We start from the raw sequence: 205,864 nt of genomic DNA, 5'->3' as shown, positions 1-205,864 counted from the left end.
AGAAAAGTGTATGCAGTTTGAATTGACATTCATCAGATCCTGTTTACAGACCTACAGGCCTTCAGTCTAATACAGACCTACATGGTCTTCAGTCTAATACAGACCTACATGGCCTTCAGTCTAATACAGACGGACAGGCCTTCAGTCTTATACAGACCTACAGGCCTTCAGTCTAATACAGACGGACAGGCCTTCAGTCTAATGCAGACCTACAGGCCTTCAGTCTTATACAGACCTACATGGCCTTCAGTCTAATACAGACGGACAGGCCTTCAGTCTAATGCAGACCTACAGGCCTTCAGTCTAATACAGACGGACAGGCCTTCAGTCTTATACAGACCTACATGGCCTTCAGTCTAATACAGACGGACAGGCCTTCAGTCTAATGCAGACCTACAGGCCTTCAGTCTAATACAGACGGACAGGCCTTCAGTCTTATACAGACGGACAGGCCTTCAGTCTAATACAGACGGACAGGCCTTCAGTCTAATGCAGACCTACAGGCCTTCAGTCTTATACAGACCTACATGGCCTTCAGTCTAATACAGACGGACAGGCCTTCAGTCTAATGTAGACCTACAGGCCTTCAGTCTAATACAGACGGACAGGCCTTCAGTCTTATACAGACCTACATGGCCTTCAGTCTAATACAGACGGACAGGCCTTCAGTCTAATGCAGACGGACAGGCCTTCAGTCTAATACAGACGGACAGGCATTCAGTCTAATACAGACGGACAGGCCTTCAGTCTAATACAGACCTACAGGCCTTCAGTCTAATACAGACAGACAGGCCTTCAGTCTAATACAGACGGACAGGCCTTCAGTCTAATACAGACGGACAGGCCTTCAGTCTAATACAGACCTACATGGCCTTCAGTCTAATACAGACCTACAGGCCTTCAGTCTAATACAGACGGACAGGCCTTCAGTCTAATACAGACGGACAGGCATTCAGTCTAATACAGACGGACAGGCCTTCAGTCTAATACAGACCTACAGGCCTTCAGTCTAATACAGACGGACAGACCTTCAGTCTAATACAGACGGACAGGCCTTCAGTCTTATACAGACGGACAGGCCTTCAGTCTAATACAGACCTACATGATCTTCAGTCTAATACAGACGGACAGGCCTTCAGTCTAATACAGACGGACAGGCCTTCAGTCTTATACAGACGGACAGGCCTTCAGTCTAATACAGACGGACAGGCCTTCAGTCTAATACAGACGGACAGGCCTTCAGTCTAATACAGACCTACAGGCCTTCAGTCTAATACAGACAGACAGGCCTTCAGTCTAATACAGACGGACAGGCCTTCAGTCTAATACAGACCTACAGGCCTTCAGTCTAATACAGACCTACATGATCTTCAGTCTAATACAGACGGACAGGCCTTCAGTCTAATACAGACGGACAGGCCTTCAGTCTAATACAGACGGACAGGCCTTCAGTCTAATACAGACCTACATGGCCTTCAGTCTAATACAGACCTACAGGCCTTCAGTCTAATACAGACGGACAGGCCTTCAGTCTAATACAGACGGACAGGCATTCAGTCTAATACAGACGGACAGGCCTTCAGTCTAATACAGACCTACAGGCCTTCAGTCTAATACAGACGGACAGACCTTCAGTCTAATACAGACGGACAGGCCTTCAGTCTTATACAGACGGACAGGCCTTCAGTCTAATACAGACCTACATGATCTTCAGTCTTATACAGACGGACAGGCCTTCAGTCTAATACAGACGGACAGGCCTTCAGTCTTATACAGACGGACAGGCCTTCAGTCTAATACAGACGGACAGGCCTTCAGTCTAATACAGACGGACAGGCCTTCAGTCTAATACAGACCTACAGGCCTTCAGTCTAATACAGACGGACAGGCCTTCAGTCTAATACAGACGGACAGGCCTTCAGTCTAATACAGACCTACAGGCCTTCAGTCTAATACAGACAGACAGGCCTTCAGTCTAATACAGACGGACAGGCCTTCCGTCTAATACAGACCTACATGATCTTCAGTCTAATACAGACGGACAGGCCTTCAGTCTAATACAGACGGACAGGCCTTCAGTCTAATACAGACGGACAGGCCTTCAGTCTAATACAGACGGACAGGCCTTCAGTCTTATACAGACGGACAGGCCTTCAGTCTTATACAGACGGACAGGCCTTCAGTCTAATACAGACGGACAGGCCTTCAGTCTAATACAGACGGACAGGCCTTCAGTCTTATACAGACGGACAGGCCTTCAGTCTAATACAGACGGACAGGCCTTCAGTCTTATACAGACAGACAGGCCTTCAGTCTAATACAGACGGACAGGCCTTCAGTCTAATACAGACCTACAGGCCTTCAGTCTAATACAGACGGACAGGCCTTCAGTCTAATACAGACGGACAGGCATTCAGTCTAATACAGACGGACAGGCCTTCAGTCTTATACAGACGGACAGGCCTTCAGTCTAATACAGACGGACAGGCCTTCAGTCTAATACAGACCTACAGGCCTTCAGTCTAATACAGACCTACAGGCCTTCAGTCTAATACAGACGGACAGGCCTTCAGTCTAATACAGACGGACAGGCCTTCAGTCTAATACAGACGGACAGGCCTTCAGTCTAATACAGACGGACAGGGCCTTCAGTCTAATACAGACCTACAGGCCTTCAGTCTAATACAGACGGACAGGCCTTCAGTCTTATACAGACGGACAGGCCTTCAGTCTTATACAGACGGACAGGCTTTCAGTCTAATACAGACCTACAGGCCTTCAGTCTAATACAGACGGACAGGCCTTCAGTCTTATACAGACGGACAGGCCTTCAGTCTAAATGTTTTGTTGTTGGTGAATTATTGAATAGTTTCCATAATTTCCATAGGCCTGTCAATGTATATATAGGAATATTTCAGTAAGTAATCTCTAATGTTAAATGCTCAGTTGATAACATTGCTGTTCAGCGATGTTTTCACTTTATCTGTCGGAGATTCTGGTGTCTGTTTACTGTCAGGTAGATATTGTTTTTGTAGTTGACAACAATGGCAGTATATGAAGCCATTTAACAAACGGTGATCTAGCTACACATTGAATGCTATTAAACATCACCACATGACTGCAGCTTTATTGGTTTAATTGTTAGCTCACCTACCAGAAGGGAAAGTGAGCTTATGTCATGGAGTGGCGTCTGATCTCAATAACCATGAGGCAGAGATCTGGTATTGGTCCTGTGGCATGCTGGGGTGAAAGGCTACCAAGTTTTGTTCAAATCAATGACCTTGACCTATATTAAAGGTCACAGGTGTCATATAGGCTAAAACAACTTCTCGATAATTGTGAGGCCCAGACACCTGATGTTGGGCCTGCAGCATGCTGGGTTTAGGGCTACCAAATTTGTTCAAATGAATGCCCTTGATCTACATTCAAGGTCACACTTGCAGTCAGTGAAGTGCCAAACATTGTTACGGTTGGTAAGCTGAGGCCATTAACTGACCCATGCCTTACACATATGCCTATAGCTAACCCAGCAAGCGTTACCTGTCATAGGCCAAAGTGAAACTAACAAGATACATAGGGGATCCATAGGTGTTATCAGATAGGTCTCCCAAATATTAGGAGATTATCCTATATTTGACCATCGTGAGTGGGAGATGGGACAGGGAGTTTGAAAACAGGAGATTTCCGACGGATACACAAAGTTAGCAATAATGCCTGGGGCTAGAGGGGCGGGGCCCAATGAACGAAATTGAATGGATTTTGATGAAATTCTGTCTGGAGCTTAATTGGACAAATGATATTCAATGATACATATATATATATAAATGTAGGGTGCTGCTCCCCTCTAGTTGGAGGGGCTGGGCCCGATAGGGGAAATTAGGGGAAATTCTTCAAATTATTACTACCGGTAGTTCTGAACGACTAAATGGAGTTTGCATGAATTTTGTCTGGAGCATAATTTGGTAAAGCAGATCTTATGTTCTGTAAATGGAGGGTGTGCCTCCTTGTTAGGCTGGAGGGACAGGATCAAATAGGGGAAGTGATATAATTCATTTAAATCGCCACTTCTGATGAATGATTCAGAATGGATTTTAATGAATTTCGGTCTGGAACAATATTTGGAAAAGGGAGAGGCAGCTCAAATAAAGGAAAGTATTTGTTACATAATTTTCACAAGAGCATTTCGCCATGATTACAGAAATATCAAAGTAAGCAACGCAAGCCCTCATGGCTTGTGCATGCCCCATTGTGCATGTTGGTTGTGCATGCCCCATTTTAAACATCGAAATTTATACTGATATTCATCAGTAATATGGCTACCTAACTAAATGTAACTTTATTAACTTACCGCTTAATGCCGTGGTGCTGTGTTTGTCGTCCTGCCGACATCAACTTCTAAAATATTTAAACAAATTTTGAAAATATAATCAGTCACATAATGGCACAAACAAGGTTGTCGATGTTAACATTTTTAAACATTAAGCATTAGAAACTTCATTAAGATTTCAGGTTAAAAGTTTTTTTTTTTTTTAAATTGCATAGGTTTTGACCTTCAGGTGAGTAAAGGTTAATATTTGCCATTATGTACGTTATGTGAACCGATCATATTTTTTTACACTTAAGGTTCAAAGACTTGACCTTAACGCAAAATAAGATATTTCATATTTCATATGAAAATTCAGAGACTTGTATATGTGCTATACAAGTCTCTGGTAAATTGTAGTTTTCAATAACAGCAGGTACACTGAAAAAGTGTGACAATCCGCTACGCTGAAAAAGTGTGACAGTCCGGTACACTGAAAAAGTGTGACAGTCCGGTACACTGAAAAAAGTGTGACAGTCCGGTACACTGAAAAAGTGTGACAATCCGGTATGCTGAAAAAGTGTGACAGTCCGGTACACTGAAAAAGTGTGACAGTCCGGTACACTGAAAAAGTGTGACAGTCCGGTACGCTGAAAAAGTGTGACAGTCCGGTACGCTGAAAAAGTATGACAGTCCTGTACACTGAAAAAGTATGACAGTCCGGTACACTGAAAAAGTGTGACAGTCCGGTACACTGAAAAAGTGTGACAGTCCGGTACGCTGAAAAAGTATGACAGTCCGGTACGCTGAAAAAGTGTCACAGTCCGGTACGCTGAAAAAGTGTGACAGTCCGGTACACTGAAAAAAGTATGACAGTCCGGTACGCTGAAAAAGTGTGACAGTCCGGTACGCTGAAAAAGTGTGGCAGTCCGGTACGCTGAAAAAGTATGACAGTCCGGTACGCTTAAAAAGTGTGACAGTCCGGTACGCTCAAAAAGTGTGACATTCCGGTACGCTGAAAAAGTATGACAGTCCGGTACGCTGAAAAAGTATGACAGTCCGGTACGCTGAAAAAGTATGACAGTCCGGTACGCTGAAAAAGTGTGACAGTTCGGTACACTGAAAAAAGTATAACAGTCCGGTACACTGAAAAAGTATGACAGTCCGGTACACTGAAAAAGTGTGACAGTCCGGTACACTGAAAAAGTGTGCCAGTCCGGTACACTGAAAAAGTATGACAGTCCGGTACACTGAAAAAGTGTGACAGTCCGGTACGCTGAAAAAGTGTGGCAGTCCGGTACGCTTAAAAAGTATGACAGTCCGGTACGCTGAAAAAGTGTGACATTCCGGTACGCTGAAAAAGATTGACAGTCCGGTACACTGAAAAAGTGTGACAGTCCGGTACGCTGAAAAAGTGTGACAGTTCGGTACACTGAAAAAAGTATAACAGTCCGGTACACTGAAAAAGTATGACAGTCCGGTACACTGAAAAAGTGTGACAGTCCAGTACGCTGAAAAAGTGTGACATTCCGGTACGCTGAAAAAGTGTGACAGTCCGGTACGCTGAAAAAGTGTGACAGTTCGGTACACTGAAAAAGTGTGACAGTCCGGTACGCTGAAAAAGTGTGACAGTCCGGTACACTGAAAAAGTGTGACAGTCCGGTACACTGAAAAAGTGTGACAGTCCGGTACGCTGAAAAAGTGTGACAGTCCGGTACGCTGAAAAAGTGTGACAGTCCGGTACGCTGAAAAAGTGTGACAGTCCGGTACGCTGAAAAAGTATGACAGTTCGGTACACTGAAAAAGTGTGACAGTCCGGTACGCTTAAAAAGTGTGACAGTCCGGTACGCTAAAAAAGTATGACAGTCCGGTACGCTGAAAAAGTGTGACAGTCCGGTACGCTGAAAAAAGTGTGATAGTCCGGTGTAACGTTGAAAATGGAACCGGGATGCCGTGGAAAACTGACCCTCCTGTTGAAAATGGACCCCATCAGGTCTCTCTTTTCCACGTGTAGCCTGTTGAAAACGGAACCCGTTGAAAAGTGAGCCACATGTACATGTTTCTCTGAATAATAGCACTGTTATAAGATACAAGTCTGTATACAATTAAACAAGCATACAATTTTGATCGATATTGATTAACAATTCGATCTTTGGTGACCCATATAATGACCTTTGGTATATCTTCAAACTGTTGTATAATATGCATATAAAATGTATACAATATTGATCAATATCGGTAAAACATTTGACCTTTGACCTTTGGTGACCCATATTATGACCTTTGGTATAACTTATCACTGTTATCAGATATGCATATGACATGTAAACGATATCGATCGACATTGGTTGAAAACTTGACCTTTGACCTTTGGTGACCCATATAATGACCTTTGGTATATCTTCAAACTGTAATAGGATATGCATATAAAATGTACAAAATATTGATCAACATTTCACCTATGACCTTTGGTGACCCATATACTGACCTTTGGTATAACTTATCACTGTTATCAGATATGCATATGACATGCAAACGATATTGATCGACATTGGTTGATAATTTGACCTTTGACCTTTGGTGACCCATATAATAACCTTTGGTATATCTTCAAACGGTAATAGGATATGCATACAAAATGTATACAATATTGATCAACATTGATTAACAATTTGACATGTGACCTTTGGTGACCGGTATAATGACCTTTGCTATAAATTATGACTTATATAAGTTATGCATATATGTAACATGTACAAGATATTGATCGACATTGATTGACGATGTGACCTGTGACCTTTGATAACCTATATCATAGCCTTTGGTTTATCTTACAACTGTAATAAGATATGCATATAAAATGTATACGATATTGATCGATATTTACCATTGACCTTGGTTGACCCATATAATGACCTTTCGTATAAATTCAAACAATAATAAGATAATCATGTATATTATATTCATCGACATGAATAAACACTTTCTCCTATTAAGCGTTCGTTTTTTTTGTTTGTTCGTTGTTTTGTTTTGTTTAGTTTTTTTTTTGGGGGGGGGGGGGGGGGGGGGGTCGTAAACCGAGATCCGCTGTAACATTTGAATATGGAACCGGGGTCATTTTCAGCAAATGATGTGGAAATGGGTCAGTATGTTGTGGGGTCCATTTCCAACGTTAAATATGGAACTGGGGTCATTTAAAAAAATGATATGGAAATGGGTCAGTATGTCGTGGTTCAATTTCCCTTCGGGCAGGTGAGCTAAAAACATTTAATACAATGGAAATATTGAAACATACTATCGATAGTATTTAGGTTTAAACGTTTAGGTGTGAATCAACATTGCATATAAAACAAAACACAAATAAGAAAGAAAGACTATCATCAGGTTATATAAAATTAAACATTGTATTTAATCACATCATTGACATCACTCTATATTTTTCTATATTAAGTCTTTCCTAATCAGAAAAAAATAATGTTAACTTTAAAAACTTTTAATTCAAACGGAGTACATTTAAATGGTAAAAGACTCTTAGAAGGTGTGAACTTTAAATTACTCCCTCTGTTCCAATAGTGTGGGGACTGATAATCCATCAACTTCGCTAGCCAAGGGTGTTCAATACGATACTCTCCTTTTCAGTGAAAAGGAGAGTATCGTATTGAACACCCTTGGCTAGCGAAGTTGATAATCCATATGCCGTCAAGAACAATATGATAATGATTGAATACAGTAAAACCCCACTTACTCGAACCCGGTTTACTCGAATACCCTCATTCGTCGAACATTTCCTTTCGTCTCGACAGAGTTCATACGTATTAAATATACCTCGAATTACTCGAATACTATGTATCCCCGAACCTCGATCAGGTCCACACGAATTCGAGTAAGTGGGGGTTTACTGTATATGAATGTGCATTATAGATACACTTTGCAACGGAAGCTTTCATAAACTTTTGCATCAAATAAATTTAAACTGTCATTATTGCTCAATAAGAAATAACCATTTCTCTTCTTTTTTTAGTCCAAGCACCAAAAACCATAAGAAATATATAATGGGCAATATCATAGATTTAGAATATGAGACAATGCGTCAGCAGTGGCGTCATTGATAACTACAGTATACATTGTATACATATCTGGTTAATACGATATGAAGTCATCGTTACATTCATTAAGTATGGAAAATGATATCATAGGTAATTATATATATACATTGTATAACATGGGACATATCAACATCGAATACTGTGTAGCATAATTATGCTATGTTAAATCACCAGGAAACAACAATGCTCAAGAACTGGCATTGTCATCTATGAAGATATGGCGACGGTTATCAGTAATTATGCACAATTTGAGACCTGATGTCATTGGTTACTACAAAGCATGCGAGACATGGTGTCAAAAGTAATAGAAATAAACTGTGCAGGAGTTCTGATAGATATACCCCATACCCCCACAAAGTGGTCTAGAGTGATATGTGGTCCTAAAATGGACCCCACAACATACTGACCCCTTTCCATATTATTTTTGAAAAGTAACCCCGGTTCCATATTCAACGTTGAAAATGGACCCTACAACAAACTGACAAATTTCCATATTTTTTTTTAAATTGACCCTGGTTCCATATTCAACGTTGAAAATGGACCCAGCGACATACTAACCCATTTCCATATCATTTGCTGAAAATGACCCCGGTTCCATATTCAACGTTGAAAATGGACCCCACGACATACTGACAAATTTCCATATTATTTACTGAAAATGACCCCGGTTCCATATTCAACGTTGAAAATGGACCCCACGACATACTGACAAATTTCCATATCATTTGCTGAAAATGACCCCGGTTACATATTCAACGTTGAAAATGGACCCCACGACATACTGACAAATTTCCATATTATTTACTGAAAATGACCCCGGTTCCATATTCAACGTTGAAAATGGACCCCACGACATACTGACCCATTTCCATATTATTTACTGAAAATGACCCCGGTTCCATATTCAACGTTGAAAATGGACCCCACAATATACTGACCCATTTCCATATCATAAGTTTAAAATTACCCCGGTTCCATATTCAACGTTGAAAATGGACCCCACGACATACTGACCAACTTCCATATTATTCACTGAAAATGACCCCGGTTCCATATTCAACGTTGAAAATGGACCCCACAATATACTGACTCATTTCCATATTATTTACTGAAAATGACCCCGGTTCCATATTCAACGTTGAAAATGGACCCCACGACATACTGACCCATTTCAAGATATTTTTTTTAATGGCGCAGTTCCATATTCAACGTTGAAAATGGACCCCACAATATACTGACTCATGTCCATATTATTTACTGGAAATGACACCGGTTCCATGTTCAACGTTGAATATGGACCCCACGACTTACTGACCCATTTCAATATTTTTTTTTAAATGACCCCGGTTCCATATTCAACGTTGAAAATGGACCCCACAACATACTGACCAATTTCCATATTATTTACTGAAAATTACCCCGGTTACATATTCAACGTTGAAAATGGACCCCACGACATACTGACCCATTTCAATAATTTTTTTAATGACCCCGGTTCCATATTCAACGTTGAAAATGGACCCCACAGCATACTGACCAATTTCCATATTATTTACTGAAAATGACCCCGGTTCCATATTCAACGTTGAAAATGGACCCCACAATATACTGACCCATTTCCATATCATTAGTTTAAAATGACCCCGGTTCCATATTCAACGTTTAAAATGGACCCCACGACATACTGACCCCTTTCCATATTATTTTTAAAAAGTAACCCCGGTTCCATATTCAACGTTGAAAATGGACACTACAACAAACTGACAAATTTCCATATTTTTTTTTTAAATTGACCCTGGTTCCATATTCAACGTTGAAAATGGACCCCACGACATACTGACAAATTTCCATATCATTTGCTGAAAATGACCCCGGTTACATATTCAACGTTGAAAATGGACCCCACGACATACTGACAAATTTCCATATTATTTACTGAAAATGACCCCGGTTCCATATTCAACGTTGAAAATGGACCCCACGACATACTGACCCATTTCCATATTATTTACTGAAAATGACCCCGGTTCCATATTCAACGTTGAAAATGGACCCCACAATATACTGACCCATTTCCATATCATAAGTTTAAAATTACCCCGGTTCCATATTCAACGTTGAAAATGGACCCCACGACATACTGACCAACTTCCATATTATTCACTGAAAATGACCCCGGTTCCATATTCAACGTTGAAAATGGACCCCACAATATACTGACTCATTTCCATATTATTTACTGAAAATGACCCCGGTTCCATATTCAACGTTGAAAATGGACCCCACGACATACTGACCCATTTCAAGATATTTTTTTTAATGGCGCAGTTCCATATTCAACGTTGAAAATGGACCCCACAATATACTGACTCATGTCCATATTATTTACTGGAAATGACACCGGTTCCATGTTCAACGTTGAATATGGACTCCACGACTTACTGACCCATTTCAATATTTTTTTTTAAATGACCCCGGTTCCATATTCAACGTTGAAAATGGACCCCACAACATACTGACCAATTTCCATATTATTTACTGAAAATGACCCCGGTTACATATTCAACGTTGAAAATGGACCCCACGACATACTGACCAATTTCCATATTATTTACTGAAAATGACCCCGGTTACATATTCAACGTTGAAAATGGACCCCACGACATACTGACCCATTTCCATATTATTTACTGAAAATGACCCCGGTTCCATATTCAACGTTGAAAATGGACCCCACAATATACTGACCCATTTCCATATCATAAGTTTAAAATTACCCCGGTTCCATATTCAACGTTGAAAATGGACCCCACGACATACTGACCCATTTCAATATTTTTTTTTAAATGACGCAGGTTCCATATTCAACGTTGAAAATGGACCCCACAATATACTGACTCATGTCCATATTATTTACTGGAAATGACCCCGGTTCCATATTCAACGTTGAAAATGGACCCCACGACATACTGACCCATTTCAGATATTTTTTTTAATGAGCGCAGTTCCATATTCAACGTTGAAAATGGACCCCACAATATACTGACTCATGTCCATATTATTTACTGAAATGACACCGGTTCCATGTTCAACGTTGAAAATGGACCCCACGACATTACTGACCCATTTCAATATTTTTTTTAAATGACCCCGGTTCCATATTCAACGTTGAAAATGGACCCCACGACATACTGACCAATTTCCATATTATTTACTGAAAATGACCCCAGTTCCATATTCAACGTTGAAAATGGACCCCACGACATACTGACTCATTTCCATATTATTTACTGAAAATGACCCCGGTTCCATATTCAACGTTGAAAATGGACCCCACGACATTACTGACCCATTTCAATATATTTTTTTTAATGACCCGAGTTCCATATTCAACGTTGAAAATGGACCCCACAATATACTGACTCATTTCCATATTATTTACTGAAAATGACCCCGGTTCCATATTCAACGTTGAAAATGGACCCCACGACATACTGACCCATTTCCAATATATTTTTTTAAATGACCCCGGTTCCATATTCAACGTTGAAAATGGACCCCACAGCATACTGACCAATTTCCATATTATTTACTGAAAATGACCCCGGTTCCATATTCAACGTTGAAAATGGACCCCACGACATACTGACCCATTTCAATATATTTTTTTTAAATGACCCCGGTTCCATATTCAACGTTGAAAATGGACCCCACAATATACTGACTCAATTTCCATATTATTTACTGAAAATGACCCCGGTTCCATATTCAACGTTGAAAATGGACCCCACGACATACTGACCCATTTCAATATTTTTTTTAAATGACCCCGGTTCCATATTCAACGTTGAAAATGGACCCCACAACATACTGACCCATTTCCATATTATTTACTGAAAATGACCCCGGTTCCATATTCAACGTTGAAAATGGACCCCACAATATACTGACCCATTTCCATATCATAAGTTTAAAATTACCCCGGTTCCATATTCAACGTTGAAAATGGACCCCACGACATACTGACCAACTTCCATATTATTCACTGAAAATGACCCCGGTTCCATATTCAACGTTGAAAATGGACCCCACGACATACTGACTCATTTCCATATTATTTACTGAAAATGACCCCGGTTCCATATTCAACGTTGAAAATGGACCCCACGACATACTGACCCATTTCAAGATATTTTTTTTAATGGCGCAGTTCCATATTCAACGTTGAAAATGGACCCCACAATATACTGACTCATGTCCATATTATTTACTGGAAATGACACCGGTTCCATGTTCAACGTTGAAAATGGACCCCACGACTTACTGACCCATTTCAATATTTTTTTTTAAATGACCCCGGTTCCATATTCAACGTTGAAAATGGACCCCACAACATACTGACCAATTTCCATATTATTTACTGAAAATGACCCCGGTTACATATTCAACGTTGAAAATGGACCCCACGACATACTGACCCATTTCCATATTATTTACTGAAATGACCCCGGTTCCATATTCAACGTTGAAAATGGACCCCACGACATACTGACCCATTTCCATATTATTTACTGAAAATGACCCCGGTTCCATATTCAACGTTGAAAATGGACCCCACAATATACTGACCCATTTCCATATCATAAGTTTAAAATTACCCCGGTTCCATATTCAACGTTGAAAATGGACCCCACGACATACTGACCAACTTCCATATTATTCACTGAAAATGACCCCGGTTCCATATTCAACGTTGAAAATGGACCCCACAATATACTGACTCATTTCCATATTATTTACTGAAAATGACCCCGGTTCCATATTCAACGTTGAAAATGGACCCCACGACATACTGACCCATTTCAAGATATTTTTTTAATGGCACAGTTCCATATTCAACGTTGAAAATGGACCCCACAATATACTGACTCATGTCCATATTATTTACTGGAAATGACACCGGTTCCATGTTCAACGTTGAAAATGGACCCCACGACTTACTGACCCATTTCAATATTTTTTTTAAATGACCCCGGTTCCATATTCAACGTTGAAAATGGACCCCACGACATACTGACCCATTTCCATATTATTTACTGAAAATGACCCCGGTTCCATATTCAACGTTGAAAATGGACCCCACAATATACTGACCCATTTCCATATCATAAGTTCAAAATTACCCCGGTTCCATATTCAACGTTGAAAATGGACCCCACGACATACTGACCAATTTCCATATTATTTACTGAAAATGACCCCGGTTCCATATTCAACGTTGAAAATGGACCCCACGACATACTGACCCATTTCCATATTATTTACTGAAAATGACCCCGGTTCCATATTCAACGTTGAAAATGGACCCCACGACATACTGACCCATTTCAAGATATTTTTTTTAATAGCGCAGTTCCATATTCAACGTTGAAAATGGACCCCACAATATACTGACTCATTTCCATATTATTTACTGAAATGACCCCGGTTCCATATTCAACGTTGAAAATGGACCCCACGACATACTGACCCATTTCAAGATATTTTTTTTAATAGCGCAGTTCCATATTCAACGTTGAAAATGGACCCCACAATATACTGACTCATTTCCATATTATTTACTGAAAATGACCCCGGTTCCATATTCAACGTTGAAAATGGACCCCACGACATACTGACCCATTTCAATATATTTTTTTAAATGACCCGGTTCCATTTTCAACGTTGAAAATGGACCCCACGACATACTGACCCATTTCCATATTATTTACTGAAATGACCCCGGTTCCATATTCAACGTTGAAAATGGACCCCACGACATACTGACCAATTTCCATATTATTTACTGAAAATGACCCCGGTTCCATATTCAACGTTGAAAATGGACCCCACGACATACTGACCCATTTCAAGATATTTTTTTTAATGGCGCAGTTCCATATTCAACGTTGAAAATGGACCCCACAATATACTGACTCATGTCCATATCATTTACTGGAAATGACACCGGTTCCATGTTCAACGTTGAAAATGGACCCCACGACTTACTGACCCATTTCAATATTTTTTTTTAAATGACCCCGGTTCCATATTCAACGTTTGAAAATGGACCCCACAACATACTGACCAATTTCCATATTATTTACTGAAAATGACCCCGGTTACATATTCAACGTTGAAAATGGACCCCACGACATACTGACCCATTTCAATATATTTTTTTTAAATAACGAAGTTCCATATTCAACGTTGAAAATGAACCCCACAATATACTGACCCATTTCCATATTATTTACTGAAAATGACCCCGGTTCCATATTCAACGTTGAAAATGGACCCCACAATATACTGACCCATTTCCATATTATTACTGTAAAATGACCCCGGTTCCATATTCAACGTTGAAAATGGACCCCACGACATACTGACCCATTTCAAGATTTTTTTTTTAATGGCGCAGTTCCATATTCAACGTTGAAAATGGACCCCACAATATACTGACTCATGTCCATATTATTTACTGGAAATGACACCGGTTCCATGTTCAACGTTGAAAATGGACCCCAGGACTTACTGACCCATTTCAATATTTTTTCTTAAATGACCCCGGTTCCATATTCAACGTTTGAAAATGGACCCCACAACATACTGACCAATTTCCATATTATTTACTGAAAATGACCCCGGTTACATATTCAACGTTGAAAATGGACCCCACAATATACTGACCCATTTCCATATCATAAGTTTAAAATTACCCCGGTTCCATATTCAATGTTGAAAATGGACCCCACGACATACTGACCAACTTCCATATTATTCACTGAAAATGACCCCGGTTCCATATTCAACGTTGAAAATGGACCCCACGACATACTGACAAATTTCCATATTATTTACTGAAAATGACCCCGGTTCCATATTCAACGTTGAAAATGGACCCCACGACATACTGACCCATTTCAAGATATTTTTTTTAATGGCGCAGTTCCATATTCAACGTTGAAAATGGACCCCACAATATACTGACTCATGTCCATATCATTTACTGGAAATGACACCGGTTCCATGTTCAACGTTGAAAATGGACCCCACGACTTACTGACCCATTTCAATATTTTTTTTTAAATGACCCCGGTTCCATATTCAACGTTTGAAAATGGACCCCACAACATACTGACCAATTTCCATATTATTTACTGAAAATGACCCCGGTTACATATTCAACGTTGAAAATGGACCCCACGACATACTGACCCATTTCAATATATTTTTTTTAAATAACGAAGTTCCATATTCAACGTTGAAAATGAACCCCACAATATACTGACCCATTTCCATATTATTTACTGAAAATGACCCCGGTTCCATATTCAACGTTGAAAATGGACCCCACAATATACTGACCCATTTCCATATCATAAGTTTAAAATTACCCCGGTTCCATATTCAACGTTGAAAATGGACCCCACGACATACTGACCAACTTCCATATTATTCACTGAAAATGACCCCGGTTCCATATTCAACGTTGAAAATGGACCCCACAATATACTGACTCATTTCCATATTATTTACTGAAAATGACCCCGGTTCCATATTCAACGTTGAAAATGGACCCCACGACATACTGACCCATTTCAAGATATTTTTTTTAATTACCCCGGTTCCATATTCAACGTTGAAAATGGACCCCACGACATACTGACCAACTTCCATATTATTTACTGAAAATGACCCCGGTTCCATATTCAACGTTGAAAATGGACCCCACAATATACTGACTCATTTCCATATTATTTACTGAAAATGACCCAGGTTCCATATTCAACGTTGAAAATGGACCCCACGACTTACTGACCCATTTCAATATTTTTTTTTTAAAGACCCCGGTTCCATATTCAACGTTTGAAAATGGACCCCACAACATACTGACCAATTTCCATATTATTTACTGAAAATGACCCCGGTTACATATTCAACGTTGAAAATGGACCCCACAACATACTGACCAATTTCCATATCGTAAGTTTAAAATTACCCCGGTTCCATATTCAACGTTGAAAATGGACCCCACGACATACTGACCAACTTCCATATTATTTACTGAAAATGACCCCGGTTCCATATTCAACGTTGAAAATGGACCCCACAATATACTGACTCATTTCCATATTATTTACTGAAAATGACCCCGGTTCCATATTCAACGTTGAAAATGGACCCCACGACATACTGACCCATTTCAAGATTTTTTTTTTAATGGCGCAGTTCCATATTCAACGTTGAAAATGGACCCCACAATATACTGACCAATTTCCATATCATTTACTGAAAATGACCCCGGTTACATATTCAACGTTGAAAATGGACCCCACAATATACTGACCCATTTCCATATCATAAGTTTAAAATTACCCCGGTTCCATATTCAATGTTGAAAATGGACCCCACGACATACTGACCAACTTCCATATTATTTACTGAAAATGATCCCGGTTCCATATTCAACGTTGAAAATGGACCCCACGACATACTGACCCATTTCAAGATATATTTTTTTAATGGCGCAGTTCCATATTCAACGTTGAAAATGGACCCCACAATATACTGACCCATTTCCATATCATAAGTTTAAAATTACCCCGGTTCCATATTCAACGTTGAAAATGGACCCCACGACATACTGACCAACTTCCATATTATTCACTGAAAATGACCCCGGTTCCATATTCAACGTTGAAAATGGACCCCACAATATACTGACTCATTTCCATATTATTTACTGAAAATGACCCCGGTTCCATGTTCAACGTTGAAAATGGGCCCCACGACTTACTGACCCATTTCAATAATTTTTTTTAATGACCCCGGTTCCATATTCAACGTTGAAAATGGACCCCACAGCATACTGACCAATTTCCATATTATTTACTGAAAATGACCCCGGTTCCATATTCAACGTTGAAAATGGACCCCACAATATACTGACCCATTTCCATATCATTAGTTTAAAATGACCCCGGTTGCATATTCAACGTTTAAAATGGACCCCACGACATACTGACCAATTTCCATATTATTTACTGAAAATGACCCCGGTTACATATTCAACGTTGAAAATGGACCCCACGACATACTGACCAATTTTCATATTATTTACTGAAAATGACCCCGGTTACATATTCAACGTTGAATATGGACCCCACGACATACTGACCCATTTCAATATATATATTTTTTTAATGACGAAGTTCCATATTCAACGTTGAAAATGAACCCCACAATATACTGACCCATTTCCATATTATTTACTGAAAATGACCCCGGTTCCATATTCAACGTTGAAAATGGACCCCACAATATACTGACCCATTTCCATATCATAAGTTTAAAATTACCCCGGTTCCATATTCAACGTTGAAAATGGACCCCACGACATACTGACCAACTTCCATATTAGTCACTGAAAATGACCCCGGTTCAATATTCAACGTTGAAAATGGACCCCACAATATACTGACTCATTTCCATATTATTTACTGAAAATGACCCCGGTTCCATGTTCAACGTTGAAAATGGGCCCACGACTTACTGACCCATTTCAATAATTTTTTTAATGACCCCGGTTCCATATTCAACGTTGAAAATGGACCCCACAGCATACTGACCAATTTCCATGTTATTTACTGAAAATGACCCCGGTTCCATATTCAACGTTTAAAATGGACCCCACGACATACTGACCAACTTCAATATTATGTACTGAAAATGACCCCGTGTCCATATTCAACGTTGAAAATGGAACCCACGATATACTGACCCATTTCCATATCATTTGCTGAAAATTACCCCGGTTATTAGATTTTCAAAGTGACACCAGTTCCATATTCAAACGTTATAGTGGATCTTGGTTAATTAATAAATTACCAAAAACATAATTGGACAAATCTATGTCGATCAATATCGTATACATGTTTTATGTAGCTTATGACAGTTAATATTTATACAATATGTCATTATATGTGTCACCAAACTTCAAAGGTCAATGTCGATTAACATCGTATACGTAAGAGTATGCATATCAAATAACAGTTTGAAGTTTATACCAAAGGTCATTAAAATTGACACCAAAGGTCACAAGTCAGATTTTTTCAAAAATATGGACCAACGTCGTGAACATGCCATATGCGTTTATAGTTGAAAGTTACACAAAAGGTCATTATATGGGTCACCAAAGATCATAGGTAAAAATGTTTATCAATGTCGATCTATATCGTTTTCATGCTATGTGAATAATATATAGCAGTGATAAGTTATACTAAAGGTCAAATTGTGTTTCAATGTTGATCAATATCATATACATTTCATATATATAACCTATTACCGATTGAATATATACCAAAGGTCATTATATGGCTCACCAAAGGTCAAAGGTTGAATTGTGTACCAATGTCGATCAATATCGTGAACATGTTAAGTGAATATCTTATAACAGTAATGAGTTATAGCAAAGGTCATTATATGGGTCACAATAGGTCACAGTTCCAATTGTTAATCAATGTCGATCAAAATCGTGTTCATGTTACATGAATATCTTGTACCAGTGTTAAGTTATTTCAAAGGTCATTTTATGGGTCACCAAAGGTCACAGGTCAAATTATTAATTAATGTGGACCAATGTCGTATACATTTCATATGCATAACTTACAACGGTGATGAGTTATACGAAAGGTCATTATCTGGGTCACCAAAGGTCAAAGGTTGAATTTAGTACTAATGGCGATCAATATCGTGTACATGTTAAATGGATATCTTATAAAAGTAATGAGTTATAGCAAAGGTCATTATATGGGTCACAAGAGGTCACAGGTCAAATTGTTAATCAATGTCGATCAAAATCGTGTTCATGTTACATGAATATCTTGTAACAGCGTTAAGTTATTTCAAAGATCATTTTATGGGTCACCAAGGGTCAAAGGTCAAATTATTAATCAATGTCGATCAATATCGTATACCTCCCATATACATATTATATTTCAGTTTGAATATATACCAAAGGTCATTATATGGGTCACCAAAGGTCACAGGTCAAATTATTAATTTATGTGGACCAATGTCGTATACATTTCATATGCATAATCTATAACGGTGATGTGTTATACGAAAGGTCATTATCTGGGTCACCAAAGGTCAAAGGTTCAATTGTGTACCAATGGCGATCAATATCGTGTACATGTTAAATGAATATCTTATAACAGCGATGAGTTATAGCAAAGGTCATTATATGGGTCACAAGAGGTCAAAGATCAAATTGTTAATCAATGTCGATCAATATCGTATACATTCACTATGCATATCATAATTTAGTTTGAATATATACCAAAGGTCATTATATGGGTCACCAAAGGTCACAGGTCAAATTCTTAATTAATGTGGACCAATGTCGTATACATTTCATATGCATATCTTATAACGGTGATAAGTTATACGAAAGGTCATTATCTGGGTCACCAAAGGTCAAAGGTTAAATTGTTTATCAATGACGATCAATATCGTGTACGTGCCATATGAATATCTAAGAACAGTGATAAGTTTTACCAAAGGTCAGTATATGGGTCACCAAAGGTCACAGGTAAAATTGCTAACTAATGTCGATCAATGTCGTATACATTTTATATGCATATTTTAAAACAGTGTAAAGTTATACGAAAGGTCATTACCAGGTTCAATTAAGGTCACGGGTCAAATTATCAATCAATGTCGATAAATGGTATACATGTATAGGGACATCTTATTTAAAGTAATGCTAATGGTCATTATCTGGGTCACCAGATGTCACGAGTTAAAGTGTTAATCAATGTACATAATTATTATATACATTTTATATACACTTCTCATAACAGCCTAATGTGATATCAAAGGTCACCTAAGGTCACGGGCCATTTTATTTTACCATTGCCCTTCAATATCGTTTATACATTGTAGCATGTAAGCATATCTTATCGCAACGTCCATGACAATATAAACTAGTACCGAGATCCAATACTTTTATGTGGTTCTATATTCAACGAGGTCCATTTTCAACGGGTATGTAAAGAAAATTTAATATTTGGTTCCGTTTTCCACGGCATCCCGGTTCCATTTTCAACGTTGAAAATGGACCCGGGTTCCATTTTCCACGGGGGTCCATTTTCAACGTTACACCGGTACACTGAAAAAGTATGACAGTCCGGTACGCTGAAAAAGTGTGACAGTCCGGTACGCTAAAAAAGTATGACAGTCCGGTACGCTGAAAAAGTATGACAGTCCGGTACGCTGAAAAAGTGTGACAGTCCGGTACGCTGAAAAAAGTGTGATAGTCCGGTACACTGAAAAAAGTGTGACAGTCCGGTACACTGAAAAAGTGTGACAGTCCGGTACACTGAAAAAGTATGACAGTCCGGTACGCTGAAAAAGTATGACAGTCCGGTACGCTGAAAAGGTGTGACAGTCCGGTACACTGAAAAAGTGTGACAGTCCGGTACACTGAAAAAGTGTGACAGTCCGGTACGCTGCCGAAAGATTTAATACGGGGATAGTCAGAACCAAATATGTATTTCTCTGTTTTAGAAGTGTGAGTAGTAATTGTAGAAAGTTTACGTTGGTGACAAGGATGAGTAAAAAGTGAGTAAAATTAGTAGACGGGCCGTCTGGTCATTGCAATACTTATTCTGGTTATAAATTTAGTACAGGCGTAGACTATATCCGACATTCCTTCTGTCTTTTCTGGATGTAAAAAGACATTTGTAAATGTACAGACTGACACATATATGTATATATATGTCACTTATTCCCTCTCCATTTGCCCCCATTGTTACCTATACCCTAGGAGTTGGAGAACAACAGGTGGGCGTTAGAATAACTGTCGGTGTTTTCCCCTCTACAGGTATGGTTTTGGTAACAAGGCATTTCGGGACACATGTGTCGGGATTTTGACAAGATGTTCCGTGACACAGGGCGTTTAGGTAACTTACATCAAGAGATCCGTTGAAGGAATATTTGCGCCCACCATCGAGTTTTTTTATTATTCTTTATTGGTTCTATGCATGACTGATCTTTTCTCTACTTCTTTACTGATTTGATAACAAGGAGAACTTACATATGAATTGCGAGAGATCTAAGAAGAACTTTCTATGATTTAGTATTATATTAATAGCCAAGCTAAATTCAGCAGTCTGCAATTTTCTATTCTGTATTAGACTCTAAAATCAAATGAGCACAACTACGGACAAATGTGAACCTACATATAAATTCTGCGAAAAATCCTTCCAGTACCTTTCAGGAATAGTGATAACAAACTTCAAATTTCAAATTCAAAGATGGCCCCCATTGTGGCCAGTTTGTCTTCTGGATCAGACTCAAAGTTAAATGGGCCCATCTAAAACTAGAACTAGGGCTTATGTTGCTTGTAACAAATAAACAAGGGTACCACAGGGCGGAACAATATACGCCTGCCGAATATCATACATTGTTACAGACTATCTTGTATTAAAATATAATTTGCATCCTATCGATATCACTTTTCACTAAAACAATCAATATTTAGTTTTCTGACAATTTGAGGAAGTACTCAAGTCTGCCTCCTTTGACACTGACAATAACTTATTGAAAAAACATCAGAGTTTCATCAAGGAGACATAACTTTATATCATGCCTCAAATGATGATTATAAAGCCGATAAAGTTTCAAGAGATAGGTTGGAAAATGCAGATCTCAGGACAAAACAGGAATGATTACTGAAATAAACAAAGGCCAATCACTTTTGCGAAATCAGTCGAATCAGAAATATTTTCAAAGAGACACATTTTGATATCAGGATCAAAATGTATTCTACGTTTCAAAGAGATCGGTTGAAAAACGTAGGAGATTGTCGGATGGACGCCATACTAAAATACTCCCGTCAAAGAAGTATGGTCGTTTCCCGCTGATCCTGACCTGAGCCTCGCAAAAGTACGTACATATATATATATATGCAAATGAGTAGTGTATTTTGTACTGTATGGACAGATATAAGTCTGTTGGTTAATGTTTTACAATTTATTTTCAAATGGAAGCAACAATTATGCAAATGAGCTTTCAAGCAGGTTTTCAGTAATTCCCTACCAGAATAGCACTGAAGGGAGGATGATGGGTAAGGACAGACATCAGGACAATATTTTAGACATTACTGTGCTCAAGATTAACATAAAATTGAAATACGCCATCGAAAATCAGACACCTGGTATATATATTATATTTAAATCTGTACATTTCAAAATAGGATTTCTGTCTATCTGCGTTTAGAAAGTTTTGTTTCCTTATGTTTAATGCCATTCCTTAGCACACACCTTGGGTGTTTTTGTTGTGTATAACTATCATAATAGAACGAGTTAGGATATGATTTTATCGTGTATTATTTCTGGTATTATATACCTATGCCGAAAAAATAGTTTAATGTTGAAACCCACCTGTCTGTATTTGATACATATGTCAATAGCATTTTAAGTTATGGTTGTGAAATATGGGGATTTCATTCAGGCCCGGATGTAGAGAAAGTACATATTCATTTTTGTAAAATATTGCTTGATGTACGTAAAAGTGAACTAGGCAGGTATCCATTAAGAGTGATACGAAAAATTAGAATTATGAAATATTGGATGAAATTCAGAAACTCGAATTTGTATATTCGGTCTTTTTGTTATGACGACATGGTAGAAAATAATAATAGATGGATGTTGAATATCAAAGAAGAATTATATAGAATAGGTTTAGGATATATATGGGAATCGCACAATGTTGACATTTATGATATTAAAATTATAAAGCAAAGACTTTATATATTTATAATATATATGCAAATGAGTAGTGTATTTTGTACTGTATGGACAGATATAAGTCTGTTGGTTAATGTTTTACAATTTATTTTCAAATGGAAGCAACAATTATGCAAATGAGCTTTCAAGCAGGTTTTCAGTAATTCCCTACCAGAATAGCACTGAAGGGAGGATGATGGGTAAGGACAGACATCAGGACAATATTTTAGACATTACTGTGCTCAAGATTAACATAAAATTGAAATACGCCATCGAAAATCAGACACCTGGTATATATATTATATTTAAATCTGTACATTTCAAAATAGGATTTCTGTCTATCTGCGTTTAGAAAGTTTTGTTTCCTTATGTTTAATGCCATTCCTTAGCACACACCTTGGGTGTTTTTGTTGTGTATAACTATCATAATAGAACGAGTTAGGATATGATTTTATCGTGTATTATTTCTGGTATTATATACCTATGCCGAAAAAATAGTTTAATGTTGAAACCCACCTGTCTGTATTTGATACATATGTCAATAGCATTTTAAGTTATGGTTGTGAAATATGGGGATTTCATTCAGGCCCGGATGTAGAGAAAGTACATATTCATTTTTGTAAAATATTGCTTGATGTACGTAAAAGTGAACTAGGCAGGTATCCATTAAGAGTGATACGAAAAATTAGAATTATGAAATATTGGATGAAATTCAGAAACTCGAATTTGTATATTCGGTCTTTTTGTTATGACGACATGGTAGAAAATAATAATAGATGGATGTTGAATATCAAAGAAGAATTATATAGAATAGGTTTAGGATATATATGGGAATCGCACAATGTTGACATTTATGATATTAAAATTATAAAGCAAAGACTTTATATATTTATAATATATATGCAAATGAGTAGTGTATTTTGTACTGTATGGACAGATATAAGTCTGTTGGTTAATGTTTTACAATTTATTTTCAAATGGAAGCAACAATTATGCAAATGAGCTTTCAAGCAGGTTTTCAGTAATTCCCTACCAGAATAGCACTGAAGGGAGGATGATGGGTAAGGACAGACATCAGGACAATATTTTAGACATTACTGTGCTCAAGATTAACATAAAATTGAAATACGCCATCGAAAATCAGACACCTGGTATATATATTATATTTAAATCTGTACATTTCAAAATAGGATTTCTGTCTATCTGCGTTTAGAAAGTTTTGTTTCCTTATGTTTAATGCCATTCCTTAGCACACACCTTGGGTGTTTTTGTTGTGTATAACTATCATAATAGAACGAGTTAGGATATGATTTTATCGTGTATTATTTCTGGTATTATATACCTATGCCGAAAAAATAGTTTAATGTTGAAACCCACCTGTCTGTATTTGATACATATGTCAATAGCATTTTAAGTTATGGTTGTGAAATATGGGGATTTCATTCAGGCCCGGATGTAGAGAAAGTACATATTCATTTTTGTAAAATATTGCTTGATGTACGTAAAAGTGAACTAGGCAGGTATCCATTAAGAGTGATACGAAAAATTAGAATTATGAAATATTGGATGAAATTCAGAAACTCGAATTTGTATATTCGGTCTTTTTGTTATGACGACATGGTAGAAAATAATAATAGATGGATGTTGAATATCAAAGAAGAATTATATAGAATAGGTTTAGGATATATATGGGAATCGCACAATGTTGACATTTATGATATTAAAATTATAAAGCAAAGACTTTATATATTTATAATATATATGCAAGAGTGTATAGAAAAAAAATCGATTGTCCTGTAAAGTAATTTTTTAACAATATATGTTCAACAGTTATAGTTTACATAATCATCTGGAAAAGCCCATATTATTCGAATACTTGAGAGAAATAGCTAAAATTCGACTATCGTCACACACTCTAAATATTGAAAAGGGTAGATATCATAACATTGAGCGACACCAAACAGTTTGTCATTTATGTGACATGAATGATATTGAAGACGAGTTCCATTTTGTATTAGTGTGGCCTTGTTTTGTAAATTTAAGAAATACATTCTTGAAACGGTATTGTAACAAATTAATGGAATTACTCTCTACAAATAGCCCTAAAGAATTGACAAGTTTGGGTAAATATATAAAGGTTGCTAATAAGAAAAGGTTAGAATTATTACCTCAATGAAATGTGTAATGTGTACACATACTTTTTAATACACCGTATGTAATTACATAATTATAAAAACATGAAACTTTGATGTAACGAATGTATCAATACATCCTCCATGCATTGTTGTTTATCAGCCGTTCCAAGGCTGAACCTGTATTTGTTTATATATGATTTTGTGAATTATAACATAGTAACACAAATAACGAAGGAAGACAACTTTTTGACTCGTGCCCTGACCGGGCCTCGAACTCACGATCTACGGTACCTTATAATAATGTGTCTGTACTCTAAACTGATGAGCTTATTGGCTTAAAGTAATAAAGAACCTGAACTCATACCTCAACTCATACCTCAGATGGTATTTACTTGAGACATGTTTTAAATGAGCTATCTGTATAATAAAAGGGAATGGTAGGAGGGATAAATAGGATAGCGGGCGTTGGGAGTTTAGAGAGAGTGCTATACAATAAAGCCTATGTACAATTTAAATTCGTCATCTGACGATGTCCAGGTTGTCCTGTTTCAAACTTGCACAGAATTTACAATACTTGTTTGTGTTGTGATTTTACCTCATTTTTCGTAATTGAAACACGTCAACATAATGTCAATATGTTCTCAACGGACATAGCAATACGTTAGCTGTGGAGTAACGGAAATAACTGGCTGTTCTAGTCACAACTCTTGACGATAAACCTCAGATCTACACTGTATTGCGACAAGGGGCCATATTTTAATGACGGCATGTCGAGACAATTTATTCATATCTATATATCGTTTGAAACCGAATTACATTTGTTACTATGAAAGTGCTTCTAAATTTGAACAGAATGGTTATTTCAGCTCGACATGTGTTATTGAGCTTAGGCAAAAGTCGAGTAATCGCAGGGCCCATCCTGGCCTAATTATCATCACTGTATTCATAGAGGGGAGTTCATGTGCTTATCTATTAGGGAGCTTTGTTTATGTGACAACTCAGGGTAGCCAGGAAAGTCACACTTGGCCTCGTCTGGAAAAATATCCTCACCAATTTCTACCCGTCTTTATATATAACGCAAAAGTTTCGTTGTGACGGTGGTGTTGCAATTACATGTATTAAAAAAATACATTGATTTACACATTCCATCGTAAATCAGACACCTGTCACATATATGATATTGAAATCTGTACATTTCACAAATAGATTTCTGTGTCTATCTGCGTTTAGAAAGTTTTGTTTCGTTATATTCAATACCATTCCTAAGCACACGAATAGTAACGTTCGCCTTACGTAAAAATTGAAAGGAAGCAATTTCCTTTAAAAATATTAATTGATTTCGGCATCTTACCAAATGTCAGAAAGTGAGGACAACTCCAGTAGTGTTCTTTGTATCGATGCTGATAATTAACTTCAGACCTATTCTTTTGGTTAATAGAAACAAATATGCAAATGAGCTCTAATCGCACTTATGGTTGTAAATTCCTTATCAGAATGGCACTGAAGGGTGGATGCATGGTGGGCTATAACAGGCACGAGAACAATGCTTAAACGTTACTCTGCTCAGATTTTACATCATATTTAAATGAGCAATTTAAATATGTTAATTAGACATTATCACCATTTTTAAATATTTGCTCATTCACTACATGTACTTTTAACAGTAGATAATTGAGGCGATTACTTACATTGAGAAAGTGTCAGATTCAATTTGATTCAATTTGTGCCACGTGAAATACGCATTAATAAAAGGTGTTTTTGTTGTTGTATATTGTAAAAATAGAATAAGTTAAGGTCTGATTTTATGATGTATTGTGTTGTGGCATGTTATCATGATAATACATCTTATGAGATAATACATCTTTTAAAGGATAGTAGTTCTTGCAAAGCTATATAGTTTCAATTCACCACGAATATGAGTAAATTGAGACATGTTTTAAATGAGCTATCTGTATAATAAAAGGGGAATGGTAGGAGGGATAAATAGGATAGCGAGCGTTGGGAGTTTAGAGAGAGTGCTATACAATAAAGCCTATGCACAATTTAAGTTCGTCATCTGACGATGTCCAGGTAGTTAAGTTGTCCTGTTTCAAAATTGCACAGAGTTGAGATTTTGCCTCCGTTTTCGTGCCTAAAACACGTTGACTTAAATAATATCAATATATGCTAAAAATAAACACGTGTACATGCAACATGGTCCGTCGGCCATATCAATACGTTACCTGTGGAGTAACGGTAAACTGCATTGCGATAAGGGGTGATATTTTGATGACGGCATGTCGAGATAATTTATTTATACCCATTTATCGCTAGAATAAAATTACATTTGTTACTAAAAAAAAGTGCTACTTAAGTTGACTAGAATGATGATTTTAACTCGACATGTGTTGTTGAGCTTAAGCAAAATCGGGTTACCACGCCCTGGCCTAATCATGATCACAGTAATCACAGGGGTTCAGAGTTATATATATATATATGTTTATAACCTGTCGCGTGCTAGGGAATGATCCCGGGGTGTTTAATATAATCTATTTATCAACATAATATGCCTAGGTTTTTATCCTTTTCTCGGGTGTTTTACCTTGATTACGTTAGCAGTTGAAGCGTGTATCATCAAGGAAATACTGTGTAGCTTCTCTATATGACACCCAAAACTTCACGCCTCAATGGCGAATGATATTAAATAAGGTCACGGACCGGAGCCCTGGTTTATCACAAGCCGCGCGCTGATATCTATTAAAAAATGACAATATATAATCTTATTTTCTAAAATAGACTCCAAAATGAATAAGCTGACAGATATAATTCGATGAATTATATTACAGAAACTTTGTATATATTATTTCTTTGATCAAAAAGTTCCGAACGTTTTAACATTATTTGTAATACTAGTACCCTAGTAGTAATGCATCTAAACGATCGCCCGTCATGTACACCATACAATCGCACATTTATTATATCATGTCCACATCGTTCAAGTTTAGGTTTTATTACATCCAAATGCCACACAGCATATAGGTAACAAATATACAGGATTAAATAATCGTTAATTATATGTTCTTAAAAGACCATCAACACTATAAAGATCATTAGGGCCCAAGAATGGCGAGTTAAAATATGAGAAAAATTGGCAAAAGACGAAACGACACCAAACAGACAAAACATGTAAAAATGTAAATATATATATTGGTACACTCACGATAAGTCTGAAATATACAAGATGGCAGAGGACAATTCCATAAATTAATACATTGTATATATATATCATCAAGACTCCAGGAACGTGCAGGACCAATATCCTTTGTACAAATAGAAATGGAGGTATAACGTTATGAGTATATTTGTGACGTTACTATAAACGTGACGCCATGATATGATGGCAGCGTATTAGAAAGGCTACTAAAACTGAAAAGGGCCAAACTCAAAGAATAAAATTAATGCTACGATTAGATATCAACTACACGTACATATATATTACATTTTTACCAGTGAAATATCAAAAATTATTCATTCTATAAAAGTGATATTTTTCACTAGTGAAAAATATCACTTTTACTGATTTGACCAATCAAATTAATGATTAGAAAATACCACAATAATTGACCAATCAGAAAGCCCGACATATATGTCAGCACCTGGACAGGGGGAACTACTTTTTTGTATGCAAACTTTCGCTGTAGGCCTAGTTAGCATACGGGGTAGGTTTTTCGCTGATAAAAAATGTAATAAACAGAATATCTAACAGTGTCTTCAGTAATACCAAATATATTTCACGAGTGGGGCTAATATTTTGATATTTTTCACTCGTGCTGCGCACTCGTGAAAAATATCAAAATATTAGCCCCACTCGTGAAATATATTTGGTATTACTGAAGACACTGTTAGATATCCTCTATTTATTCAAAAATAATATTCAATAAAATATTCAGCGAGTTGTTTTTTTTCTTTTATATCGTGCAACGAATATTTACCAAATCTAGTTTTAACACTTTTATATGAAAACAATGCTGTTAGTTTGTAGACACTCGAATGTCGATAATAATACTGTTTAATGTGTATACTAATTCAGAATATACAGGAGAAGTATCACAAACTGAACCTCGTCCTCGACACCATTTTTATCACAAACTGTACACATAAAAATGATTTTCATTTAGTACATGATGAAGCCAATTAACTTAACAATTAGGTTTTCTGATATTCAATGCGACTAATGCATTGCAACAAGATTTTAAAACACAGATACTAGTATTTAAAATGTCCAACCAATATCTCATGGTGGCTAGTTTACGTTGCACATACTTCACACAGTTGGAAAGTAGACCATATAACTTTTCTGAACATTTACTAAATCTTGAAAGGAAATGATATCTTTTTTTTTTAATTTGAGTCAATACATTATATCCCCAAACTTCACTCCCATAATTAAATATGCATGTAACATTTGTATAAAATAAAGGCATCTTAGTTTCGGTGTTAAGGGCGAAATCTTTCATTTTTTTCTTTTTTAATTTATAGTTAAAAATTAGCCCAAGGAAACAAAACTTATCAACAATCTCGATAGAGTTATCATTGAAAGTGTAATTTCAGAAGGCAACATTCTTTTTATTTTTATTAAAAGCATCTTTAATTTTAGTTTTATCTGTGTGAACGTTTAAATTCTATGTTTTCATTGTTCACGATCTGGCATTATGATGAAGATCGGTAGCATTTTTCTGAGAATAAAACGGTGTCATCCGCATACCTCAATACAAAGAGGTTTATCAACTAAAATAACAGACTATCAACACTATCAAGGTCATTAGAACTAAGGAATGATGAGTAAAATTATGAGAAAATGGGCAAAAGACGAAACGACACCAAACAAACGAAAGGTACACTCACGACTAGTTTCCATATTGTTAACAAATAATGAAAGCATGAGAGATAACGATTGTCTGTCATAAACCGACATGTACATCAAACAAAGCGGATAACTTACTACTTATTTGCACAATTGAACGTACATTATCATGCCCTGTACCCCTGATATCATCCCCCAAAGTTTTAACCATAAATTCAGGTGTCGCACTATCAGGAGCTTTTCTACAATCAATAAAAAGCAATGAAGTCTTTTGTTGTAACGAATTGATAATTAGACTTTGTAATACGAAATATCGTCCCAAAACCTGGCTTAAAACCAAACTGAACATATGAGAATTTATCACATTTTTACCAGTGAAATATCAAAAATTATTCATTCTATAAAAGTGATATTTTTCACTAGTGAAGAATATCATATTTTTCACTAGTGAAAAATATCACTTTTGCTGATTTGACCAATCAAATTAATGATTAGAAAATACCACAATAATTGAAAGCCCGACATATATGTCAGCACCTGGACAGGGGAAACTACTTTTTTTGTTTTCAAATTATCGCTGTAGTCCTAGTTAGCATACGGGGTAGGGTTTTCGTTGATAAAAAATGTAAAAAACAGAATATCTAACAGTGTCTTCAGTAAAACCAAATATATTTCACTCATGTGGCTAATATTTTGATATTTTTCACTCGTGCTGCGCACTCGTGAAAAATATCAAAATATTAGCCCCACTCGTGACATATATTTGGTATTACTGAAGACAGTTAGATATCCTCTATATATTTCACCGTGTACTCCATTTTGACAGACATTAATTTAAATGGGTTATTGTTGTAATTCCATAGTAATTACTAACATTATCCCTATCACCCCTTTTTTAGGCAAAGGAATAATAACACCCTGATCGATGAGTCTATGACTCTGAAAAATATCTTGTTAGTAACATAAGCTTTGAATAACTTTAAAAACCTGTGAAAATATATCTTTCTGTTCGATAAAATACTCATTAAGCATCATATCAACACCAACAGATTTACCACTAGGCAGACCTTTATTTACATCTAATAGTTCATTTGTGTTAAAATCTACATCTAGTTCAGGATCATGATGTCATTGTCATTCGTTTCACCTGCCAGATCTTTAAAATAATCGAAAATGTCAGTTATTTGTAACGATTTACCACCAGTTTAGCATGATTTACAATTCGAAAAGTAACGAAAGCGATCTTTAGATTATTATTACATCTTGACAAAACTAGCATGATTCCTTCCATTCTTGAATATTCTGGCTTCAATTTCCTCCAATAAACTTCACACCTTTTTAGCCTGTATGAGACATAATTTGTTAGCCAATAACCGCTCATCATTAAACACTGATAACTAAATCTTATATCTTTTTATACAACGATGTACAATATTGTTATCAATCCAGGTAAGCTCCGTCTTCGCTAGCCAAGGTTTCTGATTACGTTACGCTCCAAGGACCTGGAGGCGAGTGTAACGTAATGAGAAACCTCGGCTAGCTAAGATGGGGCGTACCTGATCCCCTGGTTACTAAATACCGGAATGCAAAATTTATCAAACAAAGGACGCGAAGATCTACATTTCACAAAAAAAGAAAGTTAAACAAGTATCAAGAATCTCGCTTTGTGAATGCCATACGTTACCTTGCTACTAGCTTCATCTAACCACACAAAGCTAGTTACTGTAGCATACGTACTAGCTTCATCTGACCACACAAAGCTAGTTACTGTAGCATACTTACTAGCGTCATCTAACCACACTACACTAGTTACTGTAGCATACTTACTAGCTTCATCTGACCACACTACACTAGTTACTGTAGCATACTTACTAGCTTCATCTGACCACACAAAGCTAGTTACTGTAGCATACTTACTAGCTTCATCTGACCACACTACACTAGTTACTGTAGCATACTTACTAGCGTCATCTAACCACACTACACTAGTTACTGTAGCATACTTATTAGCTTCATCTGACCACACTACACTAGTTACTGTAGCATACTTACTAGCTTCATCTGACCATACTACACTAGTTACTGTAGCATACTTACTAGCTTATCTGACCACACAAAGCTAGTTACTGTAGCATACTTACTAGCGTCATCTAACCACACTACACTAGTTACTGTAGCATACTTACTAGCGTCATCTAACCACACTACACTAGTTACTGTAGCATACTTACTAGCGTCATCTAACCACACTACACTAGTTACTGTAGCATACTTACTAGCGTCATCTAACCACACTACACTAGTTACTGTAGCATACTTACTAGCGTCATCTAACCACACTACACTAGTTACTGTAGCATACTTACTAGCGTCATCTAACCACACTACACTAGTTACTGTAGCATACTTACTAGCTTCGTCTGACCACACTACACTAGTTACTGTAGCATACTTACTAGCTTCGTCTGACCACACTACACTAGTTACTGTAGCATACTTACTAGCTTCGTCTGACCACACTACACTAGTTACTGTAGCATACTTACTAGCTTCGTCTGACCACACTACACTAGTTACTGTAGCATACTTACTAGCGTCATCTGACCACACAAAGCTAGTTACTGTAGCATACTTACTAGCTTAATCTGACCACACTACACTAGTTACTGTAGCATACTTACTAGCTTCGTCTGACCACACAACACTAGTTACTGTAGCATACTTACTAGCTTCGTCTGACCACACTACACTAGTTACTGTAGCATACTTACTAGCTTCGTCTGACCACACTACACTAGTTACTGTAGCAAACTTACTAGCTTCGTCTGACCACACTACACTAGTTACTGTAGCATACTTACTAGCTTATCTGACCACACTACACTAGTTACTGTAGCATACTTACTAGCTTCATCTGACCACACTACACTAGTTACTGTAGCATACTTACTAGCTTAATCTGACCACACTACACTAGTTACTGTAGCATACTTACTAGCGTCATCTGACCACACAAAGCTAGTTACTGTAGCATACTTACTAGCTTAATCTGACCACACTACACTAGTTACTGTAGCATACTTACTAGCTTCGTCTGACCACACTACACTAGTTACTGTAGCATACTTACTAGCTTCATCTGACCACACGAAGCTAGTTACTGTAGCATACTTACTAGCGTCATCTGACCACACTACACTAGTTACTGTAGCATACTTACTAGCTTATCTGACCACACAAAGCTAGTTACTGTAGCATACTTACTAGCTTCGTCTGACCACACTACACTAGTTACTGTAGCATACGTACTAGCTTAATCTCACCACACAAAGGTAGTTACTGTAGCATACTTACTAGCTTCGTCTGACCACACTACACTAGTTACTGTAGCATACTTACTAGCTTCATCTGACCACACTACACTAGTTACTGTAGCATACTTACTAGCGTCATCTGAGCACACAAAGCTAGTTACTGTAGCATACTTACTAGCTTAATCTGACCACAATACACTAGTTACTGTAGCATACTTACTAGCGTCATCTGACCACACAAAGCTAGTTACTGTAGCATACTTATTAGCTTAATCTGACCACACTACACTAGTTACTGTAGCATACTTACTAGCGTCATCTGACCACACAAAGCTAGTTACTGTAGCATACTTATTAGCTTAATCTGACCACACAAAGCTAGTTACTGTAGCATACTTACTAGCTTCATCTGACCACACTACACTAGTTACTGTAGCATACTTACTAGCTTCGTCTGACCACACTACACTAGTTACTGTAGCATACTTACTAGCGTCATCTGACCACACAAAGCTAGTTACTGTAGCATACTTACTAGCTTAATCTGACCACACTACACTAGTTACTGTAACATACGTACTAGCTTCATCTGACCACACAAAGCTAGTTACTGTAGCATACTTGCTAGCTTCGTCTGACCACACTACACTAGTTACTGTAGCATACTTACTAGCTTCATCTGACCACACAAAGCTAGTTACTGTAGCATACTTACTAGCTTCATCTGACCACACTACACTAGTTACTGTAGCATACTTACTAGCTTCGTCTGACCACACTACACTAGTTACTGTAGCATACTTACTAGCGTCATCTGACCATACGAAGCTAGTTACTGTAGCATACTTACTAGCTTAATCTGACCACACAAAGCTAGTTACTGTAGCATACTTACTAGCTTCATCTGACCACACGAAGCTAGTTACTGTAGCATACTTATTAGCTTAATCTGACCACACGAACATTTTGAATTTTATTAGCCAAAACAGCAATGAATACGTTGCAAAACAGCAATGAATACGTTGCAAATACACTTGAAGATACCGTTATTTGTGATTTTTGGATAATTGTCCGAAATTGATAAAACGTGTCCATGAAAGATTAGTAACTCCCAGACAAGATTCAAAGAGTAAATTTTCAACATCATGGGTATATGAATGAGGTAACTTAGGTTAATTATTCTGTAGACAAACCTTTGAGATACGATTTTTTTTCGCTTGTAAGGAAAACGAAACTCACTGAATTCCAAAAATAATGTGTTTGATTTCAACAACTTGAAAATGTATTCCCTATAGTATAAACGCAATTCTTAATACAATTCAAGCTCAATTTACGTACAACCTATAAAAGCATATCTTCGGAACTTTTTTGAAATGCATAGAAACCAAACGCGTGAACTCACAAGCAGTTATCGGCTTGTGCCGATTAGAACACCAGAAATCACTATTGAGAGAGAGGTCTCTATTCAATTCAATTCATTTTATTACTTTTGGCTTGACAGCCAATCAGTGGTGTACAAAACATATTACATAATATTACATAATATTACATATTGTACAGAATACAAAGGATAACATATGAAGATGAACATTAACATTATGATATACATATTACATAAGGTACATTATAATATTTACGATTAATCTATATATACAGTAATCAATACATTTGCAACATAATTAAACACATATTACATCATTCTCTGTTTATTTGCGTGTATAATGAATTTACCTAATCTGTGTAGTTCCTTTATTTTATTTGAGTTCAGTAAATTTAAAACTTTAAAGACAGAAGGTTTATACCAGTAATATTTTTTGATAAATTTCTTCCTTATCTCTGAATATTTAGGACATATAAGTAAAAAGTGAAATTCATCCTAAACCTCGTTTTGAGTACAGTTTATACAAAGTCTATTTTTCCTGTCACTATTAGCAGTCAGGCACACTATTGTGTGCGACAAGAGGTCAACAAAAATTACAACGGCATAATACAATATATAATATTCTGTACAGAATAGTGAAACACATACATGTACATTGAGACAAAGTTTGTAGTATACACAGCATAAAACGCTCGTTCAATACAGGATAGTATATTTAACCATAAAATAGTACTTATTATAACATTATGTTTTAAAACATATCATTTAAATATTTGAAATTCACATATTATTTTTTAGATGTCCTTATAGTAATTGGATGAACATGAATAGATTTGATAATACTCTAATATTGCATAATGATAATAATCCTTTCATTTTATGAATAGATGAGTTACATGTATAATAACTAGGTATATACTTTCTACGAATTTGATTTACATACATATTAGAACATAAAAATAAGTAATGGTACTCGCATCCAACACCAGTAAAACATAGCGGACAAATTCAGATTCAGATTATTTTATTTCCTTGTGTTACAAGACACATTGGAGAGTAGACATATACATATACAATAATACAATAGTACAGATAGTGATGGACAATCATATCATTATATCAATCAACAATATATATATCTTGATATAGAAGAACACATTACATGGTATATCATTAAAAAATAGCACAATGCATTACATTTACTTAAATTCATATTAAATGATAATCACAGTGTTTATGCACTGATATTTTAACATTCATTACGTTGACCACAAAATTTACACTAAGCTAGTTACTGTAGCATACGTGCAAGCTTCATCTAACCACACAAAGCTAGTTACTGTAGCATACTTATCATTAACAGAACAACAACAATAACACTTAGAGTTGTCCGTCTGTACAAGTTCTATATTAGATACATCAGCGCATGATCAGTTTTGGTTTGTTTTTGTTTAACGTCCTATTAACAGCCAGGGTCATTTAAGGACGTGCCAGGTTTTGGAGGTGGAGGAAAGCCGGAGTACCCGGAGAAAAACCACCGGCCTACGGTCAGTACCTGGCAACTGCCCCACGTAGGTTTCGAACTCGCAACCCAGTGGTGGAGGGCTAGTGATAAAGTGTCGGTACACCTTAACCACTCGGCCACCGCGGCCCCGCGCATGATCAGAATGTTCATTGAAGCAACCTACTCGAGAACATTCAACAGATGATATTGACATTCCATTAGTTAATGCGAAGTCTGTGACACTAGTACCATTGAAATTACCAAATGTTTTATTAACCCTAAGGTCACCTGTTGTCCGATCAATAAGAATTTGAACACCCGATGCCTTACATAGTTGTAGCAGTTTACGGCTATATATATTAACCATCGAGTTAGCCGTTATATCATATACCTCTTGGGGATAGCAAGTAAACTCATCAAGCTGCAGACATCGTCCTTTTGTTGTTACTGTTATTACAGTAACGTCTCTAACCTTCCGTGCAGCCCAGGGAAGCCTACGCCTGCTTTATCTCGCCGTATTTCGTAAGAGGCGACTTATTGTGACTGAGGATGTGGTTTCTCATCTGTCTTCTGTTCTTATGACATAAGAAGACCCAAGAACAAAGCTCGCTATATACTAATGCATGTTGATTGCTGAAGGCGACTAAATATGGACCCCCGAAGATTCGGAAAATTTTCTTCCGTCTGGTCCAATTTCAACTCTTGTAATTATAAATATTTTCCTTTCTTTCCTCAATGCTCTGTCTTTCTCTGCCTTGTCTTTATATGATCCTGATTATTCCGAGGACATCAATAAACAAAGCAGAAAAAACTCTATCCTTCATTTAAAATGTTAATTTGGACATATAGTCACACAAAATCCGGTAAATCTGTACCAGAACGGGTGACAGTAGCAACTCACTCGACTGTTAAGGTCGACTGAAATCGACGAATAGTCCCATTGGCCAACGCCCCGGAGAGGAAGGCGTATGTCTGAATGGAACCCTGAAAACACGAAAAACCAGTTTGCAACGACATTGACATTCACTTAACAATGTGGCTTTATTTAGCGGTCAGTGCTATCCGCTGAGTGCTCATTGTCGGTGGGTGGACGTACCGTACGGGTGGGTAGTATTTGGTCACTCTTCATTTCGATACTGGAATTTTGACTCCGTTAAAAATTTCAGGTAAGTTTAATCAATAATTTATTTCTGTACTTCATATAGTTTTGTTTAAATAGTGACAAATAATGCTTTTGACATCCGCACTCTCACAGATGTTGTCTATTTCATACATGTATCGAGATTTGGGATATTCTCGCCACAAGGAAATTACGTCGAAACTGACTTACTTACTTCAAGATAATTGTTGTCGGAACACTGATTGTGTTTAACTAATACAGAGAAATGACACCTGCAGTATAGTTAACTCGTTATAGACTACCAACAAAGGTAATTATAACTTGGGTAGATTTTTCAGGCTAGTCATATCAACCAGGCGTTTATAACTGCTATCGATTACGTTCCGGCTTGAAATCAATATTAGACCTTACCGAAACAACCTTGCAGTCCTTTTCATGTCAATTGAACTGTTTATTCCATGACGAATGATAGTAGAAGTGATCCATAAACACTGGACCGGCTCCCGGCATTCGTAAATGTACAGCTAAAATAGTGATGTCCTACGATTGTCCATTATTAGAGCCATATTAAACATCGTACCCGTACCTACTTTGTACCTGCTTAGTGCAATCACATGCACACGTTACGGGGTATGAAGGGGTTTCTTATAAACCTATAGAGAAAGGGCGCTCGGGACATATTCCGTACACCCTAACATGTGTCTTGCGCAATCGTGAATATTTATTTAACAAACGCACGTGTTTATTACATTTCCTACGGTAAATAGTCGATAGAGCTAATGCTACTTTAGCTTATTACAATTTATCCTTCAAATAACAGCAGGGTAGGTGCAGCTCCAACAGACCGCAACAAAGCCGTTTGGGCGCGTCCAAATATAAGAAACTTAAATATGGAAAGCGTATGGGCGTGACCCGGGTAGAGCTATCAATAGCACTGCTTTCAATGCTCCTACGCATCGACGAATTTCTAGATAAACGGGACTTTTTCGAGCTATGTAAACCCCCTCTTTCTTATTGGCACATACTCCATCTGGTATTTCATAACATCATAATAAAAACTCGTTTATGATGTACATATTGTACTAAACACACCTAGATACCCGTCTGTCTAGCTCCACACCTAACCTCGGTGCTAAATGAATCTCCCTTTTATATGTTAAGATTGTTTCCAACTTTTCCTACGATTAACATACCTCCTACAGTAAAACCAATACACAAGGCAGGACATCACACGATGGCGTCTTGAATTATGACTTCTGTACAATGTTGTATTGAGCAATATAATTCGCCAATATTACCCTACTAGCCTGTTCGTACCTGTAAGGTCAACGATCCATGACCTTTTATTGGCTCTTTGAAGTTCATACTATGTACCGCCGGTATTATACCCTTCGTGTGTCGTTGTGATTTCTTTCCCCGAATACACATTTTAGGTCAATACTGACGTTAACAATACCAATCAGGAAGCCCAGGGGTAGGTTGCTGGCGGAATTACACGCCTCGCCAAGGTTTCGTCAGCATTTTATTGAAACCGTCCACAGCCTCCAATTTTGTACTTTCATCTTTTTAATTCCGTCATCTCCAACCTTTCTTTCTTTCTTTTTTTTCTTTCTTTCTTTCTTTCTTCTTCTTGAGTTAAGGCAAAATTGTCTATTTTGTGCACACCAACAAAGGACTGTATAGCCATAAAAGTGAAGCACCTCATTTGAAGAACCCTTCCTTCATGAAGAACAACAATCACCAGTTCCATTTTAAATCCATTCAAAAGTCGTACAAGGAAACAGCACGTTCCAGCAAAGAGAGTGTGTTATAGATATACCACCAATCGTACTAGTAACACGACTCTACTGGCCAACACTAGCTTGTATGGTCATTTCAATTGCCTGAGGCTTGTTCCAACGAGGTCTTCAGCAATTAGAGCGCTGGCAGATTTTATACAAAAAATATAGAGACCACCAGCCCTGAAACTTGAACTCTGTCCGAGATATTGATTAGTTTGTGAAGTTTGATGAAAATCCTTCAAGGAATAAAGTCGACATTGAACTTTGCAAAACCCAGTAGTGCTGCCCTTACTTTTAACCCAACAACCCTGAAACTGGAACATGTCGAGATATTCTTTTAATTGTACTTATTTGAAGTTCAAAATCCTTCAATGAGTGAAGCACTTAATGTATAAACGGTGACTTTAAACCCACCAACCCCGACACTTATCAGACTTATCATATATCCTTTATTATTGTGTGGATTTTGATAAAAAAAAAAAAAACAACCTCTAGGAATGAAGCCGCTGGAGCGCTGACGATATTTTTGGATACGCACATATGTAGGTAGACGGAGGGCCCGCGAAGCTATTGTCCCAAGCTGGTTTCACCGGTTATGGGGCTGTTAACAATGAATAGTGTCTGGATCATATCTATATATAGGTATGTCACGTCAAGTAAGCCCTATGGCTTCATATCACAGTGTACACAAAGTGCGCTGTACTCCCTGGTTAAAGAAGAATAACTGATCAAATAACATTGATCTGTTGTGAAAGTAAACACAAGGGAGAGGTTAGGGTGTACAGGGGACGTTCTAACAATGTTAAATACACAAGTAGTACCGAGGAAGGGATCGGAACTTGTGAGGGCAGACAGGGTACTTTACATTATCTGATCAGACAGGGTACTTTACACTATCTGATCAGGCAGGATGCTTTACACTATCTGATGGACGGACGGACGGGGTGGGGAGATAGAGAGTGTGGTGTGATATACAATGTATGGACGGACGGGGTGGGGAGATAGAGGGTGTGGTGTGATTAACAATGTATGGACGGACAGGGTGGGGAGATAGAGGATGTGGTGTGATATACAATGTATGGACGAACGGGGTGGGGAGATAGAGGATGTGGTGTGATATACAATGTATGGACGGACGGGGTGGGGAGATAGAGGGTGTGGTGTGATATACAATGTATGGACGGACGGGGTGGGGAGATAGAGGGTGTGGTGTGATTTACACTGTATGGACGGACGGGGTGGGAAGATAGAGGGTGTGGTGTGATTTACAATGTATGGACGGACGGGGTGGGGAGATAGAGGGTGTGGTGTGATATACAATGTATGGACGGACGGGGTGGGGAGATAGAGGGTGTGGTGTGATATACCATGTATGGACGGACGGGATGGGGAGATAGAGGATGTGGTATGATATACAATGTATGGACGGACGGGGTGGGAAGATAGAGGGTGTGGTGTGATATACAATGTATGGACGGACGGGATGGGAAGATAGAGGTTGTGGTGTGATATACAATGTATGGACGGACGGGGTGGGGAGATAGAGGGTGTGGTGTGATATACAATGTATGGACGGACAGGGTGGGGAGATAGAGGGTGTGGTGTGATTTGCACTGTATGGACGGACGGACGGGCTGGGGAGATAGAGGGTGTGGTGTGATATACAATGTATGGACGGGCGGACGGGGTGGGGAGATAGAGGATGTGGTGTGATATACAATGTATGGACGGGCGGACGGGGTGGGGAGATAGAGGGTGTGGTGTGGTATACAATGTATGGACGGACGGACGGGGTGGGGAGATAGAGGGTGTGGTGTGATATACAATGTATGGACGGACGGGGTGGGGAGATAGAGGGTGTGGTGTGATATACAATGTATGGACGGACGGACGGGGTGGGGAGATAGAGGGTGTGGTGTGATATACAATGTATGAACGGGCGGAAGGGGTGGGGAGATAGAGGGTGTGGTGTGATATACAATGTATGGACGGACGGACGGGGTGGGGAGATTAAGGGTGTGGTGTGATTTACAATGTATAAATTAGCACGGAAAGGCATGGTTTTGAAACATTCATGTCAATTTTCACGGCAATCGGTTCATTATGTTCAGACCATATCGTATAATTGTAATAATTCTTTGCGATATTGTGAAAGCTAATGACTTTATATAAGTCATCACATTAAACAAAATCTTGGTCATGGTTACGTCAACACACACCCACCGGCAAAGGAAAACCGATATATGTAGTGCATTAATGTTAAATTAAAAATCTCTACCTTATCAAAGAAGAGATAACAAAGGATCAATACATTTTAGTATATAAAGTTATCAATTGTTAAACACAACAACCGACTTCTAAAGTACATTTACAGTAAACTTGTATTATACTACAAAGTCCTTGTCCGCAGTCTTTAACAGTTTGTTATTACCAAAAGTGAGGCATTGTCAAGGGAGACAGTTATCAAATTTATTTCAATAGATTATCTTCTACGAGAATGTTTGTTGACAAATCAGTATTCTTATTACCGTTTTCAGAAAAGAAATTAGTATTAGATCTAGCCTCTCCTTGAGGTTTTCAAAATTTTATTTTTTCTTGTGTTTTTTTTTTTTTTTTTTGGAGCCTACTTTCTTGAAGGAAGAAATGATTTAATGATAAGCATATTCTACTGCGCCAAACCACAGACTGTCAAGGACAGTATCGTCTGCTAAAATGCACGTGATGGTGACATAAGAGGCGTGAATTACCTGTATGTACGTGTATATCCAAATAACCAATGAGCGCAAAGCTCGCTCGTGCGACGTGCACAACTTGACCCGCGTTTTCGAGTGTGAGGACAGACAGCCGTGTCGGACGTGGTAGGAAGGTGTGCGACATGTGTCAGTTTGTTGACTAAGGGCAAGACTGCTGGGATTTCAGGTAGATCTTTCTATATCTTTGGGAATAGTCATTGTAAATGGAACGTGTCGGTGTGGCCTGTCGATTGAATTATCCCACCGGAGACAAACGTTCGATTCCTATCGGGACAATGGCATGCATGTTGTTTTCCATGTTCTTTCCCATTATAATGTAAAAAAAGAAAGACAAATCCGATATTAGTTGCTTAAATTGTCGTATTTGAATTCGTCGTCCAAAACCAGCAAAGCTCTTTTACTTAGAAGCGTCGTTATTCGCCAAGTTTTGCAATCTCAAGATTTAAATTGGGAGAATTATTGGGCAGAATTATTTTTATCTATTCATTACCCCCAATGCATATTTCCTGTTTAAACAGCCACCATCCCGTATAAATCCTGTGTTTAAACAGCCATCATCCCGTATAAATCCTGTGTTTACTGTGTTTAAACAGCCACCATCCCGTATAAATCCTGTGTTTAAACAGCCACCATCCCGTATAAATCCTGTGTTTAAACAGCCACCATCCCGTATAAATCCTGTGTTTAAACAGCCACCATCCCATATAAATCCTGTACTGTTTAAACAGCCACCATCCCATATAAATCCTGTACTGTTTAAACAGCCACCATCCCGTATAAACCCGGTCACATTATACTGACTGGTTCGCCTGTTGTCAGTATAATGTGACCGGGTGGGGTGTGCTGCTGGGTGTCTTCGGCAGTATGCTTCAGTGAGGTAGCACTATAAATTGGCAAAAGTTCCGGCCTATCACAAGGAGACTTAACACGAATATACCGCAGCCTCCCAAAACACACATACGCACTCGCCACACGCATGCATGTCGCACGCATGGGAGGCCGTCCTTAAATGACCTTAGCTGTTAATAGGGCGTTAAACAAAATAAACCAAACCAAACCTGTGTTTTAAACAGCCACCATCCCGTATAAATCCTGTTTAAACAGCCACCATCCCGTATAAATCCTGTGTTTTAAACAGCCACCATCCCGTATACATCCTGTGTTTAAACAGCCACCATCCCGTATACATCCTGTGTTTAAAAAGCCACCATCCCGTATAAATCCTGTGTTTTAAACAGCCACCATCCCGTATAAATTCTGTGTTTAAACAGCCACCATCCCGTATAAATCCTGTGTTTTAAACAGCCACCATCCCGTATAAATCCTGTGTTTTAAACAGCCACCATCCCGTATACATCCTGTGTTTAAACAGCCACCATCCTGTATAAATCCTGTGTTTAAACAGCCACCATCCCGTATAAATGCTGTGTTTAAACAGCCACCATCCCGTATACATCCTGTGTTTAAACAGCCACCATCCCGTATACATCCTGTGTTTAAACAGCCACCATCCTGTATACATCCTGTGTTTAAACAGCCACCATCCCGTATACATCCTGTGTTTAAACAGCCACCATCCCGTATAAATCCTGATGTCAGACTTGATTTAACTTCTTCACTGGTTTTACATCTGCTATTGCGTCCCTTCAGCCGATGAGCATCATACATATATATATAAATATAATATTACACATGTACTCCACATTGCCATTCAGTGTGTTCATTAGACCCTGCCATTCTGTGTGCAGTCATTTTAGTGTGTTCATTAGACCATGCCATTCTATGTGCAGTCATTGTAGTGTGTTCCTTAGACCATGCCATTCTATGTGCAGTCATTGTAGTGTGTTCATTAGACCATACAAATGTTGCCTGATTAAGAGGTAAACTCCTGACATGCATAATCACCAGACTCTTTTCATAGTTCTGGTAAGGAAATACAAAAATTATATTGTACACAGCAGAAACACCTACATGTGATATATAGTCTCTCTACACAGGAACCAACAGTACCCCATTATCTAAACATCTAGTCACACTCCAAGATGATCTCGGAGCTATATACGTATATCACTAGGCACCTTTCAACCATCTTACACTGTACTTAGAAATGTTACAGTAATATAAACAACATAAGTATACATCTACTTAACAAACAGGTATACACAAAATCATGGAATTTAGTAATTTAGTGGTAATGCAAAAATTGTTCTCGTCCAAAAAAGGGGAGGGTCCTGACCCCCCTCACCAAATTACGATAACATTAAAAGAATATATCTAGGGTCAGGAAAGTTAGGTTGGGCTCCACTTCACCATGGCCTATGTATGGTGAAGTGAAGCATTTTATTTGATTTTTTTTCTAATTGATATTTTTTCACCAAATCCTTTTCCTCAACAACTCATTCAAGCAAAGATATGTCTGGGGGTCAGGAAATTTAGGAAGGGGCAGGGGCTTCAATTTACTGTTATTTTTATTTTTCCTTACTAATGTGCACTGTTTTTTTTTACCAAATCTGTTTAACATACCTTAAAATATTACACAAAATTGACAAAAAATGTTTAGGGTCTGGAAATTTAGGATGGGTAGGTGGTTTCTAAGCTACCCTAATTTTACAATTATAGCCTTTTGGTAAAGTTGATACATGGTTTTATTAACCTTCGTCCTCGGTTAATATTTTTTCAGGTTGATAAAACCTTGTATTGACTAAAATCAAAAGGTTATAATAGTTTTATTATAAAATGACTGTTTTGATTTTTAAATATTCACACACTGAATGTAAGAAACACTTGTATATGTAATGAGAGAGACTGTTTAGTGATCATGAAGTATTTGTAAACAATTCATTATATCTTTTAAACACTACACAATCAAAAGTTAACTTATATGAATGTATATCAAAATGCATTAAATACACTGATTCTTATGGTAATTCATTTTAAAAATCAAAGTTACTGCTTGCCATGTTACAAAAAAAATAAAAATAAAAAACACTTTACTCCTTACATTTTAATACCAAGAGGAAGCTATACTGTGTAACATGTAAGGTGGGGATACAGGTGTGGTACTCGATATACTGTGTGATCTGTAAGGTGTGGATACAGGTGTTGTACTCAATATACTGTGTAACATGTAAGGTGTGAATACAGGTGTGGTACTCGATATACTGTGTAACATGTAAGGTGTGGATACAGGTGTGGTATTCGATGTGTAACATGTAAGGTGTGGATACAGGTGTGGTATTCGATGTGTAACATGTAAGGTGTGAATACAGGTGTGGTACTCGATATACTGTGTAACATGTAAGGTGTGGATACAGGTGTGGTACTCGATGTGTAACATGTAAGGTGGGGATACAGGTGTGGTATTCGATGTGTAACATGTAAGGTGGGGATACAGGTGTGGTACTCGATATACTGTGTGATCTGTAAGGTGTGGATACAGGTGTGGTACTCGATATACTGTGTAACATGTAAGGTGTGAATACAGGTGTGGTACTCGATATACTGTGTAACATGTAAGGTGTGGATACAGGTGTTGTACTCGATATACTGTGTAACATGTAAGGTGGGGATACAGGTGTGGTACTCGATATACTGTGTAACATGTAAGGTGTGGATACAGGTGTGATACTCGATATACTGTGTAACATGTAAGGTGTGGATACGGGTGTGGTACTCGATATACTGTGTAACATGTAAGGTGTGAATACAGGTGTTGTACTCGATATACTGTGTAACATGTAAGGTGGGGATACAGGTGTGGTACTCGATATACTGTGTTACATGTAAGGTGTGGATACAGGTGTGGTACTCGATATACTGTGTAACATGTAAGGTGTGGATACGGGTGTGGTACTCGATATACTGTGTAACATGTAAGGTGGGGATATGGGTGTGGTATTCGATGTGTAACATGTAAGGTGGGGATACAGGTGTGGTACTCGATATACTGTGTAACATGTAAGGTGGGGATACAGGTGTGGTACTCGATATACTGTGTAACATGTAAGGTGTGAATACAGGTGTGGTACTCGATGTGTAACATGTAAGGTGGGGATACAGGTGTTGTACTCGATATGCTGTGTAACATGTAAGGTGGGGATACAGGTGTGGTACTCGATATACTGTGTAACATGTAAGGTGTGAATACAGGTGTGGTACTCGATATACTGTGTAACATGTAAGGTGTGAATACAGGTGTGGTACTCGATGTGTAACATGTAAGGTGGGGATACAGGTGTGGTACTCGATATACTGTGTAACATGTAAGGTGTGGATACACAGGTGTGGTACTCAATATACTGTGTAACATGTAAGGTGTGGATATAGGTGTGGTACTCAATATACTGTGTAACATGTAAGGTGGGGATACAGGTGTGGTACTCGATGTGTAACATGTAAGGTGGGGATACAGGTGTGGTACTCGATATACTGTGTAACATGTAAGGTGGGAATACAGGTGTGGTACTCGATATGCTGTGTAACATGTAAGGTGGGGATACAGGTGTGGTACTCGATATACTGTGTAACATGTAAGGTGTGAATACAGGTGTGGTACTCGATATACTGTGTAACATGTAAGGTGTGAATACAGGTGTGGTACTCGATGTGTAACATGTAAGGTGGGGATACAGGTGTGGTACTCGATATACTGTGTAACATGTAAGGTGGGGATACAGGTGTGGTACTCGATATACTGTGTAACATGTAAGGTGTGGATATACAGGTGTGGTACTCGATATACTGTGTAACATGTAAGGTGTGGATACGGGTGTGGTACTCGATATACTGTGTAACATGTAAGGTGTGGATACAGGTGTGGTACTCGATATACTGTGTAACATGTAAGGTGGGGATACAGGTGTGGTACTCAATATACTGTGTAACATGTAAGGTGTGGATATACAGGTGTGGTACTCGATGTGTAACATGTAAGGTGTGGATACAGGTGTGGTACTCGATATACTGTGTAACATGTAAGGTGTGGATACAGGTGTGGTACTCGATATACTGTGTAACATGTAAGGTGGGGATACAGGTGTGGTACTCGATATACTGTGTAACATGTAAGGTGGGGATACGGGTGTGGTACTCGATATACTGTGTAACATGTAAGGTGTGAATACAGGTGTGGTACTCGATATACTGTGTAACATGTAAGGTGTGGATACAGGTGTGGTACTCAATATACTGTGTAACATGTAAGGTGTGGATATAGGTGTGGTACTCGATGTGTAACATGTAAGGTGTGAATACAGGTGTGGTACTCGATATACTGTGTAACATGTAAGGTGTGGATACAGGTGTGGTATTCGATGTGTAACATGTAAGGTGTGGATACAGGTGTGGTATTCGATGTGTAACATGTAAGGTGTGGATACAGGTGTGGTACTCAATATACTGTGTAACATGTAAGGTGTGGATACAGGTGTGGTATTCGATGTGTAACATGTAAGGTGTGGATACAGGTGTGGTATTCGATGTGTAACATGTAAGGTGTGGATACAGGTGTGGTATTCGATGTGTAACATGTAAGGTGTGGATACAGGTGTGGTACTCGATATACTGTGTAACATGTAAGGTGTGAATACAGGTGTGGTATTCGATGTGTAACATGTAAGGTGTGGATATAGGTGTGGTACTCAATATACTGTGTAACATGTAAGGTGTGGATACAGGTGTGGTATTCGATGTGTAACATGTAAGGTGTGGATACAGGTGTGGTACTCGATATACTGTGTAACATGTAAGGTGTGGATACAGGTGTGGTATTCGATGTGTAACATGTAAGGTGTGGATATAGGTGTGGTACTCAATATACTGTGTAACATGTAAGGTGTGGATACAGGTGTGGTATTCGATGTGTAACATGTAAGGTGTGGATACAGGTGTGGTACTCGATATACTGTGTAACATGTAAGGTGGGGATACAGGTGTGGTACTCGATATACTGTGTAACATGTAAGGTGTGGATACAGGTGTGGTACTCGATGTGTAACATGTAAGGTGGGGATACAGGTGTGGTACTCGATATACTGTGTAACATGTAAGGTGTGGATACAGGTGTGGTACTCGATATACTGTGTAACATGTAAGGTGTGGATACAGGTGTGGTACTCGATATACTGTGTGATCTGTAAGGTGTGGATATAGGTGTGGTACTCGATATACTGTGTAACATGTAAGGTGTGAATACAGGTGTGGTACTCGATATACTGTGTAACATGTAAGGTGTGGATATAGGTGTGGTACTCGATATACTGTGTAACATGTAAGGTGTGGATATGGGTGTGGTACTCGATATACTGTGTAACATGTAAGGTTTGGATATGGGTGTGGTACTCGATATACTGTGTAACATGTAAGGTGTGGATATAGGTGTGGTACTCGATATACTGTGTAACATGTAAGGTGTGGATATAGGTGTGGTACTCGATATACTGTGTAACATGTAAGGTGTGGATATAGGTGTGGTACTCGATATACTGTGTAACATGTAAGGTGTGGATATAGGTGTGGTACTCGATATACTGTGTAACATGTAAGGTGTGGATATGGGTGTGGTACTCGATATACTGTGTAACATGTAAGGTGTGGATATGGGTGTGGTACTCGATATACTGTGTAACATGTAAGGTGTGGATATGGGTGTGGTACTCGATATACTGTGTAACATGTAAGGTGTGGATATAGGTGTGGTACTCGATATACTGTGTAACATGTAAGGTGTGGATATAGGTGTGGTACTCGATATACTGTGTAACATGTAAGGTGTGGATATAGGGTGTGGTACTCGATATACTGTGTAACATGTAAGGTGGGGAAGCAGGGCGTTTGTATGTCTCTGAATGTACTATGTAAGATATGAGGTGTGGGCAATGACTTAAGAAGTATAATACTATATACAGCTGTACATGGTTTATGATTTACATAAGGATTACTACATGTATAACATGCTGGACGTCAAGTGTTTAAAAGTATTTAATAGCAATGACAAACATTGTATTTAAATAGCTCTGTCTTGGTTTTCATAAACTGGTTTGACAAGTCTATTAAAATCCCACTCGGCAGTTGTAAAGGTAGTAGAGCAGGTTGTCTGTGAATGAATAATGATATAGTTCTCCAGTGTCAGACTGAATACCATACCTCAGTCTTGAATTCCTGTACCATAGAGTAAACAATTATCATACCTTTCCTTATTTCACACTATATAAAAAGTACACAATAGAAATGCTATTTGAGACACATTATCCAAAAATGCTATTAACCACGTTAATAGTCAAAATTGCTATCTACCAAAAATGTGGTATTTAAACCGCATTCAAATTTTTGTTGATTGTTTTGCTTTGTTCATTCTGATTGGACAATCTCTATAGCCATCCCTTGTATGACAATAAAGTCTGAAAGCGCTTTCGAAATTAATGTAAGCGTTTACGAGACAAAGATGAAGCTGACATAATTTGTTTACTCAAATTGTTTCAGTGAATGCTACAGGAATATTTCGGAAAAAGGCTTCATCTACAAGATTCGATAATCTGTATGAAGAAGCGATGGAGAGTATTATTTCTGAAAAAGACAGTGCTAACATTGTAATAAGTAGTAATAAAAATAGCAGTTAGCAAACTTAGAGACTATCTTCAGGAAAAAGCATTAAGAAAACTGGAGGATATATATATTGACACTGGTTTGAGAAATAGAATAATGTAATGTGAGTATTGTCCACAGTTATATCCGCTGAAACCAAGTTGGGGGGTATAGGGGGAATATACTGGAAACAGCATGTCCATCCTTTGCATCTGTAAACCAATTTTTTTGTTATTCATGATATGTCCTTGTGTCTCCCTGAAAGCCATTAAGTTCTTGTCCTGACAACTTCTCGTTATGATAATGTCTTTTTGGGGTTTGTCCCGAAACAATCCTTGTTCCTGCTATTTCTCAGAAAGAAATTGAGCTCCTTGATCCCTAATATGCATGTTAAATTTTGAGTCTGATCAGAATACAAAATGGCCAATTTGCCGTTTTGAATTTTGACAGTTGAAGTTTGTTTTGAGTCTGATTGGGAAAACAAAATGGCATGTACATCGCCATCTTAGATATTTTGCGAGTTGAATTTTATTACACACCTGCAATGAAGTTAGGGGGGTATACTGGAATCGGGTTGTCCGTCCGTTCGTCTGACCATCCGTCTGTAGACACATCTTGTCCGGACAACTCCTCCTAAACCAGTGAACCGATTCCAATGAAACTTCACACAAATAGAGAGGACCATGTGTAGATATGCATGCAGCTGTTTAAATTCCAAAATTTTGGTTGCCATGGTTACTGGTCACTATTTATAGGTTTTTCTTATCCGGACAACTCCTCCTAAACTTGTGAACTGATTTTCACAAAACTTTACAGGAATTTTAGGGAACATGTGCAGTTACAGGAATGTTAGAATGTTAGGGAACATATATATTGTGCAGATGTGCATGCAGCTGTTTAAATTCCATTTTTTTTGCCATGGTAACTGATCGCTTATATATAAACAGGTTTTTAGTATTGTCCAGACAACTCTTCCAGAACCTGTGGACTGATTTCAACAAAAATTATGACTAAATTCTCTTTATTATAAACAACACATATTCCAGCCATTCTGAATTTCAGAAATAGGGGCATGCACTGGTTATCTTAGTTGGCCTCTAAATAACAGTTCCAGTTGTCCATTGACTCATGCACATTACGGGGGTATTTATATATAGTCAGCTATCCTGGTGACAGTTCTAGCTATATCTGTATCACTATCTTCAGAAATAATGGAAGGAGATTTCTCAACCTTGATATATCAGTTCCTTTCCTTACAGTTAAACACTATTATCACTATCAGAAAATTCTTGATGGATCCTTCTCAGATTTCATCTAAAGGTTTCCTTTGGTCCTTACTGTGTGTATGCTCAAGTTTGAGACTGATTGGGAAAACAAATGATGGCCAACATATAGCCATATTGGATTTTAACAGTTGAAATTTATTATTGTTATACCTAACAAATTTCTGTTATAGGTCTTTCTTTGATTTCATAATTTACTTAGGTTCCCCTCCAGCATGTTATTAAACATCTTCGCTAGCCAAGGCTTCTGATTACGTTACACTCCACGAACCCTTGGCAGATATAGGCGTCAGTTCTGGCCCTCTAGCGGAGATTCGAAATTACCACCCCTTTATGCATGAAATTTTCGACCAATCAAAACGAGCGTTACCAATGTACTTCATCGGTGATGTTTACAGACACACATGAAGGCTAGTGTCATTTCGATGAGATGTGTGATCAATGACTTATATAAATTGATCAGACACTGCGAATGTGTCCCCAAAGATTGTACGTCTCTGTATTTAGGTAAAATGCAATGACATAGTCGACAATGCAGTTCTGTACTGGGTGCCGCAATTTTTGTTTACTGCGAAACCAAGCCTGAATGTAAAACGCGATTTGATTGGGTGCCCTGGGATTCCAGGGCGCGACAGTTTGAACACGACTATAGCCGCCAAGGGTTCGTGGAGTGTAACGTAATCAGAAGCCTTGGCTAGCGAAGATGGTTATTAAATTGTTAAGAGGAAAAAAGAAAAGAGGGGAAAAGTAGAGAAAAGATTGACAAGCAAGATCATTGTTGGCCGTGCCAAAATCCATCTAGGATCTCCTGTTTAGTTTAAGCATTTCTCAAAGAACAAAACTAATTTTGTCTAGCCTATCAAACTATTCTTTTTGGACAATGTCAAAATCTAAAATCTAAATCCTGAAATTGGTTAAATTTGTTTGTGTTCTATAGAAACCATATTTTGGTATCTAGGTCACTGCATATGAGATACTATGTTGTTTGTGTTACAGGTGAGTCTAGGGGACTGAGGTGGTACATGGTCACTAACTACTACAAATACCCACCTCACCAGGAGGCATTCGACCAACTTTGAAGAGTCAGCCCTTTATATTGGAGGGATGTCCAAAATGGATCAATCAAAAATGTATCGTGTTTCCTCCATTTTGCTTTTGATAACCATCATCTTGCCAGGAACTTTATGTCAAAGTGAGTATGGAGATTTATTTTGTGGCTTGAGTACTATAAAGTTATTGCAGTCTATGTATTTCTGTATTCTAATCTTATACAAATGCCTCTGATATATGCTACACATTGTACCTGCAGCAATCTCATTTCTATATTATGGCTAAGATCTGGTTTGCAAATTATCTAATGCGCAGCACAATTAAAGTTTGCTTAGCAAAATCTGCACACTGTCTGGAAAAGTAAGCAGCATCCTTTGCAGTAGTAAAGATTTTTGCTACATTTTCTGTCTTTGATATTTCCATAAAAAGCTATGGACTGTCATGGAAATCAGCAGAAAATTTCCATATAGTATGTTCCATTGTCCAATTATTCCACCAATTCAACGAATTATAAAAAAATCATATGGAAATTTAACTAAACTGAAAAAATTTCACTAAAAATTCTCACTCTTGCAAAAATATTTTGATAATATTTTCCTATGTACATGTAAATCTGTTCAAAATGGCCGCCGACTTCTGATTGGTTGAGGCTTGTCCAGACAACCCCTACTAAAGTTCTCTTCAGATTTCAACAAAGAGTGGCATGTATAATCAGTACAACACGTAGTTGTACATCCTGACTTTTTTCTTGCACCAACCGAGGGTATTAGTTAATCGCTTGGGATACAACTCTAGTGTTATTTGATGAGTTCCATATTTGTCTAAACGTCTAAACTACAATGTGGTGTATAGTAGTCTATCAACATTGTGGGAGTTGATTTTTTTTTGGTTTGCACTCTACAATGCACTTCTATGTAATTTTTATAGATGCACCATCTGTGACCATAATATCCACATCCTACCAAGCCAATTCTGGCTCAAGTGTTACTTTGCAGTGTATTGCATCGGGAAATCCTACGGTTACTGCAATCACCTGGTTTAAAACTGCCAATGGAATAGAAACAACTTTGACTATAGATAACACAAAATACCAAGGGGGAAGCACTGCCAGTCCTTCACTGATAATCAACAATTTGGCCAGTTCAGACACTGCATCTTACAAATGTAGGGCCACAAATTCAGTAGGGTCTACGGACAGTCAACAGATCCAGCTTTCTGTTACCATTACGACAGGTAATGTCCGCATGTCGATATATCAGCTTTCTGTCAATATTACGACAGGTAATGTCCGCATGTCGATATATCAGCTTTCTGTCAATATTACGACAGGTAATGTCCGCATGTCGATATATCAGCTTTCTGTCACTATATTACGACATGTAATGTCTACATGTCTATATATATCAGCTTTCTGTCACTATTACAACAGGTAGTGTCGGCATGTAAATATATCAGCTTTCTGTCAATATTACGACAGGTAATGTCCGCATGTCAATATATATCAGCTTTCTGTCACTATTACAACAGGTAATGTCGGCATGTCGATATATTAACTTTCTGTCACCATTACGACAGGTAATGTCCGCATGTCGATATATTAACTTTCTGTCACCATTACGACAGGTAATGTCCGCATGTCGATATATCAGCTTTCTGTCACTATTACGACCGGTAATGTCTGCATGTCGATATATCAGCTTTCTGTCAATATTACGATAGATATAATATGCGCATGTCGATATATTGGCTTTCTGTCACTAGAGTACGACAGGTAATATTTGCATGTCGATATTTTAATTTTTCTATTGCTGTTACAACAGGTAATGTCTGCATGTCGATATATCAATTTTTTGTCACTATTACGACAGGTTATGTCCGCATGAAGATATATTATATCAACTTTCTGTCATCATTACGACATGTAATGTCCGCATGACGATATAGCAATTTTCTATCACTATTACGAAAGATAATGTCTTCATGTCAATATATCAACTTTCTGTCAGTGTTATGACAAAAATGCCAATATATATAAGACTCGGCAGGTTATATTTATAGAAAGTAATGAATGTTGTATATTGATCCTGCTTGTATGCTGATTCATGAGGCCATAATTTGGTCCAAGATAAATATTTCAGCTTTATTTTCCTTTTCTTCTCTTGACGAGCTGTTACACATATCTTGACCCTCCTCATATGGTCATGGTTGTCACAGTAAACCAAGCGAAATATTTTGAAGTGTATTGAAACTATAGGTGCAGTGACTTATTTTAAAATGCAATTTCACCACAAATTTGAACCTCAAACATAACTTTTTCTGTATATCTTATTATAAGTGTCCTGACAATGAAATCAACAATTCAGCTACAATAAGTATCACCCTGCATTTTTATCACATATATAACTTTTTATTGGGTATTTTCAGCTTATAACACAATACAAAATTATATAAAATATGAATGCACTGAAATGGTAAACATCTGACTTAAAGCCTCTCTGTGTTATTGTCTATAGATATAAAACTTTATCAAATTATACTTCATATTTCAATACAGGTTTATCTTCGTTTAATTCCCTTTGAATCTGCTCAGTTGGGTCAACAAATCATAAATAAAGTATATAATAAACATAAAAAAAAAACCACCCTTGCATGTGTCAAGTTACCTATGCTAAAAAAACTATAACTTTTGATGCTAGATTGGAACCATGTTCTAATCTAGCATTAAAAAGTTATAATTTTTTGTGACTTTTCTTTATGTGAAAAATAATCAAAACTTGTTTTAAGTATTGAAAAGTTACAAAATAGGGTACAAAAAAGTTATAATAAGTTATAATTAGATACTTCATTTGGTTCAGGGATCGTTTTATTTTGACACAAAAAAATCGAAAAGTTTTCGAAGTCTATATAGAAAGACACAAAGAAGTTATAAAAACTACATTGATCAATTCAAAGTTTTCAAAAAGTTACAAAATAGACTGTTTGAAAAAGGTACAGAAAAGGTACTAGAAATGTATAAAAAGTTTTTATAAGTAATTTTGGTATCCTCAGATGATTAACAGAAAGAGCATTGGTTTGTTTACCACATGACGACAAGTTTCACAGCCAATTTAGGTTTCAGGTTCAACCTTTTTTTATTTCTATGTAACAGACTCACACTCAGGGTCTGTAAGTCGTAGAAGATGTTGTGATTTTTCCCAATTCTTTTATTTACGTTTGTGCCAGCAACTAGTCCATCTGATTGACTTTGGGCTTCTGATGCATGGCTTTGATGGCTGGTCACCATTCTTTTAAACAAACCAGTTTACACATGCGTGCATGACAAATTATCTTTACGATGGACCCTGTAATCAGTGGGTAGTTTCCCAGTTTTAATTACAATTATAAATAACTATGGTATACATTCTCAAATTACATTATCGTTAGGGCATTCCACCATTCAACACAGTTTTGCATATTGTCATAATCTATATATTGGGAAAACATAGAGGTCGAAGCTCCAATGTCATTCTGTAACCTAGCTCATTTGAAACCATCTCTTATTGTAAACATGGTAATTTTCTGTCATTACAGCTGCTCCTACAGTGACCATTGGTCAAAACAGTTACAATATTAATGCTGGAACTGATATCATACTGGTATGTAATGTGAATAATAACGGCGCAACCCTGACAGCTGTCAGCTGGACTCGCACCGCAAATGGACAGACTATTACATTAACGATAGATGGCACCAAATACCAAAATGCAAACACAGGAAACCCATCTCTTACCATCACAAGTACTTCTAGTGCAGATGATGGCACTTATATCTGTTCTGCATCAAACAGTGTTGGTACAACGTCAAGCTCTCCAACAGCGTTAACTGTGACAGGTAAGAAAACAGTTAGACTCAATCTGTCCTACAACATTAACTGTGACAGGTAAGAAAACACAGACTCAATCTGTCCTACAACATTAACTCTCACAGGTAAGAAAACACAGACTCAATCTGTCCTACAACATTAACTGTGACAGGTAAGAAAACACAGACTCAATCTGCCCTACAACATTAACTCTCACAGGTAAGAAAACACAGACTCAATCTGTCCTACAACATTAACTGTGACAGGTAAGAAAACACAGACTCAATCTGTCCTACAACATTAACTCTCACAGGTAAGAAAACACAGACTCAATCTGTCCTACAACATCAACTGTGACAGGTAAGAAAACAGTTAGACTCAATCTGTCCTACAACATTAACTGTGACAGGTAAGAAAACAGTAAGACTCAATCTGTCCTACAACATTAACTGTGACAGGTAAGAAAACACAGACTCAATCTGTCCTACAACATTAACTGTGATAGGTAAGAAAACAGTTAGACTCAATCTGTCCTACAACATTAACCGTCACAGGTAAGAAAACACAGACTCAATCTGTCCTACAACATTAACCTTCACAGGTAAGAAAACACAGACTCAATCTGTCCTACAACATTAACCTTCACAGGTAAGAAAACACAGACTCAATCTGTCCTACAACAATAACCTTCACAGGTAACACAGACTCAATCTGTCCTACAACATTAACTGTGATAGGTAAGAAAACACAGACTCAATCTGTCCTACAACATTAACTGTGATAGGTAAGAAAACACAGACTCAATCTGTCCTACAACATTAACTGTCACAGGTAACACAGACTCAATCTGTACTACAACATTAACCCTCACAGGTAAGAAAACACAGACTCAATCTGTGCTACAACATTAACACTCACAGGTAAGAAAACACAGACTCAATCTGTCCTTTAATGTTAACCCTCACAGGTAACACAGACTCAATCTGTCCTTTAATGTTAACCCTCACAGGTAAGAAAACACAGACTCAATCTGTACTACAACATTAACACTCACAGGTAAGAAAACACAGACTCAATCTGTCCTTTAATGTTAACCCTCACAGGTAACACAGACTCAATCTGTCCTACAACATTAACTGTGATAGGTAAGAAAACACAGACTCAATCTGTCCTACAACATTAACTGTCACAGGTAAGAAAACACAGACTCAATCTGTCCTACAACATTAACCGTCACAGGTAAGAAAACACAGACTCAATCTGTCCTACAACATTAACTGTCACAGGTAAGAAAACACAGACTCAATCTGTCCTAATACGTTAACCGTAACAGGTAAGAAAACACAGACTCAATCTGTCCTACAACATTAACTGTCACAGGTAGGAAAACACAGACTCAATCTGTCCTACAACATTAACTGTCACAGGTAAGAAAACACAGACTCAATCTGTCCTACAACATCAACTGTCACAGGTAAGAAAACAGTTAGACTCAATCTGTCCTACAACATTAACTGTGACAGGTAAGAAAACACAGACTCAATCTGTCCTACAACGTTAACCGTCACAGGTAAGAAAACACAGACAGGAAAGATATTTCTGAATCTTGATATGTAGGTTCCCCTTGCTCCATATTATGCCCATGTAATTTTGAGACTGATCAGGGAAACAAAATGGCTGACACGTGGTCATCTTGAATTTTGACTCTTGAAACTTGATGTTTATGTTCCTTTTGTTACATTGATTAAGAGGATTCTTAGAGTGGAGAATAGAGAAAAGTAGAGAAAAGATCAGTCTTTCAAAAGACCAATTAGGATTCAATGGTGGATGCTATGATCCCTCCAGAATCATTAATGTTACCTACTGGTGATACTGAGGGGACTATAGTTTTCATCTCTGTCCATATGTTCGTCCGTCCACTCAGTTTTCCGCACATTGCTCCAAGGTATATTTTTGAAAGTTGATCATATTTATTTTTCAGACCTTCCGATTGTAACCATTGCCCAAACAGCCTTTGGTGCACAGGTGTCGACTACTATCACTCTCGGCTGTACCGTCTCCTCATCTAGTACAGTCACTTCTGTCTTCTGGCAGCGTGATGTTGGATCAGGCACCCAAACCATTACTATTGATGGGGTCAATTTCTCTGGTTCCTCTGTTGCCATACCCTCTTTGACCATCATCAATGCAGACACCGCCGACACCGGGACCTACCAGTGCTTTGCTACAAATGCTGCTGGAACTAGCTCAAGTGTTTCAGCTACAGTGACTATTGTATCAGGTAGATATACAGTATTGAATGAAAGATATAAAAGGATATATTCTAACAGTCGGGGAAAAAAACTTCTAACATCTTAATTGGTCTGCCGGCTTGTGCATCGACTGATATGATATCCTAAATACATGAGAACCCCACAAACAGTCTTATATTCTTCATACAACTATATACAGTCAGTTAAAAATGGTTAAAACCCATGTAACTGACACGTAAAACCATTGCTATGTGTTATAAGTAACCAACAGAGCCTAATTTACTCAACTGCCCCAGCTGCAATGTTAAGAGAACGACCCATCAGTTTATTTAACAATATGGGTGACAGCTATAGCCATTCAACTGTAGCGGAACTGGACTGAAGTTTGTTATCACTATTTCTCAGAAAGTGATGAAGGGATCTTTCTGAAATTGGATATGCTTCAAGCTGTAATTTTTCAGGGAACTACGGTGAAGTCTAAGGTAACCATAAATCACTATAGAAATGTTGACACAGTTAATATATGTTATAAGCATGTTATGTAGATGTTATGGATAGTTTTTAGGACGACTATGACAGCAGGTAGTTGTGACTATATATACTTTCACTATGATTTCAGCCGTACCAACCGTTACAGTCGCACAGTCTGCCTATAGTACGAACACAGGAACTAGTATAATCCTGACCTGTACAGTTAGTTCAGCAACAACAGTTACCTCGGTGTTCTGGCAACGAACCATCGGCGGATCGACTGTTACCCTGACTATAGACAATGTTAACTACTCAGGGTCATCCCCATCTGTACCATCCTTAACAGTAATATCTGCCGATACGGGAGACTCCGGATCTTACACTTGTTTCGCCACCAATAATGCTGGAACAGGGAACAGTGTACCCACCACTTTGACTGTGACAGGAAGTAAGTACACTGTAAAAGTTGAGGTTGTGACTCTATAAACCTTGCTTGTTTTTATCTACAGGATAACACTGTGCTGGAGTTAAAGGGGAGTTAAGGAACCTGGGTTGTAGTTTTCTGCATGAATTTGATTTTAACTGAAACAAAAATTTCAGAATTATCTTGGCTTTAGGAGTTGCTCATCTTTTTTATTAGCCCACCATCACCATCATCAGATGGTGGGCTATTCAAATCGCTCTGCGTCCGTGGTCCGTCCGTCCGTCCGTCCGTCCGTCCCTCCGTCCATCCCTCCGTCCTTAAACAATTCTTGTTATCGCTAATCCTCAGAAAGAACTGAAGGGATCTTTCTCAAATTTCATATGTAGGTTCCCCTTGGTGCCTAGTTATGCATATTGCATTTTGAGACCAATCGGAAAACAACATGGCCGACAGGCAGCCATCTTGGATTTTGACAATTGAAGTTTGTTACCGCTATTTCTCAGAAAGTACTATTATATAGGGATCTTTCTCAAATTTCATATGTAGGTTCCCCTTGGTGCCTAGTTATGCATATTGCATTTTGAAACCAATCAAAAAACAACATGACCGACAGGAAGCCATCTTGGATTTTGACAATTGAAGTTTGTTATCACTATTTCTCAGAAAGTGATGAAGGGATCTTTCTGAAATTTCATATGTATGTTTCCCTTGGTGCCTTGTTATGCATATTGCATTTTGAGACCAATCGGAAAACAACATGGCCGACAGCAGCCATCTTGGATTTTGACAATTGAAGTTTGTTATCGCTACTTCTCAGAAAGTACTGAAGGGATCTTTCTCAAATTTCATATGTAGGTTCCCCTTTGTGCCTAGTTATGCATATTGCATTTTGAGACCAATCGGAAAACAACATGGCCGACAGGCAGCCATCTTGGATTTTGACAATTGAAGTTTGTTATCGCTATTTCTCAGAAAGTGATGAAGGGATCTTTCTCAAATTTGATATGTAGGTTTCCCTTGGTGCCTAGTTATGCATATTGTATTTTGAGACCAATCGGAAAACAACATGGCCGACAGGCAGCCATCTTGGATTTTGACATTTGAAATTTGTTATCGCTATTTCTCAGAATGTAGTGAAGGGATCTTTCTCAAATTTCATATGTATGTTCCCCATGGTCCCTAGTTATGCATATTGTATTTTGGGACCAGTCGGAAAACAACATGGCCGACAGGCAGCCATCTTGGATTTTGACAATTGAAGTTTATCACTATTTCTTAGAAAGTACTCAAGGGATCTTTCTCAAATTTCATATATTGGTTCCCCTTGTTTGAACAGTACTTGAGAGATGTTTCTCAATTTGCACAGATTAGTAAGAGGAAGGGAAAATAGAGAAAAGATCAATCTGACATGGAACCTATAAAGATCATTCAATGGTGGGCGCCAAGATCCCTCTGGGATCTCTTGTTATTTTTTTTGAAAACTTTATTTAGGACAGCTCTTTATACCACAGGGTATCATCATGAAACCAATAACACAGATATAAATTTGACTGGACTTTTTGGAGAATTTCTCCAACTGGAGATTATTCAAACCGGGTTTTTTCTTCCTGCAAATATAATTTTCCTTCATTCATTTCAGAATTTTAATCTTGTCCAGATATTTCCACTGATTTTTTTTTCAGCTGATTGTTTTGAAACATGGTAGGCTAAATAGTTATGATGTATAGCTTTGTTTTCCTGAGCAGTATTTTGGTTCAACTACTTCAATAACTTTGTATCAGTATTTGAATCCTCCTACAGTTTTAAAGTCATCTGAGAGAAAGTCTTTATTATGAACACTTTTTATTAGTTATCATCTGTCATCTGTAGTCTGTCATAAAAAGTTATATTTTTGATGTTTCAATAACCAAGAGGCCCATGGGAGTCATGATATTGAGCAAGTAGCATGTTTAGATGATGGGCTACAGTCTTTGTTCTAAATGAATGACCTTCTTTTAAGGTGACAGGGGTCAAAAATGTTAAAATCTTTTCCTTTGTTTATCTCAGTTTTTAAATATTGTCTGGATGTCTTCAACAGTTTTCAGTCAATCTCTTTGAAAAATTTGTAGGCTGAATAATCATGATGTTATAATGTATGATGCAGATGTTTTTTCCCTAGTGTAACAGAGCGCATGATTAATTAAATTTAAATCACTGCCTCCGCTAGGGATCGAACCCGGGACCTCTGGCTTACTAGTCTTACGCTCAACCGATCGAGCTAAAGAGAAGATCTCTCTAGCCGAGCGGTATATTGCAACTAGTATTTACCAGGGTTACATACTCCCCCTCCAGGAAAGAAATAATTAAAAAGGTAATTAAACAAATGAAGAGTAAAGCGTATATGTCAGTCATAATTGTTTTACTAAAGTAAACAACTGTATGCAAATCTGACAGAATGCAACTGGCAAGCATGGGGTTGTCAGCCGCCATTTTCTTTTGTATAAAGTAAAGTAATTGGCTTAACTGTCTTTCCCATCCCATCACGTCGGATCACATTGTGTTGCAACCTGTCCCTTCCCGATAGTTCTGCCTCATGGGACTCTTCTTGATTGGATATGCTTCAAGCTGTAATTTTTCAGGGAACTACGGTGAAGTCTAAGGTAACCATAAATCACTATAGAAATGTTGACACAGTTAATATATGTTATAAGCATGTTATGTAGATGTTATGGATAGTTTTTAGGACGACTATGACAGCAGGTAGTTGTGACTATATATACTTTCACTATGATTTCAGCCGTACCAACCGTTACAGTCGCACAGTCTGCCTATAGTACGAACACAGGAACTAGTATAATCCTGACCTGTACAGTTAGTTCAGCAACAACAGTTACCTCGGTGTTCTGGCAACGAACCATCGGCGGATCGACTGTTACCCTGACTATAGACAATGTTAACTACTCAGGGTCATCCCCATCTGTACCATCCTTAACAGTAATATCTGCCGATACGGGAGACTCCGGATCTTACACTTGTTTCGCCACCAATAATGCTGGAACAGGGAACAGTGTACCCACCACTTTGACTGTGACAGGAAGTAAGTACACTGTAAAAGTTGAGGTTGTGACTCTATAAACCTTGCTTGTTTTTATCTACAGGATAACACTGTGCTGGAGTTAAAGGGGAGTTAAGGAACCTGGGTTGTAGTTTTCTGCATGAATTTGATTTTAACTGAAACAAAAATTTCAGAATTATCTTGGCTTTAGGAGTTGCTCATCTTTTTTATTAGCCCACCATCACCATCATCAGATGGTGGGCTATTCAAATCGCTCTGCGTCCGTGGTCCGTCCGTCCGTCCATCCCTCCGTCCTTAAACAATTCTTGTTATCGCTAATCCTCAGAAAGAACTGAAGGGATCTTTCTCAAATTTCATATGTAGGTTCCCCTTGGTGCCTAGTTATGCATATTGCATTTTGAGACCAATCGGAAAACAACATGGCCGACAGGCAGCCATCTTGGATTTTGACAATTGAAGTTTGTTACCGCTATTTCTCAGAAAGTACTATTATATAGGGATCTTTCTCAAATTTCATATGTAGGTTCCCCTTGGTGCCTAGTTATGCATATTGCATTTTGAAACCAATCAAAAAACAACATGACCGACAGGAAGCCATCTTGGATTTTGACAATTGAAGTTTGTTATCACTATTTCTCAGAAAGTGATGAAGGGATCTTTCTGAAATTTCATATGTATGTTTCCCTTGGTGCCTTGTTATGCATATTGCATTTTGAGACCAATCGGAAAACAACATGGCCGACAGCAGCCATCTTGGATTTTGACAATTGAAGTTTGTTATCGCTACTTCTCAGAAAGTACTGAAGGGATCTTTCTCAAATTTCATATGTAGGTTCCCCTTTGTGCCTAGTTATGCATATTGCATTTTGAGACCAATCGGAAAACAACATGGCCGACAGGCAGCCATCTTGGATTTTGACAATTGAAGTTTGTTATCGCTCTTTCTCAGAAAGTACTGAAGGGATCTTTCTCAAATTTCATATGTAGGTTCCCCTTGGTTCCTAGTTATGCATATCGCATTTTGAGACATGGCCGACAGGCAGCCATCTTGGATTTTGACATTTGAAATTTGTTATCGCTATTTCTCAGAATGTAGTGAAGGGATCTTTCTCAAATTTCATATGTATGTTCCCCATGGTCCCTAGTTATGCATATTGTATTTTGGGACCAGTCGGAAAACAACATGGCCGACAGGCAGCCATCTTGGATTTTGACAATTGAAGTTTATCACTATTTCTTAGAAAGTACTCAAGGGTTCTTTCTCAAATTTCATATATTGGTTCCCCTTGTTTGAACAGTACTTGAGAGATGTTTCTCAATTTGCACAGATTAGTAAGAGGAAGGGAAAATAGAGAAAGATCAATCTGACATGGAACCTATAAAGATCATTCAATGGTGGGCGCCAAGATCCCTCTGGGATCTCTTGTTATTTTTTTTGAAAACTTTATTTAGGACAGCTCTTTATACCACAGGGTATCATCATGAAACCAATAACACAGATATAAATTTGACTGGACTTTTTGGAGAATTTCTCCAACTGGAGATTATTCAAACCGGGTTTTTTCTTCCTGCAAATATAATTTTCCTTCATTCATTTCAGAATTTTAATCTTGTCCAGATATTTCCACTGATTTTTTTTTCAGCTGATTGTTTTGAAACATGGTAGGCTAAATAGTTATGATGTATAGCTTTGTTTTCCTGAGCAGTATTTTGGTTCAACTACTACAATAACTTTGTATCAGTATTTGAATCCTCCTACAGTTTTAAAGTCATCTGAGAGAAAGTCTTTATTATGAACACTTTTTATTAGTTATCATCTGTCATCTGTAGTCTGTCATAAAAAGTTATATTTTTGATGTTTCAATAACCAAGAGGCCCATGGGAGTCATGATATTGAGCCAGTAGCATGTTTAGATGATGGGCTACAGTCTTTGTTCTAAATGAATGACCTTCTTTTAAGGTGACAGGGGTCAAAAATGTTAAAATCTTTTCCTTTGTTTATCTCAGTTTTTAAATATTGTCTGGATGTCTTCAACAGTTTTCAGTCAATCTCTTTGAAAAATTTGTAGGCTGAATAATCATGATGTTATAATGTATGATGCAGATGTTTTTTCCCTAGTGTAACAGAGCGCATGATTAATTAAATTTAAATCACTGCCTCCGCTAGGGATCGAACCCGGGACCTCTGGCTTACTAGTCTTACGCTCAACCGATCGAGCTAAAGAGAAGATCTCTCTAGCCGAGCGGTATATTGCGGCTAGTATTTACCAGGGTTACATACTCCCCCTCCAGGAAAGAACTCGTCCTCGAAATATCAGGGGTAACAGCAATGCTTGTGGAGCATTCCTGAGTATTTTTCCCCAAGTCCCTACATGGGCGCCAATGTAACAGAGCGCATGATTAATTAAATTTAAATCACTGCCTCCGCTAGGGATTGAACCGGGACCTCTGGCTTACTAGTCTTACGCTCAACCGATCGAGCTAAAGAGAAGATCTCTCTAGCCGAGTGGTATATTGCGGCTAGTATTTACCAGGGTTACACTAGTAACATTTAGATCAAACTATTTCTGCAACAATATTCACCCTTTGTGACTCACCTGCCCAAAGTGAGCTTATGCCGTGGTGCAGCGTCGGTTCAACCGTCTGTCTGTCCGATATGTTTCCTTTAAACAACTACTTCTCAATAACCATAAGGTTCAGAGACCCGATATTGGGCCTGTAGCATGCTTGGGTGAAGGGCTACCATGTTGATCAAATGAATGACCATGATCCACATGCAAGGTCACAGGGCTCAAATATGCTAAATGACTTCTTCTCAATAACCAAGAGGCTCAGGACTTGATATTGGGTTTGTAGCATGCTTGGGTGAAGCGCTGCCAAGTTTATTCAAATGCTTGACTAGACTTACATTCAAGGTCACAGGGGTCAAATATATTAAAATCTTTTAAACGACTTATCGATAACCAAGAGGCCCAGAGTCTTGATATTGTGTCTGTAGCATGCTGGGGTGAAGGACTACCAAGTTGGTTCAAATGAATGACATTGGCCTACATTTAAGGTCACAAGGGTGAAATAGGCAAAAATCTTTAAACAATGATTTTTTGATAGCCAAGAGACTCCTGATACCTGATATTGGGCCAATGGTATGCTGGAATGAAGGCTTACAAAAATTACTTTCATGAATTAGCCTATCTGGCCTTCTCTGATAATTCAATAAAGTTGTGATCAGCACTAGTTAGTAACTGCATATAAATGACCTAGGTCACAATCAAAGTTACTCTGGAAGCAGGTGAGTGATGCAGGCCCATTTTAAATTTGAATCTCTTAGAAGTTTATGTTTGGTAGTAGTTGCTATTTACAGTTCCCTGAGTATTATATAATGTACAACTAATGTGTTTGAAAAAGTACCTCCATATTGTGTTCAGCTGGATACAGGAATCTATGTCACTTTGGCATCAGATGAGCATATATATTTTTCTCTGCCCCATGGCTGATCTAATATGCTATATACTAAACGTTTTAGCTCACCAGGCCACCTCACTGGTCCGAACGGCCACTGAACTTATGAAATGTTGTCCATCTGTCAAATTTTACTTCTAGTTGCCACTACTCATGAAACAACCAGTGGATTTGGACAAACATTTTTGTCTGAAGCATGTTTTTGTGGAGGGATTTTGTATAAACAGTGGGTCTATAGCCCTTCAGGTACCTGAGGGGTAGGGCTCAATAAGGGAAATATAGCAAATTTTTTAAAGCTCTTTTTCTGTAGGAATGAAAAGATTTTCATAATTTGGTTGAAAGCATATTTTGATGAAGGGAACCAATTTTGTATAAATGTTGGGTCAGGCCTGCAGGGGTCTGAGGGGCATGACTCAATAAAGAAATATAGCAAATTATCTAAAATCCTTCTGTAGCAATGAAAAATTTGGTCCATATTTTGTCTGAAGCATCCTTGGGTGAAAACAAACCAACTTTGTATTAACATTGTGTCTGGGCCCAAAGGGCCTGAGAGATGGGGCCAATAGGGGAAATATAGCAAATTCTATCAACTGAATGTGAAGTGTTTCACCGCAATATCAAGGCCAGTGATACAGGCCTTCTGAGCCTCTTGTTCACGGAACTATGGTGATGTCTAAGGTAACCATCAATCACTATAGAAACGGGGTGAGTAATTTGTAAAGAAGTGTTAATAAATCTGGGTGTTAGTTGTCTACAGGGATGAGAACTCTGAAAAGGAGTGTTAATAAATCTGTGTGTTAGTTGTATACAGGGGTGAATACTTTTTAAATTAGTGTTAATAAATCTGGGTGTTAGTTGTATACAGGGGTGAATACTTTGTAAAGGAGTGTTAATAAATCCGGATGTTAGTTGTCTACAGGGGTGAATACTCTGTAAAGGAGTGTTAATAAATCTGGGTGTTAGTTGTCTACAGGGGTGAATACTCTGTAAAGGAGTGTTAATAAATCTGTGTGTTAGTTGTATACAGGGGTGAATACTCTGTAAAGGAGTGTTAATAAATCTGTGTGTTAGTTGTATACAGGGGTGAATACTCTGTAAAGGAGTGTTAATAAATCTGTGTGTTAGTTGTCTACAGGGGTGAATACTTTGTAAAGGAGTGTTAATAAATCTGGGTGTTAGTTGTATACAGGGGTGAATACTCTGTAAAGGAGTGTTAATAAATCTGTGTGTTAGTTGTATACAGGGGTGAATACTCTGTAAAGGAGTGTTAATAAATCTGTGTGTTAGTTGTCTACAGGGGTGAATACTTTGTAAAGGAGTGTTAATAAATCCGGATGTTAGTTGTCTACAGGGGTGAATACTCTGTAAAGGAGTGTTAATAAATCTGTGTGTTAGTTGTATACGGGGTGAATACTTTGTAAAGGAGTGTTAATAAATCTGTGTGTTAGTTGTATACGGGGTGAATACTCTGTAAAGGAGTGTTAATAAATCTGGGTGTTAGTTGTATACGGGTGAATACTTTGTAAAGGAGTGTTAATAAATCTGTGTATTAGTTGTATACAGGGGTGAATACTTTGTAAAGGAGTGTTAATAAATCTGTGTATTAGTTGTCTACAGCGGTGAATACTTTGTAAAGGAGTGTTAAAATCTGTGTGTTAGTTGTATACAGGGGTGAAGACTTTGTAAAGGAGTGTTAAAAAATCCGGATGTTAGTTGTCTACAGGGGTGAAGACTTTGTAAAGGAGTGTTAATAAATCCGAATGTTAGTTGTCTACAGTCCAAGAGAACCAGTTAAAAAGGTCACATCAGACAGGTGTTCACTTAACACTGGTTAAGGTTTTTGGTTTATAGTCTGAGGTAAAGACAACAAAGACTAGTACTGTATGCTTATCATGTTTATTATATACAATGTATGTACTCTGTTAACTTAAAGAACAAATAATGCAAGTAAATACAGTGTACTGATCAAATTCTTTTTTATTAAAAAAAAAGCATGTTTTCTGTTCTTTCACATAAGTGATTCCAATGAAATATTTTTTTCAAAGTCCTGTAAAATTTCTGCTTTTTGCTTCTGTAAGTTTTTGATTTGTGTTTTACCAAAACCAAACTCATCTGCAACCTTGGACCATGCTAGTTTACCAGCATTTAATAAGTTGATAGTCTTTACTTCTTTGTCCAAGTGTTAAGATATATCTTTGAGGTGACTGCGTCATTACAAACCTGCTGCTAGGCAACACAAAACAGAAACTGACACCCTAGCAATCATGTAAACATAACTCACTGACTTCCTGTTCAAGCTCGTTCATTTTATTCATATCACAGAATTTGTTGAAGTTTAAGGACAATTTTTATTTTACTTCCGGCATCGGCTGCCACTAAATACAGGTTTTTTGATGTGTAGAGGGGATAAAAACAAGGTCATTAGTCGTGTTAGACGAGGAGTCACTTAAAACAGGTGAAAAATATAGTGAAATGTATCGAGAGGATAAAAAAGTTCACTGAAGACAGAAAGGCACTACAACAGGGGGTGCTAAGGCAGGTTTGACTGTAGATATGTTTATAGTTGGTCAAGTACAATATAGGTCATGGCAACAAGGTCTCCTTGAAACATTTTCAATAATGTTAAAAAATCAAACTTAGCAGCTTTGTTGTCCTTTGTTAAAAAGCAAATTTGTAGTCAATGTACAGTCTACTAGTGTTTGAGAGATAGTGAGTCAAAACTAGCGAGTCGAAACTGGTAAGTCGAAACTAGTGAGTTACACAAACATAGGCAAGAAAAACAAGATATATTATATAATCTTTATCCTAGAGTCTGCCAACGTTTAAACATTGGTTGATTGATAGATTGTGTCAGATAGTGAGTCAAAACTAGTGAGTCGAAACTAGTGAGTTACATAAACATAGGCAAGAAAAACAAGATATATTATATAATCTTTATCATAGAGTCTGCCAACGTTTTAACATTGGTTGATTGAAAACTTGTGTACTCTTATATTTACAGCTGCCCCTACAGTAACGGTTGGATCCTCCTCCTACACCACCACCACAGGAACAACCTTCACCCTCCAGTGTACTGTGTCTTCTACCACGACAATCACAAATGTCTTCTGGCAACGTCTTATCAATGGTGTCACCTCCACAATCACCGTCGACAATGTCAACTATTCTGGAGGCAGCACAGGCACTCCCTCCTTGACCATCATCACGGCATCGCCCTCTGATACAGGAACATACACCTGCTTTGGTTCGAATTCTGCTGGAACAGGAAGTTCTACAACCCAATTAACAGTAACAGGAAGTAAGTATCATGCCAAAGCACAGCCTCACCCCACCCCATGACCAGCTTTAGAGATGGTGTGAACAGAATAAGTTTTAAAGTATTGTTGGCACACCAATGACACCATTTCTCACAATAGATCAGTTATGTTTCCTTACTTTCCAGCTCAAAATGAAGATGTGTGTCTTAGTTACAGACAACTAAGATAAGACGATGTATATAAGGTCTTTTTTGGTATATAATAACAGATCAGCCCTTAAGATTTTGAGAATTGTCTAGCTGAATTCTAATGCTAGATTTCCCGAGTTCAAAACTTGGGATCAGACATATCCCAGAGACCAAAATTATAAAGTTCAATTTTGTTTATAGTTTTGATATTCAAGAGACAGGGGCCAGTCTAATTATGTTATAGATAACAAATGTTAAAAATTAAATATGAAGATATAATAAAGCATATAATCATGTAAGTAGTAATTAAGTCTTCTTTTTCTGGTGATTGAAAAGTTTAAGTTGGATCTTCTACATGCTGTGTGGGATTGTTACTGTTGGCAATAACTTGATTTACAGTAAGGAGTACATTATTGTGTGATAAGCCCTACCCCAGATTTACAGTAAGGAGTACATTATTGTGTGATAAGCCCTACCCCAGATTTACAGTAAGGAGTACATTATTATGTGATAAGCCCTACCCCAGATTAACAGTATGGAGTACATTATTATGTGATAAGCCCTACCCCAGATTTACAGTAAGGAGTACATTATTATGTGATAAGCCCTACCCCGGATTAACAGTATGGAGTACATTATTATGTGATAAGCCCTACCCCAGATTTACAGTAAGGAGTACATTATCATGTGATAAGCCCTACCCCAGATTAACAGTATGGAGTACATTATTATGTGATAAGCCCTACCCCAGATTTACAGTAAGGAGTACATTATTATGTGATAAGCCCTACCCCGGATTAACAGTATGGAGTACATTATTATGTGATAAGCCCTACCCCAGATTTACAGTAAGGAGTACATTATTCTGTGATAAGCCCTACCCCAGATTAACAGTATGGAGTACATTATTATGTGATAAGCCCTACCCCAGATTTATAGTATGGAGTACATTATTATGTGATAAGCCCTACCCCAGATTTACAGTAAGGAGTACATTATTATGTGATAAGCCCTACCCCAGATTTACAGTAAGGAGTACATTATTGTGTGATAAGCCCTACCCCAGATTTACAGTAAGGAGTACATTATTATGTGATAAGCCCTACCCCAGATTAACAGTATGGAGTACATTATTATGTGATAAGCCCTACCCCAGATTTACAGTAAGGAGTACATTATTATGTGATAAGCCCTTCCCCAGATTTACAGTAAGGAGTACATTATTGTGTGATAAGCCCTACCCCAGATTAACAGTATGGAGTACATTATTATGTGATAAGCCCTACCCCAGATTTACAGTAAGGAGTACATTATTGTGTGATAAGCCCTACCCCAGATTTACAGTAAGGAGTACATTATTCTGTGATAAGCCCTACCCCAGATTTACAGTAAGGAGTACATTATTATGTGATAAGCCCTACCCCAGATTTACAGTAAGGAGTACATTATTCTGTGATAAGCCCTACCCCAGATTTACAGTAAGGAGTACATTATTCTGTGATAAGCCCTACCCCAGATTTACAGTAAGGAGTACATTATTCTGTGATAAGCCCTACCCCAGATTTAAAGTATGGAGTACATTATTATGTGATAAGCCCTACCCCAGATTTACAGTAAGGAGTACATTATTCTGTGATAAGCCCTACCCCAGATTTACAGTATGGAGTACATTATTATGTGATAAGCCCTACCCCAGATTTACAGTAAGGAGTACATTATTGTGTGATAAGCCCTACCCCAGATTAACAGTATGGAGTACATTATTGTGTGATAAGCCCTACCCCAGATTTACAGTAAGGAGTACATTATTGTGTGATAAGCCCTACCCCAGATTTACAGTAAGGAGTACATTATTGTGTGATAAGCCCTACCCCAGATTTACAGTAAGGAGTACATTATTGTGTGATAAGCCCTACCCCAGATTTACAGTAAGGAGTACATTATTGTGTGATAAGCCCTACCCCAGATTTACAGTAAGGAGTACATTATTGTGTGATAAGCCCTACCCCAGATTTAAAGTATGGAGTACATTATTATGTGATAAGCCCTACCCCAGATTTACAGTAAGGAGTACATTATTATGTGATAAGCCCTACCCCAGATTTACAGTATGGAGTACATTATTATGTGATAAGCCCTACCCCAGATTTACAGTAAGGAGTACATTATTATGTGATAAGCCCTACCCCAGATTTACAGTAAGGAGTACATTATTATGTGATAAGCCCTACCCCAGATTAACAGTATGGAGTACATTATTATGTGATAAGCCCTACCCCAGATTTACAGTAAGGAGTACATTATTCTGTGATAAGCCCTACCCCAGATTAACAGTATGGAGTACATTATTATGTGATAAGCCCTACCCCAGATTTACAGTAATGAGTACATTATTGTGTGATAAGCCCTACCCCAGATTTACAGTAATGAGTACATTATTGTGTGATAAGCCCTACCCCAGATTTACAGTAAGGAGTACATTATTCTGTGATAAGCCCTACCCCAGATTTACAGTAAGGAGTACATTATTATGTGATAAGCCCTACCCCAGATTTACAGTAAGGAGTACATTATTATGTGATAAGCCCTACCCCAGATTTACAGTAAGGAGTACATTATTCTGTGATAAGCCCTACCCCAGATTTACAGTAAGGAGTACATTATTCTGTGATAAGCCCTACCCCAGATTTACAGTAAGGAGTACATTATTCTGTGATAAGCCCTACCCCAGATTTAAAGTATGGAGTACATTATTATGTGATAAGCCCTACCCCAGATTTACAGTAAGGAGTACATTATTCTGTGATAAGCCCTACCCCAGATTTACAGTATGGAGTACATTATTATGTGATAAGCCCTACCCCAGATTTACAGTAAGGAGTACATTATTATGTGATAAGCCCTACCCCAGATTTACAGTAAGGAGTACATTATTATGTGATAAGCCCTACCCCAGATTAACAGTATGGAGTACATTATTATGTGATAAGCCCTACCCCAGATTTACAGTAAGGAGTACATTATTCTGTGATAAGCCCTACCCCAGATTAACAGTATGGAGTACATTATTATGTGATAAGCCCTACCCCAGATTTACAGTAATGAGTACATTATTGTGTGATAAGCCCTACCCCAGATTTACAGTAAGGAGTACATTATTGTGTGATAAGCCCTACCCCAGATTTACAGTAAGGAGTACATTATTATGTGATAAGCCCTACCCCAGATTTACAGTAAGGAGTACATTATTATGTGATAAGCCCTACCCCAGATTTACAGTAAGGATTGTGTGATAAGCCCTACCCCAGATTTACAGTAATGAGTACATTATTGTGTGATAAGCCCTACCCCAGATTAACAGTATGGAGTACATTATTATGTGATAAGCCCTACCCCAGATTTACAGTAAGGAGTACATTATTCTGTGATAAGCCCTACCCCAGATTTACAGTAATGAGTACATTATTGTGTGATAAGCCCTACCCCAGATTTACAGTAAGGAGTACATTATTGTGTGATAAGCCCTACCCCAGATTTACAGTAAGGAGTACATTATTGTGTGATAAGCCCTACCCCAGATTAACAGTATGGAGAACATTATTATGTGATAAGCCCTACCCCAGATTTACAGTAAGGAGTACATTATTATGTGATAAGCCCTACCCCAGATTTACAGTAAGGAGTACATTATTTTGTGATAAGCCCTACCCCAGATTTACAGTAAGGATTGTGTGATAAGCCCTACCCCAAATTTACAGTAAGGAGTACATTATTATGTGATAAGCCCTACCCCAGATTTACAGTAAGGAGGTCTGTAGTATACTGGGATGAAGGGCTACCAAATTTGTTCAAATGAGGTCACAGGGGTAAAAATGCTAAAATCTTTAAACAACTTCTTCTTGATAAGCAAAAGGCCCAGAGACCCAATATTAGGTCTGTATCGTGCTGGGATGGAGACAAAGTGCTACCAAATTTGTTAAAATGGATGACCTGGCTTTCATTAAAGGTCACAGGAGGCAAATATGCTTAAAGTTTTAAGTGACTTCTTCTTGATAACCAAAAGGTCCAGGAACCCAAGGTGACCTTGAACTTCATTGATGTTCACAGGGGTCAAATATGCTAAAATTTTAAGATGACTTCTTCTTGATAAGCAATAGGTAGAGACCCAATACTAGGTCACAGGGGTCAAATTTGCTGAAATAAATCAAAACTAAGGTGACCATTAGGGCCCATGGCCCTCTTGTCAAATGAAGATATTGTTTACAAGATACTCTGGAATTGTTAGTGGGTTAATGGTCTATATAAACACATGCATCTATGTAAGCCTCCCCATTGTGACTTACTTTTTTGTGCTGCCTGCAAAAATGACAGATAGATATCATTATATAGGTGTTGTTGGTGTCGGTGCAGTGGTGGCGGCGGCGTCTGCTCAGAGGTTTCCGTGTAATAACTCAAGTTCCCTAGGGTCGATCAAACTCAAACTTCATGCAGATCTTTCTTATCACAAGTGCTTATTTGTGATTGCTTCTCAGGTCTGAAGGTCAAAGGTCAAGATCACTGTTGCTAAAAATAGAAAATGTGTTAATATAGATAGAAAATCTGTTTCTATGCAAAAACTCTAGTAATACCCAACTTTCTGCACAGGTAACACATCCACTTCTTGTATTACACAAAAAATGAATAAGGCAAGGGGTATTTGCAACATTGGTTGATTGAAAACTTGTGTACTCTTATATTTACAGCTGTCCCTACTGTAACGGTTGGATCCTCCTCCTACACCACCACCACAGGAACAACCTTCACCCTCCAGTGTACTGTGTCTTCTACCACGACAATCACAAATGTCTTCTGGCAACGTCTTATCAATGGTGTCACCTCCACAATCACCGTCGACAATGTCAACTATTCTGGAGGCAGCACAGGCACTCCTTCCTTGACCATCATCACGGCATCTCCCTCTGATACGGCAACATACACCTGCTTTGGTTCGAATTCTGCTGGAACAGGAAGTGCTACAACCCAATTAACAGTAACAGGAAGTAAGTGTTATCAATTATTTATAATAATAATAATTTCTAGTTTTATATACCTCTATATCACAGCAACATAATTGTCACACAGTGGTTTAAAAATTATTATCCATGGTTACTCGGCCAGCCAATGTCTTCCTCGACTCCCTGAGGAACATTCAGCTGGAGCTGCCATTTTGGTGCTTACACACAACATTCTTGCACTGCCCTACCACATGCTCACTTACAGCTAAGTCAACTGGAACACAACAGAGTAAAGTATCTTGTCCAAGGATACAACACAGCGCCCTTGCTGTCTTGAACTGACGACCCATTGAAATCTTAGCCCTGCATCCTACCACTAGACCACCTTGTCTCCTAATGTATAATGAAAAAGACTAGCTAAACTGACATTTATTGACATTCAGACTAGGTTTTTTATCAGTGTTGAAGCCATCTGTCATTTCTTTAAAAAAAATTAAAGTTATAATGTTCAGTTCAATATGTGACCCTATGTTTCAGCTGTACCTGCCGTTTCTGTGGGCCAGACATCCTACAGTGTCACTACAGGAACCAGCATCACTCTTGTGTGCACAGTGTCAGCCAACCCCACCCACACTTCAGTTTCATGGCAGCGTGATGTTGGCTTTGGAACACAGGCTATCACCATTGATGGTGTTAACTACTCGGGTTCTCAAGTTAACAGTCCATCTCTGACCGTGTTAAATACAGAGATTGCAGACTCTGGTACCTATACCTGCTTTGCTTCCAACTCTGTAGGAACGGGACAGAGTTCTACAACACTGACTGTTTCTGGAAGTAAGTTTATGCATTATACAATACATTACACTAGCTGTTTCATGCCGCACATTATACATGTGCTAATGCAAGTTTACAAACTGCATACATACAGGTACACATTGCAAAAACAGTCCAATTTATTAAGAAAATTGTGTTCGTCCCATGCTTTCCAGGCCTCTGACTCCTAGACAGCTGTCTGTCCCTATAATGTTGAACATTCGTAAATTTGATTACATTTTGGCCAAGAATGCTTACCTGCAGGATGTGTCGCTATACGTTTAGTTGGTTTGTATAACGCTGTGTACATAAACGTATATGTGCTATATTCAGATTACCTCAGAGTTGGGGGCTGCAGTGGCCGAGTGGTTAAGTTGTCCCGACACTTTATCACTAGCCCTCCGCCTCTGGGTTGCGAGTTCGAAACCTACGTGGGGCAGTTGCCAGGTATTGACCGTAGGCTGGTGATTTTTCTCCAGGTACTTCGGCTTTCCTCCACCTCCAAAACCTAGCACGTCCTGAAATGACCCTGGCTGTTAATAGGACGTTAAACAAAAAAAACAAAAAAAACACCTCGGAGTTGATTCTCATCTTAACATTTTCAGGCCTGAATACAGTGGCTGCCTGAAAACGCTAACGAAATTCAACTGATTTTACTGTGTTGATTCCTTTTATTCAAATATATATATATATATATATGGGGTCTAGTAAGTAATAACGATGGTATAATCCAATATAGGTACTGGATCCTAACAAACAAATGTTTGTTGAATGCGTATTACTAGAAATAGATAATTTGTAAAGAAGTAATAACGACAGTACAGACAAGTTAATTGTCAAATTTTCGAGACATTCTGCCCCTTTATCAAGACACAGGTAAATTACAAATTATCACATATAGATATAGAACATGGAACGGAACAGTTACATAAATATAGTGGGTATAAACAACAATAAATATCGTTATGTTGTGAAAATGATCCCCTCTGTCGATAATTAATTTGCCAAGGGCCTATTATGATTAATAGGAAAACATCTTAGGTGGTGTACAGATGGTAAAATTAAATGTAGAAATAAGTAATATAACTAAAAGGTTTAACAGAATAACATTGCGAGTTGAATCATCTTTTTGTCCTGCAAATCTCGGCCCAAACAGCGGGTAGCAGTGACAATTTTGGATGGCAAATCCCATAGTACTGACTAAAATAAGTTTGTTTTAACAAAATTGAATAAATATCTAAATAATGTAAATGTATTCATGTAGAAATGAATAATTTAAGCATTAAAAATCAAACATAATTGGTGGTCTAAAAATCCTATTGGGGTAACGATAACCGTATGGCTGTATCAAGGATGACTCGTCACAAACCATTAACATATACTCACACAACTTATTCAGCCAATCAGCTGGTGTGTATTGGTAAAATTTTAGCAAGTTTATTTAGCCCCCTGTCAAAGATACAGGGGCTGATAAATATTAAAGGGCATCATTTTATTTTTCTGTCGCCCAGATTGCATTGATCTTGCCAATAAATACAATCTACCAAGCGTTTAATTGTTAAATATTTCATATGTTAGTGTTTCTAGTCTTTAAATCAGCTAGAATTTGTAGCTTGTTAAAATAACCTTCTATACTTAATCCACATTTTCTGTAGTTATATTTCTAAAAAGTATCCAAATTATCCAAAGGTTCTCCTCCACCTTATTCAATCACTTGTGAGGGAATTTATTCCATCTGTTGAAATTTCAGATTGATCCTTTTTTAATCCTGAAAGATACTTGCATTTTTAGCTCTTCCTACTGCAAGCGTAAGCCAAGCGACTTCCACGGGGTCTATTGGTTCTACTATTGTAATTGGGTGTACTGTGAGCGGGACGCCATCAGTCACTAGTGTGTTTTGGAAGAAAACAGCCAATGGTTTCACTGAAACAGTGAGCATTGATGTTAGCAAATTCAGTGGGTCAACACCAGCTTTTCCGTCTCTCATCATCCTCAATGCTGCCAGTACTGATTCAGGAGACTACGTCTGTTTCGCAGTAAATAGCGTTGGAACTGGTCAGAGTTCTCTGACTACGCTGACGGTCACAGGAAGTAGGTTTTCATTTGATGACAATGCTGAACACATGCATGGGTGCAGATTTGTAACACAAATGTATCAACATAGTATGACTTTTGTGTGTGTAAGCACATAACAACACTATAACCATTCTCTGTATTTGCTGTTTAACATATATTATTACTTAACTGTCTAAAATGCAATAAAGGTTAGCACAGTAATGGAGATACCTATGCCCTATATTAAGTATTAGTCCCCTTCTGGTGAAACAGAGGGACTATATAACAAAAAAAATTTTTTGACAGACAGTACTCATAGAACTAGGTTGTCCCTCCATTCGTCTGTGTTGGGATTTTTTCTAGGGTAGCAGTGTACAGTAAAAATGCCCAATTCTGAAAAATACGGCACATGTTTTAGATATGTAAACATTGCCAGTTAACCCTACATATTACCTATAATAAAGTATATATATTTGTAATCTATACAACATTTGTAATTTTAATACAACTCTGAAGGATAAGTAAACTTATTTTTCAGAATTTCTATGTTTCTTAGATCTGTGAATACCATGGTAGCAACTTAAAAATAGCTTAAAAATTGCAAAATACTGTGATCTTTGACCCAAAATGCCACAATTCTCTACACAGTTTTTTTTCTGAGACCTATTTGAAATCAAATATCTAGCTCTATCCCAAAAACAGAATTAATCTTGTTTTGATATATGTTGTACATTAAGTTTTTCGCTATCTTATCTTGATTATGAGCTCTCATTTTTCGCTGTGGGTAAAACTAAATTTCCTATGTAAACACACTTACGGAAAATCCAGAAATTTAAAATCCGTAACCAATTTATTTATTTTAGTTTTAATAAATGTGTAGCCTGTATGTACTACTTCATACTGAATATATACCAATTATAGTGTACATTTATTTTTTCATTTTTTATGCATATCATAATACAGGAGATATTTGCGCTTAACAAAAAAAATCACCCTTGGCCAGGCTGTCCTACTGTGGTGTGCTACCTAGACAACGACTACAATTTTCATTTCAACTTTGTGAAACACAGGATGTAACTCATCCCTCACTGAAGTTTTCCACTTCAACTTGTTTTAACACGCCCATCAAAATTTAACAGGATTTCTATTTTTGCCAAATATACATTTATTTTGAAATTATATAATGCAAATTCTCTTTGGCAGTTGACTGACATAACTGCCCCCAGTATTCTTCTTTGGATAGGTGTCTGCAGTCAGATTCACTGATCTATAGACACATATGACTGTACAATTCACTGATCTAGTGAAACATATCATTATACCATTCACTGATCTTGTGACACCTATCACCATCTCATTCACTGATCTAGTCCCACATATCACTGTCCGATTCACTGATCTAGTGACACCTGTCACTGTCCGATTCTCTGATCTAGTGACACCTGTCACCGTCTAATTCACTGATCTAGTGACACCTGTCACCGTCTCATTCACTGATCTAGTGACGCCTGTCACTGTCAGATTCACTGATCTAGTGACACCTGTCACTGTCCGATTCTCTGATCTAGTGACACCTGTCACCGTTCGATTCACTGATCTAGTGACACCTGTCACCATCTCATTCCCTGATCTAGTGACACCTGTCACTGTCCGATTCTCTGATCTAGTGACACCTGTCACTGTCTCATTCACTGATCTAGTGACACCTGTCACCGTCTCATTCACTAATCTAGTGACACCTGTCACCGTCAGATTCACTGATCTAGTGACACCTATCACTGTCAGATTCACTGATCTAGTGACACCTGTCACCTCTCATTCACTGATCTAATGATACCTGTCTTCATTTGATTCACTGATCTTGTGACACCTGTCACCATTTGATTCATTGATCTGGTGACACCTGTCACCGTCTCATTCACTGATCTAGTGACGCCTGTCACTGTCAGATTCACTGATCTAGTGACACCTGTCACTGTCCGATTCTCTGATCTAGTGACACCTGTCACCGTTCGATTCACTGATCTAGTGACACCTGTCACTGTCTCATTCACTGATCTAGTGACACCTGTCACCATCTCATTCCCTGATCTAGTGACACCTGTCACTGTCCGATTCTCTGATCTAGTGACACCTGTCACTGTCTCATTCACTGATCTAGTGACACCTGTCACCGTCTCATTCACTGATCTAGTGACACCTGTCACCGTCAGATTCACTGATCTAGTGACACCTGTCACTGTCAGATTCACTGATCTAGTGACACCTGTCACCTCTCATTCACTGATCTAATGATACCTGTCTTCATTTGATTCACTGATCTTGTGACACCTGTCACCATTTGATTCATTGATCTGGTGACACCTGTCACTGTCTCATTCACTGATCTAGTGACACCTGTCACTGTCCGATTCACTGATCTAGTGACACCTGTCACTGTCTCATTCACTGATCTAGTGACACCTGTCACCGTCTCATTCACTGATCTAGTGACACCTGTCACTCCGATTCACTGATCTAGTGACACCTGTCACTGTCTCATTCCCTGATCTAGTGACACCTGTCACCATCTGATTCACTGATCTAGTGACACCTGTCACCGTCTGATTCACTGATCTAGTGACACCTGTCACTGTCTCATTCAATGATCTAGTGACACCTGTCACCGTCTCATTCATTGATATAGTGACACCTGTCACTGTCTCATTCATTGATCTAGTGACACCTGTCACCGTTTTTTTTCACTGATCTAGTGACACCTGTCACCTTCTGATTCCCTGATCTAGTGACACCTGTCACTGTCTGATTCACTGATCTAGTGTCACCTGTCACTGTCTGATTAACTGATCTAGTGACACCTGTCACTGTCTCATTCAATGATCTAGTGACACCTGTCACCGTCTCATTCATTGATATAGTGACACCTGTCACTGTCTCATTCATTGATCTAGTGACACCTGTCACCGTTTTTTTTCACTGATCTAGTGACACCTGTCACCTTCTGATTCCCTGATCTAGTGACACCTGTCACTGTCTGATTCACTGATCTAGTGTCACCTGTCACTGTCTGATTAACTGATCTAGTGACACCTGTCACCATCTCATTCATTTATCTAGTGACACCTGTCACTGTCTCATGCACTGATCTAGTTACACCTGTCACAGTCTCATTCACTGATCTAGTGACACCTGTCACCGTCTGATTCCCTGATCTAGTGACACCTGTCACCGTCTGATTCCCTGATCTAGTGACACCGGTCACCGTCTGATTCCCTGATCTAGTGACACCTGTCACCGTCTCATTCAATGATCTAGTGACACCTGTCACCGTCTCATTCAATGATCTAGTGACACCTGTCACTGTTTTTTTTACTGATCTAGTGACACCTGTCACCTGATTCCCTGATCTTTTGACACCTGTCACTGTTTGATTCACTGACCTAGTGGCTCCTGATCTAATATAAGTATGAGGTATTGTGATATATACGAATGTTAGGCGAGCTTTGTACATATCGCTCTACTATTGTTTACTTGCACATTTAGCTTTAAGCTGCAAAATCAATGTAGGTATTTGTAAATGGTTACCTATAATCCTACCTCATATGTCTCTGAATTTCTTTATATAGCCCAAACTGATAATCTGGTGACTCCACCAATCTATTGTTTATTGACACTCCTGGATAAAGCAGCTTTATTGTTAACTTTTGTACCATGTGTCTCATTCTTTGGAATACCAAGCCCAAATGTTATGATATGCATTTTTTGTCAAATCGAGGTCGATTTATATTGTGATGAAAGTCTGCTTGGTGCATGGGTGTTTACATTTGAAATGCATTCTTCTTATGTCACATTGTTTACCAAGCACCTTGCGTACATATTGTTCTAGTGATTGGTATATCATGGTTCTACTTTCTTTACATAGTGTAGCACAGCTCATGTTGATCAGGCCTTGCCTTGTCTTTTTTTTGAATGCATGATCAAATTGTAGGTGGAGCTAAGACAGAAAGTTAACAATGTAAAATGCTTTATATTAAACGCATGTGAGAGAATAAATCAATATTTGATAAGGAATCGATAATATCACTTTGCATGAAAAAGAAATATAATCAATTTCTGCTAAATTGACTGAACAGAGCTTCAAATTAACTTTATTTACTGTATGAATTGTTGAGAACATTCATTGTTATTCATAATCAATTCATTGCTTGGTTTTGTTTTATTTTTTCAATTACTGACTGCTATTATTTAAACTTTCTTAAGGTTCTGATGATTTGTGCTCTCAAAGAATTAAATCACAATGTTCCTATGTCTGACCTATATGGGTGTCTTATATAAATCACAATGTTCCAATGTCTGACCTATATGGGGTATCCTATAGAAATCACAATGTTCCTATGTCTGACCTATATGGGTGTCTTATATAAATCACAATGTTCCTATATCTGACCTATATGGGGTATCCTATAGTAATCACAATGTTCCTATGTCTGACCTATATGGGTATCCTATAGAAATCACAATGTTCCTATATCTGACCTATATGGGTATCCTATAGAAATCACAATGTTCCTATGTCTGACCTATATGGGTATCCTATAGAAATCACAATGTTCCTATGTCTGACCTATATGGGGTATCCTATAGAAATCACAATGTTCCTATGTCTGACCTATATGGGTGTCTTATAGAAATCACAATGTTCCCATGTCTGACCTATATGGGGTATCCTATAGAAATCACAATGTTCCTATGTCTGACCTATAGGGGGTATCCTATAGAAATCACAATGTTCCTATGTCTGACCTATATGGGTATCCTATAGAAATCACAATGTTCCTATGTCTGACCTATATGGGTGTCCTATAGGAATCACAATGTTCCTATGTCTGACCTATATGGGTGTCTTATAGAAATCACAATGTTCCTATGTCTGACCTATATGGGGTATCCTATAGAAATCACAATGTTCCTATGTCTAACCTATATGGGGTATCCTATAGAAATCACAATGTTCCTATGTCTGACCTATATGGGTGTCTTATAAAAATCACAATGTTCCTATATCTGACCTATATGGGGTATCATATAGAAATCACAATGTTCCTATATCTGACCTATATGGGGTATCCTATAGAAATCACAATGTTCCTATATCTGATCTATATGGGGTATCCTATAGAAATCACAATGTTCCTATGTCTGACCTATATGGGGTATCCTATAGAAATCACAATGTTCCTATGTCTGACCTATATGGGTGTCTTATAGAAATCACAATGTTCCTATATCTGACCTATATGGGGTATCCTATAGAAATCACAATGTTCCTATGTCTGACCTATATGGGGTATCCTATAGAAATCACAATGTTCCTATATCTGACCTATATGGGTGTCCTATAGGAATCACAATGTTCCTATGTCTGACCTATATGGGTATCTTATAGAAATCACAATGTTCCTATTTCTGACCTATAGGGGGTATCCTATAGAAATCACAATGTTCCTATGTCTGACCTATATGGGTGTCTTATATAAATCACAATGTTCCAATGTCTGACCTATATGGGGTATCCTATAGAAATCACAATGTTCCTATGTCTGACCTATATGGGTGTCTTATATAAATCACAATGTTCCTATATCTGACCTATATGGGGTATCCTATAGTAATCACAATGTTCCTATGTCTGACCTATATGGGTATCCTATAGAAATCACAATGTTCCTATATCTGACCTATATGGGTATCCTATAGAAATCACAATGTTCCTATGTCTGACCTATATGGGTATCCTATAGAAATCACAATGTTCCTATGTCTGACCTATATGGGGTATCCTATAGAAATCACAATGTTCCTATGTCTGACCTATATGGGTGTCTTATAGAAATCACAATGTTCCCATGTCTGACCTATATGGGGTATCCTATAGAAATCACAATGTTCCTATGTCTGACCTATAGGGGGTATCCTATAGAAATCACAATGTTCCTATGTCTGACCTATATGGGTATCCTATAGAAATCACAATGTTCCTATGTCTGACCTATATGGGTGTCCTATAGGAATCACAATGTTCCTATGTCTGACCTATATGGGTGTCTTATAGAAATCACAATGTTCCTATGTCTGACCTATATGGGGTATCCTATAGAAATCACAATGTTCCTATGTCTAACCTATATGGGGTATCCTATAGAAATCACAATGTTCCTATGTCTGACCTATATGGGTGTCTTATAAAAATCACAATGTTCCTATATCTGACCTATATGGGGTATCATATAGAAATCACAATGTTCCTATATCTGACCTATATGGGGTATCCTATAGAAATCACAATGTTCCTATATCTGATCTATATGGGGTATCCTATAGAAATCACAATGTTCCTATGTCTGACCTATATGGGGTATCCTATAGAAATCACAATGTTCCTATGTCTGACCTATATGGGTGTCTTATAGAAATCACAATGTTCCTATATCTGACCTATATGGGGTATCCTATAGAAATCACAATGTTCCTATGTCTGACCTATATGGGGTATCCTATAGAAATCACAATGTTCCTATATCTGACCTATATGGGTGTCCTATAGGAATCACAATGTTCCTATGTCTGACCTATATGGGTATCTTATAGAAATCACAATGTTCCTATTTCTGACCTATAGGGGGTATCCTATAGAAATCACAATGTTCCTATGTCTGACCTATATGGGTGTCTTATAGAAATCACAATGTTCCTATATCTGACCTATATGGGTGTCCTATAGGAATCACAATGTTCCTATATCTGACCTATATGGGGTATCCTATAGAAATCACAATGTTCCTATGTCTGACCTATATGGGGTATCCTATAGAAATCACAATGTTCCTATGTCTGACCTATATGGGGTATCCTATAGAAATCACAATGTTCCTATATCTGACCTATATGGGGTATCCTATAGAAATCACAATGTTCCTATGTCTGACCTATATGGGGTATCCTATAGAAATCACAATGTTCCTATATCTGACCTATATGGGTGTCCTATATAAATCACAATGTTCCTATGTCTGACCTATATGGGTGTCTTATATAAATCACAATGTTCCTATGTCTGACCTATAGGGGGTACCCTATAGAAATCACAATGTTCCTATATCTGACCTATATGGGTGTCCTATATCAATCACGATGTTCCTATGTCTGACCTATATGGGGTATCCTATAGAAATCACAATGTTCTTATGTCTGACCTATATGGGGTATCCTATAGAAATCACAATGTTCCTATGTCTGACCTATATGGGGTATCCTATAGAAATCACAATGTTCCTATGTCTGACCTATATGGGTGTCTTATAGAAATCACAATGTTCCTATGTCTGACCTATATGGGGTATCCTATAGGAATCACAATGTTCCTTATGTCTGACCTATATGGGTTTCCTATAGAAATCACAATGTTCTTATGTCTGACCTATAGGGGGTATCCTATAGAAATCACAATGTTCCTATATCTGACCTATAGGGGTATCCTATAGAAATCACAATGTTCCTATGTCTGACCTGTATGGGTATCCTATAGAAATCACAATGTTCCTATGTCTGACCTATATGGGGTATCCTATAGAAATCACAATGTTCCTATGTCTGACCTGTATGGGTATCCTATAGAAATCACAATGTTCCTATGTCTGACCTATATGGGTATCCTATAGAAATCACAAAGTTCCTATGTCTGACCTATATGGGGTATCCTATAGAAATCACAATGTTCCTATGTCTGACCTATATGGGGTATCCTATAGAAATCACAATGTTCCTATGTCTGACCTATATGGGGTATCCTATAGAAATCACAATGTTCCTATGTCTGACCTATATGGGGTATCCTATAGAAATCACAATGTTCCTATGTCTGACCTATAGGGGGTATCCTATAGAAATCACAATGTTCCTATGTCTGACCTATATGGGGTATCCTATAGAAATCACAATGTTCCTATGTCTGACCTATATGGGTGTCTTATAGAAATCACAATGTTCCTATGTCTGACCTATATGGATGTCTTATAGAAATCACAATGTTCCTATGTCTGACCTATATGGGGTATCCTATAGAAATCACAATGTTCCTATATCTGACCTATATGGGGTATCCTATAGAAATCACAATGTTCCTATGTCTGACCTATATGGGTATCCTATAGAAATCACAATGTTCCTATGTCTGACCTATATGGGTGTCCTATAGGAATCACAATGTTCCTATGTCTGACCTATATGGGTGTCTTATAGAAATCGCAATGTTCCTATGTCTGACCTATATGGGTGTCTTATAGAAATCCCAATGTTCCTATATCTGACCTATATGGGTATCCTATAGGAATCACAATGTTCCTATGTCTGACCTATATGGGTATCCTATAGAAATCACAATGTTCCTATGTCTGACCTATAGGGGGTATCCTATAGAAATCACAATGTTCCTATATCTGACCTATAGGGGGTATCCTATAGGAATCACAATGTTCCTATATCTGACCTATATGGGTGTCTTATAGAAATCACAATGTTCCTATGTCTGACCTATATGGGTGTCTTATAGAAATCACAATGTTCCTATGTCTAACCTATATGGGTGTCCTACATTGGAATATGTACCTCAGGAGGGCAGTGTTGGTACATGTACCTCAGGAGGGCAGTGTTATTACATGTACCTCAGGAGGGCAGTGTTGGTACATGAACCTTAGGAGGGCAGTGTTATTACATGTACCTCAGGAGGGCAGTGTTATTACATGTACCTCAGGAGGGCAGTGTTATTACATGTTCGCTGGGAGGATAGTGTTGGTACATGTACCTCAGGAGGGCAGTGTTATTACATGTACCTCAGGAGGGCAGTGTTGGTACATGTACCTCAGGAGGGCAGTGTTGGTACATGTACCTCAGGAGGGCAGTGTTGGTACATGTTCCTTGGGATGATAGTGTTGGTAATGTATGTGAATAGGAGGGTACTGAAGGGTACTATGCACGCAACTGTTAATTTTAAGTTATTTGATATGGTAAAATTTCATATTATGGTGAAAATACATCACAAGAGATAGAGAATTATTAATTCTATCAGAGTAATCATGTTATATATATTTTTTTTTTAGATGTACCAACAGTTCAGATTCAGCAGGCTTTCTACACAGCGACCACTGGAACGTCTATCACTCTTGTGTGTACTGTGTCTGGTAGTCCTACCCATACCAATGTGTTCTGGCAACGCAATGTTGGCTCTGGCTCACAATCCGTTACCATTGACAGTGTTAACTTCTCAGGTTCTCAAGTCAACAATCCATCTCTGACTGTTATCAATGTTGATCCCTCTGACAGTGGTACTTACACCTGCTTTGCCACCAATGCTGTAGGAACCGGACAGAGCTCGGCAACCACATTGACCATCTCTGGAAGTAAGTCATTCATAATTGAAATTTTGACAGATTGTTTTGTCACTTGTAATGCAAAGCAGATACTTTGGCATGGCTTGTCATCAAGTTTTGGTGTCACCAGTCGGTGTCTGCATCAGTGTCAGTCATACTTTAGTTTTCAGGACATTTTAGGTCACCTGAGACGAAGTCCTATTCTAATCGCTTTTTGTCCGTCGTCGTGCATCATGCACTGTGCATCCGTAAACAATTTACATTCTTGAATTCTTCTCTTAAACCGCTAACCAAATTCAATGAAATTTGGCTGAAAGCTTTTATGGTTGAAGATCAACCAAAATTGTGAGTTATATGTTCCCCAATCCCCAGGGGCCTGAGGGGTGGGGGTAAAAAAGGTCAAATTGACTAAAACTTAAAAAATCTTGTTCTCTACTCTTATAGTGGAATCAAACACTCTTCATAGATGGAAGGGTCTTATGGTGCTTTACCAAAATTGTGAATTTCATGACCCTGGGGTCTCACATTTGCCTCTGAAGAGGGGAGGGGGGGGGGGGGGGGTTAAACTTTACTGTAGTTTATATAGGGAAATAACAATTTTGACTATTATTTGTTGGATTTGTATTGGAACTCATTCTAACTTGGTTAACATTTTCAGCAAGGGATGACAATTTGATGGTATGCACATGTTGGCCCTGGCTGACCCCCAGGGGCTGATGGGTGGGGCCAAAAAGGGTCAAATTGACTGAAATTTCAAAAATCATCTTCTCAAGACCCAAATAAGGTTGAATCAAATACTCTTCATAGATGGAAGAGTCTTAAGGTGCTTTACTTAGATTATGAATTTCATTAGCATGGGGTCGGACGTTTGCCCCTTGGGAGGGGGTAAAACTTTACTATAGTTTATATAGGAAAATCACATTTTTGACAATCATTTGTTTGATTTCTATTGAAATTCGTTCTAACTTTTTTAACATTATCAGCATGGGATGACAGTTTAATGATATGTACATGTTGACCCTGACTGACCCCTTGGATTGATGGGAAGGGCCAAAAGGGTCAATAAGATTAACTGCCCATGAGCCTCTTGTTTCTGTTACTACTTTCTACATTAATTAACTTCCTTATGATATATTGGGTTAAGGATAAAGTTTGAACCCTGTGTCAATATCCTGTTGTTTGCTGGAGTTTAGGGGCTGCGGTGGCCGATTGTTTAAGGTGTCCCAACACTTTATCACTAGCCCTCCACCTCTGGGTTGCGAGTTCGAAACCTACATAGGGCAGTTGCCAGGTACTGACCACAGGCCGGTGGTTTTTCTCCGGGTACTCCAGCTTTCCTTCACCTCCAAAACCTGACACGTCCTTAAATGGCCCTGGCTGTTAATAGGACGTTAAACAAAAACGAATCAAACCAAAAACGACCATTGGCACATTGAAAATTCTCATAATGATATAACTCTTTTCAGGATTTTTTTTTTCTGTTGCTGCTTGCTACATTAATCTGTCACTTGGTGTGTTGCTTCATCATTTTGAATAACAGACCAAGTTTGAACCCCATTGTCACTGTCCCAGTTTTTCCTGCCTTTTTTATCTCCCAAACTGAAAGAGATTATTTGTAATACTTCTGAATGAGCAGATAATGAGTGGCACTAACAGTCTTCCATAATTATTTGGCACAATCATTAGAGAGCTATTTGTTTAAGCCTTGTTATTTTCTTGCGATAGCGAGTAGATAAAGGGATAAGCATGTACCAAATGATGTCCTAGGGCCATGTTGAGGTCCCTATAAATCCACTTTTAAGGTCCATGCTCAATAGACTCCATAATTACCAAAGCTTCCTGATCAAACACTTAACACACTTACAGCCATGATCTCTTCTTACGAGTTCAAGTTTTAACCACCTGGGATAAAAATTGAGGTCACTTTTACTATAGATAATTTTCCCGAATCCTTGCTCTACCAACTTCATTATTTTTCTCATAGTCCTCAAACTCCATACACTAACTCACAGTCATCATCTTTTTGGCAAAAGGTTTCAATCTCATGGGGTCAAAATTTAATACAATGCTACAGATTTGCTGCTAATCTGCTACAATAAATATGTGTTTGCTATTCTAACTCTACCAACTTAATTATATCTGCTTGTCCTATAAATCCCTTCAGTACTCACAACTAACATTATCCCTTGTTGTGATATTAGCCTTTTCCTGAGTAATATTGTATTCGCCAATTCTTACCATCTTGTGTTGCATATTAATCAATGTTGAAATTAATTATCATATCACTTGAGACGCCTTGTTGTGTTAATTAGTGAGCTATTTGTTAATGTGTTAGCCTTGTTTTCTTACAGGTTTACCAACTGTTACTGTTGCTCAGACTGTTAGGTCTGTAACCACGGGAGCAACAGTAACCTTACAGTGTTCAGTCTCTGCCAATCCAACACATACCAGTGTGTTCTGGCAGTTCACTCCCACCAATGGCGGGACAACTACACTGACAATAGACAATGTCAACTATGGAGGAGCATCTGTCAACAGTCCTTCATTGGTCGTGTTCAATACCAACAGTGGAGACCAGGGCACATATGTCTGTTTTGCCAACAACCAAGTTGGAACAGGACAGAGTGCTCAGGTCTCCCTGTCAGTGACAGGAAGTAAGCAAATGTTCCCATGTCATTACAGTTCTACCCTGATTTACATGAAATATTAGAATTGAATTCAACATACACGGTGAATCCCTTCACAAAGTATTACGGAGAAGCTTCTGTAATTGTTTGTCTGTCGGTACTTCCATCCATATTTCTGTTTCTGTGTCCATGGGAACAGCAATTTTGTTTCATAGTTGGGTATATGGCTGTCAAGGGTGTAACAGAAGCAGCGCAATAGAGGAAAGAATGCTTTAAAATCATTTTTAACACATATATATTTTCTCACAATATAACGCTACTAACGAAGCCATTTACGATTCAAATTTTTACAATTTGAAGCCCTGACTGACAATAGGGATTGTAATCACATGTAATCATTGGGTAAGTCCCAATTTATAGATGAATAGTGTATTTAGTGTATGTCCAATTTGGTCTGAAGGATCCTTAGGTGAATGGAAACCGATCATTAAAGACGACTACTGTTATGTTATACCGCAGCGATTAAATGTTATAGCTTCTAAATACACAATTCATCTATAAATTGGGACTTACCCAATGATTACATGTGATTACAGTCCCTATTGTCAGTCAGGGCTTCAATTTGTAAAAATTTGAATCGTAAATGGCTTCGTTAGTAGCGTTATATTGTGAGAAAATTTGGTACAAAAAGTTTGATACAGCAAGAAAATTGAATCACAGAAGAGGGAGTCAAAGAGGTTTGACTTTATATGGTGCTCATACTCCAAGAACCTGATGGGTGGGGCCAAAAAAGGGTCAAAATGACTGAAACTTAATTAGTATTAATAGTACTTGATGACAGTTTGATGGTATGGTCGTACTGACCCTGGCTGACACCCAGGGCATATCAAGACTAACCTGTGTTAGTTTGACTGTTGACAACATAAATGCTTTCTGTTGCTGTAAAGGTCTTAAACTAACCTGGAGTTGAATTGGCTTACATTGTGACAGCAGTCTTCCTCAGGCACAGTTATATTGAAAAGAAACGATATTCATAGATCATAAGGAAGAGTCTTTACCCCCATTTATGTTCTCTTCCTAAGCCTTTGGCAGGGGGGATTTTATCATAGTTAATATAGAAAATGATACTTCTGGATTATGATAATTTCAAGTCAATTGGAATTATAACTTGAAGATGACAATTAAGTAATTAATTTTTCAGGGACCGATAAAACGTAACTCATGTTGAATATTTTAGGTATCCCAGTTGTCACCATTACCCAGAATGCCTACTCAGTTGTTACCGGACAAACAGTCACACTGGGATGTACAGTGTCTGCTACACCTACCCATACCAATGTTTTCTGGCAGCGTATAGACAATGGTGCAGCTTCCACACTGAACATTGATGGAACCAAATACTCTGGATCAACGGTCAATACTCCATCCCTGACCATCACTAGTGCTAATAGCAATGACAACACAGTTTATACCTGTTCAGCTACAAATGCTGTAGGAACTGGAACCAGTGCTCAAACCACACTCACAGTCACAGGAAGTAAGGACACGTTTGAGTTTATTTATTTATTTGCAATCCTGCTTTTGCTTTTTTGATGATTCTAATTACACGTTTATTCATCTGGCAACCATTTCCTGGGCTAAACCAGTTATTCATTGACTGTGGGAAAAAAACTCGAAATTATCATATGTTGGGATTAGTCACGGTCAGCATGAACAACCAAAAATTACAATGAATATCATTGAAGAATATTTAAGAATAAAGAAAATTGCTTGCTTGATGAATGAATAACACCTTTGTGCATTGCTGTTTGTTCCACCTATTTCACATTTCTAGATATGATTCACAGTGTCTGAGAAAACAATTATATTTGTGATGGGCATATAATATAATTCTCTATTTGCTTGAAGAGGAGACAGTGGATTTCAACCTGAAGGAAAGAATCGTTATTTGACAAAAAACAAGGCTTACCTTATCCCCATCTGACTCAACCAGAAGGGATGAATAATTTTTTCTATGTTGTTCACTGAGTATAACGGTACCACCCAGCCTTCACTGATTATGATTGGGACCCTGTGTGATAAATTATGCATGTGAAACGGTACTTATTGCTGTGATGGTGGGTTTTGTCATTCTCTGTGTAGATACAAAAATGGTAAAACCTGAGACTGTTTACACATTTTGTATGTTATTCTGTTACTTTATTACCAATGAAAATAGTTTAAGAACCGTTAAGGATGATTTTATTAATTAAATGAATTAAAACCACCAATGTAATAAGAACCTTCCTCTCAGATTGAAACCCACCTGTCACAACCTCAAGGTAAAGAATAGTGCTGTTGGTGTCCTTGTTTAACATTTCTGCATAAGGTACTGTTCACATGATTGAGATAAAGACACCAGTATATAAAGTTGTGGTGAAAATGGAAGGCTGTTATTACCAGTTCCAGGTAGAGAGGATTTTTTCTAAACAAAAAGAAAAAATCCCAATTACATGAAGATTTCCATTTCTGATTTTCAGTTTTTGAAACAAATGATTCTTTTTTGATGGTTTTAGGTTTATTTCAGTAGTTATGAAATTAGCAGCCATGATGATTGATAGCTCACCATTATCAGATGACCGGATTTCTTGTTTTCAATATGATTTACTTATCATAGTAATACGAATATCCCTCTGAGATCTCTTGTTTCTACGATTTACTGGGCTGTAATTGTTATCATAGTAATTATTGTAATTATCATTATAATACTACCAATATCCCTCTGAGATCTCTTGTTTCTAATGTGATCTGCTGGGTTGTAATTGTTATCATAATAATAATGATGTCCCCCCAAATGAAGTAGGTGGACATATTGTTTTTCTCAGTGTCTTCTTATTATTGTTCTTATTTTTAGGTATGCCGAATAACATGGTAACATTTTTGGAAAGTTTGGTTGCTATGGTAATGAAATGAAGGCCTCTGAGATCTCTTGTTTCCAATATGATATAAATTGGTTGTAATTATTACCACAGAATGAAGAAATAAGAAGTGGTAGTAACAGTCTTCCATGAATGTTTGGCACTAAGATTAGAGAGCTATTTGTTAATGTGTTAGCCTTGTTTTCTTACAGGTTTACCAACTGTTACTGTTGCTCAGACTGTTAGGTCTGTAACCACGGGAACAACAGTAACCTTACAGTGTTCAGTCTCTGCCAATCCAACACATACCAGTGTGTTCTGGCAGTTCACTCCCACCAATGGCGGGACGACTACACTGACAATAGACAATGTCAACTATGGAGGAGCATCTGTCAACAGTCCTTCATTGGTCGTGTTCAATACCAACAGTGGAGACCAGGGCACATATGTCTGTTTTGCCAACAACCAAGTTGGAACAGGACAGAGTGCTCAGGTCTCCCTGTCAGTGACAGGAAGTAAGCAAATGTTCCCATGTCATTACAGTTCTACCCTGATTTACACAAAATATTAGAATTGAATTCAACATACTCGATGAATCCCTTCACAAAGTATTACGGAGAAACTTCTGTAATTGTTTGTCTGTCAGTACTTCCATCCATATTTCTGTTTCTGTGTCTGGATGTCCATGGGCACAGCATGACAGCATGATTTAGACAAAGCGAATCAATGGAGAATAATTAATCTTAAATGGTATATATACTTCTTTGAGAGGACGATCACTTTATACACCTGTTTTTGTTGAACAAATTGTCATATAAAATGTAACTTCAATTGTCAAAAATCAAAGTTGGCCCCCAAGATGGTCAGCTTATGGCATTATGACATAGCTTGTCATATCCATCAACTTTCCCAAAAATTGCTTCTTGTCACTAACAACAAAATGCATTTTTACCAAGTTTGGCATGAAATTAATTACTAACAGCTTTGAGTGGATGCCGATGCCAACCTATTTTATTTGAATGGATATCTTTCTTTTTCTTGAGGAATAAAAGGAGTTGTATAATGATTGATTTTAACCACTATAATGGGTGAAGGGGAACTAATTTTGTATAAACAGTGGATCCCTAAGGAGCCGGGCCCAATATGGGAAACAAAGCAAATTCTTTAAAGACCTTCTAATGGATAACCAATTTTGTTTAAAAGAAGGGTGTGACAGGAGCAGCCCAATGGAGGAATGAGTTCAAATTCTTTAAAATCATTTTGTAAGCACTTCAGTGAGATAAGTCCATGTTTCAGATGTTAAATTGGTACTATATATGACAAAATTTGTTCTGATGAAATCTAGTCTGGAACTTTATTGGGCAAATGTGATCCAGTGCTGTTCTTTTGTTGAAAACCGTATTGCTATAATCATTGCAATATCTAGGTAAGCAATACAGGCCTATTGTGTTAATTGCTATGGACATGATCTGATGAAAAGGATTTTTTTTGAGGTCACCTGAAATGAAATCTCAAGTAACCTATTGTAATTACTTTTTGTCCATTCATTGCCATTTGCTGTTCATCATCTGTTGTCTTTTGTATGACCATCAAAATATCTGATCCCAGAACCAACTTTTCTGAACTTTTGTAGACCCTACCATGTTAAAAAGTCAAATCATGAATTACAGTCAAACTTTGATGTTAAGTTCAAGGTACTGACAGAAAAGCTTTGTAATAGTAAGACTTCGTACTATTCATGGTTGACAATAGATCAATGTTTTCTTGATAATGACCATAACTGTTACATAGCTGTTACATGTCGGCAATTTTTTCGTGTTGATTGTTTGTCAGTCTTGTCAGTATTCACATTTGCCCCTTGGGGATAGGGTTGATTAAATTACTGTAGGTACGCAGGAAAATTATACTTTTGGGTTCTGTTCATGCATTTCCATTGGAATTTATTCAAAATCAAATGGAATTATAACTTTGAGATGAAATTTTGAAAAATCAATGTGTAAATTTTGAGTCTGCCTTCCCCCCCATAGGGAAACCCTAAACTTAGCTCGAGTCGAATAGGCTTAAATTGGGACAGCAATAATAAATGATATTCATAGATCATAAGGAAGGGTTTTATGTTTCCTACCTAAATTTCAAATCAATTGGAATTATAACTTGAAGATGACAATTAAGTAATTAATTTTTCAGGGACCTATAAAAAACTTAACTCATGTTGAATATTTTAGGTATCCCAGTTGTCACCATTACCCAGAATGCCTACTCAGTTGTTACCGGACAAACAGTCACACTGGGATGTACAGTGTCTGCCACACCTACCCATACCAATGTTTTCTGGCAGCGTATAGACAATGGCGTGGCTTCCACACTGAGCATTGATGGAACCAAATACTCCGGATCAACGGTCAATACTCCATCCCTGACCATCACTAGTGCTAATAGCAATGACAACACAGTTTATACCTGTTCGGCTACAAATGCTGTAGGAACTGGAACCAGTGGTCAGACCACACTCACAGTTACAGGAAGTAAGAACACCTTTGACTTTATTTATTTGCTATCCTGCTTTTGCTTTTTTGATGATTCTAATTACAAGTTTATTCATCTGGCAACTATTTCCTGGGCTAAACCACTTATTCATTGACTGTGGGAAAAAAACTCGAAATTATCATATGTTGGGATTAGTCACAGTCAGCATGAACAACCAAAAATTACAATGAATATCATTGAAGAATATTTAAGAATACAGAAAATTGCTTGCTTGATGAATAAATAACACCTTCGTGCATTGCTGTTTGTCCCACCTATTTCAAATTTCTAGATTTGATTCACAGTGTCTGAGAAAACAAATTATATTTGTGATGGGCATATAATATACTACTTCTCTATTTGCTTGAAGAGGAGACAGTGGATTTCAACCTGAAGGGAAGAATCGTTATTTGATAAAAACAAGGCTTACCTTATCCCCATCTGTCTCAACCAGAAGAGATGAATAATTATTTTTCTATGTTGTTCACTGAGTATAACGGTACCAACCAGCCTCCACTGATTATGATCAGGACCCTGTGTGATAAATTATGCATGTGAAACGGTACTTATTGCTGTGATGGTGGGTTTTGTCATTCTCTGTGTAGCAACAAAAATGGTAAAACCTGAGACTGTTTAGGCATTTTGTATGTTATTCTGTTACTTTATTACCAATGAAAATAGTTTAAGAACCGTTAAGGATGATTTTATTAAATGAATCAAAACCACCAATGTAATAAGAACCTTCCTCTCAGATTGAAACCCACCTGTCACAACCTCAAGGTAAGGAATAGTGCTGTTGGTGTCCTTGTTTAACATTTCTGCATAAGGTACTGTTCACATGATTGAGATAAAGACACCAGTATATAAAGTTGTGGTGAAAATGGAAGGCTGTTATTACCAGTTCCAGGTAGAGAGGATTTTTTCTAAACAAAAAGAAAAAATCCCAATTACATGAAGATTTCCATTTCTGATTTTCAGTTTTTGAAACAAATGATTCTTTTTTGATGGTTTTAGGTTTATTTCAGTAGTTATAAAATTAGCAGCCATGATGATTGATAGCTCACCATTATCAGATGACCGGATTTCTTGTTTCCAATATGATTTACTTATCATAGTAATACCAATATCCCTCTGAGATCTCTTGTTTCTACGATTTACTGGGCTGTAATTGTTATCATAGTAATTATTGTAATTATCATTATAATACTACCAATATCCCTCTGAGATCTCTTGTTTCTAATGTGATCTGCTGGGTTGTAATTATTATCATAATAATAATGATGTCCCCCCAAATGAAGTGGGTGGACATAATGTTTTTCTCAGTGTCTTCTTCTTATTATTGTTCTTATTTTTAGGTATGCCGAATAACATGGTAACATTTTTGGAAAGTTTGGTTGCTATGGTAATGAAATGAAGGCCTCTGAGATCTCTTGTTTCCAATATGATATAAATTGGTTGTAATTATTACCACAGAATGAAGAAATAAGAAGTGGTAGTAACAGTCTTCCATGAATGTTTGGCACTAAGATTAGAGAGCTATTTATTAATGTATTAGCCTTGTTTTCTTACAGGTTTACCAACGGTTACTGTTGCTCAGACTGTTAGGTCTGTAACCACGGGAACAACAGTAACCTTACAGTGTTCAGTCTCTGCCAATCCAACACATACTAGTGTGTTCTGGCAGTTCACTCCCACCAATGGCGGGACGACTACACTGACAATAGACAATGTCAACTATGGAGGAGCATCTGTCAACAGTCCTTCATTGGTCGTGTTCAATACCAACAGTGGAGACCAGGGCACATATGTCTGTTTTGCCAACAACCAAGTTGGAACAGGACAGAGTGCTCAGGTCTCCCTGTCAGTGACAGGAAGTAAGCAAATGTTCCCATGTCATTACAGTTCTACCCTGATTTACACAAAATATTAGAGTTGAATTCAACATACGCGGTGAATCCCTTCACAAAGTATTACGGAGAAACTTCTGTAATTGTTTGTCTGTCAGTACTTCCATCCATATATCTGTTTCTGTGTCTGGATGTCCATGGGCACAGCATGACAGCATGATTTAGACAAAGCGAATCAATGGAGAATAATTAATCTTAAATGGTATATATACTTCTTTGAGAGGACGATCACTTTATACACCTGTTTTTGTTGAACAAATTGTCATATAAAATGTAACTTCAATTGTCAAAAATCAAAGTTGGCCCCCAAGATGGTCAGCTTATGGCATTATGACATAGCTTGTCATATCCATCAACTTTCCCAAAAATTGCTTCTTGTCACTAACAACAAAATGCATTTTTACCAAGTTTGGCATGAAATTAATTACTAACAGCTTTGAGTGGATGCCGATGCCAACCTATTTTATTTGAATGGATATCTTTCTTTTTCTTGAGGAATAAAAGGAGTTGTATAATGATTGATTTTAACCACTATAATGGGTGAAGGGGAACTAATTTTGTATAAACAGTGGATCCCTAAGGAGCCGGGCCCAATATGGGAAACAAAGCAAATTCTTTAAAGACCTTCTAATGGATAACCAATTTTGTTTAAAAGAAGGGTGTGACAGGAGCAGCCCAATGGAGGAATGAGTTCAAATTCTTTAAAATCATTTTGTAAGCACTTCAGTGAGATAAGTCCATGTTTCAGATGTTAAATTGGTACTATATATGACAAAATTTGTTCTGATGAAATCTAGTCTGGAACTTTATTGGGCAAATGTGATCCAGTGCTGTTCTTTTGTTGAAAACCGTATTGCTATAATCATTGCAATATCTAGGTAAGCAATACAGGCCTATTGTGTTAATTGCTATGGACATGATCTGATGAAAAGGATTTTTTTTGAGGTCACCTGAAATGAAATCTCAAGTAACCTATTGTAATTACTTTTTGTCCATTCATTGCCATTTGCTGTTCATCATCTGTTGTCTTTTGTATGACCATCAAAATATCTGATCCCAGAACCAACTTTTCTGAACTTTTGTAGACCCTACCATGTTAAAAAGTCAAATCATGAATTACAGTCAAACTTTGATGTTAAGTTCAAGGTACTGACAGAAAAGCTTTGTAATAGTAAGACTTCGTACTATTCATGGTTGACAATAGATCAATGTTTTCTTGATAATGACCATAACTGTTACATAGCTGTTACATGTCGGCAATTTTTTCGTGTTGATTGTTTGTCAGTCTTGTCAGTATTCACATTTGCCCCTTGGGGATAGGGTTGATTAAATTACTGTAGGTACGCAGGAAAATTATACTTTTGGGTTCTGTTCATGCATTTCCATTGGAATTTATTCAAAATCAAATGGAATTATAACTTTGAGATGAAATTTTGAAAAATCAATGTGTAAATTTTGAGTCTGCCTTCCCCCCCATAGGGAAACCCTAAACTTAGCTCGAGTCGAATAGGCTTAAATTGGGACAGCAATAATAAATGATATTCATAGATCATAAGGAAGGGTTTTATGTTTCCTACCTAAATTTCAAATCAATTGGAATTATAACTTGAAGATGACAATTAAGTAATTAATTTTTCAGGGACCTATAAAAAACTTAACTCATGTTGAATATTTTAGGTATCCCAGTTGTCACCATTACCCAGAATGCCTACTCAGTTGTTACCGGACAAACAGTCACACTGGGATGTACAGTGTCTGCCACACCTACCCATACCAATGTTTTCTGGCAGCGTATAGACAATGGCGTGGCTTCCACACTGAGCATTGATGGAACCAAATACTCCGGATCAACGGTCAATACTCCATCCCTGACCATCACTAGTGCTAATAGCAATGACAACACAGTTTATACCTGTTCGGCTACAAATGCTGTAGGAACTGGAACCAGTGGTCAGACCACACTCACAGTTACAGGAAGTAAGAACACCTTTGACTTTATTTATTTGCTATCCTGCTTTTGCTTTTTTGATGATTCTAATTACAAGTTTATTCATCTGGCAACTATTTCCTGGGCTAAACCACTTATTCATTGACTCTGGGAAAAAAACTCGAAATTATCATATGTTGGGATTAGTCACAGTCAGCATGAACAACCAAAAATTACAATGAATATCATTGAAGAATATTTAAGAATACAGAAAATTGCTTGCTTGATGAATAAATAACACCTTCGTGCATTGCTGTTTGTCCCACCTATTTCAAATTTCTAGATTTGATTCACAGTGTCTGAGAAAACAAATTATATTTGTGATGGGCATATAATATACTACTTCTCTATTTGCTTGAAGAGGAGACAGTGGATTTCAACCTGAAGGGAAGAATCGTTATTTGATAAAAACAAGGCTTACCTTATCCCCATCTGTCTCAACCAGAAGAGATGAATAATTATTTTTCTATGTTGTTCACTGAGTATAACGGTACCAACCAGCCTCCACTGATTATGATCAGGACCCTGTGTGATAAATTATGCATGTGAAACGGTACTTATTGCTGTGATGGTGGGTTTTGTCATTCTCTGTGTAGCAACAAAAATGGTAAAACCTGAGACTGTTTAGGCATTTTGTATGTTATTCTGTTACTTTATTACCAATGAAAATAGTTTAAGAACCGTTAAGGATGATTTTATTAAATGAATCAAAACCACCAATGTAATAAGAACCTTCCTCTCAGATTGAAACCCACCTGTCACAACCTCAAGGTAAGGAATAGTGCTGTTGGTGTCCTTGTTTAACATTTCTGCATAAGGTACTGTTCACATGATTGAGATAAAGACACCAGTATATAAAGTTGTGGTGAAAATGGAAGGCTGTTATTACCAGTTCCAGGTAGAGAGGATTTTTTCTAAACAAAAAGAAAAAATCCCAATTACATGAAGATTTCCATTTCTGATTTTCAGTTTTTGAAACAAATGATTCTTTTTTGATGGTTTTAGGTTTATTTCAGTAGTTATAAAATTAGCAGCCATGATGATTGATAGCTCACCATTATCAGATGACCGGATTTCTTGTTTCCGATATGATTTACTTATCATAGTAATACCAATATCCCTCTGAGATCTCTTGTTTCTACGATTTACTGGGCTGTAATTGTTATCATAGTAATTATTGTAATTATCATTATAATACTACCAATATCCCTCTGAGATCTCTTGTTTCTAATGTGATCTGCTGGGTTGTAATTATTATCATAATAATAATGATGTCCCCCCAAATGAAGTGGGTGGACATAATGTTTTTCTCAGTGTCTTCTTCTTATTATTGTTCTTATTTTTAGGTATGCCGAATAACATGGTAACATTTTTGGAAAGTTTGGTTGCTATGGTAATGAAATGAAGGCCTCTGAGATCTCTTGTTTCCAATATGATATAAATTGGTTGTAATTATTACCACAGAATGAAGAAATAAGAAGTGGTAGTAACAGTCTTCCATGAATGTTTGGCACTAAGATTAGAGAGCTATTTGTTAATGTATTAGCCTTGTTTTCTTACAGGTTTACCAACTGTTACTGTTGCTCAGACTGTTAGGTCTGTAACCACGGGAACAACAGTAACCTTACAGTGTTCAGTCTCTGCCAATCCAACACATACTAGTGTGTTCTGGCAGTTCACTCCCACCAATGGCGGGACGACTACACTGACAATAGACAATGTCAACTATGGAGGAGCATCTGTCAACAGTCCTTCATTGGTCGTGTTCAATACCAACAGTGGAGACCAGGGCACATATGTCTGTTTTGCCAACAACCAAGTTGGAACAGGACAGAGTGCTCAGGTCTCCTTGTCAGTGACAGGAAGTAAGCAAATGTTCCCATGTCATTACAGTTCTACCCTGATTTACACAAAATATTAGAATTGAATTCAACATACGCGATGAATCCCTTCACAAAGTATTACGGAGAAGCTTCTGTAATTGTTTGTCTGTCGGTACTTCCATCCATATTTCTGTTTCTGTGTCCATGGGAACAGCAATTTTGTTTCAGAGTTGGGTATGGCTGTCAAGGGTGTAACAGAAGCAGCCCAATAGAGGAAAGAATGCTTTAAAATCATTTTTAACACACTTCAGTGAGATAATGCCATGGTGTTAATTTAATACTATATATATATATACGTATTATCCTGATGAAAGTGACCACAAATGGAATTCTGATGAAATTTGGTTTTGAACTTTATTGGGCAAAGGTGATCCATTGCTGTATAAGCTGTTTGTCCGTCCCTAATGAGTGGCAAGATGTCAAGTCCAATAGTGGAAACATAGCAAATTCTTTAAAATCCTTCTTCTGTAGGAAAGAAATAATTTGGTCCAATTTGGTCTGAAGGATCCTTAGGTGAATGGAAACCGATCATTAAAGACAACTACTGTTATGTTATACTGCAGCGATTAAATGTTATAGCTTCTAAATACACAATTCATCTATAAATTGGGACTTACCCAATGATTACATGTGATTACAATCCCTATTGTCAGTCAGGGCTTCAATTTGTAAAAATTTGAATCGTAAATGGCTTCGTTAGTAGCGTTATATTGTGAGAAAATTTGGTACAAAAAGTTTGATACAGCAAGAAAATTGAATCACAGAAGAGGGAGTCAAAGAGGTTTGACTTTATATGGTGCTCATACTCCAAGAGCCTGATGGGTGGGGCCAAAAAAGGGTCAAAATGACTGAAACTTAATTAGTATTAATAGTACTTGATGACAGTTTGATGGTATGGTCGTACTGACCCTGGCTGACACCCAGGGCATATCAAGACTAACCTGTGTTAGTTTGACTGTTGATAACATAAATGCTTTCTGTTGCTGTAAAGGTCTTAAACTAACCTGGAGTTGAATTGGCTTACATTGTGACAGCAGTCTTATTCAGGCACAGTTACGTTGAAAATAAACGATATTCATAGATCACAAGGAAGAGTCTTTACCCCCATTTATGTTCTCTTCCTAAGCCTTTGGTAGGGGGGATTTTATCATAGTTAATATAGAAAATGATACTTCAAGATTATGATAATTTCAAGTCAATTGGAATTATAACTTGAAGATGACAATTAATTAATTTTTCAGGGACCGATAAAACTTAACTCATGTTGAATATTTTAGGTATCCCAGTTGTCACCATTACCCAGAATGCCTACTCAGTTGTTACCGGACAAACAATTACACTGGGATGTACAGTGTCTGCCACACCTACCCATACCAATGTTTTCTGGCAGCGTATAGACAATGGTGCAGCTTCCACACTGAACATTGATGGAATCAAATACTCTGGATCAACGGTCAATACTCCATCCCTGACCATCACTAGTGCTAATAGCAATGACAACACAGTTTATACCTGTTCGGCTACAAATGCTGTAGGAACTGGAACCAGTGGTCAAACCACACTCACAGTCACAGGAAGTAAGCTCATTGTAGAAGAGTTTATATTTTCTCTGATAGAAAATCTGTTCACTCTAGTTAGCCCCTGTCATCTTCCATTCTCCGTCTGTAAACAATCATTGTAAGTTCTTTTTTTCAATATTAACTGAATGGCTCTGTCGAAACATTTATATATAGGTTACCTTCTTCTCTAGTTGTTATTTTGAAGCTGGTCAGGAAAAAATTGGAATTCGACATTGGAATGTCACCAATATCTTTCAGAAATTTCTTAATACGTCTTTCTTAAACTTGATGTAAAAATTCTCATTAAGATGTAGTGATGCATGTTCATGCAGTTTTGAAACTGATCGAAAAACATAATGAGTTGAAGATGGCAATTTTGAATTTTGACTGCAGTTGAAACTTTTAACCACTATTTTTACGTAAACAACTAAATGAATCTTTCCCAAATCTCATATATAGGTTTTTCTTGGTCCCCAGTTGTGAATCTTAAAATTTAATAATGAAGGGAAAATCAAATAGTCGATAAACCAATGGCTGTGCATGATTTTGATGGATGAAATTTCTAACCATGATTGTCTGAAAAATTGATCAATGCAAGTTTCCAATATCATTGTCACTACTTCTTTTCTTTGTCGTTACAGACACATCTTTATCACTCCAATTATTAAGGGAAATATAAAAAGAATTGATAAAGAACTCTAAAATGACGGGCTCACAAGATCCCACTGTGATCTCTTGTTGCTAATGCAGTCCCCTCCCCCCTCCCCTGACCTTTTTTTATGTCTGATATTTCTGGATATTCCTACCGGAATGAATTTAATGATTCAGTATAAATATCTATTTCACTATTTTTTGCTGTAAAAGTTAGAATTTGTACATTACCAAAATCACCTCTGTCACATACAGGTCTACCAATTGTCACCATTGCCCAACCCACCTACTCAGTTGTCACAGGACAAACGGTTACGCTACAATGTACTGTATCTGCCACACCTACCCATACCAATGTTTTCTGGCAGCGTATAGACAATGGTGCAGCTTCCACACTGACCATTGATGGAACCAAATACTCTGGATCAACGGTCAATACTCCATCTCTGACCATCACTAGTGCTAATAGCAATGACAACACAGTTTATACCTGTTCGGCTACAAATGCTGTAGGAACTGGAACCAGTGGTCAGACCACACTCACAGTTACAGGAAGTAAGCTATTGTAGAATATTGTTATATACAGTCCTAGTTTCTGTCTTCTGATTTTTCTTCTCTGCAATATGTTCCTAACTGTTTTCGGTTTGATCACCTGATAATTTACAATACTGAAACCATTGTCTGTTAGAGTTACTTCCTTAAATCTGTGATTCTGTTTGATATATTTAGGAATTTTTGTTGTTCGTACACAAACCAGTGTTAATTGGTCTAATCCTAAGGAACACAAATGTTAGATAATTTGACTTTATCATCTCCCAAATACATGTCCAGTAGATTTGTATGATAACAGGTTTCCATTAGAGATGTTGAGTAAGCTCCAAGAAATCTACAATACATTCTGGTTGGTTTGATGATAATACTTTATTTTCACTTGTCTGTGCTTTAATTAAGCATTACATCCTTATCAATATATTTTTTAATACCGGATATGTTCAGTTACTAATTATCTAGTAAACCCACGTGATTGTTCAGCGTTAATTACACCGGCTTATCTACAGGAGGAATATTACTTGCATCAGAATATTGAACAAATTATTGAATTGAATGGCAAAATAGCAGAATCAATTATTATTACTTCTGTCATATTTCGGGAATACAAACCTATTTTGTTTCAATTATAAAACTGATCTGGAAGAACCACAAGAAAAGCTGTCTCCAGAACACCCAATATTGTCCTGTCAGGGAATTGGCTCAAGCCATGTTGGTGATAGTTGACCGTTGTGACCAGCACCTGTATCTTACATTGATACCAAATAATTGTCCTGTTTGTATTTACCATGTATGAACTTTGACCTTTCCTCCTGATATTCTATTAAAGGTATGCCTGTGGTAACTGTAGACCAGGCCCAATACTCTGTAATTACTGGACAGACCGTCACTCTGGGCTGTAGTGTGTCGGCCACACCAGCTCACACATCAGTGATATGGCAACGAACACTCAATGGAGTCACCAGTAATGTCGCCATTGATGGCAGCAAATACCAAGGTGCTGCAGTAAACAATCCAGATCTCACAATCACAAATGCTGCTGCCGGTGATCAGGCGGTGTACACCTGTTCTGCCACCAACATCGTAGGAACCGGAACCAGTACTACTACAACACTCACTGTTACAGGAAGTAAGGAGCAATTGCTTTTTCTTGCTGTGTTAGAAACGGTTCATGTTCTCCCAGTTGGACAGTCGTTTAGTACTGTATATGTACATTTACCCCGCAATAAGTAATAGTTATGCTTTAGATCTCCTCGACTTAATCACATTTATTAGTTGATGTTATGGAATCCCTCCATCTTATTTTATTTAAAACTATACAACCCGAGATAAACTGACTGGATGTTTTACTATTTTTCTGTTTTCAGGCATCATTGAAAGTATATTTGTGCTATAGATTCGGTGTGTTTGATTAGAGATTAGCATTGTTTCTATTACCTGTATGCTGAAAGTTTTATTGCTGTATAACTATAGACTGGCACATTAACAAATGTGTAGAATTCAGTGTAGAATATAAGTATGAAGGAGTAAGTTAAGCTGTCAGTAGCACCATTGTATAATTGTGATAGTGTCCTGTGTCCAAATTTGCTTTCTGTTTTCTCAGTCATTAACGATGTTGTTTGTCGTTGTTAATTATGCCAATCTGTAGATGATGGTCATTGCCTCATTTCCAAACAGGTCTCCCTCTTGTCACCATTACCCAGAATGCCTACTCAGTTGTTACCGGACAAACAGTCACACTGGGATGTACAGTGTCTGCCACACCTACCCATACCAATGTTTTCTGGCAGCGTATAGACAATGGCGTGGCTTCCACACTGACCATTGATGGAACGAAATACTCCGGATCAACGGTCAATACTCCATCCCTGACCATCACTAGTGCTAATAGCAATGACAACACAGTTTATACCTGTTCGGCTACAAATGCTGTAGGAACTGGAACCAGTGGTCAAACCACACTCACAGTCACAGGAAGTAAGCTCATTGTAGAAGAGTTTATATTTTCTCTGATAGAAAATCTGTTCACTCTAGTTAGCCCCTGTCATCTCCCCTTCTCCGTCTGTAAACAATCATTGTAAGTTCTTTTTTTCAATATTAACTGAATGGCTCTGTCGAAACATTTATATATAGGTTACCTTCTTCTCTAGTTGTTATTTTGAAGCTGGTCAGGAAAAAATTGGAATTCGACATTGGAATGTCACCAATATCTTTCAGAAATTTCTTAATACGTCTTTCTTAAACTTGATGTAAAAATTCTCATTAAGATGTAGTGTTGCATGTTCATGCAGTTTTGAAACTGATCGAAAAACATAATGAGTTGAAGATGGCAATTTTGAATTTTGACTGCAGTTGAAACTTTTAACCACTATTTTTACGTAAACAACTAAATGAATCTTTCCCAAATCTCATATATAGGTTTTTCTTGGTCCCCAGTTGTGAATCTTAAAATTTAATAATGAAGGGAAAATCAAATAGTCGATAAACCAATGGCTGTGCATGATTTTGATGGATGAAATTTCTAACCATGATTGTCTGAAAAATTGATCAATGCAAGTTTCCAATATCATTGTCACTACTTCTTTTCTTTGTCGTTACAGACACATCTTTATCACTCCAATTATTAAGGGAAATATAAAAAGAATTGATAAAGAACTCTAAAATGACGGGCTCACAAGATCCCACTGTGATCTCTTGTTGCTAATGCAGTCCCCTCCCCCCTCCCCTGACCTTTTTTTATGTCTGATATTTCTGGATATTCCTACCGGAATGAATTTAATGATTCAGTATAAATATCTATTTCACTATTTTTTGCTGTAAAAGTTAGAATTTGTACATTACCAAAATCACCTCTGTCACATACAGGTCTACCAATTGTCACCATTGCCCAACCCACCTACTCAGTTGTCACAGGACAAACGGTTACGCTACAATGTACTGTATCTGCCACACCTACCCATACCAATGTTTTCTGGCAGCGTATAGACAATGGTGCAGCTTCCACACTGAACATTGACGGAACCAAATACTCCGGATCAACGGTCAATACTCCATCCCTGACCATCACTAGTGCTAATAGCAATGACAACACAGTTTATACCTGTTCGGCTACAAATGCTGTAGGAACTGGAACCAGTGGTCAGACCACACTCACAGTTACAGGAAGTAAGCTATTGTAGAATATTGTTATATACAGTCCTAGTTTCTGTCTTCTGATTTTTCTTCTCTGCAATATGTTCCTAACTGTTTTCGGTTTGATCACCTGATAATTTACAATACTGAAACCATTGTCTGTTAGAGTTACTTCCTTAAATCTGTGATTCTGTTTGATATATTTAGGAATTTTTGTTGTTCGTACACAAACCAGTGTTAATTGGTCTAATCCTAAGGAACACAAATGTTAGATAATTTGACTTTATCATCTCCCAAATACATGTCCAGTAGATTTGTATGATAACAGGTTTCCATTAGAGATGTTGAGTAAGCTCCAAGAAATCTACAATACATTCTGGTTGGTTTGATGATAATACTTTATTTTCACTTGTCTGTGCTTTAATTAAGCATTACATCCTTATCAATATATTTTTTAATACCGGATATGTTCAGTTACTAATTATCTAGTAAACCCACGTGATTGTTCAGCGTTAATTACACCGGCTTATCTACAGGAGGAATATTACTTGCATCAGAATATTGAACAAATTATTGAATTGAATGGCAAAATAGCAGAATCAATTATTATTACTTCTGTCATATTTCGGGAATACAAACCTATTTTGTTTCAATTATAAAACTGATCTGGAAGAACCACAAGAAAAGCTGTCTCCAGAACACCCAATATTGTCCTGTCAGGGAATTGGCTCAAGCCATGTTGGTGATAGTTGACCGTTGTGACCAGCACCTGTATCTTACATTGATACCAAATAATTGTCCTGTTTGTATTTACCATGTATGAACTTTGACCTTTCCTCCTGATATTCTATTAAAGGTATGCCTGTGGTAACTGTAGACCAGGCCCAATACTCTGTAATTACTGGACAGACCGTCACTCTGGGCTGTAGTGTGTCGGCCACACCAGCTCACACATCAGTGATATGGCAACGAACACTCAATGGAGTCACCAGTAATGTCGCCATTGATGGCAGCAAATACCAAGGTGCTGCAGTAAACAATCCAGATCTCACAATCACAAATGCTGCTGCCGGTGATCAGGCGGTGTACACCTGTTCTGCCACCAACATCGTAGGAACCGGAACCAGTACTACTACAACACTCACTGTTACAGGAAGTAAGGAGCAATTGCTTTTTCTTGCTGTGTTAGAAACGGTTCATGTTCTCCCAGTTGGACAGTCGTTTAGTACTGTATATGTACATTTACCCCGCAATAAGTAATAGTTATGCTTTAGATCTCCTCGACTTAATCACATTTATTAGTTGATGTTATGGAATCCCTCCATCCTATTTTATTTAAAACTATACAACCCGAGATAAATTGACTGGATGTTTTACTATTTTTCTGTTTTCAGGCATCATTGAAAGTATATTTGTGCTATAGATTCGGTGTGTTTGATTAGAGATTAGCATTGTTTCTATTACCTGTATGCTGAAAGTTTTATTGCTGTATAACTATAGACTGGCACATTAACAAATGTGTAGAATTCAGTGTAGAATATAAGTATGAAGGAGTAAGTTAAGCTGTCAGTAGCACCATTGTATAATTGTGATAGTGTCCTGTGTCCAAATTTGCTTTCTGTTTTCTCAGTCATTAACGATGTTGTTTGTCGTTGTTAATTATGCCAATCTGTAGATGATGGTCATTGCCTCATTTCCAAACAGGTCTCCCTCTTGTCACCATTACCCAGAATGCCTACTCAGTTGTTACCGGACAAACAGTCACACTGGGATGTACAGTGTCTGCCACACCTACCCATACCAATGTTTTCTGGCAGCGTATAGACAATGGTGCAGCTTCCACACTGAACATTGACGGAATCAAATACTCCGGATCAACGGTCAATACTCCATCCCTGACCATCACTAGTGCTAATAGCAATGACAACACAGTTTATACCTGTTCAGCTACAAATGCTGTAGGAACTGGAACCAGTGGTCAAACCACACTCACAGTTACAGGAAGTAAGCTCATTGTAGAAGAGTTTATATTTTCTTTGACAGAAAATCTGTTCACTCTAGTTAGCCTCTGTCATCTTCCATTCTCCGTCTGTAAACAATCATTGTAAGTTCTTTTTTTCAATATTAACTGAATGGCTCTGTCGAAACATTTATATATAGGTTACCTGCTTCTCTAGTTGTTATTTTGAAGCTGGTCAGGAAAAAATTGGCCTACAGGCTGCCATTTGGAATTTCGACATTTGAAGATTATTGCTAATATCTTTCAGAAATTTCTGAATAGGTCTTTCTTAAACTTGATGTAAAAATTCTCATTAAGATGTAGTGATGCATGTTCATGCAGTTTTGAAACTGATCGAAAAACATAATGAGTTGAAGATGGCAATTTTGAATTTTGACTGCAGTTGAAACTTTTAACCACTATTTTTACGTAAACAACTAAATGAATCTTTCCCAAATCTCATATATAGGTTTTTCTTGTTCCCCAGTTGTGAATCTTAAAATTTAATAATGAAGGGAAAATCAAATAGTCGATAAACCACTGTCTGTGCATGATTTTGATGGATGAAATTTCTAACCATGATTGTCTGAAAAAATTGATCAGTGCAAGTTTCCAATATCATTGTCACTACTTCTTTTCTTTGTCGTTACAGACACATCTTTATCACTCCAATTATTAAGGGAAATATAAAAAGAATTGATAAAGAACTGTAAAATGACGGGCTCACAAGATCCCACTGTGATCTCTTGTTGCTAATGCAGTCCCCTCCCCCCTCCCCTGACTTTTTTTATGTCTGATATTTCTGGATATTCCTACCGGAATGAATTTAATGATTCAGCATAAATATCTATTTCACTATTTTTTGCTGTAAAAGTTAGAATTTGTACATTACCAAAATCACCTCTGTCACATACAGGTCTACCAATTGTCACCATTGCCCAACCCACCTACTCAGTTGTCACAGGACAAACAGTTACGCTACAATGTACTGTATCGGCCACACCTACCCATACCAATGTTTTCTGGCAGCGTATAGACAATGGTGCAGCTTCCACACTGACCATTGATGGAACCAAATACTCTGGATCAACGGTCAATACTCCATCTCTGACCATCACTAGTGCTAATAGCAATGACAACACAGTTTATACCTGTTCGGCTACAAATGCTGTAGGAACTGGAACCAGTGGTCAGACCACACTCACAGTTACAGGAAGTATGGCTATTGTAGAATATTGTTATATACAGTCCTAGTTTCTGTCTTCTGATTTTTCTTCTCTGCAATATGTTCCTATTTGTTTTCGGTTTGATCACCTGATAATTTACAATACTGAAACCATTGTCTGTTAGAGTTACTTCCTTAAATCTGTGATTCTGTTTGATATATTTAGGAATTTTTGTTGTTCGTTCACAAACCAGTGTTAATTGGTCTGATCCTAAGGAACACAAATGTTAGATAATTTGACTTTATCATCTCCCAAATACATGTCCAGTAGATTTGTATGATAACAGGTTTCCATTAGAGATGTTGAGTAAGCTCCAAGAAATCTACAATACATTCTGGTTGGTTTGATGATAATACTTTATTTTCACTTGTCTGTGCTTTAATTAAGCATTACATCCTTATCAATATATTTTTTAATACCGGATATGTTCAGTTACTAATTATCTAGTAAACCCACATGATTGTTCAGCGTTAATTACACCGGCTTATCTACAGGAGGAATATTACTTGCATCAGAATATTGAAAACTCAGTAGTAGAACATCAATATTCAAATTATTGAATTGAATGGCAAAATAGCTGAATCAATTATTATTACTTCTGTAATATTTCGGGAATACAAACCTTTTTTGTTTCAATTATAAAACTGATCAGGAAGAACCACAAGAAAAGCTGTCTCCAGAACACCCAATATTGTCCTGTCAGGGATTTGGCTCAAGCCATGTTGGTGACAGTTGACCGTTGTCCACAGCACCTGTATCTTACATTGATACCAAATGATTGTCCTGTTTGTATTTGCCATGTATGAACTTTGACCTTTCCTCCTGATATTCTATTAAAGGTGTCCCTGTGGTAACTGTAGACCAGGCCCAATACTCTGTAATTACTGGACAGACCGTCACTCTTGGCTGTAGTGTGTCGGCCACACCAGGTCACACAACAGTGATATGGCGACGAACACTCAATGGAGTCACCAGTAATGTCGCCATTGATGGCAGCAAATACCAAGGTGCTACAGTAAACAATCCAGACCTCACAATCACAAATGCTGCTGCCGGTGATCAGGCGGTATACACCTGTTCTGCCACCAACATCGTAGGAACCGGAACCAGTACTACTACAACACTCACTGTTACAGGAAGTAAGGAGCAATTGCTTTTTCTTGCTGTGTTAGAAACGGTTCATGTTCTCCCAGTTGGACAGTCGTTTAGTACTGTATATGTACATTGACCCCGGAAAAAGTAATAGTTGTGCTTTAGATCTCCTTGACTTAATCACATTTATTAGTTTATGTTATGTCATTCCTCCGGCCCTTTTTATTTAAAACTATACCACCCTAGATAAATTGACTGGATGTTTTACCATTTTTCTGTTTTCAGGCATCATTGAAAGTATATTTGTGCTATAGATTCAGCGTGTTCGATTAGAGAAGCAGTGTTACTATTACCTGTATGATGAAAGATTTATTTGTTTATAACTATAGACTGGCACATGATAACAAATGTGTAGAATTCAGTGTAGAATATAGCATGAAGGAGTAAGTTAAGCTGTCAGTAGCACCATTGTATAATTGTGATAGTGTCCTGTGTCCAAATTTGTTTTCAGTTTTCTCAGTCATTAACAATGTTGTTTGTCGTTGTTAATTATGCCAATCTGTAGATGATGGTCATTGCCTCATTTCCAAACAGGTCTCCCTCTTGTCACCATTACCCAGAATGCCTACTCAGTTGTTACCGGACAAACAGTCACACTGGGATGTACAGTGTCTGCCACACCTACCCATACCAATGTTTTCTGGCAGCGTATAGACAATGGCGTGGCTTCCACACTGAACATTGATGGAACGAAATACTCCGGATCAACGGTCAATACTCCATCCCTGACCATCACTAGTGCTAATAGCAATGACAACACAGTTTATACCTGTTCGGCTACAAATGCTGTAGGAACTGGAACCAGTGGTCAGACCACACTCACAGTTACAGGAAGTAAGCTCATTCATGTAGAAGAGTTCATATTTTCTTTGATAGAAAATCTCCTAACTCCCATTAACCCACTGTTATCATCTTAAGTACATCTGTAAACAATCCTTTATTTCTCAAGGAGTGCTAAATGGATCTTTTTAAACTTTCATACTTAGGGTCACCTTGTTCCCTTGTATTTTTTAAATGTTGAGACTTAATTATCAAGAAAAAATTGGCCAACATGTTGCCATGTTGAATTTTGATATTTAAGTATGTTACTGCTATTTCTTAACTTTCTTGAACTCCATATGTAGGTTCTCTGTGATATGAAGTTATGTATGTTCATTTTTGAAAATGATCAGAAAATAAGATGAGTTGTTGATGGAAATTTTCTTTTTACCTGTATTTTTCAGAAAAAAAAGCTAAATGAATCTTTCTTGAATATCATATGTCGTTTGTCTTTGGTCCCCAGTTGTGAATCCTTATATCTGAGTCTAACAGGAAAATAAAGTGGTCATAATTAAGGCTGCTGTCTGTTATTTCGATGGATGACATTTGTAATCATCCTTTCTAAAAAAATAATCAATGCAAGTTTCCAATATTATTGGCATTACGTCTTTGTCGTTACTAGTACATCTTCAACATTCAGACTAAATGAGTAATGTATAGTACTTTCAAAGAATCAAGACTGTAAATGGCGGGCTCACAATATACCATTGTGATCTCTTGTACTTTATGCATAAACTATAATGTCTGATATTTTCTTGATCCACCCGCTTGAATGAAATGAATAATACCTTAAAAAATATCGATTTCACTTTTTTTTGCTTTAATAGTTAGAATTTGTACATTACCATAATCACCCCTGTCACATACAGGTCTACCTGTGGTCACTATAGACCAACCCACCTACTCAGTTGTCACAGGACAAACGGTTACGCTACAATGTACTGTACCTGCCATACCTACCCATACCAATGTTTTCTGGCAGCGTATAGACAATGGTGTGGCTTCCACACTGACCATTGATGGAACCAAATACTCCGGATCAACGGTCAATACTCCATCCCTGACCATCACTAGTGCTAATAGCAATGACAACACAGTTTATACCTGTTCAGCTACAAATGCTGTAGGAACTGGAACTAGTGGTCAGACCACACTCACAGTCACAGGAAGTATGGCTATTGTAGAATATTGTTGTATACAGTTCAAGTTTCTGTCAAATGTTTCTTCTCTGCAATATGTTCTTAACCATATTTGGTTTGATCACCTGACAATTTACAATACTGAGACCATTGTCTGTGGGCGTTATTCCTTGATATTAAGGCTTTTATGTTGTTGACACCATGACTAGTGTTAATTGTTTGATCCTAAGGAAGTTAAATAATTTGTTTTTTTATCATCTCCCAAAGACATGTCCAGTAGATTTGTATGATAACAGATTTTCATTAGAGATGTTGATATGAATTAGAGTTAGCTCGAAGAAATCTACAATACATTCTGGTTGGTTTGATCATAATACTTTATTTTCACTTGTCTGTGCTTTAATTAAGCATTACATCCTCATCAATATAGATATTTTAATACCTGATATGTTCAGTTACTAATTATCAAGTAAACCAACGTGATTGTACAGCGTTAATTACACCGGCTTATCTACAGGAGGAATATTACTTGCATCAGAATATTGAAAACTCAGTAGTAGAACATCAATATTCAAATTATTGAATTGAATGGCAAAATAGCTGAATCAATTATTATTACTTCTGGAATATTTCGGGAATACAAACCTTTTTTGTTTCAATTATAAAACTGATCAGGAAGAACCACAAGAAAAGCTGTCTCCAGAACACCCAATATTGTCCTGTCAGGGATTTGGCTCAAGCCATGTTGGTGACAGTTGACCGTTGTCCACAGCACCTGTATCTTGCATTGATACCAAATGATTGTCCTGTTTGTATTTGCCATGTATGAACTTTGACCTTTCCTCCTGATATTCTATTAAAGGTGTCCCTGTGGTAACTGTAGACCAGGCCCAATACTCTGTAATTACTGGACAGACCGTCACTCTTGGCTGTAGTGTGTCGGCCACACCAGGTCACACAACAGTGATATGGCGACGAACACTCAATGGAGTCACAAGTAATGTCGCCATTGATGGCAGCAAATACCAAGGTGCTACAGTAAACAATCCAGACCTCACAATCACAAATGCTGCTGCCGGTGATCAGGCAGTGTACACCTGTTCTGCCACCAACATCGTAGGAACCGGAACCAGTACTACTACAACACTCACTGTTACAGGAAGTAAGGAGCAATTGCTTTTTCTCGCTGTGTTAGAAACGGTTCATGTTCTCCCAGTTGGACAGTCGTTTAGTACTGTATATGTACATTGACCCCGGAAAAAGTAATAGTTGTGCTTTAGATCTCCTTGACTTAATCACATTTATTAGTTTATGTTATGTCATTCCTCCGGCCCTTTTTATTTAAAACTATACCACCCTAGATAAATTGACTGGATGTTTTACCATTTTTCTGTTTTCAGGCATCATTGAAAGTATATTTGTGCTATAGATTCAGCGTGTTCGATTAGAGAAGCAGTGTTACTATTACCTGTATGATGAAAGATTTATTTGTTTATAACTATAGACTGGCACATGATAACAAATGTGTAGAATTCAGTGTAGAATATAGCATGAAGGAGTAAGTTAAGCTGTCAGTAGCACCATTGTATAATTGTGATAGTGTCCTGTCTCCAAATTTGTTTTCTGTTTTCTCAGTCATTAACAATGTTGTTTGTCGTTGTTAATTATGCCAATCTGTAGATGATGGTCATTGCCTCATTTCCAAACAGGTCTCCCTCTTGTCACCATTACCCAGAATGCCTACTCAGTTGTTACCGGACAAACAGTCACACTGGGATGTACAGTGTCTGCCACACCTACCCATACCAATGTTTTCTGGCAGCGTATAGACAATGGCGTGGCTTCCACACTGAACATTGATGGAACGAAATACTCCGGATCAACGGTCAATACTCCATCCCTGACCATCACTAGTGCTAATAGCAATGACAACACAGTTTATACCTGTTCGGCTACAAATGCTGTAGGAACTGGAACCAGTGGTCAGACCACACTCACAGTTACAGGAAGTAAGCTCATTGTAGAAGAGTTCATATTTTCTTTGATAGAAAATCTCCTAACTCCCATTAACCCACTGTTATCATCTTAAGTACATCTGTAAACAATCCTTTATTTCTCAAGGAGTGCTAAATGGATCTTTTTAAACTTTCATACTTAGGGTCACCTTGTTCCCTTGTATTTTTTAAATGTTGAGACTTAATTATCAAGAAAAAATTGGCCAACATGTTGCCATGTTGAATTTTGATATTTAAGTATGTTACTGCTATTTCTTAACTTTCTTGAACTCCATATGTAGGTTCTCTGTGATATGAAGTTATGTATGTTCATTTTTGAAAATGATCAGAAAATAAGATGAGTTGTTGATGGAAATTTTCTTTTTACCTGTATTTTTCAGAAAAAAAAGCTAAATGAATCTTTCTTGAATATCATATGTCGTTTGTCTTTGGTCCCCAGTTGTGAATCCTTATATCTGAGTCTAACAGGAAAATAAAGTGGTCATAATTAAGGCTGCTGTCTGTTATTTCGATGGATGACATTTGTAATCATCCTTTCTAAAAAAATAATCAATGCAAGTTTCCAATATTATTGGCATTACGTCTTTGTCGTTACTAGTACATCTTCAACATTCAGACTAAATGAGTAATGTATAGTACTTTCAAAGAATCAAGACTGTAAATGGCGGGCTCACAATATACCATTGTGATCTCTTGTACTTTATGCATAAACTATTATGTCTGATATTTTCTTGATCCTCCCGCTTGAATGGAATGAATAATTCCTTAAAAATTACCTATTTCACTGATTTTTTCTGTAAAAGTTAAAATTTGTACATTACCATAATCACCTCTGTCACATACAGGTCTACCTGTGGTCACTATAGACCAACCCACCTACTCAGTTGTCACAGGACAAACGGTTACGCTACAATGTACTGTATCTGCCACACCTACCCATACCAATGTTTTCTGGCAGCGTATAGACAATGGTGTGGCTTCCACACTGACCATTGATGGAACCAAATACTCCGGATCAACGGTCAATACTCCATCCCTGACCATCACTAGTGCTAATAGCAATGACAACACAGTTTATACCTGTTCAGCTACAAATGCTGTAGGAACTGGAACTAGTGGTCAGACCACACTCACAGTCACAGGAAGTATGGCTATTGTAGAATATTGTTGTATACAGTTCAAGTTTCTGTCAAATGTTTCTTCTCTGCAATATGTTCTTAACCATATTTGGTTTGATCACCTGACAATTTACAATACTGAGACCATTGTCTGTGGGCGTTATTCCTTTATATTAAGGCTTTTATGTTGTTGACACCATGACTAGTGTTAATTGTTTGATCCTAAGGAGCCCGAAGGTTATATACTTTGTTTTTAATCATCCCCCAAGGAAGATCCAGTTGAAATTGTGTAATTTCAGATTTTTATTGCAGATGTTGATATCAGAGTCAACTTAAACAAATTTGCAATGCATTCTGGTTGGTTTGATCATAATGATTTATTTTCACTTGTCTGTGCTTTGATTAAGTGCTACAACCTTATCAATATATTTTTTAATACCTGATATGTTCAGTAACTAATATATCAAGTAAACCCATGTGATTGTTCAGTATTACACTGGCTTGTCTATAAGAGCCATTAACATTAACACATCAGACCTGTTTCCTTTCAATTATAAAACTGATCCTGAAGAACCACAAGAAAAGCTGTCTCCAGAACACCAAATATTGTCCTGTCAGGGATTTGGCTCAAGCCATGTTGGTGACAGTTGACCGTTGTCCACAGCACCTGTATCTTACATTGATACCAAATGATTGTCCTGTTTGTATTTGCCATGTATGAACTTTGACCTTTCCTCCTGATATTCTATTAAAGGTGTCCCTGTGGTAACTGTAGACCAGGCCCAATACTCTGTAATTACTGGACAGACCGTCACTCTGGGCTGTAGTGTGTCGGCCACACCAGGTCACACAACAGTGTTTTGGAGACGAACACTTAATGGAGTCACCAACAGTGTTGCCATTGATGGCAACAAATACCAAGGTGCTACAGTTAACAATCCAGACCTCACAATCACAAATGCTGTTGCCGGTGATCAGGCGGTGTACACCTGTTCTGCCACCAACATCGTAGGGACCGGAACCAGTACTACTACAACACTCACTGTTACAGGAAGTAAGGAACATTTTCTCTGTATATATTTTATTATATGTGCTCCTCTTTCACTAATACTCCTTCTCTCTTCTAAACCTTTGAAAAAATTCAGTTTAACTGATCACAAATGTTTAAATGTGTTTGCAGATTTTGAAACCATCATCAGATGGTGGGCATTTGTCATTGCTATTTGTTTGTTGTCATTGTATGGCTCCAGAAGTTCTAGAAGGATTATTCTCAAACTTAACATTGATGGTCACCTTGGTTACATAAAGTGACTGCCAGTCATTTTTTATATCTTCGATTGAAACCTATTGTTGTTATTTCTTGAAGAAGTGGAAGGATTGAACTGCTTAACACCAAATAAGATTTTACGTAAATTTGGTCAGAAACATTATTTGGGCAGAATAATTGTAATTTATTGAAATTGGTTCAGCTCCTAGTGACAGAAGGTTGAGGCACCCGAAGGGAAACTTAGCTAAATGTTTGCTTTAAAACACTATACTCCTCCTTAATGAAGTATTGCCCTTCAACATTATTTCAAAATTAATGTGCTTTTTCAGGGATGACAAATACACTGGTAACAATATTGTTTGTAGTTGTTAATTATGTCAATCTTCATGGGTTATGAAGTCATGATGGTCATCTCCTCATTTCCAAACAGGTCTTCCTATTGTCACCATTACCCAGAATGCCTACTCAGTTGTTACCGGACAAACAGTCACACTGGGATGTACAGTGTCTGCCACACCTACCCATACCAATGTTTTCTGGCAGCGTATAGACAATGGTGCAGCTTCCACACTGAACATTGATGGAACCAAATACTCTGGATCAACGGTCAATACTCCATCCCTGACCATCACTAGTGCTAATAGCAATGACAACACAGTTTATACCTGTTCAGCTACAAATGCTGTAGGAACTGGAACCAGTGGTCAGACCACACTCACAGTCACTGGAAGTAAGTATGATTCTGCTTCAGTAAGGGAATTATGTCAGAATCAATTTGTTATCTGGTTTTATCTTCTTCTATTTGATTCAAGAGTTTCAGGTGTATACCTTTGTACATATAACAATCTGTTTTTTCCCCCTCAATATTTACTTTTAAGGTGACTTGAATGATGGTTTTCCATTACCTATTGTGATAGTCTTTGTACATGTTCATGCATAATTGGTCTGTGTGAAAGCAATATCTTTTTTTGTTATCCTTTTAATATCTACAAACCCAATTTCAGTGTGGGAACCTGTTATACGCCCATATAATATATAGATACAATGAAATTGTGAGTTGTGGGGTCTGTGACCCCAGGAATCAAATTGTGAGTTGTGGGGTCTGTGACCCCAGGAATCAAATTGTGAGTTGTGGGGTCTGTGACCCCAGGAATCAAATTGTGAGTTGTGGGGTCTGTGACCCCAGGAATCAAATTGTGATTTTTGTGGTCCATGACCCCAGGAATCAAATTGTGATTTGTGTTTTCGTGACGCCAGGAATCAATTACAAAAGATCTCTTACAGGGACAATACAATTTTGCCAAAAGACAAATTCAACCTTTATGAACCAGGTGCTTCTCTTATGCATCCCTAAATAGACTAGTTGAAACATATTGCTGTGGTGTTTTTTTTAAAAATATGAAATAAGAACATAGTCCTTATAAGTATTAGACTTTTCTAAGGATAGACCTTCCAGCAATGTGACCATTAGATGACATAATTTACAGGTTCCCATATTTTCCTTATTTGTTCATCTTCAGTAATCAATATTGTGATACAATAATCACAAAATATTCTTTGGTGTACATGAGTGAGTTTATCACTTCCATTAAGACTTGAAGAAGCACGAAACAATGTAAACATGCACAAAACGAAATATTTCTGATTTAAACATGATAAATGTATTGTTCTTATGTGTAAATAAAAACTGACTGAGAAAAAGACACTAATATGCTGTTTGTGTTGTGTAGGGTGTCGTCCACTTAGTATAATACCTGACTTGTTTCATTACTAAGTTTTTACACGTCAGAGGTCACCTCTAAGTGGAAGACATGGTTCCCTACACAACACGAAGACGAAGTCTCAAGTGACCTATTCTAATCACCTTTTGTCTGTTGTGCATTGTGCATCATCCGTCTGTAAACAATTTACATATTCAAATTCTTCTCCAAAACCGCTTAACCAGATTCAATGAAATTTGGCAGACGGCTTCTATGGCTAAAGGTCAACCAAAATTGTGAATTATATGGTCCCCATCCCCCAGGGGCCTGAGGGATGCGGCCAAAAGTGGTCAAATTGACTAAAACTTCAAAAATCGTCTTCTCTACTCGCAGATATGGTGGAATCACACACTTCATAGATGGAAGGGTCTTATAGTGCTTTACCAAAATTGTGAATTTCATGACCCTGGGGTCTCACGTTTACCCCTGGGGAGGGGGTAAACTTTACTATAGTTTATATAGTGAAATCACATTAGTGAAATCACATTTTTGACTATTATTTTTTGGATTTGCATTGTAATTCATTCTAATTTGGTTAACATTATTAGCATGGGATGACAATTTGATGGTATGCACATGTTGGCCCCGACTTACCCCCAGGGGCTGTTGGGCGTGGCCAAAAAAAGGTCAAATTGACTGAAATTTCAAAAATCTTCTTCTCGACTCTCATGCAGATATGGTAGAATCAAACACTCTTCATAGATGGAAGGGTCTTATGGTGCTTTACCAAAATGAGTGAGTTTCATGACCCTGGGGTCTCATGTTTGCCCCTGGGATGGGGGTAAACTTTACTTCAGTTTATATAGGGAACACATTTTTGACTATCATTTGTTTGATTTGTATTGGAATTCATTCCAACTTTCTTATCATTATCAGCATGGGATGACAACTTAAATATATGTACATGTTGGCCCTGACTGACCCCTTGGACTGATGGTTTTGGCCAAAAATGGTCAATTAGATTAACTGAAATATTTCAAATTTCATGTGACCGTTAAGGCCCATGGGCCTCTTGTTTATGTTTCCTGAGATACTATCATGCAGTCCACGTCACACACTGTTATTACTCCCACCTGTTTGGTACCTCACCTGAACCAATCATCAGTCTCATACACCCAGGTCACTACTGGTGTCTTGAAACACAAAATTTGAAAACACCAGTGCCCACCTAGTCAAACACCAAAATGGACCAGCTTTTCATTAAGCTTGACTGGGCTTACAATGTATTAAGCATGATCACGATAAAGCTATTAGTGAATGGTGATAGTGATCCAACACTGTAGTATATATCTAAAAGACCTTTATTCATAAGCATATGTCAGTTGCAATAATGCAATTGCACAGTCTACATTGTAAACGCTCCATCAGCAAACACTGTTATAAAATCTACTCATATGCTGATAAGAGGTTGCTACATTATCCAAATCCTTGTTTACCTGATCAACTGCTCCTAATGCATAATGAAGAGGGGGAAATAAATGTATAGATTCTGTTTCTTTGGACATCCACACCAATTAGACAACACAGAGACGGCCCAGTAGCATTCCATTTCAACTTCCAATCACACTTCAAACTGGAAATTATCAGAAAACTACTAGCTACACCAACTCTTTATCATGACAACACTGGGCAGCAATGTCCAAGGGTAATTGTTGCATCTTCAGTCAGTCATATTGGAATTGTTCTCATGTATATTAAGTGCAAAATAAAGTTTATCATTGAAATAAGAAGCAGTTAACGAATTTGGACTCTGTGACCTATTTTTTGACTAACGGCTAATTTTTTTCCACTCAGAATCATTTTGTACAGCTTTATAATTGCCCAATGCACTAAGTTATGAAGAAAGATTTAAAAGATATATTGCAGATTTGTCACAATGAAACCAATTAATAATTTGATCCCCACCCCCACCCCAACGCCCACTTTGACAACACACTAAGAAGGTCATAGCACAGGCACCTGGGACCTTTTGAATTTTAAACATACTTAATGGGTTGTCTCTTAGGTTGCTACAAGTAACACCTGGTTTTGGTCAAATTGGTATGTAGGCAAAATTGCATTGTTCCTGTAACAGGCTGTTTCACCATTCTTTAGGCCAATTAGATAAAATGAAGCACTTTTCATGCAATGTTTACATGGAACCCTGTCTCATTCCTAAAGGGGTGAATGATTATTTTTTCTCTTACCCTGTTTACCCTTGTATGTATCTTATATTGACATAACCCCCTTAATGCAAGACAATGTTGACGTGACATTATTAAACATCATACCTATAGTATGCCTATTATCAATCGGTTTTGGTGAACTTCAGACCATAATTTATTTTCTCCAATTGCATACTCATAATACTGTGAAATAACAATAAGCAGATCTGTTATACTGGAATCATTAGTAGAATATCTAGAGTACAATTTTGATTTACTTTTGAATTTATCTTCAGGAACAGATAATTGAATTCCTGACTACATATTTTATTTATAGATGTCCCTGTGGTAACTGTAGACCAGGCCCAATACTCTGTAATTACTGGACAGACCGTCACTCTTGGCTGTAGTGTGTCGGCCACACCAGGTCACACATCAGTGATATGGCGACGAACACTCAATGGAGTCACCAGTAATGTCGCCATTGATGGCAGCAAATACCAAGGTGCTACAGTAAACAATCCAGACCTCACAATCACAAATGCTGCTGCCGGTGATCAGGCGGTGTACACCTGTTCTGCCACCAACATCGTAGGAACCGGAACCAGTACTACTACAACACTCATTGTTACAGGAAGTAAGAAATTTGGTTATCAAAAATGTTTTGATAGATATGATATGGTAGGAAACCTCGAAGAGTACAGCTGTAATGTTGGCAGTATGTCATTGGGAGATAATTTTACAACAAAACTATATCATTTGACATAACTCTACATTTAAACAGTCTATATCATCAGAACCAGGGGACATAACTCTACAGTTAAACAGTCTATATCATCAGAACCAGGGGACATAACTCTACAGTTAAACAGTCTGTATCATCAGAACCAGGGGACATAACTCTACAGTTAAACAGTCTATATCATCAGAACCAGGGGACATAACTCTACAGTTTAACAGTCTGTATCATCAGAACCAGGGGACATAACTCTACAGTTAAACAGTCTGTATCATCAGAACCAGGGGACATAACTCTACAGTTAAACAGTCTGTATCATCAGAACCAGGGGACATAACTCTACAGTTAAACATGTCATAACCTATGGCTAACATAGAACTAAAGAACATGTCCTATTATAAGAACATATCGCAGAACATCAGGGTTCATAAATGTGCAATAAACTAGGTTTGTATAAAGGAGAAATATCAGTAACACATACCTTAAGATATCATGACTGTAAATCATTGAGGCATCACTTTACAGAAGAATAACCATTGGTTGCCATTCCATACATATTGCTAAGTAACAATAATTCTATTCTATGGGTATGGAAAAAAAATTCTTTCGGAAACATGTTTTTTACCATTTTGAATTATACATGTAGGTCTTCCACTGGTCACCATTGCTCAGAACGCCTACTCAGTTGTTACCGGACAAACAGTCACACTGGGATGTACAGTGTCTGCCACACCTACCCATACCAATGTTTTCTGGCAGCGTATAGACAATGGTGCAGCTTCCACACTGACCATTGATGGAACCAAATACTCCGGATCAACAGTCAATAATCCATCCCTGACCATCACTAGTGCTAATAGCAATGACAACACAGTTTATACCTGTTCGGCTACAAATGCTGTAGGAACTGGAACCAGTGGTCAGACCACACTCTCAGTCACAGGAAGTAAGAACTGTATAGAAGCCTGTTCCAATAGACTAGTGCCATTACTAACACATTGAATACATGTATGTAGTTGAATGCGTGTATACTCATATTGTTAAAATTAGATGTGTTCATGTCAATTTTCCTTTTTCAGTAGCTGCTTGGCATATTTATCACTACTTGATACAACTCATTAGTGCTATAAACCTTTGGCTGCTAATGTTATCAGCTTTCTTAGAGATACTATATGGAATTTTTAACTTTAAATATTGAAAAAGTCTTTAAATAGAAATTCATAATGGACTGTAGTGACTCTCTTCAAAGGCTCATTTTAACTTATAGAGAAAATTGTGGCACAAACTTTTGATGTTGAATTAATTATTATTATACTGATCACCTTACTATATTGGGATTACTGTATTGTACTGTAACTTAAGTTACAATCAATATTCTGACAAAATCAGGAAGTGATAATATACCAATATCACAAATAGCTTCCTTACTTACAAAAAGCTACTTAGCATCAGAATGTAAGCGCTACAATACTTTTGTTTTTACTTTGGTTTAATCTCTAATGTCTGCACAATGACTTCCCAGAACCCTGAAGTGGTGAACAATTACAGTCAACAGTGTGAGTTGGACATTGCTCACCCATTCACTTTGCAGAGCCCACTTTTTTTCAGAAAAGTCCTTATTCTTATTATATTCATGAATCAGTAGAAAAACTTGTATTAGTTCCCTTTGTTTTGGAAAGATCAAGCTATGGTATTAGTGCATGTTGCATGGAGTAGACTTTATAGTTAGATGCATGACTATATAGTGTTTTTATCCTTGTATCACTAGGTCTCCCGGTAGTAGAAATTGTGGAACCGTCATACACAGTTTTAACTGGACAGACTGTCATACTGGAGTGTACTGTATCAGCTGATCCTGGCCACACAGCAGTTTTCTGGCGCCGCCTAGATTCTGGTGTAGAAACTACACTTAGTATAGACGGTGTCAAATACAGTGGTTCCACTGTTGACAATCCATCTCTTACCATCGACAATGCCAATAGTGACGACATATCAGTGTACACATGTTTTGCCACTAATGTTGTTGGAACTACCAGTAGTAGCCAGACCACGCTTGATGTAACAGGAAGTACGACTGCTTTGCTTTTTAATCTTAATCATCTTACAAAAGTGTTCATTTCATATAAAATTTATCATATAAATACCTAATTTTGTAGCTGCCAGCTATTCTGCCAATTGACATGTTTTTCGTTATGGACCATCAACTTAATTGACTAGTTTTATATGAGATGGACACTGGTGTAAGAAGCTGTTTATCACATGTCACCAAGTTATCTTGTGATGTGATGAATGGCTAAATAATGAGCTATATAATTTTATTAATTTTTTTTTGCTGAGTACTCTTTGCTTGTAAAGTCTTTATTAACAAGTCTTCCTTTGGATTTAGCTGCCTGGTAGTATGTATATTGTATCCTGTATTGACAGGTAAATGTTTTATGTGTGCATTGATACAACCTGTCTGTGCATCCTCAAAAATAATCTCAGAATTCAGAAGGCCAAAATTTTGACAGTTGACATAGTGTTACACAGTGATGTGTAATAGGGGTTTAAACGATTCTAATGGTCATTGCCAATTTTACTAAAAATAGAATTAAAAATATCATGATATAATCATATGCCTAAGGTTTTTATAGAAGTTGATAGGCCAAACTTTTAGAAATTTCAAATGGTGATACCCTGTTATATGTAAGTACATATATAAAAGTAGAGCGCTAGTGAGGAATTCCCTTTAGCCTAGTGGTAGGATGTTAGCCTTGAGAGCAGAAGGTCGCTAGTTTGAGCCCCAGCACTGGCAGGGAAATGCTTCATTACTCGTTCCTGTTACAGATATTTTCAGATAATATGCAGTAAGCCAATTGAAGTCATAATGTTGCACTTGGATTTTTAAAGGAGACCGATGCATCTCCATTTTATTTCGTGTCAGTATTTTAGTTTGTGCAAGGTGATGATATTTGTCATACCTCATGATTAATAGAATCTTTTCCTGCCTTGGGGTGTGACAACGATATCTCAAACTTTGGGGAATTCATGAATGTCCAACCTGAGGCTTGCCGATTTCATAGATTTGATGCAGTATGTCATTCTGATGATTTTGATGTCTTTAGTTTTGCAGTAACATTTGCTGTGAACGTGGTACATCTCCTTTGATCTTTTAGGAATTCCAACTATTCAAATTTTAAACTTCTCAAATTCCACAGGTGGGATTCAGCACAAACTTTTATAAAATGACTGAGATAGTACTGACCAAGTCTTGTTATTATGAGGTTGGTCTGAAATCTAATATGGCTACTTTGATGTCGTATTTTAAAAGTTTAAAATGGCCATAACTCAGAAAGTATTCATTATACAGAGGTCATGTAATTATATCATTGGTAGATAATGGCTTTGAGGCTAACTTTTTCTTATTCCAAGTTTTAAGGTCAGAGGTCAAACAGAAAGGTTCGCTGTGGAGTCAAAGGTCACTAAATTTTAAGCTTTTTCATTTTAAAATTCTTTTAAAAATTCTATCATATATCCATGCCGTATACCATTAATAATTCTGATGAGTTAAGTTTTTCGGTAACATTTGCCATTGACATGGTACACCATTTTGAATATTTTCTTTAATCCTTTGGTTTGCCAACCTTGTATAAGTTATCTCCCCTCTTCCAACTCCTTTGTTGACAGATAATATATCCAATGTCAGATTTATTCAAAACTAGAATTTGGATACCTATCAAATGTTCAAAAATAGTTTTTACTTCTTTTGTGCTACGTGGGTGAAAAGCCTGTCAAATTATCTATTACAATTTCTAGTTAATATTATTATTACTTTTTCTTTTTCTGGAGAATTGCTCCAAAATGGTAAGGATATGCCAATTCATTTTTGTTCATGTTATACAGCATGATTTCACAATCATTATTAAATCTTTATAATGACAACTTCTCAATAACCAAGAGGCCCAGAGACTTGATATTGGGCATGTAGAATGATCTTGACCTACATTGAAGGGGTCAAATAGGCTAAAATCTTTAAACCAAGAGGCCCACGGACTTGATATTTGGTCTGTGTCATGCTGGGGTTAAGTGTTTGTTCAAATAAATGACCTTAACCGACATTCAAGGTCTAGGTCATAAAGGTTATTTCTGCCTTAAGTTTGTTGAAGGTGTGAAAAGTCCGTCAAATTGTCCATGGCAATTTCTAGTTCTCAATATTTTTTGTTTTGTATAGACATTGATATATATACAAATATAATCTCAGTATTTTTCATTAGCAAAGATATATTTGCAGTAGTTTTTGTTTAGTGTATATATAGATATCTGCAGTAGTTTTTGTTTAGTGTATATATATATATATATTAGAGCATACTTGCTGTAGTTTTTGTTTAGTGTAAACATATGTCTACAGTTAGTGTAGATATATATTCCTAGCAGTATTTGTTTATAATAAGATATATTTGCAGTAGCTGTTGTTAGCCAAACATGCAGATCCAACAATCTCCTTGCAGCAACCATCTTTGACTTTTAGGTCATCTGACCTGAAGGGTCAGGATGACCTATAGTCATAGTGCTCCGTCCATCGTTGTCCGCCATGCACTGTCCGCTGTGCGGTGTTAGAGTTTAACTTTCAAGCCGCTACTCCTCCTTAACCCCAAAGCGGATTACTACTAGATTTGTTGTGAAATATCATTGGAGGAGGGAAATTATATTTTATATAACTGAGCTTGGCCTGACCCCTGGGGACAGAGGGGCGGGGCCCCAAAAGGGGAACTCTTCTGAAATTTTGCTTTAAAACTCTACTATATCTTAACCCTTGGGTGGATTACATCCAAATTTAATGTGAAACATCATTGGAGAAAGGCATTCATATTTTATATCAATGAGGCTAGTGTGACCCATTGGGCCCAAGTGGCAATCATGATGTATATAAATGAGGCTGGTCAAACCCAATTAGGGAGAAAGGGGCATTGCCCCAAAAGGGAAACTTCGTTAGCTGAAATTTTGCTTTAAAACGCTACTGCTCCTTAATGCCTTCATGGACTACTCCCAAATTTAGGCTGGAATATCATTGTGGCAGGGAAATCATAATTTATATAAATGAGGCTGGTCGGACCCCTGGGGACAGAGGGTCGAGGCCCCAAAATAGTGACTTGGAATTTAGCTTTAAGATGCTACTCCTCCTTCAAGCTAAAATGGATAAAAACCAAATTTGATCTGAAAGACAACTGGCCTTGAACAGACCGAATAGGCTGCCATATTGATTTGGAGAGTTAAAGTTTGTTCCTACTTTTTTTGGAGAAGTATTGGAAGGATTTTCCTTGAACTTCATATCCTGTAGCTTTCTCTTGATTCCTTGTTGTACTGATTTGATTTTAAGCCTTATCTAGAAAATAAAAGAATTTTGTCCTGCCAACTCCTCCTAAACCATTGGGCCCATTTCAATGAAACTTCAAGCAATTATAAAGGACCATGTGTATATGTGCATGCAACATTTTTTCCCCCTCAAAATTATGGTTACTATAACTGGTTTTATAATGTGCATGTAAATTTTTTTTGTCAATAATATGGTTGCTATAAACAGTCACAATTAACAGGTTTCTGATAAAGAGCGATAACTCCTCAGTCATTTGGCCAATTTTGTTTATCTTTGGTTAAATGTTATAAGTAAACAAAACATGTAATTTGACACATTAGATGTTTCAAAATTATCACCATGGCAACACAACCCAGGCCAAAATTGGTAATTTAGGTTTTGTCTGATTTTGATCAAATTTGGTATATATGGGTATTAGGATATGCTAAATAGCACAATATAGGTTTTGTTACCATGACAAGCTGCTAAGGAAATGGTTGTTTCTGATTGGTGGAAATTTAGATATCGCCTTTTGTCCGTCGTCGTGCGTCCGTAAACAATTTACATTTTCGACTTCTCCAAAACCGCTTAACCAAATTCAATGAAATTTGGCAGGAAGCTTCTATGACTGCATGAATGTCAACTAAAATTGTGAAATATATGGACCCCCACACCCAGGGGCCTGAGGGGCAGGGCTAAAAATGGTCAAATTGACTGAAATTTCTAAAATCTTCTCTACTCTCAGATATGGTGAGATCAAACACTCTTCATAGATGGAAGGATCTTAAGGTGCTTTACTAAAATTGTGAATTTCATGACCCTGGGGTCTCACGTGTGCCCCTGGGGAGGAGGTAAACTTTACTATAGTTTATATAGGGAAATCACATTTTTGACTTTTATTTGTTGGATTTGTATTGAAATTCATTCTAATTTGGTTAACATTATTAGCATGGGATGACAGTTTGATGGTATGCACATGTTGGCCCTGACTGACCCCCATGCAGGGGCTGATGGGCAGGGCTAAAAAGGGTCAAATTGACTGAAATTTCAAAAATCTTCTCCTCGAGACCCAAATAGGGTAGAATCAAACACTTTCCATAGATGGAAGGGTCTTGAGGCTCTTTACTAAAATTGTGAATTCTATGACCCTGGGTTCACATGTTTGTCCTTGGGGAGGGGGTAAACTTTACTATAGTTTATAAAGGGAAATCACATTTTTGACTATCATTTGTTTGATTTCTATTGGAATTCATTCTAACTTTGTTAACATTATCAGCATTGGATGGCAGCTTAATTAATGGTATGCACATGTTGACCCTTCCTGGCCCCTTGGACTGATTGATGGGGCCAAAAAAGTCAGTTAAATTAACTGAAATATTTCAAATCTCAGGTGACCGTTAAGGCCCCGAGGGGTGTTAGACAGTATTAGTAAACCATAGGCTTACAGTTCTACAGTATTAGTCAGCCATTGGCTAACAGTTCTACAGTATTAGTCAAACATAGGCTTACAGTTCTACAGTATTAGTCAGCCATTGGCTAACAGTTCTACAGTATTAGTCAACCATTGGCTTACAGTTCTACAGTATTAGTCAGCCATTGGCTAACAGTTCTACAGTATTAGTCAAACATAGGCTTACAGTTCTACAGTATTAGTCAACCATTGGCTTACAGTTCTACAGTATTAGTCAACCATTGGCTTACAGTTCTACAGTATTAGTCAACCATTGGCTTACAGTTCTACAGTATTAGTCAGCCATTGGCTTACAGTTCTATAGTATTAGTCAACCATAGGCTTACAGTTCTACAGTATTAGTCAGCCATTGGCTTACAGTTCTACAGTATTAGTTCACCATAGGCTTACAGTTCTATAGTATAAGTCAGCCATTGGCTTACAGTTCTACAGTATTAGTCAGCCATAGGCTTACAGTTCTACAATTTTAGTCAACCATTGACTTACAGTTCTATAGTATTAGTCAACCATTGACTTACAGTTCTATAGTATTAGTCAACCATAGGCTTACAGTTCTACAGTATTAGTCAACCATTGACTTACAGTTCTACAGTATTAGTCAGCCATAGGCTTACAGTTCTACAGTATTAGTCAAACATAGGCTTACAGTTCTACAGTATTAGTCAGCCATTGACTTACAGTTCTACAGTATTAGTCAACCATTGGCTTACAGTTCTACAGTATTAGTCAGCCATTGGCTTACAGTTCTACAGTATTAGTCAGCCATTGGCTTACAGTTCTAGTTTTTCACAGATTAACTCATCTAAGGATTTTGTTGTATCTTCCATTTTGTTGTTATTTAAAAATCAAAAGGAATAGGGAAAAGTAGAAAATGTTATGTTCAAACAAGTATGTTTAACTGTAAATGTAAACATTGCCTGAGTTGATATTTCATTCACTTTGATGATTGACTTTTCAACAAATCTTCATGACCAGATATTCAAATTCCTAATATTTTATTTATAGATGTCCCTGTGGTAACTGTAGACCAAGCCCAATACTCTGTAATTACTGGACAGACCGTCACTCTTGGCTGTAGCGTGTCGGCCACACCGGGTCACACATCAGTGATATGGCGACGAACACTCAATGGAGTCACCAGTAATGTCGCCATTGATGGCAGCAAATACCAAGGTGCTACAGTAAACAATCCAGACCTCACAATCACAAATGCTGCTGCCGGTGATCAGGCGGTGTACACCTGTTCTGCCACCAACATCGTAGGAACCGGAACCAGTACTACTACAACACTCACTGTTACAGGAAGTAAGAAACTAGGTCACTAGGTCAAAGGTCAGGGACATTTGTTTCCAAAGATCAAGGATAAAGTGGATCTTGACTATAATATAATGACGATGGTTTTTAGTTGGCAAGGCATGTAGGATTTAAATAAAACAAATCAGCGCTAACAAAAGAGTTTTATACTGGTATTTTCATTTCCATTTGCCCAGAAAATATGGAGGTGGTTCTTTAAGTCTTTATGTCAAACCTCAATCTCGTTGTTATAGGCTAGTGAAACATTTCGGGTTGCCACATGATGGGACCCTTGCTGGCTTATGTTCTGATTTGATTTTGTGTCTGACTGAGAAACAAAATGGCTGAGAGTTAAAGTTTAGTAGGGCAATGGAGGGTATTATCATCAGGTTAAGAATGACTGCTTCATTACTTGTACCAGTGAATACTGTTAAAAAAAAAAAAAAAAATGTTGCTGTTTCTAAATTCACAGAAACTTCTTAGATTAAGGTTCCATTTGTTATCAAAAGTAAAAAAAAAAGATCAGTTTTGCATAGAACCACTAAAGATCATTCAGTGGTGTACTTCAAAATCCATCTCTTTAAAATGTAAAGGTTCCTCTGTTTATCAGAAACATAAGGTATTATTAACGTAGTTTGGGTTTCTCCTGTAAACTTTCTTTTATCATCAGAATGTTAAAAATCACATTGAAAAATATTGGAATATTGATTGATTCCTAATTTTAACTGTATATTCTTATGTTATTTATGTAGATATTCCAGTTGTCACCATTGCCCAACCCACCTACTCAGTTGTCACAGGACAAACGGTTACGCTACAATGTACTGTATCGGCCACACCTACCCATACCAATGTTTTCTGGCAGCGTATAGACAATGGTGCAGCTTCCACACTGACCATTGATGGAGCCAAATACTCCGGATCAACGGTCAATAGTCCTTCTTTGGTCATCTTCAATAGTGCAGCCAGTGACAACACAGTTTATACCTGTTCAGCTACAAATGCTGTAGGAACTGGAACCAGTGGTCAGACTACACTCACAGTCACAGGAAGTAAGGCATATCATGTTAAAAAAGTAAAATTGAAATTATTAATATGTTTTATAGATGTTACAATATCCATGTAAATTAACACCAATTAGTATGATATATTTAAGGATTAACATTAATTATTTTTTCTGTTATACAGTCATAACATAAAAAACTGGAGTGTACTCTCTTCATAAACCGCTTCGCTTCGCGGTTTATGAAGAGAGTACACTCCAGTTTTTAGCTCACCTGCCCGAAGGGCAAGTGAGCTTATGCCGTGGCGCGGCGTCCGTCGTCCGTCCGTCGTCCGTCCGGCCGTCTGGCCGTCCGGCCGTCCGGCCGTCCGTCCGGCGTCAACTTTTCCATTCAAGCAACTTCTTCTCAATAACCAAAAGGCCCAGAGACCTAATATTGGGCCTGTAGCATGCTGGGGTGAAGGGCTACCAAGTTTGTTCAAATGAATAACGTTGACCTTCATTCAAGGTCACAGGGGTCAAAAAGGCTAAACTCTTTAAACGACTTCTTCTCAATAACCAAGAGTCCCAGGGAGTTGATATTAGGTCTGTAGCATGCTGGGGTGAAGGGCTACCAAGTTTGTTCAAATGAATGACCTTGACTTTCATTCAAGGTCACAGGGGTCAAATATGCTAAAAAAAAATTAAACGACTTCTTCTAAATAGCCAAAAGACCCAGGGACTTGATATTGGGTCTGAAGCATGCTGGGGTGAAGGGCTACCAAGTTTGTTCAAATGGATGACCTTGACCTTCATTCAAGGTCACAGGAGTCAAAAAGGCTAAAATCTTTAAACGACTTCTTCTCAATAACCAACAGATCCAGAGACCTAATATTTGGCCTGCAGCATGCTAGGGTGAAGGGCTCCCAAGTTTGTTCAAATGAATGACCTTGACCTTCATTCAAGGTCACAGGAGTCAAAAAGGCTAAAATCTTTGAACGACTTCTTCTAAATAGCCAAAAGACCCAGGGACTTGATATTGGGTCTGAAGCATGCTGGGGTGAAGGGCTACCAAGTTTGTTCAAATGGATGACCTTGACCTTCATTCAAGGTCACAGGAGTCAAAAAGGCTAAAATCTTTAAACGACTTCTTCTCAATAACCAACAGATCCAGAGACCTAATATTTGGCCTGCAGCATGCTAGGGTGAAGGGCTCCCAAGTTTGTTCAAATGAATGACCTTGACCTCCATTCAAGGTCACAGGAGTCAAAAAGGCTAAAATCTTTGAACGACTTCTTCTCAATAACCAAGAGGCCCAGGGAGCTGATATTTGGTCTGTAGCATGCTGGGGTGAAGGGCTACAAAGTTTGTTCAAATGAATGACCTTGACCTTCATTCAAGGTCACAGGAGTCAAAAAGGCTAAAATCTTTAAACGACTTCTTCTCAATAACCAACAGACCCAGAGACCTAATATTGGGTCTGTAGCATGCTGGGGTAAAGGGCTACCAAGTGTGTTCAAATGAATGACCTTGACCTTCATTCAAGGTCACAGGAGTCAAAAAGGCTAAAATCTTTAAACAACTTCTTCTCAATAACCAAGAGGCCCAGGGAGTTGATATTGGGTCTGTAGCATGCTGGGGTAAAGGGCTACCAAGTTTGTTCAAATGAATGACCTTGATCTTTATTCAAGGTCACAGGAGTCAAAAAGGCTAAAATCTTTAAACGAATTCTTCTCAATAACCAACAGTGCCAGGGAGTTGATATTGGGTCTGTAGCATGCTGGGGTGAAGGGCTACCTAGTTTGTTCAAATGAATGACCTTGACCTTCATTCAATGTCACAGGGACCAAACAGGCTAAAATCTTTTAAACGACTTCTTCTCAATTACCAACAGTCCCAGGGAGTTGATATTGGGTTTGTAGCATGCTGCGGTAAAGGGCTACCAAATTTGTTCAAATGAATGACTTTGACCTTCATTCAAGGTCACAGAAGTCAAAAAGGCTAAAATCTTTAAACGACTTCTTCTCAATAACCAAGAGTCCCAGGGAGTTGATATTAGGTCTGTAGCATGCTTGGGTAAAGGGCTACCAAGTTTGTTGAAATGAATGACCTTGACCTTCATTCAAGGTCACAGGAGTCAAAAAGGCTAAAATCTTGAAACGACTTCTTCTCAATAACCAAGAGTCCCATGGAGTTAATATTGGGTCTGTAGCATGCTGGGGTAAAGGGCTACCAAGTTTGTTCAAATGAATGACCCTGACTTGCATTCAAGGTCACGTCGATCAAGTATGCTTAAATCTTTGAATGACTTTTAGTGAAAAGCCAAAGTGCAGAGAGACATTATTATATTGGTCCTGTAGCATGCTTTCAAATAACTGCAGGATCCATATATGAAAAGATCACTGCATTACAGGTGAGCGATTTGGGCCCATTGGGCCCTTGTTTATGTTATGACTGTATAACAGAAAAAATAATTAATGTTAATTCTTATAATTTAATTTCGTCTTATACACACCAAGATATTTCACTTTCTTTGGCGAACTCTTTTCTGTGATAAATTATTACGAACGTCATCAGCCAATCAAAAATGACGTTACATTTCGCAACGTTAACAATTTTGTTATGGAGGTATAACAAAATTATTTCAGCCAATGAAAAGGCGTGTTTCATACAAAATTAAATTATTATTTGATATTGCTGTACTTATTACAGGTATACCGGTGGTAACCATTGCTCAGCCATCATACAGTGTCATTACTGGACAGACTGTTGTATTGACTTGTATTGTCAACGCTGATCCTGGACATACACAGGTGTTGTGGCAGCGTACAGTAAATGGTGCCACCAACAATGTAGTGATAGATGGAAACAAGTATCAGGGATCTGTTCCTAACACCCCGTCACTTACCATTACCAACGCAGCCCAATCTGACCAGGCTGTATACACATGTTCAGCTACTAATGCTGTGGGAACAGGATCTAGTACCACAACTACTCTAACTGTCACTGGAAGTAAGTTGACATTGATTAGGATATGTGAGCACATCATTGTATTGTAACAGTGATATAGTACTGGTTCACCAGGGACGTACAGGATCTTTGTAGGTCCCTGATTTCACCACTAATTTGGTGAAGAAGTTTTGTAGAGGTTGTCATGCATCATATTTATATTATGCTGATATTTTAAGTGTAATCTTTTGCGGTAAAATTTGTTTTTTTAGCTAACCTATAGATTAAATCTGCTCTGGCTTGTACAAAGCACGTGTTTGTGTATAGTAAACATGCATTAATAATTGTACAATGTTTCATTCCTGGGATTAGTTGTATTACTCATATGGCTATCATGTTTCTCATGTGATTGTCAGTGTATTTTCAAGTATGATGTTTTCCAGACCTGACACTCCATCCAAGTAAACCATTTAATGTGGGATATAACGAAATCAGAGAAAATATCTGTTCATTTTATTACTTCAACAGCAATCAAGTTACTTTACGAAGGTATTAATCACAAGAGCCATCAGCTAGACATCCTGGACATATACAAAAAGTTAATAATTTTTATGGGGATAAAAAATTCAGTGCAAAAACCTATCTTCAAAAATCTAAGATAGTCAGATTCTTATCAGGTCCTGTACACATGCAATACTTATGGGCTCAACTGTACTCATACATTATACTATAGACTAAACTGTACACATACAATACTATAGGCTAAACTGTACACATATAATACTATAGGCTAAACTATACACGTAGAATACTATAGGCTAAACTGTACACATACAATACTATAGACTAAACTGTACACATACAATACTATAGGCTAAACTGTACACATATAATACTATAGGCTAAACTATACACATAGAATACTATAGGCTAAACTGTACAATACTATAGGCTAAACTGTACACATACAATACTATAGACTAAACTGTACACATACATTATACTATAGACTAAACTATACACATACAATACTATAGGCTAAACTGTACACATACAATACTATAGGCTAAACTATACACAAAATACTATAGGCTAAACTATACACATAGAATACTATAGGCTAAACTATACACATAGAATACTATAGGCTAAACTGTACACATACAATACTATAGGCTAAACTGTACACATACAATACTATAGACTAAACTGTACACATACAATACTATAGACTAAACTGTACACATACAATACTATAGGCTAAACTGTACACATACATTATACTATAGGCTAAACTGTACACATACAATACTATAGGCTAAACTGTACACATACAATACTATAGGCTAAACTGTACACATACAATACTATAGACTAAACTGTACACATACAATACTATAGGCTAAACTGTACACATATAATACTATAGGCTAAACTATACACATAGAATACTATAGGCTAAACTGTACACATACATTATACTATAGGCTAAACTATACACATAGAATACTATAGGCTAAACTGTACACATACAATACTATAGGCTAAACTGTACACATACAATACTATAGACTAAACTGTACACATACAATACTATAGACTAAACTGTACACATATATAGGCTAAACTGTACACATACAATACTATAGACTAAACTATACACATAGAATACTATAGGCTAAACTGTACAATACTATAGGCTAAACTGTACACATACAATACTATAGACTAAACTGTACACATACATTATACTATAGACTAAACTGTACACATACATTATACTATAGACTAAACTATACACATACAATACTATAGGCTAAACTGTACACATACAATACTATAGGCTAAACTATACACATATAATACTATAGGCTAAACTATACACATAGAATACTATAGGCTAAACTGTACACATACAATACTATAGACTAAACTGTACACATACAATACTATAGGCTAAACTGTACACATATAATACTATAGGCTAAACTTTACACATAGAATACTATAGGCTAAACTGTACAATACTATAGGCTAAACTGTACACATACATTATACTATAGACTAAACTATACACATACAATACTATAGGCTAAACTATACACATACAATACTATAGGCTAAACTATACACATATAATACTATAGTCTAAACTGTACACATACATTATACTATAGACTAAACTATACACAAAATACTATAGGCTAAACTATACACATAGAATACTATAGGCTAAACTGTACACATACAATACTATAGGCTAAACTGTACACATACAATACTATAGACTAAACTGTACACATACAATACTATAGACTAAACTGTACACATACAATACTATAGGCTAAACTGTACACATACAATACTATAGACTAAACTGTACACATACATTATACTATAGGCTAAACTATACACATACAATACTATAGGCTAAACTGTACACATATACATTTAATACTATAGGCTAAACTGTACACATACAATACTATAGGCTAAACTATACACATACACTACTATAGGCTAAAGTATACACATACAATACTATAGGCTAAACTGTACACATATACATTTAATACTATAGGCTAAACTATACACAAAATACTATAGGCTAAACTGTACACATACATTATACTATAGGCTAAACTGTACACATACAATACTATAGGCTAAACTGTACACATATATTATACTATAGGCTAAACTGTACACATACAATACTATAGGCTAAGCTGTACACATATATTACTTTTGACTAAACTGTACACATACAATACTATAGACTAAACTGTACACATACATTATACTATAGGCTAAACTGTACACATACAATACTATAGGCTAAACTGTACACATACAATACTATAGGCTAAACTGTACACATATATTATACTATAGGCTAAACTGTACACATACAATACTATAGGCTAAGCTGTACACATATATTACTTTTGACTAAACTGTACACATACAATACTATAGGCTAAGCTGTACACATATATTACTTTTGACTAAACTATACACATACAATACTATAGGTTAAACTGTACACTTCCTTGATATAATTGTACAGATACAAACTATATGTCAATGTTCATAGCTTAGCAATAATCTGATATTAAAAGATCATTATCAAAATACTCTATTAACATCAGGAAGAAAAATTACCTAAATACAGCCTACATTACTATAGGCTGACTAAAGTGAAGATGTTAATTTTCATCCAGGTTGTAACGATTGGTCAGTTAAACTGTTGAATTGCTTTCCTTATACGTACCAGTTGTAACGATTGGTCAGTTAAACTGTTGAATTGCTTTCCTTATACGTACCAGTTGTAACGATTGGTCAGTTAAACTGTTGAATTGCTTTCCTTATACGTACCAGTTGTAACGATTGGTCAGTTAAACTCTGTCAATTCTTTCTACAGGTATCCCAGTTGTCACGATTGGTCAGACTAGTTATTCAGTGACAACCGGCACCACAGCTACCCTAGAATGTACAGTAACAGCTGACCCAACCCATACAACTGTTTTCTGGCAAAAAATAACCAATGGTGTCACCACGAACATTGTCATTGACGGGAATAACTATGCAGGCTCGTCTGTCAACTCTCCAAGTCTTGTGGTGTTCAACACTAACTCTGGAGATGAAGGCACATATATATGCTTTGCAACCAATGTTGTAGGAACAGGGCAGAGTTCCCAGACCACACTAGATGTTACAGGCAGTAAGTATGTAAACATAGTGTACAGATTGTTCACTATGCTCCAGTCTACTCCATAGTCCAACATTTGTAAGCCAAGCACCAATTATATTCTATAGTTTTTACCAAAAACTCATCACATGATAATGGTTACAACCCCTGGGACATAACACAATGCTTATTACAACCCCTGGGACATAACACAATGATGGTTACAACCCCTGGGACATAACACAATGATGGTTACAATCCCTGGGACATAACACAATGATGGTTACAACCCCTGGGACATAACACAATGATTGTTACAACCCCTGGGACATAACACAATGATTATTACAACCCCTGGGACACAACACAATGATGGTTACAACCCCTGGGACATAACACAATGATTGTTACAACCCCTGGGACACAACACAATGATGGTTACAACCCCTGGGACATAACACAATGATGGTTACAACCCCTGGGACACAACACAATGATGGTTACAACCCCTGGGACACAACACAATGATGGTTACAACCTCTGGGACATAACACAATGATGGTTACAACCCCTGGGACATAACACAATGATGGTTACAACCTCTGGGACATAACACAATAATTGTTACAACCCCTGGGACATAACACAATGATGGTTACAACCCCTGGGACATAACATAATGATGGTTACAACCCCTGGGACATAACACAATGATGGTTACAACCTCTGGGACATAACACAATGATGGTTACAACCCCTGGGACATAACACAATGATGGTTACAACCCCTGGGACACAACACAATGATGGTTACAACCTCTGGGACACAGCACAATGATGGTTACAACCCCTGGGACATAACACAATGATGGTTACAACCCCTGGGACACAACACAATGATGGTTACAACCTCTGGGACACAGCACAATGATGGTTACAACCCCTGGGACATAACATAATGATGGTTACAACCCCTGGGACATAACACAATGATGGTTACAACCCCTGGGACATAACACAATGATGGTTACAACCCCTGGGACACAACACAATGATGGTTACAACCTCTGGGACACAGCACAATGATGGTTACAACCCCTGGGACATAACACAATGATGGTTACAACCCCTGGGACATAACACAATGATGGTTACAACCCCTGGGACATAACACAATGATGGTTACAATCCCTGGGACATAACACAATGATGGTTACAACCCCTGGGACATAACACAATGATGGTTACAACCCCTGGGACATAACACAATGATGGTTACAACCTCTGGGACATAACACAATGATGGTTACAACCCCTGGGACATAACACAATGATGGTTACAACCCCTGGGACATAACACAATGATGGTTACAACCCCTGGGACACAGCACAATGATGGTTACAACCTCTGGGACATATACATTGATGGACATTAGAGCTGAAACGAATGTACAATATTTACTTCCCTTACTCCTTTGATCTCAAACATGTACAAAGTTCTAGCTAAATTCCAATAATTCTTCAGCAGAATGTAAGCTATGTTTAGGGGTTTTAACGTACAAAGGAACTATACATCCAACATAGCAAATCATCTCCGGGCCAAACTCATTGAAAACGTGTTCAAACGTCAAGATTTCCGTTGCAATCCAGCATTCAGTTTAACATAAAAATACATGTATATACAACTATTTTGACATGATTGGTTTCAAAACGTGTGAATGAAAAGATATAAACATTTTTCTGACATGACATCGTAAATAAGGTACAGTGCTGCTATCTTTCATATCCGTACTGTGTACAGTACTATCAACCATGTGGTGTGCCATATGCATTACATCAGTGTCAATAAAACACTTTGAAACAATAGCAACATTCCCGGTTACAAGCGCTCAACTGACAGAGGAAAATTTACCATGTGGACAGTTTGCAGTCGTTTTATATCATGTTATTTTACATGCGGACCCAATGTAGTGAACATTGATTTTTTTTCTCAATTATTTATTGGTCTTATAATGTAAATATTCCTTCTCTTGACATTGACAATATGACAGACACAAGCTTGTCAATGAGGTAGGCCAGCCATGTTTACGTTGTCGTCATTAGGCCTTTAGGCGATTATAAGGTGGTTTTTCTCCGGGTACTCCGGCTTTCCTCCACCTCCAAAACCTGACACGTCCTTAAATGACCCTGGCTGTTAATAGGACGTTAAACAAAAACAAACCAAACCAAACCTTTAGGCGAACTTGGTGATTTTTTTTACGATTATTAAAGTGAGCTTCCCACTTAGTTCTGGCCATTCTTCATTTGTATATATCACTGTTACTTATTTAAAGCTTTTCAGTCGTCTATCAAGCTTAGTAAATCAGAAATAATTACATTTTCTTAAGTATCGACTGTACACTACCGAATATTCGAATACTATTCGAATATACCAAACGAATATTCGAATGCCAAAATCTGCTATTCGTTTCAGCTCTAATAGATATACAATCAATCCCTGGGACTATATAAGCATGATAGTTAAGATATGTTTAATTTGAGTATCCAATAAGAAGGGAATTGAAGATTGCATTGTTTATTACAGATCTACCAGTGGTGGTTATTGGCCAGAATGCCTACTCTGTTGTGACCGGTCAGTCCATCACCCTCACCTGTACTGTCACTGCCACTCCGTCTCACACCACTGTGTACTGGCAGCGGATTGATAATGGGGTTGCCACCACACTGACCATTGATGGAACCAAATACTCTGGATCAGCAGTCAATAGTCCATCCTTGACCATAAATACTGCAGCTGCAAATGACCAGACTGTGTACACCTGCTCAGCTACAAACGCTGTAGGGACCGGCACCAGTGGTCAGACCACACTCACCGTAACAGGAAGTAAGTACAAAAATTTTGGTAAAAACATTTTGATGAAAGTTGGTGTATAGGTACATCATTGGACATTGGTCATTCTCATAACATCACTTTAACAGTGGAAGAAAATGGTAGCCATTTCTTGATCTGTCTCTGATTCGTTGAAATTTAGATAATGTATTCAATTTCAATGAAAATTGGTGTATTGGAGTATAAGGGGACTATGAATACAACTGCATAGGTTTTGTTGCCAAAGCAACCACATAGAGGCTGCTGATTACAACTACAACTACAGAGGGTAGTTTGAGGGATGTCATGGTCCCAGTTACAACTACAGGGGGTAGTTTGAGGGATGTCATGGTCCTAGTTACAACTACAGGGGGTAGTTTGAGGGATGTCATATGGTCCCAGTTACAACTACAGGGGGTAGTTTGAAGGATGTCATATGGTCCTAGTTACAACTACAGGGGGTAGTTTGAGGGATGTCATATGGTCCCAGTTACAACTACAGGGGGTAGTTTGAGGGATGTCATATGGTCCTAGTTACAACTACAGGGGGTAGTTTGAGGGATGTCATATGGTCCCAGTTACAACTACAGGGGGTAGTTTGAAGGATGTCATATGGTCCTAGTTACAACTACAGGGGGTAGTTTGAGGGATGTCATATGGTCCCAGTTACAACTACAGGGGGTAGTTTGAGGGATGTCATATGGTCCTAGTTACAACTACAGGGGGTAGTTTGAGGGATGCCATGGTCCCATTTGACAGGAAAGTCTCACAAACACCCAAACATCTACTGATTGACAGGAAAGACTCACAAACACCCAAACATCTACTGATTGACAGGAAAGACTCACAAACACCCAAACATCTACTAATTGACAGGAAAGTCTCACAAACACCCAAACATCTACTGATTGACAGGAAAGACTCACAAACACCCAAACATCTACTAATTGACAGGAAAGACTCACAAACACCCAAACATCTACTGATTGACAGGAAAGTCTCTCAAACACCCAAACATCTACTGATTGACAGGAAAGACTCACAAACACCCAAACATCTACTGATTGACAGGAAAGACTCACAAACACCCAAACATCTACTGATTGACAGGAAAGACTCACAAACACCCAAACATCTACTAATTGACAGGAAAGTCTCACAAACACCCAAACATCTACTGATTGACAGGAAAGTCTCTCAAACACCCAAACATCTACTGATTGACAGGAAAGACTCACAAACACCCAAACATCTACTATACTAATTGACAGGAAAGTCTCTCAAACACCCAAACATCTACTAATTGACAGGAAAGACTCACAAACACCCACACATCTACTAATTGACAGGAAAGACTCACAAACACCCAAACATCTACTGATTGACAGGAAAGACTCACAAACACCCAAACATCTACTGATTGACAGGAAAGACTCACAAACACCCAAACATCTACTAATTGACAGGAAAGACTCACAAACACCCAAACATCTACTGATTGACAGGAAAGACTCACAAACACCCAAACATCTACTATACTAATTGACAGGAAAGACTCACAAACACCCAAACATCTACTGATTGACAGGAAAGTCTCTCAAACACCCAAACATCTACTGATTGACAGGAAAGACTCACAAACACCCAAACATCTACTGATTGACAGGAAAGACTCACAAACACCCAAACATCTACTGATTGACAGGAAAGACTCACAAACACCCAAACATCTACTAATTGACAGGAAAGTCTCACAAACACCCAAACATCTACTGATTGACAGGAAAGTCTCTCAAACACCCAAACATCTACTGATTGACAGGAAAGACTCACAAACACCCAAACATCTACTATACTAATTGACAGGAAAGTCTCTCAAACACCCAAACATCTACTAATTGACAGGAAAGACTCACAAACACCCACACATCTACTAATTGACAGGAAAGACTCACAAACACCCAAACATCTACTGATTGACAGGAAAGACTCACAAACACCCAAACATCTACTGATTGACAGGAAAGACTCACAAACACCCAAACATCTACTGATTGACAGGAAAGACTCACAAACACCCAAACATCTACTGATTGACAGGAAAGACTCACAAACACCCAAACATCTACTAATTGACAGGAAAGACTCACAAACACCCAAACATCTACTGATTGACAGGAAAGACTCACAAACACCCAAACATCTACTATACTAATTGACAGGAAAGACTCACAAACACCCAAACATCTACTGATTGACAGGAAAGTCTCTCAAACACCCAAACATCTACTGATTGACAGGAAAGACTCACAAACACCCAAACATCTACTGATTGACAGGAAAGACTCACAAACACCCAAACATCTACTGATTGACAGGAAAGACTCACAAACACCCAAACATCTACTAATTGACAGGAAAGTCTCACAAACACCCAAACATCTACTGATTGACAGGAAAGTCTCTCAAACACCCAAACATCTACTGATTGACAGGAAAGACTCACAAACACCCAAACATCTACTATACTAATTGACAGGAAAGTCTCTCAAACACCCAAACATCTACTAATTGACAGGAAAGACTCACAAACACCCACACATCTACTAATTGACAGGAAAGACTCACAAACACCCAAACATCTACTGATTGACAGGAAAGACTCACAAACACCCAAACATCTACTGATTGACAGGAAAGACTCACAAACACCCAAACATCTACTAATTGACAGGAAAGACTCACAAACACCCAAACATCTACTGATTGACAGGAAAGACTCACAAACACCCAAACATCTACTATACTAATTGACAGGAAAGACTCACAAACACCCAAACATCTACTGATTGACAGGAAAGTCTCACAAACACCCAAACATCTACTAATTGACAGGAAAGACTCACAAACACCCAAACATCTACTAATTGACAGGAAAGTCTCTCAAACACCCAAACATCTACTGATTGACAGGAAAGACTCACAAACACCCAAACATCTACTAATTGACAGGAAAGTCTCTCAAACACCCAAACATCTACTGATTGACAGGAAAGTCTCTCAAACACCCAAACATCTACTAATTGACAGGAAAGACTCACAAACACCCAAACATCTACTAATTGACAGGAAAGACTCACAAACACCCAAACATCTACTGATTGACAGGAAAGACTCACAAACACCCAAACATCTACTGATTGACAGGAAAGACTCACAAACACCCAAACATCTACTGATTGACAGGAAAGACTCGCAAACACCCAAACATCTACTAATTGACAGGAAAGACTCGCAAACACCCAAACATCTACTAATTGACAGGAAAGACTCACAAACACCCAAACATCTACTAATTGACAGGAAAGACTCACAAACACCCAAACATCTACTAATTGACAGGAAAGACTCACAAACACCCAAACATCTACTGATTGACAGGAAAGACTCACAAACACCCAAACATCTACTGATTGACAGGAAAGACTCACAAACACCCAAACATCTACTAATTGACAGGAAAGACTCACAAACACCCAAACATCTACTGATTGACAGGAAAGACTCACAAACACCCAAACATCTACTGATTGACAGGAAAGACTCACAAACACCCAAACATCTACTAATTGACAGGAAAGACTCACAAACACCCAAACATCTACTAATTGACAGGAAAGACTCACAAACACCCAAACATCTACTAATTGACAGGAAAGACTCACAAACACCCAAACATCTACTGATTGACAGGAAAGACTCACAAACACCCAAACATCTACTGATTGACAGGAAAGACTCACAAACACCCAAACATCTACTGATTGACAGGAAAGACTCACAAACACCCAAACATCTACTGATTGACAGGAAAGTCTCTCAAACACCCAAACATCTACTGATTGACAGGAAAGTCTCACAAACACCCAAACATCTACTATACTAATTGACAGGAAAGACTCACAAACACCCAAACATCTACTAATTGACAGGAAAGACTCACAAACACCCAAACATCTACTGATTGACAGGAAAGACTCACAAACACCCAAACATCTACTGATTGACAGGAAAGTCTCTCAAACACCCAAACATCTACTGATTGACAGGAAAGTCTCACAAACACCCAAACATCTACTAATTGACAGGAAAGACTCACAAACACCCAAACATCTACTGATTGACAGGAAAGACTCACAAACACCCAAACATCTACTAATTGACAGGAAAGACTCACAAACACCCAAACATATACTAATTGACAGGAAAGACTCACAAACACCCAAACATCTACTGATTGACAGGAAAGACTCACAAACACCCAAACATCTACTGATTGACAGGAAAGACTCACAAACACCCAAACATCTACTGATTGACAGGAAAGACTCACAAACACCCAAACATCTACTGATTGACAGGAAAGACTCACAAACACCCAAACATCTACTAATTGACAGGAAAGACTCACAAACACCCAAACATCTACTGATTGACAGGAAAGACTCACAAACACCCAAACATCTACTGATTGACAGGAAAGACTCACAAACACCCAAACATCTACTGATTGACAGGAAAGACTCACAAACACCCAAACATCTACTGATTGACAGGAAAGACTCACAAACACCCAAACATCTACTGATTGACAGGAAAGTCTCTCAAACACCCAAACATCTACTGATTGACAGGAAAGTCTCACAAACACCCAAACATCTACTATACTAATTGACAGGAAAGACTCACAAACACCCAAACATCTACTAATTGACAGGAAAGACTCACAAACACCCAAACATCTACTGATTGACAGGAAAGACTCACAAACACCCAAACATCTACTGATTGACAGGAAAGACTCACAAACACCCAAACATCTACTGATTGACAGGAAAGACTCACAAACACCCAAACATCTACTAATTGACAGGAAAGACTCACAAACACCCAAACATCTACTGATTGACAGGAAAGACTCACAAACACCCAAACATCTACTAATTGACAGGAAAGACTCACAAACACCCAAACATCTACTATACTAATTGACAGGAAAGACTCACAAACACCCAAACATCTACTGATTGACAGGAAAGACTCACAAACACCCAAACATCTACTAATTGACAGGAAAGTCTCTCAAACACCCAAACATCTACTATACTAATTGACAGGAAAGACTCACAAACACCCAAACATCTACTGATTGACAGGAAAGTCTCACAAACACCCAAACATCTACTAATTGACAGGAAAGACTCACAAACACCCAAACATCTACTGATTGACAGGAAAGTACGTCTCACAAACACCCAAACATCTACTGATTGACAGGAAAGACTCACAAACACCCAAACATCTACTGATTGACAGGAAAGACTCACAAACACCCAAACATCTACTGATTGACAGGAAAGTACGTCTCACAAACACCCAAACATCTACTAATTGACAGGAAAGACTCACAAACACCCAAACATCTACTGATTGACAGGAAAGTCTCTCAAACACCCAAACATCTACTGATTGACAGGAAAGTCTCACAAACACCCAAACATCTACTAATTGACAGGAAAGACTCACAAACACCCAAACATCTACTGATTGACAGGAAAGTCTCTCAAACACCCAAACATCTACTGATTGACAGGAAAGTCTCACAAACACCCAAACATCTACTAATTGACAGGAAAGACTCACAAACACCCAAACATCTACTGATTGACAGGAAAGACTCACAAACACCCAAACATCTACTAATTGACAGGAAAGACTCACAAACACCCAAACATATACTAATTGACAGGAAAGACTCACAAACACCCAAACATCTACTGATTGACAGGAAAGACTCACAAACACCCAAACATCTACTGATTGACAGGAAAGACTCACAAACACCCAAACATCTACTGATTGACAGGAAAGACTCACAAACACCCAAACATCTACTGATTGACAGGAAAGACTCACAAACACCCAAACATCTACTAATTGACAGGAAAGACTCACAAACACCCAAACATCTACTGATTGACAGGAAAGACTCACAAACACCCAAACATCTACTGATTGACAGGAAAGACTCACAAACACCCAAACATCTACTGATTGACAGGAAAGACTCACAAACACCCAAACATCTACTGATTGACAGGAAAGACTCACAAACACCCAAACATCTACTGATTGACAGGAAAGTCTCTCAAACACCCAAACATCTACTGATTGACAGGAAAGTCTCACAAACACCCAAACATCTACTATACTAATTGACAGGAAAGACTCACAAACACCCAAACATCTACTAATTGACAGGAAAGACTCACAAACACCCAAACATCTACTGATTGACAGGAAAGACTCACAAACACCCAAACATCTACTGATTGACAGGAAAGTCTCTCAAACACCCAAACATCTACTGATTGACAGGAAAGTCTCACAAACACCCAAACATCTACTAATTGACAGGAAAGACTCACAAACACCCAAACATCTACTGATTGACAGGAAAGACTCACAAACACCCAAACATCTACTAATTGACAGGAAAGACTCACAAACACCCAAACATATACTAATTGACAGGAAAGACTCACAAACACCCAAACATCTACTGATTGACAGGAAAGACTCACAAACACCCAAACATCTACTGATTGACAGGAAAGACTCACAAACACCCAAACATCTACTGATTGACAGGAAAGACTCACAAACACCCAAACATCTACTGATTGACAGGAAAGACTCACAAACACCCAAACATCTACTAATTGACAGGAAAGACTCACAAACACCCAAACATCTACTGATTGACAGGAAAGACTCACAAACACCCAAACATCTACTAATTGACAGGAAAGACTCACAAACACCCAAACATCTACTATACTAATTGACAGGAAAGACTCACAAACACCCAAACATCTACTGATTGACAGGAAAGACTCACAAACACCCAAACATCTACTAATTGACAGGAAAGTCTCTCAAACACCCAAACATCTACTATACTAATTGACAGGAAAGACTCACAAACACCCAAACATCTACTGATTGACAGGAAAGTCTCACAAACACCCAAACATCTACTAATTGACAGGAAAGACTCACAAACACCCAAACATCTACTGATTGACAGGAAAGTACGTCTCACAAACACCCAAACATCTACTGATTGACAGGAAAGACTCACAAACACCCAAACATCTACTGATTGACAGGAAAGACTCACAAACACCCAAACATCTATTAATTGACAGGAAAGACTCACAAACACCCAAACATCTACTAATTGACAGGAAAGTCTCTCAAACACCCAAACATCTACTGATTGACAGGAAAGACTCACAAACACCCAAACATCTACTAATTGACAGGAAAGTCTCTCAAACACCCAAACATCTACTGATTGACAGGAAAGTCTCTCAAACACCCAAACATCTACTAATTGACAGGAAAGACTCACAAACACCCAAACATCTACTAATTGACAGGAAAGACTCACAAACACCCAAACATCTACTGATTGACAGGAAAGACTCACAAACACCCAAACATCTACTGATTGACAGGAAAGACTCACAAACACCCAAACATCTACTAATTGACAGGAAAGACTCGCAAACACCCAAACATCTACTAATTGACAGGAAAGACTCGCAAACACCCAAACATCTACTAATTGACAGGAAAGACTCACAAACACCCAAACATCTACTAATTGACAGGAAAGACTCACAAACACCCACACATCTACTAATTGACAGGAAAGACTCACAAACACCCAAACATCTACTGATTGACAGGAAAGACTCACAAACACCCAAACATCTACTGATTGACAGGAAAGACTCACAAACACCCAAACATCTACTGATTGACAGGAAAGTACGTCTCACAAACACCCAAACATCTACTAATTGACAGGAAAGACTCACAAACACCCAAACATCTACTAATTGACAGGAAAGACTCACAAACACCCAAACATCTACTGATTGACAGGAAAGACTCACAAACACCCAAACATCTACTAATTGACAGGAAAGACTCACAAACACCCAAACATCTACTAATTGACAGGAAAGTCTCTCAAACACCCAAACATCTACTGATTGACAGGAAAGACTCACAAACACCCAAACATCTACTGATTGACAGGAAAGACTCACAAACACCCAAACATCTACTAATTGACAGGAAAGACTCACAAACACCCAAACATCTACTATACTAATTGACAGGAAAGACTCACAAACACCCAAACATCTACTGATTGACAGGAAAGTCTCACAAACACCCAAACATCTACTATACTAATTGACAGGAAAGACTCACAAACACCCAAACATCTACTGATTGACAGGAAAGTCTCTCAAACACCCAAACATCTACTGATTGACAGGAAAGACTCACAAACACCCAAACATCTACTATACTAATTGACAGGAAAGACTCACAAACACCCAAACATCTACTGATTGACAGGAAAGTCTCACAAACACCCAAACATCTACTATACTAATTGACAGGAAAGACTCACAAACACCCAAACATCTACTGATTGACAGGAAAGTCTCTCAAACACCCAAACATCTACTGATTGACAGGAAAGACTCACAAACACCCAAACATCTACTAATTGACAGGAAAGACTCACAAACACCCAAACATCTACTGATTGACAGGAAAGACTCACAAACACCCAAACATCTACTGATTGACAGGAAAGTCTCACAAACACCCAAACATCTACTGATTGACAGGAAAGACTCACAAACACCCAAACATCTACTGATTGACAGGAAAGACTCACAAACACCCAAACATCTACTATACTAATTGACAGGAAAGACTCACAAACACCCAAACATCTACTGATTGACAGGAAAGACTCACAAACACCCAAATATCTACTAATTGACAGGAAAGACTCACAAACACCCAAACATCTACTAATTGACAGGAAAGACTCACAAACACCCAAACATCTACTAATTGACAGGAAAGACTCACAAACACCCAAAAATCTACTGATTGACAGGAAAGTCTCGCAAACACCCAAACATCTACTAATTGACAGGAAAGTCTCACAAACACCCAAACATCTACTAATTGACAGGAAAGACTCACAAACACCCAAACATCTACTGATTGACAGGAAAGACTCACAAACACCCAAACATCTACTGATTGACAGGAAAGACTCACAAACACCCAAACATCTACTGATTGACAGGAAAGACTCACAAACACCCAAACATCTACTAATTGACAGGAAAGTCTCACAAACACCCAAACATCTACTGATTGACAGGAAAGACTCACAAACACCCAAACATCTACTTATTGACAGGAAAGTCTCACAAACACCCAAACATCTACTGATTGACAGGAAAGTCTCACAAACACCCAAACATCTACTAATTGACAGGAAAGTCTCACAAACACCCAAACATCTACTGATTGACAGGAAAGACTCACAAACACCCAAACATCTACTGATTGACAGGAAAGTCTCACAAACACCCAAACATCTACTAATTGACAGGAAAGACTCACAAACACCCAAACATCTACTAATTGACAGGAAAGTCTCACAAACACCCAAACATCTACTGATTGACAGGAAAGACTCACAAACACCCAAACATCTACTAATTGACAGGAAAGACTCACAAACACCCAAACATCTACTAATTGACAGGAAAGACTCACAAACACCCAAACATCTACTAATTGACAGGAAAGTCTCTCAAACACCCAAACATCTACTTATTGACAGGAAAGACTCACAAACACCCAAACATCTACTGATTGACAGGAAAGACTCACAAACACCCAAACATCTACTGATTGACAGGAAAGTCTCTCAAACACCCAAACATCTACTTATTGACAGGAAAGACTCACAAACACCCAAACATCTACTGATTGACAGGAAAGACTCACAAACACCCAAACATCTACTGATTGACAGGAAAGTCTCACAAACACCCAAACATCTACTAATTGACAGGAAAGACTCACAAACACCCAAACATCTACTAATTGACAGGAAAGACTCACAAACACCCAAACATCTACTGACATCTACTGATTGACAGGAAAGACTCACAAACACCCAAACATCTACTGATTGACAGGAAAGACTCACAAACACCCAAACATCTACTGATTGACAGGAAAGACTCACAAACACCCAAACATCTACTGATTGACAGGAAAGTACGTCTCACAAACACCCGTATATAGTTATGGGTTATATTTACTTTTATTGTGGAATGGCCGAACTAGACTCAGATCCTATGAAAGATTGTTGCTATTTGAGCTTACTTTAAACATAATTGTATATGCTTGCCATTTTTAACAAATTCTACATAAAAAGCACCCAGCTAGGTCAAGAGCTCTTTACAGACCTTTTAATTTTTTATGTATGTTTATTTCAGATGTACCTGTTGTGAACATCTTACAGAACCAATACACCGTAGTGACTGGCAGTACTGCCACACTCGAGTGTACAGTATCAGCTGACCCTACGCACATCTCGGTCTACTGGCAGCGAGTCCAAAATGGGGTTACTGAAAACATCCAAATAGATGGTGTTAATTTTGGAGGCTCCACCACCAGCAGTCCATCCCTTCAAGTGTTTAATGCTAACACAGCTGATCAGGGGGTGTACATCTGTTTCGCAACCAACATTGTTGGCACTGGTCAGAGTGCCCAGACCGTCCTCACAGTTACAGGCAGTAAGTTAATCGACTTTGTTAACTTGAAAGGATTATCATCTTGTCTTGTCTTGTTTTTGTAAAGCAGATATGATAACTATGATACCAACAAATGTTATTCCGTAGTTAGTACGTACGAATCAATAAACTAACATACCTAACCAAGATATGATTATTATTGATCATAAGTAATATATGGAAAGAATATCTGTAATATAATTCACACTAAACAAAAATTAAGATATTATCTATGTAGAAGGTGTTTCACAAAGACATCGGCTTGTAACAATGGCACATTGAAAGATTTTATTATGTAATAGTGTCAAATGTAAGACATCTATAGTTGTTTCGTGTATGGAAATTCTAATGTTTTTAACCTACGTAAAAATCACAAAATGTGGACAAAGCCTTTGTGATATTATAACATTCTGCACAGAGTCTTTATCTTACGAAAAATTACTTTTAAAATAATCAGATTGTACGTACAATAGCAGTACCTAACACATGTGTGTCTTGTATGCACATGTGTGTTGTTTGTAGGTCACCATGACTGATTAAAATGATTAATTAAATAAAGCAGCTCAGTGAGAAAATGTCTTCTGTGGTCACACTATACAATACCCAACATATGTATATCTTCATTGTCGGCTCTACATGAAAGCCTCTCCATAATTGGTACTTAAAAATATAACTTTAACTTAAGATGTTCCCCTTAAAAAACTTTTCCTATTGTATATAATCAAGGGAAATAACTCTTTATTTACAAAGTCAACATAATTCGGAAGTCTGGAAAACTCATGATCTGGACAGTTTGGGCTATAGGAACAAAGGTGTCCAGATTATCGAGGGTCCGTACTGTAATGCCCTTTCAATTAAGTGGGCACAGATGACACATCTACTTCTGTTGATTTCTAGTTGCCTAACACATCAGCGTAAAATTTGATTTTTCAAAATTCTTTTACTTTTCAACTCCAGGTTTACCAGTGGTGGTTATTGGCCAGAATGCCTACTCTGTTGTGACCGGTCAGTCCATCACCCTCACCTGTACTGTCACTGCCACTCCATCTCACACCACTGTGTACTGGCAGCGGATTGATAATGGGGTTGCCACCACACTGACCATTGATGGAGCCAAATACTCTGGATCAGCAGTCAATAGTCCATCCTTGACCATAAATAATGCAGCTGCAAATGACCAGACTGTTTACACCTGCTCAGCAACAAACGCTGTAGGGACCGGCACCAGTGGTCAGACCACACTAACCGTAACAGGATGTAAGTGCACTGGAGTACATTATTGATGCAAAAATCATGTACTGTGGCTCTATTGATTTCTTTAAAACATTTTCTTTTGAAGAAAATTTCTTTAATTCAATAATTTATATATACATATGTCGGGGGAAAAAGTCTTTATCAGTAACTAGTGATACTTAATTGCTTAGAGTTACATGTACAATTTTAATATGTAGTGGAATTGGACTGGGCTGGATGTTGGTGGCTAGGTGTCCCTATAAAGTTGGGAGGACCTAGGTTTGAATCCCTGTCTGGTTATTGTATATTTCCTCTCCTGCTATGGCTTCCAATTAGATATACGTAATAATGGAAGGTAGTTCAGGATCTCATGTGTACAGTATCTTTAGGGTCAAATGCTTTGTTGAAGAACAAGTTTTCCTAAACAGCATGTTGATTCCACAATTTTTAAAAAGGTTATTGCCCTTTCTTCATTTGATTTTATTTTTTGTTGGAGATCTCCTCAGTCTGTTCAAGATTGATATCTTTGAAATTTAAATCATGAATTGATATGAAGTTGTTTTTCTTAGCATGCATTAGTAGTGTTTTGTTTTAATAGTTATTTAGAAAGTTATTCCATGTTTTAATCATCTCTGGAAATATTTCTGACTTTCGTTAAGTCCTTTATTAAAGCTTGGAAGGACTTTTTACCTTGACATTTAGTTATGGTTATACTATACTGGTTATTTGAATTGAATAACAAACAGTTGTTTCATGCCTTATTCAGAGCCAGGAAGCAGTTTTCTATTTGCAACACATAATATCAAAACTGCTGCTGATTTTTTACCATAGTTTGTATTGTTCGGATTTACTCACTTATATAACAATAAAAACATTTTTGGCTGGGAAATGGTCAAAAATTCCTAATTTAAATTTACATGGAGATCGAGGCAGGTAAAAAAAAATTCTTGATATATTTACTTTTGTATAAAAATTGTTGTCTCTCTGATATGGGATAGGTGAAATTATACTGCTCCCTGTGAGGTTAAATTCTGATCTCTTATCTCCATTGTCTTTCTGCAGCTCCTCCTGTACCGGCTGTTGGACAGACTGCTTACAGTGTTATAACTGGCCAGAGCATCACTCTCGAATGTACAGTGACATCCAATCCAACACACACCACTGTCTTCTGGCAGCGCTTCGTCAATGGTCAGGCACAGTCTATCACTGTAGATGGCAACAAGTATTCAGGATCTACAGTCAATTCTCCATCTCTTGTAATCTTCAATGCTGCCAATTCGGACCAGGGATCATACATATGTTTCGCCACCAACATTGTAGGAACAGGACAGAGTAGCCAGACTGTACTTTCAGTGACAGGAAGTAAGTTAAATCACATTACACTATCATGTACAACTTATGCTGTTATTACTAGCTCTCATATAGTCACCAAGTCTGGTATTTAAATTTTTATTGTCTATCCCTCATCTTTAAAACTTAATACAATGGCATTATGTTTTCATTAGAATTGGCTATATTTGAGACTAGAATCTATCTTAAAAGCAAAACATGTATTTTGATTAACATTCAGGAACATACACCACTAAAATCAATACTGGAAAAATAATGTTTTCTGTCTTGAAAACACTTCTTCTTCCAAAGCACTTCATGAATAATGATGAAATTTTGCCCACAGCATTATTATACCCCCACCCCCATTTGATAAAGAGGATTATGTAGTAATTATGTTGTATATGTGACCATCCTGTCCATCTAGTCCTTGATAAACTTGTATACATAATATCTCTTAAATCCCTTGATAGATTTCGTCTATATTTACACCATAATAACACAGCATCATGGTCCAAACCTGATACGATTTTGGTGGTCTTCGGTCCAAATTAAAAGTCTAGGGTCATACTTGAACACGTTTGAAAAACTTCTACAAACTATATATATTTTTTACTGGGAACTTTAGCATGTACTTGTAATGTCATAAAAACAGGTTCCATTGACAGTTCAAAACTTGATCAGAGTTGATATTGTACACTGCGCCATCTGTTTGACAATACAGTTCTTTGTAGGTATACCTGTTGTGTCCATCGCCCAAACCAGCTACACTGCCATTACTGGCCAGTCGGCAGTCCTGGTATGTACTGTGTCTGCTAATCCAACACACACTCAAGTTTTCTGGCAGCGAATCGATAATGGAGTAGCTACAACTATCAATCTAAACAACGTCAACAAGTACAGCGGATCCACAGTCAACAATCCATCACTAACGGTTTTGAATGTTGATGCTAATGACCAAACTCTGTACACCTGTTCTGCCACCAACGCTGTTGGAACAGGAACCAGTGGTCAAACAACATTGACTGTCACTGGATGTATGTACACAATATTTATCTAGCATATTGAATTGTTAACAAACTGTCTTTCTTAGGCATTGTGTTGCGTTCTTTGGTCAAACTTAGTGTTATAAAAGAGTTATTATTGTCAGTAACATTAGTGTAAACATATATATTTGATGCTTACAACCAGAATGTTATAGGAAAAGTTATCTTTCATGTTTTTGGGAAGCATATTTTTAAAGATTTCAATATTTTCATACTCATCGTAACATAGTGAGTGATACATGTATGATATATTTCGCCTATATTTCATTCTTACAGCACCACCGGTTGTGACTGTCGCACAGAATGCCTACAGTGTCATTACTGGGCAGTCTATAACATTGGGCTGTGTCGTTTCTGCCATACCCCAACACACCACTGTCTTCTGGCAACGTGTTGTCAATGGTCAGTCACAGTCTATCACTATCAACAATGCAAAGTACTCCGGCTCCACTGTTTCCTCCCCATCTCTGACGATCAACAATGCTGCAGAAGCTGATGAGGGAGTGTATATTTGTTTTGCCACCAACGTTGTTGCAACTGGACAAAGTACACAGACAACCCTTACCGTCACAGGAAGTGAGTGTGAAAAATCATACTGAATATATTACAGATGCTGTGTCCAGGCCAATGCGTATTAAATGTTCAGAAACAAATGTTAAGAATTAGTTTCAAAAAGTGATGCATTTTGGTTACTGATTGATCCTAAATACCCAAACCTAGAATAGAGTGGTGTCCAGGTAAGACAATGTTAACCAAAATATGGAACCAGAAAGGGATTACCAATGAGAAATACAATGGATACAACATACATGTTTTCCAAACATATTTAGCTTTATTAGCCCTAGTTGTTCAGAATTAAACAATTCAGCTGACCAAAGTTTTATACTAGCTCATCAGATATGAAGGTGGATAATTTGTGCCCTTACCACATGACCTGTCACTTTTACTTTGAGCTCGCATATGATCCAGAAAACGAAGACTTCTAATTAATAAAAAGTCCTCCTAAGATATTAGCTTTCATATGTAGGCTTCTCTTGCTTCATGTGTAGGTTTCCTTTGGTCCCTGTAGTTATGCCCAACTGATTATGAGACTGTTCCTAAAAGCAAAATTGCTGACAGTTGAAGTTTTAAAAAGAATTGCTAGCTGTTTCTAACCCTTGAAAAGATCTCTCTTAGATTTCATATGAAGGCTTCCTTGTTATCAGATCATTAAAGTAGAGAAGAGGTCTGCATGCATACATAGAACTAAATACTACATAGAAATAAAAGATCATTCAATGGCCCCTCGAGACTTATCTTGGATATCTTGTTTAACTTTAATTTTAACTATTTAACAGGACTATATAATAAACAAGAAAAGTTTGTGTTATGCCCCACACCTATTTCCTGGCAGGTGTACAAGGGAGAAGTATCTGGGCCCTAACAAATTTAATTCTTTTGAAGCTGTTCCCGTGGTAACTATTGCACAATCCTCCTACTCTGTCATCACTGGACAGTCCATCACCCTGGGATGTACCGTCAGCGCTGACCCCACACACACACAAGTCTTCTGGCGACGTGTGGTCAATGGTGTGTCAACCCTAATCAACATTGATGGAAACAAATATGTTGGCTCTACTGTCAACTCCCCCAATTTGGTCATATTCAACGCTGCAGCCAGTGATATTACCAGCTATACTTGTTCAGCAACAAATGCTGTGGGAACCGGAACAAGCTCCCCAACCTCCCTCACTGTAACTGGAGGTAAGTAGAATTTTATAGGCACACAGAAGATTTAAAATACTGACATTTACATCATGTGGCCTTTACTGATACTGTGAAATAGAATGTATCAATCTTCTTATCTCCATGTTTATATCTACGTGTTGGAAAATCTGGATAACTTATCCTATATTCTATTTTAAAGTTCACCACAGCACATTGAGGCTTATGGTGGAATAGTTACTAGTTCCTGTATATTGAAGTTTGTGTAGTATTACTGATGATGGTTCGGCCCTTTCAGCTCCCCCTACAGTGACCATTGCCCAGACCAGCTACACCATCACTATTGGAACTACCATCAGTTTAGAATGTTCTGTGACTTCTGACCCTGCTCACACCACTGTCTTCTGGCAGCGTGTCATCAATGGACAGAGTCAGGCTGTCACCATTGACAACTCTAACTTCGGAGGCTCCACTGTCAACTCTCCATCCCTCATTGTCTACAATGCTGACCAAGCAGATGAAGGCACATATATCTGTTTCGCAACAAACTCGGTGGGAACTGGACAGAGTTCTCCAACAGCTCTTGTTGTCACTGGAAGTAAGATATTTCAATTAACAAATTAATTTTTTTTTAATTTTTTTTCATAAATTTTCCTTAACATTACAAACTTCTTGATCCACCTTGCATAGAGATAGGAACATCAGCACTATAATTGTCGTGGAGACTGGCTAGATTTATGTATTTCAGCTTGGTGTGTGATTAAAGCATTTCTGTGTCCTAGGTATCCCTGTGGTCACCGTTCAGCAGACACAGTACTCCATAGTCACTGGGAATGATGTCACCATTCAATGTACAGTGACTGCCGACCCCTCCCACACTGTTGTGTTCTGGGAGAGGATTATTGGAGGAGTAACTACTCAGCTTACCATCGACAATGTCAACTATGCAGGATCACAAGTCAACAGTCCATCCCTAACAGTCCTGTCAGCAACCACTGCTGACACAGGCGTCTATGTCTGCAAAGCTTCAAACACAGTTGGAACTGGCCAAAGTTCAAATGTTCAACTGAGTGTTACTGGAAGTAAGTTAGGCAATTGCAAGCCTCATGCAGGGTGGGGGCTTGTCTATAACAGTATTATACACAGATTGGGTTAATGTATGTTTCCCCTCCTATATAATTTAATGTATGATTCCCCTTCTACATAATTTAATGTATGATTCCCCCTCTGTACAATTTAATGTATGATTCCCCTCTATATAATTTTAATGTATGATTTCTCCTCTATATAATTTAATGTATGATTCCCCTTCTATATAATTTAATGTATGATTCCCCTTCTACATAATTTAATGTATGATTCCCCCTCTGTACAATTTAATGTATGATTCCCCTCTATATAATTTAATGTATGATTTCTCCTCTATATAATTTAATGTATGATTCCCCTTCTACATAATTTAATGTATGATTCCCCCTCTGTACAATTTAATGTATGATTCCCCCTCTATATAATTTAATGTATGATTCCCCTCTATATAATTTAATGTACGATTCCCCCTCCTATATAATTTAATGTATGTTTCCCCTCTATAATTTAATGTATTATCCCCCCTCTATATAATTTAATGTATGTTCCCACTCTATATAATTTAATGTATTATCCCCTCTATATAATTTAATGTATGATTTCTCCTCTATATAATTTAATGTATGATTCCCCCTCTATATAATTTAATGTATGATTCCCCTTCTATATAATTTAATGTATGATTTCTCCTCTATATAATTTAATGTATGTTCCCCCTATATATAATTTAATGTATTATCCCCCCTCTATATAATTTAATGTACGATTCCCCCTCTATATAATTTAATGTATGATTTCTCCTCTATATAATTTAATGTATGTTTCCCCTCCTATATAATTTAATGTATGTTCCCCCTCTATATAATTTAATGTATTATCCCCTCTATATAATTTAATGTATGATTCCCCTCCTATATAATTTAATGTATGATTTCCCCTCTATATAATTTAATGTATGATTCCCCTCCTATATAATTTAATGTATGATTCCCCTCTATATAATTTAATGTATGATTTCCCCTCTATATAATTTAATGTATGATTCCCCCTCTATATAATTTAATGTATGATTTCCCCTCTATATAATTTAATGTATGATTCCCCCTTCTATATAATTTAATGTATGATTCCCCCCTCTGTATAATTTAATGTATGATTCCCCCTTCTATATAATTTAATGTATGTTCCCCCTCCTATATGATTTAATGTATGATTTCTCCTCTATATAATTTAATGTATGATTCCCCTCCTATATAATTTAATGTATGATTCCCCTCCTATATAATTTAATGTATGATTCCTCCTCTATATAATTTAATGTATGATTCCCCTCCTATATAATTTTATGTATGATTTCTCCTCTATATGATTTAATGTATGATTCCCACTCTATATAATTTAATGTATTATCCCCCCTCTATATAATTTAATGTACGATTCCCCTTCTATATAATTTAATGTATTATCCCCCTCTATATAATTTAATGTATGTTTCCCCTCTATATAATTTAATGTACGATTCCCCCTCTATATAATTTAATGTATGATTTCTCCTCTATATAATTTAATGTATGTTTCCCCTCCTATATAATTTAATGTATGTTCCCCCTCTATATAATTTAATGTATTATCCCCTCTATATAATTTAATGTATGATTCCCCTCCTATATAATTTAATGTATGATTTCCCCTCTATATAATTTAATGTATGATTCCCCTCCTATATAATTTAATGTATGATTCCCCTCTATATAATTTAATGTATGATTTCCCCTCTATATAATTTAATGTATGATTTCCCCTCTATATAATTTAATGTATGATTCCCCCTCTATATAATTTAATGTATGATTTCCCCTCTATATAATTTAATGTATGATTCCCCCTTCTATATAATTTAATGTATGATTCCCCCTTCTATATAATTTAATGTATTATCCCCCCTCTATATAATTTAATGTATGATTCCTCCTCTATATAATTTAATGTATGATTCCCCTCCTATATAATTTTATGTATGATTTCTCCTCTATATGATTTAATGTATGATTCCCACTCTATATAATTTAATGTATTATCCCCCCTCTATATAATTTAATGTACGATTCCCCTTCTATATAATTTAATGTATTATCCCCCTCTATATAATTTAATGTATGTTTCCCCTCTATATAATTTAATGTATTATCCCCCCTCTATATAATTTAATGTACGATTCCCCCTCTATATAATTTAATGTATTATCCCCCCTCTATATAATTTAATGTACGATTCCCCCTCTATATAATTTAATGTATGTTTCCCCTCTATATAATTTAATGTATTATCCCCCCTCTATATAATTTAATGTACGATTCCCCCTCTATATAATATAATGTATGATTCCCTTGATGTATTGGCTGTTGTGATTATTAGTGATCTAGCAGACAAGTTAATATGGTAGAGGTTTATGTTTGGATTATTGTTTTTAATCAGGTGTACCAAATGTGGTTGTTGCTCAGGCTAGCTACAGTGTGTTGACAGGAAGCTCTGTCAATCTAGTATGTACTGTGACTGCCAGTCCCTCACATACTTCTGTCCAATGGCTGAGAGTGGTCAATGGTGTTAACCAGGCTGTTAACATTGGAAGCTCAGGAAAATATGCTGGATCATCAGTCAGTGTGCCATCTCTTACCATCAATGGAGCCCAGTCTAGTGATCAGGGCCAGTATATCTGTACTGCCAGTAATGTTGTGGGTACAGGACAGAGTACTGTTACCACGGTTTCAGTAACAGGAAGTAAGTATTGTTACAATATAGTCGTTTTCAGAGTTTTGATCTTCAAAATAAGTGTTGAATGGGGCCACAATTCAACAGTCAATTCATAGTCACCTAATGTGCAATTACCCAAAGTTGTAATATTTAATAATGTATCTACTCCTACTCCTTTTGACTACATGAAAAAAAGTAGAGAAATTTCATCATATGCCTCAGTGCTAAAATATATCTTACACTGAGAAAAAATGCATATACCAGGGTTACAATGGCATATTCAGATTTCTGAGGAATATCCCAGACATCTCCGTGCATCATGCAGTTAGTACTTAGAAAAACAAAAGTAAAAGTCACATATGATCTGGTGATGGTTAACATATTGTTGCATGTAAACATAAAAATATGAAAACTTTTACATTTTAGGTCACCTGTGTATTTTGTTTTTCAAAAAAAAAAAAAAAAAAAATTAAAGTCAAATTAAAATTAGTTTATTAATACATCAGATATGTTTTCTTCTCAGTACTTATTATTTTGGAGGATTTTTGTAAAATAATTGCTATTTGATTTGCAATTTTTTGTTAACAGATGTCTAGAACATACATGGAATTTTTTCATGGAATATTCTTCCAATTTAACCTGACTAAATTTGTTTGGGACAGGCAAGACATAATAGTTATAATTCTTGTTGTTTCCAGGTCTTCCGGTTGTCACTGTTGCTCAACCTAACTATTCTATCGTCACTGGAGGCACAATCACTCTTGTCTGTAACATCAATGCTTCCCCTGCGGCCACCACTATGGCCTGGAGACGCCTGGTGGGTGGAGTATCTTCACCAGTCACCATAGACAACAGCAAGTACACAGGAGGTGTACTTGGTAATCCATCCTTGACTATCAGTAATGCACAGAACAGTGATGAGGGCTTCTATATCTGCCAGGCTACCAATGTTGTAGGGACAGGAGAGAGCACCAACACTTACTTGGATGTAACAGGCAGTAAGTCTATCTGAATATCTCCCATGTTTGTAGTATTATGTAACAGGCAGTAAGTCTATCTGAATATCTCCCATGTTTGTAGTATTATGTAACAGGCAGTAAGTCTATCTGAGTATCTCCCATGTTTGTAGTATTATATAACAGGCAGTAAGTCTATCTGAATATCTCCCATGTTTGTAGTATTATATAACAGGCAGTAAGTCTATCCGAGTATCTCCCATGTTTGTAGTATTATGTATGTAACAGGCAGTAAGTCTATCCGTGTATCTCCCATGTTTGTAGTATTATGTAACAGGCAGTAAGTCTATCTGAGTATCTCCCATGTTTGTAGTATTATATAACAGGCAGTAAGTCTATCTGAATATCTCCCATGTTTGTAGTATTATATAACAGGCAGTAAGTCTATCCGATCATCTCCCATGTTTGTAGTATTATGTATGTAACAGGCAGTAAGTCTATCTGAGTATCTCCCATGTTTGTAGTATTATATAACAGGCAGTAAGTCTATCTGAATATCTCCCATGTTTGTAGTATTATGTAACAGGCAGTAAGTCTATCCGATCATATCTCCCATGTTTGTAGTATTATGTAACAGGCAGTAAGTCTATCCGATCATCTCCCATGTTTGTAGTATTATGTAACAGGCAGTAAGTCTATCTGAGTATCTCCCATGTTTGTAGTATTATATAACAGGCAGTAAGTCTATCTGAATATCTCCCATGTTTGTAGTATTATGTAACAGGCAGTAAGTCTATCTGAATATCCTTCTGATCGCAAAAATTCCCCCTGAAATTTTGTATGATTATGCACTAGGAAATGTTGATACTCAATATGGGTTTAAAAACTACCCAGGTCAAGATTAAGGTAGATGTGTAACAGGAGAGGAGAAAATGTAGTGACCAGACCGGGGTTCGAACCCGGGACCTACGAGCACTAGCTGGATGCTCTACCAATTGAGCTACCTGGTCACTGATGATCGACCCAGTCCAGTCCCGCTACAGATTTTACTAAAACTATAAGTTCCTAACAGACTGCAAAATGCAAAAAGGTCATAGTGAATTTGATTATACAGAATATGTGATATAGAAATAGACTTTGATCTTGTAATAAGCCATCGTTGGTAACCCCTTTTTATGACCCTCACGGACAGAGACAGTGTAATGATAAGTACAGAGAATCTTGTTATGGCATTAAAAAAAGCAACCAATTAAATACCACCATACAGGTCAAACATCAGAACTCTTTTGTGAAAAACATATTTTGCATATATCCCTGTTATGGGGACCCCCAGCAAAATGATATATGCCCTACTAATGGTCAATGTATTCAAGTAGTGGACCTCGCTATAAATTCACTGTGTACACTAAACCTCGTCCCAAGTGCAGCCTCTTGCAATGAGCGTCAGGGCCATGGGTTACTGACAATGGTTATAAGCAAGATATACATAAACTCATTTATAATTGCAAAACAATGAAATAACGTATTTGTTAACGTCTGAACAAGACATGTTTGGGCTTGTTATTACCCCTGTAACAAACATTAGGGTTGGGATTGAATCAGATCAGTCCAATGTCTGTCTGTGATATCTTCTACAATTCTCATCAAAACTTTTAATCAGTGGATGTACTCTCTCATATTGTAGTTGTGCTGATAAAATAAACCAAATCTTGTCGAAATATTTCCTACAGGTGTAAGCCTCTAGTGATTAAAGTGCTAATAATTAAGGATTCTAATCGCCTACTTGTCGTGTGGGTCGATCTTTAAACAATTTTCAACTTCTTTTCAGAAAGCCCTGAACCAATTTCATTGAAATTTTAAAGAAACCTTTCATAGCCAGAGATCAACCAAATTTGTGAATTATATGGTCCCCACTCCCTAGGGGCCTGAGGGACTGGGCAAAACTGGTCAAATTGACTGACATTTTAAAAATCTTCTGAAGACCCAGAATTCCTCTGGGAAGAGGGTACAATTTACTACAGTTTAATTATGTTGGGAAATCATAAGTTTGATCATTGTTTGTTGATTCGCAATTAAAACATGGTAAGAATTATCAGTATAAGATGACAGTTTGATGGTATGCACATATTGGCCCTGACTCAAATTTTAACTCAGAGGGGCATATGGACAAGGCCAACTAGGGTCAAATTGACTGATACAGAACACAAAATGGCTGACAGCTGAAGTTCTGTATTGCTGTTTGCTGTTAGATCTCTCTTGGATTTCATAAATCATTAAGATAGAGAAAAGCTTAGTAAATCATAGAACCAATAAACATTATGCTGGGTGCCAAGCTGTTTTGGATATTTTGTTTTGAGAACCAATATGTAATCTGTTTTTTTCAGCCATTCCTGTTGTGACCATATCACAGAACACCTACTCAGTACTGGTGGGCTCATCTATCACCATTGACTGCTCTGTGTCTGCTAGCCCCACTCACACATCTGTGGAATGGAGAAAGATCACCAACATTGGCGGCAACAATGTCAACACACCCATTGTCATTGATAACATCAACTACAGCGGTGGCTCAGTGTCTAGTCCTGGTCTCCAGGTGATCACTACTGAAGAGAGCGACCAGGGTTTCTATGTTTGTACTGCCACTAACAGTGTTGGCACAGGAACCAGTAACCAGGCCTTCCTATCAGTTACTGGAGGTGAGTTCCTAACTAGTAACTAGACAGTTCTTTATATTGGTGATCTGCCAGATATAGACCTGTCAATGTTAACAGGGTTGATGAGTCACCATATAGAAACCATACATTTCTGTCATTCTATCCCATGAGCTGAGGGGCAGGGCCAAAAGAGATAAAATGTCCTTAATTCAAAGAAAAGCAATACTTTTATATTTTTTTATGAGGGTATATAGGTATTTATCAAAATTGTTAATCTTGGAGAGGATGGAATCCTTATAGGCTTGTTAAGAAAGAGGGCAGTTTTAGATGTGTCGTCTTCACTTTCCATTGGAAATAATTCAAAATTTATGATTACATGTATAAGATGGCAGTAAGAACATTTGAATATTTTGAACCTGATCCTGACAGAGCAGGCACATGGGCTGTCGGCAAGGTGTTCACAAAGTTCCCTAAAATTCAAATAGTATTTTGTGTCTCCCTCAAATTTGCTGGAATGCTCAAAGGTCAAGATTTCAGGTGATTAATGAAAATTGTGTACTATCATTACTCCTGGACGTGTTATTAGTCCCCTGCCGTTTGAAAAACGGGGGGGACTATAGGTTTACCCTCCATCCATCTGTCTGTCCGTCCGTCTGTCTGTCTGTCACGCAATAGTTGTCCGGACAACTCCTCCTAAAGTGCTACTCCGACTTTAATGAAACTTGGTATACATGATCAGTATAACATGTAGTTGTGCATCCTACTTTTTTTTCTTCGAAAAACCTATTTTCAAAATGGCCGCCGACTTCTCATTGATTGAGACTTGTCCGGACAACTCCTCCTTAAGTACTACTCTGATTTTAACGAAACTTGGTATACATGATCAGTATAACATGTAGTTGTGCATCCCACATTTTTTTTTTTCGAAAACCAATTTTCAAAATGGCCGCTGACTTCTCATTGGTTGAGACTTGTCTGGACAACTCTTCCTAAAGTACTACTCCGATTTAAAGAAACTTGGTATACATGATCAGTATAACATGTAGTTGTGCGTCCCACATTTTTTTTTCAAAAATTCATTTTTCAAAATGGCTGCCGGCTTCTCATTGGTTGAGGCTTGTCCGGACAACTCCTCCTAAAGTACTACTCCGATTTTAACGAAACTTGGTATTCATGATCAGTATAACATGTAGTTGTGCATCCCACATTTTTTTTCGAAAAACCAATTTTCAAAATGGTCCCCGACTTCTCATTGGTTGAGACTTGTCCGGACCATTCCTCCTAAAGTACTACTCCGATTTTAGCGAAACTTGGTATACGTGATCAGTATAACATGTAGTTTAAAAAATGGGAAATAAATAGTTGCACTCCTGGGTCAGGCAGGGGACTTTGTATTGCTGTTGCAATACTATCCATCCTTGTTTGATTTCAGCCCCTCCTACCGTCACTGTTTCCCAGACGTCCTACACTATCATCACGGGAGGAACAATAACTCTTCAGTGCTCTGTATTTGGTAACCCAGCAGTGACCAGCATTGCTTGGACACGATCCATCAACAATGGACCTTTCACCCAAATTACTATTGATGGAGCAAGTTTTTCTGGGGCTTCCCTCGGCAATCCATCCTTGACTGTCATCAATGCTGATAGTAATGACCTAGGTGTCTACAAATGTTCAGCCACAAACTCTCTTGGCACTTCAGAGAGCTCACAAGTGACACTCACTATTACTGGAGGTATGTATTTATGGCTGTTGGGATTAGATGCTTGAACTGTTTGTTGCAATGAGGTTAGGGAGGTAAGGTAGAATCTGTCTATCTGTCTGTAGACACAAATTTGTACTGCCTACTCCTCCAAAAATTATGCGTAGGATTCAACAAAACTTCTTATCTTATGATTTATTGCTTATTTAAAAAACATCATTTCATATGACACACAAAGTCAATGTTAAGATTACTTTCATAACTGCAATCATGCATACATATATCTCCTTACACACCAAGTTATACATTTACATATGACATTAAGGAGAACAATTATGATTGATGTGAAAAGCTTTAGTAACTTACAGGAAATACATTACTGTTACTGAGTCTATACAAGAAATACATTACTGTTACTGTTTCTATACAAGAAATACATTACTGTTACTGAGTCTATACAAGAAATACATTACTGTTAATGAGTTCACACAGGAAATACATTACTGTTACTGAGTCTATACAGGAAATACATTACTGTTACTGAGTCTATACAAGAAATACATTACAGTTACTGAGTCTATACAAGAAATACATTACTGTTACTGAGTTCACACAGGAAATACATTACTGTTACTGAGTCTATACAGGAAATACATTACTGTTACTGAGTCTATACAAGAAATACATTACAGTTACTGAGTCTATACAAGAAATACATTACTGTTACTGAGTTCACACAGGAAATACATTACTGTTACTGAGTCTATACAGGAAATACATTACTGTTACTGAGTCTATACAAGAAATACATTACAGTTACTGAGTCTATACAGGAAATACATTACTGTTACTGAGTTCACACAGGAAATACATTACTGTTACTGAGTTCACACAGGAAATACATTACTGTTACTGAGTCTATACAAGAAATACATTACAGTTACTGAGTCTATACAAGAAATACATTACTGTTAATGAGTTCACACAGGAAATACATTACTGTTACTGAGTTCACACAGGAAATACATTACTGTTACTGAGTCTATACAAGAAATACATTACTGTTACTGAGTCTATACAAGAAATACATTACTGTTAATGAGTCTATACAAGAAATACATTACAGTTACTGAGTCTATACAAGAAATACATTACTGTAACTGTTTCTATACAAGAAATACATTACTGTTACTGAGTTCACACAGGAAATACATTACTGTTACTGAGTCTACATCGTAACCCAACAGTGAAATATGTAACTAAGCCTTGATATATAGTTTATACATTTTACTTACAGACCCACCAACTGTGACTGTTGGACAGACAAACTACAATGTCATCACTGGCTCAGATGTGACAATCCAGTGTTCTGTAACGGCCATCCCTGCTGCCAGTGTTGTGTTCTGGGAAAAGATTGTGAACAATGTGGTAAACAGGCTGACAATCGACCAAATATCCTATGGTGGCTCCACCACTAGCTCACCTTCCCTGATTATATACAATGCCCAAAGTGATGACAGTGGATCCTATAGGTGTAAGGCCAGTAATGCTGTAGGCACTGGTAATTCTCAGACTGTCACTGTCTCTGTTACTGGAGGTAAGAACCCATTGTTACACTACATCTATTTTTCTGCCCTGAATATGGGCGTTTGAGTGTTCTTATACATTATTTTGTTATTCTTATTCTCCAAGTTGTTTGATTATTATACCCATAAAATAATAAATAATCAGATTGTTATAAATTTGTTTTGGCAGGTTATATGTATGGTGCAGGTCAATGCCACAAATCCTGTCTATCATGTGCTTATTTCTGATGTTGTGATTTTGTCCACAGCTGTCCCAGCGGTCACCATCACTGAAGCCTCCTACTCAGTCACCACCGGTACTACAGCTATTTTGGAATGTGTTGTGGTAGCAACCCCACAGGCCTCAACTGTCATCTGGCAAAAAACAGCGAATGGTGTAACAACTACAGTCACAATCAACAATTCCAAATTCAGCGGTGGCTCTGTGAATTCACCAAGTCTAGTCATATCTAATGCTGACAGCAGTGATGTCGCCTTCTACGTTTGTCAGGCTACTAATGCTGTGGGGACAGGCACCAGCTCTCAGACCTATCTGGAGGTCACAGGAGGTATTGTCAATACTTAATCCCTTAACGAAGGTTAAAGGGGGCAGCGGGACAAGGACTTAAGTTTTTCTTTTGTCAATCTTATCCGTACATTACAACAAATATTTGTCAGCACTGTATATTTAGTGTTGGCCTGCAGGGTACTTAACATCTGCACCTACTACTACCCAGGATACTTGTTGTTTGGAGTACATGTTAACATTACCCAGGATACTTGTTGTTTGGAGTACATGTTAACAATACCCAGGACACTTGTTGTTTGGAGTACATGTTAACATTACCCAGGACACTTGTTGTTTGGAGTACATGTTAACAATACCCATGACAATTGTTGTTTGGAGTACATGTTAACATTACCCAGGACACTTGTTGTTTGGAGTACATGTTAACATTACCCAGGATACTTGTTGTTTGGAGTACATGTTAACAATACCCAGGACACTTGTTGTTTGGAGTACATGTTAACAATACCCAGGACACTTGTTGTTTGGAGTACATGTTAACAATACCCAGGACACTTGTTGTTTGGAGTACATGTTAACATTACCCAGGACACTTGTTGTTTGGAGTACATGTTAACAATACCCAGGATACTTGTTGTTTGGAGTACATGTTAACAATACCCAGGACACTTGTTGTTTGGAGTACATGCTAACAATACCCAGGATACTTGTTGTTTGGAGTACATGTTAACAATACCCAGGACACTTGTTGTTTGGAGTACATGTTAACATTACCCAGGACACTTGTTGTTTGGAGTACATGTTAACAATACCCAGGATACTTGTTGTTTGGAGTACATGTTAACATTACCCAGGATACTTGTTGTTTGGAGTACATGTTAACAATACCCACTACGCTTGTTGTTTGGAGTACATGTTAACAATACCCAGGATACTTGTTGTTTGGAGTACATGTTAACAATACCCAGGATACTTGTTGTTTTGAGTACATGTTAACAATACCCAGGACACTTGTTTTTTGGAGTACATGTTAACAATACCCAGGACACTTGTTGTTTGAAGTACATGTTAACAATACCCAGGACACTTGTTGTTTGGAATACATGTTAACAATACCCAGGACACTTGTTGTTTGGAGTACATGTTAACAATACCCAGGACACTTGTTGTTTGGAGTACATGTTAACATTACCCATGATACTTGTTGTTTGGAGTACATGTTAACATTACCCAGGATACTTGTTGTTTGGAGTACATGTTAACAATACCCACTACGCTTGTTGTTTGGAGTACATGTTAACAATACCCAGGATACTTGTTGTTTGGAGTACATGTTAACAATACCCAGGATACTTGTTGTTTTGAGTACATGTTAACAATACCCAGGACACTTGTTTTTTGGAGTACATGTTAACAATACCCAGGACACTTGTTGTTTGAAGTACATGTTAACAATACCCAGGACACTTGTTGTTTGGAATACATGTTAACAATACCCAGGATACTTGTTGTTTGGAATACATGTTAACAATACCCAGGACACTTGTTGTTTGGAGTACATGTTAACATTACCCATGATACTTGTTGTTTGGAGTACATGTTAACATTACCCAGGATACTTGTTGTTTGGAGTACATGTTAACAATTCCCAGGACACTTGTTGTTTGGAGTACATGTTAACATTACCCATGATACTTGTTGTTTGGAGTACATGTTAACATTACCCAGGATACTTGTTGTTTGGAGTACATGTTAACAATTCCCAGGACACTTGTTGTTTGGAGTACATGTTAACAATACCCAGGACACTTGTTGTTTGGAGTACATGTTAACAATACCCAGGATACTTGTTGTTTGGAGTACATGTTAACAATACCCAGGATACTTGTTGTTTGGAGTACATGTTAACATTACCCAGGACACTTGTTGTTTGGAGTACATGTTAACATTACCCAGGACACTTGTTGTTTGGAGTACATGTTAACAATACCCATGACACTTGTTGTTTGGAGTACATGTTAACAATACCCAGGACACTTGTTGTTTGGAGTACATGTTAACAATACCCAGGATACTTGTTGTTTGGAGTACATGTTAACATTACCCAGGACACTTGTTGTTTGGAGTACATGTTAACATTACCCAGGATACTTGTTGTTTGGAGTACATGTTAACAATACCCAGGATACTTGTTGTTTGGAGTACATGTTAACAATACCCATGATACTTGTTGTTTGGAGTACATGTTAACATTACCCAGGATACTTGTTGTTTGGAGTACATGTTAACATTACCCAGGACACTTGTTGTTTGGAGTACATGTTAACAATTCCCAGGACACTTGTTGTTTGGAGTACATGTTAACAATACCCAGGACACTTGTTGTTTGGAGTACATGTTAACAATACCCACTACGCTTGTTGTTTGGAGTACATGTTAACAATACCCATGACACTTGTTGTTTGGAGTACATGTTAACAATACACAGGACACTTGTTGTTTGGAGTACATGTTAACAATACCCAGTACACTTGTTGTTTGGAGTACATGTTAACAATACCCAGGGCACTTGTTGTTTGGAGTACATGTTAACAATACCCAGGACACTTGTTGTTTGGAGTACATGTTAACAATACCCAGGACACTTGTTGTTTGGAGTACATGTTAACATTACCCAGTACACTTGTTGTTTGGAGTACATGTTAACAATACCCAGGATACTTGTTGTTTGGAGTACATGTTAACAATACCCAGGATACTTGTTGTTTGGAGTACATGTTAACAATACCCAGGATACTTGTTGTTTGGAGTACATGTTAACAATACCCAGGACACTTGTTGTTTGGAGTACATGTTAACATTATCCAGGATACTTGTTGTTTGGAGTACATGTTAACAATACCCAGGACACTTGTTGTTTGCAGTACATGTTAACATTATCCAGGACACTTGTTGTTTGGAGTACATGTTAACAATACCCAGGATACTTGTTGTTTGGAGTACATGTTAACATTACCCATGACACTTGTTGTTTGGAGTACATGTTAACATTACCCAGGACACTTGTTGTTTGGAGTACATGTTAACATTACCCAGTACACTTGTTGTTTGGAGTACATGTTAACAATACCCAGGACACTTGTTGTTTGGAGTACATGTTAACATTATCCAGGATACTTGTTGTTTGGAGTACATGTTAACAATACCCATGATACTTGTTGTTTGGAGTACATGTTAACAATACCCAGGATACTTGTTGTTTGGAGTACATGTTAACAATACCCAGTACACTTGTTGTTTGCAGTACATGTTAACATTATCCAGGACACTTGTTGTTTGGAGTACATGTTAACAATACCCAGGATACTTGTTGTTTGCAGTACATGTTAACATTATCCAGGACACTTGTTGTTTGGAGTACATGTTAACAATACCCAGGATACTTGTTGTTTGGAGTACATGTTAACATTACCCAGGACACTTGTTGTTTGGAGTACATGTTAACATTACCCAGGATACTTGTTGTTTGGAGTACATGTTAACATTACCCAGGACACTTGTTGTTTGGAGTACATGTTAACAATACCCATGACACTTGTTGTTTGGAGTACATGTTAACAATACCCAGGACACTTGTTGTTTGGAGTACATGTTAACAATACCCAGGATACTTGTTGTTTGGAGTACATGTTAACATTACCCAGGACACTTGTTGTTTGGAGTACATGTTAACATTACCCAGGATACTTGTTGTTTGGAGTACATGTTAACAATACCCAGGATACTTGTTGTTTGGAGTACATGTTAACAATACCCATGATACTTGTTGTTTGGAGTACATGTTAACATTACCCAGAATACTTGTTGTTTGGAGTACATGTTAACAATACCCAGGACACTTGTTGTTTGGAGTACATGTTAACAATACCCAGGATACTTGTTGTTTGGAGTACATGTTAACAATACCCAGGGTACTTGTTGTTTGGAGTACATGTTAACAATACACAGGACACTTGTTGTTTGGAGTACATGTTAACAATACCCAGTACACTTGTTGTTTGGAGTACATGTTAACAATACCCAGGACACTTGTTGTTTGGAGTACATGTTAACAATACCCAGGACACTTGTTGTTTGGAGTACATGTTAACAATACCCAGGACACTTGTTGTTTGGAGTACATGTTAACAATACCCAGGACACTTGTTGTTTGGAGTACATGTTAACATTACCCAGTACACTTGTTGTTTGGAGTACATGTTAACAATACCCAGGACACTTGTTGTTTGGAGTACATGTTAACAATACCCAGGACACTTGTTGTTTGGAGTACATGTTAACAATACCCAGGACACTTGTTGTTTGGAGTACATGTTAACAATACATGGTAATATTACAGTTTAATTGGTTTGATGGAAGTTTGTATGTTGATAGACGTATGGTCTAGTCATGCGTTATGTTTTCTGTTTTGTATTTCAAAAGTCACAAATATTACTTGTTTTGAATATTTTTGGTTTGAAAACATAAGATTTTGAAAAATTATTTTACAATATCCTTATTGTTTCTAAGTTATGTGATTTTTTGGATTATAATGTCACAATAACGTGAATTTTGAGAATTATTGATGTTGTGAAGTTTGCTATTTATTTTGAAATGCAACAATATATGTACACATGTCCAAGACATATGACAAGATGTTTCTTTCCCATCACTTCATCAATATAGAGATTTGTTTGGTTGATTTTTAGGGGAAATGCTGTAATTTTAGTGAAGTTTGGTGTAAATCTTGTTAAGAATTGGTCATGTTATAACTTTATAAATCCTTGGTCAATTTCTTTATGTGAACACTTAAATTGTTGGATGATGAAATATTTTCATTTAATATATTGTTCCATAATAAATTTTATTTCACAACCTTTGAAATATTTTGAATGTAAATTTTATTAAAGTTCTTTAGGTTAGCTTAATATTGAGAAATGTACCATATTATAAGTGTTGATCTTGGCACATTGTGTGCTTTGTGAAATGCAAGACATGGCATGCACTTGGATATCTTTGTAACATATTTTTATGACCTGGTATCTGTTTGACATAACTAGTTAGTGTCATAATTTGAGATTTGTAAAGTACCTTTTAATTAGTATACATTCAGAAGTTCAGTATATTAACTAATGGTGAAAATGACCTATGGCCATGTGTGTTTACCCAGGACACCTAGCTTCCTTTACTGTACAAATGGCAGCATAATTAATATAATACAAGTTATTATATATCACATTATATTGGCAAATGTCACACAAAATGTAAATAGAAATATTCTCTAATTTTACTTTATGAGCTACTGTGTCAGAACCAAGCATGTTCAGTTGTCCACACGACCTCTTAGGAAAAGTAAAAGCTATTGATATTTTTTTCAGTGTGTTTATTTTTATATGTATATAAATTTTGTTTTTCATGATAGATTATTCTATAACTATATGGACTATAAATTGTACTATAATTGTTTTCCAGCTTTACCCGTTGTTCAAGTACTGCAACCATTCTACACGGTAACCAAAGGACAATCTGTTACACTGGAGTGTACGGTAACTGGAACACCAGTGGCTACCTCTGTTTCCTGGGAACGCACCTCAGGGGGAGTGGTCACCACTGTTGCTATTGACAACAATCAATACCAAGGGTCATCAGTGAACAGCCCTTCCTTGGTCATCTCCGTCTCAGACAGTGTGGACACTGGCACCTATGTCTGTACTGCTACAAATAGTGTTGGTGTTGGCAGGAGTACACAAACCACTCTAACAGTTACAGGAGGTAAACATACACCAACATTTCTATCTTGACCATATCACTACTGGTCAGTTAACTCTGTAGACATGTCTACCTTGACCATATCACTACTGGTCAGTTAACTCTGTAGACATGTCTACCTTGACCATATCACTACTGGTCAGTTAACTCTGTATACATTTCTATCTTGACCATATCACTACTGGTCAGTTAACTCTGTAGACATGTCTACCTTGACCATATCACTACTGGTCAGTTAACTCTGTACACATTTCTATCTTGACCATATCACTACTGGTCAGTAAACTCTGTACACATTTCTATCTTGACCATATCACTACTGGTCGGTTAACTCTGTATACATTTCTATCTTGACCATATCACTACTGGTCAGTTAACTCTGTAGACATGTCTACCTTGACCAAATCACTACTGGTCAGTTAACTCTGTAGACATGTCTACCTTGACCATATCACTACTGGTCAGTTAAATCTGTACACATTTCTATCTTGACCATATCACTACTGGTCAGTAAACTCTGTACACATTTCTATCTTGACCATATCACTACTGGTCGGTTAACTCTGTATACATTTCTATCTTGACCATATCACTACTGGTCAGTTAACTCTGTACACATTTCTATCTTGACCATATCACTACTGGTCAGTAAACTCTGTACACATTTCTATCTTGACCATATCACTACTGGTCGGTTAACTCTGTATACATTTCTATCTTGACCATATCACTACTGGTCAGTTAACTCTGTAGACATGTCTACCTTGACCATATCACTACTGGTCAGTTAACTCTGTACACATTTCTATCTTGACCATATCACTACTGGTCAGTAAACTCTGTACACATTTCTATCTTGACCATATCACTACTGGTCGGTTAACTCTGTATACATTTCTATCTTGACCATATCACTACTGGTCGGTTAACTCTGTATACATTTCTATCTTGACCATATCACTACTGGTCGGTTAACTCTGTATACATTTCTATCTTGACCATATTACTACTGGTCGGTTAACTCTGTATACATTTCTATCTTGACCATATCACTACTGGTCAGTTAACTCTCTATACATTTCTATCTTGACCATATCACTACTGGTCGGTTAACTCTGTATACATTTCTATCTTGACCATATCGATACTGGTCAGTTAACTCTGTAGACATGTCTACCTTGACCATATCACTACTGGTCAGTTAACTCTGTATACATTTCTGTCTTGACCATATCACTACTGGTCAGTTAACTCTGTAGACATGTCTACCTTGACCATATCACTACTGGTCAGTTAACTCTGTATACATTTCTATCTTGACCATATCACTACTGGTCGGTTAACTCTGTATACATTTCTATCTTGACCATATCGATACTGGTCAGTTAACTCTGTAGACATGTCTACCTTGACCATATCACTACTGGTCAGTTAACTCTGTAGACATCCTATCTTGACCATATCACTACTGGTCAGTTAACTCTGTATACATTTCTATCTTGACCATATCACTACTGGTCAGTTAACTGTATACATTTCTATCTTGACTATATTACTACTGGTCAGTTAACTCTGTAGACATCCTATCTTGACCATATTACTACTGGTCAGTTAACTCTGTATACATTTCTATCTTGACCATATCACTACTGGTCGGTTAACTCTGTATACATTTCTATCTTGACCATATCGATACTGGTCAGTTAACTCTGTAGACATGTCTACCTTGACCATATCACTACTGGTCAGTTAACTCTGTATACATTTCTGTCTTGACCATATCACTACTGGTCAGTTAACTCTGTAGACATGTCTACCTTGACCATATCACTACTGGTCAGTTAACTCTCTATACATTTCTATCTTGACCATATCACTACTGGTCGGTTAACTCTGTATACATTTCTATCTTGACCATATCGATACTGGTCAGTTAACTCTGTAGACATGTCTACCTTGACCATATCACTACTGGTCAGTTAACTCTGTAGACATCCTATCTTGACCATATCACTACTGGTCAGTTAACTCTGTATACATTTCTATCTTGACCATATCACTACTGGTCAGTTAACTGTATATATTTCTATCTTGACCATATTACTACTGGTCAGTTAACTCTGTAGACATCCTATCTTGACCATATTACTACTGGTCAGTTAACTCTGTATACATTTCTATCTTGACCATATCACTACTGGTCAGTTAACTCTGTAGACATGTCTACCTTGACCATATCACTACCGGTCAGTTAACTCTGTATACATTTCTATCTTGACCATATCACTACTGGTCGGTTAACTCTGTATACATTTCTATCTTGACCATATCGATACTGGTCAGTTAACCCTGTAGACATGTCTACCTTGACCAAATCACTACTGGTCAGTTAACTCTGTAGACATCCTAACTTGACCATATCGATACTGGTCAGTTAACTCTGTATACATTTCTATCTTGACCATATCACTACTGGTCAGTTAACTGTATACATTTCTATCTTGACCATATTACTTCTGGTCAGTTAACTCTGTAGACATCCTATCTTGACCATATTACTACTGGTCAGTTAACTCTGTATACATTTCTATCTTGACCATATCACTACTGGTCAGTTAACTGTATACATTTCTATCTTGACCATATTACTTCTGGTCAGTTAACTCTGTAGACATCCTATCTTGACCATATTACTACTGGTCAGTTAACTCTGTATACATTTCTATCTTGACCATATCACTACTGGTCAGTTAACTCTGTAGACATCCTATCTTGACCATATCACTCCTGGTCAGTTAACTCTGTAGACATTTCTACCTTGACCATATCGATACTGGTCAGTTAACTCTGCATACATTTCTATCTTGACCATATCACTACTGGTCAGTTAACTCTGTATACATTTCTATCTTGACCATATCACTCCTGGTCAGTTAACTCTGTAGACATTCTATCTTGACCATATCACTCCTGGTCAGTTAACTCTGTATACATTTCTATCTTGACCATATCACTACTGGTCAGTTAACTCTGTATACATTTCTATCTTGACCATATCACTCCTGGTTAGTTAACTCTGTAGACATCCTATCTTAACCATATCACTCCTGGTCAGTTAACTCTGTATACATTTCTATCTTGACCATATCACTACTGGTCAGTTAACTCTGTATACATTTCTATCTTGACCATATCACTCCTGGTCAGTTAACTCTGTAGACATCCTATCTTGACCATATCACTCCTGGTCAGTTAACTCTGTAGACATTTCTACCTTGACCATATCGATACTGGTCAGTTAACTCTGCATACATTTCTATCTTGACCATATCACTACTGGTCAGTTAACTCTGTATACATTTCTATCTTGACCATATCACTACTGGTCAGTTAACTCTGTAGACATCCTATCTTGACCATATCACTCCTGGTCAGTTAACTCTGTAGACATTTCTATCTTGACCATATCACTACTGGTCAGTTAACTCTGTAGACATTTCTACCTTCATTATCTATTTGATATATACAGTTATGTTACTTAACTAACAACTACCATAATGATTTTTAGAAGTGTTTGCCTGAGCTGCATGGTGATTAGACAATTCTTTCCCTCTTTTGTTGTGTATTAGTAATTGTAAGAATAGTGAGGATATAATTGTGATGCTTGAGCTGTCTTGTTGTAATATATTTCTCTCTTAACTATCACTAAAGATTCCATTATAATTTAAAATGTTTGTTTTTGAAAAAAAAGTTCAAGCATTTGAAGGGAATTTATAGCACTACAATTCATGTTTAACCTTTATCTTGCAAAGGAGTTGTTTTGTACTTTAATGTCAATGTTATTGATATTCCAATGTCTATTCTGCACAGCTCTTAAATGTTTGTGTGATATATTAGGATGTTGTGAATTACTAGTCCTAGAAATCACTTCAGTCAGGAAATATAACACCTGTTAAACCATCTAACAACTATTAAACCATATAACAACTATTAAACCATATAACAACTATTAAATCATCTAACAACTATTAAACCATATAACAACTATTAAACCATATAACAACTATTAAATCATCTAACAACTATTAAACCATCTAACAACTATTAAATCATCTAACAACTATTAAACCATATAAAAACTATTAAACCATATAACAACTATTAAACCATATAACAACTATTAAACCATATAAAAACTATTAAACCATATAACAACTATTAAATCATCTAACAACTATTAAACAACTATTAAACCATATAAAAACTATTAAACCATATAACAACTATTAAACCATATAACAACTATTAAAAAAATCATGATGTTATTTTGATAACTTCTTCATTAAGAATAGTTGTCAAATGGAGACTTGTTACCAATATACTGTTTACTCTTCCTCACAGACATACCAACCGTGGCCATTACTGATCCTGCCTACACTGTGGTCACCGGATTCTCCATTGTCATCCCCTGTACAGTGTCTGCCAACCCACCAGCCACCTCCGTGTCTTGGTCTAGACAGGCTAATATCAATGATTCCCCAACATCTCTCTCCATTGATGGTACCAAATACAGTGGTGGCAGCACAAGCATTCCATCCCTCACCATCAGCAGTGCCAGTAGTTCTGACCAGGGCTATTACATCTGTTCTGCTACAAACAGCATTGGCAGAGGAACAAGTGGCCAGAGTTATCTCACCATCACTGGAGGTAGGGTCTCAATATATCATTGGATAGTAACATCTGTACATGGTCATCATCTCATCTCGGAATACACCTTTACCTCGTAGGATAGTTAACATCACATGGTAATCACTTTAACTCAGAATACGCCTTTACCTCGTAGGATAGTTAACATCACATGGTAATCACTTTAACTCGGAATACACCTTTACCTTGTAGGATAGTTAACATCACATGGTAATCACTTTAACTCGGAATACACCTTTACCTTGTAGGATAGTTAACATCACATGGTAATCACTATAACTCGGAATACACCTTTACCTTGTAGGATAGTTAACATCACATGGTAATCACTTTAACTCAGAATACGCCTTTATCTCGTTGAATTGTTAACATCACACGGTAATCACTTTATCTCAGAATACGCCTTTATCTCGTTGAATTGTTAACATCACACGGTAATCACTTTATCTCAGAATACGCCTTTATCTCGTTTAATTGTTAACATCACACGGTAATCACTTTATCTCAGAATACGCCTTTATCTCGTTGAATTGTTAACATCACACGGTAATCACTTTATCTCAGAATACGCCTTTATCTCGTTTAATTGTTAACATCACACGGTAATCACTTTATCTCAGAATACGCCTTTATCTCGTTGAATTGTTAACATCACACGGTAATCACTTTATCTCAGAATACGCCTTTATCTCGTTTAATTGTTAACATCACACGGTAATCACTTTATCTCAGAATACGCCTTTATCTCGTTGAATTGTTAACATCACATGCTAGTCACTTTATCTCAGATAATACCATTTGATAGTTTTTGTTTATACTCTTGTGGGGTTTAATAAAAAGTTGTTATTATGGATTTTTTTGCAATTTTGCAATTTTGACCATGTTTGTCATTAAAATAAACAATTATTGTAGCTGGCTTATAAACTTGTTTTTCACTGTTAAACATTACAGATCGACCAACAGTGACAATCCCATCCAACGCCTACTCTGTGATCACTGCTGCTTCTATACAGATTCCCTGTACAGTACAGGCCAGTCCTCCTGCAAGCACTGTGGGCTGGTCCAAGATTGTCACCTCTACAGGTGGTAACACTGTAACAACCTCTATCGCAATCGACGGGTCAAAGTACCAGGGCAGCTCGACCAGTACCCCAAGTCTGACCATCAACAATGCTAACAATAACGATCAAGCCTATTATGTCTGCTCAGCCACTAACAGTGTAGGATCCACTGACAGCATCCAAACCTTCCTCACAGTATCTGGAAGTAAGTCATATTTTTCACAACACGAAGGCAAAAACTGTCAGAGAAGATTTGCCTTTTGCATGAAAGAAATATGTTAACAAAAAAGACCAATTGTATCAACTCATTATACTTGACTTAAGCAACATTAACTTTTCCATCCAGGTATTCCTCAAGTGACTTTGGCACCACAGTTTACTACCATACTGGGAACCTCCATCACCTTGGATTGTACAGTATCTGCCACCCCGCAGGCTGACTCTATCTCCTGGGAACGGGTCATTGGTGGAGTGACCACCACCCTCACCATTGATGGTACCAAATTTGTTGGCTCAGCTGTCAACAACCCGTCCCTGACCATCAACAGTGCCACAGCTGATGACCAAGGATACTATGTCTGTATAGCTATCAACAGTGTGGGCATCGGCAAGAGTTCACAAGCCTACTTGACTGTCACTGGAAGTAAGTATTCACAATGTTACTGACTGAAAGGCACAACAGATTGACACACTGTCCTAGTAAGGATGTAAGGTACAGCATGTTTGCTGACTGCCACAAGACTAATACATTCTCAGTTGCAAAATTTTCTCCCCCATTTGCCAGATTCCTTTTTTATTTCACTGTATATATATAATAAAGATATGAATAAGACCATGTAGAGGTCAGGGTTTATGATAATTACTGTACATTAAAAAGAACCAGAAGCCATCAGAGTGGTGATCTGATGTGTCACACACATCACATGTAGGTACACCTGTGGTGTTGTTAAAGAATCTCATCCTGCAATGACAGCACAATCAATATCCTCTTTATCACATTGTATCATACAGTACCATAGTATAACAACTATTCATCTTTTCCCCTGTCGTTGCCTTGAACATCTGTTTATCAAAGGATCAAGAAGTAGTTGACAGTGATATAAAACATTCACATCTTTAACACAGATTTAGAAGTTTAGACACTTTAGAATTTTAATGTCAATTTTGATGTCAATGTTTGATAGATGTGCCTGCTGTGGTGATTAGCCAGCCATCCTACACTGTTGTCCTTGGGGAGACTGTCACCATTGACTGTGACTACAGTTCTACACCTGATGCCACTTCTATATACTGGAACAAGATCGTCAACACACAGACAACAAGAATCACAGTCACCCAAACCAACAAGTATAGTGGTGCCACCCTGACAATTCCTTCCCTGACCATCACTGGTACAGACAGTAGCGACCAGGCATTCTACCGCTGTGTCGTTGGTAACAGTGTGGGTGAAGGTCGGAGCACACAGGCCTATCTGTATGTTACTGGAAGTAAGTTTTTTGATAATCTCTCTGACACTAATTTTTTTTATTATCCCCCACCCAAGAAGTTGGCGGGAGATATACAAAAGGGTTCTGTCCATCTGTCCATTCGTCATTTCTTCACTTTCGCACGATCCCTTTTGAAGGAATGATCAGATTTTGATGAAACACAGGGTTAGCACGGGCCTTGAGAAAGTCTTGAATTTCACCTTGGGCCTTGAAAAGCCTTGAATTTTACCTTGGGCCTTGAAAAGCCTTGAAAATTGGTTTACAGCCTTGAAAAAGCCTTGAATATTAAGGTTTCAATATAGGATAAGTGAAACCCTGGCCACTGATCATTTGGATTCAACTTTGTCCTTGTCGCCTCCCCTACAGACATTAATAATTACCATATCAAGTTGTATTTTGATAAAGTGTATAGTTGTAAGTAGCCTTTTTGCTCTCTTGTTCCCTCTCAAGATGACTTAGATGACGGGTAAAATGGGTCTTGAATATTTAATTAAGACATTGAAAAAGCCTTGAAAAGGCCTTGAATTTGGTTTGACAAAATCTGTATGAACCCTGAAACATGCTTGGTAGACTTATTACCTAAACCCCTCACTCAAGTTCAATTAACGGCATATTCCACCCATATTTAATGAGGCTGATGTGATATGATTGGCTGATTGCTTTCCGCACGATATGTTTTGAAGGAATGATAAGATTTTGATAAAACTCCCTTGGTAGACTTATTACTAATTATGTTGATTACTTTAACGGGAACATATAATGACAGAACACAAATACATGTTATGATTCTAAATGCTATGTCATGTGTTTCATGTTTTTATGCATATTGCCCTCTTTAATTTCATGTAATACAATATTTGCATGGGCACATGGGGGATCTTGATGACTGTCCTTGTTCAAATATTTTTTTTTTCATTCCCCTGTTCTATTGATTAACTTTTTGACAAATGATAAAAACATGTATTATTTGTATCAAATTGTTGCTGCTATAATTCTGTTTCAAATTTTTCAGACTTACCAACTGTGACTGTCCCGCAGAGTTCTTACAGTGTTTCGCTAGAGGACACAGTAACGATATCCTGCACTGTGTCTGCCACACCATCGGCCACCTCTGTCACCTGGGAATACACCAGCAATTTGGGTGTAACCAGTACAGTTGATCTGACCAACTCCAGGTTCACTGGTGGTACGGTGGCTTCACCATCTCTCCAAATCTCTTCAGCTCAACTTGGTGACCAGGGGTCTTACAAATGTAAGGCCATCAACAGTGTTGGCCAAGGAGAGAGCTCAGATGTGTATCTGTATGTCACTGGAAGTAAGTAAAATAGTCTATCATGATTTTGATATCAAATTTGTTTGCCTTTCACCTTTTGTCTTTAGATCCTACTAATCTGAGTGTTGTCTCTTGTCCATAAAGTCTTGTTATCACTATAGAAAATCAAACCATATTGTATAATGGAAAATACTGCAAAATTTGATGGGTGTATCATCCATCATTCTATCTGTAAACAACCGGTTAAAATTTTGATGCAAGTTTCTTCAGTGGTCTAACTCGGACAATAAGGATTAAATTTGGAAAAACCGTTCTAATTTTGGGTCATGCAAGATGAAATGTTAAGTGATCTATTATATTTGTCTGTTGTCTGACATGCACGGTGACAGACGACAGGCAAATGTAATAGATCACTTATATCAATAATCACAATGCACTGTTGGCCATCATATATCTATCATTCATCGATTCAATATTTTGACTTGATTACCATAAGGCCCAGAGACCTGATATCAGGATGATAGGTTTGTTGAAATGAATGACCTTGACCTACTTTAAAGGTCACAGGGGTCACATGTGTTTAAATCTGAAACAACTTATCAATAACCTAGAGGCCAAGGGTCATTTTGTTATGACTTGATTTATGAAGCAAAGTTCCTTGAAGTAGTCAACCCACCAAAGGTCATGGTCACTGGGTCAAAGGTCAAGTTTATTAAGGTCCAAAGTTCAGTTCAAGGACAAATTGGATATGTAACAATAAATCTAGCTGTAATTGGTGTGAGATTTCTAAGTCTAGGATAAAACAGATTGAAGCTAACAAATCAGTATTATACTCATCAGTTATCAACATTTCTGTTAGTCCATCATAATTGAATGTTGAAAGAAACAAGAGTCAGTTCTGCAATATATGATAATGGGGAGATGGATTCTTGATCACAGCTAGGCTCTTTCTGATCTGTACTGTGTTCTTGTTTAATAAACCTTAATCTACATTCAAGTCACATGGATAAGATGTGTTAAGTGTTCGTGTAAAAGCAAGACACCATCTATCAGTATACATACACAAGTATACCGAATATTTGGGCAAAGTTTTTACAGTTGTCTGATAATATAGGGTCTGATAAACAGGATTACAGATGCTGAACCCTTCATTTCTCTTTTCCATTAACTATGTTAAAATCTGGTTAAGAATTGTGTAGTACATATTGGAGGCTACAGCTGTATAAAGACTATACTTAGTCATTGGATAGTCAGATGGGCATTGTAGTATGTCCTTTTGTATGGTTGTAAAATTGTAAGTAGGATGGTATAATTGTATACAGGTAAGTTGGATTTTATAATTTATAGTAATATTTATATAAGTTAGTAGGATCGTATAAGTTTGTATATAAGTTAGTAGGATTGTATAAATTATATGATTGTGTAATTCTATAAATTATTTGATTGTATAATTCTATAAATTTTATAATTATATAATTCTTTAAGTTGTATGATTGCTCATTTTTATTAGGTTATGACTGTACATTGTAAATGTCATTGCTGGATATCAGACTTTAATGTTATATTTCCTCAGCTCTGCCATCAGTACGTGTTACTGTTTCTGCCTATACTGTTGACGTTGGCAGCCAGGCCACACTGGCCTGTATTGTGGAAGCCTCTCCCACTGCCACCTCTGTATTCTGGACAAAGATTGTTGAGGGTGTCACCTCAACCATTAGCACAACATCAAACAAGTATGAGGGTTCAACTGTGGGCACACCGTCTCTCATCATCAACAACTTGGCTGTATCAGATGAGGGTAGCTACAGATGTAACGCAATTAACACCGTTGGTACTGGACAGAGTGGTCTGACATCCCTTATTGTCGCCTGTAAGTTACATGTTCTTAGTAAATCACATGGTGAAATCTTTAAATCTTCAAATGAGTTCTAAAGCTTATGCCATTTATATGTCTGAATCACAGATTGCACGTAGTCGAGACCTTTTAGGTTTTTCAAGCTTGGATGTCAAAAGTCAAGGACACCGTTACCATAAATAGAAAATTAATTTATTTGTGCTAGTTTTGTTAGCTTTTCAGCCTTGAAGGTCAAATGACAAGGTCACTTACTATAGATAGAAAAGAAGTTTTAGCACTGCATTGTCTTGAGTTCTGTACATTCCTAAACACTAAGGTTTAGAGGCACTATTTCTAAGGGCCCTTTCTGACATGCCAGTAACTCTTAGTTTACAGCAAAAAAATTTGAATCAATACAACACTAAATGGTTCTTCAAGCAAAATTGACATTTTCATGTTTAATTTGACAAAAGGTTTACCTATAAGTGAGGTTGACAAATTAAAATTTCCTTAAACTGAGAAGGGGAAGCCATTTCTGATTATACTGTATCAATGTTTAAGTGGCTGGTATTCGCCTTCATAAAAAATCATAGATAAATATAGGTCACTCCTCTATTATAATTCTAACAACATTCTGATCCCTTTGTTTATATAAAATTTTGGGAAACAGAGATACAGCTAAGGTTAGATATGGTACAGAGAGAAGCTATATATGGTCCATATAAGTTTTGTGTATGTTTTCAGATGCACCAAGAAACACTGTAGTGAATCCATCAGCTGTGACCCGCAGGGAAACTGAATCTGTGACATCTGAGTGTTCCACAGATGCTAATCCAGCTGCTAGCTACCAATGGCTAAAAGACAGTACCAGCCAAATTGTGTCCAATGAGAAGATCTTACAGATAAGCAATATTGATCGTGGGCATGATGGTACCTACACCTGTACTGCCACCAACAGCCAAGGGTCAGACACAGCCAAACTAACGGTGGACGTTCAGTGTAAGTCTTGGTTCTATATGTAAGTGTACTGTAGTAGGGCCAGACACAGCCAAACTAACGGTGGACGTTCAGTGTAAGTTTGGGTTCTATATGTAAGTGTACTGTAGTAGGGTCAGACACAGCCAAACTAACTGTGGACATTCAGTGTAAGTTTGGGTTCTATATGTAAGTATACTGTAGTAGGGTCAGACACAGCCAAACTAACTGTGGACATTCAGTGTAAGTCTAAGTTCTATATGTAATTGTACTGTAGTAGGGTCAGACACAGCCAAACTAACGGTGGACGTTCAGTGTAAGTTTGGGTTCTATATGTAAGTGTACTGTAGTAGGGTCAGACACAGCCAAACTAACCATGGACGTTCAGTGTAAGTTTGGGTTCTATATGTAATTGTACTGTAGTAGGGTCAGACACAGCCAAACTAACTGTGGACGTTCAGTGTAAGTTTGGGTTCTATATGTAAGTGTACTGTAGTAGGGCCAGACACAGCCAAACTAACCGTGGACGTTCAGTGTAAGTCTAAGTTCTATATGTAAGTGTACTGTAGTAGGGTCAGACACGGCCAAACTAACTGTGGACGTTCAGTGTAAGTCTAAGTTCTATATGTAAGTGTACTGTAGTAGGGTCAGACACAGCCAAACTAACGGTGGACGTTCAGTGTAAGTTTGGGTTCTATATGTAAGTGTACTGTAGTAGGGTCAGACACGGCCAAACTAACTGTGGACGTTCAGTGTAAGTCTTGGTTCTATATGTAAGTGTACTGTAGTAGGGTCAGACACGGCCAAACTAACTGTGGACGTTCAGTGTAAGTCTTGGTTCTATATGTAAGTGTACTGTAGTAGGGTCAGACACAGCCAAACTAACGGTGGACGTTCAGTGTAAGTTTGGGTTCTATATGTAATTGTACTGTAGTAGGGTCAGACACAGCCAAACTAACCGTGGACGTTCAGTGTAAGTTTGGGTTCTATATGTAATTGTACTGTAGTAGGGTCAGACACAGCCAAACTAACCGTGGACGTACAGTGTAAGTCTTGGTTCTATATGTAAGTGTACTGTAGTAGGGCCAGACACAGCCAAACTAACGGTGGACGTTCAGTGTAAGTCTAAGTTCTATATGTAATTGTACTGTAGTAGGGTCAGACACAGCCAAACTAACTGTGGACATTCAGTGTAAGTCTAAGTTCTATATGTAATTGTACTGTAGTAGGGTCAGACACAGCCAAACTAACGGTGGACGTTCAGTGTAAGTTTGGGTTCTATATGTAAGTGTACTGTAGTAGGGTCAGACACAGCCAAACTAACCATGGACGTTCAGTGTAAGTTTGGGTTCTATATGTAATTGTACTGTAGTAGGGTCAGACACAGCCAAACTAACTGTGGACGTTCAGTGTAAGTTTGGGTTCTATATGTAAGTGTACTGTAGTAGGGTCAGACACAGCCAAACTAACTGTGGACTTTCAGTGTAAGTTTGGGTTCTATATGTAAGTGTACTGTAGTAGGGTCAGACACAGCCAAACTAACTGTGGACATTCAGTGTAAGTCTAAGTTCTATATGTAATTGTACTGTAGTAGGGTCAGACACAGCCAAACTAACGGTGGACGTTCAGTGTAAGTTTGGGTTCTATATGTAAGTGTACTGTAGTAGGGTCAGACACAGCCAAACTAACCATGGACGTTCAGTGTAAGTTTGGGTTCTATATGTAATTGTACTGTAGTAGGGTCAGACACAGCCAAACTAACTGTGGACGTTCAGTGTAAGTTTGGGTTCTATATGTAAGTGTACTGTAGTAGGGTCAGACACAGCCAAACTAACGGTGGACGTTCAGTGTAAGTCTAAGTTCTATATGTAAGTGTACTGTAGTAGGGCCAGACACAGCCAAACTAACGGTGGACGTTCAGTGTAAGTTTGGGTTCTATATGTAATTGTACTGTAGTAGGGTCAGACACAGCCAAACTAACGGTGGACGTTCAGTGTAAGTTTGGGTTCTATATGTAAGTGTACTGTAGTAGGGTCAGACACAGCCAAACTAACGGTGGACGTTCAGTGTAAGTTTGGGTTCTATATGTAAGTGTACTGTAGTAGGGTCAGACACAGCCAAACTAACTGTGGACGTTCAGTGTAAGTTTGGGTTCTATATGTAAGTGTACTGTAGTAGGGTCAGACACAGCCAAACTAACGGTGGACGTTCAGTGTAAGTTTGGGTTCTATATGTAAGTGTACTGTAGTAGGGTCAGACACAGCCAAACTAACCGTGGACGTACAGTGTAAGTCGTGGTTCTATATGTAAGTGTACTGTAGTAGGGTCAGACACAGCCAAACTAACCGTGGACGTTCAGTGTAAGTTTGGGTTCTATATGTAAGTGTACTGTAGTAGGGTCAGACACAGCCAAACTAACGGTGGACGTTCAGTGTAAGTTTGGGTTCTATATGTAAGTGTACTGTAGTAGGGCCAGACACAGCCAAACTAACGGTGGACGTTCAGTGTAAGTCTTGGTTCTATATGTAAGTGTACTGTAGTAGGGCCAGACACAGCCAAACTAACTGTGGACGTTCAGTGTAAGTTTGGGTTCTATATGTAAGTGTACTGTAGTAGGGTCAGACACAGCCAAACTAACCATGGACGTTCAGTGTAAGTTTGGGTTCTATATGTAATTGTACTGTAGTAGGGTCAGACACAGCCAAACTAACTGTGGACGTTCAGTGTAAGTTTGGGTTCTATATGTAAGTGTACTGTAGTAGGGTCAGACACAGCCAAACTAACGGTGGACGTTCAGTGTAAGTCTAAGTTCTATATGTAAGTGTACTGTAGTAGGGCCAGACACAGCCAAACTAACGGTGGACGTTCAGTGTAAGTTTGGGTTCTATATGTAATTGTACTGTAGTAGGGTCAGACACAGCCAAACTAACGGTGGACGTTCAGTGTAAGTTTGGGTTCTATATGTAAGTGTACTGTAGTAGGGTCAGACACAGCCAAACTAACGGTGGACGTTCAGTGTAAGTTTGGGTTCTATATGTAAGTGTACTGTAGTAGGGTCAGAGACAGCCAAACTAACCGTGGACGTACAGTGTAAGTCTTGGTTCTATATGTAAGTGTACTGTAGTAGGGCCAGACACAGCCAAACTAACGGTGGACGTTCAGTGTAAGTTTGGGTTCTATATGTAAGTGTACTGTAGTAGGGTCAGACACAGCCAAACTAACGGTGGACGTTCAGTGTAAGTTTGGGTTCTATATGTAAGTGTACTGTAGTAGGGTCAGACACAGCCAAACTAACCGTGGACGTTCAGTGTAAGTTTGGGTTCTATATGTAAGTGTACTGTAGTAGGGTCAGACACAGCCAAACTAACGGTGGACGTTCAGTGTAAGTTTGGGTTCTATATGTAAGTGTACTGTAGTAGGGTCAGACACAGCCAAACTAACCGTGGAGGTTCAGTGTAAGTTTGGGTTCTATATGTAAGTGTACTGTAGTAGGGTCAGACACATGCAGCCAAACTAACGGTGGACATTCAGTGTAAGTTTGGGTTCTACATGTATATGTAAGTATACTGTAGTAGGGTCAGACACAGCCAAACTAACAGTGGACATTCAGTGTAAGTTTGGGTTCTATATGTAAGTGTACTGTAGTAGGGTCAGACACAGCCAAACTAACGGTGGACGTTCAGTGTAAGTTTGGGTTCTATATGTAAGTGTACTGTAGTAGGGCCAGACACAGCCAAACTAACGGTGGACGTTCAGTGTAAGTCTTGGTTCTATATGTAAGTGTACTGTAGTAGGGCCAGACACAGCCAAACTAACTGTGGACGTTCAGTGTAAGTTTGGGTTCTATATGTAAGTGTACTGTAGTAGGGTCAGACACAGCCAAACTAACTGTGGACGTTCAGTGTAAGTTTGGGTTCTATATGTAAGTGTACTGTAGTAGGGTCAGACACAGCCAAACTAACTGTGGACGTTCAGTGTAAGTTTGGGTTCTATATGTAAGTGTACTGTAGTAGGGTCAGACACAGCCAAACTAACGGTGGACGTTCAGTGTAAGTTTGGGTTCTATATGTAAGTGTACTGTAGTAGGGTCAGACACAGCCAAACTAACGGTGGACGTTCAGTGTAAGTCTAAGTTCTATATGTAAGTGTACTGTAGTAGGGTCAGACACAGCCAAACTAACCGTGGACGTACAGTGTAAGTCTTGGTTCTATATGTAATTGTACTGTAGTAGGGTCAGACACAGCCAAACTAACGGTGGACGTTCAGTGTAAGTTTGGGTTCTATATGTAAGTGTACTGTAGTAGGGTCAGACACAGCCAAACTAACGGTGGACATTCAGTGTAAGTTTGGGTTCTATATGTAAGTGTACTGTAGTAGGGTCAGACACAGCCAAACTAACCGTGGACGTTCAGTGTAAGTTTGGGTTCTATATGTAAGTGTACTGTAGTAGGGTCAGACACAGCCAAACTAACCGTGGACGTTCAGTGTAAGTTTGGGTTCTATATGTAAGTGTACTGTAGTAGGGTAAGACACAGCCAAACTAACCGTGGAGGTTCAGTGTAAGTTTGGGTTCTATATGTAAGTGTACTGTAGTAGGGTCAGACACATGCAGCCAAACTAACGGTGGACATTCAGTGTAAGTTTGGGTTCTACATGTATATGTAAGTATACTGTAGTAGGGTCAGACACAGCCAAACTAACAGTGGACATTCAGTGTAAGTTTGGGTTCTATATGTAAGTGTACTGTAGTAGCTAGGGTCAGACACAGCCAAACTAACTGTGGACGTTCAGTGTAAGTTTGGGTTCTATATGTAAGTGTACTGTAGTAGGGTCAGACACAGCCAAACTAACCGTGGACGTTCAGTGTAAGTTTGGGTTCTATATGTATATGTAAGTGTACTGTAGTAGGGTCAGACACAGCCAAACTAACAGTGGACATTCAGTGTAAGTTTGGGTTCTATATGTAAGTGTACTGTAGTAGGGTCAGACACAGCCAAACTAACGGTGGACGTTCAGTGTAAGTTTGGGTTCTATATGTAAGTGTACTGTAGTAGGGTCAGACACAGCCAAACTAACAGTGGACATTCAGTGTAAGTTTGGGTTCTATGTGTAAGTGTACTGTAGTAGGGTCAGACACAGCCAAACTAACGGTGGAAGTTCAGTGTAAGTTTGGGTTCTATATGTAAGTGTACTGTAGTAGGGTCAGACACAGCCAAACTAACGGTGGACGTTCAGTGTAAGTTTGGGTTCTATATGTAATTGTACTGTAGTAGGGTCAGACACAGCCAAACTAACCGTGGACATTCAGTGTAAGTCTAAGTTCTATATGTAAGTGTACTGTAGTAGCTAGGGTCAGACACAGCCAAACTAACGGTGGACGTTCAGTGTAAGTCTTGGTTCTATATGTAATTGTACTGTAGTAGGGTCAGACACAGCCAAACTAACTGTGGACGTTCAGTGTAAGTTTGGGTTCTATATGTAAGTGTACTGTAGTAGGGTCAGACACAGCCAAACTAACGGTGGACGTTCAGTGTAAGTCTAAGTTCTATATGTAAGTGTACTGTAGTAGGGTCAGACACAGCCAAACTAACCGTGGACGTACAGTGTAAGTCTTGGTTCTATATGTAATTGTACTGTAGTAGGGTCAGACACAGCCAAACTAACGGTGGACGTTCAGTGTAAGTTTGGGTTCTATATGTAAGTGTACTGTAGTAGGGTCAGACACAGCCAAACTAATGGTGGACGTTCAGTGTAAGTTTGGGTTCTATATGTAAGTGTACTGTAGTAGGGTCAGACACAGCCAAACTAACCGTGGACGTTCAGTGTAAGTTTGGGTTCTATATGTAAGTGTACTGTAGTAGGGTCAGACACAGCCAAACTAACGGTGGACGTTCAGTGTAAGTTTGGGTTCTATATGTAAGTGTACTGTAGTAGGGTCAGACACAGCCAAACTAACCGTGGAGGTTCAGTGTAAGTTTGGGTTCTATATGTAAGTGTACTGTAGTAGGGTCAGACACATGCAGCCAAACTAACGGTGGACATTCAGTGTAAGTTTGGGTTCTACATGTATATGTAAGTATACTGTAGTAGGGTCAGACACAGCCAAACTAACAGTGGACATTCAGTGTAAGTTTGGGTTCTATATGTAAGTGTTCTGTAGTAGCTAGGGTCAGACACAGCCAAACTAACTGTGGACGTTCAGTGTAAGTTTGGGTTCTATATGTAAGTGTACTGTAGTAGGGTCAGACACAGCCAAACTAACCGTGGACGTTCAGTGTAAGTTTGGGTTCTATATGTATGTAAGTGTACTGTAGTAGGGTCAGACACAGCCAAACTAACAGTGGACATTCAGTGTAAGTTTGGGTTCTATATGTAAGTGTACTGTAGTAGGGTCAGACACAGCCAAACTAACGGTGGACGTTCAGTGTAAGTTTGGGTTCTATATGTAAGTGTACTGTAGTAGGGTCAGACACAGCCAAACTAACAGTGGACATTCAGTGTAAGTTTGGGTTCTATATGTAAGTGTACTGTAGTAGGGTCAGACACAGCCAAACTAACGGTGGACGTTCAGTGTAAGTTTGGGTTCTATATGTAAGTGTACTGTAGTAGGGTCAGACACAGCCAAACTAACGGTGGACGTTCAGTGTAAGTTTGGGTTCTATATGTAATTGTACTGTAGTAGGGTCAGACACAGCCAAACTAACCGTGGACGTTCAGTGTAAGTCTTGGTTCTATATGTAAGTGTACTGTAGTAGGGTCAGACACAACCAAACTAACCGTGGACGTTCAGTGTAAGTTTGGGTTCTATATGTAAGTATACTGTACTAGTAAGTGTAAAGCATCACTACAAAATATAAAGTTATTCAAGTGATTAAAGAAGTTATTCATGTGATTGAAGAAAGCCCTGAAAACGTCATTTGTGTGATCTTTTTGACTGATTCATTATCAGAGAATCAATTATCCAGTACACTGAAAATACATATCAGTCTTTACTATCTAATCAACAAAAATACTATGCCCGGATTTATTTGACTATGTGATGGTTTGATAGTTAAGATTATGTATTATATATATATCCTTGATTTAATAGTTAAGACTGTGATGATTTGATTGTTACAATATGATGATTTGATAGTTACGATATGATGATTTGATTGTTACAATATGATTTGATAGTTACGATATGATGATTTGATTGTTACGATATGATAATTTGATAGTTATAATATGATTTGATAGTTACAATATGATTTGATAGTTACGATATGATGATTTGATAGTTACGATATGATAATTTGATAGTTACAATATGATTTGATAGTTACAATATGATTTGATAGTTACGATATGATGATTTGATAGTTACGATATGATGATTTGATAGTTACGATATGATGATTTGATAGTTACGATATGATGATATGATAGTTACGATATGATGATTTGATAGTTACGATATGATGATTTATGTTTACAGACAAACCTATCAGTACTGTTACTGTTGAGGAGGCCACAGTTACACTCAGTCTGAATGCCCAGAAGAACCTTGAGTGTAACACTGTTGCCAATCCTGCTGTACAGACCTACAGGTGGCTGAAGGATGGGAACAACATTGCTGATGCTACTAGTCTTGAATATCGAGTTACCATTACAGATACCAACAGCTATGGAATATACACATGCTTTGCCACTAACGCCATTGGGCAGTCCTCATCTATTGCTTTCACAGTAAAATCAGGTGAGGTTCCTTTCTGATTGCCTAATGGTTGATTTGCAAATTAATTGATGTTTCTTCCTGAAGATTAGATCAATTAGTGTATTTACATACTTGTTCAGTTAAGCATACATGAAGATTATCAGCCTTCTAGCAGCTTCATTCCTCGAGGGACTTTCATCAAATTTCATACAATTACAAAGGACCATAACGTCTCTGACATATCCAAGTGTCAAGGTTGTTGGGTGAAGGTTAAGGTCGATGACAAGTGTCAGGGATGTTGGATGATACTTTTCAGCACTCCATTGGGTCCTATAAGGGATTTTCATTTAACTAAAGACTCTTAATTAGGATCATGTTATCTCTGACAAATATGAATGTCAAGGTTGATGGGTCAAGGTCACATTACAATTTTTAGAAAATCATTGTCTTGAGGCTACATTCTTTGAGGGATTTGGATCAGTCTTCAGATACTTATTGAAATGGACTGTAACAGGTAGTGGGGGCCAGTAAGGAACATGAATTGCTTTAGCGAATACTCAGTATGCTATATGTTCGAATGTTTTTAAAAATGGTTTGATTTATTTGTGTACAGGAGATGTTATTGTAACCACGCCCACACCCACAGATGATGGCCTTACAACTGGAGTCATTGTTGCTATTGTCATCGCTGCTGTTGTCTTCCTTCTCATTGTCATCATTGCTGTCTGCTGCTGTGTTACACATGGTAAGAAAACCCTACCTTTTACAGTTTGTGTTTAAGTAGGCACGCCATTTTTGTCCACTATCATAGATGATGTACAAATGTTTTAAAAATATATACTTGCCATATTTATCCTCAAATTAGCCCCCTCCCCTTCTGTAAAAGTTTAGTATTAAAGTTTTGGGTGGCTTATCAGTTCACAAATTAAGGTGCAATTCAAAAATAGTGATAATTATTATTAAGGTTGTGTCATACATAATGTACCTTAAGGTATATGAAAACAGCTATGTCTGTTGATTTTACTGCGTATATAATTTGTAGATAATCTTCGGGCTTGCTTTTTCTCATTAAATGTCGATGCAAAAATAGGTCAAATAGAAATCCCGGCTAATGGGTTAGAGGTCACAAATTCTTAAACTTTTTTCTTTTTATTTTTCAATATCTTAAAAGATTCTTTTTGTAATTGATGCAGTATGTCATGAAAAGTCTTCACTTTTTTTTCATAACATTCTCCATTTGTAGAGTGACCATTTTGACATCTATTGATCTTTTTGAAAATGACAATAATATGCTAAAACTGATTGATTTTTCTCTTACATCAGTGAGGTGTTTTTAATTTTTTTTATAGCATGAAGTTTTTCCAGACAGTAGTCTTTCATTGTTGGCTAAAACAACTTTTCACAAGAAGCATTTTTCTGTCAAATATCAACTTCCCAGTTTTCAGTAGGGGTCAAAGTTCAATGGTGTGATTTTAGGAAACAAACTTCAAAAGAATTCTTCTCAATTAAAACATGTGACCCATGATAAGGTCAGGATAGTTGGTGAATAATATGCTCAAGCAATGAGCTTTCAAGTTTGATAATATGAATGACCTTGGCCTTTGTTCAAGGTCACTACCAAATTTTTACACAAGAATGACCATCGAAGATCGATTTCCGTTTTTTGACAGGTGTCGAAGTTCAAATGAGCAATTTTTTTTAAACAAAATTCAAACAATTTCTTCTCAATAACTTGTTGTTTTTATTATTGTCCCATTTTAAAGTTACTTCCAGGTCATTTGAGAAGCTTACCTCAATGGTCCCTTAAAATGTAATAAACGGGGACAGCTTACAGCTAAGCTGTATGATAAGCATGATCTCAATTCCAAATTCTTAATTCTAGACAGCAACATTCCTGTACAGTGTTTACATGTCCTAGTAGAGTATACATATTTACATATCCTAGTAGAGTATACATATTTACACGTCCTAGTAGAGTATACATATTTACACGTCCTAGTAGAGTATACATATTTACACGTCCTAGTAGAGTATACATATTTACATGTCCTAGTAGAGTATACATATTTACATGTCCTAGTAGAGTATACATATTTACACGTCCTAGTAGAGTATACATATTTACACGTCCTAGTAGAGTATACATATTTACATGTCCTAGTAGAGTATACATATTTACACGTCCTAGTAGAGTATACATATTTACACGTCCTAGTAGAGTATACATATTTACACGTCCTAGTAGAGTATACATATTTACACGTCCTAGTAGAGTATACATATTTACACGTCCTAGTAGAGTATACATATTTACATGTCCTAGTAGAGTATACATATTTACACGTCCTAGTAGAGTATACATATTTACACGTCCTAGTAGAGTATACATATTTACATGTCCTAGTAGAGTATACATATTTACATGTCCTAGTAGAGTATACATATTTACACGTCCTAGTAGAGTATACATATTTACACTGTCCTAGTAGAGTATACATATTTACACGTCCTAGTAGAGTATACATATTTACACGTCCTAGTAGAGTATACATATTTACACGTCCTAGTAGAGTATACATATTTACACGTCCTAGTAGAGTATACATATTTACATGTCCTAGTAGAGTATACATATTTACACGTCCTAGTAGAGTATACATATTTACATGTCCTAGTAGAGTATACATATTTACACGTCCTAGTAGAGTATACATATTTACATGTCCTAGTAGAGTATACATATTTACATGTCCTAGTAGAGTATACATATTTACATGTCCTAGTAGAGTATACATATTTACATGTCCTAGTAGAGTATACATATTTACACGTCCTAGTAGAGTATACATATTTACACGTCCTAGTAGAGTATACATATTTACACGTCCTAGTAGAGTATACATATTTACACGTCCTACTAGAGTATACATATTTACACGTCCTAGTAGAGTATACATATTTACATGTCCTAGTAGAGTATACATATTTACACGTCCTAGTAGAGTATACATATTTACATGTCCTAGTAGAGTATACATATTTACATGTCCTAGTAGATTTCATACATTTGTATTCAAGCGGTTTTAGATCAACATCATGATCTCATTTAGACAGTCGGATAAGTGAGGCTTGTTGATTGATTGATAGATTGTGACATAGCCCGGATTTAATCTAGATTGTATGGCAGTTTGGTGTTGTCAATGAAGCATAAGACACTTACTCTCACCAGAGTTCCAGGTTTTTTGGGGGTTTTTTGTATTTTTGTCTCAATGGAAATTTATATGTTTTTGTACATATATTTTGCACTTGTTGAATCATTTTTGAGTTTGAATCATGGTTTTTTTTTTGTTTACATTCTTTGTAGTTGTTCCAGGAAGAACTTTTACATGCCTTATCCTATTTTTTACAATAAACTTCATTGAAATATGTTATTTTGAAATTAAAACTCATGCAGCATTCCTTTGTCGTGTTTTATAACAGGTGTGTGCAGAACAGAAGAGCCATATGAGACAAAGAGAATTATTGTGGAGAAACCAACTATGATGAGGTATATAATCAGATTTCATTTTCTTATTTCAAATGTTAAGATATATTGGTGTTAAATTCACAAATTGGTGTAGGCTGTCAAAAAGGTTAGTTTTGTGTAGACTGCAATTAGTATAGCTCTGCATGCTGCTAGTTTTATACATATTTATTAATGGCTATCAGTGAAACAGGGGGGAACTTTATATAAGTCAGCGACTTCATTCCTAATTTATGGATTTTGCTCAAACACAATTACAAAGGACCATTATATCTGGTACATGTTTGAGTTTCAAGGTTTTTGGGTCAAGGTCGCTGTTACTTTTTAGGTCATCTGAGACAAAGTCTCAAGTGAACTGTTTTCGCCTTTTGTCTGCCATAGCGCATTGTACGTTATATGTTGGCAAACAATTTACATTCTTGATTTCCCTGAACAAGTTTCAATTAAACAATTTTGCAGAAACGTTCTATGGACAAAGGTTAACCAAAACTGTGAATTATATGGTCCCACTCCCAGGTAACTGAGGGCCATGCAAAAGGGGCTTTATCAAAATTGTAAATTTTATGGTCCTGAGGTCTGGCATGACCTTGCTGGCTACATGTGATAATGGGCGGGGGCAGAAAGAGTCAAAGGTCCATATAGGCCTCTTGTTTAGAATATTCAGTGTCAGCACTGCAATGGCTTATTCTTGAGAGATTTATATCAAACTTCATAATAATTATATAATAAAGACAATCATATCTGGGATGAGTTTCATTTTCAGGGTTGTTGGGTCAAGGTCACTTGTGCTATTTTTAGAAAATTATTGTCAATGCTTTAGGGGCTTCATTCCTTAAGGGATTTGGATCCTATTTCATAACCTTGTAAAGGACCATAATCGCTAGCTGGACAGTAGAGGACATGAATTGCTTTAGCAATGCTCAGTATACTTTAAATTGATTTCTAATCTGGTGTTAATGTTGTTTATTGCTGATTTCTAATGTTGTGATTTGAGTTATGCATTGTTGGTTTGTGTACAGACTGTAATGTTATATGTTATTGTTGGTTTGTGTACAGACTGAAATGTTATATGTTATTGTTGGTTTGTGTACAGACTGTAATGTTATATATAATTTTTGGTTTGTGTACAGACTGTAATGTTATATGTTATTGTTGGTTTGTGTACAGACTGTAATATTATATATATGTTATTGCAGGGAACCTTCACTCATCATGCCCCGCCAGGAAGTCATGTGAGTATTTATTTCTGTTGGAATCATTAATTTATGTATTGGGTCCTTTAATGACATGTAATATGCATTGACAGATCAGAATTCTTATAATAATTGAGAAAGTTCGGGATGAAGTAATGTTTATATAAATTAATATTATTTGTAAGGGTTGTCACATTAAGGTAGGTTTTTTTGGTTTTTTTTTTTCCAATTTGAATGTAATGAATGTGTTGTTATGATTGCAGTGCACTTCAGGAAGACAGTTTCTACAGAAACCCTGGATCTAATTACCGGTATCTACAAGGCTTAGATTACACGTACTACGAGACCGAAGGCTCCAAGCACGACAGGAGGAGCTACACTGCTTCGATACATTAAAAAAATGCACAAAAGCCATAGTCAGTGTGAAAAATAACTTCAGTTATACTGACCCATTTAAGACTAAATTTTGATTTGTATACTCATTTGTAACTGGACAGTGCCAGGCTACATACGCATAATTGCAAGATTGTATTTGCTTTAAAGTGACATTATGTTCATAAAGTTTAAGAAATATCCATTGTGTTGCAGACATTTGGGGAAATGATTTGATACATTTTAAACTATATAGACAATCATACATATGTTAAATTTTTCACCCATTTAACTACATTCATTAAAGTTAACTTTGTAGGTTTATGTACCGCAATAAATACCAATATTTGAGTTTATCCTAAATTTAAAAGTGAATATGTGAAGAATAATGTTTTATTATTTTCAAAGTTAAGAACTTTTTAACATTAATTTAAGTTGAAGAAAGAAAATCCCAAAATCCAAATGATGTGTTTTATATCGGACAGTAAATCACAAGTATCAGTAGTTCTTTTGTAAATAGATTATATGGCCACCATCTCATGATTGTTTTTACAGCTATATGTAATGTTCGACTTTTCTACATTGTATGTCGATGTGTCTGATTTAAAAGTAATCTATGGTAATGCATGTGTTAATCATTTCACTTTGAGAATGATCTGTTTATGTGCTAAATTAGAAAATGGAAAAAAAGAAAATTTAGAGAACAGAAGTATATATCACTTTGCTACAAAAAGTTGTACAAGCACTGTAAGTGCTTAGTCTATGTGAGTGATATACCCATAAAGTAAATTCCAACATATTCATTAATTTTGTAAAATAAGAAAGTGGTGAGTCTATTGTGTCTTACAATCAATCAATACATTTGTATTTTAGTATATGATGTTGGTAATGTATGATGATCCATCGATAAGTTTTAGTATAGCATTTCATAATCTGATTATCATTTTGTCAATGCCAAGGAGTTTCAAATGATGCTGTTCCTTTTTTCTACGTTTGAAAGATGTGTAATGCGTAAACATGGTAAATCCATGAATGAGATGTGCATAATGTATATAAACACTAACCCACAAAAGTTAAAATGATTGAACCACGACGTGTATTTCATCAACCAAGTGTATGTTTCTTGTTTTTTGTACCAGGTATGTGAACAGGTAGCAGCTATTAAGAGTCTGGATCACTTCTATACATGTATGTCCCTATTGTGTGAATCACATTCCAGAATATGTGTGTAACAGTGCTTCAAATATATACATAATGCTACAATATTTTGTAACATTTCTACCATATTTGTAATATTTCTACTATATTTTTTATACATTTATTAGTCATCCTATTTGATATAGAAATAAAACCTTCATTATCAAAAATGCTGACATTTATGTTATGATTTCAAACATTGCTATTGTTCATGAAATCCAGGATGAACCATATCTGTATGTCCAGGAAAGTTTGTCGGCATGCAGTACTAATAATTATTCTTTAAACCAATATTAATGTTCAAATGGTAAAAAAGTACCAGTGTTCTAATACATTATCAATTATGGAATGGTGCAGTTTCCTTTGTCAATTATGGAATGGTGCAGTTTCCTTTGTCAAATATGGAATGGTGCAGTTTCCTGTGTCAATTATGCTGCTCTTCTGGGGAACTGAACATAGTAACACGAATGAGCAGAACAATTTTACGGCATGTGTGCTGACCAGGCCTTGGATTTATGATATACAGCACCTGCATGATCACCATGCCAGAAATTCCCACAGCTTATACCACTATGCCAAAAAGCATTCTTTAAAAAACCCCATTCCAATTGACTGTGTTGGTCGGCTCAATAACACAACAGGAAATTAAAATTGTTAGCTTGGTATCAACAACATGCATGATGCATTGTGTTTATAATTAGACATATCACATAGAAACTGACAAAGGAAGACAATTAGATATATATATATATATATATATATATATATTCATACATATAGCTTGGAAACACAAATGACGAAGGAAGACAACTTTTTGACTCGTGCCCTGACCGGGCCTCGAACTCACGATCTAATGCACCCAATCGCCTAGCCAGAAATACCCGCAGCTTATACCGCTGCGCCACATCGGCGTTCTAAAAAGAACGTTTCAATGGCGCAGTGATGGTCGGCCCGATACCCTGACATGATCATTGTATATCGGAACTTGGGTAACCGATAAGGCCCATTGGCCTCTTGTATATTGATCTTACCCCCATTGTACTTCGAGACCATATACCACCTCCATTCAACTTGATCGTAAAACAAGGATGTCCATTAAACTTGATTGTTTAACAAGGACCTTGAGTAAACTTGATTTATGAATGACCTCCTTTAAACTTTATTGTATAAAAGGACCTCCATTTAACTTGATTAAATAACAAGGACGTTCGTTTAACTTGATTGTATAATAAGAACTTCCATTAAATTTGATTGTATAACAAGGAAGTCCATTAAATTTGATTGTATAACAGGACGTCCATGAATCTCAATTGTATAACAGGACGTCCATGAAACTCAATTGTATAACAAGGACGTCCATTAAACTCAATTGTATAACAAGGACGTCCATGAAACTCAATTGTATAACAAGGACGTCCATTATACTCAATTGTATAACAAGGCCGTCCATGAAACTCAATTGTATAACAACACGTCCATGAAACTCAATTGTATAACAAGGACGTCCATTAAACTCGAATTGTATAACAGGACGTCCATGAAACTCAATTGTATAACAACACGTCCATGAAACTCAATTGTATAACAAGGACGTCCATTAAACTCAATTGTATAACAAGGACGTCCATGAAACTCAATTGTATAACAACACGTCCATGAAACTCAATTGTATGACAAGGACGTCCATGAAACTCAATTGTATAACATCACGTCCATGAAACTCAATTGTATAACAAGGACGTCCATGAAACTCAATTGTATAACAAGGACGTCCATGAAACTCAATTGTATAACAAGGACGTCCATGAAACTCAATTGTATAACAAGGAAGTCCATGAAACTCAATTGTATAACAAGGCCGTCCATTAAACTCGATTGTATAACAACACGTCCATGAAACTCAATTGTATAACAAAGACGTCCATGAAACTCAATTGTATAGTAAGAGATGCCCTTCTAATTTCCGACATCATAACACTGTGTTGGTAGCGATACTTTTCGTATTAGTAAATCGATTTCAGTAATATTATTTCGTTCAATGATTCAATATCGTTTTAAGTATATGAACTTAATTTCATTGCATTATGAAGAAAATACAAGCACTATAAAGATGACAAAAACAATTTTCGTGTTTTAAGTTTTCAATTTAATGTATTTTGAAATTAAATATAGCAACGTATTTGAATTTAGAGAGTTTAGAATTCAATAAAAAACCAAAATCTTGAAAATCAACAGTATCATATTAAAAGATGGCCGAAACATATTTGCCAAAATAGTATGTATTTATATAGGAATCTTGTATTTAACACATAAATACTTTTTATTTTATTTTGCTGTAATCATTCGCAGTTCTGTCATGTGTCTACTTAAGTATGACACTGATAAGGAATCACCTTTGGAACAGATTGAGTGCCCAAGGTTAAGACTGGCACGCACATCTGCTACGACCCACAGGTAAATCGTGTCCAATATAAGTTTAGTTTAGTTTATTCAACTTGAAGCCTTACGGCTCATAAGTATAACATAGAAGCATCAACATACACATATATACAATACGTAACTAATTGTTATAGAGGATGAACAAAACAGTAGGCGTAACTGGTGAAAAACATCCGCAAACATTGATTTTAACAAAAAAAGCACAATTTGTCAGAGTATTCAGGGGGTGGACAAAACAATAAACATAACTGGAGACGAGTACCTTAAGTCATTAATAAAAAGTAAATAATACAGTTTTTTAAGAGTAGATAGATAGTAGTTACCAAACAATAGGTATAACTAACATAAGTATCTAGGATTTTTCAAATGCAAATATATACTTCGTGAGAATAACTACATGATGAACAAACAATATATATAAATATATATAAATAGATATAAATAGAGATAAGTAACTAAGGGCACCTATATAATGCGGATATATCAAAGCAGCAATTTTATCTCATACTATTGTATACGTGAAGATATCGTATTTACTTGGCGCTACTTGCTTTATAAATATCTCAATCATTACATATAAGATATACTATGATATTATGATAGCTTATTATAAGTTAAATAAAATCTCGTTTTACATGTTATATAGGAACGATATTTGGAGAGATTTCAGTTTCTTTTTTCATACTTTGCGATCTTATTCTATGTAAGTCATATCGAAACGAGGTTTCAACAGTATCTAACATTGATGAAATACAAGATCGACGTTGTCTTTGAATGACTATTAAATTGGTGTGCCATAGGTATTATATGCCTGGAAATGAAGGCAGAGTATTACGGTTGACCAAGCTTGATGTTCACAGGGGTTTAACGAAAATGTGTTTAGTTCTGGTAGTTGAGCTGATCAATGTACTCGAACACCATAAAAAACATATGAAAAATCATTAAAATCGAGGTTTCATGTATTTTTCTTCAGAAAATCATAGGTGTATCAATGTACTCGAACACCATAAAAAACATATGAAAAATCATTAAAATCGAGGTTTCATGTATTTTTCTTCAGAAAATCTTAGGTGTATCAATGTACTCGAACACCATAAAAAACATATGAAAAATCATTAAAATCGAGGTTTCATGTATTTTTCTTCAGAAAATCATAGGTGTTCGTGTTTAACTTCAGTTCGACTGCTAAAAAACGAGATCTCCATAATGAAAACATTATATCCAGAATAACAAAACGATACATTCAGAATAATAAAAAAACTATGTATCCATATTAAACGATATACACATGTATTAAGAATAAAAAACGATATGTCCAGAATAAAACAACGTTTTCACTGAGTTAGACCCCTGTGATTTGCCTTGATGCAGATCTGTCCAACATCAGTGGAAAAGATGTGTTTAAAACAAGAATACTGAGATACAATAACTTGCCAACAGTTTTGCTGCTAATTTAAACAGGCCTGTAGCCCTGGTAGGGAACAACCAACCAATTGAAAAAAATATATTTTTGAAACAGCCCCTGTGTATAGAACGTTGAGCCAAGGATAAAATGTCTGGCAGCCACTGATTGGCCAGTATGTTATGAAGTGAGAAAATAGATATGTAGCCTGATAGGTAACTATCAATAAGAAATGTTGATATAAATTTCGTAAGTCCGATTGTTTTTTTTCCCAAAAGTTCACGTAATAATAGTAAACAGGTAAACATTTACGATTTTTGAGAATTTTTACTGCGAAATTCACCTATTTTCAAAATGACTACCCTGGAGAAAATTTGAGCTGAAGGACCCAACTTTTTTTTTTGATTAGGTATTATATCAGACCCTAAACTTTTGTTATAAACCATAATCGTCATATTCAATTCAAGAATTTGAATGAAATAATCCAAAACGTTAACACTAAGGTCTATGGGAAAACAATTGGTTGGTTGGTCTCTGGTAAGTACAGAGGGCTTTCTCCCGATAGAATACGTAGCATTTCTCTATATCTCATTCGGTAGAATGTTGGTAGGTAGCTATATAGACCGAGTATATAACCTTGGTAAATTCCAGCAACACGTATCTCTACCAACTCTGCTAACCAGAATTTCTATTCACCAGCAATTCCGAGTTTAATACTAACCGGATGCATTAGAACGACGGTGAAATAAAGCGATACACGAGCCTTATACCGTAACGTTTGTATAATTTCATTACAGAATGTTGCACAGATATGTGTCATTTCTAACGTTATTCCAGGCGTGACCAGAAGAGTCGAAATGACTCATCAAAATGAGTCCAGGCCCCGCGTATGAAGACCTGTTATCACAGTAATCACATTATGACATCGATGTAAGCCTTAAAAGGCTTGTGTGATGTATTATCGCCATGTCATTACATAATGAGGTTTGTCAAATAGGAGGTTAGCGACTTCGGATTGGTTGTTTCGTCACTAAATAGATATACATGTATATATGGTAATGTACTTTTATTCTTTTAAGACCTGTTCTCCTTTCTCACACTTTTTTTTTTTAAATAACATAGGGACAGATATTTTGTGACAGTTATTATAGGCTGCTTCATATATCTTACCTGGATTTTACCTGTATTCTCCCACATTACATGGTTTTTACCTCTATTTTACACAAACTTGAAATTCAAAATTGAATTCATCTCATTTCATTACTATTTAATCAATTTTTACATACCATGTACCATTTTCATCAACAAGATTTGCAGAAGACAGCTACAATAAGTGCAAAAACGTATATATATTTTAGATATTTCAATGTTTGAAATGATTAAAAATGCGAAACAAAATCACATCAGGCCATTTACTACTATCCGATAACCCTTATCAACATGGCTAAGTACATGCATCACTGATATTTTTCTTGGGGCTAACTAACTGAACTGATTACAAATCATACATACTTATAGAATTGGAAAACAAGCTAAAAGCTTATACCAATTCCTTTCCTAAAATTTATTTTATTCTTTATTTTGCCGAGAGTCTTACGGCTCATAGGCGCATCAATAATACATGTACAAAGAATACAATTATTCACGTCTAATAAACACACTCGCACACTTTCACACACTCTCACACACTCTCACACACACCAACATAAGTAAATACTACGTAATCAGGAGAGTGATGGCTATGTGTAATAATACACAAAACTTAACACACAAAAATATTAAATGGTAAAAGTAAGCATTGTAAAAATTACACATAATTAAGTACAAACTCATAATAGAGAATAATTAACTGAATATGTAAGAATAAGCTGCAGTGTTGTACACTATAACTACTAAAATATTACTGGTTATCACGCTGCCTTACAGCATACTACAAAAATTTGGCAGTGTCGCATAGTTTACATTGTTTACACTCAAAAGTTTTATTAACTTTAACACCCTTTGACTTTTGTAATCGACTTTTTTAATGTATTTCCCCCTTAATTCCTTATTCCTTTAATTAACTTTAAATGTACCTATCTCCTCCTTCCTGCCCTCTCTCTCTCTCTCTCTCTCTCTCTCTCTCTCTCTCTCTCTCTCTCATTATATTTTCGTTTCTTTATCGAATTTCTGAATATTTGTATATGCCATCATGTGACTATGTTATTGTTAATTATTTTGTTATTATTATGGGAGAAGTCGTCTATAAGTTGGAAAAACTTGCTGACTAATCCCTTTGTCATTATTATATGTCAATAAAATATGTTTAAACTAATTCCTTATAAAATGAACACCTCAAAATAAAATGAAATTCATCCTCTACATCACCGTCGTTACATCTGCTACATAATCCATCTACTCTATTAATATTGCTATGACGTCCACTTTCTACATTTAGATTAAGCGCAGATAATCTAAACTCTGTTAACATACGTTTATATTTTGTTTCAACGGGTTTACATAGATAATATTGTATATCAAAATTATCAGTAAGATGTTGGTACAAAAATCCTTTTGATGAGTTTTTAATTCTGGTAAGCATTTCCTGTTCATTAACTCCTAATAATCTTTGTTTTATAATATATGCCACAGAGACGGGCAACTCGTTCTCAAACAAATAATGAAGACCTAGAATTGACAATTCATGTTTAATATTACACATCCAGATTTCATTTCCACTCACACACTCGTCATGACATGCTTTCAAAATGCAGTTGTCCGTGTACTTAAGTTTTAACCAGTATTTGAAAGCCCTTAACTTTCTACTAACTAACAATGGTAATCTTCCCAATTCGCTGTATACGATTACAGCGTTAAATCATGGACATTTACACACAATAATGAGATGGACAGATTAACTTCTCAACAAAATATTTTAGTTGATTACATATTTGATACTTCAAATTTTGGAAAATTTGATGTAACCTCAGTGATGTTTGAAAACTAATCAAGATGTGGACTTTATTAAAACCTTTTACGCTTACAAATGAAATTATGAACAGAAATAAATATTTCTTCATTTTCCTTAGTGTTTAGTGATTGATCACCCCATAAAAGAACATCGAGGTTTTCATTAATACCATACATCGTCATTACATTTGATAAATATTATGGTTGGATTAAACTATTGAGATCAGTGTTTAAGCTGTCTGATTTGTAAGTATACATGCATCAGGATGGCTATGTCTATCACTATTCTCTGTCAACCAATTATAAGGCAAATGCAGATTCGGATGAAATTTCTTCGGTACAAGAACATCACCTACAATGGATACATACCGGACCCCAGGACAAGATAACTACGGCTATCTTATTAGTTGTGTATGCATGTTTAAATTGTTTGATTAATTAATCATCCATCGTCTAGTGCCAAGTATTACTAGTTGCGTTTGCATATTAAAATATTATGAATGATCTATCATCCATTGTCCAGTGCTGAGTTTATATGCCAAGTATTCCTTGTATACATGTAAACAATTACTATCAACTGCTAATTACTATTAGATAGTTGTGTGTTTCATTGAATTTTTAATCAGCCAATGTCTAGTGCTAAATATTCTAAGTTGCTTTTTACTTTAACATTTTCACTTCAGGCACATATCACGTACAATGATGTAAATGTACATGCAAGTATTGT

At 37.3% G+C, this 205,864-nt stretch overlaps 1 protein-coding gene across 22 annotated transcripts; it reads left to right on the top strand.

Annotated features, from left to right (window-relative positions):
• The first annotated feature begins 37,489 nt into the window (after window positions 1-37,489).
• On the top strand, window positions 37,490-198,347 carry LOC117336916 (hemicentin-1-like). 22 transcript variants are annotated; one of them, XM_033897710.1, is made up of 69 exons: window positions 37,490-37,586; window positions 51,935-52,130; window positions 52,916-53,221; window positions 55,559-55,858; window positions 57,811-58,110; window positions 58,701-59,000; window positions 61,753-62,052; window positions 68,492-68,788; window positions 73,678-73,974; window positions 74,467-74,763; window positions 85,953-86,252; window positions 88,574-88,876; window positions 90,087-90,386; window positions 91,959-92,261; window positions 93,972-94,271; window positions 95,844-96,146; window positions 97,857-98,156; window positions 99,729-100,031; window positions 101,327-101,626; window positions 102,515-102,814; window positions 103,638-103,937; window positions 104,486-104,785; window positions 105,674-105,973; window positions 106,797-107,096; window positions 107,645-107,944; window positions 108,856-109,155; window positions 110,005-110,304; window positions 110,852-111,151; window positions 112,006-112,305; window positions 113,138-113,437; window positions 113,985-114,284; window positions 115,136-115,435; window positions 116,163-116,462; window positions 117,106-117,405; window positions 120,917-121,216; window positions 121,965-122,264; window positions 123,087-123,386; window positions 129,127-129,426; window positions 130,167-130,466; window positions 133,109-133,408; window positions 136,770-137,069; window positions 139,621-139,920; window positions 150,366-150,665; window positions 151,620-151,919; window positions 152,958-153,257; window positions 153,959-154,261; window positions 154,547-154,846; window positions 155,714-156,013; window positions 156,273-156,572; window positions 156,757-157,056; window positions 159,539-159,841; window positions 160,513-160,812; window positions 163,155-163,466; window positions 164,857-165,159; window positions 166,424-166,723; window positions 166,961-167,260; window positions 172,732-173,031; window positions 177,430-177,735; window positions 178,687-179,001; window positions 179,143-179,439; window positions 179,981-180,283; window positions 181,296-181,598; window positions 183,130-183,426; window positions 184,135-184,389; window positions 191,844-192,104; window positions 192,676-192,807; window positions 195,543-195,609; window positions 196,782-196,817; window positions 197,042-198,347. In XM_033897710.1, exons 2-69 carry the CDS (start codon window positions 52,043-52,045, stop codon window positions 197,172-197,174), a joined length of 19,323 nt encoding a protein of 6,440 aa, XP_033753601.1. In that variant the 5' UTR covers window positions 37,490-37,586; window positions 51,935-52,042; the 3' UTR covers window positions 197,175-198,347. The 22 variants fall into 22 exon arrangements, with proteins under 22 accessions (XP_033753601.1, XP_033753616.1, XP_033753605.1 ...); XM_033897725.1 differs by lacking the exon at window positions 52,916-53,221; XM_033897714.1 differs by lacking the exon at window positions 61,753-62,052.
• Window positions 198,348-205,864: the final 7,517 nt, after the last annotated feature.

This window comes from Pecten maximus, chromosome 10 (assembly GCF_902652985.1).
Source record: "Pecten maximus chromosome 10, xPecMax1.1, whole genome shotgun sequence".
Classification (NCBI taxonomy): domain Eukaryota; kingdom Metazoa; phylum Mollusca; class Bivalvia; order Pectinida; family Pectinidae; genus Pecten; species Pecten maximus.
The sequence above is the reverse complement of the archived record's forward strand: the minus strand, read 5'-3'. Positions and strand labels throughout refer to the sequence as shown.

Bases quoted from the DNA above. Each gene is read 5' to 3' on its own strand.
- LOC117336916 (XM_033897710.1), top strand. From the start codon at position 52,043: ATGTCCAAAATGGATCAATCAAAAATGTATCGTGTTTCCTCCATTTTG. The intron at 183,427-184,134 runs GTAAGTTACATG...GTATGTTTTCAG, and splicing joins GACATCCCTTATTGTCGCCT to ATGCACCAAGAAACACTGTA. The intron at 196,818-197,041 runs GTGAGTATTTAT...TTATGATTGCAG, and splicing joins ATGCCCCGCCAGGAAGTCAT to TGCACTTCAGGAAGACAGTT.